General features: G+C 39.3%; 3 protein-coding genes across 19 annotated transcripts; 2 read left to right on the top strand and 1 right to left on the bottom strand.

Annotated features, from left to right (window-relative positions):
- Window positions 1-771: 771 nt before the first annotated feature.
- Window positions 772-140,632, bottom strand: TRIP12 (thyroid hormone receptor interactor 12). 17 transcript variants are annotated; one of them, XM_045853376.1, is made up of 43 exons: window positions 139,530-139,868; window positions 105,924-106,070; window positions 90,109-90,231; window positions 88,629-89,284; window positions 88,482-88,541; window positions 74,312-74,417; window positions 69,399-69,535; window positions 62,996-63,079; window positions 61,701-61,796; window positions 54,322-54,470; window positions 51,707-51,742; window positions 51,488-51,583; window positions 50,838-50,930; window positions 50,491-50,652; window positions 48,717-48,785; window positions 48,464-48,629; window positions 43,038-43,155; window positions 42,750-42,909; window positions 40,788-40,941; window positions 39,424-39,652; window positions 38,907-39,025; window positions 34,316-34,523; window positions 32,004-32,104; window positions 31,643-31,814; window positions 30,192-30,333; window positions 29,173-29,364; window positions 27,188-27,339; window positions 25,815-25,987; window positions 25,359-25,432; window positions 25,079-25,278; window positions 24,108-24,235; window positions 22,603-22,754; window positions 21,768-21,910; window positions 20,527-20,683; window positions 19,097-19,195; window positions 11,521-11,635; window positions 11,059-11,213; window positions 10,011-10,175; window positions 6,698-6,862; window positions 5,041-5,154; window positions 3,224-3,318; window positions 2,000-2,103; window positions 772-1,314 (listed from the first exon to the last, which is right to left on the bottom strand). In XM_045853376.1, exons 2-43 carry the CDS (start codon window positions 106,019-106,021, stop codon window positions 1,118-1,120), a joined length of 6,114 nt encoding a protein of 2,037 aa, XP_045709332.1. In that variant the 5' UTR covers window positions 106,022-106,070; window positions 139,530-139,868; the 3' UTR covers window positions 772-1,117. The 17 variants fall into 17 exon arrangements, with proteins under 17 accessions (XP_045709332.1, XP_045709344.1, XP_045709262.1 ...); XM_045853388.1 differs by having other exon boundaries at window positions 25,815-25,972; window positions 42,753-42,909; XM_045853306.1 differs by lacking the exon at window positions 139,530-139,868 and adding an exon at window positions 140,555-140,632 and having other exon boundaries at window positions 88,482-89,284.
- Window positions 138,711-139,963, top strand: LOC123827780 (basic salivary proline-rich protein 4-like). The gene is made up of 2 exons (XM_045852243.1): window positions 138,711-139,449; window positions 139,494-139,963. The coding sequence occupies exons 1-2, from the start codon at window positions 138,711-138,713 to the stop codon at window positions 139,961-139,963; spliced, it is 1,209 nt and encodes a 402-aa protein (XP_045708199.1).
- On the top strand, window positions 140,164-207,492 carry FBXO36 (F-box protein 36). The gene is made up of 4 exons (XM_045853446.1): window positions 140,164-140,266; window positions 185,194-185,302; window positions 200,303-200,475; window positions 206,907-207,492. Exons 1-4 carry the CDS (start codon window positions 140,171-140,173, stop codon window positions 207,093-207,095), a joined length of 567 nt encoding a protein of 188 aa, XP_045709402.1. The 5' UTR covers window positions 140,164-140,170; the 3' UTR covers window positions 207,096-207,492.
- Window positions 207,493-214,396: the final 6,904 nt, after the last annotated feature.

Below are 214,396 nucleotides of genomic sequence, written 5' to 3'. Positions count from 1 at the left end.
GAAATCGGCACATAAAACTACTGGACAGAGCACTGTTCACAGGTGCTTTATCTGTGTGGAGACAAGGACTGAACTGCTTGTCCCAAGTTAGCGATGGGAGGGCGGGGAGAGGAGAGTGGAAGACTATGAACAAAAACTTAAAACGAGAACATTGGAGGGAAAAAAATCCTTTTTACTCCAACAGGGAATGAAAATTGCTCGTTTTTTCCTTTAAAACTTCACATCAAGTCAAAATGCTCTGGCCATAGAATAATACATACCAGCCTGCCCAGGCCGTAGACTTTGTAACCTACGCAAGAGAAATGAGTGAATGAGCTTTCCTTGCCTCTCCCCCGGGACTGTAGTTGCTGGAATCACCATGTAAACATTTCTAGTGTGTCAATGGTAGAACGCCAGTAATACCCTACAACTATGCTAAAACTAGGCTCTACGAAAAGTCCACCCAGTCATAAAGGCTGAATTACATTGACGATATGTGTCAATTCATTGACTTTTAAATTATATTTTAATTTGAGAGAACACAGAACAACAAAGCCCATGACTAGTGAAAATGTAACAACTGAATGTCATATACAAAAGAACTGTGAGCTGCACAGGTAATACATGAATGGGGAGAGAAAATTAGAGGGAAGTGAAAAGTACACAGAGCTAACCTACTGAACTGTATTGGTCAAATATGCGTGAGCTTTAGTTTCTGTACTTATGTACAAGAGTTGTCTTTGGAGGAAACAAAACTGCAGACTTAGCTAGATGGATACACACAGCCCAGAATTAAACTGCACAGCGACATTTATTGTTTCAGCCTGGAAAAACATCCCTTTTTTTAAATTTCACACAGCAAAGCAAGTTAAAAACTTCACTCATCAAATAAATGATAATTTAAACAAGAACTTGCTAAAGAAACCTCATCACAACAATGTTTTAGGGCCTGATCACTTTAAGTCCATGGGGCCATTAATGAATATCAACCAAGAGTCTCTTTTATGACCTGCAAGCCGTTTTTCCTACAACAAGAAGGTGTAACATGTTTGCTTGACTCAGGTGATACATTTAGAAAAGAAATCATGATTTTTTTTTCTTTTGCTGTAACAGGCAGACAATGCATTTCTCGGTGTGATCAGGAAAGATGGAATGACTGCTGCCCTTCTCTCGCTGCTATCAACAGTTTCTCCCGCATTATCTCAAGGCTCGAATAGTCCGGCAACTTAAGATAGTTCACACAAGTCATTACGGAGGGCAAGAAGTCGTCTGGGTTTTCTGTTGATTCGAATGTCTTCCGGACAATTGTCAAGGGTGGGTTCAAACTCCGGAAGCCTGGTTTAAAGGGAAGAGAGACCAAGAAACTCAGTAAGTGTACAGGACGCACAAAGCTAGCTCAGAGAACACTTTCTTATTCATGAGAGTAGTCAAGCTGGAATGACAGGTGTACCTTTTTTATGCTACTCCTATCAGAAAACACTACACTGCTTTGCTGTATAGTATTACTGCACACAGGAGGTACTGTTTCTCCCTCACTAATTCAATCTACATATTCAATATACATTTATTTGGTGCACAGAACCTGGTATTGCTTTATTTACCATGAAAAGTCATTGTATAACATGGAGGTAAACAGTTCCTTATGCCTTCTGACTGTTAAGATACAGTATCATTTCATACTCACATTAGGATTCATTTTTGAAAAATCAGACTTCAGAATGCCTTTTCATCTAAGAGTTCACAATGTACGAATGACTAAGAATTTGATTTTTATCTAGAAAAGCAGCACTACGTGTGTATTAGTCATCCTACTTCATTGTATTTAAGGTAATTCCTATGAATATCCCTACCAGTGATATCCCTTAATATATTACCAAATACAAAATTTAGCAACATTACAATACTGGAATAATTAAGAGGCACTCTAAATCGCAAAGCATATCCTGCCAGCGGTACTGAAGTTTCATAAACACACACACCCACAGCTGGGGTATACGCCAAGCATCAACAGTGTACCCACCTCCAACCGGCAATCTTGGGCTACCTGTCACAAACTGGAGAAATAACCTCTGCTGCTCATTATCAAAACTACTGAGAATCTCAAACAAAAACTTCACAGCCCGACTGTAACAGAAACACAGAAATAAATATATTATTTCATCATATTAAAATATAACTTTAAAATCACAATGCCAACTCTCACAATTAACTAGAAACTGTCAAATTTAAGTATGACCACACAGGAATTCACATTATGATGAACTCTGATGTCAAATTTGTTTCTGCTTGATAGGCAGAATTCAAATGGAATGAGTACTTTTGAAATAAATAAGACTTTTTAAAAAAACTATATATAGGAAAAAGTAATGGGTCTCCCCACCACTCCCCGCATATTTTCACAAAAATACTTGAAAAAGAACCTTTGGTTCCTAAAGTGCGGTCTTGAGAAAATTAAGGCCAAAATATTGTAAAGTCTCCCGTGCTATGTAGACAAATTAAAAAATAACCCTTCATTGTTTATATGAGGTCTGTCCCAGAAAAATCCAGCCATTGTTAACGAAAACAATTTGTGTGGCATTGACATAACCTGGAAGCCAAAAGAGTGCACTGGAACGCACGGGCATGAACAATGACTTCACTGAACTAGTCAGTGGGGGTGGCAGACACCATCGAGTGAGCATGAGTACTGTGAGGTTTGACATATTCAAAATTACTGAGCAGAACAACGAATCTCCATCAAATTTTGAATGAGGCTTGAACATCTCTCCACAGAAACTATTCGGATGATTCAGAAGGCTGCGGCTATGGGCAACTGTTGACTAGCTGCCTCATCACAACAATGCGCCCACTCACGCATCACATCTTGTGCAGTTTTTTGGTGAAACATCATATCACCCAGGTGACTCAGCCCCACTACAGCCCTAATTTGGTGCCCTGCAACTTCTGGCCTTTTCCAAAACTAAAATCACCTTTGAAAGGGAAGAGATTTCAGACCACACATGAGATTCAGGAAAATGTGACAGGGCAGCTGATGGTGATTTGGAGAACTGTGTGAGGTCCCAAGGTGCCTATTTTCAAGGGGACGGAGGCATCATTGTCCTATGTACAATGTTTCTTGTATCATCTTCAATAAATGTCTCTATTTTTCATATCACATCTGACTGAACACCTTCTGGGCAGACCTCGTATACACACATGGACTACCAACTTCTCAACTGGAAAACTGGCAGGTCGCAGTACCTACCTGTCATGAGTATAACCGTGATCTGGCCTGCAGCATTCCATCAGTGTCTTTGCATCCCACGTGTCTGCTTTACTGCCACACAGGAGTTGATCCAGCTGTGCATTTAAATAAGAGTAATGAATTACTAAAGATTAACAGCTGTGTAACAGAGAGAAATGCATACAACATGTTCTGTTTTGCAGTACACTGATATACGGCTTATATGTATCACGTAAGAGTATCACTGCCATATCAAATACTTCTGCTTAGGACCTCTTTATATAATGTGGTCTTCTAATGCACTTATAGATTCAATCTCAGTTACATACACATTAATAGGTTCTCTGTCCATCTGCAGGGACTAGGCTCTAGAGAAGTCTTGAACCTCAAACAACACTTCTGAGACAAACCCTTGATTTACGTTTTCCTAACTCTTCTCATTTCTTTAGAAGCTTTAACTTGATAATCTACTTCTAACGAAGGAGATTTTCACAAATCCTGGTTTTGGGAATCACTGAATTAGGGAAGCCAAGAGCTAGATATACTGAGCTGGAGAGAGAAGTGGCAAAAGAAAGCTGACCTGAGACATACCAAATGGGTAGGTTTTCACATTTTGTAAAGAGAAGCACACCTATGCCATGTAGTTGTTTGGGGTGGTGTGGGGACCCGCCTAGTCACTACAGAATGGTGTCAGAAAGCAAGAAATGCCTTTGTGCCCTTGGAATATCCAACATCCGTTTCAAATTAAACTTATCTTTTTTCTAGTTTAACTGCCCATTTGCAGAACAACTTTGTACTTTTGAGAAAATCCAATTCAGGGCATATGAAGTTTAGTATCTACTACATGTCACTCACTGTCAGACACGTTATGTATTCTGTTCAATGAGACAGAGATAATCCCAATTTTTCAGATGAGGCAGCCAGATCATGTACAACTACTTGGGTATGGTCACACGGCTAAGTAGCAGGGACCAGGATTCAATTCTAGGAGTAACATTTGATGCTTTTCAATTCCAGGTGCTGCTTAGTAACTTAAAGTGCCAGTGATACCACATGCTTCAACAGTTAGCAAAACAAAGTGGACATAAAATAATAATTGAGATTAAAATGCTAAGTTAATCAAAGATTTCCAGATTCAGCGGCAATGAATGTGTATTCTAAAGCTAGGATTCAAAAAAATAAACCAAGATGTTTCCAAACTGGGGAAACCTAGCATTTTCTAAACTTGTTCTATGTACGATACTTCATCATAGTTCCTTGCTGCACTTTAAGATGGTTAGAAAAAACTCTGCACATGAACTTATTTTTTCCTATTCTCAGAGTATTATGTGAATTTAGCAATTAAGTGATTTACAACACTTCTTTAAAACTTCAAGCACTAACTTTTATCTTGAAACAAAGTTTCATCTAATTCGGGAAGTTTAGTCAAACCAAACCAAACCAAACCATGCTACCTCCTCAGTGTCAGTCTCATCACTCTGGCTCTCCCTGCCAAGCACAGCAGTACAAACACCTAAGTCCCACTCTCCACCTGCAGCCGGGTCTCACCCGACAACAGTACTATGCTCAATCATTCCCACATGGACCCCCACTCCCTTGTATTTAGTATTTATAGTGTATTAAATATTTGTATAGTTCACACATCCTATTTGTACAGTATAAAATGTTATACTGAATGTTTAATAGTCTTCCTTGCTCCGGAAATGATCTTATCTTTCCCCAAATCTACCCTTTGCTCCCACCCCGCCCCTTTTTATTCAAACACTGGAGTCTTTGACTAAGATAATTGGAGGTACAGAACTGAAAATTAACATTTCTTTTACACGTAAGCTACTCACTTCTTCTGGGTAGAAGTACTGAAGATGACTGAGTGGGAAGACTGATTCAAATCCATCTCTGAATGAATCGAATTGCCTGGAAACACCTTCATTTAGTGCCCAGAAGATAACCAGCTGCAAGAAAGAAAAAGCTCTTACAAACTGACAAAATTTCAAATCCCTTTTGTGACACAGTACAGTGAAACATCACTTAAAAAAAAAAAAAAGAACAAGTTTTTAAGTCTTTAAAGTATCTCCAAAAGAACTGCTTAAGTAAAAGATCAGTCAGGGCAATTTCTAACTTGGGGCCTCACCAGTAAGAAAATATAAAAAAATGCCATGTGTATTTATGGTATGTTTTTAAAATTCATTTACATAAAATTCCTATGGTACAGAGTTATAGATTACCTCACTAGATGAGGTGCAGATGGAAATTTCTCAAGGGGATAAAATGTTACTGAGAGTTAAAGAGTATGCTTCAAGAGTCACAATTACCAACTGTTAAGTGTTTTTAATGTGAAAATTTTCATTCTATATTCTGTTCAGTTCTTAGAAGCCAACCCTGCCTCCACTTAGCAAAAGGCAAACTCTGAAAATGCAGTCACGTGAAACTGAAGGATAACAAAAAGCATCTGTTACTGGTCCAACATTATCTCATCATCAATTTAGTCAAAAATAAGAGGACTTATTCAAATAAATTTTTTAAAATAGTATCTCATTGCTAGAAAAAAGCATTATTGTAAATTATTTTCAGAGAACCTTAATCTGGATGTTAACTCTTCATTTAATAGTAAACTGAAAGATTAGCCTTCCCAAGGTTAGAAAAAGCAGCAGGTAGTATGAGAAGACACTCCTACTAAATATTAAAAAAATTTCATACGCATCACAGAAATGTTAGGTAAATCAAATAGTATCTAAGGTACTCTTACTATCTGTTTTGTCTCTCAAATTGATGAAGAAACCATAACTAAAATTTTTCAGAGATCCTATCAAAAATCCCATCGTTAGGCTACCAAAAAAGTTAGGTCTGTCTAGGTGGAAGGTGGCATTTCATCTTCAACCTAATGTTCTTTCCACTTAATGTCAGGAAAAACCATAAAAAACTTTGCAAAAAGTACTAATAAGGATCTACATGAGTTGTAATTTGAAGTATAATTTTTATATTCAGTATAAAATTTTCCTTAATTTTAGCAAATATAGTCAAAGACCATGAATTAGTAATTTGAAAAGCCTCACCAAACCCACAAATATGAAGGGGGGGGAGGGTATTAGAAGAAATTCATCTTAGCTGGCTTGATAGAAAGACAGAAATGCAATATGGTGAGATCACAAGGAATGGCTCCTTTTCACTGATTTCTTTGGAAACTGTGAGCAAATGTGAAATGTGGTATTAGCAGATAGCATTAAACTTGGGAACAGCAAACGCAAGGTTGTATAAGGCACTGTGAAATATCCAACGTATCCCCCAACAGAGCAAATAGAAGCTAAGGCCTGAAATGGCAACTCCACACACGATTCCATGGACCAAAGGCCTCAAACCAGTCCGTGCGGCAGCTAGCTGACACCTCCCACGCCTCACTGGAAGGGCCCCTCCCTCTCCTTTAGGGCAGTACCCACAGGCAAAGCCGTGCCATCACCACAGACGGCCTTCTCCCCAAAGGACGCCGCAATTACATACTCTTAGATACTCTTCTAGGTTGTGGATAGTGACAGGTATATCCTTTCCTCCTTTCTTCAGTTCAATGTTGGGAAACCCTGGCAGGGTGAAATCCAATCCTAGATCTTCAACGGAGCAGCCATTTATAGTCAGGGTTTCTAATGCATATCGTAGACTCTCTTTGGTCTAAACAAAAGGGAGGAAGATTGTCAAGCTCACTTATTCACTCAATTATGTCTTCACACTTATAAAATAAAAGGTATGCTAACAAATTTTATGGGCTCCTTCACCTCTTGGCCTATTTTTTCTTATTTTGCCATAATCTCCACATGAACAAGTCACCGAGATCACAAAGGAAATCATCTTCAACACTTCAGAATCCAACTGTCTTTACATGAGAAACACGATGCCAAGTGTTCCTCCATAATGAGATGTTTGCTCCTCAACTTGTTCATATTCAAATCCCACTCCACAGAAAGACCCTGCATAACGGTCAACTTAAGAGTGTGGTCTCCAGAGGCAGACCAACTCTTCATAAACTCTCAGCCAATCTTAATGAATCCAATATGTGTACATAGCTAATACTGAATAATACACTTAGAAAATTATAAATACAAGTAAGAACAAATAATGCACTATCTAGTATTAACAATAAACTTTTTTCTCTGCAAAGTCCAGGTCTAAAGAATACCCTGCAGACCCTTCATTTAGGCCTAGAATAACAAACATCTATTCATATAGTAGCACTACAGTTGCTATTCAAGTCATACTTTAAAAACAAGTGTTCAAAGCAGTTTGTTATTCACTTTTTTAAATGCTTAAGATGACAAAATGTTATATTAATATTTTATAAAAAATTAATTTTCTTAAAGATTAAGCACGAAAGAACAACAACCGAAGCTACAAATTCCATGTGATTATGAATGTCTCCAATACAGGAGAAGAAAGACATACGGGTTTCTGGATGGGAGATGCCCCCAAGTATGAAGTTCCTAGAGGCAAAACACTCAAGTGCAGAACACTACTCATTTTAACTGAAAGAGGCTGATTATTAAATCTTTTAAAGGAGAAACTGAAAGCTGCTTAGGATCCCAGATAATTCAAAACACAGAGAAGGCGGCAGCATTATTTGAGATTAAGGCAAAATCTGACTGCTGAGGGTTATGTTCACTTTTATTTTGAAGGGTCACTCTTACTTTTCTGCAAAAACCTCTGTCTTTATGTCTCAGTTTCAGGTGCATCATTTGATGACACCAAAGGAAGGTCTTCCATTTTGCACACGAAGTACTCTTCAGCACAAAGGCTAAAAAATTTTAATTTTGTTCTAATGCCCTCTTTCTGAAAAGCTCTCAAAATTGTCCCCCCTCTTGTTACAGATCACGGCAATCACTGGTATGCTAAAGACTCTTTTCACAGATACTCAAGAAGTATCTTTAAAGGTTTTTATTACAAACTGCTATCATTAATAGATATCTAGAATATACAATATATCCTTAAGATGTTTTTTAAAGATTTTATTTATTAAGATTATTTATTTATTTATTTATTTATTTATTTATTTATTTATTTATTTATTTTTAGAGAGGGAAGGGAGGGAGAAAGAGAGAGAGAGAAACATCAATGTGAGGTTGCTGGGGGCCGTGGTCTGCAACCCAGGCATGTACCCTGACTGGGAATCGAACCTGCGACACTTTGGTTCGCAGCCCGCGCTCAATCCACTGAGCTACACCAGCCAGGGTGAGATGTTTAAAAGAGAGAACAAATGTCAAAAGATGTGAGGAAGAACTGTAGTGGAGACATGGATACATAACAGAGCTTGCAAAATACATGAGACTGCAGGCTCCAGACCAAGCAGGCTGGGCTTGAATTCCAGCTCTACCACATGCCAGGTATGTGACCTTGGGCAGCGGGATACTCAACTTATCCGCCTCACGTTTCTCACGTGTAAAACAAAGATAAGAGAAACACCTAAGTCGCATGGGGCTGTTGTGGATTAAATGAATTCATGTAGGTAAAGCACTTGGAACAGTCATGATTTTACCTTCCTTCCTTGTGCTCACCTCTCAACCATTACTTACATAAAAGATGATACTAAATAAGATTTAGTAGTTTAAAATTTACCAGGTTAGTAAGCATAAACCTAACTGGTTCTAAAAACCAAAAAACAACAGATACTGTATGGAAAACATGGACTTGGCCTCTTTGAAAGACTTGGCCATGCCCCTTAATAAGCTTCTTTTTCCAAAACCACCAACAATTACCAATTAATATAGGAGTTAAGATTAATCCCCTCACAAATCATCTTTTTCCCTGATAAAGACATTCTAAAATCCTCACTTGTCTACTACTGTAACTTCCTCTCCATTTCATCAAGAGATCTGACACTTTCTACTCTGCAGAATCTCAAGTCTCTATTCTTAATGGGTGTTAACAGTGGTCTATGTTAGCTGCCCAAATATAAGCATATCTGAATCTATGACACTTCTTTAAAATACAGCTTTGCCGCCTTCTTATGATAAGTACAGAACCACTACTAACTTCAGATTGAGTCAAATGATTTTTTTCATCTATTGTTAGTAAAGAATATAAATTAATGATATAAAGCTCAGGATTACCCACAAACTCTAACAGAGAAACTCCAACACATATTATGAAGAAATAGTGAACAGCCACTGTGATCTTTAAAGGTATCTACCTGACTTCCCCTGGCTGGTGTGGCTCAGTGGATTGAGTGCTGGCCTGCGAACTGAAAGGTTGCCAGTTTGATTCCCAGTGACGACACATGCCTGGGCTGTGGGCCAGATCCACAGTTAGGGATGTATGAGAGGCAACGAACTGATGTTTCTCTCACAGATTGATGTTTTCCTCTTTCTCCCTCCCTTCCCCTCTTAAAAAGATATCTTCCTGAGTTCTGTCTAAAAACAAACGGACTGTTCCTAAATTAAGCCAGCCTTTTGGGAAAGAGGGGAAAAAAAATCAATCTGTCCTAAAAATAATTTGATCAATTCAAATCCTTACTAAAAGGATTCAGTATGATATAGTATCTGCCCAGATACATAATACCCATATAAAATTTAACAAACAAGATCCCTTGGTGTCAGTTAGGAGTGTATCTTACTTGTTAATCAAGCCATTTATTCATCAACTGTTTTTATTATACACAGGTAACCCTACCCACTGAAAAATGTTTCAGTTGGGATAAAAAAAACTGAACTCATAAAATAACACATTAATATAGACTAATTAAATGGGTCAAATACAAACCACTTAACAAAGGCCTCATCTTTCTACAGTAAGAAACTCAGCCATCTGTTTCCTCATCTTTAAAGCCTACCTGGGATTTATCTTGTTCAAGTCTTTTCTTCTGTCTGACGATGTCTTCTAGGTGATACACTGATCGGGCTACAACTGGGTCAATGTCGAACAAATCGTGGGATGTCAGTGAAGTTTCTTGCCGAAGCATCCACTTATAAAAGGGTAAGCCAAGAGGCAGGTCCACCTGAAAGGGAATATGCAAAAACACGGTCACGGCTTGTAGAATTGCCTCAATTCTATAGCCGACACTTAAAAAGATCACTTTAAAAGGTCAAGTAATCTCCAGGGGAAAGAATGTATTTAGGAACTGTTTCCCTCATTATATGAAACTGTCCCCATTTAAATTGGGGTCCTGAGATTGTGAAAAATTTAGAATACTTAAGAATTCCATTTAAACAACGGCCCTGTAAAATAATTTTTCAATGATGGACATGTAGTCTCCACAAGGGCTCAACATCAAGAGATGTTTAGAGGAAAGAGGTTAAAAGGAAGAACCAAATGATTACCATTAAAATAAAAATGGAACTCCTAAAGTAACTGATTAACAGTTCATTCCTCAGTTACAGTGAAATAGTAAGCTTGTGAATTTGATATCAAATGAAAATGTCTCCCACATAGAGCCAAAGTAGCTCAGAAGATGTGAGAAGAGGAAATGAAGAAAAGTCCAGAAATACTCAAACCTTTGTGATTACTGATTTTCCTGGATTATTTTCATTCCAGCTCTCTAATGGCAATTTACCGTAGTTCAGTTACATACTCTTGCTTCCCAACTGAATTAAAACTCTAATGTAAAACACTTTAGAAATACATTAATTAAAGCCACCTTTAATATTGTCTGAGTCTCTGAACTCCTGCAACTAACAAAACGTGGGCCACAGACTGGCACTCGGGCCTCGCCCTTGCTACTGAATCGGAGTTGGCTTTTGTGAACAAAATCCCCCAATAAGTCATGTGCACGCTAAAGTTTGTGAAGCACCGTTTTAAAGTACAACATTAAGCGCACGAGATTATGAACTCTTGTAGAACGCAGGCACAAAAAACTTACAGAAGAACAATCATAAACTCACCAATCTGAAGTCCATGATAGCCTTTGCCATTAGTTTTCCTAAGAAGCGAAACTTCATCTTAACTTTTGCAATATGAGCTGGCTTCGCTGTCCTACCAAAGGGAAGGGCAAACAAGCCCTGGAGGTTTTGAATGTACTTGGTCCCTTCTTGGCTTCCTGTAAAATGAGCAAGTCATCAACCTTTAGATGCTCTTTCCCAAGACAAGACAAAACAAAACCTGCTAACTAAGAACATTTAATAAATTCAGTAATTCTCACAATCAGATAGATCATGGAATGAAATCCTCTAGAGCTGGAAGGGCCTCCCTTACTTGAAAAAATGAGAAAACAAAGGCTGGAATACATTTAGGTAAGAGAGCAGAGTCCTTTGCTAGAAGTTAAATATATTTAATGAGCTGTAAGGGCCCATTACCCAAAATGAGTAACATAAAATGACTAAGTCAGTTCAGAGATTAGTACTTACCTTTTGGATTGCTAAGAGTTACTTCTTCACCTCTCCAGAGACCCAAGTCAGCTCTCTGTAGTTCCTGAGATACAAGTGCATAAAACTCCAGTGTAGGCCCAAGACCTGTGCCAACCTACAGAAGAACAAAAGTAGAACAATTTCGAATTTTAGAATTTGTGCTGTTTTATTTATTTTTTAACCTGACAACCTGTTTGCAATGTAGATATTAACAGGAACTGTTTATCAAGATGCAGTAGAGATTATGTCTCCAACTGTCCTGAGTATACTGTATTCCCTCAGCCTTGCTCTTCCAGAACAAGAGCTAGCAGCCCTTTGAACTTACTTTCCCATTCCCTATGGCCCTTAACATTGTGCCTGTATGGTTCAAGCTTGTATCCTGAGAAAAGCACGTTTGTAGCTATATACCTTACCCTCAGAGACTAAGATGGCATGGTCTGCACATGGCTCTCTCTGGTGAATGGTAACACTGAAACCAGCTCAGATGCCGCCACCTCAAGAGAAGCCTCCTTCTCTGCCCAGTTAGCGTCCTCCTTTTCTTAGGACTTCCATTTCAACTATTTAAGTACTTATCACGTTACTTTGTCACCATTTCATTACATGCCTGTCTGTATCTCTCACTTGAAAGTAACTCAATTCACCTCTGCATCCTCTACAGTGCCCAAGCACACACCAGCCATTTAACAGAGGTTGGTGGGGGCAGGTCTGAACCCACACCAGCACCCACCAGGCTAACTTAGCCTCAGAGGGTAGTACATCAGTGCTTCTCAAGCCCATGGTGCACTGGACTCCTCTGAGAGCTTTATCAATATGCACATGTCCTAAGAATTCTGATTTGGCAGGTTTAGAGCCTGGGCACTAGTATTTTGAGACAAGCTCCAGGGATAACTGTACAGCCTTGAATGAAAACCCATCCTCCACGAGAAACATGAGCCTGTGGCAGTGTTCCCAGCCTTAACTATTCCTTCTTATTCTATCAAGGCCCTCCCAGCTCAGACCACAAGCTAGATATGTGGCTAATGACAAGTTAACATCACAGTTTATAGAGCTAAATCTAACCACAGTCCTGTTGAAAAGACTATATTTCACTTACAGAGTATTTGCAAATAATGTGTATTATTTATCATTATCACAGTAACTTTTAAAAAGTATCCACACTAGCTTAGATGCAGTCCACCGAAGTTAAACCTGAACTTTTGGAAAGTCATCTGCTGGGACCTGGTGATATGTTCTTAATCCACCCTACCCCCTTGTCAGTACTGCACGGCAGTGAATGGCATCAGCATTCAGCCCACACTCCAACCCAAACCTGAAGGCCGTGGGTAGCTCTTCTTGGTCTTACTCTCCACATTCCAAACAATTATTAAATACTGTAAGCCCCACCTTCAAAATATATTCTAAACCGTTCCCACCAACCTCTCTTGTCTGGTCTCTGCACTAGCAATCTTGGCATCGCACAGCATATTCTCACAGTGCCAAACAAAGAGCCTTACAAAAGGTAACTTCATTTCATTCCTCCACACCCTCTGAGGCTTCCCATCTCACTCAAAGCAAAAGTTCAGGTTGGAAAAACTGTCCACATGTCCTGTGTGATCCCTCCTCCCTCCCTGATTCCTACACCCAGGCAAGTCATCTGCCAAAAGGCAGGAATGTTTGCCTCAAGGCATTCACCTGTCTGTCATTTTCCTAGAGATACTCTTTCCCCAGAGGCCACCGACCCACCTCTGCTCAAATGTCACCTTAGACCACCCTATCCCCTCCCCATCATGCTCCATCTTATTTTCCTTTATTTTCCTTCATCTCATGGTCTAACACATAAATGTGTATGAGTGGTTGTGTATCAACCCCCCAAACTAAAAGAAAGGCTCCATGACTGCAGGGACTCTGTATAATTTGTTCTCCATTCAACCCTGGGCATTAGAAGAGAGGAAGGAGGGGAAAGAGAGAGAAGCAAAGAGAAAAAGAATAAAACTGCATTAATATCTGATATCCACCAGATGGTGCTTTAAAGTCAGTTCTTTCTCCCTTTAGCATAATTATCCTAGGCCAAGCAGAAATCACAGATCAGATCAGTCTACTGCCTTCATCCAAATACTGTTATTTCTACAGGTAAAACAGACAACTTAGAGTATTAAATGACATGGGTATCACCATCAACACTTTCGTCACAGCAAGTCTCCCTGCAAGTGGAAGGACCAGCTCATGTATACTCGGGTAACATGCCCCTATCTTGGGCCAGCCAGCAGCCCTGCATATCAACCTGATCTTCTCAGGGATCTGCATTTCACTCAGCCACTCCACTAAAAAGGTAGGTGCTCTGGCTTTGCTTCACTTGCTTTTTAAAAGAAGACGAAGTATAAAGCACTAGAAAGAAAAATAGAGAAAAGCAAAAAACTTTGACAACTTGCCTTACTTAAAACTTTGAAAGTCTTTTTCTTTCAAACTTCAATACTGGCATTTGTCATGTGACAATATTCCTGGCATTTTACTTATTTAATTATTCTAACCATATGAGAGGTAGCTTTATTTATCATACCTCTGTTGAGCTATGATTAAGGAATTTACATAACCTACCCAATGTTACCTAGGTAGTAAATGGCAACACCAGGCTCCAAGTCCATGCTCTAATCTTCCACCATCCCAGAAGGCTGCGTCATTTACAGCCCTAACCCCTGGGGCTTGGGTGACTCGCTAAGTCCAGAGACAGGTTTAGTTCTTCCCTGCCTTACCACTTATCCCTGTTCAAAATAGAGCCCATTCTGATCTGACATTTTTGGATTATGACTCCTCTCGAGTTGTTAGAGAGTCTTGCTGATGGCCACCAGCTGCTTTGTGTGGTTGAATTTAATTTACAGTCTGAGGTCCAATTCATATAAAAGGGGGGGTGGGGGGTGTAAAAAAAAAAAAACACCCAGAATTTATTCATTAAAAATTGTGTATTTACTCTTACAAGTTTAAACTTTAGTCACCTTCAAAGTACTATCCATTTGATGCAATGCATCTTTTGAGACTTTTTTTTAAACTTGTTGATTTTGATGTCTTTTAGTGCTTCTGCTGTTTTTTTTTTTTGGTTTGTTTGATTCCTCTCTTCCACATGGGCAAAATGTTTCCCTTTGGGGGCTTTTTTTCATTTGGAGAAACAAAAAAGTCGCTCAGAGCAAGACTGGGTGAATAGGGAGGGTGAGGCACGGGGGTCATGCCCCTTTGGGTCAAAAGTGCTGAACATTCAGCAAAGTGTAGGCAGGTGTACTTGTAAATCGCCCATCATGAAATTCGCAAATATGTTGAAAGAGCCTAAAACAAAATTCACTGAAGCCAAATGCAGTCTCTTGCCACAACACCAGTGGTTATTTATACCCAACACAACTGATCCCCAGATGGGTTTCTAGAACACTCACCTAGTGGGGGAAGCTCATACTACAGGAGTCCACTCTCCAGAATTCCAAGGATTTTTTTTTTTTTGATCCCCCCCTTGGTATAAAAGGAGCACTCCTCCCAATCCCTCTCTTCTCCAATAAAGCTGGCTTCTGGAATCTTTTCCAGAGTTAATAGGTAAGACCCAACAAGTAACATGCAATTTGAACAGACCCATGAAGAGTAAGAGAAGACATGCCTGGCAAAAGAAAAAAAATGTAGTGTAAAAAAGTAGAAGGCTTGTTTAAATAAACTAAGCAGACAAGTCACCTAGAACAAAGGTCTTGCAGTTTTATGAGTAAGAAATTTGGACATGTAAACATATTAAGAACTGTGTCCTCTTAAGCAAGAGGCATGATGAGGGTAGGATCTAAAGAAGATCCAAATTTCTTATTAAGGCAGTCAAGGCCTCCATTCTAACTCCTCTTCCTCTTGTCAATTCCAGAGCAGTTTCTCCCTTCTGCCTTTCACTACCAAGCCACATCCTTTGCTCAAGCCACATTCTTTTGCCCCTTAACTCTCCCCTCTCCCGTTCCATTAGGATGTAACTAACAGCTTACTTCTCCTTAAAGCCAACCCCACACATTCCTGAGACAGTGTTCCTTGCCCGAAAGCCTCCTTCACTTGGTACTCATACCACTCCTCTGCCATACTAGTTTGTACCTCTGTCCCGTGTCTCCCCAACCACGCTGTCATCCTTTGAATGCAGGAACTATGCCACAGTCTGGATCCCAGGAAGGCCACACACTCCCCAGTACACTACTTAACATTTTAATTTGATGACTGAATGCTCTTAACTTTCAAAGTCTTAATGAAGAGAAAACTCACTCATCATTAAAATTACTTGTATAACTACAGACAGTATTAAAATCTATACAGTACTTACCACGAGCCAGGCACTATTCTAATACCTCATAATACAGACCCAGTCACAACTGTGGAGGTTGTTCTACAGCCTACATTTTATAGGTAAGAAAGCTGAGGGGCAGAGTTGTTGGCGATTAAAAATACATAATCAGTATAATGGAAGGTTTGACAATTTTATGTCCAAAAGATTTTCAGAAGTCTAAAAACTCTTAAGAAATTAAGTGAAAGGGAGGAAAATATTCCTGAGACTCAGTACTTCAGAGCTCAAATATATAGAAAATCATCATTTGATTATTTTGGTGTATTGTCCTGGTTGTTTAAAAGCATTTCAAAAGAAATAAAAGACAAAGATTAAAAAAGAAGTAAAACTTTCCCACAGATAACATGATTGCCCAGCAGACAGGTACCCAACCTGTGGCCCACCGGCCACATGCAGCCCAGGATGGCTGTGAGTGCGGCTCAATACAAAATCGTAAATTTACTTAAAACAGTATGGGATTTTTGTGTGTGTGTGTGATTACATATCACAATGTATTTAATGTGTGGCCCAAGACAACTCTTCTTTTTCCAGTGTGGCCCAGAGACACCAAAAGGTTAGACACCCCCGGCTACAGCATGGGTTAGCAAGCTATAGCTCTGGGCCCTGCTCGTTTTTATACGGTCTGGAAGCTAAGAATGGTTTTACAATAGTAGATGGTTGAAAATAATCTTGTATAGCATTTCACAATATGTGAAAATTATATAAACTTCAAATTTCAGTGATCATCAAGTTTATTGGAACACAACTATGCTAACTCATGTACGTATTTGTCCATGGCCACATTAACACTATAAAGACAAAACTGAGTAGTTGTCATAAAGACCATATGGCCCAAAAAGCCTGAAATATTTACTATATGGCCCTTTACAAGAAACGTTTCCCAAGCTCCGAGTCTGTAACTATTCTAAACGATGTGTTAAAAAGTTATTAGAACCAATAATTAAGTTTATCAAGGTTACAAAAAACAATGCCAACATCTTAAAAATCAGCTATTTTTATAAGCTAACAGCAACCGGAAATTGAAATGAAAGACACTATCATTTTCAACACCATCAAAAAACATGAATTATTTGGAGAGAAATTTAACAAAACATGTACACGAAAGACCTTTAGACTTGTTATAAAGCACACTGAGAGAAATTGAAGACCTAAATAAGTGAAAGGCTACACTTTATCATGAATTGGAAGACTCAGTACTGGAAATATAAATTCTCTCCCAAAGTGATCAAGATTCAACATAATCCCAATCAACATCCTGTGAGGTATTTTGTAGACACTGACAAACTGAATATAAAATTTACAGAGAATTACAACGAATTGAGAATTTAATCAAGACAACTATGAAAAAGAAAAACAAAGCCAACTTGTGTGCTAACAGCGTGAAAACTGTATAAACTACAGTAAACAAGAGTGTATAGATTAATAAAAATGAACAGAAAATCCAGAAACATACCCAAACATTCATAACCAACTGCTTTTCAACAAAGGTGCCATGGTAATTCAATAAGGGAAAGTATGGTTCCCCCCCCAAACAAATGGTGCTTGAAAAACTGAATAGTGTATGTTCAGAAAGAAAGAAAAATGAACTTTAGCCCTTATTTTACACCACTTCAATATAAAAAATAACTCAAAAATTAACTTAGACCTAAATTTAAGAGCTAAAAACTATACAACACATGTGAAAAAAATCTGAGACCATAGATCAAGGGAAAATTTCCTGAGATCTAAAAAGTCCAGGCCACAAAAGCCAAAAATGATAAATTAAATTTCACTGAAAGTAAACTTGTTCTTTCAAAGACATTTTATAAGGAAATGAGAAGATAAATCACCGACTAGAAGAAAATATTTGCAAAACATTTATCTCATAAAGGACTTGTACCCAGAATATATGAAGAACTCAACAACTCAATGACAAAATAAAATCCAATGAAAAAGTGGGCAGCATTCTTGGACATTTCACCAAAGATATATGTATGGCCAATAAGGAATAAAAAGATAAATCAATTATTATTATCAGAGAAATGCAAATGAAAACCCCAGTAAGATGCCACAATGAACCCCCACCAAAGTAACTAAAATTTAAAAGACTGACAATAGTAAATGTCTGTGAGTGTGTAAAGCAACTGAAACTCACATACTACATTACTGATGGGAATGGAAAAAGGACAGTTACTATGGAAAACAGTTTGACGTTTCTTTTGAAGTTAAAATATACTTTACCAAATGCCTTACCAACTCAACCCTAAAGTACTTTTGCTGAGAGAAATAAAAACACATGACCACATGAAGACAGATACACAAATGTTTACAGCAGCATTATTCATAAATGCCAAAAACTGGCAACACTCAAATGTGTATCAACTGATGATGAAACATATTATGGCATACACATACAATGAACAGCCAGTCTACTACTCAACAATGAAAGCAGACTGATACATGCAACAACATGGATGAATCTCAAAAGCATTATAGTAAGTGAGAGAAGAGTAACACAAATGGTTACAACTGTATGATTCTATTTATTATGATGTTATAAAAAAAGACAAAACTCTAGGAACAGAAAACAGATCAAGGGCTGCCAGGGACTAGGGGGACGGAGGGAAGGGCTGACTGCAAAGTGGTCTAAGAGAACATTTTGTGGTGATAAGACTTTTTTCTTTATCTTGATGTGGTAGTGATTACAGACTGTTTACTTGTCGACTCTTAACAACTGTACATCTTAAAAGTGTGCATTTACTATATGTAAATTGTATCTCAGTAAACCTAGTTTTTACAAATGCAATTCACACATTTTTAAAGAAAAAGTAAAAGGATGTTTTTGATGTATCAACTAAAGATTCCAAATCATTTGTCCTTATGCCAGGAAAAATACTTGAAATATACAACTTAATCTCAAAAAATGGAGAACTGCCCTGGCTGGTGTGGCTCAGTAGATTGAGCACCAGCCTGCAAACCAGTTGCTGGTTCAATTCCTTGTCAGGGCACATGCCTGGGTTGCCCACCAAGTCCCTGGCTGGGGGCACGTAAAGGGAACTGATCAAAGTTTCTCTTGGACATCGATTGTTTCTGTCCCTCTCTTCCTTCCTTCCCCCATTTCTAAAAGTAAAATAAAAACTTTAAAAAAAGAGAACTCAGAACAAATCTCCAGGTTTTAGGTAATTCCCAATTGTCCTAGGACCAAGAAACTCTAATGACATTTTATCAAGGGCACAAACCACACTAGAAACTGTCCATAGACTATAAAAAGCTCACCTCGTTTTCATACTGGATTTCTAACATGGCCCTTGAGCTGCCAAGATCCTGCATCACAGACTCAGCTTGTTTCAGCAGCTCCTCTCTGTTCACAGTACGCTACAAAGTAAAGTACAAAAGTGAGGAAATGAAGTCCACGGTGCACATTAATAAACAGGCTGCATTTCTTGAAGTGCAAAAAAAAAATTAAATAAAAAAGTTGTTAAAAATTATTTCTTTTAAAAAGCACACCTTGTGAAAGGTTAAGTAGTAGCTGCATTGCTACAAACATTGACAGCATCCTGGCATACATGAAGAAAAGCTAGATGTAAGTGCAATTATCGAACTCATGACAAGTTCAGAAAATTCAAGGAGGAAGAAGAATTTCTGACTTTCCCAAAGGTTTTCAAAGCAATTCAGGGCTGCAGCTTCATGGAATCTCCCTGGGTACAATTATAGGTAAATGATGAAGAAATAGGAATGGTGGTGACAAGTGAGCTCGCAACCTGCTGGCTCTGATCTATAGAGATCCTACAAGCACTACTGCAAACATCTGAGATGCACAGGAATGAGAAAGGTCTGGATAGATCTCCAATTTCTACCAACCCCATTGTTTATGGAATCCTAATGACATAGATCAAGGTAGCAAGGTTTTGGTTTTTTTTTTTTTTAAAGCATAATGGTTTTACTTTTATTTTGCTTCTCATTCCCTCCACTACTTTTTTCTGTCACTACTAATGACTCTTATGGAACTTATGGAAAAGAGGTTTTGAGAAGACAGACCTGAATAAGGATCTTGAGCAAGAAACAGGCAGAACAGGAAGTTGTAAATTAAAGGCAGTACAGTGGCAGAAGTGCAGGACTGGGTCGCAGATGGAAATGGCTTAGAGTTGTATGTTTCAGGGCTACAAATGTGGAGCCTAGATTGTAAGCATGGGAAGATGATGTCAGCAACACAAGGGCTAACTGATCTGTAAGTCATGAAATACATCAAGGATTTGTTTCAAGTCTCTTCTAATTAGAGTTATTAGCTGAGGGAATGAAGTAGATCTGATTAATTCCACCTACTGCGTAAGGGATCAATTATGAAAGGGAGGCTTTAGCTTGAGTAACTAAATTAGAAAGGAAGGCTCCGTAAGAAAAGACAAGGTTTTTCCTGGCACAAGTTATGAAAACAAGAAGATAAAAAGAACTACAGAAATTATTTATGAAATTGGGAAAAAGAACTCTACAGAATGAAGAAGCATCACAGATAGCTAAGTTCCAAGAGACTGGTGAAAAAATATAGCTAAAAGATGACACACACACAAAAAAAAGATCAGCAAAGAGATGACTGTAACTAAGGCCTCTGAGCCACTAGGCGTAATTAGATGCGTCACACTTTTAGTTTTCCCATAATTTTAGAAAAGCTCAGTTTGATTCATCTTTAAAATTTTGGGGGAGAAACTTACTTTTTTTCTATCCAATCTAGGTGCAACTCTGCTATCTTGAGAATCAGACTGGTTGATTTCTGGGTTGGTATCAAGTAATCTTTGCATTGCTCGGTCCCGATCAAATGCAGTTACATAAAAAAGCATTTGCCGGGTATCAAAGGGGAAGAAAAACGGGCTGTAAAAAGATGTGATATGTTTATTATCTAAATTAGAATCAGAAACCATAAAAAATCCTAAATTTGAAACAACTTTTGATACGATACAGATTATAAATATAACCAACAAAAAGGTCTAGGCAAACTAATTTTGAAGCATCTTCATAATTCTTACACAAAATTTATAATTGATAAGTAATAATGTAGCCTTTCACTGTGAAATCTGAAATTTAACCATTAAAATTCTACATGTGAAATCAGGTCTATCCAAGATCATCTATAATCTACCCAAAGACTTTTAGGAAGTATGACAGGACTGGCGAAAGTTAAATTTTAAAATCTGATCACCACTACACAGGGCTACCAACCCACCCGATTCCATAGATTCACAAGTCCTGGCTTTACTGGTTCATGATTTTCCTCTTAGCTTTGGCATTTCTAAGTCATTCAGAGATAAAAAAGGCAGCTGCTGTTTTTCAAAGAACAAGCCCTGCAGTAACTAACATAGTTTCTACTACCTCTTCATGTATGATTTTGGTAGTTCTTGACACAGAGCTGCCAAGAGCACTTCCTGTGAGGACCTGAATGTTCATTATTTGTTTGTCTCCAATACAGGTAGCCATGTGGGCATGTGGCTGGTGTGACTAAAAACTCAATTTCTAATTTTATTTAATTTTAATAAATCTGGTTGTAAATAGCTACATGTGGCTAGTGGCTACTGAATTTATCAGTGCAGTTCTACAGTCTCCAAGAATATATACCTCTGGACCCAATCAGTCTCACAGAAATACTCAACTCCACTTCTGGAATCTGATTTTATTGTGGCAGAGGATTTGAATCTCCTCTGTCAAATATCCTTGTATACTTTCCTATTTCATATAGACAGATATATACAATCAAATGGATCTAGCACTGGCCCCAGCTTGCCTAGTCTGTTTGGATGCTAAAGCTATACTGTTAAGCAAGCTGTGATCAAATATGACAATGTTACAAAACACATTTAAATAGGTTCACTAAACACTATGTTTTTGTAACAAAATATTAAAGACCAACAAAATGATAATACTCCCCCCAAAGCCACCATTACAGAAGTCACAGTCTTACCAGGTTTTTCCTAGTTCAGTGAGCCAGGTTGGGATGTTTCCTGTCATGATTACTAAAGGGTCTTGAAGCTGTCTATTGGCTTTTGCTGTCAACTTACTGTTATTAAATTCACTAGTTGGAATAATCTCCTTGCACATTGCATTCTGCAAAATGTTAAAAAAAATTCCACATGTAGTAAAACATTAGGACTATGTTCACTATTTCTGTATCACCAAATATACAGAGAAAGTGCCTAGATTTCACCTGGTTTCCAAAATACAGTATAAAGCTTCTCATTAGTGTGACCTAACCCAAATGACAATTTCTACAATGCATAGCTGTAACACCCCAACTCCCATATGCCACAGGTACTGGGCTCAATCACTAATGTGGGAGTTAATGATTCATGCAAGGTCAATGTCTTTATTCTTAACTACGTTTTATAAATATCAAAGATCACATTCAACTGATCACATTCAAAGATCACATTCACCCAGTTCTTTATATACACCTTAACTTAGATAAATGAACTCTGGGTTAAATATACCTAAAGAATTTTAACTATAATAAAATTATGTTCAATTTTATGCTGTAACTTAAAAAACCAAATTTATAGCTAGAGAGTATTTTACAAGTCTGCCAAGAGAATGAATCCAAAAACTAGGCCAGGAAGAAAAGTGGAGAAGTTCCCTCTGATGAGTACATTATACTTCACTGGGCCAGGATACCTTCATTTAACTGAGTCACTGTTTCTGTTTCTAGTAGAACAACAAGAAATTCATAAAAACCACTAGACAGAAACCATGAAATAACATGAAATGAATAACACATCACGGAAAACCTCAACATTACTCACATCATACAAGTAATACCAGTATCGACTGATGGCATGTAAAACTCTTAAAAGAAGAATCACATCTAATGATGGGTCTTCAAAAGTTATATTTTCAGGTGGCATGGGTATGAGGTAAACTTCTAAAGGATTTGATACTGATGGGCACACTCCATCTAGAAGTCAAAAGATCAAAGTTACATGTTGGCCAAAGCTAGAAATGCCAAGCCAGTGGAGCCAGTGTCAACTTATCATGCCTAAAACAGTACATAGAAGTTGTTAAGATTTAATGCTTAATATCTTATTAGAGTATTGATAGCCTGAACATTTCTTTTTACCTTATACCTAACTCATCCAGGCTTATGAAATGTATATCCCTCCCATACCCAAATAAACATTATAAAGGAGAACAACGGACTCATTTGCATTTCTCCTTTATACCAGAAATAACAGCTAACGACAAAACAGCCAAGAGGAATAAAAACAAAATGTTTAAATTTAAATTTACTGTTATAGACATTTCCTGTGTATTTTATGCCACCTTAAAACAGCCATATAAAACAGACAAATATTCCCAAATTTTAAATCTGATAAAAGAGATTTGGTTATTTAACCTAAGACTTAGGACAGGATAGACGTGGATAATTTCCAAGTGGGAGTTGTGACTCCTTTGTTCTTAGATTTTACCAAGTAGTAGCATAAAAATAAAAATGTGAGAGATTGAAACTGTTGCCATTTACTTTACTTTTACTGAGCAAAGGAATTAAAAATCTCAACACTACCAACTGTATAAAAGAAAGGGCAATTTTTAACAACAAAAACATAGAAACAAACATTTCAAAATAAAGACCCTTTTAAAAAGAACAAACTTGGCTTATGAGAAAAAAATTGCTACAATGCCCTTCTTTCTGTGGGCCAGAGAAAATTTCAGCAACTGACACCAGCATTTGAAAATCCCTGAGAGGGACCGCCCCCATGGAATGATAATACAGACAAATGCTAAGGCACTGCATTACTACCATGATATACAAAAGAGAAGAAGGAGACCAGCAAAATTAGACTAGAAGAAAATACTGCCAAGAAAAAAAAAGTCATGTGGGAGATACTATTACACTCTTTGGTCATTACCTGGCAATTTTTTTTATTTCTTCTGCGTTATTAGATTATGCTACCATAATGAACGGCAATAAAAATTAAGGGCCAACCTGCCAATGACCAGTCTCTTCTTTAGTGAATGTGTTGTGTTAATGAATTTTAGCCTTCATATAAACATGGATTCTTCACAAAAAGAATGAGTTATTTCCAATTTTCTTTCCAAACTTAATTTTGCAGATACTTAATTTTTCATTTTCTAGGCGTTAAAGTCAATGGTTCAATTAAAAGCAGCCCAATGTTAGTAGTTATTTCTTTCTCCAAATTTTACTCAAAGATTATACTACCAGATATATGTAACTCACTCCTTTAAAGCCATAAAGACAGGAAGTTACCAGCCCACAGGAATCAGTTTTCCCCTTCATGTATCAACTTACCGTGCCATAACTCATCATGCTTTTTTGCATTTCTGGGAGAAGTTTTTGTTGGAGCTGTTTGGGCTCTTCCTCTTTTACCACCAACGCAATCTTTATTACTTTCTTCATCCTCTCTCACAGGTTTGTACCTAAAGTTACAGGAGTGTAGGTAAACCAAAAGCAGATTTTAAAACTGCAGATTATTCAATCGTGCCAAAGTGCAAACCACAGACATCAGAGCGTTAATGCTCGAGATCTATCCTCTCTCTCCCTACTTACAGATTCAGAAAATTACCAATGGCACTGCTTCCTAGAAGAGAACACATCCTGGGAGGGACCACCAGGGACACTAGAGGGGTGGCTCTGAGAAGATAGGTCTCTTTTAATACAAGCAAACAAGGCAGGAAGTTGCATCCAAAAGCCTCTGAGGACTCAGTGATGCCAAAATTCCTAATACCTAAAGACACGACATCTTATAAAGGTGTTTTTGTCTTATTTGAAGACCTGAAATGACCCCTGGCTGGTGTGGCTCAGTGGATTGAGCACTGTCCTGGAAACCGAAAGGTTGCTGGTTCAATGCCCAGTCAGGGCACAGGCCTTAGTTGTGGGCCGAGCCCGCTGTACTGGGGTGAGGGGCAACCACACACTGATGTTTCTCTCCCTCTCTTTCTCCCTCCCTTCCTCTCTCTCTAAAAATAAATGATAAAACCTTTAAAAAAAGAAAAAAGACTCGAAATGAATCTAGAAAAGTATATATAAACAGTAATTATAACTGAGAATGTTTTCGACTCGCAGACTTAATGAAGAAAAAGCAACATGTACACACATGCATACTCACACACAAGATAAAATATTTGAAGTGGCTTTTAATAATGAAATGCAGGATTTAGGGTCACCTCTCCTTGTGCAAGTCAGCCATTGATATACATTCCAAAATACATGAATGGTGTCCAAGTTGGTGAAAAACAAAACAAAACCATTTTGAGACTTACCATATTGTATGAGTCTTCGTCCAAATACCAGCTCTTCCTAGAGGATTGCTCTCATCATCCGTGGATTCCCTTTCATCTTCAGCCTGTATACTGAACTGCCGCACTGCCTGATACACAGTCATGTTATACGGTAGCAAATGTTCTCCGATGTAAAATTGCAGCCTGTGTCTTACATTTCCTGAATTTAAGAACTGAGCAGCCTGAATAGAGCAAAACAGAATCTATTTAAGCTATAGGCCCTGTAAACATACATGACAACAAGGTAAGAACAGTACCTTACCAGAGACTCATCTATTTCCTCATCGGATCCATCATCATCACTGTCTTCATCATCTTCTCTTACTCTTCCATAACCTAAGAACCCAAGAAGGCTGGTAAACTCTTAGCAAATTTTACATGACAAAGAAAAGCCATATATACTGTTTAACATAGTCTTAGAAAAACACTTTGACCTACAAAGCACAAAGAGATAAGACAAGCATCAAATACAAAATATAATTTCCACTACACAAGAAAAATTAACTCATCACCCAAGTAAGCACTCAACCCCTACGACGTTATTCTAGATATTACACATAAACTACGTGACGGGAACACAAGTTCCCATAAAACCTGGTTAAAACCTGATGCTAGGTTTTAACAGCAACAGCAATAAACAGGAAAATAATTCACACTCCTTAATATAATTCCATCCCAACTGTGCATACAAACACACAACACAGATGATGACGAGTACCTCTAACTACAAGGTATCTCTCGATAGCTTGCACCAAAGCCAAGGGGTCAATCTTGACAGGTCCACCCTTCCACTGCTTCACATTTGCACAATCTGGATGTCTCTGTAACTGGCATTTTAACTGGTGTGTGTTGAAAAATTTTAAAGCCTGTGATCCTCTGTTAAGAGAAAAGCTCAAGATAATTTGTGAAAAAAAGTTATTCTACTATTTTTAAAATCAACATAAATTCAAATAAAAGCAAGATAATACAAACTCTATTTTTCTTAAGACACAAAGTAAGCACTTCCCAGCAATTCAATTAATTTAGTAAAAGTTACTGCAAAATAACAAAATAATCTCTATTATAATATTACTTTAAAAATTATTATTGGTACACAAATTATAAGTTTTAGGTTATAAACTTTGCTATGTTCTTTTGAATAAAGCAGGTTAATAGCTACACTGATCTAAATCTAGTAGGGTATTTAACTGCTCATTTCAGAGCAGTGCTGACAAGAAGAGTAAGACACAGACAAGCTTAACATATGGTTCTCTATAACGCTCCATACAACATGTAAACAGGGGTATAGGAAAGAATATCCCATTATATTGATATATACATACGTAAACATTCCTATTAATATAAATTTGGATCAAAATTAATAGCTTCTTAGTTTTGTCAGCATAACTGAGTTATGTCCCCTTATTTTATAAAATACTCCAGTACGGTATAATGACCAAAATTGAATACCACAGTCTACATTAAATTTCAAAGTAGAAAAAAACCTAGTCCACACTGATCACTTTATCTACTCAATGATTTGTATATATTGTTTTAATTCAACCAAAATTTTGAATGTTTAAAAAACACACCAGATTGTGTATTTTAAAACCAAATTAATTTTAAAAACTACTATAACTTCTTATTTTCCAGGCCTCTGGTCAAAATATTCTACAAAGCTTACAACTTTATATAAAACACAACAATTAACTCTTACAATAAATTTGCTCTATTAACGCCTCACAAGTCCTATAAAACTACTGTTACTATTGAAAAAAAAGAAAGTTTTATAAAACAGCAAAACTTCAAAATAAACTCTTGTTAAAACCCAAAACGAGTTACAAGCACTTGAATACACATGAAATCACATTACTGCACAGCATGTACATTTTTCATTTTCCATACCCACAAAATTCTTGAAGAAAAGCTTTATAAAGTATGTCAATTCAAGGAAAATATCACAAGCTGCCAAGTGTCACTGGGTTTCTTCAGTCATTATAAAGGTTTTGCAGGTAGATGGAGATGTTACCAGACCTCTTTTGCCACTTGAGCGCAACAAGATTAATTAAGCGCAGTCCAAGGGCAAGAGCAAACTCAGGCAATGATCCTTACCTGCCTCCTGTCCCATTTCCACTGGGGAAGTCATGCACTTTGACTGGAAACTGTTCCATCTGGCTGAGGCAGTTGTTCATCTTGTGAACTAATGCCAACAAAGGTGCATTACCCACTGGTTCCACTCTTCCAATGGGCTCTTCTCCAGGAAGCTAAAGTTATAAATAAACCAATAGGTTAAACAGGCCCTCTTGAAAATGAAACACTCCTCAACAAGAAATTTTAATAGGCAGTTTTACAAGAGGAAATTATCTATTCTATCTTTTTGATGAATTTATTGGAACAATGTTTCCAAATAAATTGTTTCAATAAAGACATTCCCCTGTACAGGTCAATAATCCCTTATTTCTAAGTCCAAAGGCTCAAAAACATAGCTCATTTGGTGGCAAAACCTGACTCAGACAGACATGAGGCCATGTAGTTTTTATTTACCTTTATTTAGTAGAAATATCTGTACATTTTATTGCAAAAATATTCAATGTGTGTGGAGTGATATTTAGAACCTACTGAGGATTATCAGGTAATATATGGTTTATGTATTATGTTCAAAACTTGTGAAACCCATAAAGCTCCAAGGAATTTCAGGTAAAAGATGACACATATATACTCTTAAGTATAAGAAACTACTATATCCAATATTGCTACCCATCTAATGCCTCTCTAATAAATAACTGTGATCCGGGTAGCCCAACAAATTAAAATAATATAAGCAATACTCAAATGTCCACAGACCCTGGAAAGTAATGGTGAAGTAATTTCACTAACATACAGGTGAGTTACCCTTGGCCCTACTCCACAGATGGGTCAGGGAGCCATTCCCTTGAGGGGGCTCGTCTCAATGTAGTGTAAAATCAAGTGTCTAGGAGTAGTTATTCTCCTGCTTTCAGTCACTAAAGGCAAAGAAAGCGGAACTACTCGGAATTCAGGCCTTGTAATCCACACTGTAAACGTGATTAAGTACTTTTGAATGGAATTGTTAGTACAGACGGTCCCCAAATTAAGATGGTTTGGTTTGACTTAACATTTTTTGAACTTTACAATGGTGCAAGAGTGATACGCATTCAGTAGAAACCATGCTTTGAATTTTGATCTTTTCCCAGAGTAGCAACAGGTGGTATTCTCTCTCATGATACTGGGCAGTGACAACCAACCGTGGCTCATAGCTCCATCATGGGGCTCAACACTGTATCTGGCACAGTATACTATATTGCCAGTGTTTTGGGGATATTGTGTTCTGAACACATTTAAGGTAGGCTAGGCCCAGCTATGATGTTCAGTAGGTGAAGCTATGATGTGTTAAATAAGGTTTTTTTTAAAAAGATTTTTATTTATTTATTTATTTATTTTTAGAGAGGGGGGAGAAAGAGAGGAAGAGAAACATCAATGTGTGGTTGCCTCTTGAGCACCCCCCTGGCCCACAACCCAGGCATGTGCTCTGACTGGGAATTGAACCAGCTACCCTTTGGTTCCCAGGCCAGCACTCGATCCACTGAGCCATACTAGCCAGGGCTAGTATGACTCAAGAGATTTTCATTTTTGACTCAAGAGATTTTCAACTTAAAATGTAACCCCATTTTTATTGGAATGTAACCCCATTCTAAGTCAAGATTCATCTGCTATGTTTTTATACAAGGTGAAAATATGTGTGTCCACTCTATTTTAATGGTTATAGCTACACTATGTCTACTGTCTTCACACACACACACACACACACACACACACACACACGGTTGTCTTGAAGAAAAAACAAAGACTCAGGACACACTGACCACAGAAACTTGGGCATTGGAGTCATTAAATTGCCATTTTTGTTTTACTGCTTACTTTATATAAAAAAGGCCAAGGAATCCAACTGTGTATAAGCAAGCTAGAAACTTGACTCAGTATCTTCACCAAAACTTACTGGAAATTACTACTGGGATAAAAAGCTACACATTAGTGAATAATTCTTATAAGATACACACAAGTATTATTATGTAACTTACTGGAGAAGAAAAAAATACATGAAGAAATCTCTTCAGTCTGATATCTCTGGTCACAGCATCCTTTTCGCTTTTAGAAGTCAAATACAGCAACAGCTGCTTCACAAATCCACTATGTTGGATTTCAAATGATGAAACATCTGACTCTGAGACTATGCTACGGATTTCTACAAGGCACTCAGCTCCACCATCCACCTGAAGGGTTAGGAACAGCATTTCTATATTAATTTCAACAGCCCTTACTGAATGCACAACTTACATTCCACCAAATGACACTGAATGCATTTGCAATACATTTTTTACAAAGGGAGGGGGGCATGGTGTATTCTTGGTAGATCCCTGGAAAATACAATCTTAAACACACATTCACAAAATGTTAAGTATTTCATAACAAAAAAAAACCCGTGTTCATACTAACATAAAGAAAAATCTTCACAATTTGAAGAAATAAAGAGTTATAGTATCAGAATGAAAAGATAAAAGAATATAAGATACAGCTTCAAATTAATACATTTAAAATCTAAATGAACTGGACAATTACTTGAAAAACATACTACTCAAATTGCTCAAAGTACATCAAAAGTGTAAAAAGATGAAGAATCAGATGAAATGTAAAAGGCTTAATAAGCCTCCACCCTCTCCTACCCAACTACTATTAGAACCCAGGTAAAGAATGCTTAAGGAAGGTCCTATCAACTCTAATACCTGTAGCTAAAGAGGACTTCAGTAATGTGTGCTCAAAATGTGTGCTTGAGAGACATTTCTGAAGTCTTTTCATTTGTTAAGAAATATGGAATGTTAAGGAAAGAAAGTCAAAGGTGAGATTTCTAGTACATTACATAATGAAATAATGAAGCACGAAAGTCAAGGGACAGGTTAAAGAAATGTCAGCGCTAAAATTATATAACCTGGCTAATAAAATCTACCTATAAGGGTTAAATCTGTAGAAAGCTGCATCCAGCAAGATGGACAGTGCCAGAAGATACTTTGAAAGGGCCAGAAAGATGCACTGGATGTGATACCTGGAGGTTGAGTTGTTCAGTTGCAGCACAAAGTCTCTGAAGGACATTCAGTGCAGGGTTGCTTCCATCCATGTTCTCAGAACTGAAGTAACGCTCAACAAATTTATGTGCCTGCTCCTTAATCCAACCTTTAATTTTTTCTCTGCAAAAAAGAAAAAGCAGATATTAAAATCTCAGTGTAAATAGAAAGGATTTCAGTTATAACTTCTTATCAAAGGCAAATAACTGCTACATATAAAATCTTTTGGGGCCAATGTTTCTACACTAATAAATTCAGACTCAAAATTAACCAAATTAAGTTTCAGTTTGAAAATGGGATAAGATGTACCTAGAGAAATGCATATGTGCTTAAAATACATCTCAGGTCATTGCATGAAAGGTAAACAAAAGTTCTAACTTCTTGGTACTTTACAAAGAAGCAGTTTCCTGGGCATTCAGCTAAAGGTGATTTTAAATGACTGCTTTCTAAGGTACAGACATATCAGCATTATCCTTGTGCTCCCTGGAGAGCTGAAAGTAAGAACTATAGACCAGAAACAAGTACCTGTTACGTGCATGATTAACTACAACCGAAACCTGGCTATCTAAAATACAAACACAGATAGCTTCCGAAATATATTTGCTGTTATTTTTACTTACTGAAATTCAGAAAACCCAGCAACCAACCAACCAAACAAAAAAAGCCTTTTTCCCCCCAATGACATTTGGTATTTTTAACTTCCTTATCCTATTACAGATGAAGTAATCTTTGTTGGTATGCTATATCCAGAGCCAAAAAACATATCTCAAGGAATTTCGAGAAATAATTCTTAAAAGCTATAAACTGATGAAAAACAGGTTAGCTGGTAGTTTTCTAAGTTCCTAAAAAGAAAAGTCTCTACTCTAAAATCCTTAGGTTCCATTGTAAAGGGGAGAGGAATGGTATCACAAAAGGGTGTGTATGTGTGCAAGCATGAAAATGTCCATTTTCCATATCTAGAACATAACTGAGAAATAGTGTCTATGGGGAATGTAATTTGTTTGGGTTTGAACATACACGACTTCCAGCAGCTAGATGTCAAATGGAGTTTTAAGATACTAAGACTGGAACTCTAGACAAGCCCAGACACAGGGTTTACATTTTGAGAATCTGTCCTGGCTAGATAGCTCAGTTGGTTGGAGATTCATTCTGTACACTAAAAGATTGTAGGTTAGATCCCTTGTTGGGGCGTTATAAGAAACAACTGATCAATGTTTCTCTCTCACATCATTTTTTCCCTCTCTCTCTAAAAAAATCAATGAAAACATACTTGGGTGAGGATTGAAAAAAAAATCCAGAATCTATTACATCCTTGAACTTTGCTACTCTGAGCATACACTACAGAGGTCTATGTCTGAGTTTTATCTCCATACAATAAATGCAGTATCTTCTAATCTAAGGATAGAATATAGACAGATCTTCCCCACTTCACCTATTATTGGATATGGTGTCCTTTGAGGCAGCCCTGGCAAGGCCACTAACTCCCGCAGTTCGTGTTGGTTCAATGCTGCTGTTGGACTGTGCACTTAACCTTCCCCAGGTTTTTGGATTCAAGCTTGCCAGGAAAGAAGATTTAGGTGACTGAGTAGTAGTGGGGCTTTTAGCTATGAAAAGAGAGAATGACAGTTAAATCACTTTAGAATAATTGATAAAAACCAACTGAATTTTAAGATTCCCATTAATTAGCCAAAAGAACTGGATATTCAGGAGACTTCAAACTATCAGCAGTTTCAATGAAGTAGTTATTTTTAACTGCTATTATTTCCCCTTTACCTCCCTACCCAAGAAATTACCTTGATTGTCTACTTTGTCATCATCTCTTGGAGGTGAATACTTTGGCCTTCTTGGCCCTCGTTTTGGCAGTCGTTTTCTCTTTAGAACATCACTTAATCGACTATCACATGGGAAAATATGGGATAAGTTTAGCAATTACCACGATTTACTATCATCATTCATTGAAAAGCAAGCTAAAATGGCAGAAACAGGGAGTTATAAAAATTGCCATAACAGGTTATCTTTCATTTATGATTACTTAATGCCAATTGTGCCTGTCATGTTCTAGAGGTATACAGACCCATAAAATGATTAGTTCAGAAAATAGATAGCTGTATGACTAAACTACTAAAAATAAAATCAAATAGAATATCCAATTAATTCTGTATTAAAATGTAGTACATAAAGAAAAAGTACATAAAACAAGTATACAATGTGAAGAATTAGTACTAAAAAGAACTATGCAATCACAAACTAGAAAAATATGTTAAATCTGAGTACTATGTATCTTCCCTAACCTAAATGACAAGTATGTGACACTGTTAATATTATCAAAATATTTTCCAATATTACCCAAAGTGATTGATTTCACGATGTGCAATGAAAATAACATTCTAAATGAATGCATTTACAAATATATTAGGAATTAAAAAAATAACAAAATTACCTATAAACAAATCTATCAAGAATGCAAATAACATATTTTGAATTAGAATATAGTAAAAAGATAGCCCTGGCTGGCGTAGCTCAGTGGATTGAGCATGGGTTGTGAACCAAAGCATTGCAGGTTCAATTCCCAGTCAGGGCACATGCCTGGGTAGCAGGCCACGGCCCCCAGCAACTGCACATTGATGTTTCTCTCTCTTTCTCCCTCCCTTCCCTCTCTAAAAATAAACAAATAAAGTCTTTAAAAAATAATTTAAAAAAGAGAAAAACATAAAAAAAGATCAGGATTTAAAAAAAAATACTTCCTTTGTCTAAAATGTATTGCATCTCACCAAATACCTATGATATTACAGGTACTATGCCTGTACTAAATGGTAAAACCCTGCACAACTTAAGGTTTACTGCAGCAGCTAAAGGGAGGGAGTGGGGCCGGGAGGGAAGCAGAGGGGCAGGGCAAGGCTGCGAGGGAGAATGGAAGACAATTACAACTTGAGAAGAGGGAAGGTGGAGGGTCCCCAGTATTCTCCAGGTCCAAGCTCCTTCAACTGGGCCTATAGCATGGGTACCACGTAAACTCAGCAGCTTTCCAAAGTATCAGCAACTGTGTCAGAAGTCCCAGTCTGTGCCCCAGGTCCCAGAATTGCGATAATTTATATTTAAGCTAAGGTAGACAACTACCACCAGGTGGCACCCAAAGCAGTCTGATTCACAGGACAATGTTACCCTGCAGTTTAAAAGATTAAATTTTTAGACCCCACTTATTATGTATTTATTATAAAAATTGCCATAACAGGTTATCTTTCATTTATGATTACTTAATGCCAATTGTGCCTGTCATGTTCTAGAGGTATACAGACCCATAAAATGATTAGTTCAGAAAATAGATAGCAAGATCCACTTCTCAGCTTAAAAGGATTAAAAAGGACTATTGTACCCTGAATAGTATGAATTTCAGAACTTAGGTTCATCATGTACCATTCATATAGCAATTATACTAAGTTTCTAACATCAAAGAAACAAAAACACTTTCACAGTGTGATTCATTTCTACATAAAATGAAAACCAATATGAGGATTTGGTAATGTTCTCAGTAGCACAGTACAAAAAAAAGATTAAAAACAGATAAAGAGGTGGAAACAGAAAATTGTCTTTAATTAAGAACTCCCATTATCCCTTATTAAGAGCAAAGTCCTTAGTTTGCCAATGAAAGATAGATGGGAAATTAGGGGCTTTTCCCTTTATATTCTAAAAATTCTGATTTTTTAGTCAGCACATCAGTATCTGGATGTCTCAAAGCTGGTATGTATTCGATATGTAACACAGTAAATAATTCAAGATAATGGAATCAGAAATGAGCACTCAATTCCACATCTGTGAAATAGTTGTGCGACACCATACAAGTCATTTAACTTCTCTGAGCCTTAGTTCCTTTGTGTATCAATGGAAATGGACCACATTATCTCCTGTGGTTCCCAAACATGGCTCAATACAACAGGTTTGCAACAAGTGTTCACTTTTCTTCCCATTCCCATTAAACATCTAACAAAATACACACGAAAAAACGTAAAACGTGCACTCTAATATTTTATTCCCTGTGTTGAGCCTCAATCACCAGGGCAGAGTCAAAGGCAAAGAACACAGAAGCCACCACACAACTCCCACTTACCCTTGAGGGCTCAGATCTAAAGAATCATCTCTGCTGTGCTGCAAGCTGGGGGACCCCAAGTCAGCTGCAGCATTCGTGGCAGCCGTGGCTGTTCCACTGCTGACTGACGTCGTGGACCCCAAGGATCCTGACCCATTCGTACACGCCTTTGGTGGGCTGGTCAACAAAGACTCCGATTCTGCTAGGTGTTTTACTTGATGCATTACACCTATATAGTAATATGGATTAAAGCGAGTCAGTCTTAATCAGGACTCTACCTCCCCACCATTATTAAATCTCTTAATACTAACACTGATTTATAGGGAATGAATAGACAATATCTGGAAAAAGGGAAAAAATTTTAGGTGCCAGGATTTGCAACTTGACCAGTTAAAAAAGTATCAGGTAAATTAGAAATTTAACAGATATTTATATCAAATATCTCCTAATATTCAAAACCAAACTATAAGAAATTTAGTAGGGTCACAAGTGAAGTACTACTAGAAATACAAAATGCCCATTACAAAAACAATAATCAGTTACCAAACCACTGTGCACCTGTGGGGCCTGATCAGAAGAGGAAAAAAGAACTAAAACCACTAGTTAAATTCAAATGCTACAATGGGACAATATCTCAGTAACAATGATGACCTCCCCCCCAAAAAAAAACCGCACCAGCTATGGAAGGGTAGTTATTTTCACACCCTTGGAATTGTATAGGAGAGCTAAACAGTAACTTAGAAGGCAGGGGTTAATATCAAGGCTAGGATCATGCAAGTACTATACTTCAGGGATGGTCCAAAAACTATCTAATTGTATGCAATGATGTGGTTGTGAATGCGTCTAAGTGCATGCTCACACATTCACATTTTTCTGGGGAAGAGTCGAGTTTCCATTAGATTCTTTAAAAAAGACATCCAAATTATTTCAAACTTTAGGCCATCATTCTGCAATATTTGTGGCAATCATATGCTGGGCTGTGTGCTAGGTACTAAGGGTACAACCAATGGACACAAAAAAATGAACTCAGGGCACTAACTGACTAGCGGGAAAGACACAACTTTTAAGATAACACAAATAGTGAATTTCTCATGACTGGAAAAATACAGTGCTACAGAACATTAAGAACAGAAGGACCTAACAGAGGCAAAGTAAGGTCTTCAGAAATAAATGACAATGTAAGTGAAACCTCAAAGAACAGTAGACATAGCCAGACACACAGCATTAGAAACTAATCAAGATTCCTCCATATACTGCATAATGTAAATGCTATCGGGGAAGAAGCTTCAATATGATGGCACAAATGATTCTGTCAAAAAGTAAAACCAGACATATGGCCAAAATGGAGGTGTAGGTACACACACTTTGCCTCCTTGCACAACCAATAAAGGACAACAAATTTAAAAACAAAAAAATAACCAGAACTGCCAGAAAATCGAACTGTATGGAAATCCAACAATCAAGGAGTTAAAGCAGCAGCCTTCTTCCAGACCGGTAGGAGGGGCGGAGATGGGCAGCTGGGCACAGAGGACATGCAGCAAGGCCATGCTGGAGGATCAGGGGCTAGCAAGGTGGCTGCTGGCTGACTGGGTGTGGCAGGTGGCAGAGCAGACAGTCCCAGGTTTGTGTTCGGCTAAGCCAGAAGAACAACTGGGGAGCGAGGAAGACCTCTGAATGAAAACCCTGTGGGAGTTGAGGTGGCAAAAGAAAACTCTCAGCCTCACAGGAGAGTTAGTTGGAGAGACCCACAGGGTCTTGGAACGTACACAAAACCACCCACTCAGGAATCAGCAGCAGAAGGGCCTAATTTGCTTGTGGGTAGTGGGGAAAGTGACCGAAAACCGGCAGAGAATGGAGCAAGCGGAACTGTCCCCTCTTGGTCCTCCCGCCCCACATACAGCAAAGCAACATGGGTTGTCCTGCCCTGGTGAATACTTAAGGTTCTGCCCCTTACAATGTAACAGCTGTGCCGAGAGAAAGAAATATGGCCCAAATGAAAGAACAGATCAAAGCTACAGAAAAAATACAACTAAGTAATGAAGAGATAGCCAACATTTCAGATGCAGAGTTCAAAACACTGGTAATCAGGATGCTCACAGAAATGGTGAAATATGGCTGCAAAATGGAGGAAAAAGTAAAGGCTATGAAAAGTGAAATAAAGGAAAATGCACAGGGAACTAACAGTGATGGGAAGGAAGCCAGGACACAAATCCACAGTTTGGCCTAGAAGAAAGAAATGAACATTCAACCAGAACAGAAGGAAGAAACAAGAATTTAAAAAAATGAGGACAGGCTTAGGAACCTCTGGGACAACTTTAAATATTCCAACATCTGAATCAAAGGGGTGCCAGAAGGAGAAGAGGAAGTAATTGAAAACTTATTTGAAAACACAATGAAGAACTTCCCCAATCTGGCAAAGGAAATAGAAGCTTCCAGAAAGTCCAGGAAGCTCAGAGTCCCAAACAAGCTGGACCCAAGGAAGCACACACCAAGGCACATCATAATTAAATTACCCAAGATTAAAGATAAGCAGAGAATCTTAAAAGCAGCAAGAGAAAAGGAAACAGTTACCTACAAAGGAGCTGCTATAATACTATCGGCTGATTTCTCAAAAGAAACCTTGCAGGCAAGATGGCTGGAAAGAAGAATTCAAGGTCACGAAAGGCAAGGACCTATATCCAAGATTATGTTATCCAGCAAAACTCTCATTTAGAATGGAAGGACAGATAAAGTGCTTCCCAGGTAAGGTCAAGTTAAAGGAGTTCATCATCACCAAGCCCTTATTATATGAAGTGTTAAAGGGACTTATTTAAGAAAAAGAAGATAAAAAAACACACAAAAACATGAACAGTAAAATGACAACAAACTCACAATTCTTGACAACCGAACCTAAAAAAACAAAAACAAAAACAAACTAAACAAGTAGAACAGGAACAGATTCGCAGAAATGGAGAGCACAGGCAGGGGTATCAGTAGGGAGGAAGGGGGAAGGCAGAGAATGGGGAAAAAGGTACAGGGAATAAGAAACATAAATGGTAGGTACAAAATAGACAGGGGGAGGTTAAGAATAGTGTGGGAAATGGAGAAGCTAAAGAACTCATACGTATGACCCGTGGACATGAACTAAGGTGGGGAATGATGGTGGGGGTGGGGAGTACAGGGTGGAGGGGAATAAAAGGGAGAACAAAAAGGGACAACTGTAATAGCTGAATCAATAAAATATATTTTAAAAAGGAAAAAGAAAAAGTAAAAACAAAATCAATCTGGAAAAAAGACTGATTCTGACATGCTTCCAAATCAGAAAGATGGAACTGAAAATAAATCACAACAAAGTAACAATACCAAAACACAATACAGAATGCAAAAAAGAGTACACTAAGGCTAAAAACAAAAACACATGCCAAACGTTTACGTGAGCACAGAAAATGTCTATGTGTATATACACCTGATTTGTTAACCACAGTTGTTATGTCTGGGAAGTGAAGAGAGCCTGCCTTCTATTTCATGTAAGTATGTGGTGTTGGACTGTTTTGAAAACCCATTGTTATTTGAACAGAACTGGCAAAAAAAGGTGAAAACCTCTTCCCTTATGATTCAACGCTATTATAGTACCATATCTGTTGCATTCTCAAGAGGTAAAGAAATGTGAATCCAGCAAAAGAAAAGGTGGTCAAAAAATGGAAAACACACCATATGCAGAAAGAACTAAAACTGCTTGTAAGATAGAAGACAAAGCTAAAGATTGCTTGAGGGAAAAACACCGTTATTTCCTATATCCTCACAACACCAAAGTATCCTAAAAGACCAAAAGAGCCATCAAAAGATTCTACTGATTAGAAAAAAGTTTTAGAGCCCTGGCAGGTTTTAAACGAATAAAACACCTGAATGACTGATATAGCTTCATCTTTGAGGCCTTCAATGAAGAGAATGGAAAATTATGCCTCCTGGGCTGATTTCGACATTCAAATTCCTCAAATTAGAGGACTGGACTAATTGCATTCTGAAGATTCCAAGCCTTAAAATATTCCATAATCTACACAATGAAGTATAAAATAATCTTTACAATTGTTCTGATCTCACAGGATTAACTGAAAAATGACCTCAAGGAATCTTTCCCCGCAGCTGTAAATTATTAATTGAAAAAGAAAAGTCAGCCCTGGTTGGTGTGGCTTAGTGGATTGAGCACCAGCCTGTGAACCAAAGGGTCAGTGGTTTGATTCCCAGTCAGGACACATGCCTGAGTTGCAGGCCAGGTCCCCAGCTGGGGGTGCACGAGAGGCACCCACACATTGATGTTTCTCCCCCTCCCCTTCTCTATAAACAAACAAACAAACAAACAAACAAACAAACATCTTTAAAAAAAAAAGAAAAAGTCAACGATTGCTTCTGGTCCATAAACATTTACAGCACTGAAACTTACTAGTATTCATCAACTGACAGCAAATCTCACACAACAGTATTAGAAGATTTATAAAAGATACACTATACGTACAATACTTGAGCTATAACCCTGCAAATACCTTATATAAAAAGTAATGGTATAACTGTTGTTAAGACTATACTTCTATGGAAATACCAGTTAGACTAAAAGATTAATCATAAATGACATTACCTTCTCTTCTGAAGTAAACACTAAAAATATCCGGTAACTTCTGCATTAAGATTTCTGCCATCTGAAGGGCTCCAACTACTATCTTCAGGTCTTGGCTTGATAGCATGGAAGCAATGTGACTAAAAAAAGAAAGCATTTGTATATAAAACATCCATCTCAATTTGATTAATTATTTTGGTCAGACTACTTTAAATCGGAGAACAAAGTATTTTAATAGTGAAACTAGTCTACTAATACAAAAACTTTCCTTTTTATTGATTATGCTATTACAGTTGTCCCACTTCTTTCTCCCCTTTATTCCCCTCTGCCCCGCACCACCCCTCCCACCAGCCAAAACATTTCTTAAAAGCTCAACTTTTGTTTTTATCATTTATCAAAAGTGTATGTATAAAAAGACAAGAGGGGGCTCAAGATACTCTAAATAAACTGTTTTATACATTATTTTCTATTAAGATTTGTGAAATTACTTGCAGACACATGAATTTCTAAAATGTTTACATTATTTTTATGAACATACCTTGAAACAGCATGATTCTTCAGGACATCCTTCAGAAGTTCGGCATCAGCAAAATAAATTATCCTAAGAATTGCTCTAAGGCACTTATGTCTGACCGCAGGTCCTGCTGAGGAACTATACACTTCATAAAGAACACCAAATAATGTCTTAATAAAAGACTTAGCCAGTTCCGGATCCTCTTTCATAAGCTGTGCTCGAGCATCATCCTTCTTTAACTCTGAGTATCCACCTGTTATAAAACATGTATGATATTAAGTTACAGATTTCAGAAACGAACAACATACAGCATTCAACCGAATGTAACTTTTTTGAAATGCTGAAATATATTTGATTATAAAACAAATCAACCTATCTAATGTGATCAACGCCATATCTCTAATGAGATCTATGAAGATACCAAAGGGATCGTGAAGACAAAATTTAGTCAGCTAGAAAACCACTCACCATTATGACCAGCTAAATACAATTAAGGCACCACTACACTGTGCCTATCGTTTTATTAACATATTCTCAACAAAATACCGGGGATATTTCAGTATTAACCAGCTAAGCCACCAGTAAGAAAAAAAATGGAGTTCAAGAAATGGACAGTAAGTACTTAGTTAGCAGCTATGGAAAAGCAAGATGATCTGTCTTTTTGCTTGGAGGGAGAGTAAGGTGTAGATGAAAGGTAACTGATGAAAAGTTAAGCTCCAGACCAGAGATTGGCAAAGAATGATCCAAAGACCCTATCTGACCTACCACATATTTTGGTAAATAAAATTTTACTGAAACAAAAACGAACATTTGTTTACATACTGTATACACTCTTTTAGAGCTACAAGAACAGTGTTGTATACATGGACTATACAGCCTGCAAAACTTGGAATATTTATCTGGCCCCTTTCAGAAAAATGTTGCTGACCCCTGCACTCTAAGCTAGAGCTTCAAAAGTAATGCACTAAATCCCTGAGAGGAATAACTGTCAGACATCTGAGGGAAAAAAAAATCACCCTCACTGTTCATTAGTTAACAAGAGAGTTTTGTGTAAATGTATAAAACAAAAGGTTGGGGAAAACTAATCTGATGGGTGTGGATGGATTTAAAGGTAGAATAGAGACAACAGAATCATATTTAAAAAAAAAAAAAAAACCTGCACAGGCCAATTCTGGTTAGAGCACAAGACAGTACAAATCACGTACATAAAAAGTAAAAAGATCACAGGGAAAATATGGTTAAAAAATATTGGCTTATTTGTCAAGTAAAACCCACAATAAAAACAATAAATTAAATACTTAAGTTTAATAAAGATAGTGAAACAACAATTATTGCAAATATTATTCACATGACAATATACTACTACTTTTAACTCAAAAAGCACTTACTAGTGTTAGTATTGGCTAAAGGGTTAGGTTTTCTCTGAATGGCACGTGCTGTTCCCGTGTCCTCATTGATTTGCTGCATAGAATTAAAATCAATAGTATAAACTCGTCCCAGAGTGGACAAGCTTATCTCATCCTCACCGACCTGATGGGCTGCCTGAGAGCAAAGAGAGAGAAACCTTGAATATAACCATGGAGAAATTCATTAACTTAAGACACAGCAGGGACCCTCCATAAATGCTAACTTACACATTTATTTCATCAGGTTTTAGATGGTGAAGTAACAGAATATGGAATATTTAATAATGTGGATGTGACAAAACTCATTAATTAAATAAATCATTTTCAATTAAACACAAATATACACCACAGGTTCTATCAGGTCCCACAAGACATAAAAACAGGTAAAAATCTTGATGAAGGATCCAGTCATGTAGCATCACTGACATGAAGACAGCATTTGTATTAAGGATCTTAAGACATTGCTGATAGAAAAAAATTTATTATTCACAAGTCACAGTATCTAAGTTATATAGTTATTTATGCCATAAATTCTTAGCAGCCCACCAACATCGTCCTTTAAGCAAAATGATTCTGTAACATTATCCTTAGGTAAAGAAAAAAGAAACCTTTACATTTACACGATGCTCTAAGACTGTAAGGGATACAACGGGAACGAAGACAGTAACCCTACTCCCTAGGGGTTGCAGGAATCACACAGTGCATTTGTAAGAATGAGGCAGGCAGGCAGGCTGGTTCGCACTGTCTGCTTGACTTTAGCCAGCCTAAAGAAGTGACAAAGCACTCATTCTTCTAACAGTCCAAACTATGGAGCTCCTAGCTTGAATGGAAGATAGAACTCTTAGGAAAGACAAGATAAAAAGTTAACAGTGAAAATGCAATTATCAAAAAAATGCTAAAAAGAATGCTTTGAGTTAGAGAATATGACCTGCTTATACACTAAGGCTAACAATGCCTAAAAGATGAGTCCTGGTTACCCTCCTCATAAAGGCTGACTCTGAATTTAGATATTTTCATAAGAACTCCTGAATTTTTAATATTAGTCAGTGGTTTCAAAGTTTTTCAAAAATTCTTTTTTAGAAACTAAATGGTGGAAGACATCTATCTTTAAAGAATACCAGTTTAAGCGTGAAGTTCTAAACATTTAAAAACCAGTTGAAATTAAAAAATATACTGATACTAAAGATATGATGTATTGACAATAAATAAAGTATGGCATTTCCAATAATGCAGTAACCAACATTTCCGGAACTAGTGCAAAGTTTTAAAGTATTTTAATGCAAAATGTCATACTTCTATATTAAGTATGAAAATAAGAATAAAATCAAACACAAAACCTGACCAAAAAAACAAATCACTGTCATTATCTTGGTGTATTTCCTGTGTATTATTCCTTTTCTCTTATTTTGCTGAGTCCCAAATGAGTTACATACTTTTGAATATTCTCATTTATAATATCCCATTTTATAATATAAAAATTTATCCCATTAATAGATTATATGAGCTTATGCATGTATCACAATTTACTTAATAATTCACATATTTATTTTCACATATTTGCTCTTAAAAATATTGAGAAACAGCTATTTTTATGTAAATCTTTGCCTTTGAGAGATTCCTTTTGGATAGGAGATAGAAGGAACTTTTAAAAACATATGGGCTAACTCATCCAATGTTTCCTTTCAGAAACGAGGAAACTATGGAACAAAGAATTTAAATTACTTGCTCCAAGTCAATCAGGTAGTTAGCAGCAGAGGCAGGACTAGAACATCATGTTTTCTGACCTGAACAGAAATGAGGACCTTGTTCTCAGGAGACAAAATGAGAGAATCTTGAGTTAATTCAAAACTGAGCACGTTTAAGTACACATACCCACCCTCCCCAGCCCATCCCTACGCCCACTCTCCACCAAATAGGCACATTTAAACGGTACGAGGAAACTACTACCTCAATGATCCGGCTGTCAATCCTGTTATAAGGATGCCAAAGGCCCCGGTCGTCACGCCACTGCCATATCGCACCATCTGTGTTCTGAGCATTTCCCTTCTTCAGCATGGTATCAACGGCAAAAATGCCTTCTTTTGGTAAGCATGGCATAAGTTCACTAGAAAAAAAAAAGTGCAATGATTTTAATAAGTAGTTTCTCCATATATTAGTAAATGTCAAGTCTCTAAAGTAGAACACCCTCTTATAAAGCACAGTTATTATTATTATTATTAGCTCAATCTTTACCAAATCAGAGATGTCAGTTCATACAGTTCTTGAGGGCTGCGTGGAACAAGATCAATCTGTTCCTGACAGCTTCCATTGGAGGCACCACACAGGAGAAAGTGAAGTGTTTCTGCAATGTCTGTAAAACCAACAACAAAAAATAAAAGCGTATGAAACTAGTTATATTACCTACTTCATTTACTTTTTTATTTTTTATTAAATTTATTGGGGTTGTACTGGTTAATAAAATTATAAAGGTTTCAAATATAAAATTGTATAATGCATCATCAGTATATTGCATTATGTGTTCACCCACCTGAAGTCTAGTCTCCTGTCACCATTTATTCCCCAACCTTTACCTAACCCCACCCCCTTTCCCTCTGGTAATCACCACACTGTTGTCTATGTTTACGACTTTGGTTTGTTCGCCTTAATTCCTTCAACTGTTTCACCCAGGCCCCGCCGCCCCCCGCCGCCTCCTTACAGCTGGTCAGTCTGTTTGATGTACCTATAAGTCTGTTTAAATTTTATTTTGTTCATTAATTCATACCACCAACTTTATAAGGCAGTCCTGGCGGGGGGGATGATATTAGCATTATTTTCTTCTTCAGCAATATACTACAGAAATTAAAGTAAAAAACCTAAATAAGCTGTAATAAATACCTAAGGAAAAAACTTTTAACAATTTATTTCTGAGGATTTCACTATGGGTCTCAGTCTTCTAGCTGGACACCTAATCACATAGCCAACCAGAGACTTCGCCAATCTTTTATTACTTTCCTTAAGGAGCACAGTGTTTTGTACAAAAAAGTGAACTTAATGTGCATTTTAACCCTAAATTCAAGCATATTCATGTATTTGTCTTCAATACAACTATACTGAAATGCGTGGACAATAAGTAACACAAAGCAATTAAAAGCATCTGAATCTTGGCTTTCCAGTCAAAAAGGTGGCATAGGCAGACATGGCTCGCCTCTTCACACAACCACATTAAAATTACAATAAAATATAGAGCAACCAGCACTGAGAACCATCTGAAATCGAGTTGAATGGAAGTCTGAAAACTACAAAATAAAAGAAACCACATTTACCCACAATGGAGGGAGGGGCATAGACGCAGAATGGGGTGGCCCCACACCCACATGTGGTAGACAAAATTCGGGAAGGATATCTCAGGAGAGGGGAATCTCGACCCCACACCAGTACACCAACCCAAGGGTTCCACTGCCAGTAAGATAAATTCCCACAAGTTCTGTCTGCAAAAAAACCCAGCAGGGAGTGAGTCAGTGGAAGAAACTGCTGAAGTTCCAAGCAGTTCCTCTTAAAAGAACCCATACAGGGACTCACCTACTCAAACTTACTCCCTCTGAGCTCTAGCACTGGGGTAGCAGCTTGAAAGGTACCAGCATACTTGGAAAAACTGAAGTGTCTGGCATCAAGGTGAGCAGAAGCCATTGTCCCATTTCTAAACTCTCTCCCCACAGAGCCACAAAGCTGGCAAGCAGGTGCCTTATCTAAGACTCCATCAACATGGCTAACACTGTTTGACCCTCCTGGGAGATCCCTAAAGACTCTGCTTTGCCCAGTTTACAGGCCCACCCAAGTTGCTTCTCCATAAGAATGGCTGGTCTCCACTTACTGTGCACAACTTCCTAAATACTCTCAAATAAGCAACAGCTGGCCTCGGTGAGTCTCAGGTCCCACACTAGCGGCAACCAGGCTAGATTCACTTTGGCTTCACCTGGGAATCTCCAAGCTCAGCACGAATAGCAGCCATCTGGATGGCCTGGGTAAATCCCTCCCACTGACCTAACAACAAAAACCAAGGCTCAACTACAAGAGGAGGGTGTACTCAGTCCACACAGAGGGCACATCTAGAGTACCCAGCTTGGGTGATATGGAAGGCTGTGCCACTGGACCCTACAGGACACCTACTACATTAAGTCACACTACTGAGACAGGGAGTCATAGCGGCTCTACCTAATACATAGAAACAAACACAGGGAGGCTTCCAAAATGAAGAGACAAAGAAATATGGCCCATATGAAAGAACAGACTGACTCCAGAAAAAGAGCTAAACAAAATGGAGATAAGCAATCTACCAGATGCAGAGTTGAAAACATTGGTTATAAGGATGCTCAAGGACCTTAGTGAACACCTCAGCAGCATAAAAAAGACTCAGTCAGAAACAAGAATATACTAATTAAAATAAAGAACAATTTACAGGGAAACAACAGTAGTATGAATGAAGCTGAGAATCAAATTAATGATTTGGGACAAAAGGAACCAAAAAACAACAGTCAGAACAAGAAAAAAGAATTTAAGAAAAATGAGGATAGTGCACAATGTCTGAGACAACTTCAAGAGACTCAATGTTTGCATCGTGGGGTGCCAGAAGGAGAAAAAGAGCAAGAAATTGGAAATCTATTGAAAAAGCAGTGAAAGAAAACTTCCCCAATTCAGTGAAAGAAAGATGCATGCAAGTCCAGGAAGCACAGAGAGTCCCAAACAAGATGGAGGCAAAAAGGTCCACTCCAAAACACATCATAATTAAAATGCCAAAGGTTAAAGGTGGAGCTAGAATCTTAAAAGCAGCAAGAGAAAAGGAGAGAGTTACCAGAAAGGAATTCCCATAAGATTGTTAGCTGTCTTCTCAAAAGACTATGCAGGCTAGAAGGTATTGGCAAGAAATATTCAAAGTCACAAAAAGTGGGGACCCACAGCCAAGATTGCTCTACCCAGCAAAGCTATCATTTAGAATCGCAGGGCAGATAAAGAGCTTCCCAGACAAGGAAAAAACTAAATGAGTTCTTCATCACCAAACCATAATCACATGAAACGTTAAAGGGACTTATTCAAGAGAAAGAGGACCAAAACTATGAATAAAATGGCATTAAATACATATCTATCAACAACTGAATCTACAAAATAAACTAAGCAAACAAGAATACAGACAGAATCATGGATACAGAGAGCGTTTTGATGGCTGCCAAATGGGAGGAGGGTGTAGGGGAATGGGTGAAGAGGTGAGGGGATTAAGAAGCACAAATAGGTAGCTACAAAATAGCCATGGGGGTGTAAAGTACAGTATAGGATATGGAGGAGCCAAAGAACTCATGCAGGAAACATGGACATAAACAATGGTGTAGGGATTGCCTGAGGGAGTAGAGGGTGCTGGGTTGAGTGAAGCAAAGAGGCAGAAAAAAAATCAGGGAAACTGTAATAGCATACTCAATAAATTTTTTTAAAAAAGCACTTGAATCTTGCACTGACTGGTATGGCTCAGTGGAATGGGGGCTGTCCTGAAAATCAATAGGGCTTTGGTTTGATTCACTGTCAGGGCACATGACTAGGAGGATGCAGGCCAAGTCTCCAGCTGGTGGTGTGCAAGAGACAGCCAATCAATGTTTGTCTCCTTCTTTCTCCCTCCCTTCCCCTTTCTCTAAAAATAAATAATCATCTAAAAAAAATCTGAATTATCACCATATTTTGTGATCATAAGAGACATTTTCTTACATGACAGTAACCATGTCATCTAAAGACAAAATCATTAAAATATCATCTACCATAAGTTTCTATTCCCAAGAGACATCACTTTATGGGAAAATTTGCATGAACCAGTCTGATGTGCTGACAGCGTGAGTAGAAGTCCTTAGCCTCCATAGGGTTTACTCACCCTAACAGCTACAACCTTAGGACAAGGCTGACTCTCTGTTGGTTGTGTGTGTGTGTGTGTGTGTACCCTATACATATGACAAAATATATCAATGTTTCATTGAAATGTTTTGCCAATTATCAAGGAAATTATTCACCAGTGATGTGGGCAGAGAGGCATGGACAGTTAAATCTCTGCTTCATTGAAATTTTACAAATAGTAAATAAAATGTTTAAAGATTTCTGCCCAACTTTCCAAAGAAATGTGAATATATAGCAGTGGTACACAAGGATTCATTTTTTTCTGTTTTTAGAGAAAGAAGAAGGGGGTTAAGAGAGAGAGGTAGAGAAACATCGATACAAGAGAGAAACTTCGATTGGTTATCCCTCTGCACACAGCCCAAGAGAGGAGTGAACCCACAACCCTAGCATGTGCCCTGGGAATCATATCCATGACCTTTCGGCTTAGAAGATAATATTCCAACCAAGTGAGTCACACTGGCCAGGGTCATTAAATGTTTTAAAGAGATCAGAGCATAACAGCAAAATGGAAAGAGAACAGGTACATGTTTCCATTGTATTACTATTGTAGAAAGAAAATATGCCTAGTAGTCTCTGCATTATGAATGTACAACAAACTTCCTAGAGTATGCAAAAGAGATGAAAATGTTCATCATATTAAAAGAAAAAAACACACACACACACAAAAATTACACAGCAATTTCCCACAGCAGTATTCAGGGAAATGCTGTGCCATCAAGTAACAAGAGACCATCTGTGTTCAAACTCCAGACAACGGTGGGCTACATAAAATTCAAAAGGCTCCCAGGGATTTTTAATAAGCAAAGTGCATTTTTACTACACAAAGGAGTTATTTAAACCTTTCCCAAATTTATCTAGGAAGAGAGCACTTTGTTCACGGCACAAGACAGTGTTCCTGGAATACCAGGTTTGAGGATGACTCAATGATTTAAAAAGAATCTTATCAATAAATCACCTCAGGAACACTATTTTTCTTAAAACTTCTGTGCCAATGTACTAATTCACAAGAAATGCCAACTAAAAATAAAACTGAGTTCCTCTCAAAGAGGGAGTATATAGTTTATACTAGTTAATAAGTTAATAATAAAGCAAGTTATACTACTCAATATTCTATCTTAGGCAGTGCAATCAAAGGCTATTTTATTAGTGAATATTGTCCCTGGCTTCCAACGTAACATCCTCAGAGATCAGAATTATGGATATGGAATTAACACAAAACGGTGGGTGCTTTATATAAAAGTTGCAAGATCAAGACTAGCAACAATCAAATTTTTTTGAATTCTGAGGTCTTCAGACATTAACTTGTAAAATCTAAAAAAGTAACAGTAAATTGCAATAACAGTGCAATAAAACTTTATTTCCTACACACTAGATAAGATTGGGAAAGGCTTAGAAATACTAAAGTAGCAAAGATCAGAGACATTCATCTGTGTAAGTTCCAGTATTTTGAGGGAGGAAAGCATTCTGGTATCAGATGAACTGCTGGAAAAATCTAACAATACATGATACTACACAGAAAGCAATCATCTTGGGTCTTTAGCCCTAGGATCAGCAAGGGTAAAATTTTAATATACTATATACTTTCTTTAAAAAGTGTTTATGTAGGAAGTGTTACTATATTATCCCAACACAAATTTATTACACATTAATGTTTTTCTTATTATCCAGTGTCTATGATATTAGCAATCTCAAGTAGATTTTTTTTAAAGCCACTTTTCTTTCTTAATGTAGAATAATAAAATAGTACTTACTTTGCTTCATAAGTTGAACGGCTAAAGTTGGACAGTTGGAACACATCAGAGAAAACATGCGGACCACCATTATAAACATTCCGGAACTTAAAATTGGTGGAGTCACTACCAATAACTGTTGAACATTTGTAAGCAGATCTTTGGAGGCAACCTGCTGGAGTAAATTCTTCACAAACATGAGGAAAAAAATGTCATATTGTGATTCCACAATTTAACAATTTCATGAAAATACCACCGAGGACTGGATGCTTACCTCCTCATGTTGGAAGTTGTCCACTAGACGTGCAAAACAAAGGCAAGTGCTTTCTACTGACTTTTTGTCCTATATTTTTAAATAAAGGAAAATAAAGCTTATTAATATAAAACATGTTCACTGTCATAAACCACTAACTTATCTTCTCCTAACCCAAAAATCTTCAAGTCTGGCTGAAATAGATGTGAGCTGTAACAATGCAATGAGCCCAAGAAAGGTACAATCAATAACAGGATTTCAAAGCAAAGAGAATCACACTGGTAAAACCTCCCTCCTTAAGGCTCAAAGAGATAAATGCAAATATACAGAAAAGAAGAAACAACCTTTTTACTTCTATAATTTTATTTTATTCATCTGTGTTTTTATTTGTGGGAAGTTCAGAAAGAGAAGAGTCAGCTCATCTAAGTGTCACATATGGATAAACCTTATTATACTACTCCCCAGTGTACTTCTGTAATTTTAATACCTAAACGATTATAATAAAGAAAAATACCGTATCATCCTAAAAAGCATCCCCAGTGGAAACTGAATACTGAATACTGAAAACATGCATACATTAAGAATTTGAGAACAGTTAAACAGGTGTGTGTGAACCAGAGGTTAATTGGTAATGTGAAAAGGTAGGTATAGATTTGCTCTATTCACTATATAAAAAGTCCGGAAATACTATTAAGAGCAGCCTCAATGAGAAAATGTTTTAAATAATCCATACAAGAACAAAAAGAAACAATTTAATGGCTTAACCAGTGTTTTAAGAGACCTTGCTTTTTCCTAATAAATGTCTTCCAATGTGAAAACTAGACTTGTTTGTGTAAAAGCGAGAATGAGTGTATATTACAAAAGCCTTACATCTTCACTGTCACTGTCTAGAAAGCTGGTCCAATAGTGGCCAACTGTTGAACAACTCTGATTGCCATGCCTATTTCCAAAATAAGATACTGAAGTCACAGCTAACTAGAGAACATATTTCTAACTCCCATAAAGGTTATCTCAACCTAGCAAGTTTTTACAAGTAAATGAAGGACACTCTGTGTGTCTTGATCACCTTACAAGAAAACACTCCGGAGAGTCAACAATCATTACTATCTATCTTAATAAATCCTTTAACATACCTTAATGGTCCCAAGATTTTAAGTGTACTTTGTGAAGGTAATTTAAAAGCCAGATTTCTTTTTAAAAAACTCCCTTTATCAGCAGCACTTTAAAACATTGATTTATATTTAAAGAAAATTCAACTTCTCTATGGCCTTGAGTGGAGGTTTAACTCATGACCTGTCCTCCATCGCAGGCCTCTGGAAACCTTGCTTCTCAAACTACATTCATGAAGTCCATTCAGTCCATCTCCTAAATCATTGCTCCTGCTCTTCTGCTCAGACAGCTGCAGCCTACATACTCCATTTCATTTTTATTTGGGACACGTTTCCTCTCCTAATCTCATCCTCCTAGTCTTGTCTGTCTAACCCGATGCCTTTCCAAAAGGAAATTCTGATCATAGCAAATAGTAAACGCTCCATGTCTGCTAAAATAACAAATTTATCCCTTAAAGTCAAAATAGCTGAAGATATCAAACATATGGAATACTATTCATTTGCGTAAGTCCAACAATATTTACAAAATACCTAATACAGTACATGAGACTGAGTAACACATCAAATGATGGATCAAAACATTTCCTATTTATATACCCAGTTGGAGGATTTAAAATTCTAGTTAAAATTTACATTTTAAAAGTGTAATAAAAATGTTTATAACATAAAATAGTTTCATATTTTACCTGGTGAGTTAGCCTTTGGGTAAGCAATGGGAGGGAATCTGCCACAAAATGAAATTCATCTGGTGTGATACTCTGGCAGCAATTGGCTGCAATTGCTAGTGCATTTCTTTGGGCATTTATGCTGAAGAACTCTAGATACAGCAAGCAGTCTGCCAAACCACCCTAAAATATAGAAAACTGTTAAAATAAAGAAATACCCTTTATATCAGCAATTTAAAAAGCCTACTAATAAGTCTAGCACATCACTCTGGAAACACCATGTATACATAACAGAGACTGCAATCTAAGAGTTGTGTAAATGAAATCCAACAGGAAATGAAACACAGTGTTTCGGTAAGAACACTTACTGCTTGTAGAATGGCTTTACTGTGTCTCCGCGATAACATCTCCAAGGCGGTCAAGGCCTGCTCTGCCACATCAATACACTGAATTACTTGCAGCTGGGGACATGAAAGTAGGCAGCCTAAGGTTATCACTCAAGTTCTTTTCTAGTCACTTTTCTTCACAGTATTTCCTCTAATTTCCATCAGTCTATAATGCCTCTAACGTGAAACCCACTATGGGAAACTCACTTTATGACAGTGAGCAAGGCACTTTTTCTGCCTCAGCCTTCTCAGCTGTAAAATGAGGTTATACATAGCTATAACCTCACTGAGATGTTTTCTAGAAATAATGAAATTAGTTTTAATCAAGTACATTAAGATCTCTGAAGATTTTAATGTGGTAATTGCCATTATTAAAAATTAGAAGCCTGGGTTGACTATATAAATGTTTTATTAACATCAGATTTAAACTACTGCTCTGAAGTATTTTCCTGGAATCTTGGCAAAACAAAAAAACACAAAAAAAACACACACACAACTTTACTTAAACAATGAATGTTAAGAAGCATTTTTTAATGTGGCCTCACAATGTGATGTACTACTTTCAAGTTCAGAAGTGATGAGACCACTGAGACCTAAGCTTGAGCCCCTTTAGCCCCTGCTTTTAGGATTACCTTTTCTAAAAAGACAGGAATCGCATCTACCACAACAGCAGATGATCGAGGAAGGGCTTCCATCATGTATGTTAAGGCTCGACAAGCATGATTCATCTAGAAAACAATGTGTTTTTTCTTAAAAAACAAACAAACAAACAAAAAAACAAACAAACAAAAAAAAAAACAACCCTCAAAATATTAATTTGGAGTGTTTTTCAGAATGCAGGACATACTTACAATGTCAAAATTATGCTCCATCTGCAGTAATGTTATCTGTTAAAAGATTATTAAAAAGTATTAGAAGCTATTTACATTCTTACAGAAAAGTCCTAAAGGAAGTATTGCTTCCTCTACTTCAGCTGAAATGGAAAAGCATTACACAAAACTTTTATCATAGAAAAATTATATCAAGATAAAAACCTAGTATGCATGCACAAGAAATGATTGTGTGTAGGATGCCATGACTTACACACTATAGCTCCAAGTTGGGAACTTTCCTGGATTATTATCACATCATGATCCAGGTCAAAAACAAAGCCTTCCCATTGCTTACTATCCATCTTTCTAGTACCTCTAATACACCACTCCCTTTAGAAGCTCATTAACACATCACTGAAGACTTAATAGGCGTCAATAAATACTTTAGTACATAAATAAACAGAGCACCAATGAACAACTTTTGCTTAAATTAACAACTGATAGTACAGATCCAAGACCAAGACTTAAAACTCTTGTAAATAAGCTTCTCTAAAGTTTAGATAAGTACCATTTAACTCAGATGGAAAATACACAGCAGCATAGGATTTAAACACTCTTGTAGAAAAGACCTTAAGCACATTTCAACCACATTTTTCAAAGAAGGGAATGCAAAACTGCTAGGGGTGTACACATAATTCTCCTAAAGCAGCCAAGTTACCAAAATAATTTTCTATCTGTTGAAGCAGATGATCATTCATGGTCTTCTAGCTCAATGGAAAGTCTTAAATGCACTGAATTTAAGTTATAAAGTATTCTTCAATTAAATGCATAACTACAATAACAGACATCAAATATTCTAATACAATAATCATTTAGTAAGACTGTCTTCTTGGCTCTGAATTACACTGGGTACAGACTATTACATATACATCCCCTCTATTTCAGGGTTTAATAGCACTCTATTTCACAAATCCCCTACAATTAATCAGTCACTTAGAACACTCTAAACTGAAAAGAGATTGTCATGTTAACAGAAAAACTAACAAGTCCTGCAATTCTAAAAGTGGACTGAACCTAATACGACCATATTTGGGAAGGATTGTTCTAAATAGATTGATTCCCTTTCACCAAAATGACTATAGACACCCACATGTATGATAATGGATACATATATATTCACAATATTCTATTGTGAGGAAAGATAAATCTGGACAACTCATTAACAACAGTCATTATTAATAGCATGAGCTGACTCATGCAAGTCTATTAAGCACTTAAATCTAATCAATAAGCAGCAAATTAAGTAAATTTGACTATGTGTCAACATTTTTGCCTAGACTTAACAGCTTCTTTACTTCACTAATAACAACTTCATTTTAACATTAGACAGTATAAGGTAAACCTACTTCTTTGTTGCTATTCATTTTTTAACAAACAAGAACAAAACAAGAAAGTTTAATTTGGGTAACAGAAGGTAGTTATCCAAATTAATAGAAGAAATCTGTAATTCAAACATGAAAATTCGCATAGGCTAACTGTAAAAAAAATAAACAAGGAGATACTGCTCTTTACAAAACACTTAAGAATCAACATGGAAGGCTTTATAAAGTGGAGCTAGCTCTCATTATCCAAAGGTCTGAGTGGTAACATGTAAAAAAATTGATTTAATCTTCATCAGCCCCTGCCAAAGACCAGCCACACAACAACTAACAATGGGAAGAAAAAAAGGACTACATCACCTTGTATCTGACTAGTCTTCATTCAGCTCTCTCCTTAAAACTCAGCCTTTTCCCTATTTTGATAATGTGATCAATACCAATCACAATTTCATTCTGTCAACTAGGTATGTAAAAAAAAATTTACACAACTGTTTATTTTTTAATTCCCAGGTAAAATATGTTATAAATGTGTTCATGATATTTATGTTAGTCTTTGTTACTGTTTTATTCAGGCTCAAATTATAGCCAATTTAATTCTGGACTAAGGAAATTTACCAAGCTACTATTTAGAAGACATCATGCTCAAGAACCTATCTCCTCCTGTAGTTTTACATTAAAAGGCTTAAGTAATTAAGTTTAGTAAATTCTAAATATCAACTCATACTTGTGTTGAAAAATCATTAAAAGATTTTTTAAGTTATTTTTCTATTGTGGTTATTGTTTTTGTTTGGTTTTGGGCGCTTCTTCTTTTGTTTTTGCTTAACAACAAAAAAACCCTTTTAAGCTGGAAGGATCCATGTGGGCTGTGGCTTGACAGCTCGGCCACACACACAATTGTCAAACATGAAACCTGCCTGGTGCACAAAGAAACCCACAAGTGAGCTGCTTATCACTGCCCCATGTACCACAGGCTGAATGAGAAAGCATGCCGGTTTTGGGGTAGCAAGTCAAGAGGCCAACAATTTAAAACTAGTCATTTAAGTATCCAAGATGGGGTAACTATTCATCAAGAAGTGGTTTAGAAAATTTACTAACTCATTATTAGCAATCACTCACATTATTTATAAACATGAAATAAAAGCACTAAGCCATACTCTACTGTCTCCTTGTTCTGCCATGTTTTAAAATTCATGATGACAATAATTGTACTTTCAGTAAGTATATGGGCAGCACAGAGGACAAGTGAGGTAAAACAAGGGGGAAACTCTATCTTACCAAGGCTGGAACAACACTCTTGACAGGAAACCCTCCCAGTGTCTCCTCATTTCCCATAACCAGTAACTGACACATTTCAATGACTGCCTGGAGTTGCTGGCTTTCATCACTTGCTTGCAGTCCTTGCAGAAGCTGCTGGGCCTTAGAACCTACACAGGGGGAATAAATGATTATTTTTAAACATTTAAGAAAATTATTACTAGGTAAAAGATATGACTCTAGTCCTGGCTGGTATGGCTCAGTGGTTGAGTGCCAGCCCGAGAATCAAAGGGTCGCTGGTTCCATTCTCAGTCTAGGGCACATGCCTGGGATTTAGGCCAGGTTCCCAGTGGGGGGCATGGGAGAGGCAACCAAACATTGATGTTTCTCTCCCTCTTTTTTTTTCCTCTTTCCCTTCTCCTCTCTAAAAAATAAAATAAAATCTTTTTTAAAAAGCGACTTTACATACAGGATTTTGCTGTGTATAATGTACACGTTTTTGCCCAAAAATTTGAGGAAAAAATAAGGATGCTTATTATACATGGGTTGTACTAATTTTGTGTCTATGTTTTTAATTCTTTTATTTATGCTTATGTGTTAAAAGCGTAACTCTAGAAACCAATAATGATATCTGCACACAAAATAATACCCTGGAAAACAATAATCAGTTTCATTTCTAAATATAATTAATTAATTAATTGAATTAAAAATTAAAATGAGAAAGCTTTTTCCCCCTGAAAATTTGGGCCAAAAATGTGGGTGCACATTATACACGGGGGTGCATTACTCAGCAAATTATCATGATACCTAGCTGCTGATCTTCTTTGAGTCCCAACTAAAGTCTAGGTCCATTATCAGGGTTAAGACAAGCTGCTGATAATTCAAGACCAATTAGCTGAATTTACTCTGCCTTAAAGTGATCTCAAGTTATTTGTCTAAATATTTTTGTCTTAATATTTATCTACTTAAATGACACAAGCTGACTGATTTTTTAATGGCTAAAACAAAAAATATACACATGACTATTATAAATTGTTACTGTTAAAATATCTTTTAAATGTCTATAACATATATAAAATGTTAAGTGTACATGTATAGTGAGCAAGTTTTCTGAAATAATAAACACTTGCTAAACAATGATACCCAGACTTCAAAGGAAATGTCATAAATCTCTCAATACCTGCATCACAATAAATGTAATCCCTCAATACCTGCATCACAATAAATGTAATCCAAGTAACAGTGAACGAGAAAAGGACATAGGTAATAGAACAATGCACCTAACAAGAGATTGGAAAGAAAAAGACTATTTTCTAAAAATAAAAAACAGCAAATGAAGGACCTTTCTACCTCCTCTTATTTCATTTGCAGATATTACTATCAGAGTACTTTTAGAGAAATACTTTTAAGGCTCAATTCCATTGTTCAAACAACGGAAAAATGCTGACTCACAGGAATAAAAAAAAGCTGTCAAAAAGCTGAACAAGACACTCAAAAATTTTGAATTTTCATGAACACCTTTCCTACTTGTAATTATGATTAATTCATTCAATGCTGACCAAATTTATACCTCACATTCCTTTCGAGCCCCTTCTCTTCTTACACTCTCTCAGCTTATCCTTTTAATATTGGATTTTTTCCACTTCCATATCACTGGGTATCAAAATGAGTGGAAACATGTTTGGAAAACGTCAATAAATGTAGAATGAACATGAAAACCAAAGGTTCTTATTTCAATAAAGCTTCAATGTATTTCTGGGGGGCATAGCATTTCAGAGGGACACAGGTGATCCTTGCAAGGTTTATTTTATTATTTCAGACTATGGCTGATAAACTGCACAACTATCACTGACTTCCTACCTTTACCATAATTAACAGTCCATGTAAAAATATGTTTCAAGAAAGTCAAGTTCAAAGGGATACCATCTTTAAGATTTTTAAACTAAATAATATCATTTCTAGTTAGAGCAGGCTTGTCATTTCTGTGTTGAAATAATGTGGAAGGAAAAACAAAATGGGGGGAAAATAACTAGTGAAAATAAGAGAATCCTCAGTTGCTTCTATATTTGTTTTTAAAGGATGAAATAGTTTATATAAGCATAACCACCTAAAAAAACAACTGACACATGTCACTGGATATATTATAAATAGCGAGGCTTGCGATTCTAAGGATACATTGTTCTGACATGATCAAAATCATCATCAATATCCACTGGAAGGCATTATGCTAAAGTGAAATAAGGAAGACAAAGACAAATATCATATGACTTCACTTTTATGTGAATCTAAAACAAAATAAAAAAACAAACAGAAACAAATTCTTAAATGTCGAGAACAAACTGATGACTGTCAGATGGAGGAAGGGTTGAGAGGCTGGGTGAAAAAGGGTGAAGGGATTAAGATGTACAGATTGGCAGTTAGAAAATAGTTACAGAGATATAAAGTACAGTTCAGGGAATACAGTCAATAATGCTGTCATAACTAAATACTCCAGGTGGGTGCCAAGACTAACCTGGGGAATCACTTTGTTATTTATATAAATGTATAACCACCTAATGTTGTATACCTGAAACTAATGTAATATTGAATGGTAACTATAATTCAAAAATAAAAATTAAAATACGAAAAAAATAAATGTAAGGTCTCAGGAACCACCCAGAAGTCTATGGACCATCCCTCGAAATCATTATCACAAAGCAGGGATTGGTTGGCAAATATTTTCTATAAAGAGCTAAATCTGGCTTCCTACTTGTTTTTGTACAATCTGTAAAATAAAAATGATTTTCGCATTTTTAACTAGCTGAAAAAATTTAAGAATAATATTTTTGACAGATGAAATATAAATTTCACTGTTCATAAATAAAATTTTATTGGATTACAGCTATGGTAATGTTTATATAGTGCCTGTGTCTGCTTTTGTGCCACAGTACCCGAGTTGAAGAGTTGCAACAGAGATGCTATGGTGTACAAAGGTCAAAATATTTACTATCTGGCCCATTAAAGAAAATATAAGCAAAGATGGACCAAATGAGTAAGAATGTAAAGAATTTCAACAGAATTGGAATCTATAATAAAAATCAAATAACTGTTTAGAGCTGAAAAACATAATATAAAATTTAAGAACTCACTCACTGGTTTAACAATACACTGAAGAAGAGAGCAGAAAAAGGAATTAGTGAATTTAAAAGCTGGCCAATACAAAGTTTTCAAACTGGGCAGAAGGGAGAAATGCTGGTAAAAACAAACTGCAGCAAGAGAGACATGTCGAATGAGTCCAAAGTTTGAACATATATGATCTTGATACTCTCAGCAGGAATGAAAGGAGGGTATTTGAAGAGATAATGAGATAAGGGAAATATTTAAAGAGATTTTGGCCAAAAATTTTTCCAAAACAGGTAAAAGGTATCAATTCACAAATTCAAAGGTTCAATGAAACTGAAGCAAATTAAAAATGAAAGAAAGCGTCACATAGTCCTACTATAGGCAAACTACTAAAAATTATATTTTTAAAAAGCAAATCTTAAAATCCAAAGGAAGAAGATACTACCTTGAAAACGGCAATAGTAAATTTTGAACAGAAACTAGGAAAACCAGAAAACATTACAAGTGCTGAGAATTTTATAGATGGGGAAAGTATCTTTTACAAATTAAGGCTAATCAATGATTTCTCAAATTCAGAGAGAAGTAATTACCAGCAATCGTTTACTACATGAATAAAGAAGTTCTTCAGGCTAAAGGGAAATGAACCGTAAAAAGAAAATGCAGGAAGGAATTAAGAACACTAAAATGACATATATGTTGATAAACAAAAGAATATGGATGTTCTAAAATAACAATTACATCTTATTGTGTTACTAACATGCGTAAGTAAAGCAAATTAAAACAACAGCATTAAGTATGGCAGGAGGTGAAAAGAGTTAAAATGTACAGTTTTTGTACTGTTTGGGTACAATAAAATATTATTATAAGGTAGACTATAATAGACCAAGGATATACATTATAATCTTTAGAGTATCCACTAAAAGAAGTATATAAGGATATATAACTAAAAAGTTCGAAGAAATGACACCACACTATTGTTACACATGACTGGTAGGAAGGCAAAAAAATGGTGAAACTCTTAGAAGAGGGTGATTTACAACATCTGCCAAATGTTATATGCATTTACCTTTTTAAACAGTAATGTTCCTTTTAGAAATCTATCCTGAAGATAACACAGGAAAAAACAGGAAGGCTGTATTTCACTGCAGCACAACCAAAACTGGAAACAACCTGAATTATTTACCCAGTTCAACAGAAAACTGGTGCTTTACAAAAGGAAAAGAAATCTATCTCTCTTTCCCTCCCTCCCTCCCTGTCTTTCTCTATCTTGCAATCTACATATGCAGCAACTATGGAGAGTGAACACCAAAAACTACTTTTAGAAGCAAGGTAAAGTGTATAAAGTTCAGCACCATTATCTAGTAAAGGTAGTGTGTGTAAAACAGGTAACATGCATTTGTTTTTGTTTTGTTTTTTTTTTTTAAGTAAAAAACTAAGAACAAGCCATAAAATTAACAAAGGTTATTTGTGTGGGAGGAGGAAACAGGGTAAAGGGATATCAAGGGAAGAAGTGACTATGCTATTCTCATCAGGAACTGGAACTTTTGGCATGGGAGAAGATACAAGATAAAAGGTAATCAAAACCCTACAGTCCCGACTTTGAATTAGCAATATTAGTATGAACTCAAATTTATTTTAAAAGATAAAAAATTATTTCTTGTGTTTGTCCATTAAAGTGTCTAATAATAACAATCAAACCAGTAGTAATGAATATGCCTAGAGCCCAGACTGTGGGCTCCAAATACCATTTGGTATTTTTTAAAAAATCAGGGGTGTCTAAAGAAATGTCCAATTTCAGGTATGGAGAGGTGGGGAAAGGGGTAGCGGAAGGCACTGAACTTGTCACATCACAAAGCAAAACCCACTGAGATCTTATCAAAAAGATTAAGAAGCCAACCTCATAGAGATCCCATCATCAGCCAATGATGGGTCAATTTAACCATCAATGAAAATCACTTAAAAATGTCTACAAGTCTCTACCCACTTAACGATGACACCTAAACAATAACAACAGCAATTTAAAGAATGCAAAACCAACTATTTGAAAGCTGGTAAATAAAGAGGAGAAAATAATTTTTCTTATACCAAATTGTCTGGGAAGAGATACCCTTTATATATTGCTACTAAATTACTTCTTTTTATTTCTAGTTAAGTGAAGACTGATCATTAGACATGCAGTACTATCATCTTGCAATCCCTGCTATCTAGGCAGTAGGTTTCATTTTGATGTTTTATGAGACAATCAGACTTTATGTCCTTCCTAATATTAGAATACCATAAATTTTGCAGTCTTTCCCCATTAGGGAAAGAAAATAAAATCAAACTCAAATCTGAAAAAGTGTAAATATTTGTATGTCCTTATTTTTACAGTTACGAACTCAAAATATGCACATGAAGTGGTACCTAAGACTGGCTTAAAATAATCTTAGGAGTGGAGAGAATGGTGGAGGACATAAATGAAAAACTGGGATCAAGATCATGATATTCTAAATCCTTCGATGGTTACTGATCCCTTAGGTTAAACCCCCCATTTGCTGTGGGCCTGCCAAAGGTCCTGCATGAACTTGGAGAGAGCCTAAACCACTCAGCGCTCATCTTCTAATCTATCCCTCTCCCTTCACTCTTTCCACAGGCCTCTGCTTGCTGTCTACTTCTCAAGTGTGCCACGCTCATTCCCACCTCCCATGTGCACGTACGCTTTCCCTCGGACCTGTGCAGAGCTGGTTTCCTCACTTCATTTGGGTCTTCACAAAACCAACATGCCTCAGAGGTTTCTCTCATAAACCTATCTACATTTCCCCACCAAGAACCTACATTCTTACCCAGTGGTTTGTTTTCTTTCACTGGGCTGATACTACCTGACAGTTTTGTCTTGTTTCTTGCCAGGGTCACCCTTTAGCATGAACACTCCACGTGAAAAACAACTCTATCATCCTATCCAGGACTCAGTACTAGCCCAGGACCTAATACATACCACTAAATAAAAATCAACATTCAGCCCTGGCTGGTGTGGCTAAGTGGAATGAGCCTATGAACCAAAGGGCTGCAGGTTCGGTTACCAATCCAGGCACATTCCTGGGTTGTGGGGCCAGGTCCCTAGCACAGGGACATGCGAGAGGCAACCACACATTGGTGCTTCTCTCCCTTTCTCTCTCTCTTCCTAAAAACAAATAAAGAAAATCTTTTTTAAAAAACTCCATATTTGAGCACTCATGAAAACCCTGTACAGGGTATGTTATCTGAGAGTTGAGTATCAGGTCAGTAAAACAAACCAAAAACAGAAGTACCAGCTGCTTTTTAAATTTCCCGTCAAATACTAAAGCCAGGATATTTAAAAACCCTCAAGTGTTAAGTATAAATATTGAGTGTACATATACATGTTGAATTAAAAATTTTAAAGTATCTGACAGAAAATTATATAAGCACATATTAGTAAGGTCAGAACTGATAGGCTTCAGTAACACTTCAGAAACTTTGAAAATTGATCAAGACTGAAGCCTTAATTTAGCCTACTGAGTCTATGGAAACATTATCAGTGGAGTTATTAAAACACGATTAATTGTAGATTTTGCTTAAAGATGCAAAAGATAGTATTCTACACCAGAAAAAATTTAACTGGATTTGTAATTATGCAAACTTATATTTAGTTACAAATTAAGACCTTAAAAGTCACTGTTGTCACACCATACATGATAGGATCTCTGGATTATAATATAATACTTTGATTAAATGAGCCTAGTGACCGAGACTGGTAATTCTGCTGAGAAATCTTTCCCCTCAGGCTCATACTACAAAATGCCTTACAAGTTAAATTTTATTATAACATAAAAAACCTCAAGATTCAAATATATGCAAATCATGCCATCAGATGCTGTAATCATCTGAGATTTTTTTAAATTAAATTTACTGGGGTGACATTGGCTCATTGGGTCATATAGGTTTCAGGTATACATTTCTATGATACATGATCAGTATATTGCATTGTGTGCCTACCACCCAAAGTCAAATCATTTAATTAAACATGAGATTCTTTATTCTTCTACAGTTCATATAAAACAAAACAGAATCAATCCTGCTATAACCTTCGGTTTTCTAGTGATTCCAATTCAAATAGTATCTTAAGAGTTGCTGTATTTAAGGCAAGAATGTGTAAAAGCTCTTTTTTTAAAAACAGGTTAAACTTCATAAAAATGTCCCTACATGAAAATTTCTTACATCGATAGGTAAACAATAAAAACAGTTCTCAACAAATTATTAAGGATTTGGGGTCAAGAGAACAAACTGAAGTATTTACTTACTAGCTCCACTTCCAATTGTTCTGTGGAAAAGTTGTGACATCCGAGGACCAAGAGGGCCAAACAGGTGAGGAGGAAGACCCCTAGCCTCTAACAGAGCTAAAGAGAAAAGGGCAGGAGTGGATGAGTTGTTAATACAACGGATTTTATCAAAAAATTACAAGCAGCCCTGACTGGCGTAGCTCAGTGGATTGAGTGCAGGCTGTGAACCAAAGTGTCGCAGGTTCGATTCCCAGTCAGGGCACATGCCTGGGTTGCAGGCTATGACCCCCAGCAACCGCACATTGATGTTTCTCTTTCTCTCCCTCCCCCCAAAAAAATAAATAAAATCTTTTTAAAAAAAAATTACAAGCAACTGACTCATCACCTCACATAACTGACTTAGACAATGTTACTCTCCACTTTGAACTTTAAGCGAAGCTACATTAAACTTTCAAGACTACTGTCATATTAATTGTATTAATATAAGTTACAGCTACCCATGTGCCTACTCCAAGGCATCCTAAGGTTTTAATAGAGACACTGAGTATCAGTGTACCAGCACTATGTAAATGGTCCAAGAAAAACTCAAAGTAAATATTTATTTTGAAGAAATTATATGCCAAACACCCTTCTACTGTTCTTCCTCTGATATTTTCTAATCAGATATTCGTCATGAGAGCCTCTAAAAACATAAAAAATTATTTTTATCAGTTCCAAAAAGTGAGAAACCTGTGTTCATGAGAGTTCTGGTGAAAGAGAGATTGTTGTTAGCTTCTTCAGGAACTTAAAAGCAATCTGAAACTAATTAATAAATGTTTCTTGTAAGCGTCACAGTGCAAACCAACCATCTAAAAATGATAAAAATATATACTCATCCACTTATAGAGAGCATATATATATAAAGCTGATTTTTAAAAAAAGTACTTACAACATTAATATCTGGAGTTTATGTACACACTCTACATTAGGTTAACAAGAATACCAAAGAACATGGCAAAAGCACTCTACAAGATGCATCATGTTATCAGGTACCTTAATTTATTACCAGCTACACATGCAAATATCATAAAGAAAACTTTAAACATTCAAAATAAATATATAGGACTCTGTCCAGTTAAACAGTAATAATGAGGAGCCAGGAGATCATTTTTCAATTCCAAATCATCAGGCACCTCTAAATAAGCAGCTTTACTGGAGGTATAAGCATTGATGCTAGATTACGTTCAAACAAGCTTATCTGAATTAATTTCAACAAAGAAGAGTAATAACTGGCAGGCCATAGTAATGGTTTCTTATAAGCTCAAAACTGGCTTTACCTTGTAATCGTCCCATCTCAGAATCATCTGATTCACTCTCCCCAGAGGTGGTCATGCCCACAGCCCCTGCAACAGAACTAGAGGCTTCAAGGAGAAAAGGGGGAAAAAAGGCAAGGGTTAGCATCTGAACTCATTATGCCTGATTATCTCTAGAAAGAAAAATGAGTTTTATAGACTACAATGAATAAAGGCAACTAAATGTTTGTCCATCGCACATCAAGTTGTTCTTCTAGACTTCAATCTCTGGCTTTTATGAAAAGATGGATCAACCTAGTGTTACATAAGCATAAAAAATACCACCTTTGCATTGCATGCATACAGAGCTTAGAAAAATGCCTCATGCCTTCTTTGTTCCTGAAACTAAGATTTGTCCTGAAATCCTCTACCAAAATCCATGAAGACAGTAATGCTAACAATCACAAATATGACAGAAAGCAAAAGTGACATTTGGGGGAAATGTTTCCTGTAGATGTGTTCCTTCACCAGTCTGCTTTATATCTAGACTGCAGTCTTGATAAAAATCATTTATGTTTTCTTTAATTTCAAGAGTTTGCAAAGATTATACTCTTACTTCAAGGCCAAAGTATTAAAGATGCACATTACAACTAACAGATGACTGCAAAACACTGTCCTACAAAAGAGAGGGCAACTAAGATGTGAAAGCACGTGTAGAATGCAGAGTTCAAATTCAGAGGGATTCTAGTGCCGCAAACACTGACCTGACCTATAATCAGTTTAAGCAAACAGGTTGATTCCGTCACAAATCTGACCAGGAAGTGAAATTATACTCCTATAAAATTAACAGGTTTACTGTTCTTCCTTTCTACATCTGTTGATTCCTAAAGCATGTTTTTCCTCAGATGATTAAATTTATGTATGATCACATCATCCACAATACCTGTAAAATCACCAAGTAATAACAGAATGCAAGCCAGGAAGAATATTTTTGTCATTATTGTTTGAAGAGGCACAAAAGTAACATATGAATTTAAAGAGCTTTTCTGAAGAAAGAGGAGCTAATATACCAGCCATCAACTGTGTATTTTCTTAATGCTTTATTTCATACTTCATTAGGTGTTTTCTATCATTTCACTAGGATTTTTTTTTAAATCAGGAAAAATGTATGGTTTACAACAGGAGTCAGCAAACGGGCCCACATGCCAAATCCAGTGCAGCACATCAATTTGTAAATATAATTTTATTCGAACACAGCCAAACTCATTTATTTACATATAGCCTGTGGCTTTTAGGCTACACCCACACAGCTGAATAGAATACTTCTAATGGAACCTGTAAGAAGCCTAAAACAGCAACTATTCAGCCTTTACAGAAAATGTTAGCAACCCCATGGTTTATAGTTCCAGACTAACCAGAAACGTTTATATTAAAGGGTCTCAGAGTTTAGCAAAGTCTCCACTCTGGTAAAGAAAAAAAAAAGATAATCAATAACTTTACTCTCTAATACTACTTAAAGGTGGCATTTATTAAATGCTTACTCTGCTACATGCAGGCTGTGTCGTGTTTCCTCACAGCCACATAAAGAGGCATTATAAGCTTTATCATGAGCATGTGAAAACTGGGCCTTTGTGACTTTGTGTGCACTTGCCCAAGGTCAGACAACCAAGATCAGAGATTTGAACCTAGGCAGTCTAATTTCCTAGGCTGTACTCTTAAGAACTGAACTCTATCAGCCCTGGCTGCTGTGGCACAGGGCATTGATCAATGGCCTGTGAACCCAGGGGTCACCACTTCCATTCCCAGCTAGGGTACATATGCCTGGGTTGCAGGCCGGGTCCCCAGTTGGGAGCATGTGAGAAGTAACCAATCTATGTTTCTCTCCCTTCCTTCCCTTCTCTCCGAAAATAAATAAAATCTTTAAAAAATTAACTTCTATCAGCTCCTTAAATATATTCTTCAGTACTACTTTTTAATTCAAGTACAGCTTCTATTTGACATTATGCAGAAACACTGGTAACAAATACTGCTATTAGGAACCAATTACAAGTGAATGTAAAGTGGCTCTTAAGGCTCTTTAAAGTCGCTTTAAAACTCTTCCAATTATGTAAAAAGCAAATACAAATTTTTGACAAACAGTTGGTTTTCACGCACTCTGGAACCACACATTTTTAAAGAAAAAACAAAAATTCACTTATGTAATGCTGGCCTTCTAATTTTATCAGTGTCTAGTGGTTTAGAAAACATTCTACAGATCTATAATATATGCTTTTAAAGGTTTACCTTTCAGTTACCTCTTAAACATATTATCATAATGACTTACATAACAATGAATATCTCAAAAACTGCACTGCCACTAAGACCAAGACAAAGCTTTTTATTAGCGATGCAAAGACTGTAATAGCAGGGGCCCAACCTTAAGGGAGCCACAGAACCACTACAGGGAGGGGCAGGGGTATTCTGATTTTTAATGGAGGTGGAGTGCCTGTTTTGACAGAAATCAGTTACTGGACACAAATAAAAAGATCCTTTGCCAGGCGTTTGATGGCAGGTATTAAGTATCTGCTTACTGTAGCTCTCTGCACATAAGCTTTTACAAATTTAGATAAATCAAACTAGCCTAGTCTGCCACAAAGGCTTGCTGTTTCTAAAGTCTTGCAGGTAAGAAAATGTAATCAATCAATCAATAAGAGTTAATGACCAAGTTCTTTAGTCAGGGCATCAAATCTCCTTGGGCAACATGCACAAGATCTGTTCCCAGACACAAATATAAAAATAAGACTACCAGCAGAGGAAATCCAGTGCCAAATTTTAAGAAGCGTCAATCTTTTTTTGTTTGAATTGGTATTTCTCCCATATAGTCTTAGCATATCTTCAAAATACCATCTAAGATGGTTTCCAACATACAACTGAATAAAAACAATGTAGAAAATTTGTTGCTTAAATCAGAACACAAGAATTTTAATAGGGAGCTCCAAGTTTTTATACTTTAACAAATAGAATCTCTTAGGCAGAAAGCAAAGACAAATATCAGAATACAGACAGAATTCAGTATTAGTTAACAGAAACCACTAAGGGTTCATCAGATGTCTATGTCTAAACACCGGAGAGACAACAGGAAATTTTTTTTTAGAATGCCATGAAAACTTGTGAAAAAGCCAGAAGAATGTCATTAGGAATGTAATTATGCCTTTTATGGATCTCAGTATCAGGTGACATGGTAGCAATCTGATTTGCAGTTGTACTAAGCAAAGTAGTTGAGGAGAGAAAACTTTACAAAACAGTTGCTTTCTGCGGACTTGATTTCTCCACTTTAGTATCTCTGGTGTTTCCAAGATTGTATCAGCACCACAAAGGGGGGCACAGTTCTCATGAAGCCAAAAGCTAAGCCCACCCCAGACTTTGGGGCAATATGCGGAACACTTATTTTCAGCTTCAAGAGTTAGCGTTTCTTTTACGAAAAGGTAGAGAGGTTGAGCTCCACATCACAGTATACTCCAGACCCAGTAGGGACACCATTATCAATAAACTTTCCTAGGTGTCAACAACACTAGCAAGGTGAGGGTGAAATAAGAAAGTCTGCCAAAGATGGAGTCAATGCTTTAGTATCTACATATGGAAAAAAAAAAAAGAAACACACTTACTTCAGCAATTGCATTGAAATAGGTTAGGAAAATACAACCTTTTCAAAATAAATAACACTGAAAAAATGAATATATAAATAACACTAAAGAGATTAATTCAATCTCCTTAAATTAGTAAAAACATTTTTTCAAAATAAATACTTCAAATCAAGAGTCTTATGCCAACTGTGTAAGAGCTGTCTGAGAATGCATACTTGCCAAAAGATGATGAGTTATCACATCGATTTATACTTGACACTAACTTAGAGGGTTTTACTTTTCTTTAAATTTCAATCTTATATACTGTGAAACTAAAAAGCACGTCACACTGGCTGTACTCGTGACACTAATATATTGTATGCCAACTGTAATTAAAAAATTAAAATCTGAAAAACACATTATTCTGAACAACTTAATATAAAGCTAGCAAGTAATTCTCCTGTTTTCCCAGAACTGCTGTAGTGTGGTGGCAGAATTCCTGGAGGATCCACCAGGGATCCAGTCTCTGAAGTATAATCAAAGTAGTGCTGCTCTAATACCAGTGAACATGCCACATGCATCTTTTACATAAACTTGGAAAATACGCAGGTCACACACACTGTGATTTCAAATATGAGTGACCACAATGAAACACAGGCAAGTGTTTAGAAGGGCAGACTTATGAACCTAATCCCTTGAAGCTTTTATCCTCTTAAATAAATATACTAGGGAACAAAAGTTTGCACATCACCCTTGCCCCCATTTCAGCCTTCAATTATCTCCACATTAATTAAAGAAACTCTTCTAACCCTAAGGAAGGAGAACAACACAGTCATAATTATGCACTTCTTTTCTAAGACCTGGATTTGGAGAGTCACACATTCTATATATTGGACTGAACAAAAAAGTTGTTTTCTTCTACAATGCCTCTAGTAGTGCTTAGTTGTCTTTAACTTCATTCAAAATAATTTTGTTAGATTGTATTGGGACAGCTGTCATAACAGCATTCATTTTTTTTAAATGTATCAAAATTGGTAAATTTTTGTGCAGCCATTTTAATATTGAAAATGGAAGAAAATATGCAACATTTTTCAGCATATTATGCCTTATTATATCAAGAAAGGTAAAAACGCAACTGAAACCCCCCATAAAAGAGTTGTGTGGTATACGGAGGTGCTGTGACTGATCAAACCTGTCTCAAGTGGCTTGTGAAGTTTCTGGGTACTACTACATTGTGGCCAAATAATTCTTTGCTGTGGGGCTGTCTTCTGCACTGGAAGATGTTTAACAGCACACCTGGCCTCTATCTACTAGAAGTCAACAGAAGATACCTGACATACTAAAAATATCCAAATCAATAAAAGTTATCAGTATACATGAAAAATGTCTTTTGTAGAAAAATGTAAACAGACTTTTTTGCCAACCCAACATTTTATAATGCAGGACAAGCTTAACCATTCTGTTCTTCAGGTTTTCCTCCTTTTATAAAGGTGCACTCACACCTCAACAGGTTGTTCTGAATACTCAATGAGAATATACGTGAAGTACTTAATACTGTGTCTGCAACAGAGTGCACATGCCATAACTGTTAGCTATTATAATTACTGTAATGAGGGCTCTTTAACAACACACTCTGCAGCTCCACTTCTGTCACCCACATGGGAACTGCCCCACTTCCATGTTCAGACTTGAAATAAGCATTAAAACACTGGGAAAGATAGGCTGTGTATCATTAAAAAGGGTCAATGAGTTGCATGTGCAACCGACTTTTATTATCTCCTATATCTACCATTTAACTCTTCAGAAAAACTATTTGAGAAAAAGGTACAGGAAAATAAACCCCCTTCTACCAGAAGAGGTACTCTAAGTTAGCCAAGTAACTCACCATACATAACTGGGAAAGATCAGTGGTAAAAACGTTAAGCTGGATAGAAAGCTGAGAAAAAGGCATAAAATATGGACATGGAGTGGCAAACCAGAACCTTTCTGGCAAAAAATGACATATGATCAACCACAGGCATTAAAGAAAAGTAGTACATATTCTAATATTAAACAATAGTACATGAAAGAGCTCTGCTCAAAAGTGAGACTACACTGTGCCTACACCAACGTGTTATAATTCTGACTTAATGGCTTCATACTCAGATGCTTATAATGATGAACTGTAATGATTTTTTAAATGGGATCTTAAGGCTAGTGAAAAATGTTGATGACAAGCTACATTTTAACCTGTTAGCCACAATTAGCCATGGATGTAATAGCCTTCTTTTGGTGTTGGTAATGGATATATATTTAAAGTTCAAGGGGGTGGGGTGGGAGAGTGGAGGTAGCTTAACTTTTGCTGTGCAAAGATACCAAGAATAATAAGCAGCCTATAAAAATATAAATAGTATTCTTGAAGATGGTTAGATTCAAACAGATTATTTTTCAAAAAAATTACAACATTCTAAATTAAAATTTACATATGTATAAAGTGACTTAAACCGTATCCTTACCATTTTATAATAAATTTAATTTTTCTTCAGTCAATGGGTAACTATTATTACAGTCATCAATTTATAAGAAGCTTAAACTGCAAAAGACTCCCTCCTAAAAGCCCTCTAAATGTAGTTAGTACAAATTTGGATTTGGAAAAGAATTAAACAACAATAACAACCGAATCCAACTAATCAAAAAAAAAATTTATAAAAGTGAAACAAAAGAGGACAAAAAGTTCATTTGATGATAACCATCTGGTATATTTCTGTGCCCCCTCTTCCAATATATTTGGTATAAAAAGTAATTTATCGACAAATAGACCTGTAGGATACATAAATGCATCTTAGGGCCAGGAAGTCCGACTCTACCTGCAGCTCCTTGGGGAGCTTCGTCTGTCCTTGCAGCTGAAGAGTTGACCGCCTCCTGGTTGCTCTCGGGGTCAGCCATTTTCTCCTGTCGCCGAGCTTCAGCTGCTCCTCTTTTGCCCAGGCCAGAGCCTCGCCGACTACGACAGAAAAATGCCATCATTGGCAGCACTACCAGTGACCAGGAGCAATGAACACACAGGACAAAGCTCCAATGCATGGAGCACAAAGCCAGTTTCTTCTTACATACAAATTGTTGCAGAAAATCACTATGGGTAACAACCAAGACTCTGTATATTTAAAATTCTTCCAAGTTATAGTGCCTTCACAATACAAGCTTTTGTGTTCCTATGAGCTGTTATCATCCTTACAGAAAGATGCAATTTTTAAACACTTCCAACTAAATGAGAAAGTGACTCCTACTGAGACAGATCAACCCATTAGAAACTACTTCCAGGGTAAATAGTGGATCAATATACAAACTTTCAGATTGATACCAGACAAAAGGGGGGAGGAGAAGAAAAGGTAGAGAAGATGCAGAACATTCCCATTACCTAAGTTTCAGATTCTGTAAATCAAAAAAATAAACTATCCTAATAATAAACAGCTCCATCCTTTAAAATAAAGAATTAAAGATTTAATATTTATAAATAAACACAGATGAAATTTGGGAAGACACTTGTTTAGGATTAAGACACAGTATAAGATATTGAGAAAACAATGATCAGTCATTTTCCATTTAGCAAATAATACTTTATTAGACTTTTTTTCCTATTTTGACAGAAAATGAGGTAAAAAGACTTTTCCAAATGATTACAGGTTGATACATTTAAATAGCAGTTCCCCAAATGCCCTAGGAAATGCAGAAACTTACTGCTAAAGAAATCTTTTTAGACTACAGTGAAATTAGATGCTCCCTGGTAACGAACAAGAGGCAGACATGTAAATGAGGCTCTGAATCACCAAAGAATATGAGAAGAGTTTCTTCTTCCAATCAGTAAAGACATCTACCACAAACAGGAACTTGTTTATTTAATCTTTCCTTCATAGTTAAACAGCTCATTCCAAATGCAATTTGCCAAGCTACGAATGAGTGGGATTCAAATTAATTCATTTATTTAACATTTAATTTGCACCAAGCACATGATACACACTGCTAAACCTTTGGTTGCTGCCCTCAAGGAGTGTTAGTCAAAACAGAGAAAAGACACAGCTATAGTAAACTATAAAATCAATTGGTGGAGGAATCTCGACTAATTCCAAAAAGTGTGAAATGAAGAACATTCCAGGCAGGTGGCTAGATAGCTCCTGCACAGCATGACCATGTACAAGTATAAGTAATTACACATGCACTAAAAAAGCGATCATAAGCAACCCTGGCTGGTGTAGCTCAGTGGATTGAGTGCAGGCCTGCAAACCAGAGTTGCTAGTTCAAGCCCCAGTCAGGCAGGGCACATGCCTGGGTTTGCGAACCAGGTCCCCAGTAGGGGGCATGTGAGAGGCAACCACACACTGATGCTTCTCTCCCTCTCTTTCTCCTTCCCTTCCCCTGTATCTATAAATAAACAAATAAAATCTAAAGGGAAAAAAAGTGATCATAGGCAGAAGGCTGCAGAAAAAGATAAGACACTAGATTACCTGACTTCACATACAGCTTAAAATTAATTTTTAACCACAGTAAATTCAGTTTATGTCTAAAATTATAAACCTTGGGTAAAATGGATTCAAAATTTGGCCCAAAGTTGGACAAAAGCTCTGAAAAACTAAGAAACTTTCTCAGAGGTCCTCACAAAAAGCACAGGCACACTTCAGAGATACTGTGGGTTCGATTCTAGACCACCACAAAAAAAGAAAATATTGCAATAAATCAAAAACCATGAATTTTTGGGTTTCCCAGTACATATAAAAGTTATGTTTACACTATACTGCTGACTTTTAAGTGTACAGTAGCATTATGTCTAAAAAATCAAATACACAATCTTAATTTAAAAATAGTTTATTGTGAACAGGAAGAGATGAGTTGTCTTAGACATCACCTGGAGCAGTTGCATGCTGGAGGAGGTTAACAGGAAGCATTTACAGGGACTTCCAGTGAAGATGGAGACATAGATAAACATGCTTCACCTCCTTAAGGAACCACAGAAAGAACTACAACTAGACCTCAAAACAAATAACAATGAGAACCATCAGAAAAATCGAGCTATATGGAAGAGTCCAACAACCAAAGATTTAAATCAGTAAACTAGTAAATCAGTAAAAGATTTAAATTAGCCACATTGTTCCAGACAGGTGCATTTTCTACAATAGGCCATGCTACTAAAACAGAGAGTCAAAGCAACTCTACTTAATATACAGAAACACATGCAGGGAGGCTAGAGACAAAGAAATATGAGCTAAAAGAAAGTACAGAACAAAATCCCAGAAAAAGAACTAAATGAAACAGATGCAGAGTTCAAAACACTGGTGATCAGAAGGCTCAAAGAACTCACTAAGTACAGCAACAAAATAAAAAGGACCCAGGAAGAAATGAAGGTTACACTAAGTGAAATAAAGAAAAATCTACAGGAATCCAACAGTAGAGATGATGAAGCTGGGGTTTAGATCAACAATTCGGAACATAAGAAAAAGCATTCAACCTAAACAGCAAGAAGAAAAAAAAAGACTTCAAAAAATGACAATAGTACAGGGACCCTCTGCGACATCCCCAAATATACCAAACTCTGAATCGTAGGGGTGCCAGAAGAGGAAGAACAAGAAATTAAAAACTTATTTGAAAAAATAATGAAAGAAAACTTCCCTAATTTGGTGAAGGAAATAGACATGCAAGTCTTATTTCTGTGCTAAGGAAGCACAGAAAGTCCCAAACAAGTTGGACCCAAGGAGGACCACACCAAGACACATCATAATTAACATGCCTGACGTTAAAGATAAAGAGAAAATCTTTTTTTTAACAGTTTTTGAACTCATTGATTTTTTTAAAAGATTTTATGTATTTAGTTTTTTAGAGAGGGAAGGAAGGGAGAAAGAGAGAAACATCAATGTGCGGTTGCTGGGGGTCAATGGCCTGCAACCCAGGCATGTACCCTGGCTGGGAATCGAACCTTCCAACACTTTGGTTCACAGCCCGCGCTCAATCCACTGAGCTACGCCAGCCAGGGCTAGATAAAGAGAAAATCTCAAAAACAGCAAGAGAAAAACAGAGTTACCTACAAAGGAGTTCCCATAAGACTGTCAGCTAATTTCTCAAAAAGAGACTTTGCGGACTAGAAGGAACTGGCAAGAAGTATTCAAATGGTGAAAAGCAAGGACCTACAACCAACCGACATTACTCTACCCAGAAAAGATATCATTTAGATGGAAGGGCAGATAAAGTGTTTCCCAGACAAGGTATAGCTAAAGGATTTCATCATCACCAAGCGATTATTCAATGAAATGTTAAAAGGGACTTATTTCAGAAAAAGAAGAAGTTCAAACTATGAACATTAAAACAGCAACAAATTCACAGCTATTAACAACTAAATCTAAAATAAACAGATTAAGCAAACAACTAGAAGAGGAACAGAATCACAGAAACAGGGATCATCTGGAGGGTTATCAGCTGGGAAAAGGGGGAAAATGGGGTTAAAGTACAAGGATTAAGAAGCATAACTGGCAGGTACAAAATGGGGGGATGTCAAGAACAGTATAGGACATGGAGAAGCCAAAGAACTTACATGCACAACCCATGGACATGAACTAAGGGGGGAGGGGGGCTGCTGGAGGAAATGGGGATCCCGGGCAGACTGGGGCAAAGGCAGGAAAACTAAGACAACTGTAATACCATAATCAATAAAAGATACTTTCAAAAATTACTTGATTGCTGGGTTTTGGCACATTTAATAGAGAGAACAAACTACATGTAAATGAAAGAAAAATCCTGTGAGGTTGTGAATAGTTATCAGCACATGACCAACTGATGACCGAGGTTGAAAATATGGGAATGAAATTGCAAGAAAAAAAAGATTTTTATCATTAACGTAAGATTCCCAATCAGTTAATAAAAGTATGTGAAATATGAGTAAACAATACACTATCACATTAAAGGTAGCTGGTTTTCTGAAAATGAGTTCTAAAATAGCAACGGGGAGAAATGGGAATTAGAGACCTGAAATAATACAAACAAAACCTGCATTTTTCCTTAAGGGGTAGGTGTTGTAATGCAAAATGAAGATTAAGAACATCTCTCCCACTCATCCATTAAACTCAGTAACTGGTGCCAATGTGTTTAGAAACTAATTAGGCAACATCATAGCCATTAAAACAGGCATCCCTTTTGTTCCATTCATTACACTATCTTTAAAAAAATAACCCAAATCTGCTTAAAGATGCTCTTTAGAGATTTGGTAAATGGAACTCCAAAAACAATCAAATGTCCAAGCACCTGGCAATGACTCTAAAAATAATGTAGCAACAACGAGAAAGATAAAGGATAAAAAAGTGTTACAAAAAACTAGTATAATTAAAACTTAGCGAAAACATGTAAATAAATATTGGGAAAGAATTCATGAAAGTAGTAATAGTTATGTTAAAATAAATTTGTACCCTGGCTGGTGTGGTTCAGTGAACTGAGTGCCGTCCTGTGAACTGAAAGGTCCCCAGCTCAATTCCCAGTTAGGGCACACGCCTGGGTTGCGGGCCAGGTCCCCAGTTGGGGGCGTGGGAGATGCAACTACTCTCACACAGTGCTGTTTTTCTCCCTCTCTTTCTCCCTTCCTTCCCCCACTCTAATAAAATATTTAAAAAATAATAAAATAAATTTCCTTATTTCAATATTCAAGCGAAAAAAATTTTTAAGCTTACAAAGTTAATGATTTTGATGGAAACTCACTCAACACAGATATGAACTAATCATAAACTGGAAGAACCTGAGTTATTACCTGGCACTAGCACAGGAGCCCGTGGTCTTTTGGCGTGTGCTCCGCCTCAAACTGGGGAGCTCAGCAGGTGGGGATTCACTGCGCTTCTTGGTAGATTTTCTTAAGCCTATACATGGGAAATATGAAAGTAAAATGTTAGCAAGAGACGTTATCTTAAAAACTACAGAATTCTTCAGGTCATCATCCCGGTCCAAATCCCACAGAATCTTCAACACTAAATGACCTGAAAAGTCGATAAGCATATTTCCATTAGAACTGTGGAATCACCTTTAATAGATGTTAATATATACAATTACCCAGATCCCAGGATGCATTAATTTTTTATCACTTCACTAATTTAAAGTGGAAAGATAAATTCTTTACTCTTGATTTTTTTTTAAACATCAGGAAAGAGGTGGTAAACAGAGTTCTAGATCTTGACCTTTTAGACTCTCAATTTAAAACTTCAATTCATTCAACTTGGAGTGGTATTTCCACCATATATAAAGAAAGTTGTTAAGTGAAAACCACATTATTAGAAGAATCTTTAATAAGAAAACAAACTATAAAAACCAAATTTATGTTCAGACAGACATTACCATTAAAAATTTAAACCATACCTTTAGTCCCCACCCCCAAAAGTGGCTTTTGTGAAAGATGATCTATACTCAAACTCTATAAAGATGAAAAAATAAAACTTTCAGTGGGTAAAGAAGATCAGCCTAAGAAATTAAGGTTAAATTTTATTTTTATGTTGATTTCCAATATAGCATATCACCAGAATTATCTGATGTGATCAAAAATTTCTGCCTGATATCCTATACTATTTTATCTTTGTACAATAACCTTCACTGGACATGGCATTTGACCAGATTATAAAGGTATACATTCAGGTATTTAGAATCACTATTTTTTAATGTTAAAAAATTCAGAAATTGTTTTTAATATTTCAGAAAATATTAAATTATACATATTGATTGTGTGACTAAGTTGTAAGACTAAAAAAATGTACAATTTAGAGAGAGAAAAAAAACATGAGTGCATATTACAGTTAAACACTGCCAAAACCAAAGTGCTTTCTTTCATAAAGCTCCTGAAAAACCCTTGTATTACACTAACTTAGCTCATGTAATACTCAAGTGTCCTTACACATACCATGATACAGGATGGACACCAGCACCAATTTTTACATCTATTCAGTGACATTCAAAATAAAATACTCAACTTAATGAATTGTAGGCTACTGCTCTATTGTTAATTTGAGGTTGACAGTATACTTTTTGGCCAGGCTCTCTGACATTTCACTACTCATGGCCTATTTTATTTTAAACTTTGGTGGTTAACTTTCTTTTAAACAACTTAAAAGCTTCAATATAATAAAAGGTACTTGTTTTAAGTATATGGGTTCAATGAGTTTCACAAATGTGTTCACCCATATAAAGACCACCACAATCAAGACACAAAACATTTCCATTCCTCTAAAAAGTTCCTTCATGCCCCTTGCAGTTAAATCTTCCCAACACACTGGGCCTTGGCAACCAACGATTTGCCATTTTGTTGCTACTGCCTATTCAAAAATTTCATATGAATGAAACCACAGCGTTTTGGAAATAAACTCATGTTGTTGTCCATGTTAGTCCATTCCTTTTTACTGTGGAGCGGGTATGGTATGGTATTTTTCTGTGTATGTGCACAAACTCTTTACCCATATTTGGTGTTAAATAGAACTGTGCTAAGTTTCAGAGAAGTAAGGTGGAGAAAAACCAAATAACAAAGTGGAACAGAAAAATATTTGTAACGTGTCATAACCATATCACAATATAAAATGACTGTTGGACTGACAGTAACACTATCTAGCCTGATAAACTAGGACAGATAACCCCAAACATTTTGTTGTCTCAAAGGCAATCCCATGGTAAAGGAGCTGCTACATATAATGAATGCTCTCTAATAGAAGAGATGTATTGCTATTTATAACATTACCTGAGTCCAGGATGACAGACAAAACTTGCTTTTACATACTCTACTCCTAAAACTAGAACAGAACCTCTCACACATTGTTAAGATTAGTAGAAACTTATCAGGGTATCTAAACAAATCAAGTGAATTCTTTCTTAGAAGAACTACATAGATGATGGGGAAAAGGAAAGTTGATGTTAAAACAACTTGGTAAACCAAGTACTTCCTAGAAAGTGTGAATAACTGTAACCTTTTTTGGCCATTCAGCAAATTGATGATGCCAGAATACACTATCTTTGAGTTTTAATGGGCTATGGAGTTTTTCAAAAAAGCATATATACCTTTCAGGTATAAAGTTGCTAATTCTTATTTTTCAGACACAAAAATATTAACAGACTTGCTTAGAGGTACCTAACTACACAATTCCTAAGCTTATTCTGAAGAACAGTATACTGTGTGTTCAATACATTTCTGGCAAATTGTTAAAATTTTGCTTTACTGGTTCATTTAGAAACCTTCAAGCAATATATTTGCATAGTAAAAAAAAGGAAATTTTTAAAACTATATAAAAATAGTTTTTTTTGTAGAATTAAAACATGCTTTCTTTATTCTACTGGTCAAATAAGGAGTATTTTAATAGAAAAGGAATCATATTAAGTATAAACCTACAACCTACTAAAAACCAATTACAACACGTGTGTGGGAACACCCACACACCCCCTTTTCTCCAGGTGCTGTAATGCAGCAAAACTGTATTTATCATTCATGTTTAAGATGCCACTCTGAAAAGCAACCAGAGAATATCACTGGTTAGGTTAATATATTCTTACCAAGGAAGGGGCCTTCGTGTAATGAAGTGAGGTATAAATGTAGACACATTACTTTTATCAAAGTTCCCTGACCTTTTTATATTGGTATAAGAATACACAAATCTATTACTAGGAATGTATTCCTATAATCTTTATTCCTTTGGACAAAGGTGAAACAGGCAGTTAGTATTATTCTTTTAAAAGTCCTAATTGGTATTTTCTTCTACAGTAAGTATGCCTTACTTTTTCCCTTTTGAAGAAGTACTGTATTTTGCCATGTATAACGCGCACTATTTTGCCCAAGTTTTTGGGCAAATGAAGCTGTGCATTATACAAGGGTGTAATGATTACATACCATGGGTATAATAATCCCATGTATAATGCACACAAAAATGTGGGTGGACATTATACAAGGGAGCACATTATGCATGGTGAAACACAGTATTCCTCAAACTCAACTGCTGGAAATCCAGGGCCTCATCTTTTTAAAAGAAATGATTCCTTTTGCTAAGTGTGACATCTGAAATGTAAAGTAACTAAACCTCTCACATATCCTACTGTAAACTTGGAGTTTTAAATATAAACATTTTTAAAATTTTAACATTGCAGGCCTTACATATAGTACCTTCTGGACCCTTAAAAATAGTTAAGATGTTCTTGGGTACCTCCTGCTTATAACTGATTTTCCTTTTTTACTTAAAGTATTTCTCATTACATTACAAAACTGTGAAATAATTGTGATTTTGTCATTTGCAGAAGAAATGAGCAGTAGTAACATGACCTAATTTTACTACCAGAGTCACCAAAAGTGGGAAAAAATTCCATTCCTTGGAAAGGTAAGGTTTCCACTCTTGATTGTGTTACTTTAAAAGTAGCAGTGTACAACTGGGCCATACATATTCACTATCATGCTTTTATTCTACTTTTAATTGTTCCATGATCTGTTATAGGTATACTAATCTTTGATAGGTATATACACACATACCAGACCTATTACAAAGTCCTTCAATGAAAATACAGTGCCCCCATGATAAAGTATTAGCAATGCAATAACTAAATAAACTTTTCAATTTCCTAAAGATTCCTTTTGTCCTTCTCTTGTATAAGGAGTCAAAATAGACATGAATATCAATGTAGCTGATAAAGCTGTTTGAAAATCAAGCAGAAGTGTGTTGAGGGGGGGATCAACCTAACACCTTTCTTCAGTGAATAATGACATCATTCAAATACATGAATGTTTTTATTCTCCAACTTACACATTTACTTTAAAGTAACACAAAAAAAAATGACCAGCAGACATCTGCTGCATTACCCCCTGCAACACTTTTTCTGAGCACCCTGCCTCAGGGTACTTTTTTAATTCTCTAAGGATTAATCACCCTTTAAAAAAAAAAAAATTCTCTAAGGAGATTATCTCTTACCCTTTCCCCATGATACTGATGAAGCTGTCATTCACAGTACACTCCTACTATGCATGCTATTTCACTCATCTCCAATCACAATTCTACAACCACCATCCCTTCTCCCCTCCACCAGTGATTCATTCATGGAAAGGTAGGCATCTGACTCAAGGAGATACAGGGAGGTTGATGTCTTCTTTGTGGGGTGCAAAAATGAGGGGATCATTAAGTCACAAGGCTTGGGACAAATAGGACCATCTTCATGTGAGCTCCTGGATCCAGCCAATCCTGAATCTCTTGGCTTTACCAGTCACTTGAACTGATTTCCATTTAACTTTGACTTATCCATCACATAAACCCAAATCTTCTGACTGTAAGTCATTATTTAAATTTTTATTCTAGAGCAGGTGTCAACAATCTATTACTACAGACCAAATCTAGCTGGTGGCGTGTTTTTTTGTATAGCTCACAAACTAAAAATGGTTTTACATTTTTAGTGAGTTACAATGAAAGATGTGATCAAGACTATGTAGTCAGTAAAGACTAACATTTACCATATGGCCCTTTACAAAAAATGTTTAATAACCTGGACTTGGAGGAGAAAAAGACTAGTCTAAGCACTCACCTAAATCTTAAAAATCAGTAGAAATTAAACAAAACAAAAACTTCTCCAAAACAAAAATAAAAATAAATCCCTTTATGTAATCCCTTTATGTTTTAGAAAGAAAAGGCAAATACCTGAGCTAAACAATATCTTGGCGATAAGTTTCAGTACTAATTTTTCTAGAATATTAGGTGTCTTAATTTTTACGTCTTTTTGTCATATTCCTACAGACAGTAAATGGAGTAGAAAAACCAATACGAATAAGGTACACAAATCTTAAGGTATTGACCTTAAACAAGTGTTAATATCCAGAAAAATCACTACAATTCAATTACATATGCAGATGTCAAAGATGACTGTGACTGACCTTTCTCAATTTTTATAAATTAAAAAGTGCTAACAATTAATTACATTATTTACATGTCCAATCTACTTCAAAGGGTTTTCAAAAACACTCCTTTTTTCTTCATAAAAGGAAGGAAAAGAGCACCAAATAGCATGATGATTAGCATGCATGAAGAGTTCAATTTATAATCATTTAATAGGGTCATTTGGCTACTGGAAAAATTGGACCTAATAAGGATAATCAACTAACAATAGGTATATTCTCAATAACTAGCTCTTGATTTCTTTGGGCAGCACAGAATCATGAGAATGTGATGTACCTTTGGTATTTTTTGTGTGTTTATTTTCAAGTTTATGCATCTTTATTAGTGGCTACTTTACTAAAATAAATTCATCCCTGTCTGGCAAAGCTCAGTGGATTGAGTGCGGGCTGCAAACCAAAGTGTCGCAGGTTCGATTCCCAGTCAGGGTACATCCCTGGGTTGCAGGCCATGACCCCCAGCAACCGCACATTGATGTCTCTCTCTCTCTCTCCCTCCCTTCCCACTCTAAAAATAAATAAAATCCTAAAGAAAAACCCTAAAATTCATAAAATGAAAAGTAATCTATGATATAAAGAATTTACAGATGTTTATTTTAAAATTACTCAATAGCAATAAAAGAGAAGTTTTGCAGATGACAGTGAGCTAAATCCCAAATTCATATTTCCAAGTTGGTGCACAACAATTTCACATACTGAGTTGGCAATATGAATTTAAAACATTAGAAATTTGCAGACATTCACCTAAGCATTGTTATTTTTGATAATGAGAAATTTGTAAAGAGCTGAATCTCCAATAATAAGGAATGGTTCAATAAACATCAGTATAATAAAAACTGCAGGAACAGAGTTACTTAATGAGAATATGAGTAAACTGGCATTTTTACACTGCTAGTGGGAATGCAAATTCATGTATTTCTAGGGGCAATTTAAAATAGACAAAAATATTTAAAACAAACATAATGAGTGACCTAACAGGAAATGATGTAAATCACAAAGCTATTGTCAATTTAAAAATTTAGAATATAAATGCCCATTAGCAGGGAATAGGATAAATTAAGGTATAACCATATGTACCCATTAAAACTGATAGAATTCATAGTTGTTTTTTTAAAGGAAAAACATCTATTAATAGTTTAGGCAGATAAAAAACACTTTGATTTCTTCCTATCTAAAACATGGATACCACCTCATTCTGTCACTACCAATTAGAATGATACTCAGAATCTCACAAAGGTGAACATGAAATTCAACGTAAGTGCCTAGTATGGGGCCTGGCTTGTAACAGACGCACAAAAACCAATGCCTACTGTCACATAGAACGAGCTCCTACTTTTGATAGTAGGTTCATACACATAGAAAAGTATCTGCCTTCTGGGTAAAGAAAGAAGACTGAACGTAAGCATTCACTTCTGACCTCTCATGGAACTCCACTAAAACAGCACTAAAACAAGAATCTGAAGCATAAATCTACCAGGATGGGAAGAATGGAAGGGATTATTACCACAACACAGTTTTAGAAGATGAAAAACAGGAATTCTAGTGCTAACTGCTCTGGGAAATCCAGAAAACTGAGATAAACTACCAATTAGAATGATACTCAGAATCTCACAAAGGTTCAGGAATTGATGGTACCAGGTACTTCTGGACAGACTTCGTAGTTAAAACTGAAAGGCTGGTCACAAAGCAGTCAGACCCTAGATCCCCTCCCTCAAGTACATAGCTGGTGTAACTGTCCCTCTCTTGAGGGAGCAAAGCACAAGACCATTATTCTCTAGAAAGTATAAAATAAAAAAATTCTCAAAGTACACAGATGAAAATAGGTACACCATACCACCAATGAGGGGCGGGGAGAAGTGCAAACAACTCAATAAATGACACCTGGCCCCTCTCTCAGCTGTCTCTTCTCTGACTCAGCCCCCAGAGCTCAAGCAGTTAAGTGTTTATCTCCAGGCAGGAGCCTGAAAGAATCTACTCTGTGGAAAGAAAAAGAAAACCCTAAAAATAATGAGAGATTTCGTAATGAATAGCCCAACCAGTTCAGTAGATAACAAGTCTCAGTCAAATGTCGTCTACATGCTCAGAGCTTACAAATTAGATTTTTGGTGCCCCTACACTGAGTCTGGGGAAACAACCAGAAACGACAAGAATCTGAGAAAAATTCTTAGTATGAAAGCCAAAAACAAAACAAACCTAACCTATCCCAAACACAGACACACACACATACAGCCTACACAGGACTGTATAACAAAGAAAAACTCTTGTAATGTCCTCAAAAAAAGAAATACATCCATAACAAGAAAGTAAATGAGAACAAATTAACCTCTTGAAAATAAAAACAAATAGTAAACATGAAGATACCTACCAGAAAGTAGAACAAAAAGGAAAACAATAATAAAAAGTTAAGATCAGAACTTTCCAAAAGAATGATCGCCAAAAATTATAAGACTATTGTAGTTTTAAGGCTGGAAATCCTGAGTCTTGGGGAATGTCCCAAGACCCAAGGGAATCCAGGACTCCTGGTCACCGTAACAAGGAATGAAAACAAACCCACAGCTATGACAAAATTGTGACATTTCTAAATAATGGAGGTAAAGATCTCCAAGTATCCAGAAAAACAAGTTACATATACAACACACCAGAAATCAGAATGTCCGTAGTTATCGAAAGCTAAAAGATAATGTAATTCTTCCAAGTTCTAAATAAAAATTATTTATGACCCAGAACTCTATATTCAATTGGTCAAACACGTATCAAGGTTATGTATGTTCAAACATTTAAAAATCTGAAAATAGTCAAAAGCTTTTTAAATTCTCAAAGGCACTTCTTTTTAGAAAGCAAGTGGAAGATAATGTTCCGTCACAGAACATGATGTGGATTCTGTAAACAGAAAAGACTGAAGAAATCAGGTTTAAAAAAGCAGACATCCAGAGGACTCTTTTTTCTCAGGAAACTGAAACAAATATATGTAGACAGCTTGAAAAAAAGATTTAAACAGTTAGCAGCACAGTCTGGAGTACTAGGTTCCCAAAAAAGAGTGATGACAACAACAAAAAAATTATTAATTTCAGGAAAACAATGTGTGTGAAAGAAAAGTTCCCATGTAGCTCTGTAAATGGCATTTATGTAACCATTCTAATACTGAGCACCAAATTATAACTGGGAAAATGAGAAGTCTGGATAGTATGCATTTGGTGGGCAAAAAGGCGGTGTAAATATTCTTTAAAAACATGTAATAGTGCTCAACAACAAGAGTGCAATAATCAACAAGTATACATCTGAGCACATAATTTAAAGCCAGCAAAATAAGTACCAAAATAATCAGTTATAGGGAAGGGCAATGTGACAGGAAGGTTGCTTTCTAAAAAATAAATTTTATATAACACTTTAAACTGCATTTCAACACTGGTAAGTGTAAAGAAAAAAACTTATCAGGATACACACACAAGGAGAAAAGTAGTCCTCAGTAATCAAATTGGATGATTTTGCATTTTTTCTTCTTTGTACATTTTGGTATTGTCTGGATTATTCTTTTTTTAAATAACAAACATTTTATAATCAAAACTGTGAGAAAATATTACGGAACACAGAAACTCAGTTTTCAGTAATTTACACGTAAGTTTAGTAAAATGTGCTTTGTCTAAATTCTTAATCTAACCCAACATACATATTAACCTTTTAAAAAAACTGGCAACCCATTTTTTAAATTTTAATATATATTTTAGGAATTGTTGGTAACTTTTCAGAACAGTTGCAATGATGTTAACAGCTGCCTTATAATATAGAAAACATTTAATACCCAACCCTGTCCCTTTAAGCTTCTCACCCAACACCTCAGGACACTAAATGATAATTCAACTTTGTAAACTCAGTACAGATAACCCTATAAGCTAGCCCCAACTAACTAGGTGAAACCAAGAGTTTAACTTTTAAATTCTTTTCTTTTGCTCAACTCAGAAGTGCAAAGCACCATGTCTCAGACTGACAGAAAGGAGTCCTAACCCAGAAATTACCTTCCCAGATTTTGGCACCTGTCTGGTTCTTCTCTAGTTCTAATAATGGCCTCGGGCTGCATGCAAGTCACCAGAAGAGTTTGAAACATAAGCTGAAAAATAAGTGGTAACTACTGCTGACTAGGTTATTAATAATGTGCACACGATATCCAGTTTAAATAAGAAAAAACTGGATCTACAAATAGACACATCAAATTGGAAATATAATACCTTTAAATTTTCTGTTAAAAAAACCCTGCATAATTACTCAAATTGTGATCACAAACTGTGTCTTATATTTCTGTGCCATCCATCACCACCTACTACTATTCAGACATACACACTTTGAAAGTCAAATTATTTCCAAATCAGCTTTATTTATAAAGAAAATAGATTAGCAAAACATATTTTGAAGCCAGGTGAATTAAGAAAATATTTTTTAAATATTATATTTAAAACATTATAATCCATTTCTGAAAATCATTTGTCTCATTACATTGCCCCAGAGGTTTTACATTTATGTTATGTAAATTTTTAAGAATGTCTGGTCAGGTTAAACAACACGTATGTGTTGTTTACAGGATGTGTTGTTTATTAGGAAGTTACACAGAGTAACTTCCTAATGCACATAAAAAATTGTCACATAACACTATCCTTTCTGGGCTATTACCTCAAGACTACTACTAATTGATATAGGATGACCTTTGTCCTAAAGTTATTTCGATCAGCTGCTGCTGGCAAGAACAGGCTTCAGGAAGCCTATCACAAAAGTTGTTGTTTCACCAGCCCTCCCGCCAACCCTAGTTCCTCCCCAGGAAAGGGTTCGCCAGCCTATTAATGTTGCCAGGCCAGCACACAGGGAAGGGTCTTCCTACTTAAGTGTCCTGACTAAATGTGCTATATCATTTCCCAAAGTGTGTTCCACAGACCACTGCTATCTTCCAAGGTAATATAGGTGACCAAATTTGTAAAATACTGGGTTAAGCAGAAGTTGCTATTTCTCACAGCTTTCCTATGCTAATGCATAATCTGAATCTCCATGAATGGTTACTTGATCATGGAGAAATGGGTTTCACAAAGCATCTTGTAAGTACTTTATTTCTATCATTTGGAAAAAGTCTGCTTTACCATGAAGCTTTACTAACCAATCATATCTTAGAATGAGCCTTTACATGGGGAAACACTTATACTCTAATTAATAGGTTCACAAATTCTTAAAAGTTGAAGAAAACAATCTACCCAATTTGGATTGCTTTCTGTATCACAAAGTATAAATCCATTCCACTTTTTTAGATAATTTACAGATTTCATTTTCCTGAGATATACTAATCAGAAAACTCAACTTCTAACCACTGAATCTAAATTCTGATCCCTAGGGTTAATGTTAAAAAAAAAAAATCTTCAAATACATAGCAACAACTCTCAATGCATCATTATGTTTATATGGTGCTTTAAATTTGCACAACTGTTTTCACATACATTCTTTTATATATGCTTCACAAGAATAAATATTGTCATTTTGCAAATAAGATTAGGGATTAGGCTGCCAATGATTTGCCCAACCTCACAAAACTATGAGATGACAGAACTTCAAATCAAGATCTTCCAAATGTAAGGACAGACATTTTTAAACTGATAAATGACTAGCATTTAAAAATCCTTCATTCTCACAACACTGCTCTGAATGTTTTCTCTTAAGATACTGAAGATCAGCTGTGCACCCTAAATTTAGTGATATAACTTATGTACTAAGCACTATGTTAAGTCTCCTCACAGATTTATTTATTCCTCAAATAGCTATTGTGCCAATTTTACAAAGAAAAGGTTACAAATTTTCCCAGTCACCAGATAATAAAATAGCAGAACTAGGGTTTCATTTCAGAATTTTTAGCTCTATATTAAGAGCTCTCTCTCCCCGAAATACCATTACTTGAAACCTAGAGATTTATTCCCCTAAAATACCTCACTTTGCCCCTATATTCTTAAATTACCAAGTATTGCCGATTCTCTTGCGGTACTACTTCTTTACAAAAACTTCCCTGAAGTGACACATTTAATCATGCCTAAAATTCACCTGACCCTTCTGACTTCAGGAAACCTTCCTTGATTTATCTCATCCACTCTACTCAATCATTTGAGAGTCCTGAGATGATTTAGGTTTAATTCTTTGCTCTATCACTTCTTAGTTCTGTGGCCTTGGATAGGTAACTTGACCAGTGACCCTGACTTTCCTTACCTGTTAGATAGGAATAATAGTAACTGCCATATAGGGTTGATGATGAGTAAATGAGATGATTCACGTACAGTATTTACCAGTTGTCAGGCACTTGTAAGCACACTGAATGTTTACTACTATTTGTTTAGAAATGTTTTTCACTTATTTGAAAACAAGTGAATATTTAATGAAGGGGATGATATAAATCCTTAGTTCATACAGTATTCATCTCTAAAAATGAAATCAATATGAGTTAAGAAAAATCAGATAAAATCTTGTCTCCTCTAAGGAACTTAACATCTCTTAATGAGTCAAAGATGTTGTAACAGTAAAACACAGAGAATTAACACGGGTAAAGCACAGTAGTACAGCAAAGAAAGTAATAGCTTCAAAGTCACACATTCTTCCACTGTCAAGTCTAATGCTGCCACTTACAAGATGTAACTTGGGCATGAATTTTATAATAACTATCACCAAGCACTATTTTTTTTTAAATTAATCATGACCGCATATAAAATACCTGGCACTTACTAGATGCTAAACAAATACTAGTTCCCTTCTCTTGTTTCAACAGCTTATGCTATAATTAGAGCTTAGAACTAGGACAGTGGCAGTGAAAATGTAAAAGCATTATTAGTGACCACAGAACACAGAGATTTTCAAACTACTAAGTCCGTTTGTGACCATGTGTACAGTGACTTTAATACACTATCTAAACTGGTTTTATTATAGAACAGCATCAAAACTCTTCAGTGTTCCTAACTGAGAGCACAACCAAGGAAATCCCACTGATTGGCCACTAGTAAGTTTGAGCTTCCTTTAAAAAATCATGCTAAAAGCTCTGGCTGGTGTGGCTCAGTGGATTGAGCGCGAGCCTGTGAACCAAATGATCTTGTTCCGATTTCCAGTCAGGGCACATGCCTGGGTTGAGGGCCAGGTCCCCAGTAGGGGGGATGGGAGAGGCAAGCAGACAGTGATGTTTCTCTCCCTCTCTTTCTCCCTCCTTTCCCTTCTCTCTAAAAACATATAAATAAAATATTTTTAAAAATTAAAATAAATTATGTTAAAAGAGAGTTCTTTCTAACAAAAGAAAGCTGGTCTCTGAAAAGAGAGAAGACACGACACTCAGAAATAATCTGCTCTCTCACCTGGGCCTAGACCCTTCTAGAAATAAAGAGTTGAAAAGGGTGAGCTCTTCAAGTGAGGCAGACTGGGAGGCAGAAAGGCAAGAAGTGAATCCCATGAAACATGCTGCAAACTCAACCTGGCCCACTGACTACGGAGATCATAGAACTACTACAATGCTGACAGAGATTAAAGGACACAGATGCACACACACACATGCAAACACAGATGCACACATGCTTCTACTTCCTTTTAAAGCAGAGGGGGAAGAGGTATAAAAGCAAAGACAGACAACAGTAATTGTCAAACTAAAAAACCCTGGCAGGCCCAATGGACAGCTGTTCTCCCTTTTTGACCCAGCCTTTTATTACCTTTTCACTTCAAGATACCAATCTTGATCTTAATCCAGTGGCTGTACCTTCAAATTCAAAAGGTTTTAAATAGCTGCACTACATATTTAAAATACCAAATAGAACAAAATTCTACAATCTGAGAGTAAAAGATGTTACCTTTCCCAACAGCCCTATGAAACAAAGTTTTATTTAGTGTAAAAGTTAGCTAATAATGAAACAACTGAAAGTAGTTCTAGATTGTAGGGTTAAACTAAACAGAGCTAACATTTAGCTCTACTTCAATATTAGACTAGGCTACTTCAATGTTAGCTAAACTTTGAAAAAAGTACTATTAGATACTATATAAAATCCCCTAATAACCAAGAAAAAATTCTAACCCTATCAAAATGTGGATCTGACATGTTTTATGAGGCTAAAAAGGAGAAAAGATAGTCAAAATCCAGCTTCTGATTAAATAGTATAAAAAATTCAATGCTTAAAAATTGTAGATAAGCACTGCTATTCTCTGTATTTGTTCTTTTCAGATTTATCAAAATAGTAAAAAGAAAAAAAATATTTTACTATTATAGCAACTGCATAATTGAAAAAGTTCATCAACATGTCTAATGAAATGAACATCAGCTTCCTGAAGATGACCTTTGGGAAAAAAGAGAAGAAAGCTGGGTATGTCAAGATCCCTTTCTTCCATATAGTTTCTATGCTGGAGATCTCTACTTGAATATTATTCTCAAACATTAGCTCTTTCTACTCCACTGTAAGTTTCAGGAGGCCAATATTCTTTCCCACTTACCTAGGACCCAGAGCCTCAGTGCATGAAATGTAAGTAGTATATTTATCTTTGAATTAAACTCCTTAAAGGCCATAAAATATTATAACACATGTGAGTAAGGTTTAATTAAATGAGAGTACATTTATTCTAATAACTCAGTATTTCCATACATTAAGAATATAATAAAACAAGAACAACAAAACCCTACATTTGATCTCTAATCCTGGTCAAGAGCAGGTCATAATTAGAATACTTTTGTATTTGGTTATAGAAGAAAATCCAACTTGATGTCCCACCCTGATTACTCGGAAATAAGTAGCAGATGCTGCAAAGATAAAGAAAGATACAGACACTGAAACGTGATGGTTTATTACTAAGAAGTCAGCATTCTTTATGTCTCCATAAAACTAAATGTGGTATTAATCATTATGTACTGTTTTATAGTAAGAGTTCAGTAATCAATCTTCTAAGACAGCCTCAGACTTAAAAAAACAAAAATCCTGACATCTTAAAAGCATCATCACTTTGACAAATAGAGAAGTTTCTTAATTAAAAAAAGAGGATCTTTCTGTGAACTTACTTGCTAATTTGGCCTGTAATCCAGAAGGTCCAGGTTTTGATGTCTCTGACTTAGAAGACCCTGGAAGAGACAGTTTTGTTTTAGGAAGGCTAACTTTAGGGCTGAAACGAGCAGCCCAATCAAATTTTGAAGAGCCACCAGTTTTACTCTGTTCCTTTTCCCTGCTACTTCTTCTGGGACTGGGACTGGATGCTGAACGGGAACGCCTGGCCTTGTTCTGGTCTTTTCCTTGTTTTACCCTGGCACCTGGTGGTACAGTGGACGAGGCCGAGGCTACAGCAGAAGATGAGGAGGAAGTAGAGGCAGCAGAAGAAGAATCAGTGATGGTGCTACACCCAGCTTTGGCTGAGGCGGCTGATTTTGAAGCCAGCTTGGTAGGTTTTGCAGATCTCTCTTCGGCACCAGTTGACTCAGACACAGAACCACTCTTTATACAAGAACTCTCTGTCCTCTTCCTTTTCTGACTCCGTGAACTACCAGTGGCCCCACTCTTTCTGGTATGAGCCTTGCTTGTTGATGGCGATTGTGCAGATTTCAGTTGTTGCTCCTGGTCTAAATGTCTCTTCTTTGACTTACTATGTGGCTTATTTGTTTCTGAGGGAGGTTCAGTATGCTGAAGTGCTTTTGGTTTTTTTGCAGAGCTAGGAGAATTGGTCCTGTTGTAGTCTGGACTAGCACTGCGTTTCACTCCTCGAGAATTGTCTTTCTTAGGCACCTGCCCCGTTTTTTGCCTTTCTGAAGTATTGGCTCTCTCTGGATCCTCTGGTTGTGGAACTATGACAGCAGATGATGAACTGCAGCTTCTAAGAGGTTAGATAAGAACAGTGTTAATACCAGCCTGCCATCATTCAACCTGTTATGTAATATTAACTTCTCAAATCTTGGGAAATAAGTGCTTTTAGAAAACAGCACAAAAGTTTTCCTCATAAGTCCAATAATAAACATAAGTTTTTTGAATGGTTCAAAATTGAAAAAAATTTTAAAAGCTGAGTATGACTTCAAATGGTATTAGTATTAAAAGATGGGGCTAATTCTTTAGGCCAAAGATCAGGCTTATTCTTTAACCCAAAGATTACTGACACTAACACTCCTAATCATAAAACAGGAACTAAGATTACAAGAAAAAGAATGCTTTTTCAGAACCAGTTAAAACTAGAAATGGTTACGCTCTGTTTACAAACACAACTTCAAGGTTAAAATAAACAAGCATTAAATGATACACTTTGAAAGTAAAGGTCAGAAAATTTTGTATTTTAGTAGCATTAAACCTTCAGTTACATTCCTTTCCAAAGACTCCTATCAATCAGATCTTAAAAAATCATTGACCTATGGCTCTGACAACTAAAAACTAAGGAAAATAGCAAAATGACATTTCAGAAGCCTGTTATGATTTATTAATAAAAAGGGGAACCTCTTAACGATCTAATCAAGAAAATAGATGCATTGTCTAGGGTACATTCCATCAACATCACTGCAAAGCTGATGAACTGTTATTGCAAAAGTTACACTCAGAATAATGTAAACATGTATCAAAACATTTCAGGATACTGGTAAGTTTTAATATTATGCAATGATTCATATGCAAATAATTCTGCCTTGAAAATGTATAAGCAATGTGAAGATTTACCTTTTAGAAAGGTGTCCCCTTGACAGTTCAGTAGTATTAGACTGCACTTTGGGTGCCTTAGAATTAGATTTTCTACTCTCAGGAGGGGTATATCCCTTATGTTTTGCCTGCCCTAAATGTGACCTGTCAGCAGAAAATCAAAACAAAAAACTATCAGGAAAATGAGATGCAAGAACAACACTGAAAGTGAAATATTTTTCATTTTTTAAAAAAAGCCTCCCAATTCTTCACTACTGACCCTACCTACCCTTTTCCCAAATATTTCTATTATTAAATTATTATTCTATTAAATAATCTGGTAAAATAAAGTGCCTCTCAGAACCAACTCCCTGAATACCCAAGCGTTAAGATTTTTTTATTACCAGTTGTCACAACTGCATAGCCAATATTACAGTTGCTTAAGTAACAATAAATTTTTGAGCAACTTTACCATAGACATTCAAATAAGATTAATTTTTTCAAAAAAAAATCCAAATTTTAGATCTAAACACTACTTTTAATACATAACATGACTATAACAGCTTAAAAAGTTTATAGAAATGGTAACCTGTGATCCCTACAATGACACTGGTACCCAATTTGTACATAATAATTCAGGTTAGAACAGTAAATGCAGAAATAGGTAAAATCAATTCTCAAGTTGATTTTACACAGAAAATCATTAGAAGCACTAAAGAGCAAATAAACTTACATTAAATCAATAGTGATGGTTGCTAAGAATTTAAAGCACTAATCAATAGTAAGTACACCCAAAACCAAGTCCTAGAAAGAAATAAAAATTTACAACAAAATATTCCAAACACATTCAAAAGATTCCATCATTGACATATGGTTAGGTTATACAGGATGGGGCAAAAGAAGGTTTACAGTTGTGAATACACAAAACACAATTCATTCTTACATTATTTATTAATTATTGCCTTATTTTTTCATATGAACTATAAACCTACTTTTGCCCCACCCTGCATTTATAATAAATCAAATCCTTGTGTCAGCATTGTGCTAAGAGCAAGTTTAAAGGACATAAAGAAAGTGTTTAAGTGGTTAGATCTTTTTGACCCATGGCAATAGTTATGAGATTTATAAAAGCAAAGGAAGTATGCATTAATATATACTCATAAAAGCTGGTGTTACAGAGGTGAGATCTTAATATAACAGGTGCAATTTATGTAATTCACAACCAACACCCATGTAAATCCTGTAAGTAACATGAAGAGCATATTCTAAGAAGAATAAAAAAGTTTTGTTAGTACCAAAGCTGTTTACCCTCTTAAAAAAAAATTTTTTTTAAGCCAGGCTTTCATTCTGAACAGATCTCAAAGGAGCTAAATAAGTCAGCGACTGACAACCTCACACAAAAATTCTAATTCAGTCTATAAAGATGCAATACAGTTCTTATTATACAAGTTTCACCATTTCTTCAAAAAGATTTAGATCTAAAGTTTCTCATCTCAGTTTCTTTATTTTTTTCTTCAATTTTTCCAGAAGAATTCAATATTGGATTCTTGAAAGGAGATATGACATTAGCTTTTCAATAAAAGGAAATATTTCTTAGATTCATTAGGATAATTTCCATTTTTAAGATTCTAATCTATGACAGAATAGTAATACATTACTAAAAACTCTGGGTTAGTCTTCCAAGTGTCTTAGTCTTCATGTAAATAATGAGTATACGTATTTTTTTTTCAAGGTATGTATTTTCTCTGGGGGTAACCGAACTGAACCTTGTAAAATTTTTATACATCATGATTTAGGTTTTTACTTTTCCTAGATATTATTCCACTGCAAACTGAAATTTTGCTTTGTCCCATGAGTTTCTTATTAGATTTAATTTCTAGAAATTGCTTTTGTTTTTATTACATTTCTAGTAACACCTGAGAGTTCTACTTTTTTTAAATAAATGAGATAAAGAAAACTTTCAAATCATTTCATAGTGATTTTTTATTTTTTAAAAGATTTTATTTATTTTTAGAGAAATGGAATGGGAGGGAGAAAGAGAGGGAGAGAAACATTGATGTGTATGAGATAAATCAACTGGTTACCTTTTACTCATCCCCAACCAGGGAGCTGGCCTGCAACCCAGGCATGTGTCCTGACCAGAATTTGAACTGGTGACCGTTTGGTTCCCAGGCCAGGGCTCAATCCACTGAGCCACACCAGCCAGGGCCACAGTTATTTTTTTTGAAAGAAGGTATAACGTTCCATTTTCAGAGTATACAAGATAATATCTATGGAGAACACTGTTTATAAATTATGTCATTCAGGTTCTTCACATTCTTTTTACATTTTTAAAAAGACTGTATTTATTTATTTGGGGGGGAGAAAGAAAGAAAACAGAGACATTTGATGGGTTGCCTCTCATTGAGTGGGGTCGGGGGGGATCACACGCCCCAGCCCTCCAAACTCAGACATGGCCTGCGACCCAGCCATGTGCCCTGGCTGGGAATCCTACTGACAACCTTTCGGTTTGCAGGCCAGCACTCTATCCACCAGGCCACACCAGCCAGAGTGGGCTTTTCACATTTCTATTTTCATAAAGTTTGCTGCAGGTCAATTTAATTGAATCATAATTTCTACTTCAATTATAAAGTTTAAAATATTCCTCGACATATTTTGTTATAATTTTAAAATCATTATTTTAAAAAGCTTTACCCAAAGCTAGACAACTGTGTAATAATACTCCAGACAGTTAAACATTCAAATAAGTCACAATATATTGCCCTGGCTGGTGTGGCTCAGTGGATTGAGTGCCAGCCTGCCAGCCTGCAAGGCAAAGGGTCACTGGTTCGATTCCTGGTCAGGGCACATGCCTGGGCTGCAGGCCAGGTTCCTAGTAGGGGACACTCAAAAAGCAACCACACAACAGATGTCTTTCTCCCTCCCTTGCCCATTCTCACTAAAAATAAATAAAATCTTTTAAAAATAATAAAAATAAATTAAAAGGTCACTATATAACCCTAGGAAATCTCAAAAATAGTAGCAAATTTGTTTTTGTCAACAGAAACTAGTAAGCATCAACCTAAATTCATTCCATTGTAGAGATAGCAGTCCTCCCCCCACTCTTTATAACACAAGTAAGTTGGGTTAACCCAATTAATACACATCTAACCTTATATCCACTGAAGTCTACTTTTGCTTTTTTCTTGTTCTAACACCTTCAATGAACTAAAGAATACAGCAGGTAAACAGTATCAGAATACCGAAAAAAGGAAACAATATCCAAACATCTTAGAAACTGAGGCTCACAGAAGTGGCTAAAACTCAATTATGCCCACAGTAATCTGATTCTACCTGTCCTAAAATTATTTTAAGTGTGATATTCTGAGGACTGGTTAAAATATATTTTAAAACATCCTAAAATACTGCTCATTACTGTCCTGCCTATTGTTTAGCACAGTCTTAATACATTTTTTTTGTAAAGGGTAGTAAATACTTTCAACTTTGTGGGATATACTATGTGTCAAAAAAAAGGTATAAACAATACACAAATAAATGGGCATGGTTATATTCCAATCCAATTTTTATTTATAACAACAGACAGTAGGCTGGATTTGGCTCACGGACCACAGTTTTCCAACCCCTGGCTTACCATAAGAGGTGAAGGCAACAGGATGGTACCTTAAAGTATTAATTTGATGCCTCCCAAAGTGAGGTTCCATTTCCTTATACCCATTTATAAATTAATGCTCAAAATATTGTAAAGGTAAATCTCCACAAAATAATGCCCAATCTGGAAATAGGCAATTAGAATATCACAGTATTCAGCACTAAACGAACCATGATGCCTCCTTTTAGTTCATTTTACCGACCTCCTCATTTACCAAGCATTATCTATTTAAGATCCAGTAAAATTTGTACCCACTATAAATCAAATATGCAAAAACAGCACAGTAAAATTCATGACAAACTCTTTTAAGCACCACGAGAATGAGTCCATTTAGTAAATTATAGCCCACGGACAGGTGGGTGAATGGGTGTGGATATGTGTGGTTCAGGAGCTTCTATATCATCCTCATGGGTGTCCCTGAAAAAAAACGGATGTTCTGAAAAACTCACCCACTAAAAATAACTGAGCTATTGGTAAAAATAAGACTGACTGGGCACAGACTACTCAAACCTGTTATTTTTGTAAGTCCTAACAAAAACAATTAAAAAGTTTTAATTCTCCACTAATGTTTACACCAATGATCAGTTGTTCTACTCTTTGGAGTCTTATTTTTGTGCTTTCTCTTGTTAAATATAAACTCTTAATGATGTTTTCTTTTAAGAACAGCTTCAAGAAAATTAAAAATAATTTCAGGGAAGGCTTTTTTCTTTTTGACATCTTTCTTTGTAAGTACAGGCATAAATAAATGGTTTTGAGATTTCTGAAACTGTTTAACACAGTGCAAAGTGCAGTGGTTCAGGAAGCCACTGAACTACCTATTTCTTGCAATAAATGATTTCTTCCTATCAGTTCTGCAAGATTTTCAGATTTTTCATAAGATCTTCATAGATTATTACACCAAACCTTTTTTTTTCCATTGAAAGGCCTATCTAGACCTATTTCAGTTCGTATATTATCACTGTAGAGAACGTTGTCTGTGAACCAATACTACTTCCACGTTATAATGACATCATTTTCCTATTTATGAAGTGTATGTGGGCTAACTCACATTAAAGAAACCCATGTTGCAACAGAACACACTATAATCAACTTGGAGTTTATGTTTTCAAGAGTAACTTAAAAGCAATTCTAAAATGTCTCTGGTTCACTTTTAGGCAAATCATAGAGCCTGTCCCTTTTAAAATATTTTAATTTACTTTTACAGGCATTAGTAAAATCCTTTGCAGTTGAAAGTATTAAAAAACTTCTATAGTCCCAAGGACATCTTCAAGAGGCCAAAATCTTGTAACAAAGAGCACATTCTTACCTTAATATTAGGCAAAATTAGAGAAGTGGCTAGTTACAAGTAGCTAGTTACTTCCTTGTATTACAAGTCTTAAATGGTTTGAAACTAATTTCTATCCCAGACATATTCAAAATTCAAATTCATGTACATATTACTGAATATAAATGATGTGGGGCTTAAATACACCTTCAAATTCATTTTATATGTATAGAGACATAACACATTCATGCTTTTCTATTTTAAATATTATAGTTTTCAAAAAGCAAATGCTGTTTGTGATACTATAACATGCATATTATAAACAAGCCATTGATTTTTCAAGAATCAAGGTGAAAAGTTCATGTGAACCACTTTCAAAAAATAAAACCTCACTAATGATCTCTGTAAAATAAATTGTTTTCTATTTCGATCACAAAATAGAAGCTGATTGGTCTGACCAATGTTCCTTTGCTTAATTACGGCAAAACACTAGATCAAATGATTTTGTTATATAAAGTAAAGAAGTCCTTATTTATCTTACAAAGCAATGTTTTTAAATGTCAGTAGTTCCTCCTCTAAGAAGCATTATGAAAACATGTTGGTGAACAAAAGTGCTATTGGTGTTTAGCAGATGTGGACTAGAGGCAGATTTCATGCAATCTATACAACAAACACAATGAAAAACCATCCCATCACCCATATATTTCAAATACCATTGGTAACACATGAAGACCTTATAAAAAAAATTGAAATCTGGCTGTCACATAGGTAAAAATTCATGCTTATAATTTCTCATTTGTTTTGCATGGTTCAAGTTTCCTGTAATGCATGGGAATGAAAAGATTTTTTTTTTTGTAGCTTTTACTAAGAGTCATGCATCATGTTGAAAAAGTCTACAAAGACTATGCTGCTTATGGCATTTAAGTCTATTGTTGTAGCTGTCACACTGAAATATAAGTGGTAAGCACCCGAACAGTCTCATCAAGAATTTATCTATTAAGATAATATTTTATCAATGGTTTTCCTTTTGCTTTTTTGTAACTTTGTAAAATTCTTCTACATTATGTTCATGATTCTAAAATGTGTAGGCAGGCATTTTATATTTGTCTTAATACAAGATACTAAAGGGCATCATAACACATTGTATAATATACATTATAGAGTGGAAGCTTCAAAACTGATAGAGAACTGTACCAAACTACTCATTTCATCAGATCTGTTAGGTTTGCCAACTCAAATACATTGGGTCATGATAGGGTATTTAAATATGTATGACACACAGTCTAGTCCCTGTCCTCAAACAGGTCACAGTCTCTAATATAACAAAGTGATCTACCAGATGCTATAAGGTTCCCAACAAAGGGAGATTACTTGTAGCAAGAAAATATAGGCTTTACTGGTCACATGGCATTTAAACCACACCCTGACGGATAAAAAGCTAAGGAAAAAATCATTCTGGTAAAAAGCAGAACAGGCAAAAGTAAAGGCAGGAAATTATGAAACCTATATGGCACCTGGTAAATGATATGAAATTTCCCTGAGCACAGAGATACATTAGGAAACAAGGTTGAAAGGACAGGCTAGGACCTAAATGCCTGGTGGAAATAGCTAGATTTTTGTCCTTAAGAGTTTGCAACAATAGACTGACAGGTTAGAAGCAGTTAGCCAAGACCTAATAAAAATTTTATATGTTCAATGATCTGGGTACATTGAGGATGGGTGAGTAAACTACAACACTTATGTTATTGAGCAAAGAAAAAAGGCAGAGGGGTTGAATGTAATCAAAACCATGGAAGAGATGGACCCCTAAAGAGAACCTTACAGCTCAATTTATTTTTGCCCCATTTCACAAATTAAGTAGTTTGGTGAGTATATAAACACTGAGATCATCGAAAGTAAATTAGTGATTTGTGATAGATTAGTGATGCAGAACTATTCAATGAGCTACACTGGCTTCTATAAACACGAGTAAAAACCTACTATGACCAAAAAAAAAAAAAAAAGAAAGAAAGAAAGAAAAAGGCTGCCTCTATGTTATTACTGTATTTTGCCGTGCATAATGCACACACTTTTGCCCAAATTTTTAAGGGAAAAAATAAGGATGCACATTATACACACGTAGTGCTAATTCGGCATCTAATGTTTTTAATTCTCTTATTTATGTTTATGCGTTAAACGTGCAGCTCTAGAAAGCAATAACTATATCCGTATGCAAAGTAATACCCTGGAATAAGATCATCAGTTTTGTTTCTAAATATAAATAATTAAATAATTGAATTAAAAAATTAAAACAAGAGTTTTCCTGAAAGTTTGGGTCAAAAACATGGGTGTGCACTATATACAGGAGTACATTATACTTGGCAAAATTTTTTCTGTCCATGCTGGTATTTCTGTCCCTAATTATATTAGGTGAAAATAAATAGCTTAAGGCTTTGAAGATGGTACATGAGAGAAAGAGAAGAAACCACATTTTCTTTTCATTTCTAAACCGGAGGGAGACCTCTTGCTTTCTTTTGTTTTCTGTAGCACATTAAAAAATAAATAGCCTTCCATATGTGATGCTAAAACTTGCTGTTCAAATAGTAAAGAAGCATGTGTGTATATATATTCATTTCTTAGTCATACTAATACATCTAGGAAAGCATTCTAGGAATGAGAGAGTACTTGTAAAAAGAAGTGGTGTGAAACATCAGATTCCCTCAATATTAAGGGGCAGAAAAATTACAGCAAATCTGTAGTTAATGACATGAAATAATTTATGGAAGCTAACATATTACAGGTTTCCAATATGATTATGATGTGCTTTTGGACAAAATTTCAAGGATGATTAAAGCAAGAAATACATACTGCAAAGAAAATTATAAAACAAAATGTTACTTTGCTAATCCAAGAAAAAACTTAATATTGGTACTATTAAGAATCCAATGTGCTCAACCTCCAACTAGAAAAAAAGTAATCTCTGTTCCTCCTTAGACCACTGCAACTATGCGGCTATTTAACACAACACTATTATAAATCTTGCCTCGTAGCCCCAAGGCCTGATGGGACAGACTAGCCTTCTCAGCATTGCTCAGGCAGCGTTAAAAGTTGAAGAATGTGTACACACATGGTTCTGCAGCTAAAACTCAAGGTGCGTAATTACAGTAGTAAGACATATCATGGCTGAAGGAGCCAGGCCCAAGTTACCTGGCCAACTCTAGTATAAATTGTTTATAAAAGTGATTTTAATTTAATCATAAGAAACAATGAAGTTATCTGCATATCACACCATCTGCCCTTAACATTCTACTCCCAAAAATGATGAAGCATGAACTTCCATCTGACTGAGCAACGGTCAGGATAAAAAAAGGAAGACAGAAAGAACACAAAAAAGAATATTTTTAAAAAGCTCCCATTCTGGTTAATCAAGTAGGGGAATCAAGAAAACACAGCCTACCTATGGCTATGCTGTTCTAAGAATTTAGGGAAACAAATGGCCTGTTGTAGATAAGGGAGTAAGGATTTAAAAATGATGTGTAAACAGCCTATGATAGCTACAATGTGCTGCTTACGAATAGTCTCTTTCTCCTCTTTCAAGATATATGGGATATAATGGCACTTGCTGAACCACTTGGAAGTTACATGCAGCCCTGTAACTTGCTGTGGTCAATGGAGTTAAGAGTAAAAATGAATCACTTCTGGGAGAAGTCTTGGAAAGCCAGAGGGAAATTCACCATACCTTGTCACAACAATAATACCCAAATACCTAAACATGTAGACATGGAGCAGAGTCCCTGAGGCTGATCCAGCTTGGACAAGTTCTGTATCAGCTAGACTGTTATAATATACGAATATTAGGAGCTGTATGTCACTGTTAACAGAATCTAGCGTACCTTGTTACACAGCCCATTTATAGCATACCCTAGGATCTCCTTCACGCTAATCACCTTTTCACGACTATTTCAGCAAAAGAAAGTCACATTTCTATGCCTAGAAATGCCAACGGAAATAAATCTGTTATTTCTATCCCACACTAGCATTCACTGAACACCTACTACTTATGGTCAAAACAACAAGTGACACAGAAAAACGAGTAATGAAATCCAAACTCTGGAAGTAACTGATTCTACACATTAAGTGAAAGAATACAGCTGACATGGACCATCTGGTTCAGAGCTGCTTCTTCAGCCTTCAGAGCCCAGTTCAATGAGGTCATCCTCTAGGAGTGTTTCTGATCTAATTCTAATAATCACCTACATGCTCATTTCCCCTACTGAGTTGGAAATGTAACAAAGTGTATTCTACTCTCATATTTGGAACTACGGCATTTTACCATGTATAATGTGCACGTTTGCCCAAATTTCTGAGAGGAAAATAAGGATGCACATTATACATGGGTAGTACTAATTTCATATCTATATAAATGTTTTTAATTCTTTTATGCAGCTCTAGAAAGCAATAACGATATCTGTACCAAAAATAATAACCTGAAATGATCATTAGTTTTGTTTCTAAAAATAAATAAATAATTGAATTAAAAAATTAAAACGAAAGATTTTTTCCTGAGACTTTCAGCTAAATATGTGAGCACACTATACATGGGAGCACATTATACACAGCAAAACATAGTACCTTCTGGCACATGCTTACTAGCATGGTTTTCTACAAATGGATAAATACAATCTTATACTGGGTGTGTATTGCATTAAGGCAGGACTCTTAACTCTAAAACCAAAAGAGGATTTATTAAAATCATTTTTAAAATGAAATAAAATAATGCACACATATCTCTAAAATGGAAACAGTCAAATAAGCATAGAGACTCAGCCCTGAAGAACTAAGGAACTGAAATTTGTCAGAACTTTAATACATACATACTGTCTAAGAGATTTGCTTTTCTCTGCCTGTTCACCCTCTTCTAATAAGGTAGGAGACAGCAGCTGACAACTTCAGATTCACATCTTCCCTTCGCTACCAGAATGAAAAAAGTTTCTAGTTTTTCCTAGCTTGGATCATATGATCACCCCCCATCCCATCACTGAGTCCCATCAAATGTGGAAGAGAACAGATTCTTCCAGCTCTAGCACAAGGTTAGGTGATAGGCCCTGGCAGGTGTGTCTCAGGTGACTGGAGTGTCATCCTGTAAACTGAAATGTTCAGTGTTTCTGATCCGTTCGATTCCTGATCAGAAAACATGCCTAAGTTGAAGGTTCTGCCCCTGGTCAGGGCGCATACAGTGGCAACCCGCTTGTATTTCTCACATCAATGTTTCTCTCCCTCCCTTCCCCCTCTCTCCAAATAAATAAATAAATAAACAGATAAATGAAGAATGAATGAATGAACGAATGAATAAAAGGTAGGTAATGGGTAGCCAGGAGCAGAATATAATCATATTGAAAAAAGAGTAACTGCCATTCAAAAATGCAATCACAGTGAGGAACTGGGGGAAATATTCCACAAAGCAGGTTACTGTTATAAGAAGAGGGAACCCTACCTGAGGAACAAATTTAAAGGTCAGTTCACTTTTATACTGGTATGAAGGGACACTAACATTTGTAAACTTACCTGTACATATCCATCAGAACGTATTCTAACTCAGATCTCATTCCTTAAAACTATTTCCCCAATGTTTAACCTCATTACTATAGAAGCACCAATAAAGTAAGATTAATGCAAATTTTCCTTATCAAGCCAGCAGGAAAATGCAAAATGGAAATAACGCAAATAGAATGGGGATGAAAAACACTCTTTTTCCTGATGATAGTAAGTAAATTGAAGAAAAAAATTATGCGAAACAAGTTAACCATTATAAAGGAGGGAGGAGAGAAAAATACAAAAAAACACCTCTTTGAACAAAGAAATTTCACTTGCTGACACCTGTTCTTGAGAGATCTCTGAAACACAAGCATTTAAGCATAAGCAAAAACTTCTCCCACTACAACAACCTACCTGTCCAAAAACTGAAAAGTAATTGTGGAAAATATTATATATTGACTCAGTAAATCATGACCATTTATAAAAAATTCACAGAAGAAAATGTTTGTTAGAATGCTGATTTTTGAAAAAAGCAGAATCCAAAACTGTTTAAAGTGTAATCACCTACATGCTAAATGTATTTTCAAGAGATAAAAATCAAAATGTCAACCCAGGCTTATCTCTAGATGATATTTTCTTTTTGAGTTTTTCTGTATCCCATACCTTTGAAATAGTTTTTGAAGCAAAATACAAATCTATTTCCTTCTGTAAAATTAATGCTGCCTACAGGTATCCATATCCCTGCTCTGACAATATTAACAAAAAGCTGTAAGTTACAGATCTCATACCTGAGTTTTTATTCAGTAATAATTATTGAAAATCTACAAATTTTTAATAGGGCTGGGGATGTGAGTTAGATTGGATTCAATCATTGCCTTACACCAGTAACAAATCTAAGATTACAGTAAAATTAAAAAATGAAACCACAACAGACTGAGAAGAAAATTTTACTTTTTGGATAGAGAAGGCAAAGGAAAAAATAAAGAGTTGATAGACTTGATTATGTAACTTTTAAAACTTCTATAAATTAAAAACCATATAAGTAATAAAACTAGCAAAAATATTTGCCCCTGTCAATGGGTTGATACCCTTTCCATACAAGACTCTAATAAAAGCAGCATCTCCTAATTGAAACAAAGGACACTGACAACTCATAATATAAGTAAAAATGGTCAACATGTGGGAAGATCTTCAACTCTATAGTAACCAAGGAAGTGGTAGCTTTAACCAAAAGAATTTTTTCCCCAAACTTCTATTAAAAATAGTATGTTGTTTTGATGAGGATATGGAGAAATAGGCACTCTTACACAGCACTAGCAGCAGTATAAATTGGTCCAATAAAAGACATAAATAAAACAGAATGTAAATCATGAGCTTTTGCATCAAAGAAAACGATGAAATAAAAATAGAGTAGAAATATTAACCACCTCTATCTCTGCATGCTCATATTAAATTTATCTTTTCTTAATTTTCCTGAATCTTCTCAATGTTCTTATTGTCGAAATGTACTTTTCTAACAAAAACAGTACCGAAGAAGAAATTACCACTACAGCAGTGTTAAACAAGGTTGCCTTAAAACTCAATTCAATCCCACCACTGCCATTTGAGAAAAACAAGAAAAAACACATGGTATAATAAAAATGCTACTGCATGGCCGAGAGGAAGGGGGAGCCTACAAATACCTGTACTAGAAGTGGAAAAGCCTAGAAGTATCCCTGAGAGCAAGCCAACAGAGAAGCAGTGGAAAGCAGTGATTTCCTAAAGAAGAAAAAGAACAGAAAAGAGGAGCAGATCAGCTATGGCCCCAAAATTTATGGAAAAACAGAAAAATTAAGTAAGAGTAAGACATCTAGCTAAATTATGGAAAAAGATGAAGGATGGATGAAAAAGAGTAGAGGGAATGAATGATCAGGAGAGATTAATATATTATAGCCCAAAGATCCAACGTTCTTTCATCTTAAGGATGAGAAACTTTACTAAAAAAAAAAAAAAAAAGTAGTAACCTTAATTTGGAGGAAGGGCAGGGGAGGTCCGAGGAAGAAAACTATGAAAAGAAGATAGCTTAATGCAAGTTTGGAAGAAAACAGAGTGAATCAAAAAATAAATGATTAAAAAAATTCTACCAGGGAAAAACTGCTACTTAACTTTTAAACTGGATGAGTTAACACTCCTCAATTATAATTACTTCATACCTTCCCTCTAAGGCCTTCATCATTATGAATCAAGTGGTTTATACAGTAAAAACAGTTTGGCATAATGAAAAGAATCACAGACTTTAGAGTCAAGAGGTCAGGAATCAAGTCCTAGACTCTATATACTAGGTAAAGTTGAGCAAGCTACCACATTATTATTACACAAGGATTACATACTTAGCACAGAGTTTCTGTGAGTCTAAACTGCAAGAAAAAATATAAAATATATTTTAACTTAAAACATTCCACATCAATGAATGCTGTTGTAGTAGATGCTATTATTTATTATCATTTTTTATCACTATTGCTGTAAATATACAGGGTCCAGCACAAATAATTCCTCTTTTTTTATTACAAAATCATAAGTATGTAATTCTGTAACATAACATCACACTCAAGAACACCATGTCATTTTAGGTGAAATGTTCAAATTAAAACTATAAATTATTCCATCCATATTATTACCCGACAAGCCACACTCAAGCAGGCATTACTTCTGCTGGGCCCTGTATTTTAAAAACCAATTCAACTGGTTTTAGAAAATAGAAGCTACATAACAACATTTTACTTAGGAAAGCTAAACTGCAGGACTCAGAATAAAGAGAATAAAAATACAGTTGTAATTCCTCTCCCCCAATAACCCCAATCCTCTTGCTCACAAAACTCATGACAGCTTTCTTAGAGGTTAGACAACCACTAGTACAGTATACGCCACTGGGGCTTCAAAAGTCAGTTTAGGGTGTGATGCAAGGGTCCCTTCCAGTTCTGAGATTCGATCTGAAGCAAAAGAATCAAGGTGTATAAGAAGGTAAAATAAAATTCAGTTGAGCAAGCATCTTCTAATTTTGAATTCTTAGTCAAGCTGATAAAAATTTTTGGCTAAAAATCTAAATTTCTATATCCTGATAATTATATTTATCCATGTGAAATAGGAAAAATCTATATATCCCAGTTATTAGTATATTATGGTATAAGCACACAAGAACTTTAAAAGTGATGTTTTTAAACAATTTTTAAGGATACAGGAAATGACACATAATAGGCTTTTAAAGTAAATAGGCTGTCTTGTGTACTTACTATTTTTATGGGGAAATGTTTTTTGAAGACATGTAAAAGTTGAAATTATAAGAACTGAAATGGGGCTGATTTATTCAAAGAGCAGGGGTGCTAAAGCTATAAAAAACCTAATTATTCTTTATTTATTTTCTTTGGCATGTTTTCTGACATTCCAAACGCATTAAGATTTTATTTTTCCTTCACAATTGAGTATATAACTGGCTTAAAGCACATGAACTACAGTGAAAGATAAGTCATTCTATAAATCTAACTGATTCCATCTTGATTACAACTTTGTTATGTAAACCTATGCATCTTAGTAACAGGCATTAACCACTTCCATTTATTTCACGCTCATATTTTTTAAATATGACATAATATTTAAATAATTTTACTAACACTGATTCGTAGAAAAGATAATGGCACCGAAACAACACTGTGGATTTAGAAGCAATGGACTGTGTGACAGCCAAAAACGTCTATCAGCCATGTGTTAGCGTCCAAATATAACCTGAGGATTCACATGTATAGAACTGCAGTTGTTCAAAAGATACATCACTTATGAGCACGTAAGTAATACACACTTATGTACACACACCTGCAGTAAAACAGTAAGGAGATATATGCCAGTGTAACAGTGGTTATAATTGGATTGTAGAGCTGTGATGGTGTTCTTTGCATTTTTTGTATTTTCCAAATTCTCTAATAAGTACATTAATATTTTTATAATGGGGCAGTGATATTTGAAATCAACAGGGTAACTAATGTGTGGCTGCTATAAAGAATTATCTGAATCCAAAGAAACAAAAAAACAATTTCAGAACAGGACTCCACACTAAGTAAGCATTGTGCTAACAGTTTAACATACTACAATACTGAAGTTAACCAATAACCCCTAGAAATAGGTATCCCCATTATATGGACTAAGAAATTGAGATTTCCCGAAAGATTTAACAAAAAGGACACCCAGCTATTTAATGGCAGACAGAAACTGCATACAAAGCTATACTAGTCCGAAGTCCATGTACTCAAAACACTAAAATAGCCTGACATCAGAAAGATGTGTCCCAGTTTAGTCTTTGCATTTTAACATTTTAAAACATTTTTATAATTTACTAAACAATACATACATGGTAATGCCTCAAAACAACGCATCAGGAAATCGTATTAGAATTTAGCCATTATTTATTGCAAGCTAAACATGATTAATCCGTGGGCTGGAGAACAAGGCCTTGTAAGTAAAGTTTTGAGTTGTATGTAAAATGACAGTGTTTGGCTTAATCAGAGAGGAAATATTACATTCAAGAGAACACGTCTGATTCTTCGCACTACCTCCTACACAACCACTGCTCCAACGACAAAACCCAGCTGAACACCAGACCACCAAGATGAAGATGAGAACTGATGTGTACTGAGGCCACACCGCCTCCCCAGCCTGTCAGCACCCGTGTTGTGAAGACAATGAGGAAAACACTCGTAAGGTAATATGAAAACTCAAGATCTTAAAAAAAATGAAGGTTCTATTCAATAAAGTCAAGTCTATTATATAAAGAAAGGGACCACAACAGGTTGAAAGATGTGTTGTGGCGTTGCTTAGGGATGTGAAAGAAGAAACAAAGCATAACATTCCATATACCAACAAGCTGGAATTCGATTTTTGATAATGTCAATGACTGAGAATCATATTTTGAGCCAGGCTTATTTGGGGAATGATTAAAGAACTGTTTTGAATTCCAGTTTTGTGTTTCTTGGCCCAAAATTTGGCGCAGGGGTGGGGGAGCCCATCTGTAGTAAACCATTCAAGTTTTGGAGGTTTGTTTGTTTATTTATTTACTTACTGGGTTTACTTTGTAATTTACTTTACATAATGTAAATTTACATAATTACTTTACATAATGAGGTTTGTTTGTTTATTTATTTACTTACTGGGAGGGGAAAGGGGGGCAGAGAGAGGGAAATATCGATGAGAGAGAGAAACATCAATTCTTTGCCTTTCAAACATGCCCCAACCAGGGACTGAATCCACAACCCAGGCATGTGTCCTAACCAGGAATCGAACCTGGGACTTTCTAGTTTACAGGATGATGTCCAACCAAGCTACTCTAGCCACTGCTCTGATAATGAGGTTTTAAAAATATTTCTTTTATTCCCAACATCTTTTCAAATACCATTTAATACATACCTTCCTCCTATTGAGTCGTCTTGTGGTTGGGCCCCGGCAGTGTTCCTCTGTGAACGTCGCAGTGACCCCCCTGGATTGTTATTAGGCCGGTTGGACATTGGCACCTCTCTCTTGAAGGGACATACCCTTTCTAGACACTACCATTCACTAAAAGGGAAAAAAAAATGAGAGGAAGTATTAGCTATATATGTTACAACACAAAGCAAATAAAAAACAAAGATGAAGAGGAAATTTTATGAAAACAATTTGACAGTGTAGTCTTCACAAATGCTGAATTTATTACACTAAGTCTGACTGACCAGCATGTTATAAAATGCCAGAAATACACCAAAGTCAAGGCATGAAGTCCCAAACACAACACATAATATTAACTTAGAATTCTCATGATATGCCCAGGAGATTCCCAATTCAAAGAAAACAGAGCACAAGTAGAAATGTGCTTGCTTCCACATTTTTGACAGTAGAAAAGGACACTGAACCTCAAGTCAGAACACCTTGGTTTGAGTTCTGTGATGGACAAAGTATAAAAGGAGCCTGCCTCTGTACAAACCAGAACCTCTGGATCTCAGATTTCTCCGGCAGGAAATAAAAACACACGTCCTGAATAACAAGTCATAAATACAAAGGAAACCATGAAAGTACCGTATTTTAACAGAGAAATGAGGAGAAAACAGTTCAGTGACAGTCAACTGAGAAACAGTCCCAGATATCCTGGCTTTCCACATCAGCTGTGCTGGCTGTGGCCTTGGACCAGAACCCTCATCTCTAGATTTTGTCTTTTGTTTAAAATCAGTATATTACCTATCTCAGAGTTTTTTAGCAACAAGAAATTGTGAACATAGCTCACAACTGTTAACAAGTTAGCTCAAAGCACAGTCGTTAATCTGAATTTTATGTTAGTCTACACATTGAAAATGGAAAGATTTATAGAACATATTTTGTTAATACTGACTGCCTTTGAGAAAAATACCTGGGTTCTGAAGTATAAGACAAAAGGAGTCGTTTTTGTTATTTATCCTTTATAAGCAGTAAGAGAGATCATTCTAGCACAGCAGTTATAAAAGTAGAGCTCTGAAGTCAAACTGCCTGAGTTTGAGTTCTGACTCCAACACCAGCAAATTGTATGAGTTTGTATATGCGAGTAGACAAAAGTAGGTTTACAATTGTGAGTATGCAAGTTTATTCTTGTATTTTATAATCATAACCCACATGTCTTTTTCCATATGAACAACAGTAAACCTACTTTTGCCCATCACTGTATATGCTTTTCTGTGTTTCAATCTCTCAAATGGGGATAACCTCATAGAGTAGTTGTGAGCATTAAATAAGAAAACCCATGCAAACCACTTAAGACAGTGCCTATCACATAGCAAGGGCTCAGTACATACTAACTTACTGTTACTATAAATGTTCAGAAGAATAAAAATACTCTTGTGGTAAAATAAAATTTGGGGGGAAATTTCACCATAAAACCCACTGTCAACGTAAGTTTTAAATTTCTAGTAATTTTAGTTTCAAAAGTGAATTTTTATTGTTGTATTACTTTTTATTGCTTTTTAGAGAGAGGGAAGGGACAGGGAGAGAGAGACATCTACTTGTTGTTCCACTTATTGATGCTTTCTTTCACTGGGTGATTCGTGTATGTGCCCTGTGCCAGGATGGGCGAAATAGGACAAAACAGCGGCTGGACTACAATCCATCATGACGGCTGAAACAAACATGGCGTCTGAACTACAACCCGGAAGAGACGGCTGACGTCAAACCAGGGCCCGAGGAGAACCACCAATGATATGTTGCCACTTTATTCGGAGGGGACCAATCCCCAGCCCCCACGCAGAGGGCCAACCAAAATAAAACCCCGCCGTATTCCCCGTTTGCTCACAGCTTTTCTCAGCCCCACCGTGCAGAGAAACATCGCCCAGGCTCGCAAACCCCACTAAGCTCTACAGTGCCTAAATTTGTGGCTGATTAGCATTTATTCCTCAGCAGAGCCTAAGAAAAGCTTTCACCCTGACCAGAGATCAATCCTGCAACATTGGCTTATTGGGATGATGCTCTTTCCTTTTACGAAGGAAAAAATTTAATCCTTTCTTTGAGAAATCCAGTTTAGTTAACCAATTCTTAAATGAATAATTATCGTAAAATATGCTATGCTAAATTATATGAAAAGCATTATCAAAGGTAATATTGTAAACAAAGAAGAAAAGTTGACTTAATTTTGCTCTCAGCAGGTTGAGATGGTCCAACTTAAAAGGCTACAACTATGCCCCGGCTGGTAAGGCTCAAGTGGTTGGAGTGCCTGGCAGGTACGGCAAAGGGTTGGGGGTTCAATTCCTGGTCAGCACATACACTAGGTTGCCGGTTTAATCTCCAGTTGGGGTGTTTATGAGAGGCAGATGACTGATGTCTCTCACATCAATGTTTCTCCCCCAACCCACCTTCCTTCCTCTCTAAATCAGTAAAAATATTAAAAAATAAGTAAAATTTTTAAAAAGCTAGAGCTGTGAGAAATGGCATCAAGAAATGCGAGAGTAACTTACAGTGAAGGGATGCTTAGTAGATCATTGGGGCTGAAACATGGAATCTGGGAAGAACATGGACCTAGAAATATGTCTGAGCTGTACCATCAAGAGCCTAAAACTAAAAATTTTGGGTTTAAGACCTACAGATAAGGTGGCAGATCAACTATTAAGATACCAAATAGACCTAAGGACAGACAAGGGTCTGGTAACAGTAGAAGACAGAAATGGGAATGAAGAAACATTTCAAGAATAAAACCTATACAATCAGAAAGAAAAGTCTACGACTATGGTTATCAAACTTCAGCATGCATATGAATTGAAACCACTAATCTAGAATGTCTAGTATGGGGAGGAGAAAAGTCAAGAAAATGATATTGCAGACACCAAGAGGAATAAAATGGATAGGCAGAGTTCAAATGACACAGAAAGGACAGACACACAAGACTGAAAAGTATCCAGACAATTTAGAAATTGTAGTTTCTAGAAGTGATGGGGGGAGGAAAGTACACGGGTAAATGAAGTGGACAGGAAACATCAACTATCCCTTGCAAACAGTGGGCTAAAAAGACGGCAAAGAAGAGATAACAGCCAATGAGGTAAGAGGGGACAGGGTAAACAAAGGCTGTGTGCTGGTCTGTATATGATTTTGCTGTTTTTCCTTCTTTTTAAAGATTTTATTTATTTACTTTTAGAGAGGGGAAGAAAGGGAGAAAGAGAGGGAGAGGAACATCAATGTGTGGTTGTCTTTCATGGGCCCCCTGCTAGGGACCTGGCTCTCAACCCAGGCATGTGCCCTGAATGGGAATAGAAGTAGTGATCCTTTGGTTCGCAGGCTGGCACTCAATCCACCAAGCCACACCAGCCAGGGCTAGTTTTCCTCTAAAAAATAAGTCTTAAGCATGTTTATGTATGCAAGGAGAAAAAAATTACTGAAAGAAAATGGTTGGAAATAAGATATAGTTTATAAACAAGATGGGGGGGCGAGGTGGGAGGGGCGATTAAGAGCATAAGCCTTAGATCAAAAAAAAAGGTACGTCGATCTCCAAAGCAAGAGAATATGACACTTGGCAGCAAGGATGCATGCCCTACCTTGATTGAACCTGTGATTAACATGTATGAGAAGAACAAGAGAATGAAGATTTTAAAGGGTTACCTATTGGAAAACAGGGAAATGAGCTCTGGGCAAGGAGGACTGCCCAACAGCATGGAGAACATACATTACAGTAGAATCCATAAACTTTAATGCAAAACCCACGCCTGATGTGCTTATCTTATTTATCTAAACGGAAATTCTCATCCAAAGTGAACTGCTCCACAGAATATATTTAGGGACATACTCAACAGCTGAATCCAGCTCTCCAGAATGCCAGTGCAAAGTGTACTTGCCATTACCCCATTGTACTTCAAATATGAATTTAACCTCTCTCTTTACTCATTTGTTGACACCTAATCCATTTAGAGGTGGAAATAAAATACAACTGCCCCACTAGAGCTTAAACTCTGAGTAACTTTTATACTATACCTTCATTTACAAAGTGCATATTTATTAAAAAGTACACTGCCTAGAGCAAACACTTGATCTTTTAAGTGTCACAGAGCACTTAACTAAATTCAACACTACGTACACAAATTGATGCCAACACCCACATTTTACAATTGTAATATGCCTTGAGAATCTACCTTAGATGACATCTGGCAAGAGTCAATGAGATTAATTTTGGCATGATTTTCACAAAGTATATTATTCTTTTGAGTATTAAGCCAAGCAATTAAATCTATACAATTTGTGCTATTACTCTTAGAAATGTCCTTTTTCTCATACAACATAACTGGAGATTCACAGTTGTCTTAGTTAACACATTCATTAACACATAATAAATACTCCAATTTCTTGATTTTAAGCACACTTGATTCAAAAACATATTTGGATTTAACCCAGACACTTACTGCAAACCTACAAACAGGAGAGAGCAGGGTAAAAGATCTGCCTGCCCCCAAAATGAAGCAAAATGAATACTTAAAAATTCAAAATGTAACTTCAGTTACAATGAAAATAGAGAAAAGCTGGCCAATACCATAAATCATATAAGAAAATTTTCCAGATACAATAAAATCTGTACTAAAAACAAGAGCTAAAGACCAAGAAATTTTTTAAAGAGAACACAGAAGATAATCTTGAAGATTCTGATCAATAACCCGTTCCTTAAAAAAAACTAGGAACCTGTGGCACAAGGGCAACAGAAGATCAAAGTATTTGCAGAACCAGAAGGAAAGAAGCTGGTAAGACAAAGAGCAACTCCAAAATTAAGATCAGCTAGGCAAACAATTACTAAAGTAAAGGTACCACAATGGCTTTCCACAAAGATGATTGTTCTGCTCAAAGGGAAGAAATAACCAAAGGCAAAGTTGAAAATTTAACTTTGGGGCAAAGGAAACAATTCAAACTGGTGAAAAGATGTCTGAAACAACCTAACTGAAAGAGACAAAAAAAGAATACATATGGTTAATAAGAAAAAAATACTATTGCACAACTTTAAAAACAAGTTATAAAACAGGAAGACGACAGACAACCTTAAAGAAGTGTTACTTAACTCTGTAACAAGGAAAATGACGCATGCACTAAAAAATGAAACTAGTCAAAATTTTGTTAAGCAAAACACACGGGCACAGAATATATCTACATATATTACATTACTACATGAGTAAATAATCACTGGCTTAAATATTATCGAAAGAATATATTACAAAAATATTTAAATCAGCTAGCTACCTTGGAAGAACAAGACCCTTTGAGGCCTTTTAGGTTTTGAAACATGTACAGATTTCCATATTTAAAAACACCTTGCCCTGGCCGGGTTGCTCAGTGGGTTGGGAGTGTTGTCCTGAGCACCAAAAGGTTACAAGTTTGATCTCTGGACGGGGGCATACAGGAGGCAAGTAATCAATATTTCTCTCCACATCAAGGTATATTTCTCTCCCCTCCCACACTGCCCCGTTCTCTAAAATCTATAAACATATCCTTGGGTGAAGATTAAAAAATGTCTTTAAAAACTGGAGAGGCCCTGACTGGTGAGGTTCACTGCGTTGAGCACCCGCCTGCGACCAAAAGGTCACTGGTTCAGTTCCTAGTCACAGCACATGCCTGAGTTGTGGGCCAAGTCCCCAGGTGGGGGTGTGCAACAGGTAATCAATCGATGTTTCCCTCCCACATTGATGTTCCTCTTTCTGTTTTTCCCTTCACTCCCCTCTCTCAAAAAATTTTTGTTTTAAAAATTAAAAGAAAAATTGGAGAAAAACTTAAAAACTGATTGCTTTTCAAAGGTTTCTATATCCTAGATACCTGTACATTTTTTTAAAGCTATCTGGTTATCCAAATTGTGTTTCCAAGAAATGAAGTTCTTACTGCCTAAAACACAAGACTATATACAGAGACTGGATATACTGAATCAGCCTGAGATCTTGTGTCCATAAATGGCACCAAAAGTCTGTTTTGTGGAACACTATAATATAAAAATCAATCAATTTATCACAAATATGGCCCTGCCCACACCAACACTTCTAAAACATAGATTAACTCATTCCTTAATACAAATTCTTAGCCTTGGCTGGTGAGGCTCAGTGGATAGAGTTCCTGCCTGTGAGCCAAGGGGTCACCAGTTCAGTTCCCAGTCACCGCACATGCCTGGGTTGTGGGCCAAGTCCTCAGTGGGGAGCATGTGAGAGGCAACCACACACTAATGTTTCTCTGCCTCTTTTTCCCTCCTTTCCCCTCTCTCTAAATAAATAAGTAAATAAAGTCTAAATGGTCTCAGAATGTATAAGCCTTCAGGACACTAAATGCATTTCACAGAGTGTTTTCTTCTTAAGATCTCAAGGATTAGACTCAAGTCAGCAACTTTTTAGCCCATGTGCCAAAGATGGCTCACAGACCCAGTCTTAACAGGTATCAATCCTGTTGGTACCATAATTAGCCAGTCAGTGGGGGTAGAAGGTCAGCTTACCACTAGTATTTTTAGCACATCCTCTTAAAGATGTCCTTTTCTACCTACCCAGGAATAAAGAGATAAGAAGGAACAGTTATCGTGCTAGATCAGCACTTCCAACCTTTTTCATCTCATGGCACACATAAACTAATTACTAAAATTCTGCGGCACACCAAAAACAAAAATGTGTTTTTTTGCCGATCTGACAAAAAAATAGGAATAATTTTGCTTCATTCACACCAGATGACTACTGTTGTACTGGCTGTTGTCATATTTTTATTTGACAATCTAAGGAAAAAGAGGTCAGTGCCCCTGACTAAATAGTCAGGTATTACACGTTTTAAAAATTCTTTGTGGCACACGGGTTGAAAAATCGCTGCACTACATGGTCTCTACAATCCAATTCAACTCTACATTTCATGATACTGTAACCTATACTTAATTTAGCTTTTCTTAAATGAAGTGCTTTTTAAATTCCTCCTTATGAGGATGCAGTAACACCAATATTAGACACAGTGAAAAAGGGAAGAGCTATTGAGAGAGAGGAGAGAACGATTTGTCAATTGCCTCTCTGCACCAAGGGACAGGCAGATGCCTGCTAGGTAAGAATCACTGTGGTTGAAAATAAATATCCTGTAGATTACAGAAAAGTGTTACCTACAGATAAAAATAAATTTTATGTTTGGTAAATGACTTTCAGAGCATAGGCACACACAGGCAATGATTTCAGAATATTTTTTTTCAAGGCATGCTCTTGTCACTTCTGTGAACTCCATCATAATAATGAAGCCACAGAGGTTAATTGCTTTAATATATGTAACACAAGATAAAACAATGCTCAGTGCCAAATTTTTGTTTAGGATTATATATGACATAGGCATTCATAAGTATAGTTGACTCTTCAGCAACACAGGGGCTAGGGTGCCCAACATTCATACAGTCAAAAATCCACATATAATTTAAGTTGGCCTTCCATCATTATACACAGATTCCCAATCATGGATCAGAAACACTAGTCTCAGAAAATACTTTTCAAAGGTCAAAAAGATCCACGTTTAGGTACTGGCTGGGCGGCTACATTGGTTGGAGCACCATCCTGTACAACAAAAAGGTTGTGAGTTCAATCCTTGACCACAGCACTTACGAGAGGCAATGGGTCAATGTCTCTCTCCAAAAAATAAAAGTCAATAAACATATCCTTGGGTGAGGGTTTTTAAAAAAAATCCACATTCAGAATATCACATACACTAAAGACCAGGGCCCCAAGTTACAAATAGTATAGTTTTTACCTAAAATAAACCGTAAAATAATTACTCAATCTGTTAGCCAGAATACGCACAAACCTACAGGAAGAAAAATATTAAAGCTCTTGTTCTCAAACCCTAGTCTTTCAACTACTGATTCCTGGGTTCCATCTGAATTGAGGTAAAGGAAAGTTAAGCTATTTTTTAAAGGCCCCTTACATTATTCTAATAGCTAGGTTTGAGAACTGACACAGGTTTACATCTTAGTTTTTGGCTCTCATAACATACCACCTAATCCTCTGCAATCTTTACATGACTCTCCCACATACCATAATTAAAAACTGCCACTCATGCTCTTGGAATCCAACAGTTCCACTTCTAAGAATCTTCTAGGTATCTAATCTAAAGAAATACTTGTAACAAGTATGCAAAGGTACATGGAATCAAGAGGCTCACTGCAGGATGTCGTAGAAAAACTGGAGTAAATCCAAATGTTCTCAGGAAAGGAGTGGTGCAAAGCATCCTTAATTCTGCCAACTACAGGCATAATCTTTGCCTCTATGGAAATTTACATTTACTTGAGAAGATAGGAAATAATCAAACTATTTGCACACTGTGGTAAAAGCTGTGAAGACTGGAGTAGGAAAAAAATAGGATTAAGTAGAGAATAACAGGAAGGAATATAAAAAAAGCTACTGTTGGTTGAATAAGCAGGTAACCAACCCCTCCCTCTCTCCTTCTCCTTCCCCCTCTCCCTCTCCCCGCCAAATGGTATTTTAAGATGAGACCTGAAAAGAAAGGAGCTTTGAGAAAAAAGTATGTATCTGTGTGCATGTAGAAAAAAGGTCCAAAAAATAACACGTAAATGTTAATAGCAGAGAAGAAAGGGAAGTGGTAGAGAGCACCCATTTCAATTCAAATCCTGGGTCTACGATAATCCATGTTAACCTTGAAGAAAATGTTTACCTGCCATAGCCTTAGCTTCCTCATCAATAAAATGAAGACAACTATATTTCATTGTTATGAAAGTGAACTGAAAAGCACATAGAAAACACAGTAAGCTAACTGCAAGGGAAAAGAGTCTGCATATTCAGTTTTAAGAGACATTAATAAAAACAAGTATGGAAAACATAAACACTGGGTATTCACAGATATTAAGGACCTATTTTTTTTATATCACAGTGCTAGCTTATGTCTTTAAAACACCTCTTGTAGAGAAGCAGGCTGAAACAGTTAAAGTAGTTACAGAAATTTGCTTCAAAATGATTGGGATGGAGGTGTTAAAAGTATGGGTTTAAAAAAAAAAAAAAAAAAAAAGGCCTGAACTAAGTCTTAGGCACACTGAGGTTTACTGAGGTTCATTACACAATTCACTTTTTGTGTGTGTTTGAAATCCTCCATAATAAAAATATTTTATGTAAAGAAAAAACACTGCCCCGTCTAGTGTGGCTCAGTGGATTGATCACAGGCCTGCAAACCAAAGGTACACACGTCATAATAAAACTACACGTACCAAAGATAAAAAAATCTTAAAAGTGTAGAGAGGGAGATCATTACTGTTTGCCAGACTACAACAATGGAAGCCAGGAGACAGTGGAATTACTCATTTTTCTTCAGCACACTAAAAATAGGTGTCAACTGAGAACTCTACAACAAAATTAACTCTACAAAAAAGTTACTGCTCAGAACAAAGTTTTTGTCAGATAAAATCTGATAGTTTTTACAACAGCAATAACAGGAAACTGACCCCAGAAATAATTTTGACATGTAAGGATAAAGGTGACATACAGGTAAGTGTAAATACACATTAACTCTATAAAATCTTACTAACAAGGTTTTAAAAAACAATTCAAATGACAAGAGTATCGTAAGGTCAAGGAGTATCGTAAGGTCAAGGAGCTTGGTAAATTGAGTTACAATTCTAAGGTCTTTTTATGAGGGTATACTCCCCTCAAACCTGGAATACCTTCTGGAGGAAGGGTCTCTTGTAGTACAGGTTTCCCCTGCTAGGTTAAGTGTTCTAGGAACCCACGTGTATCAGTGTATCAGCTTGTGTTGTTGTCAGAGGCAGTGTTGGCTTCAGTGAATTTTGGGTTGTTTTTTTTTTCAAGATTCTTTCAATGCCTTTGCCCATTTCATGATGGGCGATTTATGAGCACACCTACCCATACTGCGCTGAGTGTTCACGACAGTTTTTGAACCAAAAAAATGAAAATAAAAATAATCCATAAGACCCCAGTGACCTGCCGTTCCTATCCACCCAATCTTACCCCAAGCACCATTTTTTGTTTGTTTCCCTGGGTGAAAAAAGTCCTCAAGGGAAACGTTTTGCTCATGTAGAAGAGGTGAAACAAAAAAAGCAAAACCACTAAAAGGCATCAGAATCAACAAGTTCAAAAACTGTTTTTGAGAAGTGGAAAAGATGGCTCAATAGGAGAATTGTATCAAATAGAGAGTACTTTGAAGGTGACCGAAGTTTAAACATGCATAAATAAACAATTTTTCCAGTTCCATCCATGCTGTTGCAAAGAGTAGGAGCTCCTTCTTTCTTTCTGCTGCATAGAGCATTATGCTAAGCGAAATAAGCCAGGCGTTGAAAGACAGATACCATATAATCTCACCTTTAACAGGAACCTAATCAACAAAACAAACAAAATATAACCAAAGACATTGAAATAGAGAACAGGCTGACAGTGACCAGAGGGGAGAGGGGAGGGAATTCCAAGGGAAAAGGGGAAGGGTTTGCAGGAAAAAGTATAAAGGACACATGGACAAAAACAAGGTGGGGGTGGAAATGAGGTGGGGGGTGGAGAGAGGTGGGGAGGGCTGGGAGGTGGGCTGGGATGGGAGTAAAAGGCAGAAAACTGTACTTGAACAACAACTAAAATTTTAAATAGTTTTTAAAAATAGTAAATATACAATTTTTTAAAATTAATTCCGGGTTTTGGAGGGGGAGATTTCCCTTCCTCGTATTTTCCACAAGGGAAGGTACCAGTGAATTATAGACCTTGTTGGATAACCATTTTAGTTTTTAAAAGAACCACTCAAAGACCAGACTCATACCTCTATTAAAAATCACTTAAATGAAAGAAACAAATTAGAAAATGGTAATACTCAATCTCTAAGATTATTAAACCAGACTTTTAAACATTTCAAGAGATAGAAAAACACAAGGACACAGAAAGATGTAAGAAACAGCATGCAAACACTAGACACAAGAAAAAGAAGGTTTGGCCAAACCTCCAAGACAAAATATTTAAATTTCTCGGGGGGGGGGGGCAGGGAGGGAACCATAAAACCAGCAAAAATAAATTAGAAGTGACAAAGGGGCTAAGGAAGACTCCATCATCTTGTCCTGTGTATCAGCTAGCCCTGGCCCTCTTTTAAAGACAACTCGGAGGTAAGCAGATAGTGCTGATGTTCAAATCTCTGGCAAGATGCATGCAAGATTTAAAGGAACTCTGGGAGGCTCAGACCAATGGAAGATAAAACTATGAACAAGTAACTAGAGTAAAAGGTGCTATATTGCTATTTTATAAGTGCTATTATAGAAAAGCAACTCAAGCCTCTAAGTAAGATAATAAACCTTCCAGCAGTGGAAATATGAAAACTTTAATGGATAAAAAGGTATTTGCCTAGGAGCAAAGGGAGCCCTTGAAAGAGGTGGCAAAGGGACCATTTCAGACAGAGAAACAGCTTCACAAAAACCTAGGGACATGAAGAAAGAAAGGAGCAAATGAACAATAACCAACCCAAGACATGGGTCTGAGAGAAAGCCTGAAAACATCTTAACAACTGAAATGACAAGGCATCCCATATACATAATTTACACCTTAGCTCTTTCAGCCAAATTGCTTAACAAATATGATAATGCAGCAAGTGTTACTAGGTCTTCAAAATAAACATTACACATAAACTTTCTAAAGTAGTAAGAAAAGGGATGGAAGTTTGGAAAAGCCAATCACAAATTTAATGTTTACCTGTTAGTTGGACTTCTACAACCTTGGAATATGAAAAAGAACTGATAATGTACTCCCTGACCAATAGAACCACCACTCTGAGTGTGATTCTCAAGTGAATTTGGCATCTTCCAAAAAGTTTCCTATCTAGTCTTCTTCGCATGACATTGTCACAGCCAACAAATTAAGTGTATTTTGCACTTAACAGGATACTGAAATTCAAATAACAATTTTGAGTGGAAAGAGTAAGTCAAAATGCCAAAAGAAATGAACCCTCCTAGGAGAATAAACATAGGTAGTTTCCATTTGTAGTTCCATTAGATACAATGGCAAGATTTTTTTTAAGAGGCGGATATGGAAGGCAGAACATCAAAATCTAATTGTTGATTTTAAAACTTAGCCTGAAAGTTTATAGAATCCACCAAGTATAGGGTTTCTTTTCAGAATGATGAAAATGTTCTGAAATTAGATAGTGACAATAGCTGCAAAACTGTGACTATATTAAAGAAACACTGTACACTTTAAATGGGTTCATTGCATGGTATACACTTTGGGTGAAATGTATGGTATATGAAATTATATCTCAATAAAGATGTTTTTAAAAATTGTACTTTGCTCAGAAAATGATTCCTGCCTTCCAAAATATTTTATTAAAAGGAAGACTTAAATCTGTTCCTTTTAACCTTTAAATGTGCCACAATGTATGGTATGCCACACTTCCCCACAAGAGGTACTGGGAGGTAGTATAAATCGACATTTTAAAAACAAATAAAAATCACCATCTGTTAAGAATAATAATTTGTACATATAGTAGAGTGCATTTTTTAATGCATTTACTAAACCTCACTGATAATTGGATTTCTTTATGCTAACATCACACTTCCTCTTCTCTATTCAAAGGTAGTGACAGCTTCTCCAAAATCCTTATACAAGTTCAGGCATACAGCATCGTATACCTTACCAAGTATTGCTTCCGATATTTCCAGTACCCACCTGGCACCATAGTTATTACAATATTATTGACTATACTTCCTATGCCGTACACGTTAACATCCCCGTGACTATTTTGTAACTATCAGTTAGTACATCTTAATACCTTCACCTTTTTCTTCTAGTCCCTCCAACCCACTCCCTGCTGGCAATCACCACCTGTCCATTTTCTGTGTCTATGAGTCTGTTTTAATTTTAACTGTTCATTTATTTTGTTCTTTAAGGTTACACAGATAAGTGAAATCTAAAGAACAAAATGTCTTTCTCTAACTTACTTCTCTGAGCCTAATACCCTCTAGGTCCATGCATGCTGTCACAGGCGCTAAGATTTCATTATTTTTTATGGCCAAGCAATATTCTGTTGTATATATGTACCACCACTTATTTATCTATTCCTCTGTTCATGGACACGTGTGTTGTTTATACATCTTGGCTATTGAAATAACATAGCAATGAACATAGGAGGGCATATATTCTTTCAAATTAGTGTTTCAGGTTTCTTCAGATAATACCCAGAAGCGGAATCTCATGTGGAACCTCCATACCATTTTCCATATGGCTGTACCAATCTATATGCCCACCAACAATGCACAAGGGCTCCCTTTCTTCCACATCCTCACCAGCCCTTGTCATCTGTGGATTCATTGATGATAGCCATTCTGACAGGTGTGACAAAACTTTTTAACAAAACCCAAATATTGAGGAGTAGATATCCAAGATATTTATTTATGTGAAACAGGAAAAAAATATATTCAATCAACATAAGTTTGCATTCAAATTATGCAAAAGACACTGATGTGTCTTAATAAATCAGAATTGTTGCTTTAAGAAAACTCTGAAGCTCTGAATATTTTATTTTAATATGATTAAAATAAAAAATCAGTTCTCACTGGGGTGGCTCAGTGGGTTGTGCATCATCCCACAAACGGAAATATTGCTGGTCCAATTCCCAATAAGGACATGTGCCTGGGTTACAGGCCAGATCCCCAATTGGGGACATGCAAGAGGCAACTACTGACTGATATTTCTCTTGTGCATCAATGTTTCTCCCTCCCTTCCCCTCTCTCTAAAAATAGATAAAATCTTTTTAAAAAATCAACTTCATGAGAGCAGCTAATTCTTTCAGTATTTTGAGTCTCCCCCCTTGCAAAACATATTCTACTGGGGAGGCAGACAAACAGTAAATAATATTAGATAGTACTGAGAGGAAAATTAAGCAATTGGGAGGGAGTATAAGGAGGGGAAAAGATAGAAGATACTAGTGTTCCCTACCCAAATCCCATCTACCCCACCTCTCTTCCCTGTTAAAAGAATCCCACCTTAGAGGAGGTACAAGTCCCTTCTCCTCTGAGGAAGTAGGGGCCTTTACCCCTGGCCCTTGGGGATGAATCATGATGGGACTAAAGCCAGTATTCTTCTCAAACTACAAATGGAGAGCCTTGATACCAGTTTAGTCCAGGGATTCGTAATCAGTAGTTCATGAACTTCAATTAAAAAATTTAATTTCAACCCTGGCTGGTGTTGCTCAAGGAACTGAGCGCCAGGCTGCAAACCAAAGGGTCACCGGTTCAATTCCCAGTCAGGGCACATGCCTGGGTTGCAGCCCAGGGTCCCAGGTGGTGGCGCATGACCAGAAACCACATATTGATATTTCTCTCCCTCTCTTTGACCCTTCCCCTCTCCTCTCTAAAAATAAATACAATTTAAATAACAATAATAGTAATAATAATAGTAATAATAATTATTATTATCATCATCATTATTATTATTATTATTATTATTTCAGCCTGAATAATTCAGAATAGTGTCCTGATACACCAAGGTTTCGGGTTCAATCCCTAGTAAAGGTACATACAAGAACCAACCAATGCCATGGCTGTTGTGGCTTAGTAAAATGAGTGCCAGGCCAGCCTCTGAACCAAGGTCGCTGGTTCAATTCCCAGTCAGGGCACATGCCTGGGTTGTGGACCAGGTCCCCAGTGGAAGGCACGCTGAGAAGCAACCATACATTGATGTTTCTCTCCTTTTCTTCTTCCCGTCCCCTCTCTCTAAAAATAAATCTTTAAAAAAAATTAAAAATAAAGAGGAACAACAAATCAAGGTTTCTTTCTTTTCCTTCCCCTTCTCTCTAAAATCAGTATACTTTTAAAAATAATTTCAATAATCTCTAATTGAAATTTATCATTCCCTTCTATCATGAACAAGCAACAAACCACAACATTACTGGCAGTACCTTTGACTTTGAACCAAGAGAAATCACAGATATTATCATATCTATCACCTTACAATTCCTGGAGATACCCCCAAATATTATTTACACTATCACTACTTTGAACAGCTGCTAGATTATTGGAAGTGCTAACAAATAAACGTATTACCATTTTACAACAAACTAGTTTAACAGTTTGAGAGCTGGATTTCAACACTCTGATATATTTGAGATTTTTGTCTTATGCATTTATTCCATGAGTTTAAAATTACTATTCTGAGCAGTCCACAACTTCAGACTACTAAAGGGTCCACACCACAAAAAAGGTTAAAAATTCTCAGACTTAAAGATCATAACCAGAAATTTCAAATAAAATAGAAAACAGAAAATAGCAGCAGACATAATGATTAAGTATTGCTTGTAAAATTTATTTCAGTTGCATACATATATCTACAAATATAATGGTGATACAAAATAGGGCATCTCTTATGGGTGACAGATCAAAAGATTTTAAAAGACAAAAGTACCGTTACTCTTATTCTTGCCAGAGGCATGACCTAGTTCTCCCCAATAGGAGGTATGATCAGATATTCTAGGAATCCTCTAGGAATACTTCTGCATTCCGGATTAAAAAAAAAAAAGACCACATTTTCTCTTCCTGCCTCAAATCAGATGGGCATAATAACTTCAAGCTAGTTATCTGGTGTCCAAGAGAACCACTTGCTAACAATGGCAGAGGTGAAACACACAGAGCCTGGTCCTCATTGGGACCATTGTGCCGCTGAACTACAATGGATGAGAAATAAACCCCAATCTTTGAAAGCCCTGTTAGTCAAGCTTTCTATTACTTGCAGGTGAAATGTTTCTACCAGATAAAAGAATTATTACGGAGAGGGTGATCAACTAAGGCCTCTTTGAGGGCTAACATCTGAGCCTCATGCATGAGAAGACAGCCATGTAAGACCTAAAGGAGCATTCCAGGCAGCAAGAGCCAATGAAAGAAGTAGGAGATGACGACAGAGAGGTAGTCAAGATAGGACCTTATGGGTCATAGGGAGCCTTTGGACTCTTCTCATGGACTGCCACAAGCACACAAATATATCCCTCAAACAAATACCAGAACATTTCCCAAGTTAGTAGAGAAGATAAAGGAGGATAATACCTCATTTAAAAGCTTGGCTTTAGCCCTGGTTGGTGTGGCTCAGTGGAGTGAGTGCCAGCCTGCAAACCAAAGGGTTGCCGGTTCAATTCCCAATCAGGACACACACCTGGGTTGCAGGCCAGGTCCTCAGTAGGAGGCGCACGAGAGGCAACTACACATGATGTTTCTCTCCCTCTCTTTCTCCCTTCCTCCCCTCTCTAAAATTAAATAAATAAAACCTTTTTTAAAAAATAAAAATTTGGCTTTTGATACCAGGCTGTTCCTTTAAGTACTATCAGTAATAGTTCTGTAAAAACCTAACAAAGGATTAAAAGAGTAGATAAATTATGGTTAAGTAAATATAAATCAAACATTAATAAAGAACAATGTAATAGGAAAATGTTCATCATATAATAACACAAGGAAAACATATATTATACACCCATTTTTATTACAACAAAGCTGTGCCCTGGCCAGTGTGGCTCAATGGATTGAGCTCCAGCCTGTGAATCAAAAGGTCGCTGGTTCGATTCCGGTCAGGGCACATGCCTGGGTTGCAGGCCAGGTCCCCAGTGGGGGGGTACTCAAGAGGTGACCATGCATCAGTGTTTCTCTCCCTCTCTCCCTACTCCTCTATCTAAAAATAAATAAATAAAATCTTAAAAAAATAAATAAAACAAAGCTATAAAAAATACAAAAATGTCTACAGTGGTTATTATCAAGTGGTGAGATTATAGATGGTTCTTAATTTTCTTACATTTTTCTTTATTTGAATTTTAACTATCACTCCATAATCAGAAATACATGCCTCAAAAATTATAAGGTTTTAAATATTGCTCACTAAATGTAATGTGGCAGGCATGTTAGATGGAATCCTGGAACAGAAAGACATGAGGTAAAAACTAAGGAAATCCAATAAAATACAGATGGTAAAGTGTCAATACTGGTTCATTAGTTGAGTCAAATAAATCATACTAATTTAAGATCTGAAGGAAAAGGAAACTGTGTGAGGAGTATAGGTAACTTTCTTTGAAACTTTTCGGTAAATCTGAAACTATTCTTTCAAAAAGGATAGACTATTCAAGGTTTATTCTGAAAAATGTTTAAGTCCTTTCACCTAAGATTCTTCAAGTGGGCAAGTACAGATAAAGGAATCATTACTAAGAAATGGCAGGCAAAGGAAAAGAGGGCATTTAGGAAAAGAGAAGATACTATATGCTACAAGTTAAAGGCAGAAGATTTTTGTATAATACAGGGTGGGGCAAAAGTAGGTGTACAAAACAGGCCCTGGCACACAACAGGCCCTCACTTGCTGCCCTCACAAAAGAAGGCCCTCACTTATTTCATTATTCTCAGAAAAAAAGAGGTTAAAAGTATTTAGTTAAGAAGGCTGTATTTTGAGCCCCTCAACTAAGTGCTGAGAACTAATATACTTTTTAAAATACCTTTGAGCTATTAGAATGAACACACTCAATGCCATGTGACATAGGACTTCTTTCACTCTGAACTTACCTCCTCACACCTTACACAATTCTAGAAAACAGTTTTGCAGCTCAACCTGTATTAAAGGTTGGGGGGTGGAGGGGTAGGGAATGGCACACACAGTCCCTAAACATACCCAAGCCCACCTAACTAGTAAGGGGCAGAAGCAGAGGCACATTCACTGTACACAGACCATTAGAAAGCAGGACCACTTAGGAGAGTGCCCAAGTACCAATGAGGACCTTAAGGCTCAGTATAATAATGTTCAGTAATAATGGCCAAGAGTTCAGAATAATACAGTACCATGCATTCACATCTCTCTGAAAAGTCCACAAGTGTATAATGACTGGTAAAGAGCCATATGGGAAAAAAATGTGTTCACTGTATTGACCTTTTTCCAGATTTTACCACATGTATTTCTTTAAAAAATAAACGAAAATTCTTACTGATTAGAAAAAACAAACTTACTGTCTAACAAAACAGTTACCTTGGAAATGGGTAAAGGGAATATGGGATATTCCTTACACTATTTTTACATTTTATAAGTCTGAAATAATAGTGTCAAAAAGGTATCAAAAAAGGTAAGCCATATCATGCATTCAATCTGACCTACTTATTTAAAGTATGAGCAATGATAATAAAAACCTTTGAACCTGGATCGAATGTAGAAGCTGCTTCCCAAAAGTTTTCAAAATACATGTTAATCCAGGTCAAGGATATTTTTCCTTTCGATCATTAAAGCTGCATTTTAATTGTCCATTAAATTTACTGAACACCTAAATTATAACATCTTAAAAATAATAAATTTACACACTGTTGCCTGTAATTTTACACATTTATATCAACTGTAAAACTAAGTCATCATTTAAAAGAATTATCAGATAAAAGCTACTATTAAACAACTTCTAAGAGCCATTATTCTAGTAAAAAATAGCAACTACTATTTGATCACTTAACTGTGAACCACTGTACTAAGATTTCACTTTCATTAAAAACTCAAAGGAATCCCGTTAAGTCTGTATTTTCTGTAATTTACACATTTAATAAATTACCTGTGATCTAACAGCTAGGACACTAGAACACACGTCCATCTTGCTGCAGAGTCCACCAACACTGTCTCAAATAATCTCCTTCCAATTCTAAAATACTACCATTCAAGTAATTCCAACATGGTATCGGAGAAATCCACCATCTTGAACCTGCCTTTTTAGATAGGCTATCAATAAAAGAAAGGAAAATAGGTGGGGACAAAATCCAGACAACTGTAATTAAACAACAATAAAATAATTTAAATTTTTAAAAAAAGGAAAATAAAAATGCTTCCTTTCAAAAAGAACAGTTGCTAACAATAGACAAAACACAATGAGCATTTATTTATCCTGTATCAGGCATTGTTCTTAAAATTTTATATATTAACTATTTTAATCCTAACAAACCTAGCATATAGGTGGTATTCTTATTCCCACTTTACAGATGGGGAAGCTGAAGCCAAAATAAAGTGATTTACCCAAGGTCACAGGGATATACTGTTAGAGGTACTGAATCCCAGTCATAGCTCTTAGGCCAGGCACTTACACTAAACTCCTTTACCAAGTAGACAGCATCACATTGTCTTTAAAACAGAAAAAGGCACTTCAAATTCCTTTGAACCAAGTAAAGGCAGTAATATTCTAGAGCAGAGGTTGGCAAACTAAAACCAACAGCCCAAATCTGACCCACCAACTTCATGTTGTAAAAAAGTTTAATTAGAACATAGCCCACAGCAGCTTTTGCCCTGTCAGAGCACAGTAAGTTCTACGGGGGACTGCCTGACTTGAAAATACGAAAATATTTACTATCTGGCATCTTGCAAAGAGTTTGCTGACCCATTTGAAGGATATTTTATAAACTCTCCTCTAAACTATACAATATACATTTTCATGAAAATAAAAATAGCAATAGCTACAATTTACCAAATATATACTATTTATACAAGATCCTAACAGCAACCATTTTACACCCAAGTAAACTAAGCCTCACAGTGTATATGACCTGCCCAAGATCACACAGCTAAAACATGGAGGAACTTGTTTAAATGCACAAGCCTGGCTTCAACGCCCATAGCCTTCAAATCTGTAAATGTGTATAGCCATGGAAAACCAAATTTTTCCATGAAAACTAAAGTTATATAATAAACAATGCCCACTTTAAAATTTAAAAATAAAATGTTCAAATAAATGTATCCATAGATACTAATGGGATCGTACTTGTTAGAATATACTGGGACACGGACCTAACCCACAGATCTATGCTGGAACAAAGGTATACATCACCAGCTAAATACCTGACCAGGAGATTCCCCATATCAGAAGCAACTAAGAAATGCTGCAGCAATTCTGCCAGAAACCAGTTGAATCCTCACTGGCCCCTCCCCCCTCCCTCCTGCTTTCTGCAGAATCAGCCTTCCCTGATCCTGTACCCGGGACACCTGAACAGCTCAGCAGGGTGACTCACCCTCCCCCGGGGGTCTGCTACACACCTTAAAAGCCCTTCTACTCTTTTTCCCTTAGGGCTGCACTCCCTTGGGACTCAGCCTGCTGGATCAAAGTGCCCAGCCTTGAATAAAAGCCCTTAATTGGGACTTTTCTGGCTCTGGTCCTTTCCTAGCCACCTCAGCTACCTAGCAATACTTCTGTGTTATTTTCCACTATACTCATTTTTCCTATTACTCCAATTGAGTTTATGGATAACCTAGGGATAGTCAAAGCATAGGAAGAATATGTAATCCTATGTAAAGATATGGGGCAAAAAAACTCACTTAAAAGCCATAGAAATAAACAGAATGCAAAATATATTTACTCAGTACATTTAACTATCCTCTGCCACAGAAAGAGTACAGCCTCTTCTGATAGACTCTCATCCACCCTGGTCACACTCTGTCTAGAATGTCTAACTCATTATATATTTCCATCCTATCTACCTCCATTCCAGCCCCCTGGAGACTGCTAACCTATGTAAAGTACCACTCAGAGAAGGGAAAGATTCCAAAGATTACTTGCTGAATTACTTGTTATTATTATTTATAAAGTCTTTTATTATTCTAATCCCATTAACCTCTCATACCAATGGACTGATCTAGATTACTATTAAAGTATATCATACATACTTACAGGAAAACACATCAGAAAGGTAACAAGGAATTAAGAAATTCATCGTGGTCAAGTATTCATGAATGCAGATAATATAACTATTCTGAGAAATACCTTGGTAACATTTTCACCATATTCTCTATTACAAACAGCTCGTCACCTGATGAGACATCGACTAATGTCTCAGAATTTCATTTAATAGTTTTTATGGTTAATTTTGGTCTTAAGTTTACCACCCTCCCTATGAGACTATAAAATTATAGTTTTATATATATATATAAATATATTTCATAATCCCAAATATAGAACTAGAACCTGAAATAAAAAGTGCTCTTGGGTGTATAATAATATATACTATTTGATTATTGTTCATACACATTAATTCGATCTCCATTGCTAACTTCAGACTAATTTCAGTAAGAGCAGAGATGTCTTACTGGTTTTCTAGGTGTAAGATTATTGGTAATGCACTTCAAGCAACATCTTCAAAAAAAAAAAAAATGCAGCAATCAGTTGCTGAAACCAAAATAATTTCTTCACCGCGATTATACTACTATCCCCTAAAACAGAATTGCAGAATTTTTAGAACCACTGTTTTAGTAAATTCCTGACTTTATAGTCCTTAGAACTGCAGATTAAACCACTCCTAACTTTAAACCTCTCTGAGGTTATAGAGAAACTTCCCAAACCCTTTACTACTGAATTAAAATTTTAAATAAACTCAGCAGACATATTAAAAAAGTTTTAAGTTTCTCTAAATATAATAAACTTTCAAAAGTTATTTGTTCAATTATGAATTTTAGTTACAAGCAGCAAAGCATTAAAAAGCTAAATGTAAGTAAACACAGGAATGATGTAGAAGGCCTACCCAACAAGAGAGAAATGCTGCTATTCCAGCAAACATTAAGTTTACCAATTCCTTAGCTGATCCAAGAAATATAAATTATCTTTTAAGGCAGGTGCTACAATGAAGATCCCAAATGATGGCTTATCTCTTCAGTAATGTCTCTCACTAGTACTTAGTTTGTGCAATGAGAAGATACCTGGAAAAAATGGCATGGCCTACTGAAAAGTAATACTAGATGGTTAGAAGCAGCAGCAAAAGCAGATTATCTTACAGTGCACCACACCAAAGGCTGAAATTCCCCAAGTCTTACCTCATAGCAGCAACTGGAAGGGCAAAACTTTTCAAAAGACAGGATGAAGAGTAGAGTAAAAAAGATGAACTCTGCAATTAACAATCAAGTTTTCTAAGAAAAGTATTTTGAGGTCTAAACGTGAAAACAAACACTAAAGTTCCTCATGACAGTTGAGAAATATTTAGCAAACAGGTCTGATCACAAAATTAACAACTACTGAATCTTCTCCAAGTTCAGACTAATCACTGCCATTTACTAAGAGAAGGGCACAAATGCTTTTGGATATGGGAAGAAGGGCTAGAGATAGGTCAAATTATCTCTGGAGACTAAGTATTTTTTTTTCTAGGTGGGTAAGAAATGGAAATATCTGATTCATAAAGGCAAAAAAAAAGGGGGGACTGCCTGTCTTGTAGAAAAATAGGGACTATTGCCTGTTGTAGCAGTAATATACCCAGATTTCACAGATGTTTTTATTCTAAAGTCCACAAACCCCCACAACGTTGGGACTATGCAACCTTCAAAGGTATTAAGTCATAAACTTGCATTAACAGCTAGCATCTCTTGCGATCTCCACATAAGGAATAATCAAATTAATTGAAAATGCAGTCAGCAAAGTCTACAAGAACACATTAGAAACAAAAGCTACTAAAGAGAGGTAAGTATTATGGTTACTAGACTCCTGAATGAGAAGTTACTCCCTTTATTTTCCCTTCAGCCACCATCTAACCTCATTTCCCATTTTTAAAGTACTATTGTATGTACTTTTATAAAAGTAAAAGGGATAAGAAAACCTAGTATAGCATCAACTAGAATTAAAATATTTAACTTGAGCCCTGGCTGGTGTAGCTCAGTGGATTGAGTGTGGGCTGCAAACCAAAGGGTTGCCGGTTCTATTCCCAGTCAGGGCACATGCCTGGGTTGCAGGCCAGGTCCCTAGTGTGGGGGCCATGTGAGAGGCAAACACACGTGATGTTTCTCTTCCTCTCTTTCTCCTTCCCTTCCCCTCTCTAAAAATAAATAAAAATATGTTAAAAAAAATATTTAACTTGATTAAGGTAGGTAATACTAACTTTCACTTTCTAAAAGTATATAAACAGACTTCTGGTCAAGATGGAGGCATAGGGAAACATGGCCTGCCTCCTTGCACAACCACAGCAAAAATTACAATTCAACTACAAAACAACCATCACCAAGAATCCTCAGAAAATTGAGCTGTATAAAGTCTGACAGCAAAATAATTAAAAATTCATTCATCCAGACCTGCTGGAGGGGCAGAGACAGGTAGATGTGTAACAGGCAGCCCCACACCCACATGTGGTGTATAAAAATCAGAAAGGACCTCATGAGTGAGGGGTCCCAGCCCTATACCAGACCACCCAGCCCAGGGTTCCAGTGTCAGGTCAAGTTAAGTCTCCATAAATTCTGGCTGTAAAAACACGGGTGGTTGGGGTAGCAGAACAAACTGTGGAGTGTCTCTGGTGTCTCTTCTTAAAAGGCCCACAACAGACTTAGGGCTTGTATCTACTCATTTCCTCTGGGCTCCAGTACCGTAGCAGCAACTGGAAGGGCACCAGTAGCATACCAGGAGAAACTGAAGTGTTTGGCATCACGGCAAGTGCCAGGGGACAGCTTCCTCCCAGACAAAACTCCAGAGGCCAGGTAGCAGCATTGTCCCCTTTCTGAGCCCTCCCCCACACAGAGTCACACCATATCTAAGACTCTGTCAACCTCAACAAGACTCCATCAATCTGGTTCACACGGGTTGCTGCTCCCTGGTAATTACCTAAGGCTCCACCCCATCTAACTTACCTGTGCACTTTTCTACAATAAGCCACGCTACTAAGAGAGGGAGTCATAGCAGCACTACCTGATACACAGAAACACACAGGGAGCCTGCTAAAATAAGGAGACAAAGATATAGGGCCCAAATGTAAGAACAGACCAGAACTCCAGGAAAAAGACTGAACAAAATGGAGATAAGCAACTGCTTACCATATTTCTCAGACTATAAGGCACACTACCCCCCCAAATTTGGAAGGAATAATGGTTGTTAATGCTGTTGCTGAGTTCTGTTTACATTTATAGTGGTGAAATACACTGTTATGTATGTTGTTATTTTACCACATTTTTTGCTTCAAAAAAATTTTTTCCCCATTTTCCTCCTCTAAAACCTAGGTGCGTCTTATGGTTCAAAAATTATAGTATCTATCAGATGCAGAGTTCAAAACAATGGTTATTAAGATGCTCAAGTAACTCACTGGGTGCTTCAACGGCATAAAAATCAAGCAGAAATGAAGTTTACACTACATGAAATAAAGAAGAATATATGGGTAACCCACAGTGGAGTGCATGAAACCAAGAATCAAACCAATGATCTGGAACATAAAAAAGAATAAACATTCAATCAGAACAGCAAGAAGAAAAAAAGAATCCAAAAAACAAGGATAAACTAAGAAGCCTCTGGGACTTCAAACGCACCAACATCTGAATCACGGCTGGAAGGAGAAGAGAAAGAAATTGAAAACTTATTTGAAAAAATAATGAAAGAAAACTTCCCTAATTCGATGAAGGAAATAGACATACAAGTCTAGGAAGCACAGAGTCCCAAACAAGACAGACAGAAAGAGGATCACACCAAGACACATCATAATTAAAATGCCAAAGATAGGATCTTAAAAACAGTAAGAGAAAAAAACAGTTAGCTACCTACAGGGGAGTTCCCATAAGACTGTCACCTGATTTCTCAAAACAAACACTGCAGGCAAGAAGGGACTGGCAAGAAATATTCAAAGTCATGAAAGGCAAGGACCTACATCCAAGAATAACTCTATCCAGCAAAGATATCATTTAGATGGAAGGGTAGATAAAGCTAAAGGAGTTCATCATTACCAAGCCCTTATTACATAAAATGTTAAAGGGACTTATTTAAGAAAAAGATGAAAACTATGAACACTAAAATGGCAATAAATTCACAGCTATTAACAACTGAATCTAAAAAACAAATTAGGAAACAATCAGAACAAAAACAGAATCATAGATGTGGAGATCATTTGGAGGGTTATCACCTGGGAGAGGGAAAGGGGAGAAGAGGAAGAAAAGGTGCAGGGATTAAGAAGTACAAATTGGTAGTTACAGAATAGAGAGAGGGATGTTAAGAACAGCAGAGGAAATGGAGTAGCTAAAGAACTTATATGCATGGCCCAGGGACATGAACTAAGTAGGGATTACCAGAGGAAATGGGAGTACCAGGTGGAAGGGGACAAAGGAAAAATTGGGACAACTGTAGTAACATAATAAAATGTATTTTAAAAAGTAAATGAAGGTATGTGAAAACAAACCACAATTCACTTTTGCTAAGCAAAACTTTTTTCTATAAGATTAACAAATTACTGTGTAACTCACAAAAAATCATATTAATTCTCAGTGTCCTAAATTTAAGAAAAAACCTCTGAATAAAGAGTTGAATATGTTAAGAGTTGAATGTGATTGCCAGCTTCCTCTAAAGAAGAATCCTGTGACTGAACTGAGGAGCAGTGGGGGTCATTAGACACTTAACCAGTTCCTGCTTACTGAACAAAACTATTTTAACTATTACACAGGAAAACTGAACAAGTTTTGCCTCCACTGCTATTATAGGTCCAAAACTTACCACAAAAAAACCTTATCTGCAATGCAAAAAGGGAAGTAATTTCATACAAACATAAATAATATCTAAAAGCACTTGTTTTTCCTTTCAGGTCATTTACAAATTAAGTTATTTTTGTAACTTGTTCATGTCATCTTTCCTTATTCAGGATTAACAATAAATTTAACGTCTATCTGTTAAATCTAATTTCTTAATCTCCCATTTAAGAACCTCAATAATGCCAGTCCAAATTTCCCGTTATTTCATCAATGTGGACTCTACTCCAGAGATCCAGTTTTTCTTACCATTAGACCCTCGCCACAACTACGTAGATCTTTAAGCTCCCCATTCTTCTGTACCTACCCAATCAGGGTCAGTTCAAGTCCCTCCTCTCCCCAAGTCTTCCTCAGCATCTTCAACCCCGGATTCAATCTCTCCCTAAACCTCAGAGTACCCACCGTACAAAACTCAACTACTCAACTTTACACTTCTGTTGTATGTTGTCATAATTTGAATTCATCTGTAATAAAGTACACTTCAACATAAGAGATCTCATTTTATAAATCTCTTATTTCTCCTCAGCCCTCTCCAAAAAGGCAGGCCTAGTATGGAACCAGAAATGCACACACAAGTTGCTGATGAAATATTTGTATAATGAAGGCACTGCCAATAATTCAGTCAAGTCAAACATTGAACCCTAATTCATCTGTTTCTTAGATTCTCATTATCAGGTTTTCAAAATGCAGGAAACCTGCATTTAGAATACTTACAGAATATTTCTCTATGCTACACACTACACTATATATAGTTAATAAGTTAGACAAGATAAGAGATTATCAACTAAATAAAACATTAAGAGAAAACAAGAACTACATCCTCAGTCCCTTTTGTATTCCTCCCAGCCCAGTCTTGGTACATGGCAAGCACTTAACAGGCACTGGTAAATAAACTTTCATCTACTAATAAACCTAAGCCCCAAATGCTAAACCTGGGGTAACCAACTTACTCAAGTAGTCTAGTGCCTTAACGATCCTTTAAGTAGCTGATATTTAATGAGCCTAATTCAGAGAAATTTACCAACTAGGATCCTACACTCAGATACCAAACCCTGAAAATATAAAATAAGCAGGCTGAGAGTAAACTGTCATATGATGCTAATATTAGTTTCACAATATAGTTTCTCAACATGTCACCAAAACAAGGTCTACCCCTGCCACTTATTATGTACAATGCATTAGGTCTTGTGCCAGCCACCATAGGGACAGAAGAATGAAACCTCTACCCCAAGAAGCCAAAGATCTAGTAAAGATGTAAACAACGAATTGCATGAGGCAGACTGTGAATGCCATAGATGCAACAAATAAAATGCCTTAGAAAAGAGTAGAGGGGAGAAGAGTAAAATGTTTATACACAAGTAACTGGAAGACAGTGTACACATAGTGTTAAAGAGATGTAAATTGTGAAGGGGTATCAAACTTGGGTGTGCTGAAGTTTCCTGGGTTTGTTCAGACAGGAACAAGGAGCTCAATCTGACTACATGTAGCCAAGGTATAAAACAGGATTACCAAATACTCAGGCCACAGCATAAGTTGTAGCATTTTCATGTATTTGCTATTTACAAGGTGACTACAAACATTTGTTTTTCAAAAATTTTAAAAAGGGGGCCAGGAGGCCCTTTACATGATCTCCATGAACCTGCTCTCTAAGGACACAAAGCTGCTTAAATTACAACTCACCAGTGAATTTCAGATGAGCTACCTGTAAAAACTCACCCTGGGTTTCCAGGGCATCACACGATTACCAGTAGGACTTCAAAAATGAGTTAATTTGACGTTAAGAAGATAGCACAAGGTACATCAATTTATTCAGAATGCTGCCCACGGGTGGAGTAAGTTTTGTGTTTGTTTTTTTTTAATTTTATTTTAATCATTGTTCAAGTACAGTTTTCTGCCCTCCACTTCCATTCCAGCCCTCCCACCCATCCCTCCCCACGAGTAAGAGTTTTGAAGTCAGGACAGAACTAACTCATTGGTTATGACAACCAACAAGTTGATTCTAAATACTGAAATGCTGTAATTTCAAATCTTGAAGGCTTGTCGATAGACATTTCAGCTTAGAAAGAGCCTTCAAAATCCTGTATGGGTAATAACACCACATTTATAAAAATACATAAAAAGCAAAGATGATAAACTAAAATGATGTAAAAACACAATCTTATATTTAAGAAATATGCACATTGCATCAAAACATATTTAGGTCCTCAATGTAGCATTTAAATTATCAGCTATTTTATGTAAATAATGGACAAAGAATATGAAATGGCTCACCCTAATTTTTTAAATTATGTATGATAAAAACAACTTGTATTCTCTAAAATACATATTCAGATGAAAAAGAAAACTCCCCCAAAATTTTTAGCATTAACAATCCAAAATATTTATCAAAACAAATAGGACACTAAATCATTACAAAATACTTTCACTTACAGTATCACTTATTCTCGCAACCTTTATTTCTTCAATAATGACTTCAAGAATTATTATGGGTCATGTACTTCAAGGAATTAATAATCGGCTACAGAATACTACTGTATACTCAAATATTTTCAAGTAGAATACCTACATAATATAAGAGAAGAATGTTCTAGGTGGAAGGGTGTTACCAAATGAGGGGATGGTCAATGCTCCAAGAAGCAGTGAAGAAAGGGCCCTGTGTTTCAATCCATCTTTGTACCCAAATTTCCTAAATGTAGTGCTTAGCATATTAATGATAATTAACTCTAGACTAGGTGGCAATAAGCCACATTTTTCAGATTAGGCACCTGAAACTCACAAAGATTATTTGTCTAAGAACACAAAGATAGCCCTGGCTGGCGTAGCTCAGTGGATTGAGCGCAGGCTGCGAACCAAAGTGTTGCAGGTTCAATTCCCAGTCAGGGCACATGCCTGGGTTGCAGGCAACAGCCCCCAGCAACTGCACATTGATCTCTCTCTCTCTCTCCCTTCCCTCTCTAAAAATAAATAAACAAAATCTTTAAAAAACAAAAAACAAAACAAAAACACACACAAAGATAGAAAAGGCATTGCCAGGACTAGAATCCAAGTCTTTTACCTTCTTATCAGATACTCACTTGAACAGTGTTCACTAAAGAAAGAACACAGAGCAGCAGGTGGCTTTTTTATTCTAGGCCCCTAGAATGACATTTTAATTCAAGTATAACCATAAAACTGACTATGACCAACAGCTTCTGCACACTCAAAAGAAACTAGTTAAGTCTTAGTAACACACAAGTTCCTTCTATTTCTGGCCAATCCAGTTTAATTAAACTACAAAAACAACAACAAAAATCTAAAAGGCCTCAGAGATAAACTGAGCCACTATGGTGATTATGGAAACAACTTTTGCCAATAACCTAAAACTATCAATAAATTATATTAGATTTAATTAAAGAACTGCATTTTTAATTAAATGTATTGAGCGTGGTATCAGTTAATAACATTATCTAAGTTTCGGGTGTACAAGGAAACTGCATTTTTAAAAATCCAGGACATTAGCCAAGTTAAATTTCACTTAAATAAAAAACAAGAGACAGATTCAGCAGCAAGTGCCTAATATGTAGGGTAAGGTAGCAGACAAGGGATTGTAAAGAACAATTGCTAGGAGTTTTGTTTATACCTTTGAGAAATCTGTAACAGCTATTTGAACTATACACAAGCACTATAAAAAAATACACAAACATAAAGCTATTATATGTTAAGAACAAACACCAGGTTTATATAACAATCTACAAATTATATTTATTGCATAATACCCACCAAATTCTTACTCCACCACTCTACCTAGTAGGTACTCTAACGTCACCGTAGTCCCAAGATATGAAAAGGCTATGATCACTAAACCAAACAGCATCCTGAGGAACCTGTTTGGTCTGAAATCCTTTCAAAGCAGGAAGACTGGTTGCATAGTAGGGAAGACTCCACTAACATTATTGGTTTAGAGTGAAAAGGCCGAAAGTTATTATTTCCAAACAGGTTTATGAGTATACCATCATGCTAAACACAATAATATTAAATTATGGCCCCAAGAAGCCTATACTCCAGTCATGAAAACAAAGCAACACATTTCAACAAATTTATCACTATAATCCCAAAATGAAACATATCTACAACCAAGAAATAAACACAACCAAGAAAAAGTTTTAAGGAAATGATTTGAAGGGCCAAATTGAAATGATCTGAAAGTGATTTAAGTAAGAGAAAAGTGCAAGTCAGGCTGGCAGTAGCAAGAACTAGAGTGAAGACAAGCAGCAACAAGCAGATGACTTTTTCAATTTGAGTCCATCAAATTACCTCGGCAAACGGGAAAAATAAAAGGGCAATTGTTACCACATTCGCTCAAAAAGATCCCCACCCACCCACTTAAAATTAAAACAAAAATAGAAAACCTTCTTAGATTCTATTGAAAAATTTAAATGTCTGACATTAGAAAGTCTGTTTCATAAGAGCCACATACCAAAGATAGGTACATATTTTTCAATTAAAAAAAAAATGTAAAAAACAACCAGCATTGGCAAGGATATAGAGAAACAGGAACCCTAATGCACTACTGATAGGAAGGCAGACTGGTGAAGCCACTGTGAAAGAAAGCAGCACAGAAATTCCTCAAAAAATTAAAAATGGATGATCTGCCTTATGAACCAGAGATTCCACTTCTGGGAATGTATCTGGAAAAAAAAACCCCAAACACTAATTTCAAAAGAATATATGCACCCCTACGTTCACTGCAGCATTATTTACAATTGCCAAGATGTGGAGGCAACCCAAGTGCCCATCAACAGATGAGCGGATGAAACAGCTGTGGTACATTTGCGGGCGGGGGCAGGTAGAGGGACTCTTACCTTTTGCAACAGCATGAACTGACCTGGAGAGTATTATGCTAAGTGAAATAAGCCAGTCAGGGAAAGACAAGTATTGTACACCATATGATTTCACCTATATGAAAGTGGAATCTAATGAACAAAATAAACGAACAAAATAGAAAGACTCAAAGATACAGAGAACTGACAGCTGTCAGTCTTCAGGGGGTATGGGAGGCTGAGTTAAAAGGTGAAGAGATTAAGCCAAAAAAAAAAACAAAAAACTCAGACAAAAAAATAATAACGTAAAGAAATTTGTTTAAAATTTCTCTGAAAAGGATTAACAAATTTACTCGGTAGGCTGTATGGTGAAAAATTATCTAGCATGGTAATGAAAAATAAAAATAATTTTAACAGAAATTGGGCCCAAGCCCCCCTACCAATTTAGCAGCAAATTCAACAATTATAAAGTACTATAACTTCTTATCTTCAAACTACCACTAACCTCCCCCAATCACCACTAATGATAAGAAACTACTATCTTTTATTAATGACTTCAAAATAAGTAATATAATTTTCTGAATCTAGTATCTTACACTTCTTCAGCAGTTTGTAGTTTTTCAGAACCATTATATTCACTGGGTCTCACAACCACCCAGTGAGGTAATACAGTGATTATCCACTCCCATTTTACAGATAAAATAACTGGAGACCTGATAAGATGAGTGAATAGCTCAAGGTCAGCAACAGGCATTTACTGGCAAGGTATGAATTCCTAAGCCATTTTGTGTCTCTGCTAGGATGATGTCTTTAAAATAGAAACACAAAACCTTTCATAGATTAAGTAAACTCAAAAGTTAAAATGGACCAGTATACATTACTTCCAATTTACTTTGCTAGAAATGACTGATTTTACCCTGGCCTAGTATCCCCTTCATTTTTAAAATATAATTTTGTTTTAGTTTAGCACCTTCTGGAACCCTAACTGCCAAAAGTTCTGAAACTTTTAGAGAATGCAAAACCAAAACAAAAAGTCTGTTTATGGACACAAACTAAATACTAAATGTCAGCTGAGCAGACTGAAAAGCCACTCAAACTCCTGAAAAACTGGGAAGCAAATGGAAAAAATTATAATCTTAATTACAGTTCTTCAATTCTTATGGATATTGGCACTTTCATAGAAAGGCAGTTGTGGACAAAGCCCACAAACCCCGATCCTGTTAATGCTCTCTCTCTTAAGCTTAAAATAAATAAAATAAAAACTCTGCAAACAACCTCATAAAGATGATACAAAAGCCACATTAATTCAATATTCGTGGGGCTAAACACAAGCAAAGACGTTCGAAAGGGTTAGAAATTGTGTTTAAAATTCACACTTAATATTCTTTGCATGGTGTAAATATGAACATAAGCCTCATTAACACCTTTTGCAATTTATTGTCTCTAAACCTGTGCTAATTCCACTCCTCAAGACTCACTGGGCCCCTTCTCCAACCTCTCACCCCCTGTGTAAATGCGACACACACAGGCCTCTTGCCTTTTTCTCTAACAACTAGGACCTTTGTTCCGAGACTCGGTTTTTCACCCCACTCAATAGCTCTTTCAACTTTCTACCCCGTATATATTTTTATTTTGTTTTCAGAGAGGAGATTCTGAGCCTCAACTTTCTGGGTCTTTAAGAAATGAAATGCCAAAAATATCTGAAGAGACTGGAAAGGACTAGAAAGTTACACAAACAAGTAAAGGGCCTACAAAACAGAATCGAGCCCGGGGTTCGGGTGATTGGGCAGCCCAGGCAACCTCGGGGAACGCCGACCAGAAAGGGAGAAAGCAGGAGAGCAGCTGCAAGTCCACTCGGGACCGATTTCCCTGGGCTATTAAACGTCCCGCCCACCCCCACCACGCACACACCGACGTTTTACACATTAGGAGTCCCTCCCCCAATTAACTAACGAAGCAATTAAACTATACCCACAGCCAGACGAGATGCTGAAGCTAAACCTCCCCTTACACAACAGCCTTATCAGAAACAAATCTGTCTAAGGCTTCAGGAGCAGCCCCTTCCGTTCTCTCCTCCCCACACGAGGGTAACTGCCTCCCTCCCGTGCCCCAGCAGGAGTTTCACTGTCTTCAATTAGTTTCCCCCGATGTGCATATTTTAACGCCCGATGTGCATATTTTAAAAATCATTCATTTACCCCTCCAAAAATTTAGCCTTTCTCTTATTCTGAGGAAGGGAGCGACATGGAGGGCAGGATTTGGGACTTTACAATCTCGCCTGTAACTTGTTTCTGAACTAGAAACCCACTCACTGCGAAGAGAGGAGGAGAGGGTGGTGAACTGAATGGACAAACGTTATAATAGGTTTTATGTAATCCACATATAAATAAATTAATCGCCTGACTCGCTCTGAATGCTAATAAACGGTTGGAGTGACAACTGGTCCACCACCCCCCGCCCCAAGTCCTGGACCCCCTCCCCCCAATTCCCATGCTAAACTATCGAGAAGGATGCTCCGCTCCTCTCCGCCAAGTTTCTCGGCCGCTTTCCGTGCTCGCCGCCCGCACGCTCACGCCCGTCTCGTCGTCATCCCCGTCAGCTTCAACTTCCCACAACTAACACAACTGCCAAGCGCGGACCCCGTCTCCGGCCTAGCCCGCCCGCCCGCCCGCCCGCAACCGTCCCTCTTGGCAGGAAACCCCTTACTGCGGGCTCAAGTCACTCCGGCCTCTACCTCCTCTGACCCCCGCTTCCCACAACTGTTGTCACTCGAGCTGCTCCCTAGTTTCCATTTCCGGGCCGTCCCAGGCCCTGGAGCCTCCCCTCTCCCGGTTTCCGGGCCCCCATCCCATTTCCGGGGAACCCTTGCCGTCTTCACACTCCCCACCTGCACTTCCGGCCCCCCACTTTCTCTCTTCCTAGACGCCCTCCAAGCTCCAGAGCCCACTTCCGGCCCCCCCACCCCCTCCGGGCTCCCTAACACCCGCACGCCTCACCCCGGCTCCGAGAACGGCCCTCCTCATGGCGGAGGACAGAAGGAGGCACCCACCGGCCGCCCCCCTCAGCTCCCCCACGGTCCGGGTCCCTCCGGCCGCCGTCTCCCTCGAGCGCCTTCCCAGTCAACCCCCGGCCCAGTCCTTCCGCAGTCCCGCCGCCGGCGCCGGGAGAAGGCCGAGCGGGGGCCGAGCCGCGGCGCTGACACAACTGGGCTTCCTGGGACTTTCTGTTCGAGCTCCTCCCCCCAACCCCGTAACCCCCCCACCCCCAATCTCAGCACATCACCCTCCCCCTAGGCCTGGCCCCGCCGCTCGCAACTGCGCCTCAGTTACCTAGTTTGGCCCCAAAGTCTTCGGTCCGGACTCGGTGGCGCGGCAATAACTTCCACTCGCTCCCCCCACCCCCCGACGGCGGCAGCGGTGGTGGTGGCGGCGGCTCCTCGGGTCCCTTCAATTATCAGCTGAGCCGCAGCACCGCGGCCGGCGTGCGCCTCCGTCCGCGCCGCCTCCCTCCTCGCTATTCCAACACCCTCTGGGAACTACTTTTCCCTCCGGCTGCGCAGACGGGCTCGTCCGCGGGACAGGCCCCGCTGCCTACTCGCGGCCCATCGCATCGCCCCTCCCTCTCCCAACGCCCGAATCGACTTCCCCAGCGGCCTGCAATCTCCTCCCGATCCCTTCGAGGGACCAGGAAGGGGAATATGAAGCTTCACTTGATATCCCTCCGCCGGGGTCACCCCCCGCCCCTCCGTGGTAGCAGGAACTAATTCCCCTTCGGGTCACCGGCGACCTGAGACAGAAATTTCACGGAGCAGAGTTCCCTGAGACACCTGGGAAAGGGGACATCACCCCTAGTTAGAAACCCCCTGTTAGCTCAAAACCGGGGTTCGATTTAAACTGGGGCTTTGGCCTCATGACCCCAATCAAGCCCCGCCCCTTCCTGGTTGTCTTAGCGACGACGGTGGCGTCCCAAGATGGCGTCGTGGCTGCCGGAGACTCTGTTCGAAATTGTAGGACAAGGCCCAGCGCCGAGCAAAGACTATTACCAGTTATTGGTCACCCGAACCCAGGCAAGTGCGAGCCGCGGTTTAACCTCTCTACTACCCGCCCGCCCTGGTGGAGTCCAGATCGCCAGGCGCGCTAGACCGAGAATGACTGGGGCCCGCCGGAAGCGGCCGGTCCCAGCTCCGCGCCCGCAGATTTTCCTCGTCACCTCGGCCTCCTCGGGTCCGCCTGGCGGCCCTCCTGTCCCTTCCCAACCCCAGACCGGCTTGACCCAGACGAGCTTTCTTTGCCCACCCCCACCACCACTGCCCCACCACGCCGCCCTCTCCCTTCCTGCCACCTGGGATTCCTACCCGTAGAGTTCCCTCGGCACGAAGAGAAAAACAGGCGTCCCGGGCTTGCGTGCAGCCTCACCTCAGCGTGGGAAGGAGGAAAAGAAAGACTCAGCCAAGTGTCCCGAGGAGGAGCCGGGAGGGGAGGGGGAGAGGGGACGATCTCTTTTCCAGGGTAAATTTTAAAAACCTGGGGGATTTTAAAAACCTCATCGTGGTTTTTACGCGGACCACGGCCACAGCATAACTTCCTTATTTCTAGTAGGAACTAATCGTCGAGAGCTTTGCCCTTACCTTTTGGGAGCCCTGCTATCCCATTGAAAGTATTGAGGGGGGTGGTACAGAAATGTTTCAGCTGCTCTGCGCGTCAGCCCCACCCATAATGACATCTGCTGCACAACAATAAGACCGAGGATTATGTTATTGTTGGAGTAAAGTACCCATCGGCCTGTTTTTATGACAGCTTTAGCTGTTGAAGGTGGGCTTTTGGATGATTTATTGTGCCCATGAAATGATGGGCTTGAACTGGGCCTCCACTCGGAACACGTTTGTGATTCCTGGCCGAGCTTACGCCTGTCACCGAGATAGATATTCACGCACCTTGCACTTTAATAGGTGGTGTTCCTGTAAAATGAAACTTAGAACTTTGTATGTATTTGTTTTGGTGTAGGTAGTGAATATTTCATCATTTTTTTCCATGAATGTTTTTTGTAGTTTCAAAAGACCTTTTAAAATAGAAATAATATATATTTTGTTTTTATCTAAACTTTATAAATATTACATGTGTAATATCAATATTACCACGTGATGATCTGTCAAACTTAAATTTTCAATCAAATTTTTTCAGGAATTTTTACACATTTAATTGGAATTTCTTAGTTGTTTAAATTTAATTTTTTTGTACGGGTTTTAGGAATGACTATCATTTGCTTTAAGATGTATGATCATGACAATTCTTTCTATCTTGAGGGACTGAAACCATTAATTTCTTACCCTATTTCTACTGTATTTTTTTATTTTATTTACCTCAAGTAAGAATGTTCTAATTTATATTTTATAGTTTTTTCTATAGTGTGTCTTTTTAAAAAATTTGAGCACTACTGTTTCTTGAGGATCTGGTATTACAAGTGTGCTGTATTCTAGTGTAAGCCTCAGCAAGTTGAATACTTGCTTACCTTTTTGTTTTAATTAACCATAGGGGCGCTCCCGGCATTGGTTTCCCTCAAGAATGCCTCTGTTGCTGATGTTGTTCGGACTTTGCTCTCTAGTCCAACTTGGGCACATGCCTTTCTTTAACTACTCTTTCATGAAATCTACCCCACCCCCAAGTATTCTTAATTTTTTCTTCCTTTTTTTTTTTGCTACAGAGCAAAAACTCTTCTTTATTTTAGGCCCTATTCTTTCCAGAGATGATCCATTTTCTTTTTTAAGCAGACTAAGTTATATTTACTACAGTTCTACCAGCGAGAGTTAATCTCAAATCCTATTAATTCATTCTCTTTTTTAAAGTAAAATTTGTTGTAAAAAATAGTAAGCCAAAAAATAGTCTTTTCAGTCATCTATCTTGAGAATATGCTATTTTCTAACCACAAGGTATTTTTTCTAAGTCTCAACACAGGAAACCAAACATCCAGTAAGAGCTGGTCTGACATAAATAAGTACTAAAAGACTAGAATTAGAATGTGTTTTATAAGATGGACTTTTTTTCTGGGATAACTGTCTGAAACTTATTCTTGTACACTTTCTGCCTTTATTCCCCCAAATGTGTATTATCCAAAACATGCCCCCCTATTTAGATAAATTTTCACTCTTGATTCCCTTTTTTATACTTTCTTACTGCTTTTACTTTTATTGGCTTTAAAACCAAATAACTGCATATTTGACATGGATTTGGAGGCAGATACCTCTCTCTTATTAGGGTCATACCACAATTGGCAAAGTCCAGAATATAAATGTTGTGCATAAATATTTCCTTTGCCATCTTGCTTATACAGGATCATTAAAAAAATTTTTAGGCTTACAGAGGCATTCCCAATTAACAACTTGATGCCATGTTTTTGTTGGGGTTTGTTTTGTTTTGTTTGAGAAAGGGACTTACAGAATAGAACTTGTGGTCAGTGTAGTTTAATGATCAAATCTGATCTTTGTAATGAGGAAAGGCTTAGAAAAATCAGTACACTACTTCTAAATCAAAGATCCAATTATTCTTACTATAGATTTAGTGTGTAGTCTTACTTAGGCTAGGGATATTTTTAAGTCCCCAAAGAAAATTGCCAAGTTAATGAATAGCACACACATTTTAAAATCTGTGAGTCCAGAGGAAGCAAAAACCACTTCAGAATGAGAGATCCAGGAGGGTACTATTTATTACAAGTATTTTGTTCTTGAAAGTCTGTCTTCTGGGTGCTCCTAAAATGAAAGTGTGGTCAAATTGGTGGCTGAGGTTTGAAGTGACAGACACTGGAAAGCTGCTAGAGATAGAACCCATGTGTGAAGTAGCTGAGAGTTGGCAGATAGGGCCTCCTGCAGCTGATAACCTAGGTGGTTGTCCCAGGAGCACCTTCCTGTTCTATGTGAAAGAAGAAGAATTGGGTGGTAGACTAGTCTTAGTTTACCTATCTTTCTAAATCCTACTCAGAACTCTCAAAACATACCTGAAGCTAATATTGTCTGAAAAAAAAAAAATCCAAAAGCTCACTCCCCAAAAATGGCAAATCTTTTTGGCATGCTTTAGAGTTGTAATGCTATGACAAACTAAGATTATATGCCAGCCTGTGACAGCAAACTGTTATCTCAGTGACTCCTGAAAAAGGAATTAAAGAAAACTATAGACTTGGTGACTTTTGACAGACTTTGCAACAAAGAATTATGCCAATACTGTTTCAAGCTACAAACCAATTTTAAAGATTTAAAATTTAAATGCATTCTAATGAAAATGTTAATACGTGCACCTGTTGACCCAACAAATTCATACCTAGGATTTTATATCCAACAATGCTTTCGCATGTGCACAAGATATGTGAACAGGAATATTCACTAAATTAAAATAATTGTAAAATCATCTTTTCTATAGAATACTATGCAAACTTTTGAGCACTATGCAGCCTTTTAAAAATGACGTGATGGATCTCATATTTATTTATTCAGTAGACCAAATAAAGTCTTAACGAAGAACAGCAAATTGCTGGCTTAAACATGCTATGATCCTATTTAAAAAACAATTACAGTTTTATTTTGTTTTAAATAAGTATTGGAGGGAAAGCTGGAGTGATTCGCTCTTAGCGATTGCTTTCACTTTCTGCATTACCTATTTTTGAAAGATTGAATTTTTCTATGATGAGCATTTATTTTTATAATCAGAGAAAAGCAATTAAGATTTAAAATGGATAACTCTTACTCAGAGAAGTTGCCCTACTCTGTGCACCAGCTCCTACCAGTTTCACCAGCACCACCTCCCACATTAAATGATAGGCACCACTAATAACTGTTGTCACCAAAGATCCTGCTGTGTTTTCTTTGGGAGTGGGGGACATTGTGTAAATTTACAAATTTAGAGGGGTGTAAAATGGATCATAATGCTTACTTGGGAAATTTTAAGAAGACGTTAGTCTCTAGAAACTTCTGATCTTACACTTTTGCATTTGTTTTTGTTTTTAATGTAGGTAATCATTATTTTTGAGAAACTAAAGGATTACCCTCTCTTGCCTTCTTGGGTGTGGGATTGTACTAACAAGCTTACAAAAAGATGTGTGGGGGATAAAACAAAGCAAAAGCGGTGCACCAAATAGATTTATTTGCCCTCCAATAAAGCTTAGAAAACAGAATTTCTCAAGTAAATTGCAATCGTATTAAGTAGACACCAGATTGCACATTTTGGGAGCTGAATAGGGTGCAGTCAACTTGATGTCATAATGATAATCTCCCAGGGAACCCTGGAACCTCTAAATTGTGCTCTGTTGTAGGTCTGTCCCCCACATAAGGTCCCCAAGAGCCAAGCACATGGAGAAGATGAAAAAGCAGAGATGAAAAAGGGGTGGGTTTGCATCTGCATACTCTTTCCTTGTGTCTAATGGAACCCTCCCCACTGGTGGAACTGAATGTTTCTCAAGACTTCAAAGCTACCTTGTCCATTCTGCCCAATGGCCACCAGCTATGACCAAAATGTTTTCACACGTAAAGAACAGCTGCTTCTTTTAAAGTCCAAAGTCAGCAGAATACTGTCCTTGCATTTGTGTCTGTTACTCTTTTGTTTATGGCTTGACCTACCCTCCTCTTTTTCAGCCGTCTCCCACAGTCCTTACTTTTCCCTGCTGTTAAAAGATAGGTTTTCCCCTTCTTCACTGCATTTCGGAACTTTCAGCCCCACCCTGCCCAAGGAGGATTTTGGTTTCCCCTGAGCTCTTTCTGACTGCAGCACCTGCTGTAAACATACCCTTCCCTGCCCTACAGGTTCTGCCAGGTGTTTATCCTCTGCATTACTCTTCTGTTGCTCATACCTGACACACTTCAGAAAAGTGATTTCCAGCCTGTGACGCTCCAGGATGTGCCCCTTCAGAGTTGTGAAATCGCTTTTAATCCACAGTTTCCATTCCTTTTTAATTTTTCAAGTGGCATGTGACACTTTTTAGAGGAGGGGGATAACACAATGCAAATAATGTGATTAAGCTCCCTAAAATAACAATATTCAGTGCTTTACCATGTTATACCCCAGTCATCAAATGCTTCCTAAGTCCTCATTTCAAAATTACATGACAGCTTGACACAGCTCCTGTATTGTTCTAGGTAAATCGTTCATTCAGTACCTATGAGCACCTACTCAGTCTAGGCAGTTAATTTGGTTTCACCCTGCATTGACACAGATTTGCCTCCTAATTATATGGGGCAGTAGAGCACTTAATTGGGAGTCACTGAGTCATGGATCCTTTTATTCCTTCTGCCAGTCTGCAAGCTCTTGACCTGGGGCAAGGCACTTAATTTGTCTGGGCCCCAGTTGCCTCGTCAACGTATAATAAGGTTACTAGTCTAAGAGATCACTAAGGCTTATTCCATCTCTAAAATGCTGGTCACATGAAAGTAGTGTTTTATCCGGAAAAAAAGCCCTGGATTTCTTTTTCTTTTTTTTTTCTTTTTTTTTTTTTTCAGAAAAATTAAGTTTGCATCAAAGATTCTGTATTAGTAGCTAGATGTATGGCCTGGTGTAAATCTTCACCTGCCAGAGGTTCCATTTCTCCATCTGTAGAGTGCACAGTTCAGCCCTTGGCTATTTCACAGATAGGGTGAGAATCAAATGTTATAAAAAAAAAAATTCTAGGCCAGTGTTTCCTTAAGAGGTTTCATGATCAAATGAGTTTGGAAAATGTCGAGTTAAACAAAATTCTGTTTGCTTCTCTTCTCTGGAAATTTTTAGAACTTTTCAAGTTCTCCTGTGCAATGTGAATCTCCAAGAGGAGGTCGCAGCATGGAGGTTTTCCTCCGGGCATGCGACTGTGGAACCCGTTTTTCTCTGAGCGTCTCAGAAACTGAGGTTCTGTGGAACGTTCCTTGGAAAACACTCAACTTGTACCAAACACTGTGCTTGGTATATGGCAGCGAGTACTGAAAAATGTTTAAGGATTTGTATTACATTGTCTTATTCCCGTGAGAAATTAGCCAAATTTCACTTTTCAATGAAAATGATTGTAGTAGCTCGTTAGTCATCTCATCACTTATTTTATCTGTTTTTTACCATCAGCCTTATGTTTCCACAAAACATATGTTTTCATTGGGATTACAATGAATGTATAGATTACTTTGTGCTGGATTGACATCTTTACTGTCAAGTTTCCAGCCTACGAATATAGTATATACTTCCTTTTAGAAGTTTTTAGTTATTCTTTAATTTTGCTCAGTGATTTCTCATCGTGTAGAAATCTTACATATATTTTCTTAGATTTCTAGGTGTTTGACCTCTTGTTCTATTTTAAATTAAATTCCTTTTTAAAATTGTATTTTCTATGTATAACTAGTAATAAAAACAATTGATTTGTGCTACTAATACATTTCTTTTTATCTAGTTTTTTTTAAGATTTTTATTTTTATTTTTAGAGAGAGGGGAAGGGAGGGAGGGAGAAGAAAGGGAGAAAAACATCAGCCCTGCCTGGTGTGACTCACTGGGTTGAGCAAGAGCTGCAAATCAAAGGGTCGCCGGTTCAATTCCCAGTCAGGGCACATGCCTGGGTTGCCGACCAGGTCCCCATTGGGGGCCATGTGAGTGGCAACCACACATTGATGTCTCTCTCTCCTTCTCCCTCCCTTCCCCTCTCTCTACAAATAAATAAATAAAATCTTTTTAAAAAAGAAAAGAAACATCAGTGTGGCAAAGAAACATTCATCTGTGAATAATGACATATATTTCTTCCTTCCCAACCCTCTTGTCTTCTTTATCCTTGCCTTATTGCATTAGCTAAAACTTCCACTAAAATATTAAAAAGAAATGATGCCAGGCATTCTTTCCTTGTTCCTGGACTTATGAGGAAGGCTTTTCATATTTTGCCATAAAGTATAATATTTGCCGTAGGTTTATAAAAATCAGATTAACAACATTTTCTTTTATTTCAAGTTTACTAAAAGTTTCTATTTTGAATGGATAGTGAATATTATTTAAAAAACAAAAACAAAAAATGTGATCTTTTAGCTATATACTAAAATTCAAGTGTGCCGTTCTCCAAGTAATTCTTCATAGCAAATATGTTGACTTCAAGACCACCATGCTCATTATACCTTAAGCAGCGCTCCTCGCTTTCCCACTCTGTCGTCGTACACTTGGGCCCAGCCATCGGGATCACTTCCTGTTGGCCTCCCCACGCCCAAATACTCTCTGCCCTTTGAGTCTTATCTAAGATGCCCACTTCACATTTCAGATCAGTGGGGAAATAGAAAGCTATTCAATAATTATTGTGACAATTGGCTATCAAAATTATCACAATATTTAAAAAATTACCTACCTCATACTATTTATTTCAAAGTTATCTTTCTCATACTATATATTTTAAAGTTTGGTATGGATTGAAGAACCTTAAGTGATACGCACACAAGTATACACTATGAAAGTGCCATAAGAAAAAAAGAGAATACTGTTTTAATCTGGAGGTAGAGTCTATGCAAGACTCCAAATCTGGAAGCCATAAAGGAAAGGAATGGCATATCACATACATTTAAATAAAATTTTGTTTCATGAATGATAGTTAAAACAAATTTAATAAATTCCCTAGGAGAAAATGTTAATCACGCATTTACCAGGCAAAGGGTTGCTATACTATGTATTCAAAGATTACAAATCCTACAAATTAATAAGATAGTCTCATAGAAAAATAGTCAAAGGATATAAACAGTTACTGAAGAGAAATACACAGGACTGATTGATAAACACGTGAAAAGATGCTTCACCTTACTAGTGATGAAGGGAATACAGTTTAAAGGCATAAGGTACAGATTTTTTCACTGACAAAGTTGGTCCAGGTTAGCAAGGCTTCATGAAGTGTTTGCTGCACACCAAGTCCTGGACCATGCCGACCCTGCAAAAATGGAAGTGCCTTTCCTCCAGAAGTTTCCAGTCTGCCCGGGAGGACTTGTACAGTGGGGGTCTTGAGCCTCTGGTGAGAGCACTGGAAGGAATCCTGAGTAAGCCAGGGAAGGCTTCATAAAGACCAGATGTGAGCTGAAAGGAAGATGAAGAGCTGGGGACAGTCCTGTGGGCCAAGGGAGTGTGAGCCCAGCGCTCATTCTGGGGGTGAGTGGTCAGTCATGTGCTGTTGCAAGCTGTAAAGCTGGGTGTCAGGACCACTGAGGTGCAGCCAGGGAACGGATCAGAAAGTGCCTGGTAAATCAAGAATTAAGACTTGACCCAGCCAGTCTGTGGTTTTCAAATTACCCTTTGGTTTTATAAATAAATGGACTCGTGATGTCCCACGAGCATTTTATTCGAGTCTCCTCTCTGGGAATGGTTCCCACAAATTTAAAACTTGTAATGCAAAGGAAGTACCTACACGCTCAAATGTTGTACATATCAAATTTTAGCACCTTGTGCTTCCAAAATCGAGATGAACATGTTTTGGTGCAGGCCACAGAGGAAAGCATCTGTCATCACTGAGTACAGTAGAATTTCTCAGAAACATGTCATTGTTTGGGAAGGCCAGGCTGTGACTAACACTGTTTGGGTTCATGCCTATACCATCAGAGAAGAGAGAGCCTGAAACCCAGGAGAAGCCCGGGTGCACTGGCTCAGCACAGATCTTGGGACACGGACCACCTTGTGATCATAACATCAACCTGGGGAGTTAACACATAGGAAGTCATTTTCAGTGCTTTTTGTCTGAACTGGGTATTTGAGAAGGACACAAGAATTTGGTAGCTATTGTTAGTGATTCAACTCTAAAACGAAAGTCTTAACTACTGTCACATTTTTGGATGTGGATCCTCTGAATTGAAGAATATCCTAAAGTCAACAATGAAAACAAAATGGTTTTAATTCATTCATGAACGTTTGAGTGTTTTCTGTGTAATGGGTGCTACTGGGTGCTGTGCCAACCACTAAGAATACAATAGGGAGCAAAAGCATATGTTCTCCACCCTCGTGGAGCCAGGTGCTGAGCAAATAAACACATAAGCTGAACTGAGATTGTGAACCAAACAAGTCAACCAGGATAAGTGCTCTTAAAGAGGACACGTGTGCTCCAGGGTGTGGCCTGGTCAGGGAGGTCAGGAGAGGCCCTCTGCAGGAAGTGGAGCTTGACCTGGGATCTGGAGGCTTCGGTGACTGGAAAGAAGGCTGGTGCAGCTGGAGTGCAGAGACCAGGGTGGTAGGGCCACGCTGGCTTCTGAGAACACCACCAGGAGCTTCGTCAAGATACTGAGACAACTGGGGTCTCTGACTTTTAAGAGGAATGAAGCAACTGGAATACTAACTTCCAGTGATTGTTTGGTACATATTTTTTTTTGCATCTTAATATCCCCAGAATAAAAGTTTCATTAGCTTTTTTTTTTCTGGGCTATACATAAAATAATAATGTAGCATACAGGCAGTGGCATTTTAGAGTTGATGAAATGTGGTAATCAGGTTTGCATTTTTAAAGAATCAGCCTGGGTATAATGTGAACAGATTTATTTCTGCATGGATCAGGGTTTTTTTATTATAATAGAATGCAGAAATTAATTGATTACTAGTACCAAGTAACACTAATTTCATTTTCAACTATATTTCACTGCCTCTGCCTAATTTCAAAATTCTCTTTATCAGAATAGTTTCTTTGTTCTGGTTAACTTTATAATAAGTAAATATTATTAATTTGGACTTATAAAACGTATGTTTTTAAAAAACCCTTTTATTCAATAGATAAACAAATTGATGAAGACATAAATAGTTACAGATAAAATGTGTACAGATTTCTGCCCTGGCTGGTGTTGCTCAGTGAGTGGATTGAGCACATGCCTGCAAACCAAAGGGTCACTGGTTCAATTCCCAGTCAGGCCACATGCCTGGGTTGAAGGCCAGGTCCCCAGTAGGGGATGTGTGAAAGGCAACCACACATTGATGTTTCTCTCTCCCTCTTCCTCCCTCCCTTCTCCTCTCTCTAAAAATGAAATAATAAAATATTTTTTAAAAATAATAAAATAGCCCTGGGTGGTGTGGCTTAGTGGATTGAGTGCCAGCCTGCAAACCAAAGGGTCACTGGTTCGATTCCCAATCAGGGCATATCCCCAGGTTGCGGGCCAGGGCCCCAGTAGGAAGTACATGAGAAACAACCACACATTGATGTTTCTCTCCCTTTTTCCCTCCCTTCCCCTCTCTAAAAATACATAAATAAATTTTTTTAAAAAAGAACTCTTTATTTAAAAAAATAATAATAAAATAAAATCTGTACGCTTTCCTTTCATAAATGGGTTCTATTGTGAAAAGCTAGAAGTTTGAAAACTACTGTTCAAGGCAGTAGGGGTGGATCCAGCACAGATTTTTGCAGAGGAGAATGACATGATTGAGGCTTCGGGACAGAACTCAGACTTGGGGCACAGCAATGTGGAAGAAGTTCCTGTGAGGATGGGAGAGAAGATGAACAAGTAAAATGGTTTTGTTCCATATCCCCAAAAAAGTATATAATACTTTTTACCTCCTGATAATATTTTAAGGATTTTAGGACATAAGGTATACAAATTATTGACAATTTCTCACCTACCATATATTTTTATTCTGGTAAGTTCCTTAATTTCAATATGAGACTTTCTCCTCTCTAAAACTATTAAAATGTCTCTGGCTTTTTTTTTTTTTTTTAAGGCAGAGGTTGGCATTCAACAAGAAAAGAAAATGTTTATTCATTCCATAGCCTTTCGTGCCAAACTGTCTCGGTGACCCTCACGCTCCTCCGTCACTCTCTTCCACACGGCCTTTACTTCCTGCAGTTACCCATGGGCCTCCCCTCCTTAAAGATGTGGCTGTCTGAGCCTTTACAAAGGCTCCACATACGACACTTTAAAGGAGCTAAGTGTCAAACATGAGGTGACGGAAGAAGATTTGAGTTTGGGTGTTAGGCACGCAATGCAGTGTACAGATGATTTATCAGTAATGTACACTTGAAACCTCTGTAATCTCATTAACCAACGTCACCCCAGTAAATTTAACTTCAAAAAGGAAGCTTAGAGACAGGTGCATTTTTTTAGCGCTTTTGTATTTTGCTTACTGTGTCATTTCTTTTTCCCAAGTAGAAGACCTTATTTAAGCAGTGACTAAAAAATATTTTTAAATAAATGATATAAACAGTATCTCTCAACATCACCTTTAAATGCTGATGTTTCTAAACATTTTTTGGAGGGAGGTTAGTTACAACAAGACTGCTTTATGAATATCATGACTAAGAATATTTGATGCGTACATAGACACAGGAGCCGCGTTATCATCACAGGTGCTCACCTGCAGTGTCGCGCGCCTTTTGTGTAAGGCTTGTGCATTTGGGAGTGATTCTGTCTTAACGGTTAGGTGTGTGTCTGATTTGTGGGGAAATTGGCTGTACAGCCTATGTAGGTATGTATTACAAGTCGAGCTGTGTCTTCCCCCCAAAATGTTTAAGTTCTAACCCCCAGTACCTCACATTGCGACCTTATTTAGAAATAGGGTTATTGCAGATTTTATTAGGATGATGTCATACAGGAACAGCGTGGACCCCCTAATCCAGTAGCTGGTGTCTTTTTTTTTTTTTTTTTTAGGATTTTATTTATTTACTTTAGAGAGATGGGGAAGGGAGGGAGAAAGAGAAGGAGTGAAACATCAATGTATGGGTACCTCTAGTACACCCCATACTGGGGATATGGCCTGCATCCCAGGCATGTGCCCTGACTGGGAATCAAACCGGCGATGGTGTTTGGTTTGCAGGCCTGTGCTCAATCCACTGAGCTACGCCAGCCAGGGCCTTGGTGTCTTTATAAGAAGACAGAAACATGAAGACATACACAAGACTTGTGATGACCAAGGCAGAGACTGGAGTGATGCAGCAAAGAATGCTAGAGGTTGTCAGCAAGAAAGGATTCCTGTACAGGGTGCAGAGGGAGTGTGGCCCTGCCAGCACCTGAGTTCAGAATTCTAGCCTCCCGGACTGTGGGACAATAATTTCTGTAGTTCGAAGCCACCTAGTTTGTGGTTCTTTGTCACAACACTGCTATAATAAGAAACTAAAACAAAACGTGAGGATTTTCACCCATGTCAGTGGGAAAATATAGCTGTCATTGCACACCTTGTCTAAGTCCCATCTAAAATGTCACCATCTGCACTGTACAGTCCTTTGTCCCTCCAGTTGCCACTGTTAATTGCACCAAGATGGACACCTGTCTCTAGGCCCGTGAATCCATTGGTTGACCGGCAGCTGTACGCTTTGCGTGGCCTGGTATGAAAAGGTGAGCCTCTGAAAATTTGGACCAAGAGACTCAAAGGTATATGGTCAGTTAACACAGGGAACTGAAATAGGTAAAAAGGAAGCTTAAAGTGTCCGTTCTGAACCACGCCCAAGCTACTGTCCAAGAGAGGAGCAGAAAAAAACACCCAGGGAAGGGACATGACCATGGTGGACGTGGTGGCACAGAGGACACGGGCGTGGGGGGTGGGGGGGGGGCATTGTCACGGGGAGCTAGGCTGAGATGGCAGATTGCCTCTCCACAACCATTCTCACCTTTCAGTAAAGACCTCTTAACCTTTTGGCTACAAGCTGCCCAGCCAAAACTTTCCTGCCCCACCTCCCAGACAGTGACCCTGAAGCGAAGTACTCAGGACTTCCAGGAATTTTGTTGGGGGTGGAGCCAGGGAGGGATGTGGGCCTCTTGAGCTGCCTGCTGAGAAACCAGGGGCAAGGAGTAGGAAGGACAGTGGGATACAGCTCGGCCCCCACCACACCCAGGCACAGCACCCCAGCTTCTGAGGGCAGAGGGGAACAGCACCCTCTGCCACTCACCACACGCCATGTTCAGTCCCTTCTTTCCCTCTCTTTTGTGTTTACCACCCCTGCATAGAAGTGTTGGTTAGGACCTTGGGTCATTCATCCCACTTAATTCAGCGGGTCTTCATCCTGAGGAAATAAAACCTGGAATGATAGCAGTCTTGGCATCTCAGGCCCCACTCAGAGACTCGAGGACTTAGCGGGTCCAGGGGCCCCACGGCTAACCCAGAGGGAAGGGACTGCAGCTCTAGCCTGGCTTTGCTCCGCCGCAGATGTTTGTCGGGGCTTACCTGCTACTCCACCGTAGGACTCAGCCTTCCCGTCTCCCTCCGTGTCCTTCCGCCTGTGCCGCTCAGCAATGGACCTCAAGGCCCATCTCCTCCAGAAAGAGGGTCTCGTTTTTATTCAGCCACTTGTCCCTGTTGAAGAGCTGTGTCCCACCAGACCTCCGCATCGGTCATTCAAGCCTGTTCTTTGGTCTTGTGTTAGGAACTGTTTTTGCCACCAGCATCTGATCTCCCTTCTTACAACAGTGCCCTGGAATCATACCTCCCTCACCTGAATGGCACGTGGTCCAGGTAACATGACCCAGCGTTGTCAGTGGCCACTCTGATTTGGAGAACCCAGCCCAGGCCAATTAGATGCTGAAACTATTGAAAACAAAGCATTCCTTTACCCCGGACTTGTGATGTGAGCCTAGGGCTGCAGGCAGCCATCTTGTCGCCACCAGGGACAACCTACCTGCCTTGGGTGCAGCAACACAGGAAGAAGAAGCCGAGAGGTAAACAGAGATCAGATCTTTGTGGCATTGTTGCCGCTTCTGGAGCCAACTGGGCCTACGGCTACCCAGTAAGGTTATTTTGTTTGCTTGCCTGTTTGTTTTCACTCCAGCCAGGTTGGCAGAATTTTCCATCACCTAAGACTGAAAACACCCTAACTGGTACAAGTCAGATGGCCACCCTGGTGTAATCGGTAGTGACGGGGGTGGCAGGCCGAATGTCACCTGCCGAACACAGACTGTGCTCGAGGAAAGTCAGCCCCAGTGATGGGAGCTGGGGGTGGTACAGGCTGTTTGAACCTCAGCCTCTCCGATGTAAATAATGGTATGTAAGACAAGGTTAAAAGTTGTGAGTTCAAATGGGAGTAAAGGACAGAAAAATGTACTTGAACAATGATTAAAATAAAATTTTTTAAAAAGTTTTGAGTTCATAAATCACGGTTGTTATTGTTATATGACAAAAAAAAATTCAAACAGTAAGTAGCCTTGTAAAGCATGTGAGAAGATACATGAAGCATTCAAGAGCTTTGACCCACTGGTAACTTTATTGGCACAGTGTGACTGTGTATTTGGACGTAGACAAACTCCTGACATGGACATGTCCCAAGATCTGTTCATAAAAACTGATAAGTGTTGAATAAAGGTACCTGATACAAAACAGTACTGTTCACTGAATTACGTCTTTCCCACCTTTCCCAAAGACGGCCTGCCTCTCCCATATTCTCCACACTAGAAACCAGTTATGTTTGAGGAATCAAAACGAAGTTAAAAACACAGCTAGCAAACAAGGCAGAATGTGCATAGATGTTTTGGGCAAGTATACATTTCACATTAAAACACTTGCATTTATTTAACAATTTCATTTATGATGTCCCAGTTGTTTTATAAATATTAATCATTGTAGTATTCAAACTAGAAAGATAGTGTCACTTATTTAAAAATGAGGATATCAAATGAGTTGTTTAAGGCAAAAAGAATTATTCATACCTAAATGTCTAGAGTATATTGCCCTGGCTGCAGTAGCTCAGTGGATTGAGTGCCGGCCTGAGAACCAGAATGGCACTGGTTCTATTCCCAGCCAGGGCATGTGCCTGGGTTGCGGGCCCCTGGTGGGGGGCATGCAGGAGGCAACTGATTGATGTATCTCACACATCAGTGTTTCTCTCCCTTTCTCCCTCCCTTCCCCCTTCTCTAAATAAATAAATAAATAAAATATTTTTTAAAAGAGTCTACACTATGTTACTGGGCTGGCCAAAAAGTCCACATGTTTTTTTCCATAAAATAACATATATTTTTCATTTTAATTTTACTGATAACTTTAATAACCAATAACTTCATTGATTTGGATATTTCAGTACGTCGGCTATCCCCTGCATGGTAGAACATTGATTTTTCTCAATTAATGTCTCAATTTGATCACTATCAACTTCAACTGGTCTGCCGGCCTAGAGCATCGTCCAGCAAGAACTCTCCAGCACAAAACTTTGCAAACTGCTTTTGACATGTTTGTTCAGTCACAGCACCTTCTCCATACACTGCACAAATCTTTTGCATTTCAGTTGCATGTTTACCTTTCTTGATATAATAAAGCATAATATGCCAGAAAGGTTGTATATTTTTTCATTTTCAATAGTAAAATGGCTACACAAAAATTCACTAATTTTAACGTTTTTTTAATGCACGCTGATATGACAGCTGCCACAATGCAGTCTGACAGAATCGTTTCACATGATGTTAAAGACAGTTATGCACTACTAGACCTGTCTTATGGAAAAAAACAGGTGAACTTCTTTGGCCAACCCAATACTATTTTAAATATAAAAGAAAAAAACTAAATTTCTGATAGTTTGAAGTAGTAAAAGTGTGAGTTTTTAAGTATAAGAAAGTGAATTTAGTTAGGTTTATTGAGAAAAATGAAAGATTTAGAGATTTGTGAGCTACAGTTTATATTAGGTTTAGACAGCTAAAGATCATTGATGTTTTTTTAGGAGAAAAATAATTGAAGAAAGAAATAAGGATGATGTGGTTTATTACTGTTCTGTTTTTGATGAGAAATAGTTAGCAATATTGGCAAAGCCATAAATTAGATGCAGGGGGAGTGGTGGAAATTCTTGGGATGGTGCAGAGAGAAGGCAAGAAGACAGCAGTGCGGTATAGGAGAGTTTGAAAATGAATCATAACCAGCACTACCGGTAAAGCATGGTAGTTAAACATGGATTCTAACCCTGGCCAGATAGCTCACCTAGTTAGTGCATCACCCCAATACACCAAGCCTGGGTGTTTGACCCCTGGTCAAGGCACGCATAAGAATCACCCAGTGAGTGCGTGAATGGGTGGAACAACAAATCTCTCAAGTCAATAAGTTAAAAAATTTTAATATACAAAAATAAATAAACACATGGATCTATTAGACCCCAGTATTTATGAATTGTTGAACCGCAGGCAAGTTGCTACCCTCTGCCTTAGCTTTAGAACCATCTTCAAAATGGTCCTAATGATACCTCACAGGCTGTGAGAAATAAATGAGCTAATAGAAAGAACCCGGAGCAATATCTGGTGTATATAGTAAGTGCTACGTGCTGTTTATGTTTATTATTAATGAGGGTAGTTGATTGGAAGTGGAGAGATTTAGTAATAGAAGAATACTCTTATTTTTAAGTCAGTTAATTGTATACTTAAAATTCTCAGTCTCACAGTGAAGAACACATAGCATCTGATAGGACCAAGGCTCCTCCAGAATCCACCGTGTTGCCCCTCAGAATCAGATTCCCTTCTAGACAAGTCTCCTATCCCCTCCTGTGGACCGTTGTTCATCCCTCACTCACTCCCCTTCACCCCCTCAGGGCCCTGTACCTGTCCTGCTGCTTCTCCCAGCTGGTCTCCACATCTCAGGTCCTCCTCCTCCCTGCCCACCGCAGCCAGATGAATCTTCCGAAATGCCGAGGCGGATAGCATAGTCCATCGTAGTCCCCCACGGATTCCACATCTGAGTTTGCCTGCTCCCAGAAATGGGTTTGGAACCCCTACATCACTATACCCCGGCGCTTTCGCAGTCATTCCTGGACATCTGCAGAGCAGAGCGAAGACCGAGGCCACCCACTGGCGTGTCCCCAGCCAAGGTGGAACAAGGCCACCATCTGCCTTGGTTCAGCTCCCATTCTGTAAACAAGTGTCCTTTTTGTGGTCTGTTTAGTGCCGTATTTTCCTCATTTTTGTGGTTTTTGTTGGTGGTTTCACTGTTGAAAATGGCCTCCGAGCCTAGTGCTGAAGTACTGTCTAGTCTCTCAAGTGCAGAAAGGCTGCGATGTGACTTACAGAGAAAATGCATGTGTTACCTTTGTTCGGGCCCCAGTTACACTGCCGTTGGCTATGAATTCAGTGTTAACGGATCAACGATATATACCGATCTAAGTATCTTTAAACAGAAACACACATAAAATAAGGTTGTGTATTGATCGGTTGATGAAAATGTGACCTCCCCAAGGGCAATGACTCCGTGCTGGGTAATAATTCAGCATTGGCGGCAACTTTCTAGAACCTAATCACTGAGTAACAAGAATCAGCTGTATACATACATGGACTTCAGGATATTTGTGCTCCATTTCACTTACTGGATATTGATCTGTACAATCTGACCCCTTTTCCCACCTCTAGCTGGTCTCATAGTACTCTACCCCAAGTCTCTGTTCCACCCAAATTGACAATCTTTTTCTGCCCAGAATTCATTCCAACCCCTGCCCCTCACCTCTCCTTCCGCCTGCACTTCTTCGAGGGAGCTGCTGGGGTGCGGTCACAAGAAGGGGCAGGTAGGTGAGCCAGGCCTGGCCTATGGTGAACCTGCCTGCCTCCGGACCAGGGCACGTGTGGGTGGTTGACACAGACTAGACCAATACAGCCATTCCCTGGGATTTTTCACCCTCAGAGTTTCTCATTTGGGGGCGGGGTGGGGGGAACACTCTAGCTGGGTGATTAGGCCGGGAGTTTCTAGCTGCCAGGGTCCCCACCGCATGAGGGACACACACCTGCAATAGGAGGTCCTGAGGCCAACAGCAGAGAGGGGGAAACAGGAGGAAAGAGGAAGGAGAGAGAATCTGGTGCTGTCACTTTGCACCCCCGGATCCTGTCACGCCCGAGGCCTTGCACACTGTTGTCTTTCCAGCTGACGCAACCCAAGTCGCCTGCTTTCTGCGAAAAGGCTTGGGATCGAGAGTCTGTCTCTTGAGACCCGCAGTCCTGAGGAATACATGCAGATCTGTTGATCTGTCTGGAATGCGCTCGTGCTCTAAATCACCAGTTTCTCTCTCATTTGGATTGCTTTTGTTCCCAATTTAGTGTACCTGGATTTCCTTCTGCTCTTTCCTTAAGACTATTTCTGTTTGGGATAGAGCTCAGGGGGCAGACACAAGGCCCACGGGCCGAATCCGGCCCTCCCACTTGTTTTATCTGGCCTGGCACCTTGTTTCTACCCGGCGGCAGTGCCGAGCTCCTTGCGCTGGTTAAGGAGCAGTTACATGTACGCAGTCCTAAAGTCACATTCGGCTCTTTGAAGGCAACCACGAGGCTGATGTGGCCCCTGGTGAAAATGAGTTTGACACCCCTGGGATAGAGAGTGAAGCAGGAAACTGGGGATTTGAACAGGAAGTAAAACAGGAGTAGAGCTTTTGCAGTGCAGCTGTAGGAGGGAGGAGGGAAGTGCGGGCAGGTCACAGGGGCCTTAGAACTGCCCTTCCGTGAGCCGTCGTGTACGATCCAGGGCAGTGCAGCCAGTTCTCAGTGCTCTGCCGCGTCCAAGGTGCGCTGTGAGCTAAGCCCCTGCAGACTTGTTTGGTGGGGGGGCCTATCCTCACACAGACATCAGCATCTCTTGAACTTACACAATGTCACCTCTCTCCTTCGGTCTGCTTGTGCTGCCCCATGCAGCCGGAACACTCCTTCCCCACTCTTGGCTTCGTCATTCATCAGTGTTCTCAGGTCTACCTTCATCTTGGCCAGAAATCCTCTTAACCTGGCCTTTTTCAGGGAATAGTTTGAGGGAAAACCTTGAGACATAATAGGTCAAATAAAGGTTACCCCAAATTGTTTCCTCTTAAACATTCAAGTGATTCTGGATAGTGGCAGCCATCAGCATGGGGTCACAAAAGCAAACATAAATGAACATTTGAATAAGCGACAAGACAATAAAGAAGACATCTCTTGACGTGATTACCAACAAAGCAACATCAGTTTCTTAGCATTTCATTAATATTGATAGGGAAGAGAGAGTTTCTGTTAGAGCAAAGAAGAGATGGTAGATGGAAATGGAAACTAGTCTATAGACTAGTAAAGCTAGTCCATACTAGCTTTACTAATGTAAGCTGTATAGACTAAAGGCTGCAAGAGCCTAAGGCCTGTGTTCAGCTCGCACGTGGTTGTGAATCCTGCACTTAGCACAATGCTTAGCACACGGTGGGAATTCAGGAAGTATTTGTTGGATTACTAAAGATTAACTTTAACTGCTACAATATTTTGAAAACATGAGCACAGAAATGACACAAAGCAAGGAAGTGGCCCACAAAGGGAGGGACTTGTGTCTTAGGACAAGATTTCTTCAGGATGTGACTGTAAGATCCGAGTGTTTAAAAAATGGAGTAGATATTTTCCAGGCAGTGAAGTAGATAACAGGAAGAATTCTAGGCAGCTGAGACCCATTTTAGCAAAGTCACTGAATTACGATACAACAGTTGTGAAACCGGAAGTGATGTGTTGCAATGCGGGGTGTAGTCATGGGCCTGGCATGAGCAGATGCTGCACAAGACGTGAATGAATGCCACTGTCTGGAGGTTTTCGTATGTCGCCCCAAGGATTTTGGCCACAGAGAGTCTTTTAAGTGGAAAAAAAAATCACATTCACAGTCACATTTTGCGAAGAGGCCATCGGCCACCATTTTGAAGATAGAGTGGAGGGAGAGAGCCCTCCTGTGAGATCTGGTCAGGGTCTTCAGGAGCACAGTGAAGATGAAGGGGATGCCAAGAGTGGTCGAGAATGTGCATTTAGTTAGACTTTGGTCACAAAGCCAATCTGCTGTAATAGCAGAGGGCTGAGAGTCTAGAATGACTCCACCAGTGCCACCAACATAAGGAATGCAGGAAGAGGACGAGGTAGGTCTGTGAGAGACAGCGATGAGCATACGGTCGTGGTGAATTGCCCAGGTGGGTATGCACAGTAATCCGCTGGATAATTTCCTAAGACCCTGGAAATCAGAAGTGAAAAGCAGAGATTTCCACTCACTCGGCAGCACTTAAAGCTACGGCTGAGGTCACCAGAGGGAGGACAGGAGTCAGCAACGGGCAGAGTTTTCGCACTGAAGCACCGGTCAAGGCAGAGGGGCACTGGGTCTCCGTGTTTGCATCTTCTTTTTACTTCTGGGGCGGGAAGTATGTGTCACTGATATTAGTGGCATGAACGACACACAGATTACTTGAGGATGGGTTAAATATTTTTTCTTGTAAGTGGTGAAATACATTTGCAGTGGGAATAGTCTGATCGAACAATGTTGGTAAAGGTATGGAAAATGGCTCCTCTTGTTTGATGCTGACAAGAGTGTAAATTAGTACACCCTTTATAGACACATCAGTTGTCCCCAATATCTATTTCCTCTTGTCTTCAGTGAAAGATCACCTGATTTATAGGTGAACACATATATGTGAGCATCTCAGAAGAAAAGAGTACATTTGTCTTTCTCCCCGGCAGCTAGATGTAGCCACGTGACCAAAATCTGGCCAGTAGAATGCCAACAGAAGCAGTGAGAGTGATTTTACCGGGGAATCCTTGTGAGGTAGACTCCTTTGTCCCTCCCTTTTTCTTGCTAGCTGGAATGCAGATGCAATGGCTAGGACTTAAGCAGCCAGCTCGCACCATGCAGAAGAAGACAAGTTCTGAATGTGATGAGTGGAGTACCAAAAGGGAAGGCCCCCTGGGTCCTGGACTGCCCTTTCTCCTACATAAACTCCGGACCTCTGTAAGCCGCCTTGTTGGGTGTTGTGTCATTTTCACCGGAACCTAATCCTGACCAATATGCTTCCCAAAGGCAGTTCAGCAACATGTAGTCAAGTAACATGTGCGTCCTTCATCCTGGCATCCCAAATCGGGGAATTTACCCCAGGAGGTAATTACGCAAATCTGAAGTGACATAAATGATACTCATCACAGCGTTGTTTATATAACCAGAAAAAGAGGGTGGGGAAACTGAAAGTCCTCCAGTAGAAACTTGGTTAAGTTGATTGTGTATACTGTCACACAAATCAGTCTATAAAAATAGAGTCTGAGAAATGTTTGAAGAACATCTATAAGAATACGCTTTAGTGTCCAAAAATGGGATTTTAGATTTTGGGTTTTTTTACTTTTTTTCTTTTTACTTTCTTCCCAAGCTTTTTAAATCATTATTTGAACTGTTTACTATCGGCTTCATTGTTGTTATTAAAAACTATAAAGCTTTTCAAACATTTTTGAGTGTTTTTGAGTGTTCTCTTTAAAAAATTAATATGATTGAGAAAGTAATGTGAGGAGTTTTGCCTGCTTACTGTTCAGGAAGGGGTGTGGCCATTGTTGCTGAAAGTCAAATAAATGAAAACATACTCCAGGAAAGCTGACTCACCTTTTTGTGGTAGTCCACAATAGGTGGAGACATCCTACTTGGCAGATTTTTAACCTTTTTACTGAAAAAAATAATTGGAACTTAAATGATCACCTTAGTGGATGATGTATTTCATTTTGTTCATTTTAGTTTTTATTGATCTGGGGAGTTGGGGTAGGGAAAGGAAATATATTTATGGTTTCAGAGTAAACTTCTGTCATTTAGGCCCCCTGCTTTTAATTTTTTATTTAGAAATATATTCACAGTAATTATTAGTAATTCTGGGAACATACTTTTTAAAAGATTGTATTTATTTATTTTTAGAGAGAGGGGAAGGGAGGGAGAAAGAGAGAGAGAGAGAGAGAAACATTGATGTGTGAGATACATTGATTGGTTGCCTCTTGCACACCCCCAGCTGGGGACCTGACCTGCAGCCCCAGGCATGTGCCCTGACTGGGAAGTGAATCAGCAACCCTTCAGTTCACAGGCCAGCACTCAACCCACTGAGCCACACCAGCCAGGGCTAGCAACATATTTATTTATGCACACAGTATAAGAACTCATTAATGTCACTGAAGTTTTGAGTTTTTGAAGATGAGCTCCTACACCTACCTGGATAACTCTTTGCAGTATAACTCCACACCCCAATGTATTATTTTTTTGTTTTATTTTAGTTTTCTATTGCAAAAGCTTTAATTTATTTACAAAGAAATGAGATGAATTTATACAATTCACAGCAGTTAAGTGGAAATAAAATTGTGAGGTACCTCAAAGAGGTAAGACTAATTATAATCTACTCCACAAAAGGCCCTGAACAGCAAGAGAGATCTTGAGAAAGATGAACAAATTTGGAGGAATCAAGCTACCTGATATCAAACCTATACTATAAGGCCAAAGTGATTAAAACAGCCTGGTCTGGCAAAAAAACAGACATGTAGGTCAATGGAACAGAATAGAGAACCTAGAAATAAACCTATGCCATTATCGTCAATTAGTGTTTGACAGAGGAAGCAAGCACATACAATGGATTAAAGGTAATTTATTCAATAAATGGTGTTGGGAAAATTGGACAAATATGTGCAGAAGAATGAAACTAGACCACCTTTTTATGCCACACACAAGAATAAATTCAAAATGGATCAAAAACTTAAATGTTAGACCCAAAACAATAAAAATTCTAGAAGAAAACATAGGCAGTAAAATCTTGGACATTGCTCATAGCAATATTTAATTCTGGTATATCTCCTCAGTTAAGGAAAGCAAAAGAAAAAATAAACAAATGGGACTGTATCAAACTAAAAAGGTTTTGCACAGCAAAGGAAGCCATCAACAAAATTAAAAAGACCACCCATGGAATGGGAGAACATATTGCCAATACATCTGACAAGGGGTTAATATCCAAAATTTGTAAAGAACTTATAAAACTCAATGCCAAGCAAACAATCAAACAAAAACAACAACAACAAAAACCAATTCAATTAAAAAAATGGGCAAAGGACCTGAATAAATACCTCTCCAAAGAGACTGTACAGCCCTGGCTGGTATAGCTCAGTGGGTTGAATGTAGGCTGCGAACCAAAGGGTTGCTGGTTCAATTCCCAGTCAGGGCACAAGCCTGGGTTGTGGGCCAGATTCCCCAGTGGGGGCCATGTGAGCGTCAACCACACATTGATGTTTCTGTCCCTTTCTCCCTCCTTTCTCCTCTCTCTAAAAATAAAATCTTTAAAAAACTTTTTTTAAAAAAGAAGAGGACATACAGATAGCCAATGAAAAGATGCTCAATGTCACTAATAATCAGAGAAATACAAATGAAAATCACAGTGAGATATCACCTCACACTGGTCAGAATGGCTATCATCAATAAATAAACAACAAGTGCTGGTGAGATTGTAGAGAAAGAGGAACTCTTTTCCACTGTTGGTGGGAATGCAGACTGGCGTGGCCACTGTGGAAAACAGTACGGAGATACCTCAAGATTTTAAAAATGAAACTGCCTTATGACTCAGCGATTCCACTTCTGGGAATTTATCTGAAGGAACCCAAAACACTAATTCAAAAGAACATAAGCACTCCCATGTTCATTGTAGTGTTATTTACAGTCCCCAAGATACAGAAGCAGCCCAAGTGTCCATCAGTAGATAAGTAGATGAAACAACTATGGGACATTTACACAACAGAATACCATGTGGCCATAAAAAGAAGAAAATTTTACCTTTTGTGACAGCATGGATGGACCTGGAGAACATTATGCTAAGTGAAATAAGCCAGCCAGAGAAAGACAAATACCGTATGATTTCATTCACGTGTGGAGTCTAATGAACAAACTAAACTAACAAGCAAAACAGAGACAGACTCATAGGTGGAGAGCAGACTGACAGCGATGGGGTCGGGGGTGGAGGGACCGAGCAAAAAGGGAAAAGGGCTCATGGACAAGAGTGTGGTGTGATAAGGGAGAGGAATGGTAATGGAAAAGATACAATAAAAATCTATTTACTTACAGACCTGTTTACTACAGTATTTCCCACCTTAAAAATTCTAAAACCTTTAAGTCAACCCGTTTCTTCCTCATTTGAAGGACTGCCTGCCAGTTTGACTGGAAATATTCTGAAGCCCAACCTGCAACGTTCTTAGCCCCTTTGAGGAGTTTACTAACATTTTCTCTTTTGTGGCCATTTTCGTAACACTGCATGGGAATTCCTTCATTTTTATCATACTGATTTCCCCAGCACCTGCCCCTACTTAGCATCTCAAAAAAGAAACGCAGCAGGCAGCCATTATTTAGCCCCCTTTTTTAGCCCCTTGTCAGTTGTAAAATCGAAGAAGTGGCTGAATTACCATCTTAATTTTTAAATGTATTTAATATGATGATTATTAAAATACTAAATTTCACTTAACAGAAAATAGCTTGCTGATTCATAGAAAAGTGCTTTTGTGGTATTTTCATAACAATAAGGATTCCTCAGCTGTTTAGATTGCTTGCTATCTTTAGTGTACTCTTTTTAACTTTTAAATTAAAATAAATAAGTACACAAATGCATAATGAGTATACATACAAAGGTATGTTTAAATAGAAATAAATGTAAATCTAAGTGTTTATTGATATATCTGTAAAAATAAATTAAAATAAGTATTATTTATATAAATAATTTTTTCTATCTTCCAAAGTATAGATTTACATAGTTTTTACCCCACACATTGATGAGTTCTAATACCTAGAAAACTACTGTCGTCTTCAACAGTATAGCCTACTGGAAAAAAGTCTCTGACCTTTCTTGATTTGACTTAAGCCATTTACTCGCTGTGCACCGGTGGATAAGTCAATGCATTAATTTATTTAATAATTTATTCAGCAAGCACTTCCTGATTTCAACCCTGTGCTTTTCACCATGGCACTCTGCAGGTTTCAAAAAAAAAAAAAAAGCCTCTAAGACTTGGAGATTGCTTTGGAGGCTAGTGGTGATCGCAATAACATTGACAGGTAGTTATAATTCAATGGGGTATGTTCCCCCTGAATAAAATTCTTCAGATACCCCGAAGCTCAGGTGGGACGTGGGCTATAGAAGGCCCTGCTGGATGTGAAGAAGGGCCAGACCACCCTGCGCAAATGCAGGGGCGTGTCACAAGGCAAGGGATCCCTAGGGAGCTTCAGCCTTGGAAATCTGGGGATATTTTGGAAAGAGGAGGAAGCCAGGGAAGGTGTCACATGCTGCAGAGAAGTTTGGTGAAATAAAGATGGGTATGCTCTTCGAAATGCAAGTTGGGAGGATCCTAGTAACATTTGCAAGATGGATTCAATAACACGATGGGTATAAATGAAAAGTAAGAAAGTAAAAGCAAGGAAGATGACAATTTTTTCCAAGTGACTTGTTTGTCAAGGGAATGATGAGAGCAGGCTCAAGGTGTAGGAAACGTATGGTCAAAGGGCTGCCGTGGTTGTTAGAAAGGAGAGGTTTGAGCGTGTTTGAGGCTAAGAAGAGGAGCCAGCAATGGAAAGGGAGACACAAAGCAGGAGGCAGGAGACGCAGTATCATTGCAGTGTTGTAATAGGAGCTGTGGTGGCAGACAGACTTAAATTAGAACCTTGTTAGCTGTGCGACCTTGGCCAATGAGCCTCACTCTGAATCTCACCTTCCTCAACTACAAAATGAAAACCTGACACGTGAATCGATTTGTTCGTACAATTAACTTAATGCTGCTGGACATGCAGAGAAGATCCTGTCCTGGCTTTCTGGGATCTTACGGACAGGTGGATGTAGTTGTAAAGAATAGAAATGAACAAATTCAAGAGATACTTAGAAGGTTAAAAATTTTTTTTTGAAGACTTGGTTACTATTTGAATTTGCAGTAAAGGAGGCAGATGTACAGTAGACAACGGGATGGGCACGTGCCCCCCGAATTGGCCGGCTCAGTCACCTAGGCGGAACTCCTCATATTCCGTGGTTGAGGGGTGCTTCCTCTTCTCTCTCAGCAGACAGTAATGACAGCACGTGCAGCACCCCACTTGTCACTGATAGAAAGCAGAACAGTGGAAAAACCTAGGTGCCTGATGACACAGCTGGACCACTGATCGTACTGGCCTGAGCCTCCCTGTCTCTAGACTCCATTTCAGCCAGTCCCTTGGGACTTTCTGTGAACTGTAGCCAGGGCATCCTGACAGTGGTAGGTTAATGTGAAAGTAAAGTGAAATATGCAGAACACCCAGTGTCTCAACAGGGTAAACTCAACTTTTGCTAATTATTACTGTTAATTAATTCATGTCATTACTGGTTTTTAGGTTCTTTGGCAAGTGATAATGCCCATAGGTTGGTAATCTTCTTCTGTAAAAGGCCAGATAGGAAATAGTTTTAGGCTTTATGGGCCACATTGGCCTCTGTTGTATATTCTTTGTGCTTTTGGTTTTTTCTTTTTTTTAAGAAACTCACCTTTCTTTTTTTTAAGATTTTATTTATTTTTATTTTTAGAGAGGGGAAGGGAGGGAGAAAGAGAGAGAGAGAAACGTCAATGTGTGGTTGCCTCTCACGTGGCCCCCACTGGGGATGTGGCCTGCAACCCAGGCATGTGCCCTGACTGGGAATCGAACCTGCAATGCTTTGGTTCGCAGGCTAGTGCTCAATCCACTGAGCTACGCCAGCCAGGGCTGGTTTTTTCTTTTTATTTATTTATTTTAAAGGATGCGATAGTATTCTTTTTTTTTTTAAGATTTTATTTATTTTTTTTAGGGAGGGAAGGGGGGGAGAGAGAGAGAGAGAGAAACATCAATGTGCGGTTGCTGGGGGTTATGGCCTGCAACCCAGGAATGTACCCTAGTTGGGAATCGAACCTGGGACACTTTGGTTCCCAGCCCGCGCTCAATCCACTGAGCTACGCCAGCCAGGGCTTGGTTTTTTCTTTTTAAAAATATAGAAATCATTCTTAGCTCAAGCTGCAGACATGTATGACCTATTGGCTGGAGTTTGCTGACCACTGGTAATGCCATTCACTAACATAAGAACCCAGGAAGATAAGGCTTAAAGGAGAAGACACTAAATTCTGTGTTAAGTATATTAAGTTAATCATATACAGGTAGAGATGTTCATTAGGCCAAGAGATCCGGGCTGGAGTTAAAAATGGTGAGTCATCAGCACACAAATGGTAGGTAGAAAGCCAGGAAGGAGCCTTAGATTAGAACGGGTGATATCACCCAGACGACTGCAGAGTTTATCCAGGAAGGTGAGCAAAGGTCCAAGGACAGGACTCAGAGAACCCTGTCCTTGTCCAGGACTGGAGGGAGGAACACTGTCCAAAGCAGGTTGACACAAGGATAAGTAAATCAGTTTCAGTGCAGTAGCTTAAGTGCTAAAGACAGATCTACACACAGGGTCCATGGGAGCACGTGGAAAGTCACCGGGTGAGGACTCGGAGACAATCATTCACAGCATAGATTTTGAAAAAGCTTATCTGAGAAACAGGAGACACCTTGGCTGGCAGCCCCATGCAGGAACATTTTACATGACTTTGTCTCAGGAAAAATGAATCTGGGCATGTAGCTTCAGAAGCTACCCTGAGCCACAGGACTGGCCCAGGGGAGCAAACAGGAGCTAGGGACCAAGAACTTGCATTAAAACCACAGACTACATTTAAAAAATCAAAAGCTGGGTCTGCAGGAGAGGGAAGGAGGAATACGAGGTGTGAAGGTGAGGTGAGTGGCATCCGAGCCCAGAAGCCAGATGCTTTCAAGTGATTTTGTTCAACGCCAATTTACAAAAGCTTAAACAGAAAAGGCCTTGGGATGCTTTGACCACCTGTTAAACTTGAGCCTGAGCGTGGAACTTCATAAATACTGACATGAAAACTCTTGCAAATTATGCATTATGGTCATGCATGTCAGTTGGAAAAACTTTTTGAATAAAATGTGTGTCATTTGAATCTTTTTTTTTAAATGCTTTACTTTTCTTTCCAAGAACACTTTATAAATTATTTTAATTACTTTACCTGATAGAAATGTTTCTAGGCATTGCTTTATTTTAAGTTGTACGTGTGGAAGTTTAGGGTCTCACACCAGAACCTAGGCCAGACAAAAACTTCAGGTTTGAGAACTTTTCCTTGACCTTTCTAGCCTTCATTCCCTTATCTGCTTCCCTTGCTTACAGCTTGATTCTTTGCCTTAGGGAGTTTCCCAAAACCGGGCTTTGAAATGCAAGGGCCTAGGATTTTAAATGTGAAAAACCCAACCTCTAGGTGGGGGAAAGAGGCCCGAAGGTTTTAGTGCAAACAATAGATTGGTTAGAATATGCAGAGTTCCCTTCCCTATTCTTCTCCCACCAAGCAAACCTCCCAGGCTGCAGGAGCAGGGAGACAGTCAGAGAGAAGGTCAAAAACCCAGCAGACTCCTCAGGTAGATTGAAGCTCCAGGAGCTAAGGAGAACTCATTCTTCCCCACCACACTCAGCGAGGAGTAGGAGAGGCAGGTGAATAGAACAGTCCCCTGAGAAATCTCCCACCCCAGCAGGTTGCAAGGAGGCGGTGGCTGGACAGTCCTCAGACAGCCTTCCAGACCCCCACGCCCCCTGAGGAACTTGGGAAGACCTAGGAGGCTTCCCTCTGCAGCCACCAGTGAGGGGGACGGTGGGGGAGGGGAGGATGTTGCCAAGAGGGAAGACCAGGAGACTGCTGTAGCCTTTACGATAGAGACAGTGATCTGAGGGGAGATGCAGGGAGGGCCATAGGAGGAGTTTGCTGAGGCCCTGGTAAGCAGCCTAGGGCAGAACTGGCTGAGAGGCTGAACGCCTCCAGTGCGCACGGAAGTAAAGAGAGGGCTGGCTCGCTGGCTCTCCCTGGCTCTCCCTGGCTCTCAGGCTCTTCTTCCTGGAGGATGCCTGGGCGATGCTGCTGCAGCCGCCCTCGTGTCCCAACAGATGGTATCTTGGATGGGAGGGAACTCTGGGCACAGACTAGGACCAGGCCGGCCTGGTGGAGGGTGGCAGGCTTGTTCCCCTTGGGGTGTTCTAGAGGGGACGGGCTCTGAGGCAGAAGCCTGCCATTCTTCCAAACTGTGCAACTTTCCTATCTTACGTTGTTTCAGTGTGTAAACTAACCCAATAGAAATAAGATGACTAAAAACTACCGGGGAATGATAGGAGAACCTGGGTGTGAAGCAGTTTAGCCTTAATTGGCAGGCTTAAGTGATTTAAGCTGTTACTAAACAGTGAAAGAGTTTTGCCTTAATTGATATGCTTAAGTGACTAATGCATGTGGAAAGCTGTTATTCCAAAATTGTGAAGCTTTTGAATAAAGAAAGACTCCTTTCCTTTATCTCCAAACCTTTGTCTCAGGAACGTTGCCTGGAGGGTGGCGGCAGGACCCCAATTTACTGTTTGGTAACACTTGCTGTTTGTTAGGGTCGTTGGTGATGCGGGCTGGGAGAGAATTCACAAGGAGAAGAAAGCGCAGAGAAGAAAGCTTGTTTTCACTCTCCAAGAAAGGAGAGGGGCATGGAGTGGAGAGATGCACCGCCGTTGAGGGGGTGGGGCTCTGAGCTCGTACTGGATTATAATTAGATTACAAAGGGTGGGGGGTGCTGCTGTGTGGCCCCTGGGCTGCTGGTCGGAACAGGAGGCTGCTGTTCGTTCCAGGGTTATCTTCTGCCCGTGGCTGCAGGGAGCGGTTAGTCACGCTCTGTTCTCGCTTTCCAGTCGTTTCCAGTCCTGGGGACGCGCTCAGAAGAGCAAACCGGCGGCCGTCCTGTCTAACAAGGTCACAGGCCTGCTCAGCAAATGGTGCCACCATAGCCAATGGAGCCGACTTGATCCTTTTACTTACCTGTCACCTGCCAGATGATAACCCAAGGATGGATGGGATAGGGGACACTGCACCTATGGCTGGCTTGTAGACGGTGGCCTGGAGGACGCACTGCCCCTGAGAAACTTGGACTCAGCCTCAGTAGGCAGCAGAGGGAGGCGCCCAGGTGACTGTGATTCGGTTTAGAAAACACATCCTCGCCTTCTCTTGGGGTTGCAGTGGGAAGAGTTGCTTTCCCTTTTACCCTGTTCATTATGTCATAAGGCTCTATTACCTATTCAAAAAAGTAACACTGGCTTATAGAAAAAAATTGTATTTCTTGCACACCTGTGTTAAGGAAGTGAAACTATTTACTGTTAGTATAACAATAAAGGTTCTAAGTAATTAAAGCCAGATATTTATCTTCTAAAAGTCCACATAAATGTTTTATATTCTTTTGCATTCGTATTCTGGCTCTACAAATACGATCTTCTTGAACAAGACTACATTATTCACTTTCTACACTCCCTCCTTCCACGCACAGTTGCCTGGCTCTCTGCCTTGCGAGTGGTAAGGCCACAGTAAATATTTACTCCATTGATCAACGTATTGACTCAGTGGGCGTGTGACTATCACTACCCCCCCCTTGAAGGTTTTATTCAAATCAGTTTGGAAGTTTGATCACATATTGAGGGCTAAGTGTTTTGCAGCGAGAACAGGGAATGTTTCTTAATCCAGCAAGTCATTTCAATAGCAGACAAGAACTTTTTTTTAAAGATTTTTTAAAATTTATTTTTAGAGAGGGAAGGGAGGGAGATAGAGAGAGAGAGAAACATCAATGTGCGGTTGCTGGGGGCCGTGGCCTGCAACCCAGGCATGTACCCTGGCTGGGAATCAAACCTGCGACACTTTGGTTCGCAGCCCGTGCTCAACCCACTGAGCTACGCCAGCCAGGGCTTAGCAGACAAGAACTTTTAATGCCTGTAGGACACAATAAAAGTGACAAAGTAAGTCTTGAAGAATGAGTTTTTCAGGACAAGGCAGGGGAAGATGCTGTAAGCATTTGGACACGCATGTGCGAATGCATGGCAGTATAATCACAACGTGGTACTTAACAGACAACTCGCTGGGGTGACGAGAAAAGGATGGCAGAGCAGGGAGACAGGGTGCTGATCATCCAGAGGCCAGTCTCTCGTTGCATGTGCAAGCATCTTCTACGTGGAAGCGCTGTCTGCACTGCACTGGGCCATGCACCCAGGATGCCCCAGGCAAGAGCTTTCAAGGAACTGGCTATAGAAAGCATACTGGACAGGACACGAAGACAGATGCTTGAGTGACTATCAAAGAATTTTTTTTTTAAGTGTCACGATTGCTTGTTTTTATCTTATTCTCCCTTATAGTCTGCAATTTAGCAGGAAAGCCCATGAGATCTAATCCTGGGGTTTTCATGTACAATACAGGTCACATTTGTCTCTAGTGAGCAAGCAACTCCGCTTTAGGGTTGGACGCCGAGAGGCATTTCTGTTTATCACCTGCATGCTTGGAAGGGCCACACAGGCTGTGCTGGATGAGCAGCAAAGCAGTTCACCAGCTCCTGCATCCCACCATCTGATTTCAGACGGCCTCAAAAGGCACCTTCCAGGACCACTCTGTTTAAAATGGAACCCCGCCCCCCCCCACGCCCAGCACTGCCTGTCTTCTTTTCTTAGTTTATTTTTCTTCACACTTATCACGTTCTAACACACTATGAAATGCATTTGCTTGTTCTGTTTATTGTTCGTCTCCCTCCCCATAGAATATCATTTCCACGGGGGCAGGGGTTTGTGTGTTTGACAGAACAATGCAACGCTCTGTGTGCTTGTGGAATGTGGCATGAATGAAACGCTATCATTTCTCAGCACATCAGCCACACCCCCACCAAATGGAAGTAAACAACTCATCCAATGCCAAGTATTATGATTGGTGGATTAGCAGCTTTAGGATTATGAACACCACTGCTTCCCTACATTATCGTGGACATTGGAAAGTGGAGGCCTTTTGTCATTCCAGTAACCAACATGTCAAACAGTTTTGACATGCTTAACAGATTTAGAGGCTTTGGAGTCAGACAGACCTGGATTCAAATCCCACTGAGGAATGAATGAGTGAGGGCAAGTTTTTCTAAGCTTCAGTGAGCCTTAGTTTATTCATCTGTACACTGATACTAACCTCCCAGGGTTTTTGCTTAGGATAAAGTCTAAAGCAGACTGCACATGGCAGACACTCAATAGGATCTAATATTACTTTATCATTATCCCTGGGGGAGCTGCATCAAGGTGGTGGCCGGTGTGGCTTCGTCCGAGGCCTTGCGCCTTGGCTAGCAGCTGGCCACCCTCATTCTGCACCCTCCCCCGACCTCTCCTTTGTGCGTGTGCACCCTTGGTGTCGCCTCCCTTCTTGCAGGGACACCAGTCACATTGGATTAGGGCCCCACTTTTTAACCCTAATTACCTTTTCAAAGGCCCTGTCCCCAAAGAGAGTCTAGTTTCTTTGGGGGTTAGGTTTCAACGTAGAATTTGGTGAGGGTTGTGGGGCAGGGGGACACAATTCAATCCACAGCTAGAGGTGAGGAAGGTTTTGACAAAGCACATCCCCATTTTTATATATTTAATAATTAAGAAATATTTAACTTCCAGTAACAAAAGTGCCTTGTGGTTATTCTTTTGACTAGCAGATCAGCACGGAAAAGAGCACACATGAGAGTATTTGGTGGCAGGTGTTGCTTCTACAAACAGGAAGAAAAGAAACCACAGGGAAGGGGGACGCATCCCCCGTGGAAGGGGCCTGGAAGAAGGCACAGAAATAAAACGATGATGCGGCCCCTTACTGACTGGTGGGACTTCGTGAGGCTGCATTTGAAGACAGCAGTAATAGGGATGGGGTAGTAACAAGAGGGAAGAGAACTAGCTCCCACCAAGAAACTCGGGGGGAAATTCTAAAAATACATTTTGTGCCAGTAGATTACTATTTTGTATCAGAGTGAAAGCAGAGACGCCTTGGAGCTGTAAATAGTAATTTAATGAAGAGGCAGTTTAACAGGCTCAGAGGCAGGTAGGTCCTGAGAAGTACTCTGCGAAGTAAGACCAGAGACAGCTGGACATTCCTACCTGCTTAGTCACTTTCCTGCCCCTATCCAGGGAGGTTTTGGAGAGAGGATTCCAGGTTGTTGTTGTTGTGTTGTTTCTTTTCCTGGGCATTGTTCCAGAAGATATACTAATGCAAAACAATAAAAGCTCCACTTGCATCTGTGTTCAGAGCTGCTTTTTTCTTTTCTCTCTTTTTGATCTTATTGTTTGTAGAGTACTTTGCATTTTTTTTTCAGAGTTTTAGCACACCCATCTGGCAGACACACTTAGTGTTTTGGGGTCAGGCTGCTGCAAAATGTGTGTTAAAACTGACTGGCATGACTCTGTGTCCACTGACTTTCTGTACTTGGGAATGGTCCTACCGTCTGCAGACTTAGAAAATTGTGGGTTCATCCAGTTCTCCCACTGGAGCTGCGGTGGGGGGGTCTGTGCTTCTTATAAACCAAGGGGACTACATCTGTGTTCTTGATCTGTTATATAGACAAATTCCAATAATAATTTGATAGGAAAGGAAATGAATGATGTGTCTAGTACTCTGCTAGGCGTGTATCACGTCATTTAATCCTCCCAGCAGATAAGAGCATACAAGCAGGCAAACAAACATCATGAGGCTCGCCCAAGGTCGCCCTGCTAGTAGGTCCTGGAGCCGAATGTTCCCGTGGGTGCAGAGCACCTGCTTGGATGCTCCGCAGCCACATTTGTGTGTTCACGCCGTAGGACCACGTTCAGGGATGTCCCATCCACTTGGACATGGTGTGTTTTCTCCTCTTATTGCTGATGGGACCTCCCCTCACCCCAAATCAGAGTATTCACGTTCGGTTTTGCACTCCTGTTCTTTCGGAAAGATTTTTAAAAAAATTCATGTTTGTTTCTTCATGAGCCTTTACTTCATCAGCAAATCCTTGAACACACCTTGAGTCCATAGTATATTGTATTGATTATGTGCTCTAAATGTTATATTTAACTTTGCAACAATACTTTTGTTTTTTAAATTTTTACTTAATATAAAATGTATTGATCTGTTCTCTCAAAATACTTCATTATTTTTTTTTAATTTAAATATAGTTGGTGGACAGTGTTCGTTTGGAAAGATTTTTATCATCAGCATGTGTAGTTATCTTACTTATTCTCCTTCCTTGGTGCAGAATCTTATGCAAGTTTTGCTTTGAGAACCTGCCTAATGTGAGATTGTTTCGGAGGTACAATAGCCCAGTCTTCGTGCTCAGTAAAGAGAAAATGACAATGATCATGAACTCTGTAGGACCTCCAGTTTGACTTACTGTAATAGAATATTTTTCAATAAAGACGATTGCTTAAAGTTACATTTCTGGATCTGAAGACCTAGGAGGGGAAGAAAAACTAATAGCTACCATCTTTGTAATTAACTACTAAGTTAAAATAGCAGTGTCTAATTGGTCGCCTCTAGAATTCTGACTGCAAGATTTCAGCCAGAGAACAGGCAGGGGTGGCATAAAAGTATGTGCAGTCATTCCGAACGAGGTGCTATCCCTTGTTCCTGTATCATTTCCTGAAATGAAAATACTATTATTTATTATTTTTAAAGTAATGCATTTTTTCCTAAAGCCTTGTAAGATTGGTTTTTGTACTTATCATACTACTCCATCTAGATTTTATTTATTTTTTAAAAGATTTTATTTATTTATTTCTAGAGAGAGGAAGGGAGGGAGAAAGAGTGGGAGAGAAACATCGCTTGATTGTCTCTTGCACACCCCCAAATGGGGACCTCGCCCACAACCCAGGCATGTGTCCTGACTGGGAATCAAACCGGGGACCTTTTGGTTTGCAGGCCAGCACTAAGTCCACTAAGCCACACCAGCCAGGGCTAGATTTTATTTTTGAATGTAGCTTAAGTTTACTTCTTCCAGAGAGACAGCTTATCATGGTAACACTGTTTATTGAATAAATCCTCTTTTCTCTCCGATGTGAGTTCCGGTTTCTCCGTGTTCTTGCTAACACTGAGTGTTTTCTGTCTGTCAGATTTTGCCAGTCTGGATAGATGAGACATGATATCTCAGTGTGGTTTTAGTATGTGTTTCTATTCCTGTGAGTGAAATCCAGTATCTTTTCATGTGGTTATGGGCCATGTGAAAATTTTTTTCTTGTGAACTTTATTTTCATGTCTTTTGCTGATTTTAAAAATTAGTCTGTTGGTCTTTTCTCTATTTCTACAAACTCTTTAGAGATGTTAGCCCTTTGTTGTAATAGTAATCGCAAACATTTTCCCAGTTTATCCTTTTTCTTTTTCTTTGACATGTTTTTTATTAAGTCAGGCATATTAAGGTATGATTTTAATGTAGTATAAATCACCCTTTTTAGGTTCCATGAATTTGACAAATGTATAACTATGACCATAAGGAAGATATAGAATATTTCCATCAACCCCAAAAGTTCTTTCATGTTCCTTTGTGGTCAGTCCTCTCTCCCACCCACGACGCCTGGTACCACTGACCTAATTTCTGTTTTGCCTTTTCCAACATGCCCTAAATGGAATCTTATGGTATGTACCTTTCGTATATGGCTCTTTTCACTTATGATAATGCTTTTGAGATTCAACCATGTCATTTCATGTATCAGCAGTTCTTTTTGTTGCTGAGTAATATTTTGTCATATGGATGGATATTTTGGTTGTTTCCAATTTGGAGTTTATTATGAACTAAGCTGCTTTAAACATTTCCATACAGGTCTTTGGGAGACTTGGCCAGGCACAAGTTTTTTATAATTATATAATCAAATTTATCAGTCTTCTCTTTTATGATTTTTAGGTTTTGAGACATAATTAGAAAGATAGAAGAATTCACTTTTGTTTTCTTCCAGTACTTGTGTGGGTTTATTTATTTTTTTCAAAAACTAAAACTTTTTTTTGTTTTTATTTTTCACATTTTATTTATTTATTTTTAGAGAGAGGGGAAGGGAGGGAGAAAGAGAGGGGGAGAGACATCAGTGTGTGGTTGCCTCTCATGTGGCCCCCACTGGGGACCTGGCTCACAACCCAGGCATGTGCTCTGACTAGGAATCAAACTGGCCACCCTTTGGTTCGCAGCCCACACTCAATCCACTGAGGTACACCAGTCAGGACTGTTTATTTTTTTTACATGCAGATCTTTGATCTATTTGGAGTTAATTCTGATGTGAGACATAAATCAATTTTTCTTTCCAAATGGCCATCCAGTGTCCCCAAATTCCTGAATCAATCTTTTAAATACAATTTAAGAAACACTATTGTATAATTCTTTGTAATTATTTATAATTTATGATTTATTAAAAACATTTTAAACTTATTACAATTATTTGTATTTATTGCTAATATCCAATTAAAGTTAGAATTAAAAATCTATTTTTAACCTTCAAATACAACTAAGAAACCTAGTAAATTGAATTATAAGTCAAGTAATTTTGCATCAAAATTAAAAACATTCATTTTCATTGTTCTTTAATGTTTATCTAGCTTATGCATTTAACAAATTATAATCCCTTAAACATTTAAGCACCATTTACAAACTTACTTAGTTTATCTAAATAATGTAAATTAAAGCCCCCAAACTTATAAATCTAACAAACTAAATTCTCTTATATGTAAATATGATTTAAAAACTTGATTAAATCCTCTTAAGTATTTCAATCTATATTACAAATATATTTGATTTTCTCAAGCATTTCTAAAATCTAAAAAGACATGATTACAAATCTAAAAAAAAAAAATCAGCCAAGTGTTTAAAAAGCTGTAATGAAAATGTAGATCAAACTCTTTTAAACTTACAAACATCTTAAAATCATTGTAAATTTAATAGATATGCCTAAATTTAAATACCAATTACCAATTTAATCATTTTCATTATCCTATGTGTTTAAATTAAAATGACAAATATAGTATGTCAGATTATCCGTAGCATTTTAAACATCTTAAAAATATAGCTTAGAAGTGTGGCTTCTAGTTAAAGAACTATTACATACCTTCCCTCCCTCTGGCAACACCACTAAAATGACAATTACAGGGTTTTTCTAAAGCATAAACCCACAAAAACAAAGAGAATGGGAAAAGCAACAAAGGCAACAATTTTGCAGGCTACAAAGCAGATGAACTGGTAGCTGATTTACAAGCCCTGAGAAAGCTGAAACCTAAACTAGGGAAGTCAAGAAGCAATCAGATTTGCACCCTGGGGCCCCAGAGCGTGGTGGCTCAGAAATGGGTGGAAACAGATTCTTTGGAAAGGGAGGTGGAAGAAGGACCTGAAAAACAGTAGTAATGGTTGAAAGTCTGTTGATGTGATTAGAACTACTTTCCTCTTCAGCCCTTCCTCTCCTGTGTACAACCAGGAACAGCTTTGCCTCACCCACAGGGGAAGACTGGGAATTTGATCTGTGGATGGGTAAACTAAGGCATCCATGGACACAGGACACTAAGCCACTGGGGACAGAGGGACTCAGTGCTGAATATGGCCAAGGATTAAGTGAAAATCTGCATGCTGAAGTAGGGGACTCACTGTGACTTCTACAGAGAATATTGCAGGCCCCAGGAATATACCCTCCAGGCAGACATCTGGAAGATTCTTCTCTGGAGAATCAGACCAAGTAAAGAAGAGAGATTGCAAGATACTAATAGCCAGACCTTGGCTGGTGTAGCTCAGGGGACTGAGTGAGGGCCTGGGAACCAAAGGGTCGCTGGTTCGATTCACAGTCAGGGCACATGCCTGGGTTGCAGGCCAGGTCCTCAGTAGGGGGCATGTGAGAGGCAATCACACAGTTGTGTTTCTCTCCCTTTCTCTCCCTCCCTTCCCCTCTCTCTAAAAATAAATAAATCTAAAAAAAAAGATATTAAAGACAAATACCATATGATCTCACCATTAACAGGAACCTAATCAACAAAATGAACAAGGAAGAAAAGTATAGCCAAAGACACTGAAATTGAGAACAGGCTGACAGTGACCAGAGGGGAGAGGGGAGGGGATAATGGGGGAAAAGGGTGAAGGGTTCACAGGAACAACGATAAAGGACACATGGACAGTAACAAGGGGGAGGGTGGAAACGGGGGAGGGAGGTGGGGAGGGCTGAGGTGGTGGGGTGGAGGCAGAAAACTGTACTTGAACAACAATAAAAAAAAGTAAAAAAAAAAAAGAAAAGATATTAATACCAGGATCCTCCAACCAAAGAGCCCCAGCAGACACAGCGAGCCCCACTCGTGACTCGTGAACACACACAGACAGCTAACAGCAGCTAACAATGAGCAGACTTTTGAGCAAAGCCTGAACAAATCAACACCACCAAAATACGGGAACTAGAATCTTGGAGAAAATAAAGACAATGCACAAAGACTAAACAAATTATTCATCAGCAGTATCCTCAGAAGAAGAAGAAGAGATATTGTATCCACGAAACAAGAACAGCACACCAGAAAAAAAATACCACTCAGAAAACTTAAAAGAACTTTAAGAAAACAAAAAAATACGATAGTAAAAATGAGAAACTCAAGAAATTGAGAAAATCATCTAGAGAAAAAGAACCAAAAGTAAGAGATGAACAATAGAGGGAAAAAAGAACAATTAAAATTAAAAATTAGACCAGAAGGTCCAATATGTGAAAAAGAGGAGTTCCAAAAAAAAAAATGACATACAAGAAATTGTCCTAAATATTAAGTGCATGTCCCCAGATTAAAAGCTCTCACCAAGTGCCCAGCATAATGAGTGACAAAGGAATCATGGCAGATATCTCCATTCAGGAAGGTCTGTTCAGGGACAATTTGTTATTTTTACTAGAGACAAATTTTTTTAAGGCATTTACATATTCCCACATTGCCATTCTTTTTTTTTTAAAGATTTTATTTATTTATTTTTAGAGAGGGAAGGGAGGGAGAAAGAGAGAGAGAGAGAAACATCAATGTGCGGTTGCTGGGCGTCATGGCCTGCAGCCCAGGCAAGTGCCCTGACTGGGAATCGAACCTGCGATGCTTTGGTTCGCAGCCCGCACTCAATCCACTGAGCTACGCCAGCCAGGGCTGGGACAGATTTTTAAAAAATAACTGTTAACTAATAGAAGATGGTTAACAACTTAAGAGAGGGCTCTAAACAGTCCAGAAGTAGCAGTGGCCGAAAGCAGGTATTACCTGTGTGCTGGGGGGAGGGTGGACAGCAATAACTAGGATATCTGTTCTCTTTCTCCCCCAGCAAGACTGAGGTTCATGTTTCCTTGGAGAGCATGTGACTACCCGCAGGAACAGGAATGAGTAGCCTGCTGATGGAAAGGAACTTGTCAAAGAGAGGGGGCCAGCCCTGGCCTGTAGAAGCAGCTGACAGCAGAGAATGCGTGCCCGAGGGCACATCTGGAGGCCATCTGCCTTGGCCACTGGCTCCTGCACTGAGTAACAGTGACAGAGGACTGGAACCTGGGAGAGAATATGCACATCTTCAGACAAAAAGTTTACTTCCTATAAACCCTTTCTGAGAAATCTGTTGAGCTCTGGCCGGGTAGCCCAGTCAGTTAGAGCATTGTCCCAATATGCCAAGGTTGTGGACCAGGTCTCTGGTGGGGGGGGCATGGGAGGGGCAACCACACATTGGTGTTTCTCTCCCTCTCTTTCTCCTTCCCTTCCTCTCTCTAAAAATAAATAAAATCTTTTAAAAAATTCCTAAATTTTAGCACTAAATGCAAGCTTAATCCTATGTATTTAAACTAAAATGACAAATCTAGTATGCCAGACCTCTCTGTAGAGGAGGGAGGCTACCAGACAAATGGGGCTCACCTTGGACAGGCAGGTGGGCAAATGTGTGCTGGTCTGCCACCAGCGAGCACGGTCTGTCTGCCCCCGATTCCCAACCAGCCACCGATTCCGGGTCAGGCCCACCGCGTCTGAGGTTTACTCACCTGACTCTCCGTGGCAGCTTCCTGTCTGAACTATTGAAGGACAGAAACATCTCGGTGTCCTCTGTTCTTCATTATCAAAATTTTCAGTTTATTCCATTCTCATTTTAGCCTCAGCCTCATTTTTCCCATTATTAATAATGTTGCTTTTATTCTTTAAAAAATTTTTTTAAAGATTTTATTTATTTTATTTTTAGAGAGAGAAGGGAGGGAGAGAGAGAGAAAGAAACATCAATGTGCGGTTGCTGGGGGTCATGGCCTGCAACCCAGGCACGTACCCTGACTGGGAATCGAACCTGTGACACTTTGGTTTGCAGCCCGCGTTCAATCCACTGAGCTACGCCAGCCAGGGCTTAATAATGTTGCTTTTATTCTTAATGCGTAAAAATTACTACCATTTCATAGTAAAACTTTCTAAAGCTGAAAATCTAAGTTTTGCCATGTTTAGGCAAGTTGAACCAAACATAGATACATAGAGGAACACATATTTGAAATAAATTTGCACCAAAAACATATCATGTGTTTATAGTTTAAATAGGTGGGGGAAAAAAAGGAAGAAATTATCCTCGTAATTCATTTTAAAAAATAACATCTTTCTACCTTTGGGAATGCTGGTGCTGTGTGATCTTTGGAGTAATATCTAAAGGTGAAACTACTTGCCATTTGCCCTTGTGGCTTCTCCATGTCTCAGCACGATGTTCAGATAAGAAAATCGTTCCTTACCTAAGAAAAGACCTAATTTCATAAACTGTCCACGATACAGTATCTCTACCACGCTCAGTGAACTCCCCTAATTATATGTGGTTTCCCAAACAGGAAGGAATTGGATCTGATAGAATGACAGTTCTCTGTAGGAGAAAGCAGAGGTAGTTGTGTGCTAAGTCATAAATGTCTTTCCTGGTCAGATGTTCAGGAAGATTCAGGATGCCCCATTCAGTGTGTGGGATCTGGCTCGTCACCCTAATCCTGTAGGAGCCACTTTGTCTGTTAACTGGGTGGGTGGATGCATCTTCTAAGCAAAAAGTATGCAGTCCTTAGTGTTGACTAATGATTAGAAAAATCAAATACCAAGTCTCAGTGGAAAGCTGAAATAAATGTCTTTGGAGAATATGATTCAGAAAGCAGAACTTGATGAAGTAGGATTGAATATATAGTTAGACAATTAATAAGAAAAAAAACACTTGATTCTTATCTGTTGGTATTTTGGGTTGAGTTTGTTGTTTTGACTATGAAGGGTGTGTAAAGTGGGGAAAGAGAACAAAAAGGCAAGGCCTCTATGGAACTACTTCATTTATCTGGCATCTTGCTGGACACTTTGGGTTTATCTCACGTCATCTTTCCAAATGGGTGATGCGGGCATCATTCTTTGCATTTTGGATATGAGGAAATTGAGGCCAGAGAGATTATGAAATTTGCCCAAGGCAAAGGACACAGACCAGGGTTTAAGCCAGACCTGTCTAACACCAGAGTCTGCACTTCCTGTCCCAGGAGTAGGGTTCTTCACTAGGGCCAGAGGTGGGAAGATCACAGCCTCAGACTAGGGGAAGGGGCGTGCATTGCCCAATGTGCACGAAGGCTAAGAAGCCTAATTGGGCCTGCTTTTCCCAGTGCCCCCCTGAGGGCTGCCTAGTGAATCACTGCCGTCCTGGTGGCGAAAGGGCCTGACCTTCAGGGGCCCTCACTGGGTGGACAATAAATCTTTGCAGTCTTGCTCTAGTACTTTGTGCAGGAGAGATGCCAAGAGGGATTAATGAGAAATCTTAGACCTCTCTCGTAAGAAAGCTCAACGTTCAAGTTTATTAAAAAGATGTATAAAGTATAATATGCTAAGTATCAATGAAATGTTTGAAGAACTCGACCACCGGTCACGTGATTTCTATCAAGATACCAAATACTGGCGTGTGTCCTACAAGGAGGCGGATTGTCCGCCCTCCCTGGACAGAGGGTAAGAGGCAATGACAGAGAACTTGACTTGCAAAGTCAGATGCTCCCTGGATGAGCAGAGCTGGTGCCGGTTATCGAACCCACCACAGTGGGCTTCTTCGCCCATAAACACACAGTCGCTCTCCGCCCGCAGCTGGTTGGGAGCTCCGCGAACCCCAGGAGAGCACAGGAAGCTCGTGTCCAGCCAGATCGAAACAGTCTTGCAAAAGCCGGGACGCTCCTCTGCAGCGTTTCTTGCAGGATGTTAATGAGCAAACATCCACAGTTCAGCAGAACGAGATTTTTTTAAAACCTTATTTACAGACTTGAAGATTTTCAAAATAGCAACAAATAGATAACTTTGTATGTGTAATGTGACTTAACATAAGCTAATACCATAATGGGGCTCTGTTCACAAATATTTGGGGGGTACACCTGGGCTCAGCCGCCCTCAGGCTGCGCGTCCTGTGAGACAGTGGTGTTGACTGCCATGCCCATGCCCCTCCCCCGGCACGTACAGGAGTGTCTCCCTTCCTGTCTTTGGAGTATCAGTGTAAGCAAATGATTATTAATATTATCCTGCGTTATTATTCTTTTTACTTATCGGGTGCAGAGTATTCCAGCATCGAAATGTGCTATAATTGTTTAACTAGCCCCAACTGTCGGACCCTCAGGCTGGTCCTGACTCTTCATTATCATCATTAACCTACGACAAACATTCTTACACGCAAGACGTGCACACCTCTCTGATAAATTCCTTAGGATGGACTCTTACACGTGGCATGTCTGGGTCACACTTGCCAAACTGATTCACATTCCTTTCGATGATGATTAAGGAACCTTGTATTCCTTCTCCTCACCACTATTGAGTATTGTCCCTTCAAAACAACCTTCACAAGTCTGAAGTAGTAAGTGGTAGAAAACACCCGTCTCGCACGTTTTTCTGTTTCAGAAAGGACAGCATGCGGAACGTAATCGAGTCTCGACAAGGCTCAATTGCAATTCCGAGCAGATCTCTGGGCCACTCTGTAAAGCTTGTAGTACCTCGGAAGTTATATGCAAAGAGAGCTTCCTGCCTGGGAACAGACTGTGTTTACCAGTTGGGAGTGAGGAGGCTTGGATTCTGGTTCTAGCCAGCCTTGTTTCCTTAGGCAAGTGCTGTATTCTCCGTAATTTAAATACCTCGGAGGAGCCAGCAGGATGCTTATCTATGTGGGCGAGTTAGCTTCATACCGTGCCCTGAGGATCCTCCCTCCAGAGGCCCTTGCTAGGTAGGGCAGGCACTTAGAGTACTGCCTTGTAAATCAGTGCCAGAGGGCTAGTGAATTACTATGAGGAATGTCAGAAATAATTTTTCATTGCTGAAATGAATGATGTGCAAGATGCGAAGCTGTCAGGTAAGATTGTACAAGTGTCTCTCTGCCTTTTATTGAACAACATAAGTTTGGTGACATAATGTTTCTGGAGCAGAGCCCTGTCCAGAACTCCATTTGTTCCCTGATCCACTTAATCAAGGACTTAGTTGCTTGATCTGGCTAGAAGGGTAGCTACTTACGTCATTATAATTCAGGTGCACTTGGGCCAGAGAGAAATTTTCCTGGGATGGTTCCCCTAGAGTGCCAAAGAAGACAGTGAGGGGGGCTCCGCTGAGCTTCCAGAAACATCTCTGGGACTCTAGAGGTGCCTGCCTGGCGACTAATGTCTTTCCTGGGGCAGAATTCAATCTGAGATAACCTCTGGTAGTAAGGTTGTGGGGAAGGAGACCTGTCACTTCTAACTTCACCTCTGAGACTTTTTGCTCTCCTGTATGTGTAGTGGAAAGACTAAATTCTTTGACTTCCCAATTAGTTGTAAAAGTTCTAGATCATGTGGCATAAAGAACACACCATTAAATTCAGGTTGTCTGGCATTGTCATTCAACAGAAAGGGCATATTATTTATAGTATTTATTGTTAACTTTAATGATATTTAATAGAAAGGGAATTGAAGTGCAGAGAGATTAAATAAATTGGCTAAGCCTTTCTCCAAAATTCATGTTCTTTCTACTGTAATACTTGATACCCCTCTATTATGAACTGAATGATATCCCCCCCCAAGTTCCCAGATTGGAGTCCTAACCTCCAATGCAACTGTATTTGGAGACAGGGCCTTTGAATAGGTAATTTAGTAGCTCAGTGGATTGAACACCAGCCTATGAATCAAAGGGTCGCCAGCTCGATTCCCAGTCAGGGCACATGCCTGAGTTGCAGGCCAGGTCCCCAGTAAGGGGCGCGTGAGAGGCAACCACACATTGATGTTTCTCTTCTCCCTCTCTTTCTCCCTCCCTCCCCCTCCTTCTAAAAATGAATAAATAAATTTTTTTTTTTAAAAAGGTTAAGGGTAGTCATAAAGGTGGAGCCCTAACCCAACGTGACTAGTGTCCTTATGCGAAGAGAAGAGACACCGGGATGGGAGAGAGGGACCTGTAAATAAAGGGAGCCCCGCAGCAGGCTCCCACCTGCTTACCCATTTTGCGTGAACCTTATCTTACCTTACCTGGTGATGCCAGTGGGGGACGACCTCGGAGCCATGAAGCCAAGCAATGTCTCTCCACTGTCCGTCTCCTGCATCATCTTCCCTGGCTGTCCTCGTGCAGAAACTGTTTGTTTTGTTGCTCAAGTTGGTGGGAGTTTTGTCATCTCAAATAACTACCCAGTTCCATTATAGGTTGGAAAACGTGAAATAAGTTGGAAAAGCTTCAAGGGCCTTCTCATTAGGCCTGGTCATTGGCAGCCATGAAGTCAACGTGGGACTTCAGTGTGGTCCATCACCATGGAAATGAAGTTTGCTTAAACCAAAATGCTTGTAGAAATCAAACAGACTATCAGCAGTTCCATCACCAAGAAGTGTCCTGTGCAATGACACTGCCGTGCATCAAACAATGCATAATGGTGCTTCCTCCGGCCCCTGTCCATGTAACTGTCCCTCTTTAGGAGAAAAGTGTTCACTCACCTTGTCTGTGCTGTAGATGGGAAAAGAGTCAGAGAGTGGAGCAGTGACCTTGGGATTGGCTCCCCAATTTAGAGAATCTATGTTCTAGGAGGTCTTCAAGAAACGTCATTTGCCTCTGGGTGATTTTTTACATCAATTCATTTGATAGATTTTTAAGTTTTTAAAAAAATATTTTAATTCAAGGACATACTCATTGGTTTTTTAGAGAGGGGAAGGGAGAGAGAGAGAGAGAGAAACATCGATGTGAGGGAGAAACTGATTTCTTGCCTTTTGTACAACTGGTTGCCTTGTGTCCCGACTGGGAATCGAACCTACAACCTAGGTCTATGCCCTGACCAGGAATTGAACCTGCACACTTTCACTGTTCAGGATGATGCTCCCATCAACTGAGCCACACCGGCCAGCGCTGACTTGATAGATTTTTAGGATTCCTTCCAACACTTTGATTCTGGGACCCTAATCACTAAGAAAAATGTCCACTGGCGCACAGACCTCACTTCCATTTGCTGTGACGCCACATTGCAAGTTACAGGCGATGCTGGGCGCATAACCTATGTGCCCGCCACAGTGATTGCGCAAAACCCCAACCGAACTACAGCGGTTGGCCTTTAAGTCACTTTTAATTCATATCTCCCTTCTTTTCAACCACAGGTCATCTTTAGATGGTGGAAGGTTTCTCTGAGGAGTGAGTATCGATCATCAGAACCTGGAGAAACAAAAGAATCTCATGAAGACTTCTTAGAGAATTCACCTCTTCAGGGTAAGGAAGGGAGTGTGTTATGTACTTACTGCTGTTACGTTCCCTTGAATTAGCAACAGATTTTCATGATAAAAGGATCATCATTTGCAATATTGATATGTCATTATGTACTTTATATAATACAGTAGCAGTAGGAGAATAGTAGGTTATTAAGAAGTAGAAAATTGTTAACATATCCTTAAATTTTGGGGCAGATCTTAATGTGTTTAAGATGCCAGGTTAACATGTGGATTCCATTTATAATCTTAAATCATGAAAATATATATTTTTGCTATAATATTTTAAATTTATTTTTTATGGTTCAAGCACATTTGTCCCCACCACCCTCCCCCGCCCCATTTTTTTTTTGCTATAATATTTAATTAAAATGGATTTCCTCTAGTTAAAAATAAAAGGTGCTAAAAACATACTCAAATGATCAAATCCTTCAACTCTTATGTATTTTGGCATTCACTTAAAATCACTACCATTTCTTTTGCTCTCGAGGTTGGCTTGAGAAGTTGTCTGAATGAACTTGGACTTAACGACAGAGACTGCCCTCCAGTATCCCCTGTGCTTTCTTGCTTCTCAATGTGAAAATTTCAAACATAAAAAAAGTCCAAAAATGGTTTAAAAAAAAGTCATGTACCTGTAACACAGCTTCCACAATACTCAAAATGTACAAAAACCCCACTGTTTCCACTGTATTGTTTTGAAGCCAATCTCAGTGGTCATAATCATTTCATCCTTTTAAGGTGCATCAGGATGTGTCTCTAAAAGAACTTTCTTTAACTGAACTCTAATAATTATTCCTTCACAATAGAAATTTAAAGCTGGAAATCACTTTTATATGCATGTTCTCGTTTTATTGTTACAATGTCCACGTGAAATAAACAGTAGTATCCTCGTTAGTATCCCCAAATGAGATGCAGGACGGCGGTGCCTTTCCTGGGGCCCCACAGCTGACTACTGATGCTGCCCGGACTAGGCAGTGAGGGTTGAAAAGTCAGGTCTGTTCATCCCCCCTGGGTGGGTCTTCGAGCACCCACACTCTCAGAAACATCACAGCATGTAACAGTTGTTTTTTTAGAGAGAAAGAGAGAGAAGGTTTGATTTTTGTTGTTGTTGTTTCCTTAAATAGTTAAATGCCTGGATGGATGGCTTCCAACTCCTAACATCATAAACGTTATTTCCTTAACTCTTTAATAGCAAGTATTTGCAAAATTCGTTATTGGCTTGAAAAGAACCATGTTGGGGAAAGACTGTCCATGTTTCAGAGAGTAAAACCCAGGCCAGGCCTTCCTGCCTTATTTAATAATTGAATAGGCATGTTTCTGCGGAGATACGTGGTTATAAAAGAAGCTTCTGGAGAACACTTTTTATTTTCAAGTTAGGATCCATTTTATTTTCTAAACCCTGTAGCACCTAACCCTGTAGCACACAAACCCTGTGTCTTTACTGAGTGCTGAGTACTCACCAACAGACCACGTGGTTTTCTGATCGACTTGCACAAACTCCTGGAGATGGGGGTTTGGGCCTCACAGATTGGAGACCATTGTCCTTTCTTTGTCCAGAGGCTTAAGGGCCAAATCTTCACCTGCCTCCCGCTTGCCCCAGGGAGATAAGATGCTGGGGGTAGGGGTGGGGGTGGGGAGATGTCAGCTTCAGGATCACCACTTGGGGGCTTCCCTGATCCTGGAAGAACAGGCAGTGGAGTGGGGATCTGAGGGTGGGTTGCAGCCTGGCTCCCGCTGAGCCCTCCTTCCTGGGGAGAGGGGTGGAGGGGTTCACACAAGGAGGGCACCCAAACAGGCTTTTCAAATTGCGGTTTGGAAAGCGGCACTTCTCAGGACTGCCTGCTGGCCTTTCTCCAGGAGCAACACTGAGATACCAAATTACAGGGGCCTGGCCTGGCGAGTTCAAAAGCTCCAAGTCTCACTTTTTAGACCACCTACCGCAGGCAGCCCAGCAGAGGGGAAACTCAAACCCCACTGCTGTGGGTCCCCTCCTCCCCCTGGGTTCTTAGGGAATCCCTCCGAGAGGCCTCTGCAGCAGAAGGCGGGGTGCACGGTGGCACAGAGCGGGACTCAGGGGTCAGCGGCCAGGGTTTGAATCTGTGCTGTCTCCACCCAGCACGGTACAAAATCAGCTCTTAATCACTGTTTGTTGTTGTTGTTGTTGTTGTTGTTGTTAAGAAACAGTGTTTCAGTCCCTTCTTTGCCGTAGTCCCAAGATCCCCTCCCTCCACAAAGTTTTTCTTCTCCACAGTGATTGTCCTGCTTAAATCCTACTCATTGGTGGCGCGTCTTTAGAATCTGGGTCGCTGTTGCTGGCAAAGGATCTGAACCTGCTTACTCTTGCTTCCTTGGTCCCCGAGCAGCACTTAGCTGGAGGTGACATTTTCTTCCTGACCTCCAGGGCACCTCGCTCTAGATTCTGCTCCTGCCTCACTGGCCCGGTTGTGCTTGCTGGTCCTCCTCATCTCTCCACGTCTAAAAGCTGCAGCTCAGGGGTCAGCTCTTGTGTCTCGTGTCTGCCTCTGCTGGCTGGGAGGTTGGATCAAGCAAGGCTCAGGCTTTGAATGCCACCCATCACGAGACCATCCCTTATTTCCAGTCTGTGCCTCTCTCTGAAGCTCCACACTCAGGGACTTACTGAGCTGCCTCCTTGACATCTGCCCCTAAATATCTAATAGGCTCTCAAATGTCACGTGTTCCAAACAGCCCCTGATGGTCCTCTGCCCATCTACTTCCCCCCAGATTCTACAGTTATCCTTGGTTCCCTCTGTTCTCTCTCTTACGTGCCTGATCCAGTCCATCAACAGAGCTAGAACCCAAGCTGTGGTCACAACCTCCGAGACGACACCCAAAGATGCCCACCAACCAATAGTCACACTTTTCTGTGATCCCCTTCCACACTGCATCTGGGCCAGCTGTGCAGCCAACAGAATTCAGCAGAAGTGATGGTATGTCACTTTTGAGGTTAGGTTGTAAATGACACTGCAGTGTGTCATTTCTCTCTTTTCCCCCTTTCTCCATCTCTTTCATCACTTGCACTGGAGGGAACCAGCTACTATGTCTGAGGCAGCCCTGTGGAGAGGCCCATGTGGGGAAGGACTTGAAACCAGAAGAGCCAGCATTTGTGCTGCCTGTCACCTACCAGAGCCAATAAGCAAGACAGGGATTGCATTTTTTTTTTAAGATTTTATTTATTTATCTTTAAAGAGGGGAAGGGAGGAAGGAAGAGAAAGAGAGAGAGAGAAACATCAATGTGCGGTTGCTGGGGATTATGGCCTGCAACCCAGGCATGTGCCCTGACTGGGAATCGAACCTGCAACCCTTTGGTTCACAGCCTGAGCTGAATCCACTGAGCTATGCCAGCCAGGGCTGGATTGAATTTGTGTGTGTGTGTGTGTGTGTGTGTGTGTGTGTGTATTTTGAGATTTTATTTCTTTTTCAACAGAGGGGAAGGGAGGGAGAAAGAGAGGGAGAGAAACATCAGTGAATCTTTATAGGCCCTTTATTCAAATGGCTGGGGAGCCGGTTCATACCCTAACAGGCTGTCTTAAATTCCATTTGAAACTGACCTCTGTATAAGGAGAAGAAAAGTGTAGATAGGGGTTTGGAATTCAGGGAGAAGTTAATCAGATAAAAGCTGAAGCATTTTTTCATCTGCTTCCTGGGTGTTGGTCCTTTATCTGTGCCCTGGGGTGGTCTTTATCTGTGTCTTGGGTGGTGGGCGTCTCACCCTGGAGGACAATGGCTCAGATAGCATCTCGACTGCTGGCATTCCTCCTGAGGTACAAAGGTGGAACTATTCATGGTGGAGTCAGGGTGGGTCATTCCTTCAGTTCCTGGAACAATAGCTTTTACAGGCATTGATTACTAAGCGTATTTGCTATTACCTGAACCAAAATCTTCCAGCTCTGGAGTCCTCTATTACACTGAGGCCTCCACCCAACAGCCACATTCTGGAGCTTTCCTGGAGCAGGATCTTTCTGCTTTAGTCAAGGCCTCAGGTCTTGTGAGAGGCAGGTCCTGAGGCAGAACCTTCTGGTGAAGCCACTTCTAGATTCCTGAGCCTCAGGACTCTGAGATAATAAATGTGTAGATAACTAACTCGGGAATGCTTTTCACCGGCTCTACTTCTGGTTCCTTCTGGTCCCTTCTGGTCCAACCAAGGACAACCTTTCTTGGGTAACTGAACTAGCCTTCCATTTAGTCTCACTCTTTCCGTCTTTGCCCCACAATCGTTTGTTCTCAGCACAGCAGCCAGAATCAGCCTTTCTTTCTTTTTTTTTTTCTTTCTCTTCTGTTAAAATTTATTTTTAGAGAGGGGAAGGGAGGGAGAAAGAAGGAGAGAAACATCAGTGTGTAAGAGCAACATCTATGGGTTGCCTCCTGCACGCCACCAGCCGGGGACCTGGCCCACGACCCAGGCATGTGCCCTGGTAAGGAATCGAACCAGGGCCCTTTGGGTCACAGGCCAATGCTCAGTCCACTGAGCCACACCAGCCAGGGCCAGAATCAGCCTTCCAGAGCATCACATCAGGGCACATTACTTCTCTGCTTCAGACCCTCCAAAGGCTTCCTGGTGAACGAGGGCAAAAATCCAAGGCCGGCAGTGCCCTTCAGCCCTCCTCCCCTCTTGCTCGCTCTCCTTCTGGCACACTGGCCTCCCTGGTGCTTCTTGTACGAACCACATGTGTTCCCACCTGAGGCCTTCACACTTGCTGTCGGTTCCCTTTGTTAAGAATAGGTTTCCCAGGAGTCCCCGTGATTCGCTCTTCATTCAGGTCTCCACTGAAAATGCCTTACTAGAGAGTGTTCCCCTGGCCACTGCACAGAAAGTCACCACCTCCTTGCTTGCCCTGGGACACCGTATCTCCCATAGTGCTTATCACCACAGGACGTGCCCTGTGCTACTTGTTTGTTTGTGTGCTGTCGGCCTCCGCCACTGGAGGGCAAGCTCCATCATGGTGCGGACTTTGCTTGGTTATTGATGTGTCTTCAGCCGCCACCCAGAACGATGCCTGGTACATAGCACTGTAATTTGCCGTATGAAGTCTTGGAGAGAACTCCTGGAGTAGCACAAAGGTAAACTCTGAAACAGACACTTCTAAGTTATAAGTTCAGTTCTAACAGAGTTTAGGTTTCTGATTAATAGTTTAATCCAGGGTGTGAAAATCTTACACCAGGATTAAAATTATACTACCAGACTGATAATTTTAAGATGGTTTTTCAAACTCAGGGACCAGGTCTTATTAATTATTCTATTTCCTTTTTAAAAAATTTTCATTTATTTTTAGAGAGAGGGGGAAGGGAAGGAGAGAGACAGGGAGTGAAACATCGATGTGGAAGAGAAACATTGGCTGGTTGCCTCCCGTACATGCCCTCCGACTAGGGGCTGGACCACAGCCCAGGCTTGTGTGCACCCTGACCCCTGACCGGGAATCAAATTGGCGACCTTTTGCTTTGTAGGATGATGCCCAGCCAACTCGGCCACAGTGGTCACAGCAATTGTTCTGTTTTCAAGATCAGGTACATGGTAGGCAGTTAGTACATGTTTGTTCAAGTCAATGGAGAAAGATATATTTTCTCATAGTTATTTTGTTTAATGTGACATACATAAAATTGTTGTGCTCAAACTATATTTTCAAGACTAAATCATGTAAGAGCACAGGGAGTAAGTTTTAGTACTTACTAATATTTTTTATACACTGGGGGGTTATAAGTTGCACTAAAGTTGTAAATCATATAATTCTGTGCTAGTCTGCTAGGGCTGCCATAACAAAATACCACAGACCGTGTGACTGAAACAACAGACATTTATTTTCTCACAGATCTGGAGGCTAGAAGGTCAAGGTCACGGTGCTGGCGTGTTGGTTTTCTCCAAGGCTGCTCTCCTTGGTGTGTAGATGGCCGTCCTCTTGCTGTGTCCTCACACGGACTTTCCTCTGTGTGCACGTCTCTCCATGGTGTCTGTGTGTCCAGCTTTCCATCTCTTAGGAGAACACCTGTCAGGCCGCGACCGGTGTGGCGCAGCTGGTTGGGCGTTGTCCTGCAAAGCGAAAGGTCACCTCTTCAGTTCCATTGGGTTCCCTGTCAGGGCACATGCCTGGGTTGTGATGCGGGTGTGGTCCCTGGTTGTGGGGGGCGGGGGAGTGAGAGGCAACTGATTGATGTTTCCTTCTCACATTGATGTCCCCCCCCACCCCATCTTTCTCTCTCCCTTCACCTCTCTCTAAAAATAAATACAATACCAGTCAGATGGGATTACAACCCACCTATATGATCTAATTGAACAGTTAGCTCTCAAAAGTCCCTGTCTCTCAGTACAGTCACCAGAGGTGCTGGGGTTTAGGACTTTGCCCTGTGAATTTGGGAGAGGTGGGAGGGGGAACAATTCAGCCCACAACAAAATCCAAGCTTTTCGTGCCGAGAATTTCCTGAAATTTTTATAAGCAGGGTATACCATTACTAAATTAGTAATTAATGATTATACTAATCCCTACTGCTACTCTAACAAGTTACCACAAATTCTGTAGCTTGTATAATGCACATTTATTATTTTACATTTCTGGAATTCAGACATTTCCCTGGGCTAAAGTCACGGTGTCGGTAGAGCAGCATTTCTTCTGGAGGCTCTGGGGCAGAGGGTACTGCCCTGCCTTTTCCAGGTTCTGAGACCTCCTGCCCACCCAGGCTCCCGGCCCTTCCTCCACCTTCCAGCCGGGCAGTGGCTGGGCCGCTCTTGCTGCTCGTGCTCGTACTGACCGCTTCCGTGGCCACACCTCCTTCTCTGGCTCGGACCCTGGACCCTCCGGCTCCCTCTTTCCTTCCAGGGACCCCGGGACTACGTCGGGCCCACCCAGTTAATCCGGGATGAACTTCGGTCTCAAGATCTTTAATCACATCTGCAAGCCCCTTTGCCACGTGAAGTCCCTTATTCACAGGTTCTGGAGATTAGGATAAAGGATGTCTCTTGGTGGGGGAAGGGGGTAGCATTCTTCTGCCCAGCACAACGATGCGTGTTACAGCAGCTAGAATCTCAAAATCCAAAGTATGGCTGAATTTTTCCTCTAGATTTGCATTTTAAAAAAATGATAAACTAAGCCCTGGCTGGCATAGCTCAGTGGATTGAGCGCGGGCTGCGAACCAAAGTGTCGCAGGTTCGATTCCCAGTCAGGGCACATGCCTGGGTTGCGGGCCAGGTCCCCAGTGGGGGCCACATGAGAAGGAACCACACATTGCTGTTTCTCTCTCTCTTCCTCCCTCCCTTCCCCTCTCTAAAAAGAAATAAAATGTTTAAAAAAATGATAAACCAATGTTTATTATTTTAAAAGTCATTCATACACTGCAAAGTACAGAGAATTGTTTTCATGACAATTAAGAGTATTGCCTAATATCTCTACTCAAACCCTGGCTCCAAGACCCATTAGCTGCCTGACCTGGGGGAAATTCTTTAATCTCTCGGGACCTCAGTTTCCCCAACAGTTGGCAATGGAAATAACAATAATAATAACATCTACCTCATAGATTACTCCTTATGAGAACTAATTGAATGAAGTGCTTCTAATTTGCCCAGCACATGATCACTACTCAGGAAATTCTAGCTATTACAGATTTTAAATTTTAAAACGTAAAAATTCCTCTCTTCCTCCAGTCCCCAGAGCTAATTACTATAAATAATTTCATTTGCATCTGACTTCTTTCTGTTTTGGATGGTGTGTGTTTGTTTAGAAAAATAGAATCTTTAAATCTTGAATTAGCTTTTGCACTTAATTTATTGTGAACATTTTTCTGTTATCGTACATAAATAACCCTGTTATTTTAGAAGACTGTCTGGTATTCTGTTTACACATATCCAATCCTCAACTGATGGGCATTTTCAAAACCCTTTAGGTTCATTCTGGGACATATACAGGGGTGAGCAAAAGCAGGTTTACAGCTGTGAGCACACGAAACAGTTTGTTTTTGTATTATTTATTATGTATTAGTTATTATATTATTTACTTGTATTACGTATCTTCTCATTGTTACTATTTTGTATCCTTACTTATGGTTTATCTTTTAGGTATTGATGGCTGGCAGTTTAACCTGCTTTGCCCACCCCTGTATATCTTTGTACGCTTAGGTGAAAATGTCAGGAACAGAGATTTCTAGACGTGGAATCGCTAACCCAAAGAGACATGCATTGTACATTTTGGTACTGGAGGGTTCTGCGTGAGGGGAGGGTTCTGGAAGACCTTGCACGCATCAGGGGCTCCTTGGCAGAGGACGGTGTTTCTGTTAAGCAGCTGTACGAGGCCTGTCACGGATGCAGCACAAACACCACTTACTACTTGTCTGACCCTTATAATTGTGCCAACTTTATCATTATTCTGTTTTTGAGAGAACTCTAAGTTGGGTGACGTACATTATTTAGATGTTCATAAAATGAGGCTTCCTTAATATTTTGATGTCACAATATTTCCATTGCGAGTAACTTAAAACCCTCGCAGGACATTTGGTTCCGTCCAAAATGTCTGCGGGGACATTTGGTCCACGACAAAAGGCCCTTGAAATTCGGTTCTTTCAGCCCATGATGTTCATTTCTACTTTTGGTTTACAGGCTTAATACCTAAAAAATCCTATCATGTTTCACTGGTCCAGCAGTTGTGTTGTGGCTGTATTGCCAGCAATAGCCCTCCTTGCCTGGGGAGCCTGGCTGCCCAGGAGTGGCCCCTGGGACTAGGCAGATGGGCTGGGGGTTGAGTCTTGCAGGGGAAGGGGATTTATATTAACTGTGGACCAAATGTCTCTGTGGGCATTGTGGAGAGGACCAAATGTCCACTGGTCATTCAAAACTCACGTAAAACGCCGGTCACTTCGCTGGATTCACGAATTGCCTCCCCCCAGAGCTGCTGTGTTAATGATGTGCTGTCCACCGGGATACAGGGGTATTCTGACACCGTTGCCGTCACTAATTAGATATTGCTATCTTTTTTTTTTATTTTTTCCAGTCAGATGGTGACATTAGTCTCTTGTCTAATTAGCATTATCCTGATAACGAGTAAGTTGAGCCTGCTGCCATGTTTAATTGCCATTTATATTCTTTCTGTAATTTGACTGTTTGTTTGTCCATGTGTCTGTGAACGTTGACATTTTTTTCTTTCTGAGACTTTTAAAATCTGAGGAAACACCTATAGATATTTTTCTGACTTAAATAAATAGGAACAATTGGGAAATTAGGCATTGGAAACTTTTTTAAAAATTTAGTTTAAGGTAAAAATGTGCCACTATCAACTCAATTGAAAGCACTGATTCATGGGTTGAGATGGAATCCACCTTAAAAATAAATTGTTTTCCAACGTACATTCATTGTAAAATCTGTTGCTTAGATCTGTGAATGAGTTCTAAGCAGTGGTTAAGTATTCAGGGCAACCCTCAGAAACCCTGGGGCAAAACCAAAGGAGAGCAGCCATATTTTTCTGTAGCAAAGGACAAAGATTGTTGATATCTGGCATTGCACATGAAAGGAGATGTGGGAGATGTAGTTTTGATGTCAAAGTTTTGAAATTGCTTTGGGCAGTCAGATGATTATGGAGAGAATGGGACTGAATGTTTGAAATGGGAACCAGAATGGAAAAATGGTGGCCCTGGCTGGCGTAGCTCAGTGGATTGAGCGTGGGCTGCGAACCAAAGTGTCGCAGGTTCGATTCCCAGTCAGGGTACATGCCTGGGTTGCAGGCCATGACCCCCGGCAACCGCACATTGATGTTTCTCTCTCTCTCTCTATCTCCCTCCCTTCCCTCTCTAAAAATAAATAAATAAAATCTTAAAAAAAAAAAAGAAATACTGTTCATTGATTTAACATTAAAAAAAAAAAGAAAACTGGTAGCACTAATAAACACTAATATCCTGAAATATTGGGCTGAGTCTCGATCTTAGGAACATCGGTGCACAAAAATCAGAAAAGTGGGAAAGAATGGTCCCTACCGTGTCCTCAACCTAGGCCAGCCCCATGCTTGTATCCATAATCCATTTTCTGGAGGTCCTTACTTCAGGCTAATGTCTCAGCCCTGGTGCTGGGAATTCGTTTTCTCCTGCCTGACCACCACCTCTGACCCTGCTCCTCTCTTCTTGGCCACTCCCTGTCTTCAGCATGGATTTCCAGAGTTCCCACAGACCTGGGGTCCATCCTGTGGGTGGAGGGCAGGAGGGGAGAGGTTAGGGACAGAAGCAAGAGGAGACGGTGGGGGGGGGAGACAGTTTCTTGTGCATCCTCCCAGAGGTGCAGAGGTGATCTGTGCATGTGTACAAAATACATTAACATGAAAAAAAGAACCGTGTACCTCCTGTGCTATATCTCGGCTTTTAAAAGCTTTTAAATCTGGAAATACCTTACAGCTACAAAAATGAGCAGACAGTAATATTACAGATACCCAGCACCACTGACCAAAGATCTTACCATTAGTTGCATTTGCTTCATTGCATCCAAATTGTCAAATGTGGTGGTGAAGTTACTCAGAAGGTCCTCTCCTGTCAGTGTCTGCGGTGTCTGCAGGGGTGTTTTCCTCTTCATTCCTTGATCATGGTGGCTTTGCTTTTTATTTTTAAATATTTTTTATTTATTTTTATTTTTATTTATGTATTTTATTTTTTTAAAGATTTTATTTATTTATTTTTAGGGAGGAAAGCGGGAGAGAGAGAGAGAGAGAGAGAGAGAGAGAGAGAGAGACATCAATGTGCGGTTGCTGGGGGTCATGGCCTGCAACCCAGGAATGTACCCTGGCTGGGAATCGAACCTGGGACACTTTGGTTCCCAGCCCGCGCTCAATCCACTGAGCTACGCCAGCCAGGCGTTATTTATTTATTTTTAGAGAGAGGGGAAGGGAGGGGGAAAGAGAAACATCAATGTGTGGTTGCCTCTCACACGCCCCCCAACTGGAGATCTGGCCTGCAGCCCAGGCATGTGCCCTGGCTGGGAATCGAACCAGCGACCCTTTGGTTCACAGGCCAGCGCTCAGTCCACTGAGCCACACCAGCCAGGGCGTAATTTCTGTTCTAACCTTTATTATTATTATTTCCTTCCTGCTACTTTCTAGAGGCCTGATTTTTTGTTCTGTTCCTGGCTTCCCGGCACGGAAGCTTAATCATTGTTTACAGCCATTTCCCTCCTAAATTTCCTTTTAAGTGATGCACCATCTCTATTCGGTAAATTTTGATAAGGCGTATTTTTAGTCTCGTTCATATTAAAATATATTCTAAATTCTATTTTGGTTTCTTCTTTGATTCATGGGTTATTTAGAAACATTTCGTTTAATTTCCAGGAAGTTGGGGATTTTTCAGTTCCTCTCCCTGGCACTGGATCCCCTCCTTGCCTTTTAGCTTAACTGCGTGTGATCAGAGACTCCTCTGTGAAAGGTTTTAACTTTGTGTCATCCTTCCTCAGGGCCAAATTAATCTCCTTATCATCCCAGTTTTATTATACATGCCGCTGAAGTGAGCACCATATTGACTTAACACCCTTTAAAAAACTTTAAAAAGTTACAGACATATTCAGATTTTTACCCCTCACCTATCAATTTCCCCTCTGTTCTCTCTTATTAGCTGTTCTAGAGTTGGTGTCATTTCCAAACATATTTATTATGCATAGTTACAACTATGCAAATAATATATATACTATTTTTATGTTTAAAATTTTATGTAAATATACCAAGCTGTGTCATTTTTCAGCTGTATTTTATCCATCAACACTGTTTTTTGAGATTTATCCACGTTAATATATGTGGATCTAACTCGTTCATTTCAGTGGTCTTCTATTACATTATAAACCATAGTTCATTCAGCCATTTCCCTGCCTGAGGCTAGTTAGGTATACTAGTTTAGAAGTATTAAATCTTCCTGGTGAATTGTTTCTTCTATCAATAAGGAATGGTCTTTCTTATGACCTATAGTGAGTTTTACTTTCAAGTAGATTTTGTCTGCTAGTAATATGTTTTCTTTTGCTTTGAAGTAGTCTTTTCCCGTGCTACTACTTCCACTTCTCCGTGGCATTAGTTTGGAGCATGTCTGTTATAAATAGCACACAGGCAGGATCATTTGCGTGTGTGTGCATGTGCTGTGTGTCTGAGTCTCCTCCCTGGCACGGTTGGTCCCTTTACGCTGATTATGATTACTACCGTGCCTGTGATTTCTATCATCTAATTCTGTGCATTCATCGTATCGTAAACTTTTTCTCTGCTTTTTTTCTTTGGCCCCCATTTTCTCTTTTCTTTTTGTCTCCTTGATCCCATTTCCCCCCCTTCAGACAGAGATTGCGTTTCCCCCTGCCTTGCAGATGTGGCTGTGTGACCTGGTTTCGCTCTGTGAGATGTGAACTGAGCTCTTTCATAGGGCTTCTCAGGAGGCGACTCCAGGCAGGGACATGCCCAGCTTCCACGCACAGTCGTGCGCCCTGCCCTGCCCCCATTGCCTGCTGCGCCGCAGTGGATGCCTTGAGGCCCTGGGGCTGACAGCCTGCTCCTAGAATGTGGAGCAGAAAGATCGAAGGACCCTGGACATTGATGACATGATGGAGCTCCTGCGCCAGTCCTCACAGTCTACCTTCAGAATCCAGTTGTGTGCGGAAAACAAGAAAAATCCCATTTGCTAAGCCACCTTAAACCGAGTTCTCTATTTTGTTCAGTTGTGAACCAATCTCCAACTGACCACAGAGCAACTCTTTTGGAAATTATATTTCTTTCTCCCTTCTCCCTCCTGCCCTCTCTCCCTTCCTAGGTTAAAAAAAAAAAAGTGACACAGGGTAATATGGGTTTATTACAGTGGTAAACGAAAACCTGCACTGGCTGTAAGCTTTTCTAAAGAAAAGGGTTTATTGAGCCTTGTGTGGGCCGGAAACAGGACCAGGCCCTTAGGCGTGCGGCCCAAACCCTCAGAAGGCAACTGTGCCTCCTGGACTTGCCTGCAGATTTGGGGAAGAGTGCTGTATGTATGTGGTTTGGGAAGAATTCCCGTTGGCCGTGGGTCCAGGTGCGGGAGAAGGTGAGCGGGGCAAGCCTGGGGAGAGGTGCGGAGTTCGTAAGGAAGACGTGTCGGCTCTTTCACGCGGGTGTGAGCAACAGCCTGGAAAGGTAATGTGTGAGCAGGATGCTGTGGCCCCGAGTGGTCAGCTGTTCTCTCTAGAGAATCTCTGAAACGGCCCCTGGAAGTCCGTTCAGTGTTGCAGCAGACACTCGGGAGTGGAAGCAGGGTTCTGCTGGCTTCGCCCTGCAGTTGTTAACTGGTTGACCTCTCTTGTCTCTTCCTGCCACCGTCTGCTCTGGCTGCTGCAATTTAACTTAGGACACGTGAGAGTTGTTTTTTTTTAAATTTTACTTATTTATTTTTAGAGAGGGAAGGGAGGGAAATAGAGAGAGAGAGAAACACCAGTGTGTGGTTGCTGGGGGTCATGGCTTGCAACCCAGGTATGTACCCTGGCTGGGAATCGAACCTGTGATGCTTTGGTTCGCAGCCCGTGCCCAATCCACTGAGCTATGCCAGCCAGGGCTTTTTTTTTCTTGTCAGTAGAAAGATTAGGAAAGAGAAACTTTAAGCCAAAAAAAAAAAAAAAAAGTCACCACCCAGCTTCAACTACTGTTAAAATTTGAAAATGTATCCTTCCAGATATGTTTTCCTATTTATTAGAGCCAGAGACACTTTTCTTTAAGTCAATGATGAATTACCATAATATAAATGAATTAACAAACATGAGAATTATGCAAATGTTTTAGCATTCAAAAGTAGCTGATAAGTACTGTTTGGAAAAATTTTTAAAAATTATTTTACTTTTTTATTTTTGTAACTATTTTTACTGTTGACACTATTACAGATGTCCGCATTTCCCGCCCCCTGGTCCAACTCCAACCAGCCTCTCTCCCGCATCCTTCTGGCTGTCACCACACTGTTTAGTGTCTGTGGGTCATTCATGTATGTCCTTTGGCTAATCCCTTCCCCTTCTTTTATCCAGTCCCCCTCCCCCACCCTCTCTGACAACTGTCAGTCTGTTCCATGGGTCCCTGCCTCTGTTTCTATTTTGTTTGTCAGTTTATTTTTGTTCATTAGATTCCACATATCAGTGAGATCATGTAGTATTTGTCTTTGTCTGACTGGCTTATTTCACTTAGCATAATAATCTCCAGGTCCACCTATGCTGTCACAAAAGGTAAGATTTCCTTCTTTTTTTACAGCTGTGTAGTATTTCGTTATGTAAATATACCACATCTCTTTTATCCCCTCATCTACTGATTGTCAGCCATTTCTTGGTTATGCAGGGAGCTGGGGTAAAAAACCAAACCAACCCTCATCTCCCCCTCTATTGAACATGTGAGGTGGATGATTACGTTGGTTGATTCTTTGTGAACCTTCTCCTAATTTGGAAATAACAAAGTAGGTATGAAAACTATTAGGCAAAAGTTAACACACATTTCATGAAATATTCATCTGTTTTTCTCTTTGCCTCTCTTGTTTTTTTCTATTATGTAAAGATAAGCATAAACAGAAGGTAAAGGGGAAGCAAGGAAGTTTGGTGGAGAAACTACATATAACAATAGGAGAACAAGAATGAAATAAACTTAAGAGATGCGTGTTTCAGACCAGTCTGGGGGGCGGGGGTTGTGCGGCATAACACCCTCCTGAGGCAGCATCTGCGCTGGGCCTGGGAGGCTGAGAGGGTGGTCATGCTGCTGCTGCAGCTGAGACTGGTCAAGTCAGTGGTCTGGACTGGAATTCGGTGCTGACGAGGTCAAGGGGATGCAGCCCATCACTGTGCTCAACTAAACGCTGAGTGTCCCTAACAGGTCCGGTCTCAGGGCAGGGATGGCGATCGGAAATATTTGCCTCACACATGCATGCCCTGGGCCCGCAGGCAGCGGGGTGAAAGTGGGGGTGACTGGGCGTAATCTGGCAGGGGGTTTGGGGGGGAGGGGGAGAAAGGTGCCCCAGAGCTTGTGTCTTTGTGATAATGCACAACAATCGTGTTGGTTTCTTTGAATTGCAGTTCAAATTGCCTTAATATTTGGTGGAAAAACGTTGGACTATGTCTTCAATTTGTGCGAAGGTAAATTTGACTTCCTGGAGCGGCTCTCAGACAATTTGCTCCTGAATATAATTTCTTATCTGGATCTTGAAGATATTGCCAACCTTTCGCAAACATCACACAGATTTTTAAAGGTAACAGTCAAACATTTCATGTCCATAGAGAATTTTCCTTTGTGCTTTCTCAAAGTTGTTTTTTTTCTTTCTTTTTTTTTTTTTAAAAAAATTTTCATGGAATCTCCTTAAGTCTTTTTTTTTTAAGATTTTATTTATTTATTTTTTAGAGAGGGAAGGGAGGGAGAAAGAGAGAGAGAGAGAGAGAAACATCAATGTATGGTTGCTGGGGGCCGTGGCCTGCAACCCAGGCATGTGCCCTGACTGGGAATCGAACCTGCGACACTTTGGTTCGCAGCCCATGCTCAATCCACTGAGCTACATCAGCCAGGGCTGCTTCTTGTTCTTCTTCTTCTTTTTAAATAGCATTTATCCTTTACATGGATCTCAGCAAGCATGTGTTGAATACCTACTTTATGACAGGCACTGTTGTAGGCATGGAGGCAGCAGAGATGTGCAGGTGTTATTTCTGCGCTCAAGAAACTCACAGTTTAGTAGGAGAGACCCATACAGAGGCAGATTATTACAACGTAGTGGAATCAATTCAACAAGGGATGTGTGTTCAAGATACATAGGCAGTACCAAGTGCTTTCCTCCGCCTGCCTTCACTGAAGCGGGCTACTGCATCTGGGTTTTGAGGGGGAAATAGGAGTTCGCCAGGTGGTCTAGCAGACTAGAGGTGTTCCAGATCAAGGGGTGTCCCAAGTTAAGGTGCCAGCGGAGGCAGGGGCATGGCAGCACAAGAGAAGAAGGCAAGTGGTGACTGCCCCCCACCCACTTTCCTTTTTTCAGTAAGAGCCCTTTGCCGAATTACTTACCTCCCAGAATGGGTGGTTCTGGGGGACGTACTGGTAGTGCCCAGTCCTCCTCCACACCCCAGGCTGGCTAAACGGACTCACTCTCGCTACTCGGAATCCTCAGCAGGCCGACGACGGGCAGAAAGCACCGCTGGCACTGATTCCACTCGATGTCAGGGCCTCGATGCGAGCATGATTAGTTCCTCTCCTGATCCTGGAAGGTGCCTTGGTCGCTGCCCTTTCAGCTCGTTTGTAAGTTGACTTCCTCCCTGCACCCCCACCCCCAAAAAGGAGGGCTAGAAACAAGTATTATGAGCAATCAATACACACACACACACACACACACATAGTCCGTTTATTAAAGTCAAGATTTTTGTCCTTATTGCTGATAAGAAGCCGATTATTCATACTTTCAGTGAGGAGAACTTTAAGTAAATAAAAGATTCTAGTGGAGGTCCATTAAGAGCTTCTGCCAGGGCCTGGGATGCTCCTGAAAGTCCACGGAAGGATTCAGTAGGAAACGGCGGTTTCGGCCGTGTCTCGTGGAATCTGTGCCTTACATCAAGCAGCTGCCTTCCGTCCAAGCGTTGCCTGCGTCCACTCTCCCTCTCCCTCTCGCTGCCTTGCCACTCTTCCAGTGCAGCCTTGAAAATACTCTCCCTGCCTCACTGGTGCTCCAAAGCCAGTTTCCGTCCTCCTTAGTGGTCAGGTGTGTTTTAATAGATCCTGTTGAGAGTGAGAGCTACAAGGTCACCTTTGTGAGACAGAAAGGTTTCCAAGGCCAGACCTGACTCCACAGTAAAAGGTCTGCTTTTTGGGAGCGTAAAGACCCACGGAGACCGTGTGTGGACTCGGGCCTGGGGGAGCCCACGCATGGTGCCGTCCCATGCGGAGGATGGAAGTTTCTGCCTATCAGACAGGATGCCACTGGCCATCAGGACCGTCCTGCGGCCTGCCCTTGCTCCCCTCGCTCTGATTCTGTGTTGACCAGGCCACAGCCTCCCTGGGGAAGGTCCAGTGGGCTGGCTGTTTATGGTTCTCGGGGTCAACCACGGAAGAGGCAGCCTCTGGGAGCGTGGCCAACAGGAGCACACCTGAGAGGTGAAGCCTGGGCTGGCGGTGAGCTCACCACGCCGATGCTGCCTGTGGGAACCTGCCCGAGGGCCTGCGGGCTGGCTCCAGGTAGCAGCAGGCACGGGCGCCATGCCCCTTCTGCAAACAGCGGCAGAGCAGACCCGGAGAAACCCCCGCTGCAGCCCGAGGAGAAGGCTGAGGCTGAGGCACGGGAGGGAGGGCTGGTCACGACGAGCCCGTGAACAGGTTCATCGTGGTCGTGACTCAGGAACGCTGAGGAGGAAGCTCTCTCCTCTGCCACGTTTTGGCTCTGGAGAAACGGACGTTTCCGCATGCCCCTAGCCCGTGGCTCCCAAGCCCGGCCAGGCAGATGGAGCCCCAGGGAGCGGGTGAGACGGGCGATGCCAGGCCCAGCCCGAAGGGTCTGACCCTGGGGGGCTGACGTGGACCCAGCCTCTGCGTTCTGAACGTGTTTTCTTGTGTTTACAGCAGCTCAGTTCTTAGAGGCCGGCCCAAGAATTTGGCCCATTGATGTTGGAATTGTACAGATAAAATATTTTGAGAGATTCTATAAAAGGCTAGAAACTTGGGGTGAGGAGAGGGATTTTCCCATCTTTGTTGTGACCAGGCCAACAGGTGTTTCGAGCAGCAGGTGGCCAGAGAGCTGGGTTCTGTTCTTCGCTCAGCCGCTGTCCACCATGAGCCTTGGGCAGCTGCACCCTTCTCCTCTCTGAGTCTTTATTTTCCTCCTTTGCAAAAAGAGCTTTTAACTAGATAAGGCCTAGGATTCCTTTCACCCTTTACCGTAGATTGTGTATGTTAAGTTCATGCACCACCACCAGGGGGTGGTAAAAGCCCACATTTTGCTGTGTTTGGAATCAAAGTGACTGGAACCATGGGCGGGATGGGTACTTTGTGTTTTGCAACCTGGCATCTACCCGGCAAAAAAGCCCAGGGTTTGGGAGTCTTAGATGAGGGTATTTTATGGCCAACTTGTAATATAAAACAAAACCGTAAGTGTTTTCAGTATAAAATGAGTCATAAATGAAGTTACACTGGTGGAAATTGTAGCTGTCTTGAGAATTCTCTCCCTTCCCCAAAACCCCATCGTTTTCTCCCATAATCTCATTACATAAAGCACACTGATATCCTGAAGTGTATTTACTGGAAATGAGATACTTATCTACAATATTGTTAGAGTTTAAATCTTTTAAAGGATGCTCATATTTGCTTGGGTTTTTAATATTAAGCCATGTTCTAACTTTTGCCTTTGTTGTTTATATTTAGAAGACTATGCTGTAATCTGAATAGAGAAACTAGGCCTTGAGGGACTGGGGAAGATGGGGTGAGACAATGAGCAACTGCCTGACATCGAGGTGTTTCGGGGACTGTCACTCTCCTAAGAGTCAGTGTTGCTGGTTGACAGGAACCTTCATGCGACCACAATAGCGTTTGCTCTGAGGTTCATGCAGAAAGAGTCTTAAGTGATCACGCTTTGTTATACGATTCATTTCTGTTTGTACATCATGTTTTCCCCTTTATCAGAGTACTTTTACAGCAGCATGAAATCTGAAAGTAGAGAGTACTGGCTGCTTTCTCCTCGGAAACGAGTGGAATGGAGTCATGAGATAGAGATAATGCTTAGCACGTGTTTCCCCCTCCCCATGAAGCGGTTAGGGTCCAGGGGAGCTGAGCAGGGCAGAGGAAGGGTCTGTGTAGGGGAGAATGGCCGGGTCAGACCCAGAGGATGCTGTGGATTGGTTCGCGCAGTGCCCACGTGAACCCCTAGTGCTAGAGGGAGTTGCCTCTGTGTACTGTAGAGGTCGGAAAGGTAAGAACGGCCTCGGTCAGGCAGACCTACCCACTTGGAAGAGAGGGTCTGGACAGGGACACAGGAGCCAGGTGAGGCAGCCTCCAGCGCACAGGGCCAGGTCCGCACACAGGGCCAGGTCCTCCTACAAGCACGGTCCTGGAGGCTCACGGGGAAGGCTCCAGTGTCTGGTGCGAGGCTTCATCGCGTCCTCCCTGCCGAGCGCTGGGGAGCAGAAGCAGTGCGATTTCTGCGGAACAGTCTGGGTGGCTTATTTTTCTCGTTGTTGTTTTGTTTTTATTCTGGCTGCTGCTGTTCTTTCTTCTATAGCATTGAATTTGTTCCCTCTGGTTTTACCAGATATTCTGGGAGCAACCTGTTGCCTCTGCTGACTCCCCTTCTGCTTAAACAGCCTCGGTTACCTTCTGTGGTCTGGGGCCAAGAGCCCTGACCGGCACCGCAGACATGGCGTGCCGCTGGGATGGGTGGGTGGATGGATGGTCTACGGGAAGCTGTGAAGCAGCTTATCTGGCCCCAACTGGAGTAATTTTAGTTTGTATTTCACTCTTCTTTTACATTTTTCCCCCCTTACTGTTAGTTTTCACGTGTCATTTTTCTCTGCCCTCACTCTTCTGCCTCAGTGTCAGCCACCCTTCCAAGTAGCTGTGGCTGAGCGGCCAAGGGCTACAGCAGCACACGCCGAACTAAAACCGATTCCGAGGGAAGGAGGGAGGATGAGGCCGTGAGTGAAGGCCCTTCCTACAGAGTGAAGGGCAGGGGTGTCAGCCCATTGTTCCCGACAGCCCTTTGGGCTGTCCGGGAGCCTTTTCCCTCCTTGTCGTCACGTGCCCGTGTGTCTAGAGGTTCAGACCCTGCAAACTGACAGCTTTGGAAACAGGGCGCGATCAGATGCAGTGTTCTGGGAGCCCAGGGATTCCACCATGCCCGTCTGCCTCTGCTCTGAAATCGGGCAGGTCGCCCCCTAAAAAGGAACTTTAAACGGTGAAAATGCTGAGTCCAGTCTGTTTTTATCTCATCAGTCAGGTCAACTCTCTTTACTATGCATCGGCACCTGATCTCTACTGGCCACGTCCACAGATAATCTGGTTTCCCACCAGTGTGGACCTCTGAGGGGCCCCTCGCTTCATGCCTTTCTTTGCCTCCTTGTCAGAGAAGCCTTGGTGGCAGCTCCCACGGATGGGCCCGTGTGCAGAGAGGAGGGGCCCGGGCCAGCGTGCGCTGGACCGCTGATCCGTGGGGGCCGGGGGCTCCTCACCGATCCTCCACCAGGCCGAGCTCTTCCCACTGCTGGGATTTCACACGCCAACCACTGTATAGCAGCGACGGAAGGAGGCAATCGGGCTGGTGTCTGACTGCCCCAGCGCCTTGTGGGCACAGGAAGGGTGGGGCAGGAAGTGCCTGTCGCCGAGGCCCAGGTGGAGCCCTCCTTACAGCTCGGTTTTGCGTTGCTGGAGTCACCACCGCTCTGCAGCAGCGAACACTCAGGCACCTTTAAATGGTGCACGGTTTTCGTACACCACAACACCAGGGCCGTCGCTAAGGGCGGGGCTACCAGAGAAATGTAACAGAAGCTTTGTCTTCAGGAAGGATTGGGTGTCGGGAAACCTCTTTTTCCATAGTGTTTAGTAGCAGGGGACTGAGGAGAGTAGCTGCCGTACGTGATGATGCCACCTGAAAAAGTCACATCAGCACATCTGGGGTAAATGGGAGCTGAATTGTGGCAGATTTGACCTTGGAGGGAGGACAGAATGGCCTTGTGCAGCTATTGGGCCAGAGGGGTCTTGCCTGTCCTCAACCTCATTGGCGCCTGGTTCCGGTCTCAGAATGCAGAAGGGCATCTCAGAGAAGGCCGTTCCCAGGGAGCAGCTCACTTTGCCAGGTGCCAGGTGGGCTTGGGGAGTGGACGGAATCTCGTGGGCCACTCCGGGGCATGGTGCGGTGTCACATGGGCCAAGGACTTGGAGCAAAACTTGCGGCACCAGGAAAGGGTGGATTTTCCACGCGCCCACTGGCAGTCTCTGGGGGCTGCTGGGTCGTTGTATTGCAGTTCAGCGCTGAGTAGCCTGCAGTGGACTGAGCTATGAGTTGTACAAGCCCAGGGAAGAGACGGCCTGAGCGAGGCTTTGAAACGAATGCAAATTCAGCGGGAATTAGCTGCCTCCACAGGAGTCGCTAATGCAGCACCGGGTACAAGATCAATCGAGCACACACACATTCTCAGCCTCTGCTGTGTGGCTAATTGGAAATTAACTAAATAATGTTGCACATGACCTATATATAACTATCTTTCATTCTGCATCTTGAATGAAATCAGGATTTATTCCGTTAATCAAATATTGCTTTGTCCTTCATTTTACTTCATTTTTAAAGTAAGTTTATTGGTTTTAGAGAGAGAGAGAGGAAGAGAGAGGGGAAAAAACCCATTGATTTGTTGTTCCACTTATTTGTGCATTCACTGGTTGCTTCTTGTATGTGTCCCGACCAGGGACTGAACTCGCAACCTTGGTGTATCAGGACAATGCTCTAACCAACCAAACTAGCCTTCCAGGGCTGCGTTTTGTCCCTCAGATACTTGTGCACTTGCCTCTTTCCTGGAGGCAGGAAGTACGTCTGGCACACCTTCTTGCACACGCAGTGTTCCCTGCAGTGTGTACAGGCAGCAGGACGTGGGTAGGGGTCTTGGGAGTGAGCTCATGACTTTCACTCAGCCCACATGTGACAGAACCCGCTTCTGACTTTCCCACCCACAGCTGTGCAAGTCTGACGAGCTGTGGAAGCTGATAGTTCAATCCGCCTGTGACAACATCACTCCTGACATGAGGGCCCTGGCCGAGGAGATCGGCTGGAGAAAGGTGTTCTTCACCAACAAGCTGCAGCTCCGGCTACAGATCCGCAGGAGGAGACAAAGACAAGAGAGACAGGACAGCAGTCAGTATTAGGGAGACGTCGTTTTCCTGCGGGGGCATTGAGGCACGGTTGTGTTTTTCTGCCGTGTCCAAATCTTTTCTGTCCCATCAAGGACTAAGAGGTGTTGCTGGTTTAAGGAACCATCTGAAAAGCACAGAGTATGTGCGCACAGGTGCAGCAAAGCCAGCTTTGCAGGGCCTTGCCTGAGCCCAGTGGCGGATTGGTCGAATCACACCCCCACTCCCCTTGGACTGCAGGGCAGGAAGCCCCACCCTTGATGTCTTCCCCACCGCCCCCTCCACAGGCACAGGAAAAGAGGCTTCTGCTGTATAGAAGCAAACAATAAATGACTATCAGTAGGCTTCTATTACATACCTATTCTATCTAGGTGTTGGAAAAGGGAACCGAGCTTTTGAATTCTTTTCCTGGTCATCTGAATCCATCCATGGAGCCGGTGGCCACGTGTGTCCACAGGGAACCGTGAGGGGCAGTGGCCTCGGGAGGCATCCCAGTGAGCGCAGCCGCCTTCCCCACTCTGCCCCTCTGAGTGTGCATTCAGGGCCCCGCCTGGGGTGCCAGGTGTCATCCTGGGATGACCTGGGATGCCAGGTGTCACCCTGCCCCGTGGAGACAGCTCTGTCCTGGCCCTGGGGCATGGCTGGACACCGGGTCGGGCTCACCCTCTCGGGACTGCACATCGCCAAGGAAACCTGTAAATGTTCTTAGAGGGACTTGTTTCCCAAAGGAAAGTGAACGGTTACCACTTTCGTAACTGGGGTTTTAAGAACACAGGCTCTGGGTAAGTGAGTAAAAACCTAAGTATGGTTTGTGCTCTGTTAACTTGGCCGAAGGGTGGAAAGAGTAGAGTTTTGGGGGAGGAAAGCCTACACCTTTGAGATGGGTTATTTGAAAATGGTTTTCTTCCTTCACTGTCTGGATGGTGGGGTCCCCCACACAACGAGGTCACAGCCGCGGGTAATAACTAATAACTCCTCTCGGGCCAGAGAGCAAAGCAGCTCTCCCCCTCCCATCACCTTGTTCGCCTTCTCAGCCCTTCTTTCCTTCTTTCCTTCATTTCGCTTCCTAGAAAAGAGCGACATACCCGCCCCGCCCCCCATGCCAGAGAGACTCCAGTGGTGCAGTGGGACCGCCCCCCTGGTGCAGAGGAGGTGGACTCTGGCTGCCCTCCTCCCTAAGTTCTTCCAGGACAGTGCCATAGCCGTGGCTCCGTGACAGACTGTTTTCTTCTTTACTGAACCCGTGCTCACATCAAACCGGCCCCATTCACGCACGCTAACACCTGGTCTTAGACTTCCAGGGACATCTGTGACATCAAATGTAGGCTGCTTCCTTGTAAGGAAGGAGCCTGTCAAAGTTGTGTCTGTATTCAGTCCAAGCACGGAACAAAGAGCTCATTGACAGCAGACCCGGGCCGAGTTCCCGGTGTGAGAGTCCTCCTGCCAGGCGCAGGGTGAGACTGGCAGGCGGGCTGAGGGCCCTGCTTCTCTGCACGGCTCCTGCTGCCCGTTTGTCCCTGAAGTTCCCGACTTCACTCCGGGCCAGGTGTTCAGTGATGGACGCAGGTTAATCCAGCAGTTGCGTGGATGCGCAACTTGGTACGTCAACATAACTGTATAACATAAAACCACCCGTCACTTGTAACGTCCGTGCAAAGTGCCAACAGCGTCCCAGTTGCATGCGCTGTGTTTTATCATCTCACAGATTCTGAAAGCTTACGGGCACACTTACTCACCTAGAATCAACAAGAACTAGTGAGAACACAGATATGGCCATTTAAGAGCTTTTAGTATGGATAGATAATAAAGGTAAATGACAATGAAAATGGGTTATCAATATGTTGACTGTTGTTTTAATTTTTACTTTAATTATTTTATCGTTGTGCAAGTATAGTTGTCTGCATTTACCCACCCCTCATTTCTCCCCACCCCGCCCACAGCCATCCCCGCCTCCCTCCCTTGCTTCCACCCCCACCTTGGTTTTGTCCATGTGTCCTCTATAGTTGTTCCTGAAAACCCTTCTGACTATTGTTAAGTAATAGTTAAAGTCATGTAGGCTGTCAGATTATGAAAGTGTAAGCATTTGTCCTAATGACTTGGGTGCCATATTACCTGACTCTGATCATTCTGGCCCAAACATGAACGCTTATCACCCACCTAAAACCCTACTGCATAGCGCCAGCAGCCTCCAGCGTCAGAACATGTTGTCCCCTCCCCCTGCCTGGTTTCCTGGGTGGCGAGGCGTTGCCTCCCTGCCTCTGCGGGCAGCGTTCGCGTAGATGGAGACGCCTGCCTTGCGCCCGACTCAGCATTTCAGGGGGAAGTACCACACTGTGTCCTCTTGCCTTCCCTCGTCTTTCCAGGCCCACAGTGTTTCTTCGGTTACTATTTACCATTGTAACTATAAAAACGACATATTTCTATTTTCTGACGTTTTCTATGTTTTCAAGTTAGAACCATTTATTAACAGTAGCAAATGTGAGAGTTTATAACTAAAAAAAAAATAAATATATTTTACCTTCTATTTTAACTTCTGTTACTGCTTTTGCCCCGAGCAGACTGGCATAGTGTGCGCATTAGCCCTCAGGCGTGTGCAGTGCAACGTGTCGTCTTTTACTGGGTCGGACCGAGAGTCTGACAGAGATCAGGATTTGGGAGAGGGGCGGGAAACAGGCAGAGACGGACGACTAGTCACCACTGGTCACTGTTTTCCCGCTGCCTGAGTGCAGGACGGTTGGTTGTTAGCTCTCATTCATGAGACTGGGAGTCTCATTACCCAGACTCCCAGGGTGCCGAAGAATTAGGTATACATAAAGCATGGGTGCAGCCCAGTCTTTTGATCTGAACTTTAGTATAATGACCTTAATCTGCAGTTTGTGTTAAGATAATACAGTGAGGGGGGTGTCCAGGCTTTTCAAATCTGAACAGCTGGTTTCACCTTAAAGTGGTTGTCTTTGACTGGATGTCAAGATGTTACGTAGACAAGGTGCCACCACGCTGAAGAAAATTGTGTACCTGCAGTCAAAGGCACAGCGGTATATCTTGTCATTTTACAAAGTACAATTATTATCTTAGTTTCCCCTGTTCATTGTCTTGAAAGGACATCGTCCCCACACTGGGGACCTGAAACCCTCAGGACGGGAGCTCCAGAGGATTCCCTTTATCCTGCTTATTGCGTTCTCTTAAACACAGGTTCCCATACAGAGCAGTTGTTTTCGACTGGGAAATCTGTTCTGCCCACCCAGAAAGTCTCAGGGCCATAGACCCACGGCCGCAGACTCTCTGGACTACCCCGAGAAATAACAGTAATAGCAGCTCCCATTTACTGTATACTGCGCACCAGGAAAAGAAACAGGTAGTAAGCAATTTAATTCTCACAGCAACCCCTGAGGGTAAGTGATGCTATTTCTGTCTTGCAGATGAGAGGTTTATAAACTATGGCATAGGCCTAATCTGACCGGCCACCTGTTTCTGTGTATAAAGTTTAAAAAAAATTTTTTATTGTTCAATTACAGTTATCCCTCTTTTCCCCCTAAAGGTTTTATTTATTTATTTCTAGAGAGAGGGGAAGGGAGGGAGAAAGAGAGGCAGAGAAACATCAATCGGCTGCCTCTTGCACACCCCCAACTGGGGACCTGGCCCCCAACACAGGTATGTTCCCTGACCAGGAATTGAACCTACAACCTTTCAGTTCACAGGCTGGTACTCAATCCAAACCATGGTGTGGTTTGAGCCACACCAGCCAGGGCTCTGCGTATCAAGTTTTACTGGGCCACAGTTGATGTATTATCTATGATCACTTGCACACAATGACAGATTCACAGTATGGATTGTACGGCCTGCAAAGCCTAAATTACTCTCAGAGAGGGACAACTTAGCCTTCTCAAGGTGTCAGAACCAGTGAGTGGTGAAGCTGAGATTCAAACTGGTAGCCATGATGGCTCTGTTCTGAACCACAAAGGCGCCTCGTCTCCTTTCAGAGCCAGCCCCACGTCTGACCAGTGGAACTTGGAAAGGCGATAGGGTTTGCCCCAGGTCACGTGCGAAATTATAAGGAGGAGCACCTGGGCGTAATATAAGAGACCACTTGAATTTAGTTGTCCAGAGAACATTGCAAGCTTTTAGTGAACTAAATTAGTGTCCAATTTTCCTGAAAATTGTCTTAAGTTCATTTAAATAATAAGGAAGGAGTGAATTCTTCAAGATGCTCCCACAGTCTTAGGAAAAACTAAGTGAAGAATTGAATAGGGAGTTGAATACGGCTCACTGGCACTTTCCCGACTCAGTCCTCTCTTCCTCCTGCCACTTTCCTCCACTGCTGTGCCCCCCCACCATAGAGGAGGCTCCCCACTGCCCGTCGGAGGCCCTCTCTGCTTCTCATCGTCAGCCCACCCTGAGTGCGTTGCCCGTGGTCTCTGCTCTCCACCACGGCTCAGTTCCCCTCGCCTGGACGACAAACGCTGCTGCTGCTGCTGCTGTTGTCTCAATTCAGGGTCAGCATCGTCCCCCCACCTCACTGTCCTGTGAGCATTTTGACCTTGGAGACCAGCGGCTCACATCATAAGCCGCACTCCGTTCATTGTTCTATTCGAGAGGGGGTCCTAAGCTTCCAAAAGGGAGATCAGAAATCTTGCTTTCTTACCCCACAGCTGTCTGTCTAAGGCTCACCCCATCTAAGCCTAAACTGCTGAAAAAGATGGCATGGAAATCTCCTTAAAAAAAGTGTAAATCTGAAACAAAACATGATTCCAAAGGTATCTTTTCCTTGACTTTATGAAAAATGTTTACCTTTTTTTGTATCTCTTAAGTTGTGGCATCACTTTGAGAGTAATCACTCAGAGTTTAAAGAAGAAGGAATGCAATGCTTTAAATGTAGATGTGATGGTTCGTTAAGTGCTAACCATGGATCGTTACAGCTTTTCAAGCGGGCAGTGCAGAAGCGTTTGCAGTGCCCTGCGGGGTAAGCGCATGAAGCGCCCGGATGAAGACACACAGGCTGGTACAGCTGACGTTGCCGAATGCGTGCTGGGTGGAGACTCAGCCAAGGAAACCACAGACGAACCGCTTTCTGATGACTCAGTGTCTTGTCAAAGTAAAGACGGAGCTGCAAACATGAAGGCTGAGGGAACACCAACGTGTCTGCACAGCTTCACTTTTGTCTCACACGTGGACAGATCAACAGATGTGTCTGGATTCGCCGGTTTGCTTGTGTTCATCCGGTATCACATCAACCTGGCAAAAATCTCCCGTGTGAGGGCACGGAACAGTCAATGTACTGTGTGACATTATTCACTCTCAGGGCTGCACAAGCCATGCGGGGTCTAACTGCTGGTGCGTTGGTGGGAGTCAAAGCAGCGACACCAACGTGTGCCAGAGTTTTTGTGTATTTCACTGTCCTGTGCTTGCGGTCAAGTTACTGCCTGATTCACTTACCGGTATCCTTGATGACACAGTGGAAATCATCACCTTTATTCAGTCTTTACCCAAATCCACATCTTTTTAGTATTCCGTGTGACAAAGGGGAAGCACCTACACACGCAGCTCTCCTGTGCACAGAGCACGCGTGTCCCCGAGGGGCAGACTGAGCTACTGCTCTCTTCTTGAAATGCCACATTCGTCTTTGTTCAGCAGACGCACTTCAAAGAAAACAACTGCAGCATTTGTTGCCAATGATAATATATTTAACCTTTCAAAAGGAAATTAGAATTTCAGAAAGCTTCTATCACCCTCCATGAGCTTGTCCACTTCCCAATTGAGATATAACTCACGTACCATAAAACTTATCCTTTAAAAGTGGTTTTTATATATTCCCAAATTTGTGTGACCACCACCATTATCTAGCTCCCGATCATTTTCGTCACCCCAGAAAGACGTCCCGTGCCATTAGCAGTCACTCCCCACTCCCCTCTTCCCCCAGCTCCTGGCAACCACGAGTCCACATTCTGTCTCTATGGATTTGCCTATTCTGAATGTTCTGAATGTCCAAATATATTTATTTATATAAATATAAATGGAATCACACAGAAATAAAGGATGTTTTAAAATATTTTATGAACTATGAAAACATCTGGAAGGTCTTAAAGCTCAATGGACCAATGTTTCCCAAATGACAAAAGCTTTGCATTGTAAAATCAAACAGGCCAAAGATCCATTCAAATTGCAAGACACATCAACAGCTTTTAATGTAATTTTACAGAAATTTCATTGATCTATCAGATTCCATACTGCAAATAATCTTGAAGAAATACTACTTGTTGAGTTCTGGTGAGATATCAACAGCCCCCCTCAATTATTTGAAAAAATATTAAAATATTCCACCCCTTTCTAACTACATTTAATAAGTATGAGGCTGCATTTTCTTCATATGTGTCAATCAAAACCACATATTACAACAGAAGGAATGCAGAAGAAAGCATCCAGCTGTCTTCTATGAAGACAGAGATAAAAGAAATTTGCAAAAATGTAAGACAATGTCACTATATTTACTAATTTTGGGGGGGGAGGAAGAATGTGGTTATTTTCCATAGAAATTTATGTATATTAACATAGTAGGCTCATCAGTGTTATTTTAAAATTAATACATATTTTAAGAAATTTCTTATTTCTGCTTTCTAATAAAGTACGGTAAATATCAATAAGATGCAACCTACAAAAACGACATCTCTTTGAGTCTTCATTGGTTTTTAGGAGTACAGGGACCTGAGACCCAAGAGTTTGGGACCTTGAGTCTAGCACTGGGAGTCCTATCTTTCAGTTGACAAGTAGACACACTGATGATAGTCCTTCAGCCATCTTCCTGAACCTCTCTGTATCTGTTATATTATCGGTGACAGTTTCACCTAAACAGGTTGCCTGTCGACTTTCCCTGAGTTTAGGTGTCTCACTGTCACCGTCAGTGCTGTGCAGCAGGGGCTCGCTCCTGCGTGCTGGCGAGGGAGCAGGCACTGCGTCAGCCTGCCTCGTCCTTGCAGGTTCTGCCTGGTTTGTCCCCATTGATTGAAAAGGAAACATGGAAGCAGAGAGACCTAGTCAAATAGCAATATTATTCACTGGGAGTGCTCCAAAGATAGTGATTGACCAGGATGCTGTATACAAGGAAATAATCAATGCAAGAGGACAGGACAAGTACTTGGCCTCGATGGGAATGTTTTACTCTTAAGTATGTTGATGCGGGTCTCTGATCTTAGTGAACCTAAGAATCAACTGATGAATTTATCTAAAAGGCAGGCCTATTGGCTTCATCCCCCAAGATTCCAATTCATTAGGTTTTAAGTTGCCCCAGGAATCTGCATTTTAAAAAAACCTTAGATACAAGT

This window comes from Phyllostomus hastatus, unplaced genomic scaffold (genome assembly GCF_019186645.2).
Source record: "Phyllostomus hastatus isolate PE091 unplaced genomic scaffold, TTU_PhHast_1.1 phas_contig_137, whole genome shotgun sequence".
Taxonomy (NCBI): Eukaryota; Metazoa; Chordata; class Mammalia; order Chiroptera; family Phyllostomidae; genus Phyllostomus; species Phyllostomus hastatus.
This window is presented reverse-complemented; position numbering and strand designations above follow the sequence as displayed.

Coding starts and splice junctions, on each gene's coding strand:
- TRIP12 (XM_045853306.1), bottom strand. CDS start 106,021: ATGTCCAACCGGCCTAATAACAATCCAGGGGGGTCACTGCGACGTTCA. Junction 61,797..62,995: donor TGAGATGGGACGATTACAAG/GTAAAGCCAGTT, acceptor TTTTCTCTTTAG/CTCTGTTAGAGGCTAGGGGT. Junction 48,630..48,716: donor ACAACTTCCAACATGAGGAG/GTAAGCATCCAG, acceptor ATGTTTGTGAAG/AATTTACTCCAGCAGGTTGC.
- FBXO36 (XM_045853446.1), top strand. CDS start 140,171: ATGGCGTCGTGGCTGCCGGAGACTCTGTTCGAAATTGTAGGACAAGGC. Junction 185,303..200,302: donor AGAGAATTCACCTCTTCAGG/GTAAGGAAGGGA, acceptor TTTGAATTGCAG/TTCAAATTGCCTTAATATTT. Junction 200,476..206,906: donor CATCACACAGATTTTTAAAG/GTAACAGTCAAA, acceptor TCCCACCCACAG/CTGTGCAAGTCTGACGAGCT.
- LOC123827780 (XM_045852243.1), top strand. CDS start 138,711: ATGCTCCGCTCCTCTCCGCCAAGTTTCTCGGCCGCTTTCCGTGCTCGC. Junction 139,450..139,493: donor GAGCTCCTCCCCCCAACCCC/GTAACCCCCCCA, acceptor CCCTCCCCCTAG/GCCTGGCCCCGCCGCTCGCA.